Source organism: Triticum aestivum, chromosome 4A (assembly GCF_018294505.1).
Source record: "Triticum aestivum cultivar Chinese Spring chromosome 4A, IWGSC CS RefSeq v2.1, whole genome shotgun sequence".
Taxonomy (NCBI): Eukaryota; Viridiplantae; Streptophyta; class Magnoliopsida; order Poales; family Poaceae; genus Triticum; species Triticum aestivum.
The window spans coordinates 618,276,618-618,564,975 of NC_057803.1; the positions used below are offsets into that span (position 1 = coordinate 618,276,618).

At 44.2% G+C, this 288,358-nt stretch overlaps 2 protein-coding genes and 5 pseudogenes across 2 annotated transcripts; 1 reads left to right on the forward strand and 6 right to left on the reverse strand.

Moving 5' to 3' along the window:
* Window positions 1-17,498: 17,498 nt before the first annotated feature.
* LOC123082659 (uncharacterized) lies at window positions 17,499-18,673 on the reverse strand (annotated as a pseudogene).
* Window positions 18,674-40,381: 21,708 nt separating this feature from the next.
* Window positions 40,382-41,556, reverse strand: LOC123082660 (uncharacterized; annotated as a pseudogene).
* A 12,980-nt stretch (window positions 41,557-54,536) lies between these two features.
* LOC123082661 (uncharacterized) lies at window positions 54,537-55,119 on the reverse strand (annotated as a pseudogene).
* Window positions 55,120-55,388: 269 nt separating this feature from the next.
* On the reverse strand, window positions 55,389-55,934 carry LOC123082663 (NAC domain-containing protein JA2L-like). The gene has a single exon (XM_044504952.1). The coding sequence runs from the start codon at window positions 55,932-55,934 to the stop codon at window positions 55,389-55,391; it is 546 nt and encodes a 181-aa protein (XP_044360887.1).
* A 21,657-nt stretch (window positions 55,935-77,591) lies between these two features.
* LOC123082664 (uncharacterized) lies at window positions 77,592-80,240 on the reverse strand (annotated as a pseudogene).
* Window positions 80,241-91,442: 11,202 nt separating this feature from the next.
* LOC123082665 (probable pathogenesis-related protein ARB_02861) lies at window positions 91,443-94,244 on the forward strand. Its single transcript, XM_044504953.1, has 4 exons — window positions 91,443-91,708; window positions 92,460-92,552; window positions 93,315-93,381; window positions 94,113-94,244. The coding sequence occupies exons 1-3, from the start codon at window positions 91,511-91,513 to the stop codon at window positions 93,360-93,362; spliced, it is 339 nt and encodes a 112-aa protein (XP_044360888.1). The 5' UTR covers window positions 91,443-91,510; the 3' UTR covers window positions 93,363-93,381; window positions 94,113-94,244.
* Window positions 94,245-103,856: 9,612 nt separating this feature from the next.
* On the reverse strand, window positions 103,857-212,271 carry LOC123082666 (uncharacterized; annotated as a pseudogene).
* Window positions 212,272-288,358: the final 76,087 nt, after the last annotated feature.

Genomic DNA, 288,358 nt, shown 5'->3' on the forward strand with positions numbered 1-288,358 from the left:
CTGTAATTGCTTTACTTTATCACTAAACGGTAGCGATAGTCGTAGAAGCAATAGATGGCGAAATGACAACGATGCTTTGATGGAGATCAAGGTGTCGCGCCGGTGACGATGGTGATCACGACGGTGCTTCAAAGATGGAGATCACAAGAACAAGATGATGATGGCCATATCATATCACTTATATTGATTGCATGTGATGTTTATCCTTTATGCATCTTATCTTGCTTTGATTGACGGTAGCATTTTAAGATGATCTCTCACTAATTATCAAGAAGTGTTCTCCCTGAGTATGCACCATTGCGAAAGTTCTTCGTGCTGAGACACCACGTGATGATCGGCTGGGATAGGCTCTACGTTTAAATACAACGGGTGCAAAACAGTTGCACACACGGAATACTCAGGTTAAACTTGACGAGCCTAGCATATACAGATATGGCCTCGGAACACGGAGACCGAAAGGTCGAACGTGAATCATATAGTAGATATGATCAATATAGTGATGTTCACCATTGAAAACTACTCCATCTCACGTGATGATCGGACATGTTTTAGTTGATTTGGATCACGTGATCACTTAGACGATTAGAGGGATGTCTATCTAAGTGGGAGTTGTTAAGTAATATGATTAATTAAACTTAAATTTATCATGAACTTAGTCCTGGTAGTATTTTGCAAATTATGTTGTAGATCAATAGCTCGCGTTATTGCTTTCATATGTTTATTTTGATATGTTCCTAGAGAAAACTATGTTGAAAGATGTTAGTAGCAATGATGCGGAATAGATCCGTGATCCGAGGATTGTCCTCATTGCTTCACAGAAGAATTATGTCCTTGATGCACCGCTAGGTGACGGACCTATTGCAGGAGCAGATGCAGACGTTATGAACGTTTGGCTAGCTCAATATGATGACTAATTGATAGCTTTATGGCCTAGAAACGGGACCACAAAAACGTTTTTGAAATGTCACGGAACATATGAGATGTTCCATGAGATGAAATTGATATTTCAGACTCATGCCTGTGTCAAGAGGTATGAGACCTCTGACAAATACTTCGCCTAAAAGATAGAGGAGAATTGCTCAACTAGTGAGCAAGTGCTTAGATTGTCTGAGTACTGCAATCACTTGAATCAAGTGGGAATTAATCTTCCAGATAAGATAGTGATTGACAGAGTTCTCTAGTCACCATCACTAAGTTACTAGAACTTCGTGATGAACTATAGTATGCAAGGGATGACGAAAATGATTCCCGAGCTCTTCGTGATGCTGAAATCGATGAAGGTGGAAATCAAGAAAAAACATCAAGTGTTGATGATTAAAATAAGATCACTAGTTTCAAGAAAAGGGCAAAGGAAAATAAAGGGAACTTCAAGTAGAATGGCAAGCAAGTTGTCACTCCCATGAAGAAGCCCAAAGCTGGACCAAAGCCTGAAACTGAGTGCTTCTACTACAAAGAAAATGGTTACTGGAAGCGGAAATTCCCTAAATATTTGGTGGATAAGAAGGATGGCAAAGTGAACAAGGGTATATTTGATATACAGGTTATTGATGTGTGCCTTACTAGTGTTAATAGTAGCCCCTGAGTATTTGATACTTTTTCGGTTGCTAAGATTAGTAACTCAAAACAGGAGTTAATTACATAATAAATAGAGACTAGTTGAGGGGAAGTGACGATGAGTGTTGGAAGTAGTTCCAAGATTGATATGATCATCATCACACACTCCCTATACTTTCGGGATTAGTGTTAAACGTAAATAAATTTTATTTGGCGTTTGCATTGAGCATGAATATGATTTGATCATGTTTATTGCAATATGGTTATTCATTTAAAGTCAGAGAATAATTGTTATTCTGTTTACATGAATAAAATCTTCAATGGTCATACACCCAATGAAAATAGTTTGTTGGATCTTGATCGTCGTGATACACATATTCATTATATTGATGCCAAAAGATGCAATGTTAATAATGATAGTGCAACTTATTTGCGACACTGCCGTTTGGGTCATATCAGTGTAAAGCGCATGAAGAAACTCCATAAAGATGGATTTTCGAAATCACTTGGTTATGAATCATTTGATGCTTACGAACCATGCCTCTTGGGCAAGATGACTAAAACTCCGTTCTTCAGAACAATGAAACGAGCTACTGACTTATTGGAAATAATACATACCGATGTATGCGATCCAATGAGTGTTGATGCTCGTGGCAAGTATCATTATTTTCTAACCTTCACAGATGATTTGAGCAGATATGGGTATCTCTACTTAATGAAACACAAGTCTGAAACATTTGAAAAGTTCAAAGAATTTCAGAGTGAAGTGGAGAATCATCGTAACAAGGAAATAAAGTTTCTACGATCTGATCGTGGAGGAGAATATTTGAGTTACGAGTTTGGACTTCATATAAAACAATGTGGAATAGTTTCACAGCTCACGCCACATGGAACACCACAGCGTAATGGTGTGTCCGAACGTCAAAACCGCACATTATTGGATATGGTGCGATCTATGATGTATCTTACCGATTTACCACTATCGTTTTGGGGTTATGCATTAGAGACAACTGCATTCACTTTAAATAGGGCACCATCAAAATCCGTTGAGACGACGCCTTATGAACTGTGGTTTGGCAAGAAACCAAAGTTGTCGTTTCTTAAAGTTTGGGACTGCGATGCTTATGTGAAAAAATTTCAAACTGATAAGCTCAAACCCAAATCGGAGAAGTGCGTCTTCATAGAATACCCAAAGGAAACTATTGGGTACACCTTCTACCATAGATCCGAAGGCGAGATATTCGTTGCTAAGATGGATCCTTTCTAGAGAAGGAGTTTCTCTCGAAAGAAGTGAGTGGGAGGAAAGTAGAGCTTGATAACGTAATTGTACCTTCTCCCGAATTGGAAAGTAGTTCATCATAGAAATCAGTTCCAGTGATTCCTACAGCAATTAGTGAGGAAGCTAATGATGATGATCATGAAACTTCAGATTAAGTTACTACAGAACCTTGTAGGTCTTCCAAAGTACAGTCCGCACCAGAGTGGTATGGTAATCCTGTTCTGGAAGTCATGTTACTAGACCATGGCGAACCTACGAACTATGAGGAAGCGATGATGAGCCCAGATTTCGCGAAATGGCTTGATGCCATAAAATCTAAGATAGGATCCATATATGAGAATAAAGTGTGGACTTTGGTTGACTTGCTCGATGATCAGCAAGCCAAGTTAAATAAATAGATCTTCAAGATGAAGACGGACACTGATAGTAGTGTTACTATCTACAAAGCTCGACTTGTTGCAAAAGGTTTTTGACAAGTTCAAAGTGTTGAATACGATGAGATTTTCTCACTCGTAATGATGCTTAAGTCTGTCCGAATCATGTTAGCAATTGCCACATTATATGAAATCTGGCAAATGGATGTCAAAACTGCATTCCTTAAATGGATATTTCTTGAAGAAGTATTGTATATGATACAACCAGAAGGTTTTGTCAATCCTAAAGGTGCTAACAAAATGTGCAAAGCTCCAACGATCCATCAATCGACTGGTGCAAGCATCTCGGAGTTGGAATATACTCTTTGATGAGTTGATCAAAGCATATGGTTTTATACAAACTTTTGGAAAGGCCTGTATTTACAAGAAAGTGAGTGGGAGCACTACAGCCTTTTTGATAAGTATATGTGAATGACATATTATTGATCAGAAATGACGTAGAATTTTTATGGAAAGCATAAAGGAGTGTTTGAAAGGAGTTTTTCAAAGAAAGACCTCAGTAAAGCTACTTACACATTGAGCATCAAGATCTATAGAGATAGATCAAGACGCTTGATAAGATTTTTCAATGAGTACATACCTTGACAAGATTTTGAAGTAGTTAAAAATGGAATGGTCAAAGAAAGAGTTCTTGCCTGTGTTGCAACGGTATGAAATTGAGTAAGACTCAAATCCCGACCACGAAAGAAAATAGAAAGAGAATGAAAGTCATTCCCTATGCATCAGTCATAGGTTATATAAAAGTATGCCATGCTATGGACTAGACCTATTGTATACTCTGCCCTGGTTTGGCAAGGGAGTACAATAGTGATCTAGGAGTAGATCACTGGACATTGGTCAAAATTATCCTTAGTGGAATAAGGATATGTTTCTCGATCATGGAGGTGACAAAAGGTTCATCGTAAAGGGTTACATCGATACAAGTTTTGGCACTGATCCAGATGACTCTAAGTCTTAATCTGGATACATATTGAAAGTGGGAGCAATTAGCTAGAGTAGCTCCGTGCTGAACATTGTAGACATAGAATATTTGCAAAATACATACGGCTCTGAATGTGACAGACCCATTGACTAAACTACTCTCACAAGAAAAACATGATCATACCTTAGTACTCTTTGGGCGTTAATCACATAGCAATGTGAACTAGATTATTGACTCTAGTAAACCCTTTGGGTGTTGATCACATGACGATGTGAACTATGAGTATTAATCACATACAGATGTGAATATTGGTGTTAAATCACATGGCGATGTGAACTATATTATTGACTCTAGTGCAAGTGGGAGACTAAAGGAAATATGCCCTAGAGGCAATAATAAAGTTATTATTTATTTCCTTATATCATGATAAATGTTTATTATTCATGCTAGAATTGTATTAACCGGAAACATAATACATGTGTGAATACATAGACAAACAGAGTGTCACTAGTATGCCTCTACTTGACTAGCTCGTGAATCAAAGATGGTTAAGTTTCCTAACCATAGACATGAGTTGTCATTTGATTAACGGGGTCACATCATTAGGAGAATGATGTGATTGACTTGACGCATTCCGTTAGCTTATCACTTGATCGTTTAGTATGTTGCTATTGCTTTCTTCATGACTTATACATGTTCCTATGACTATGAGATTATGTTACTCCCGCTTACCGGAGGAACACTTTGTGTGCTACCAAACGTCACAACGTAACTGGGTGATTATAAAGGTGCTCTACAGGTGTCTCCAAAGGTACTTGTTGAGTTGACGTATTTCGAGATTAGGATTTGTCACTCCGATTGTCGGAGAGGTATCTATGGGCCCTCTCGGTAATGCACATCACTATAAGCCTTGCAAGCAATGTAGCTAATGAGTTAGTTACGGGATGATGCATTACGTAACGAGTAAAGAGACTTGCCAGTAACGAGATTGAACAAGGTATTGAGATACCGACAATCGAATCTCGGGCAAGTAACATACCGATGAAAAAGGGAACAACGTATGTTGTTATGAGGTTTGACCGATAAAGATCTTCGTAGTATATATAAGAGCCAATATGGGCATCCAGGTTCCGCTATTGGTTGTTGACCAAAGAGATGTCTCGGTCATGTCTACATAGTTCTCGAACCCGTAGGGTCCGCACGCTTAACGTTCGTTGACAATATAGTATTATATGAGTTATGTATGTTGGTAACCGAATGTTGTTCGGAGTCCCGAATGAGATCACAGACATGATGAGGAACTCCGGAATGGTCTGGAGATAAAGTTTGATATATGGGATAATAGTGTTTAATCTCCGGAAGGGTTCCGGAATTCACCGAAAGGGGTTCCGGATGTTTCCCGAAATGTTTGGGTACGAGAACACGTTATTTGGGCCAAAGGGGAAAGCCCACAAGGTTTTTGAAAAGCGCAAAAGGAAGTTTTGCGGAGTCCAGGGTCAGACGCCAGGGTCCCCGGATCTGGGTCTAGACGCCGGGAACCCTTGCGTCTGGCCCTGGAGTCTGAGAAGGACTCTTGCCTTTGGGGTGAAACCGACTTTGTGGAGGCTTTAACTCCAAGTTTCGACCCCAAGGCTCAACATATAAATAGAGGGGCAGGGCTAGCACCAAAGACACATCAAGAAACACCAAGCCATCTGTCGGCAACCCCGTCCCTTCTAGTTTATCCTCCATCATAGTTTCCGTAGTGCTTAGGCGAAGCCCTACGGAGATTGTTCTTCACCAACACCGTCACCACGCCGTCGTGCTGCCGGAACTCATCTACTACTTCACTCATCTTGCTGGATCGAGAAGGCGAGGACGTCATCGAGCTGAACGTGTGCAGAACTTGGAGGTGCCGTCCGTTCAGTACTTGGATCGGTCGGATCGTTAAGATGTACGACTACATCAACCGTGTTGATAAACGCTTTCGCTTAGAGATCTTCAAGGGTATGAAGATACACTCCCCCTCTCGTTGCTATGCATCACCATGATCTTGTTGGAAATATGCCCTAGAGGCAATAATAAATTAGTTATTATTATTATATTTCCTTGTTCATGATAATCATTTATTATCCATGCTATAATTGTATTGATAGGAAACTCAGATACATGTGTGGGTACATAGACAACACCAAGTCCCTAGTAAGCCTCTAAATGACTAGCTCGTTGATCAATAGATGATTAAGGTTTCCTGACCATGGACATTGGATGTCGTTGATAACGTGATCACATCATTAGGAGAATGATGTGATGGACAAGACCCAATCCTAAGCCTAGCACAAAGATCGTGTGGTTCATATGCTAAAGCTTTTCTAATGTCAAGTATCATTTCCTTAGACCATGAGATTGTGCAACTCCCGGATACCGTAGGAATGCTTTGGGTGTACCAAACGTCACAACGTAACTGGGTGGCTATAAAGGTGCACTACAGGTATCTCTGAAAGTGTCTGTTGGGTTGGCACGAATCAAGACTGGGATTTGTCACTCCGGTTGACGGAAAGGTATCTCTGGGCCCACTCGGTAGGACATCATCATAATGTGCACAATGTGACCAAGGGGTTGATCACGGGATGATGTGTTACATAACGATTAAAGAGACTTGCCGGTAACGAGATTGAACAAGGTATCGGCATACCGATGATCGAATCTCGGGCAAGTACAATACCGCTAGACAAAGGGAATTGTATACGGGATTGCTTGAATCCTTGACATCGTGGTTCATCCGATGAGATCATCGTGGAACATGTGGGAGCCAACATGGGTATCCAGATCCCGCTGTTGGTTATTGGCCAGAGAGCTGTCTCGGTCATGTCTGCATGATTCCCGAACTCGTAGGGTCTACAGACTTAAGGTTCGATGACGCTAGAGTTGTTATGGGAATTGGTATGTAGTTAGCGAATGTTGTTCGGAGTCCCGGATGAGATCCTGGACGTCACGAGGAGTTCCGAAATGGTCCGGAGGTAAAGATTTATATATGGGAAGTCCTATTTTGGCCACCGGAAAATGTTCAAGATTTTTCGGTATTGTACCGGGAAGGTTCTAGAAGGTTCCGGAGTGGGGCCCACCAGTATGGGGGGACCCACATGAACATGGGTAGTGGGGGCAAGACCCCACACCCTTGGTCAAGGCTCACCAAGATCCCCCCTTAGAAGGAATAAGATCATATCCCGAAGGGATAAGATCAAGATCCCTAAAAAGGGGGGGGGGGGTAACAATCGGTGGGGAAGGAAATGATGGGATTTCTTTCCTCCCACCTTTGCCAATGCCCCAATGCACTTGGAGGGCAAGAAACCAGCCCCCTCCACCCCTAGATATAGTGGGGAGGCGCATGGGAGCTTCACCCTTGCCCCTGGCGCAGCCCTCTCCCTCCCCAACACCTCCTCCTCCTCTGTAGTGCTTGGCGAAGCCCTGCCGGAGAACTGCAAGCTCCACCACCACACCGTCGTGCTGCTAGAGCTCTCCCTAAACTTATCCTCTCCTCTTGCTGGATCAAGAAGGAGGAGATGTCCCTGGGCTGTACGTGTGTTGAACGCGGAGGTGCCGTCCGTTCGGCACTAGGGTCTCCGGTGATTTGGATCACGATGAGTACGACTCCTTCAACCCCGTTATCTTGAACGCTTCCGCTTAGCGATCTACAAGGGTATGTAGATGCACTCCCCTCTGTCTCGTTGCTAGTTTCTCCATAGATAGATCTTGGTGACTCGTAGGAAAATTTTGAATTTCTGCTACGTTCCCCAACAGTGGCATCATGAGCTAGGTCCATTGCGTAGATTCTTTGCACGAGTAGAACACAAAGTAGTTGTGGGCGTTGATTTTGTTCAATATGCTTACCGTTACTAGTCCAATCTTGTTTCGATGATATTGTGGGGTGAAGCGGCCCGGACCGACCTTACACGTACACTTACGTGAGACAGGTTCCACCGACTGACATGCACTTGGTGCAGAAGGTGGCTAGCGGGTGCCAGTCTCTCCCACTTTAGTCGGAACGGATTCGATGAAAAGGGTCCTTATCAAGGGTAAATAGCAATTGGCATATCACGTTGTGGTTTTGTGTAGGTAAGAAACGTTCTTGCTAGAAACCCATAGCAGCCACGTAAAACATGCAACAACAATTAGAGGACGTCTAACTTGTTTTTGCAGGGTATGCTATGTGATGTGATATGGCCAAGAAGAATGTGATGAATGATATGTGATGTATGAGATTGATCACGTTCTTGTAATAGGAATCACGACTTGCATGTCGATGAGCATGACAACCGGCAGGAGCCATAGGAGTTGTCTTAATTTATTGTATAACCTGCGTGTCATTGAACAATGCCATGTAATTACTTTACTTTATTGCTAACTGGTAGCCATAGTAGTAGAAGTAATAAGTTGGCAAGACAACTTCATGGAGACACGATGATGGAGATAATGATGATGGAGATCATGGTGTCATGCCGGTGACGATGATGATCATGGAGCCCCGAAGATGGAGATCAAAAGGAGCAAAATGATATTGGCCATATCATGTCACTTTTTGATTGCATGTGATGTTTATCATGTTTATACATCTTATTTGCTTAGAGCGACGGTAGTAAATAAGATGACCCCCCATTAAAATTTGAAGAAAGTGTTCCCCCTAACTGTGCACCGTTGTGAAAGTTCGTCGTTTTGAAGCACCACGTGATGATCGGGTGTGATAGATTCTTACGTTCACATACAACGGGTGTAAGCCAGATTTACACACGCGAAACACTTAGGTTAACTTGACGAGCCTAGCATGTATAGACATGGCCTCGGAACACAAGAGACCGAAAGGTTGAGCATGAGTCGTATAGTAGATACGATCAACATGAAGATGTTCATCGATGATGACTAGTCCGTCTCACATGATGATCGGACACGGCCTAGTTGACTCGGATCATGTAATCACTTAGATGACTAGAGGGATGTCTATCTGAGTGGGAGTTCATAAGATGAACTTAATTATCCTGAACATAGTCAAAAACCCTTTGCAAATTATGTCATAGCTCGCGCTTTAGTTCTACTGCCTTAGATATGTTCCTAGAGAAAATATAGTTGAAAGTTGACAGTAGCAATTATGCGGACAGTAGAAGGCTTATGTCCTTAATGCACCGCTTGGTGTGCTGGACCTCGAACGTAGTCTGTGGATGTTGCGAACATCTGACATACACGTTTTGATGACTACATGATAGTTCGGTAATGTTAAATGGTTTAGAATTGAGGCACCGAAGACATTTTTGAAATGTCGCAGAACATATGAGATGTTTCGAGGGCTGAAATTGGGATTTCAGGCTCGTGCCCACGTCAAGAGGTATAAGACCTCTGACGATTTTCTTAGCCTGCATAATAAGGGAGACAAGCTCAATCTTGAGCTTGTGCTCAGATTGTCTGAGTACAACAATCACTTGAATCGAGTGGGAGTTGATCTTCCAGATGAGATAGTGATGTTTCTCCAAAGACATTGCCACCAAGCTACTAGAGCTTCGTGATGAACTATAACATAACAGGGATAGATATAATGATCCTTGATCTATTCACAATGTTCGACACCGCGAATTTAGAAATCAAGAAGGAGCATCAATTGTTGATGGTTAGTGAAACCACTAGTTTTAAGAAGGGCAAGGGCAAGAAGGGGTACTTCATGAAACGACAAATCAGTTGCTGCTCCAGTGAAGAAACCCAAGGATGAACCCAAACCAGAGACTAAGTGCTTCTGTAATAAGGGGAACAGCCACTGGAGCAGAATTACCCTAGATACTTGGTAGATGAGAAGGCTGGCGAGGTCGATATAAGTATATTGGATATACATTACGTTAACCTGTACTTTACTAGTACTCCTAGTAGCACCAGGGCATTAGATACTGGTTCGGTTGCTAAGTGTTAGTAACTCGAAATAAAAGAGCTACGGAATAAACGAAGACTAGCTAAAGGTGAGATGACGATGTGTGTTGGAAGTGTTTCCAAGGTTGATGTGATCAAGCATCGCCTGCGCCGTCTACCATCAAGATTGGTGTTAAACCTAAATAATTGTTATTTGGTGTTTGCGTTGAGCATAGACATGATTGGATTATGTCTATCGCAATACGATTATTCATGTAAGGAGAATAATGGTTACTCTATTTATTTGAATAATACCTTCAATGGTCTTGCACCTAAAAGAATGGTTCATTGAATCTCAATCGTAGTGATACACATTTTCATGCCAAAAGATATAAGATAGTAATGATAGTACCACTTACTTGTGGCACTGCCATGTAAGTCATATTGGTATAAAACTCATGAAGAAGCTCCATATTGATGGATCTTTGGACTCACTCGTTTTTGAAAAGTTTGAGACATGCGAGCCATGTCTATTGGTGTATACGCATGAAGAAACTCCATGCAGATGGATCGTTTGGACTCACTTGATTTTGAATCGCTTGAGAAATGCAAATCATACCACATGGGCAAGATGACTGAAAAGCCTCATTTTCAGTAAAATGGAACAAGATAGCAACTTGTTGGAAGCAACACATTTTGATGTGTGCAGTCCAATGAGTGCTGAGGCATGCAGTGAATATCGTTATGTTCTTACTTCACAGATGATTTAAGTAGATACTGAGTATATTTACTTGATGAAACACAAGTCTGAATTATTGAATGGTTCAAGTAATTTCAGAGTGAAGTTGAAGATCATCGTGACAAGAGGATAAAATGTCTATGATATGATCATAGAGATGAGTATCTGAGTTACGAGCTTTGGCACGCAATTAAGACATTGTGGAAATTGTTTCACAATTAATACCGCCTGGAACACCATAATGTGATGGTGTGTCCGAACATCATATTTGCACCCTATTGGATATAGTGCGTACCATGATGTATCTTATCGAATTACCACTATCATTCATGGGTTAGGCATTAGAGACAACCGCACTCACTTTAATAGGGCACCACGTAATTCCGTTGAGACGACACCGTTTGAACTATGGTTTGGAGAAACCTAAGTTGTCGTTTCTTAAAAGTTTGGGGCTGCGACGCTTATGTGAAAAAGTTTCAGGTTGATGAGCTCGAACCCAAAGCGGATAAAAATGCATCTTCATAGGACACCCAAAATAGTTGGGTATACCTCCTATCTCAGATCCGGAAGCAAAAGTAATTGTTTTTAGAAACGGGTCCTTTCTCGAGAAAAAGTTTCTCTCGAAAGAATTGAGTGGGAGGATTGTGGAGACTTGATGAGTTTATTGAACCATCACTTCAACCAGTGAGTAACAGGGCACAAGAAGTTGTTCATATGGCACGTACACCAATTGAAGTGGAAGCTGATGATAGTGATCATGATGCTTCGGATCAAGTCACTACCGGACCTCGTAGGTCGACAAGGACGCGTACTACTTCAGAGTGGTACGCAATCCTGTCTTAGAGGTCATGTTGCTAGACAACAATGAATCTACGAGCTATGGAGAAGCGATGGTGGGACCGGATTCCGACGAATGGCTCGAGGCCATAAAATCTGAGAGAGGATCCATGACTTTGGAAGAAATACTTGATGGTCGTAAGGCCGTTGGTTACAGATGGATTTTAAAAGGAAGACAGAAAATGATGGTAAGTATCGCCATTAAGAAAGTTCGACTTGTCATTAAGATGTTTTCCGACAAGTTCAAGGAGTTGACTATGATGAGACTTTCTCACTCGTAACGATGCTAAGAGTCTGTTGGAATTATGTTAGCAATTACTGCATTATTTATGAAATCTTGCAGATAAGATGTCAAAACATTGTGTCATCGATAATATCCTTGAGGAAAGGTTGTATGTGATACAACCAGAAGGTTTTGTCAATCCTGAAGAACGCTAACAAATATGCAAAGCTCCAGCAATCCTTCTAAGGACTGGAGTAAGCATCTCGGAGTTGGAATGTACGGTTTGATGAGATGATCAAAGATTTTGGGTTTATACAAAGTTTATGAGAAACTTGTATTTCCAAAGAAGTGAGTGGGAGCACTATAGAATTTCTGATGAGTATATGTTGTTGACATATTGTTGATCAGAAATGATGTAGAATTTCTGGAAAGCATATAGGGTTATTTGAAAAGTGTTTTTCAATAGAAAACGTGTAATAAATTGCTTGAACATTGAGCATCAAGATATATGAGGATAGATCAAAAATCGCTAAATGGTACTTTCAAATGAGCACATACCTTGACATGATCTTGAAGGTGTTCAAGATGGATCAGTCAAAGAAGGAGTTCTTGCCTGAGTTGTAAGGTATGAAGTTAAGAGTTAAAGCTCGACCACGGCAGAAGAGAGAGAAAGGACGAAGGTCATCCCCTATGCTTCAGACGTAGGCTATATAGTATGCTATGCTGTGTACCACACCAGAAGTGTGCCTTGCCATGAGTCAGTCAAGGGGTACAAGAATGATTCAGGAATGGATCATTGGACAGCAATCAAAATTGTACTTGGAGTAAATAAAGGACATGTTTCTCGATTATGGAGGTGATAAAGAGTTCAGCGTAAAGGGTTACGTCGATGCAAGCTTTAACACATGTCCGAATGACTCTGAGTAGCAAACCGGATACGTATAGTGGAGCAACCATTTGGAATATCTCCAAGTGGAGCGTGGAAGCAGCATTTACAATATGACATAGAGAATTGTGAAATACATACGGATCTGAATGTTGTAGACCCATTGACTAAAACCTCTCTCACAAGCAAAACATGATCAAACCCCAGAACTCATTGAGTCTTAATCACATGGTGATGTGAACTAGTTTAGTAACACTAGTAAACTCTTTGGATGTTGGTCACATGGCGATGTGACCTGTCAATGTTAATCACATGGCGATGTGAACTAGATTATTGACTCTAGTGCAAGTGGGAGACTGTTGGAAATATGCCCTAGAGGCAATAATAAATTAGTTATTATTATTATATTTCCTTGTTCATGATAATCGTTTATTATCCATGCTATAATTGTATTGATAGGAACTCAGATACATGTGTGGGTACATAGACAACACCATGTCCCTAGGAAGCCTCTAAATGACTAGCTCGTTGATCAATAGATGGTTACGGTTTCCTGACCATGGACATTGGATGTCGTTGATAACGGGATCACATCATTACGAGAATGATGTGATGGACAAGACCCAATCCTAAGCCTAGCACAAAGATCGTGTAGTTCGTATGCTAAAGCTTTCCTAATGTCAAGTATCATTTCCTTAGACCATGAGATTGTGCAACTCCCGGATACCGTAGGAATGCTTTGGGTGTACCAAACGTCACAATGTAACTGGGTGGCTATAAAGGTGCACTACAGGTATCTCCGAAAGTGTCTGTTGGGTTGGCACGAATCAAGACTGGGATTTGCACTCCGGTTGACGGAAAGGTATCTCTGGGCCCACTCGATAGGACATCATCATAATGTGCGCAATGTGACCAAGGGGTTGATCACGGGATGATGTGTTACGGAACGAGTAAATAGACTTGCCGGTAACGAGATTGAACAAGGTATCGGCATACCGACAATCGAATCTCGGGCAAGTACAATACCGCTAGACAAAGGGAATTGTATACGGGATTGCTTGAATCCTTGACATCATGGTTCATCCGATGAGATCATCGTGGAACATGTGGGAGCCAACATGGGTATCCAGATCCCGCTGTTGGTTATTGGCCAGAGAGCTGTCTCGGTCATATCTGCATGATTCTCAAACCCGTAGGGTCTACACACTTAAGGTTCGATGACGCTAGAGTTGTTATGGGAATTGGTATGCAGTTACCGAATGTTGTTTGGAGTCCCGGATGAGATCCCGGACGTCACGAGGAGTTCCGGAATGGTCCGGAGGTAAAGATTTATATATGGGAAGTCCTATTTTGGCCACCGGAAAATGTTCGGGATTTTTCTGTATTGTACCGGGAAGGTTCTAGAAGGTTCTGAAGTGGGGCCCACCAGCATGGGGGACCCACATGAACGTGGGTAGTGGGGGCAAGGCCCGACACCCTTGGTCAAGGCGCACCAAGATCCTCCCTTAGAAGGAATAAGATCATATCCCGAAGGGATAAGATCAAGATCCCTAAAAAGGGGGGATAACAATCGGTGGGGAAGGAAATAATGGGATTTCTTTCCTCCCACCTTTACCAACGCTCCAATGGACTTAGAGGGCAAGAAACCAGCCCCCTCCACCCCTATATATAGTGGGGAGGCGCATGGGAGCTTCACCCTTGCCCCTGACGCAGCCCTCTCCCTCCCCAACACCTCCTCCTCCGTAGTAGTGCTTGGCGAAGCCCTGCCGGAGAACTGCAAGCTCCACCACCACGCCGTCGTGCTTCCGGAGCTCTCCCTCAACTTCTCCTCTCCCCTTGCTGGATCAAGAAGGAGGAGACGTCCCCGGGCTGTACATGTGTTGAACGCGGAGGTGCCGTCCGTTCGGCACTAGGATCTCCGGTGATTTGGATCACGATGAGTACGACTCCTTCAACCCCGTTCTCTTGAATGCTTCCGCTTAGCGATCTACAAGGGTATGTAGATGCACTCCCCTCTCTCTCGTTGCTAGTTTCTCCATAGATAGATCTTGATGACTCGTAGGAAAATTTTGAATTTCTGCTACGTTCCCCAACAGATCTTGCGTGTGCGTAGATACGTTCCCCAACAGGTGAACCGCCTCAACTTGTCGGTGGGGTCGCATGACACCTCGTGAATGCTGCACCAGCACTCATACAGGTCCCACGATGTCTCCTCCAAGCAATGGTCGAGGTCTTCACCAACGAACAGCATGCTGGCCGCCGGCACAGCTGTGGCCAGGACTAGTGTGGCCACTGCTATCGCCATGTGCAGCAGCGGCCCTTGGATCGGGGCAGGATTGAGAGACGTGGGAAGAGAGATGGCGTTGGGGCTGTGGGAAGAGATCGGGGCGCACAATATGCACAAAGAGTCGGAGCCATGGATTTATAGGGAGGGTGATGCTGTGGCTGTGAACTAGAGCACACGCATGTAAGGAGTGTTGTAGCAGAAGACAAAATGCGGTCCCTGTTAGAGGAAAAGGTGGCAGGCAGGCAATGTGTCCAAGTGGATGCCAGATCGACCGGCGATGGTGTCTTGTGTACACTGGCATTGATCAGTTGTACACATATTCCTCCCTCAAAACTTGAACGGAAAGATAAAATCATTTCGTCCAAAATGCATATGGCTCGTGTCAATGAAACACAAAGCAACCCCAAGAGCCGGCTCAATCGATCTTAACAAATTTTGGCAGCCAAAATGATTCCACCATAGTAACCGGCTGTGTCCGTCCATCCGGAATAGAGCAAGCATTTTCTATTCAAGTGTTGGTGCTATCTCTTCCCCAATTTGCGTATATGACAGATTCTAGTCAGCTGCCAAAGTTTCTTGAGCGTACGGGTCGATCGTGCAGTGTGCTCTTGTGCCTCGTATTTTTTACAGTATCAGAGGATTGACCACATGAAAGCATAGTGAGTTAGGTGCAAAAAAAAGGTGGTGAAGATGGCCAGCGACATTTTGTGGATCTAGATCTGAGGACATGCATATGTAGAGAATTCCAAGTATCAGGAAACCTTGCAAGCATAACATTTCCTTCATCAATGCAATAGGGGGGGGGGTCACGATTGAAGACTTTATTGATTATTACTATAGTGTTGCTAATTTCGCAGCAACAAATACTCCCGTAATGCCGGGGCTTAATGATGCGTCTCAATGCCAAAGAAAACCCATGAATTCTTTTTGCACCTTCCAATCCTTCGAAGGGCTCCTGGGAGGCCAAAGGTACTCGGTCAAATTTCGTCGGTACAAGGTGTGTATTGTCAAACCTTAAATAATCAACTGCGGAACAAAAAAGATAAACTAATTTTTATGCAATGTTCGATTCCACCCTAAATGGTCAGTAGAGATTAAACTTTTGCTAAATGTTTTTTCTTTTCTTTTTTGATGATAAATATTAAGTTTATTAGTTTTGTAGTACATGGGTAGCTTAATGGTTTCCTGAAGTAGCTTAAAGATAATTTGGCTAAATACATGATGTAGTTTTTATTTCAAGCAAGAGATTATTCATTATTCTTAATGAGAATACAAGGTAGATATAAGTTTTGTGGTTGTTGTAAGAAAAAAACAGTCCGATTAGCACTACACTTGGCTGCTTGATACGAGTTTTCGAATGGCACTAGCACGTGATGCTGCCACGACACCACCGGTCCACCACTCGGACCTTGCTGGCCTTCCTTGCTATGGTCTCCCTCGCCAGTTCAAGTTCTAGGGAGGACGGGTCGATATTCTCGGGAGACCGGAGAGGAAGGGTTCAGGTTGCAGGCTAGGGTTCGGAAAGATAAAGCTAAGATGATGGATGGAACATATATCTCACAAAGAAAGATGGGCGAGTCTAAGAAAGATGGGAAAGTTGAGGCCTTTGAAACATTGGGTGGCGATGCTTGACAATGTTATTAACTTCTATCGTGACATATCGTTTGATCTCCTCGCCTGATGGTTGTAGCTCCTGTCGAGACTGTCTTAAATTTTACTTTGAGGTAGTGACTGTTGCCTGTGGGCACGGTCTATGCTTTTGCTGGGGCAGCGCGTGTGCTGTTTTATTCCCCGCGTACTTGTAAACAGGATGAGGATCTTTGTGTGGTTTCGTTTGGCAATGCAAATGGAACCGGGGCTTTGAGCCCTTTTCCTCTAAAAAAAACTTCTATCGTGACCTATGATTTGTGCTGCTGCTCAAGATGTTTACACTGCTACATCGAACTTCCATTGTTGCCTTCATGGGCGTTTTAGCGGTCATATATTGTTAGTTTGCGTTCTTTTGCTAATGAATTGCTAGATGTTGGCTCTTTTGAACTTGTTAGGCTAGTGGTTAGGTACCATCAGATTTTTGCACCATAGTGCATGCGTGGACGCCGTCAATGCACGGTGGGTTTCTTGTTAGTGCTTTAAACCCATTTCTTCCCGTTCTCATTTCCGGGATACCTTTGTATGCTGGGCAGATGTATATCCTTTATGATGACTAATGGAAATGGCTGGGATTAGGCCTGCTCACACACACGAAAAAGGAATGCTTACACTTTTCGATGAACATAATGCTTTAGAGCTAGGTGTTCTTGCAGCAAAGTACATGCACCGATCTCATCAGACAAGATTTTGTTTTTGATTTGTCAAGTATTTATTTCACGCTTAGGAACAGAGGAATTGTATCACTAATCACTACGTAGTCTAATATGAATATATGATAAAAGAATATCAATTACTTAATCTGCTGCACATATGGATGGCTTGTTCATCAACAATGTGCAATCAACAAGACATACACGCACACTCGGATGCAAGTTCCGCACTTTCCGTCACACACACGCACACTCGGTCCCCACGTGCAACGACGACGTCGGCGGGGCAGGGCATGCCACTTCCATGTCGTCGCCGAACAGCTCCTCCCATGTGCATTGGAAGCTGCCGTCATCCTCCTCCACCGTCTCAACGCCTTGGTGGACGTCGCCATGTTTGCCGGCCAAGGACTCCTCCAATGTACAGTCGCTGCCATGCTCGGCCGCCTTAGTATTTCCCTGGAGCGTCAGTCCTAATTCTGGAAGCATGTTGGTGAAAAACCCGCCTGGATCCATGCTGCCGTCGTCCACAACTCCAGGGGGCAACGTCTCGTCTTGGTCGGACATGAACGAACGCTCGAACTCCCGAAGCGTCCCGCCGGCGGCATCTTGTTCTTGGATGGTCTGTTGTTGGCGGCGTGGGGTTTTGGGACGTGGAGCCTCTGGATGTTGGACCTCGGTGGCCGCCTTCCTCTTCCTCTTGGAACCGGGGGCGTTGATTACCGATGCGTAGGTATTCTCCTCTTGTGGGGTGAGACGTAGATCTTGCATAGCACCAGTCCGGCCGCACCGTCTTGTTCGTCGTCGTGGTCGAGGCCGTACTCCTTCATGCACCACCCAACCCTGGTTCTAGCTGCTCCAGGCCTCTTGATCCCAAAGGAAAGATGGTCGATGAGGCCGACCCGTTTACCTTGAGTGTCTAGCACGGGCTTGCTCTTCTCCGAGTGCCAGTTGTAACCCTCGTCGTCATCGACGACACGCTGTCGCCTTCCGCTGCGGCCACCTTTGGTCTCGTGACGACGGAGCGGCGAGAAGAAGTACCACACGCCTCCTTTCCCGTCGTCCTTGTCGGAGCCAGGCGCGTGGGCACGGTTCTCGATGAGGTCCCCGGGTGGCGCGGAGTAGACGTCGGCTTCGTGGATGAAGCTGCTGAAGCGGCCGCTGTCTGCTCCGGCGATCTTCTGACGGAGGAACTGGTTGATGAGCTCGTGATCCTGGGGACTGAAGGTGGAGCCGACGGGAAAGAGCTCGTCATGGCCGGCCATATTGAATCGCCTTCCCTTGATGAGAGCTAGCTAGGGGACGTACTTCTCGTCGCCTTGATCGGAAGGAACTAGCTAAGGAAGGTCCGTAGGTGTGCAACCCTAGCTAGGTAGGTATATATATATGGATGGATCGCGACACAGGGCTATGTACGTGCCTTCCTTGATCAATACACTACTAGAGTGCTTCGGACTCAGGAGCGTCTTCAGTTCGTATACGGATTGCTAGCGTACGCATCTAGTGTATATACGGTCCGTGAGGTGTATGTGATGGTTGTGGCGCTGCAACGTAAGCGTAGAACGACCGCGGGTTGAGGGAGCGAGCAAGCTGGGATTCAGCTCGTTTGGATCCATGCACTGCACGATCTCTCTGTCAAGCGGACGTAAACGATCGATCTAATTCAATGGATCTCTCTCTGTCAAACGCACTGCTTCGCCACGCAAACATCGATCTAATCATCCTTAATTAATAAAGTGCTTCCCGTCTTCAGTTCGTATGAATTGCTAGCGCAGTGCATATCGCTAAGGGATTTGGTTTGCAATTGCATGCAACGAGCAAACTCCAGTTGGCTTCTAGTAAAACTTTGACTTTTCCTATTTCTTTCTCTTTTTTTTTTGCATTTCTCTCACTTTTCTCTTTTTAAGAGCATCTCCAACAGCCGCGCTTCGCGCCGCGCGCAAAAAACCTGTTTGCCGCGCGCGCTTCGGCTGGTTTAGCGCGGCCGCCAGTGCTGGCTCCAGCAGCCGCGCTATAATGCAGCGCGTGCGCGCCGCTCCAGCAGCGCGCAAAAATACAGCGCGCACGACTCGCCGGGCATGGCATTTTAGACACAAAATGAGTTTGAAACATTCATCAAAATGTAATGAACATGTGAAATTTGTCACAAACAAGTTGACGAAAATAAAAGTTCATGCCCACAAGTTCATCCAACCAAATTCAAAATGCAAACTATAGTTCAAGACATAAATGAAAGACACATCAAACATCTTCCTCGTCTTCGTCCTCATCTTCCGAAGACGATTCTTCCGCCTCCGAAGATGAATCTTCCTCCCTAACCTCATCACGCATCGCATCACGTGAAGCTCCGACGGTGTTGGCAAGATCTTCAACGGCATCTTCATGGAATGTGTGTGAGGAGGCACATCGAAAGACATTCCACCCATGACCGGAGATGCACCCATGCCTCCCATAAGAGAAGCGAAACTCATGCCTCCCATGGCGGCCATAGCGTCAGAGGGTGCTCCAAAGTCACCCATGCCTCCCATGGCGGCCGGAGGTGCGCCCATGCCTCCCATGGCTCCCAAGCCACCCATGCCTCCCATGCCGCCGAGGCCACCGCCACCCATGCCGCCGAGGCCACCGCCACCCATGCCGCCAAGGCCACCGCCACCCATTGTGCGGATCGTGGCTCTTTTTTGGATCAAGACTTCTTCACGGGCAAGGTTGACATATTCCTTTTGCGCATCATTGAACAAAGATGTGTCCAAGAAGAACAAGTGCTTCTCCCATTCCAACAACCTAGATCGCTCCTCCATTCCCACCTTCCTCTCCTCCAATGCCACTTTCCTCTCCTCGGCGGCCACCCTCCTCTCCTCGGCCGCCAACCTCCTCTCCTCGGCCGCGGTATCTTGGTTCCTTGCCATTTTCCTCACCTCGTTGGCTTCTTTTCTTGCCTTCACAATAGCTTCCATAGCATTTTTGAGCTCATCATCTCCTTTCCTCTTCTTCTTTTCGGTTTTGTCTTTCTTGCACCCATCCGGTCATTTTGGCTTCGAGTATGAAACCGAGTTGGGTGTGGGGCTTCTCTTGCCGTCATCACTTGATGCACCATCCTCCTCCTCATCATCATCCAACTCAATTGTCCGCTTGCGTTTGTTGCTCAAATGCAAATCATCCAAACCATCACACTTCTTCCATTTCTCATCATCCTTTAACACTTCATAGCAATGAGGCAAGGTAAAGACCCTTCCTTCCTTGATCTTCCCCTTCTTGGTTGTCCTCGTCTCTTCTTTGAACAAGTTTTGTGCAATGTTGAACTACAAGAAAAACAAAACAAGTTAGCACTTCGGACACCAAAAACAAGTATGAGATGAACATATATGAGATGCCACTTACTCTATCATCCTCATTTGTGCCACTTGGGTTAATCTTGTCAACTACCTTTTATGCGGCCGCCCACTTTTGACAATCCGAGTTGATTGTGGACCATCGGGACCGAAGTGATCTCTTGGAGTGGTCAATTCCACTCACATTGTGATCATCAAAGTATTCTTTCATTCGCCCCCAATACGCATCTCTACTTTGATCACCTTCAATGGATGGATCCCTCGACACTTGCAAATAAGTATTGCATAGTAACTTGTCATCGTTGGTGCTGTAATTGCCCGCTCTTCCTTTCGGCGCGTCGACAATGCCCTCATCCTCGTCGTCCACCTCAAACTCATGGTCTTCCAAATGGATGTCATTGGTTTGAGACCAATGCGAACTGTTGGACCCAACACCCATAGTTGACATGTACGCATCATCGTTGAGACTACAAAGTTTTTTGAACAATGCAAATAAGCTATCTATATGTGATGATGCATTGAAAAAATAACAAGAAAATAAAAGTTGGAATTTTTTTCACCTTGGGGGCATTTTGTCGAACACGTGGTGTGCATCGGCGGCCAGCTCAACGAGTGAGCTCTCCGACGCTTCGGTAGCCGCGGCGGCCGTCGAACGCCCTGCAAGCTTCTTTCCCCTCGCCTTCGTGCTGCCGGAGCCGTCCGCCGCCTTGTTCTTCTTCGCCGAAGTTTTGCCCTTCTTCGGCCGCGCCGCATTGGGGAGCTTCGACGGTGCGGCGGCGGCACGGGACGGTGCCGGCGCGACGCCACCCGTCGCTGTGGTCATCCGCGGCGGCAAGAAGAGGCTGCGCGCGAGGCCGACGCTCGGCGGAGCTTCGGCGGTGGCGACGCCAACGCTCCCGCGCTAGGGTTTCTGGCGTCGGCAGGGGGGGTCGCGGCTGTACAGCGGGGTGCCGGTGTGCGTGTCCATGGGTGGCAGGGCGCCGGCGCCGGCGCGCGCAGGGCGTAGGAGGAGGAAAGGAGAGAGTGTGGCGTGAGCGCTCGAGTGTGCCGCGCGCGGAAGCGGACGCCCGAAATACACCGCGCGGGATAGTGCTTCCTAAAACGGCCTAATTTGTGGCGCGGCGCTAGTTTAGCGCGGCTGTTGGAGATGCTCTAACTATCACATCTTTTTCCGGCACCTATGCATGCATGGTACTACTCACTCGGAAAAAAACACATGTTGTCTAGTGTTTTTTCGTAAGCTGAGATTTCTTTCTCGGGTACTCTGTTTAACCTAGTGTAAGCCGAGTACCTTCCAAAATACTGCAGACGGCAACTGTGAGCCGAGTATCCTCTGAAACCACAAGGCAACTGCGCTCCTAACCTACCTGCGCTACTACTTCTTGATAACCAGCGTTACTGCTAGCGTTACGCATAATTTTTCTTCTGTTACGTATTTGTGATGTATTTGTATAGATTTTATACAGTAGTCTAATCATATTATAAACAAACAATATTTTCATCATATTATACACGTAATAGTCTCATCATATCATCACCTCGTCGATCACAGATGATGTATCTCATCATTATCTCAATATAACGATACAAGTTATGCAACATGTCTTGAATACAAGCAACTGCATGGTTATCACATACACATGTTTCATCATCTATATCTAAACTATGATACATAAGAGAAGAGCGATCATTATGAGCAAGAGTGTGATACTGTAGTACTTGAGGCACCGGTACCGATCCCTCTCTTGCGCAAGCCTGAATCTCAAGTAACTAGCTTTTTCTTCAAGTCTGTTATCGAAACCTCTCTGGTTGCCGCCCGAGAACTCTGACACTTGGGTCTGACACTCTGGCCACTCGTCGCACACTCCTGGAACCTTCCCTACATACACGGTGTAGCACTTCTTCGCCATCGATGATCTCTGGTTGGTCGTAGCTTAAGATAGCACTATAAAGAACACCCTTGATGGTTGTGTAATCCTTTTTCTTTATGTTCTTATATGAGTCCAAGAAAAGAGCATGGGAGAATCGGGGATAAAGAAAGATGAGGACGGCGCACAGTATACCTCAAATTAGTCTCCACGCGTGCAAAGGAATGACTAAAATCTAAGAAAGTATGTATGTGTCACAGAGAATATCCGCGGATGACTTACATGGGATGATAAGGCAGGAGAAAGACTCCTTGTCCTTATTGGCGATCATGAAGTCAGCGATGTAGTTCCTCGCATATTTACGGTGCTCTGCGTAGACTGCCAAGAAGGCCTCGTGCATAAATTACGGGTCCGCGACTGCGATATAAGATATTAGCTCACTCTTGATGATCTAGTTCATGTGCAAGGCATAAAGGCGGACGAACGTAAAATCTAGCTTTGTCATGTGAATGAAGAGGTAACCAAATTGAAGGAAGAACTTATCAGCGGGAAATGTCTGGATGTACAACATTTGCTGCGGCACGTTAACCATGTAGAGCGGGTATCCTGGATTTTTCGAGAAGAGAAGGCTTTTCTCTCTCGACAGCACATCGTCATGAAGTATCCTTAGATCTTCATCTATGCCCTCCAGCGCTGCCTTAGGTACGATTGGATCACCGGGGACATGGAATTTCGCCGCACCTTTGATAGGTATACGGTTTGCAACCCGAGGCTACGGAGGCGGCTGGCTGATAGAAGCAGCTTTGGCCCTAGTAGGGCCTTTCCTCGATCTCTTCCTATGCTTCTAGGTACCGGAACTGAGACTAACATACCGTGCCTGACCACCGCCCCCAGTGTTGTCGGGCACAACGTTGCACGACCCTCATGTTGTTGATCCTGGATTGAGGCGGCATCTGGAGGCGTGTCCTGCGAGGATTGCATGAAGAGAGACTTCTCGCAATCAACCTTAAAACGTTCCTGATCCAACAATTCAGGCATCAACTCATCATGCTCAAATCCTGAGTCGTTGTGTTGAGCCATCAATTCTCCTTCGTCATAGCCGCCAGTATTGAGAAACCGTAGAGGGTCATCATCCTCGTCCATGACAGCATTCATTGCTTCTTCGATGCCGGCGACGTCATCAACCACTAGTGGAGCCTCTTCCTCACGTCGTCCGCTATCACTCGGGACGACAGGTGCCGCTAATTGGCTAGGTGGGGTGGTGTTAATACCATGCTGAGGTGTTCTTCTTGGTGTGCTCCCGGCCGCCTCCAGACGAAGGAGACCCTTCAGCCACAACAGGACCCAACTCTTACAATCACCACGCCGCTGCGGTGTCTCATCGTCATACTCCCATAGTGGTACCAGAGGAACCAAATACTTCGCCTAAAAGATAGAGGAGAATTGCTCAACTAGTGAGCAAGTGCTTAGATTGTCTGAGTACTGCAATCACTTGAATCAAGTGGGAATTAATCTTCCAGATAAGATAGTGATTGACAGAGTTCTCTAGTCACCATCACTAAGTTACTAGAACTTCGTGATGAACTATAGTATGCAAGGGATGACGAAAATGATTCCCGAGCTCTTCGTGATGCTGAAATCGATGAAGGTGGAAATCAAGAAAAAACATCAAGTGTTGATGATTAAACAAGATCACTAGTTTCAAGAAAAGGGCAAAGGAAAATAAAGGGAACTTCAAGTAGAATGGCAAGCAAGTTGTCACTCCCATGAAGAAGCCCAAAGCTGGACCAAAGCCTGAAACTGAGTGCTTCTACTACAAAGAAAATGGTTACTGGAAGCGGAAATTCCCTAAATATTTGGTGGATAAGAAGGATGGCAAAGTGAACAAGGGTATATTTGATATACAGGTTATTGATGTGTGCCTTACTAGTGTTAATAGTAGCCCCTGAGTATTTGATACTTTTTCGGTTGCTAAGATTAGTAACTCAAAACAGGAGTTAATTACATAATAAATAGAGACTAGTTGAGGGGAAGTGACGATGAGTGTTGGAAGTAGTTCCAAGATTGATATGATCATCATCACACACTCCCTATACTTTCGGGATTAGTGTTAAACGTAAATAAATTTTATTTGGCGTTTGCATTGAGCATGAATATGATTTGATCATGTTTATTGCAATATGGTTATTCATTTAAAGTCAGAGAATAATTGTTATTCTGTTTACATGAATAAAATCTTCAATGGTCATACACCCAATGAAAATAGTTTGTTGGATCTTGATCGTCGTGATACACATATTCATAATATTGATGCCAAAAGATGCAATGTTAATAATGATAGTGCAACTTATTTGCGACACTGCCGTTTGGGTCATATCAGTGTAAAGCGCATGAAGAAACTCCATAAAGATGGATTTTCGAAATCACTTGGTTATGAATCATTTGATGCTTACGAACCATGCCTCTTGGGCAAGATGACTAAAACTCCGTTCTTCAGAACAATGAAACGAGCTACTGACTTATTGGAAATAATACATACCGATGTATGCGATCCAATGAGTGTTGATGCTCGTGGCAAGTATCATTATTTTCTAACCTTCACAGATGATTTGAGCAGATATGGGTATCTCTACTTAATGAAACACAAGTCTGAAACATTTGAAAAGTTCAAAGAATTTCAGAGTGAAGTGGAGAATCATCGTAACAAGGAAATAAAGTTTCTACGATCTGATCGTGGAGGAGAATATTTGAGTTACGAGTTTGGACTTCATATAAAACAATGTGGAATAGTTTCACAGCTCACGCCACATGGAACACCACAGCGTAATGGTGTGTCCGAACGTCAAAACCGCACATTATTGGATATGGTGCGATCTATGATGTATCTTACCGATTTACCACTATCGTTTTGGGGTTATGCATTAGAGACAACTGCATTCACTTTAAATAGGGCACCATCAAAATCCGTTGAGACGACGCCTTATGAACTGTGGTTTGGCAAGAAACCAAAGTTGTCGTTTCTTAAAGTTTGGGACTGCGATGCTTATGTGAAAAAATTTCAAACTGATAAGCTCAAACCCAAATCGGAGAAGTGCGTCTTCATAGAATACCCAAAGGAAACTATTGGGTACACCTTCTACCATAGATCCGAAGGCGAGATATTCGTTGCTAAGATGGATCCTTTCTAGAGAAGGAGTTTCTCTCGAAAGAAGTGAGTGGGAGGAAAGTAGAGCTTGATAACGTAATTGTACCTTCTCCCGAATTGGAAAGTAGTTCATCATAGAAATCAGTTCCAGTGATTCCTACAGCAATTAGTGAGGAAGCTAATGATGATGATCATGAAACTTCAGATTAAGTTACTACAGAACCTTGTAGGTCTTCCAAAGTACAGTCCGCACCAGAGTGGTATGGTAATCCTGTTCTGGAAGTCATGTTACTAGACCATGGCGAACCTACGAACTATGAGGAAGCGATGATGAGCCCAGATTTCGCGAAATGGCTTGATGCCATAAAATCTAAGATAGGATCATTATATGAGAATAAAGTGTGGACTTTGGTTGACTTGCTCGATGATCAGCAAGCCAAGTTAAATAAATAGATCTTCAAGATGAAGACGGACACTGATAGTAGTGTTACTATCTACAAAGCTCGACTTGTTGCAAAAGGTTTTTGACAAGTTCAAAGTGTTGAATACGATGAGATTTTCTCACTCGTAATGATGCTTAAGTCTGTCCGAATCATGTTAGCAATTGCCACATTATATGAAATCTGGCAAATGGATGTCAAAACTGCATTCCTTAAATGGATATTTCTTGAAGAAGTATTGTATATGATACAACCAGAAGGTTTTGTCAATCCTAAAGGTGCTAACAAAATGTGCAAAGCTCCAACGATCCATCAATCGACTGGTGCAAGCATCTCGGAGTTGGAATATACTCTTTGATGAGTTGATCAAAGCATATGGTTTTATACAAACTTTTGGAAAGGCCTGTATTTACAAGAAAGTGAGTGGGAGCACTACAGCCTTTTTGATAAGTATATGTGAATGACATATTATTGATCAGAAATGACGTAGAATTTTTATGGAAAGCATAAAGGAGTGTTTGAAAGGAGTTTTTCAAAGAAAGACCTCAGTAAAGCTACTTACACATTGAGCATCAAGATCTATAGAGATAGATCAAGACGCTTGATAAGATTTTTCAATGAGTACATACCTTGACAAGATTTTGAAGTAGTTAAAAATGGAATGGTCAAAGAAAGAGTTCTTGCCTGTGTTGCAACGGTATGAAATTGAGTAAGACTCAAATCCCGACCACGAAAGAAATAGAAAGAGAATGAAAGTCATTCCCTATGCATCAGTCATAGGTTATATAAAAGTATGCCATGCTATGGACTAGACCTATTGTATACTCTGCCCTGGTTTGGCAAGGGAGTACAATAGTGATCTAGGAGTAGATCACTGGACATTGGTCAAAATTATCCTTAGTGGAATAAGGATATGTTTCTCGATCATGGAGGTGACAAAAGGTTCATCGTAAAGGGTTACATCGATACAAGTTTTGGCACTGATCCAGATGACTCTAAGTCTTAATCTGGATACATATTGAAAGTGGGAGCAATTAGCTAGAGTAGCTCCGTGCTGAACATTGTAGACATAGAATATTTGCAAAATACATACGGCTCTGAATGTGACAGACCCATTGACTAAACTACTCTCACAAGAAAAACATGATCATACCTTAGTACTCTTTGGGCGTTAATCACATAGCAATGTGAACTAGATTATTGACTCTAGTAAACCCTTTGGGTGTTGATCACATGACGATGTGAACTATGAGTATTAATCACATACAGATGTGAATATTGGTGTTAAATCACATGGCGATGTGAACTATATTATTGACTCTAGTGCAAGTGGGAGACTAAAGGAAATATGCCCTAGAGGCAATAATAAAGTTATTATTTATTTCCTTATATCATGATAAATGTTTATTATTCATGCTAGAATTGTATTAACCGGAAACATAATACATGTGTGAATACATAGACAAACAGAGTGTCACTAGTATGCCTCTACTTGACTAGCTCGTGAATCAAAGATGGTTAAGTTTCCTAACCATAGACATGAGTTGTCATTTGATTAACGGGGTCACATCATTAGGAGAATGATGTGATTGACTTGACGCATTCCGTTAGCTTATCACTTGATCGTTTAGTATGTTGCTATTGCTTTCTTCATGACTTATACATGTTCCTATGACTATGAGATTATGTTACTCCCGCTTACCGGAGGAACACTTTGTGTGCTACCAAACGTCACAACGTAACTGGGTGATTATAAAGGTGCTCTACAGGTGTCTCCAAAGGTACTTGTTGAGTTGACGTATTTCGAGATTAGGATTTGTCACTCCGATTGTCGGAGAGGTATCTATGGGCCCTCTCGGTAATGCACATCACTATAAGCCTTGCAAGCAATGTAGCTAATGAGTTAGTTACGGGATGATGCATTACGTAACGAGTAAAGAGACTTGCCAGTAACGAGATTGAACAAGGTATTGAGATACCGACAATCGAATCTCGGGCAAGTAACATACCGATGAAAAAGGGAACAACGTATGTTGTTATGAGGTTTGACCGATAAAGATCTTCGTAGTATATATAAGAGCCAATATGGGCATCCAGGTTCCGCTATTGGTTGTTGACCAAAGAGATGTCTCGGTCATGTCTACATAGTTCTCGAACCCGTAGGGTCCGCACGCTTAACGTTCGTTGACAATATAGTATTATATGAGTTATGTATGTTGGTAACCGAATGTTGTTCGGAGTCCCGAATGAGATCACAGACATGATGAGGAACTCCGGAATGGTCTGGAGATAAAGTTTGATATATGGGATAATAGTGTTTAATCTCCGGAAGGGTTCCGGAATTCACCGAAAGGGGTTCCGGATGTTTCCCGAAATGTTTGGGTACGAGAACACGTTATTTGGGCCAAAGGGGAAAGCCCACAAGGTTTTTGAAAAGCGCAAAGGAAGTTTTGCGGAGTCCAGGGTCAGACGCCAGGGTCCCCGGATCTGGGTCTAGACGCCGGGAACCCTTGCGTCTGGCCCTGGAGTCTGAGAAGGACTCTTGCCTTTGGGGTGAAACCGACTTTGTGGAGGCTTTAACTCCAAGTTTCGACCCCAAGGCTCAACATATAAATAGAGGGGCAGGGCTAGCACCAAAGACACATCAAGAAACACCAAGCCATCTGTCGGCAACCCCGTCCCTTCTAGTTTATCCTCCATCATAGTTTCCGTAGTGCTTAGGCGAAGCCCTACGGAGATTGTTCTTCACCAACACCGTCACCACGCCGTCGTGCTGCCGGAACTCATCTACTACTTCACTCATCTTGCTGGATCGAGAAGGCGAGGACGTCATCGAGCTGAACGTGTGCAGAACTTGGAGGTGCCGTCCGTTCAGTACTTGGATCGGTCGGATCGTTAAGATGTACGACTACATCAACCGTGTTGATAAACGCTTTCGCTTAGAGATCTTCAAGGGTATGAAGATACACTCCCCCTCTCGTTGCTATGCATCACCATGATCTTGTTGGAAATATGCCCTAGAGGCAATAATAAATTAGTTATTATTATTATATTTCCTTGTTCATGATAATCATTTATTATCCATGCTATAATTGTATTGATAGGAAACTCAGATACATGTGTGGGTACATAGACAACACCAAGTCCCTAGTAAGCCTCTAATGACTAGCTCGTTGATCAATAGATGATTAAGGTTTCCTGACCATGGACATTGGATGTCGTTGATAACGTGATCACATCATTAGGAGAATGATGTGATGGACAAGACCCAATCCTAAGCCTAGCACAAAGATCGTGTGGTTCATATGCTAAAGCTTTTCTAATGTCAAGTATCATTTCCTTAGACCATGAGATTGTGCAACTCCCGGATACCGTAGGAATGCTTTGGGTGTACCAAACGTCACAACGTAACTGGGTGGCTATAAAGGTGCACTACAGGTATCTCTGAAAGTGTCTGTTGGGTTGGCACGAATCAAGACTGGGATTTGTCACTCCGGTTGACGGAAAGGTATCTCTGGGCCCACTCGGTAGGACATCATCATAATGTGCACAATGTGACCAAGGGGTTGATCACGGGATGATGTGTTACATAACGATTAAAGAGACTTGCCGGTAACGAGATTGAACAAGGTATCGGCATACCGATGATCGAATCTCGGGCAAGTACAATACCGCTAGACAAAGGGAATTGTATACGGGATTGCTTGAATCCTTGACATCGTGGTTCATCCGATGAGATCATCGTGGAACATGTGGGAGCCAACATGGGTATCCAGATCCCGCTGTTGGTTATTGGCCAGAGAGCTGTCTCGGTCATGTCTGCATGATTCCCGAACTCGTAGGGTCTACAGACTTAAGGTTCGATGACGCTAGAGTTGTTATGGGAATTGGTATGTAGTTAGCGAATGTTGTTCGGAGTCCCGGATGAGATCCTGGACGTCACGAGGAGTTCCGAAATGGTCCGGAGGTAAAGATTTATATATGGGAAGTCCTATTTTGGCCACCGGAAAATGTTCAAGATTTTTCGGTATTGTACCGGGAAGGTTCTAGAAGGTTCCGGAGTGGGGCCCACCAGTATGGGGGGACCCACATGAACATGGGTAGTGGGGGCAAGACCCCACACCCTTGGTCAAGGCTCACCAAGATCCCCCCTTAGAAGGAATAAGATCATATCCCGAAGGGATAAGATCAAGATCCCTAAAAAGGGGGGGGGGGGTAACAATCGGTGGGGAAGGAAATGATGGGATTTCTTTCCTCCCACCTTTGCCAATGCCCCAATGCACTTGGAGGGCAAGAAACCAGCCCCTTCCACCCCTAGATATAGTGGGGAGGCGCATGGGAGCTTCACCCTTGCCCCTGGCGCAGCCCTCTCCCTCCCCAACACCTCCTCCTCCTCTGTAGTGCTTGGCGAAGCCCTGCCGGAGAACTGCAAGCTCCACCACCACACCGTCGTGCTGCTAGAGCTCTCCCTAAACTTATCCTCTCCTCTTGCTGGATCAAGAAGGAGGAGATGTCCCTGGGCTGTACGTGTGTTGAACGCGGAGGTGCCGTCCGTTCGGCACTAGGGTCTCCGGTGATTTGGATCACGATGAGTACGACTCCTTCAACCCCGTTATCTTGAACGCTTCCGCTTAGCGATCTACAAGGGTATGTAGATGCACTCCCCTCTGTCTCGTTGCTAGTTTCTCCATAGATAGATCTTGGTGACTCGTAGGAAAATTTTGAATTTCTGCTACGTTCCCCAACAGTGGCATCATGAGCTAGGTCTATTGCGTAGATTCTTTGCACGAGTAGAACACAAAGTAGTTGTGGGCGTTGATTTTGTTCAATATGCTTACCGTTACTAGTCCAATCTTGTTTCGATGATATTGTGGGTGAAGCGGCCCGGACCGACCTTACACGTACACTTACGTGAGACAGGTTCCACCGACTGACATGCACTTGGTGCAGAAGGTGGCTAGCGGGTGCCAGTCTCTCCCACTTTAGTCGGAACGGATTCGATGAAAAGGGTCCTTATCAAGGGTAAATAGCAATTGGCATATCACGTTGTGGTTTTGTGTAGGTAAGAAACGTTCTTGCTAGAAACCCATAGCAGCCACGTAAAACATGCAACAACAATTAGAGGACGTCTAACTTGTTTTTGCAGGGTATGCTATGTGATGTGATATGGCCAAGAAGAATGTGATGAATGATATGTGATGTATGAGATTGATCATGTTCTTGTAATAGGAATCACGACTTGCATGTCGATGAGTATGACAACCGGCAGGAGCCATAGGAGTTGTCTTAATTTATTGTATAACCTGCGTGTCATTGAACAATGCCATGTAATTACTTTACTTTATTGCTAACTGGTAGCCATAGTAGTAGAAGTAATAGTTGGCGAGACAACTTCATGGAGACACGATGATGGAGATCATGATGATGGAGATCATGGTGTCATGCCGGTGACGATGATGATCATGGAGCCCCGAAGATGGAGATCAAAAGGAGCAAAATGATATTGGCCATATCATGTCACTTTTTGATTGCATGTGATGTTTATCATGTTTATACATCTTATTTGCTTAGAACGACGGTAGTAAATAAGATGATCCCCTCATTAAAATTTCAAGAAAGTGTTCCCCCTAACTGTGCACCGTTGTGAAAGTTCGTCGTTTCGAAGCACCACGTGATGATCGGGTGTGATAGATTCTTACGTTCACATACAACGGGTGTAAGCCAGATTTACACACGCGAAACACTTAGGTTAACTTGACGAGCCTAGCATGTACAGACATGGCCTCGGAACACAAGAGACCGAAAGGTCGAGCATGAGTCGTATAGTAGATACGATCAACATGAAGATGTTCACCGATGATGACTAGTCCGTCTCACGTGATGATCGGACACGGCCTAGTTGACTCGGATCATGTAATCACTTAGATGACTAGAGGGATGTCTATCTGAGTGGGAGTTCATAAGATGAACTTAATTATCCTGAACATAGTCAAAAACCCTTTGCAAATTATGTCATAGCTCGCGCTTTAGTTCTACTGCTTTAGATATGTTCCTAGAGAAAATATAGTTGAAAGTTGACAGTAGCAATTATGCGGACAGTAGAAGGCTTATGTCCTTAATGCACCGCTCGGTGTGCTGGACCTCGAACGTGTCTGTGGATGTTGCGAACATCTGACATACACGTTTTGATGACTACATGATAGTTCGGTAATGTTAAATGGTTTAGAATTGAGGCACCGAAGACATTTTTGAAATGTCGCAGAACATATGAGATGTTTCGAGGGCTGAAATTGGGATTTCAGGCTCGTGCCCACGTCAAGAGGTATAAGACCTCTGACGATTTTCTTAGCCTGCATAATAAGGGAGAAAAGCTCAATCTTGAGCTTGTGCTCAGATTGTCTGAGTACAACAATCACTTGAATCGAGTGGGAGTTGATCTTCCAGATGAGATAGTGATGTTTCTCCAAAGACATTGCCACCAAGCTACTAGAGCTTCGTGATGAACTATAACATAACAGGGATAGATATAATGATCCTTGATCTATTCACAATGTTCGACACCGCGAATTAGAAATCAAGAAGGAGCATCAATTGTTGATGGTTAGTGAAACCACTAGTTTTAAGAAGGGCAAGGGCAAGAAGGGGTACTTCATGAAACGACAAATCAGTTGCTGCTCCAGTGAAGAAACCCAAGGTTGAACCCAAACCAGAGACTAAGTGCTTCTGTAATAAGGGGAACAGCCACTGGAGCAGAATTACCCTAGATACTTGGTAGATGAGAAGGCTGGCGAGGTCGATAGAAGTATATTGGATATACATTATGTTAACTGTACTTTACTAGTACTCCTAGTAGCACCAGGGTATTAGATACTGGTTCGGTTGCTAAGTGTTAGTAACTCGAAATAAAAGAGCTACGGAATAAACGAAGACTAGCTAAAGGTGAGATGACGATGTGTGTTGGAAGTGTTTCCAAGGTTGATGTGATCAAGCATCGCCTGCGCCGTCTACCATCAAGATTGGTGTTAAACCTAAATAATTGTTATTTGGTGTTTGCGTTGAGCATAGACATGATTGGATTATGTCTATCGCAATACGATTATTCATGTAAGGAGAATAATGGTTACTCTATTTATTTGAATAATACCTTCAATGGTCTTGCACCTAAAAGAATGGTTCATTGAATCTCGATCGTAGTGATACACATTTTCATGCCAAAAGATATAAGATAGTAATGATAGTACCACTTACTTGTGGCACTGCCATGTAAGTCATATTGGTATAAAACTGCATGAAGAAGCTCCATGTTGATGGATCTTTGGACTCACTCGTTTTTGAAAAGTTTGAGACATGCGAGCCATGTCTATTGGTGTATACGCATGAAGAAACTCCATGCAGATGGATCGTTTGGACTCACTTGATTTTGAATCGCTTGAGAAATGCAAATCATACCACATGGGCAAGATGACTGAAAAGCCTCGTTTTCAGTAAAATGGAACAAGATAGCAACTTGTTGGAAGTAACACATTTTGATGTGTGCAGTCCAATGAGTGCTGAGGCATGCAGTGAATATCGTTATGTTCTTACTTCACAGATGATTTAAGTAGATACTGAGTATATTTACTTGATGAAACACAAGTCTGAATTATTGAATGGTTCAAGTAATTTCAGAGTGAAGTTGAAGATCATCGTGACAAGAGGATAAAATGTCTATGATATGATCATAGAGATGAGTATCTGAGTTACGAGCTTTGGCACGCAATTAAGACATTGTGGAAATTGTTTCACAATTAATACCGCCTGGAACACCATAATGTGATGGTGTGTCCGAACATCATATTTGCACCCTATTGTATATAGTGCGTACCATGATGTATCTTATCGAATTACCACTATCGTTCATGGGTTAGGCATTAGAGACAACCGCACTCACTTTAATAGGGCACCACGTAATTCCGTTGAGACGACACCGTTTGAACTATGGTTTGGAGAAACCTAAGTTGTCGTTTCTTAAAAGTTTGGGGCTGCGACGCTTATGTGAAAAAGTTTCAGGTTGATGAGCTCGAACCCAAAGTGGATAAAAATGCATCTTCATAGGACACCCAAAATAGTTGGGTATACCTCCTATCTCAGATCCGGAAGCAAAAGTAATTGTTTCTAGAAACGGGTCCTTTCTCGAGGAAAAGTTTCTCTCGAAAGAATTGAGTGGGAGGATGGTGGAGACTTGATGAGTTATTGAACCATCACTTCAACCAGTGAGTAGCAGGGCACAAGAAGTTGTTCATATGGCACGTACACCAATTGAAGTGGAAGCTGATGATAGTGATCATGATGCTTTGGATCAAGTCACTACCGGACCTCGTAGGTCGACAAGGACGCGTACTACTTCAGAGTGGTACGCAATCCTGTCTTAGAGGTCATGTTGCTAGACAACAATGAATCTACGAGCTATGGAGAAGCGATGGTGGGCCCGGATTCCGACGAATGGCTCGAGGCCATAAAATCTGAGAGAGGATCCATGACTTTGGAAGAAATACTTGATGGTCGTAAGGCCGTTGGTTACAGATGGATTTTAAAAGGAAGACAGACAATGATGGTAAGTATCGCCATTAAGAAAGCTCGACTTGTCGTTAAGATGTTTTCCGACAAGTTCAAGGAGTTGACTATGATGAGACTTTCTCACTCGTAGCGATGCTAAGAGTCTGTTGGAATTATGTTAGCAATTACTGCATTATTTATGAAATCTTGCAGATAAGATGTCAAAACATTGTGTCATCGATAATATCCTTGAGGAAAGGTTGTATGTGATACAACCAGAAGGTTTTGTCAATCCTGAAGAACGCTAACAAATATGCAAAGCTCCAGCAATCCTTCTAAGGACTGGAGTAAGCATCTCGGAGTTGGAATGTACGGTTTGATGAGATGATCAAAGATTTTGGGTTTATACAAAGTTTATGAGAAACTTGTATTTCCAAAGAAGTGAGTGGGAGCACTATAGAATTTCTGATGAGTATATGTTGTTGACATATTGTTGATCAGAAATGATGTAGAATTTCTGGAAAGCATATAGGGTTATTTGAAAAGTGTTTTTCAATAGAAAACGTGTAATAAATTGCTTGAACATTGAGCATCAAGATATATGAGGATAGATCAAAAATCGCTAAATGGTACTTTCAAATGAGCACATACCTTGACATGATCTTGAAGGTGTTCAAGATGGATCAGTCAAAGAAGGAGTTCTTGCCTGAGTTGTAAGGTATGAAGTTAAGAGTTAAAGCTCGACCACGGCAGAAGAGAGAGAAAGGACGAAGGTCATCCCCTATGCTTCAGACGTAGGCTATATAGTATGCTATGCTGTGTACCACACCAGAAGTGTGCCTTGCCATGAGTCAGTCAAGGGGTACAAGAATGATTCAGGAATGGATCATTGGACAGCAATCAAAATTGTACTTGGAGTAAATAAAGGACATGTTTCTCGATTATGGAGGTGATAAAGAGTTCAGCGTAAAGGGTTACGTCGATGTAAGCTTTAACACATGTCCGAATGACTCTGAGTAGCAAACCGGATACGTATAGTGGAGCAACCATTTGGAATATCTCCAAGTGGAGCGTGGAAGCAGCATTTACAATATGACATAGAGAATTGTGAAATACATACGGATCTGAATGTTGTAGACCCATTGACTAAAACCTCTCTCACAAGCAAAACATGATCAAACCCCAGAACTCATTGAGTCTTAATCACATGGTGATGTGAACTAGTTTAGTAACACTAGTAAACTCTTTGGATGTTGGTCACATGGCGATGTGACCTGTCAATGTTAATCACATGGCGATGTGAACTAGATTATTGACTCTAGTGCAAGTGGGAGACTGTTGGAAATATGCCCTAGAGGCAATAATAAATTAGTTATTATTATTATATTTCCTTGTTCATGATAATCGTTTATTATCCATGCTATAATTGTATTGATAGGAACTCAGATACATGTGTGGGTACATAGACAACACCATGTCCCTAGGAAGCCTCTAAATGACTAGCTCGTTGATCAATAGATGGTTACGGTTTCCTGACCATGGACATTGGATGTCGTTGATAACGGGATCACATCATTAGGAGAATGATGTGATGGACAAGACCCAATCCTAAGCCTAGCACAAAGATCGTGTAGTTCGTATGCTAAAGCTTTTCTAATGTCAAGTATCATTTCCTTAGACCATGAGATTGTGCAACTCCCGGATACCGTAGGAATGCTTTGGGTGTACCAAACGTCACAATGTAACTGGGTGGCTATAAAGGTGCACTACAGGTATCTCCGAAAGTGTCTGTTGGGTTGGCACGAATCAAGACTGGGATTTGCACTCCGGTTGACGGAAAGGTATCTCTGGGCCCACTCGATAGGACATCATCATAATGTGCGCAATGTGACCAAGGGGTTGATCACGGGATGATGTGTTACGGAACGAGTAAATAGACTTGCCGGTAACGAGATTGAACAAGGTATCGGCATACCGACAATCGAATCTCGGGCAAGTACAATACCGCTAGACAAAGGGAATTGTATACGGGATTGCTTGAATCCTTGACATCATGGTTCATCCGATGAGATCATCGTGGAACATGTGGGAGCCAACATGGGTATCCAGATCCCGCTGTTGGTTATTGGCCAGAGAGCTGTCTCGGTCATATCTGCATGATTCTCAAACCCGTAGGGTCTACACACTTAAGGTTCGATGACGCTAGAGTTGTTATGGGAATTGGTATGCAGTTACCGAATGTTGTTTGGAGTCCCGGATGAGATCCCGGATGTCACGAGGAGTTCCGGAATGGTCCGGAGGTAAAGATTTATATATGGGAAGTCCTATTTTGGCCACCGGAAAATGTTCGGGATTTTTCTGTATTGTACCGGGAAGGTTCTAGAAGGTTCTGAAGTGGGGCCCACCAGCATGGGGGACCCACATGAACGTGGGTAGTGGGGGCAAGGCCCGACACCCTTGGTCAAGGCGCACCAAGATCCTCCCTTAGAAGGAATAAGATCATATCCCGAAGGGATAAGATCAAGATCCCTAAAAAGGGGGGATAACAATCGGTGGGGAAGGAAATAATGGGATTTCTTTCCTCCCACCTTTACCAACGCTCCAATGGACTTAGAGGGCAAGAAACCAGCCCCCTCCACCCCTATATATAGTGGGGAGGCGCATGGGAGCTTCACCCTTGCCCCTGACGCAGCCCTCTCCCTCCCCAACACCTCCTCCTCCGTAGTAGTGCTTGGCGAAGCCCTGCCGGAGAACTGCAAGCTCCACCACCACGCCGTCGTGCTTCCGGAGCTCTCCCTCAACTTCTCCTCTCCCCTTGCTGGATCAAGAAGGAGGAGACGTCCCCGGGCTGTACATGTGTTGAACGCGGAGGTGCCGTCCGTTCGGCACTAGGATCTCCGGTGATTTGGATCACGATGAGTACGACTCCTTCAACCCCGTTCTCTTGAATGCTTCCGCTTAGCGATCTACAAGGGTATGTAGATGCACTCCCCTCTCTCTCGTTGCTAGTTTCTCCATAGATAGATCTTGATGACTCGTAGGAAAATTTTGAATTTCTGCTACGTTCCCCAACAGATCTTGCGTGTGCGTAGATACGTTCCCCAACAGGTGAACCGCCTCAACTTGTCGGTGGGGTCGCATGACACCTCGTGAATGCTGCACCAGCACTCATACAGGTCCCACGATGTCTCCTCCAAGCAATGGTCGAGGTCTTCACCAACGAACAGCATGCTGGCCGCCGGCACAGCTGTGGCCAGGACTAGTGTGGCCACTGCTATCGCCATGTGCAGCAGCGGCCCTTGGATCGGGGCAGGATTGAGAGACGTGGGAAGAGAGATGGCGTTGGGGCTGTGGGAAGAGATCGGGGCGCACAATATGCACAAAGAGTCGGAGCCATGGATTTATAGGGAGGGTGATGCTGTGGCTGTGAACTAGAGCACACGCATGTAAGGAGTGTTGTAGCAGAAGACAAAATGCGGTCCCTGTTAGAGGAAAAGGTGGCAGGCAGGCAATGTGTCCAAGTGGATGCCAGATCGACCGGCGATGGTGTCTTGTGTACACTGGCATTGATCAGTTGTACACATATTCCTCCCTCAAAACTTGAACGGAAAGATAAAATCATTTCGTCCAAAATGCATATGGCTCGTGTCAATGAAACACAAAGCAACCCCAAGAGCCGGCTCAATCGATCTTAACAAATTTTGGCAGCCAAAATGATTCCACCATAGTAACCGGCTGTGTCCGTCCATCCGGAATAGAGCAAGCATTTTCTATTCAAGTGTTGGTGCTATCTCTTCCCCAATTTGCGTATATGACAGATTCTAGTCAGCTGCCAAAGTTTCTTGAGCGTACGGGTCGATCGTGCAGTGTGCTCTTGTGCCTCGTATTTTTTACAGTATCAGAGGATTGACCACATGAAAGCATAGTGAGTTAGGTGCAAAAAAAAAGGTGGTGAAGATGGCCAGCGACATTTTGTGGATCTAGATCTGAGGACATGCATATGTAGAGAATTCCAAGTATCAGGAAACCTTGCAAGCATAACATTTCCTTCATCAATGCAATAGGGGGGGGGGGGTCACGATTGAAGACTTTATTGATTATTACTATAGTGTTGCTAATTTCGCAGCAACAAATACTCCCGTAATGCCGGGGCTTAATGATGCGTCTCAATGCCAAAGAAAACCCATGAATTCTTTTTGCACCTTCCAATCCTTCGAAGGGCTCCTGGGAGGCCAAAGGTACTCGGTCAAATTTCGTCGGTACAAGGTGTGTATTGTCAAACCTTAAATAATCAACTGCGGAACAAAAAAGATAAACTAATTTTTATGCAATGTTCGATTCCACCCTAAATGGTCAGTAGAGATTAAACTTTTGCTAAATGTTTTTTCTTTTCTTTTTTGATGATAAATATTAAGTTTATTAGTTTTGTAGTACATGGGTAGCTTAATGGTTTCCTGAAGTAACTTAAAGATAATTTGGCTAAATACATGATGTAGTTTTTATTTCAAGCAAGAGATTATTCATTATTCTTAATGAGAATACAAGGTAGATATAAGTTTTGTGGTTGTTGTAAGAAAAAAACAGTCCGATTAGCACTACACTTGGCTGCTTGATACGAGTTTTCGAATGGCACTAGCACGTGATGCTGCCACGACACCACCGGTCCACCACTCGGACCTTGCTGGCCTTCCTTGCTATGGTCTCCCTCGCCAGTTCAAGTTCTAGGGAGGACGGGTCGATATTCTCGGGAGACCGGAGAGGAAGGGTTCAGGTTGCAGGCTAGGGTTCGGAAAGATAAAGCTAAGATGATGGATGGAACATATATCTCACAAAGAAAGATGGGCGAGTCTAAGAAAGATGGGAAAGTTGAGGCCTTTGAAACATTGGGTGGCGATGCTTGACAATGTTATTAACTTCTATCGTGACATATCGTTTGATCTCCTCGCCTGATGGTTGTAGCTCCTGTCGAGACTGTCTTAAATTTTACTTTGAGGTAGTGACTGTTGCCTGTGGGCACGGTCTATGCTTTTGCTGGGGCAGCGCGTGTGCTGTTTTATTCCCCGCGTACTTGTAAACAGGATGAGGATCTTTGTGTGGTTTCGTTTGGCAATGCAAATGGAACCGGGGCTTTGAGCCCTTTTCCTCTAAAAAAAACTTCTATCGTGACCTATGATTTGTGCTGCTGCTCAAGATGTTTACACTGCTACATCGAACTTCCATTGTTGCCTTCATGGGCGTTTTAGCGGTCATATATTGTTAGTTTGCGTTCTTTTGCTAATGAATTGCTAGATGTTGGCTCTTTTGAACTTGTTAGGCTAGTGGTTAGGTACCATCAGATTTTTGCACCATAGTGCATGCGTGGACGCCGTCAATGCACGGTGGGTTTCTTGTTAGTGCTTTAAACCCATTTCTTCCCGTTCTCATTTCCGGGATACCTTTGTATGCTGGGCAGATGTATATCCTTTATGATGACTAATGGAAATGGCTGGGATTAGGCCTGCTCACACACACGAAAAAGGAATGCTTACACTTTTCGATGAACATAATGCTTTAGAGCTAGGTGTTCTTGCAGCAAAGTACATGCACCGATCTCATCAGACAAGATTTTGTTTTTGATTTGTCAAGTATTTATTTCACGCTTAGGAACAGAGGAATTGTATCACTAATCACTACGTAGTCTAATATGAATATATGATAAAAGAATATCAATTACTTAATCTGCTGCACATATGGATGGCTTGTTCATCAACAATGTGCAATCAACAAGACATACACGCACACTCGGATGCAAGTTCCGCACTTTCCGTCACACACACGCACACTCGGTCCCCACGTGCAACGACGACGTCGGCGGGGCAGGGCATGCCACTTCCATGTCGTCGCCGAACAGCTCCTCCCATGTGCATTGGAAGCTGCCGTCATCCTCCTCCACCGTCTCAACGCCTTGGTGGACGTCGCCATGTTTGCCGGCCAAGGACTCCTCCAATGTACAGTCGCTGCCATGCTCGGCCGCCTTAGTATTTCCCTGGAGCGTCAGTCCTAATTCTGGAAGCATGTTGGTGAAAAACCCGCCTGGATCCATGCTGCCGTCGTCCACAACTCCAGGGGGCAACGTCTCGTCTTGGTCGGACATGAACGAACGCTCGAACTCCCGAAGCGTCCCGCCGGCGGCATCTTGTTCTTGGATGGTCTGTTGTTGGCGGCGTGGGGTTTTGGGACGTGGAGCCTCTGGATGTTGGACCTCGGTGGCCGCCTTCCTCTTCCTCTTGGAACCGGGGGCGTTGATTACCGATGCGTAGGTATTCTCCTCTTGTGGGGTGAGACGTAGATCTTGCATAGCACCAGTCCGGCCGCACCGTCTTGTTCGTCGTCGTGGTCGAGGCCGTACTCCTTCATGCACCACCCAACCCTGGTTCTAGCTGCTCCAGGCCTCTTGATCCCAAAGGAAAGATGGTCGATGAGGCCGACCCGTTTACCTTGAGTGTCTAGCACGGGCTTGCTCTTCTCCGAGTGCCAGTTGTAACCCTCGTCGTCATCGACGACACGCTGTCGCCTTCCGCTGCGGCCACCTTTGGTCTCGTGACGACGGAGCGGCGAGAAGAAGTACCACACGCCTCCTTTCCCGTCGTCCTTGTCGGAGCCAGGCGCGTGGGCACGGTTCTCGATGAGGTCCCCGGGTGGCGCGGAGTAGACGTCGGCTTCGTGGATGAAGCTGCTGAAGCGGCCGCTGTCTGCTCCGGCGATCTTCTGACGGAGGAACTGGTTGATGAGCTCGTGATCCTGGGGACTGAAGGTGGAGCCGACGGGAAAGAGCTCGTCATGGCCGGCCATATTGAATCGCCTTCCCTTGATGAGAGCTAGCTAGGGGACGTACTTCTCGTCGCCTTGATCGGAAGGAACTAGCTAAGGAAGGTCCGTAGGTGTGCAACCCTAGCTAGGTAGGTATATATATATGGATGGATCGCGACACAGGGCTATGTACGTGCCTTCCTTGATCAATACACTACTAGAGTGCTTCGGACTCAGGAGCGTCTTCAGTTCGTATACGGATTGCTAGCGTACGCATCTAGTGTATATACGGTCCGTGAGGTGTATGTGATGGTTGTGGCGCTGCAACGTAAGCGTAGAACGACCGCGGGTTGAGGGAGCGAGCAAGCTGGGATTCAGCTCGTTTGGATCCATGCACTGCACGATCTCTCTGTCAAGCGGACGTAAACGATCGATCTAATTCAATGGATCTCTCTCTGTCAAACGCACTGCTTCGCCACGCAAACATCGATCTAATCATCCTTAATTAATAAAGTGCTTCCCGTCTTCAGTTCGTATGAATTGCTAGCGCAGTGCATATCGCTAAGGGATTTGGTTTGCAATTGCATGCAACGAGCAAACTCCAGTTGGCTTCTAGTAAAACTTTGACTTTTCCTATTTCTTTCTCTTTTTTTTTGCATTTCTCTCACTTTTCTCTTTTTAAGAGCATCTCCAACAGCCGCGCTTCGCGCCGCGCGCAAAAAACCTGTTTGCCGCGCGCGCTTCGGCTGGTTTAGCGCGGCCGCCAGTGCTGGCTCCAGCAGCCGCGCTATAATGCAGCGCGTGCGCGCCGCTCCAGCAGCGCGCAAAAATACAGCGCGCACGACTCGCCGGGCATGGCATTTTAGACACAAAATGAGTTTGAAACATTCATCAAAATGTAATGAACATGTGAAATTTGTCACAAACAAGTTGACGAAAATAAAAGTTCATGCCCACAAGTTCATCCAACCAAATTCAAAAAGCAAACTATAGTTCAAGACATAAATGAAAGACACATCAAACATCTTCCTCGTCTTCGTCCTCATCTTCCGAAGACGATTCTTCCGCCTCCGAAGATGAATCTTCCTCCCTAACCTCATCACGCATCGCATCACGTGAAGCTCCGACGGTGTTGGCAAGATCTTCAACGGCATCTTCATGGGAATGTGTGTGAGGAGGCACATCGAAAGACATTCCACCCATGACCGGAGATGCACCCATGCCTCCCATAAGAGAAGCGAAACTCATGCCTCCCATGGCGGCCATAGCGTCAGAGGGTGCTCCAAAGTCACCCATGCCTCCCATGGCGGCCGGAGGTGCGCCCATGCCTCCCATGGCTCCCAAGCCACCCATGCCTCCCATGCCGCCGAGGCCACCGCCACCCATGCCGCCGAGGCCACCGCCACCCATGCCGCCAAGGCCACCGCCACCCATTGTGCGGATCGTGGCTCTTTTTTGGATCAAGACTTCTTCACGGGCAAGGTTGACATATTCCTTTTGCGCATCATTGAACAAAGATGTGTCCAAGAAGAACAAGTGCTTCTCCCATTCCAACAACCTAGATCGCTCCTCCATTCCCACCTTCCTCTCCTCCAATGCCACTTTCCTCTCCTCGGCGGCCACCCTCCTCTCCTCGGCCGCCAACCTCCTCTCCTCGGCCGCGGTATCTTGGTTCCTTGCCATTTTCCTCACCTCGTTGGCTTCTTTTCTTGCCTTCACAATAGCTTCCATAGCATTTTTGAGCTCATCATCTCCTTTCCTCTTCTTCTTTTCGGTTTTGTCTTTCTTGCACCCATCCGGTCATTTTGGCTTCGAGTATGAAACCGAGTTGGGTGTGGGGCTTCTCTTGCCGTCATCACTTGATGCACCATCCTCCTCCTCATCATCATCCAACTCAATTGTCCGCTTGCGTTTGTTGCTCAAATGCAAATCATCCAAACCATCACACTTCTTCCATTTCTCATCATCCTTTAACACTTCATAGCAATGAGGCAAGGTAAAGACCCTTCCTTCCTTGATCTTCCCCTTCTTGGTTGTCCTCGTCTCTTCTTTGAACAAGTTTTGTGCAATGTTGAACTACAAGAAAAACAAAACAAGTTAGCACTTCGGACACCAAAAACAAGTATGAGATGAACATATATGAGATGCCACTTACTCTATCATCCTCATTTGTGCCACTTGGGTTAATCTTGTCAACTACCTTTTATGCGGCCGCCCACTTTTGACAATCCGAGTTGATTGTGGACCATCGGGACCGAAGTGATCTCTTGGAGTGGTCAATTCCACTCACATTGTGATCATCAAAGTATTCTTTCATTCGCCCCCAATACGCATCTCTACTTTGATCACCTTCAATGGATGGATCCCTCGACACTTGCAAATAAGTATTGCATAGTAACTTGTCATCGTTGGTGCTGTAATTGCCCGCTCTTCCTTTCGGCGCGTCGACAATGCCCTCATCCTCTTCGTCCACCTCAAACTCATGGTCTTCCAAATGGATGTCATTGGTTTGAGACCAATGCGAACTGTTGGACCCAACACCCATAGTTGACATGTACGCATCATCGTTGAGACTACAAAGTTTTTTGAACAATGCAAATAAGCTATCTATATGTGATGATGCATTGAAAAAATAACAAGAAAATAAAAGTTGGAATTTTTTTCACCTTGGGGGCATTTTGTCGAACACGTGGTGTGCATCGGCGGCCAGCTCAACGAGTGAGCTCTCCGACGCTTCGGTAGCCGCGGCGGCCGTCGAACGCCCTGCAAGCTTCTTTCCCCTCGCCTTCGTGCTGCCGGAGCCGTCCGCCGCCTTGTTCTTCTTCGCCGAAGTTTTGCCCTTCTTCGGCCGCGCCGCATTGGGGAGCTTCGACGGTGCGGCGGCGGCACGGGACGGTGCCGGCGCGACGCCACCCGTCGCTGTGGTCATCCGCGGCGGCAAGAAGAGGCTGCGCGCGAGGCCGACGCTCGGCGGAGCTTCGGCGGTGGCGACGCCAACGCTCCCGCGCTAGGGTTTCTGGCGTCGGCAGGGGGGGTCGCGGCTGTACAGCGGGGTGCCGGTGTGCGTGTCCATGGGTGGCAGGGCGCCGGCGCCGGCGCGCGCAGGGCGTAGGAGGAGGAAAGGAGAGAGTGTGGCGTGAGCGCTCGAGTGTGCCGCGCGCGGAAGCGGACGCCCGAAATACACCGCGCGGGATAGTGCTTCCGATCGCGCGCCCAACTCGTTATAGCGCGCGCGCCGTTTTTGCGCGCCCGCTGGAGCGACCCGCCGCATTGCGCGCGCGCTAAAACGGCCTAATTTGTGGCGCGGCGCTAGTTTAGCGCGGCTGTTGGAGATGCTCTAACTATCACATCTTTTTCCGGCACCTATGCATGCATGGTACTACTCACTCGGAAAAAAACACATGTTGTCTAGTGTTTTTTCGTAAGCTGAGATTTCTTTCTCGGGTACTCTGTTTAACCTAGTGTAAGCCGAGTACCTTCCAAAATACTGCAGACGGCAACTGTGAGCCGAGTATCCTCTGAAACCACAAGGCAACTGCGCTCCTAACCTACCTGCGCTACTACTTCTTGATAACCAGCGTTACTGCTAGCGTTACGCATAATTTTTCTTCTGTTACGTATTTGTGATGTATTTGTATAGATTTTATACAGTAGTCTAATCATATTATAAACAAACAATATTTTCATCATATTATACACGTAATAGTCTCATCATATCATCACCTCGTCGATCACAGATGATGTATCTCATCATTATCTCAATATAACGATACAAGTTATGCAACATGTCTTGAATACAAGCAACTGCATGGTTATCACATACACATGTTTCATCATCTATATCTAAACTATGATACATAAGAGAAGAGCGATCATTATGAGCAAGAGTGTGATACTGTAGTACTTGAGGCACCGGTACCGATCCCTCTCTTGCGCAAGCCTGAATCTCAAGTAACTAGCTTTTTCTTCAAGTCTGTTATCGAAACCTCTCTGGTTGCCGCCCGAGAACTCTGACACTTGGGTCTGACACTCTGGCCACTCGTCGCACACTCCTGGAACCTTCCCTACATACACGGTGTAGCACTTCTTCGCCATCGATGATCTCTGGTTGGTCGTAGCTTAAGATAGCACTATAAAGAACACCCTTGATGGTTGTGTAATCCTTTTTCTTTATGTTCTTATATGAGTCCAAGAAAAGAGCATGGGAGAATCGGGGATAAAGAAAGATGAGGACGGCGCACAGTATACCTCAAATTAGTCTCCACGCGTGCAAAGGAATGACTAAAATCTAAGAAAGTATGTATGTGTCACAGAGAATATCCGCGGATGACTTACATGGGATGATAAGGCAGGAGAAAGACTCCTTGTCCTTATTGGCGATCATGAAGTCAGCGATGTAGTTCCTCGCATATTTACGGTGCTCTGCGTAGACTGCCAAGAAGGCCTCGTGCATAAATTACGGGTCCGCGACTGCGATATAAGATATTAGCTCACTCTTGATGATCTAGTTCATGTGCAAGGCATAAAGGCGGACGAACGTAAAATCTAGCTTTGTCATGTGAATGAAGAGGTAACCAAATTGAAGGAAGAACTTATCAGCGGGAAATGTCTGGATGTACAACATTTGCTGCGGCACGTTAACCATGTAGAGCGGGTATCCTGGATTTTTCGAGAAGAGAAGGCTTTTCTCTCTCGACAGCACATCGTCATGAAGTATCCTTAGATCTTCATCTATGCCCTCCAGCGCTGCCTTAGGTACGATTGGATCACCGGGGACATGGAATTTCGCCGCACCTTTGATAGGTATACGGTTTGCAACCCGAGGCTACGGAGGCGGCTGGCTGATAGAAGCAGCTTTGGCCCTAGTAGGGCCTTTCCTCGATCTCTTCCTATGCTTCTAGGTACCGGAACTGAGACTAACATACCGTGCCTGACCACCGCCCCCAGTGTTGTCGGGCACAACGTTGCACGACCCTCATGTTGTTGATCCTGGATTGAGGCGGCATCTGGAGGCGTGTCCTGCGAGGATTGCATGAAGAGAGACTTCTCGCAATCAACCTTAAAACGTTCCTGATCCAACAATTCAGGCATCAACTCATCATGCTCAAATCCTGAGTCGTTGTGTTGAGCCATCAATTCTCCTTCGTCATAGCCGCCAGTATTGAGAAACCGTAGAGGGTCATCATCCTCGTCCATGACAGCATTCATTGCTTCTTCGATGCCGGCGACGTCATCAACCACTAGTGGAGCCTCTTCCTCACGTCGTCCGCTATCACTCGGGACGACAGGTGCCGCTAATTGGCTAGGTGGGGTGGTGTTAATACCATGCTGAGGTGTTCTTCTTGGTGTGCTCCCGGCCGCCTCCAGACGAAGGAGACCCTTCAGCCACAACAGGACCCAACTCTTACAATCACCACGCCGCTGCGGTGTCTCATCGTCATACTCCCATAGTGGTACCAGAGGAACCAAATATTCGTAGCCCGCTTTGACACTGGCCACGAAAACCTTGAATACGCCATGGGGCATCGGCCGGCTGTGGAAGAGCATTCCCTCAGCTTCACTATCGTTTTCTTTCCCGCGTCCACCTTCTGGCCGCTGATGGTGTACGGTATGGTGCAACGGGTTTCGTCGCCCTGTGTGTGTGTGTGTGTGTGTGTGTGTCGAAGAGGGCCGATGTGACAGGTAGTTACCGGGAGGGCGTCGACCTTAGCCAAAGACGAAGCCCCGCCGGGCATGCGAGAGACAGAGGACGGGCTGCTATGAGCAGATGCGATTGCGTGAGCAGGTGCTAGTGCAACATTCACCAAGTTGCTCCCGACTGTATACTATAGTCGGCGGCGATTGATGTTCTGGTGTCCTGGTCCTACGAGGTCTTAGCACGACGACGTCCCGACTGTATACTACAATAATGTTTGCCTGACTCCGATATGGGAGGGGCGATGACGGCGGTGTGCCTTTGGCTCGTTTCAGTGTTTTCAGTCATTGCTAGGAGGTCTACGAACCTAGATGTAATTCTTGTTCCTGATGTCCTTTGCACTACCTTGACAGTTGATGAATAGAATAAAAATTGTCTCGTAAAAGGAAAAATTGAGACACTTATTTTAGGACGTATTTTAGGACGGAGGAGTATATACAAAGATTGGCAAAATCCTAAGTGCTTATTTACATAGGAGTTGTAGGCGTCCGCTTTTCTTTCTTCCGCCAGAGGAAAGAAAAGGCGATCTCTCCGCCAGGAGTCTTCCCTGCCGCCGTCCGGCGGCTCCCCTCCGCCGGCGCCCTCGGTCGTCGGTGGTGAGGGGGGTCGCCGGATCCACGTGTGTGGATCGTGTTTTCTCTCGTAGATTAGGATTTTAGGCCATTCATCGTCTTGGCTTCGGCGGCGGCGATGGCAACATTGAATAAAGTTTCGTCGGATCCTATTCCAACGAGGTGATCAGTCCTATGGTTGGAGATGGATTTGGAAATCAGTATGTTCAAGCAAAGATGGCGTGGCGGCGGCGACATCCTTGTGGTCAACCTGTGTCCTCGGGCTCCGTTGTTGCGACGGTGTTTGCTCCAGAGCTGGCGTGGAGCTTGGGAGGTAGTCCAGGAGCGGATGCAGATTGTGGTATGCATCGGCGGCTTCTGGAAGATGGTGGATCGCGTGCTGGGTTCGCGGTTCGTGGATGGCGGATGTGGTTTTCTCCTCCGGCGTTCTAGTCGCGTGGGGGTGCCGGATCTGAAGTTTGATGGTGTGTCCGGGGTGTTACCCCGGTCTGATTCGTTCAACGATAATGGTTTTGCCTTTGGTGAGCCACCTTTGAGGTCCGCAAAGCTGCATATCAGCGATGGAGCCGCTACGAGCTCGGGTGTGAAGGTGATCCGTCATTTTTTTCCTTTGGTGGCTGCTGTGGTGGTTCCAGTGGCAGATGACGGGCGTTGGTGTCAAGTTCAGAGGTTTCTTCAATCTTGATTGTAATTTTACCTCTTGGTTGTTGTTCCTTTATGCAAAGGCTAGATTTCTGCTGTCTTTTCAGTTTCGCTAGATCGGTCAGGTGACTTGTACTATAATACTTATGATATAAATGAGACACGTATTACCATGAAAAAAAGTAATAGGGCTTACATAAGTAATTTTTCTATAAAAAATTGTACTCGCAAATAAGCGCATAGCGTAGCATACTATCGATCGAGCTGTCAATCCATTTTCTACTAGTGATCGCCATGCCCACATCGTTCCTTTGTCACTACACGCTGTCTCTTGACCCTCTCCCCGCCATCTCTCCTCCATGCTACTGGCGGAGCCCGTCCGTTCATGTCCATGCCACCTCCCTTCCCTTGACGGCGTCACCGCATCCTCCTCTCCCCTTCACGGCATTGGTCGGCCCCTCCTCGCCCCGCCATCTCTCATATATATCATCAAGGCCTCAATTCCCTCGACGGCGTCACTCGCGTCCTCCTCTCCTACCACGGCATCACCGGCCTCCATCTCTGCAAGACAACCTCTCATGTCGCCGCATCAGCACCGAGCTCTCGCGCTGGCTGATCTTCTAGTCAAACTAATGGTCAAAATTTGACTAGCAAAATATTGGTCATGTAACCATCATTTAGAGCGGAATCGGACTCTACTATGTAATCACTAAATCCAAACCTTCAATAGAACCAAATTTTCAGATATTTCTGTCATTTCTTTTATTTTTGTTGGTACTAATTTTTTTATGTATTTCTAACAAAATCTTTTTGTCGATTTTAGAAACAAAAAAGAAATACCCATCTCACAAAAAAAAGTGTCCATCGCACGGTACCTGAAAAAAAGTGCCCATCGCACGGTTTAGAAATTAACTGTACTCACAAATAAAAGTACGTAGCATATGTACCATCGATTACAGGCAGGATCTTTCCCAACCCTAACCTCAGGGCGCCGCCGATACACGATGTGGGCATGGCGATCGTTCCTCGGTCAGCCTCGACACCTCCTTCTCTGACAGCCGCTCTCGGCAGAGACGACCTGATCGGTTCACGAGGATACACCTCCAACTCCAACTCCAATGGAGATCCGCACGCCGATGCCAACCGGCCGAACCCGGCTGTGGCGATGAAGCGGCATCTATACGTGGTTCTGGACGACCACAGACACAGCATCCATAAGCTGGACCTCGCGGATGACGACGATCTGGATGGCAGCACGCGGCGCCTACCAGAGCCTCCGGTCCTCCGCGTGGCGGCGTGGCGCTTCCCACTGTCCGCGACAACGTGGAGTTCGCCGCTGTGGGCAGTAGCATCATCGCCACATCTACCAGCATCACCACGGACCTGTCATGGCAAGATGTCAGCGCCGGCGGCGTCCTCATTTACGACACCAAGACGGCGGCACAGGTCGTCTCGCCTTACCTCCCGAAAAGCCTCCTGTTCGGCTACCGGGTAGCCATTACAGTGGGCGACAGGCTGTACTTGCTCGAGTCATGTGGGCATGAGAGATATGATAAGTACGTCGGCCACGGCAAAACCATTTTTGCCTCGGGCTTGCACTGCCTGACCGCCCATGCCCATGGAGGAGACGATGACAAGATCTGGAATTGGCAGCCAGTGTCCGCTTCGTCGCAGTGGCGTTGGAGTGCCAAGGAGAATCTTCTGATGCTCCCCTTCGACGCCGGTACCATCCTGGCGCATGCGGTGCGTGCCCCGCTAGGAACGGCCACGCACAACCACCAGATCTTGGTGTCCGCTTGGCGCTGGGACGTGAACAACAAGGTGAACACTCGCAAGACCTTCTCTTTCAGCACGATGAGTCATGAGTGGACATGCCTCGGCGACTGGCGGCTGCCCGTCGTCGGCTACGCCCACTACGACCGTGGTCTCGACGCATGGCTCGGTCTCGACGCTGTCGATGATGGCTACCTCTGCGCGGGCAATGTCTTGAGTGCTCCGTCTGAATGGAAGCACGGCAGGGACAAGTTGTTTTGTCTCAACGAAGACGCCGCAGCTGGCTGGAGCCACGTCGATACCAAGCTCGTGCCCGTGTCATCTCCCGAAGGCGGCGACAGCGAGTACTGTCTCATGGAGCGTCTAAGGCCTGAGGCTGAGACCGATACAAGTGCTTGGCTGACGGCGAAAACTGTCTTCTCCGGCTCACCTCTTTTTGTGTGGAGCGTGGCGACGAAGGTGAGCCGGTTGGTCACGGCTCGCCGGCGCGCTCGCTCTTACACCGTGTCTAGGTATAATGAATATTTTGAAGCTCAAGCATTTTGGTTGTAGTAGTTAATTCTAAATAAGTCCGCTGGTGCCAAATTTACTTTCATGAATTCAATCAGAGGTTGTTGCTAATAGAACGTATTGTGACGAATTTCAACTTTGGCAATCCTCACTTTACCGTTCCTATATATTTTTTCCTGGACGTTGTTCAGTTTGGAGATCCTGGGTCTGGGTGGGCATCAGTCATCTCTGTCTCCAGCAAGTTTTGGGGTTTTAAACCAAAAAAAAAAAAACAGAGGCCTCTGAAATCGATGAATATGGAAAATTCAGACGAAATAAGCAAATAAAATTTGAAGTTTTAGACGAAATTCAACTGGCTTCATATAAAGTTTGATTGAATTTTTTCAGGGCGATACAAGGTAAAGATAACTGACACAAGAATTAAAGGGCAATGTTTCGGCTTTATTAATCTTGTCTAAAAGATATAGATTGGCATGTTTAGGACCATCATGGATAACAACATCTAGGAGAACACATTTTGTAATACTCGTTCAAATCCAATATGCCCCATTTTTTATTATTGATTATTCCAATACATCCATTTATTCTACAGATTTATATGCAAGCCAAGAATTTGACCAGCCGCTTGTGTACATAGTGTGCTTCCTCTGGGGCTTTGACATATTACCCTCTGTGCGATATATTATCTAGCTCGAAGAACAGAAAGGAAAATCCAGAGTGTCAATGATATGTATTATTTGTAGTTGTAGGGGTGTTGGAAATAAATGTTTTAGCACCAATGGAGCAGTTGGTAACCTGGTACTCCTGTTTTATTTTCGTCTGATTTTATTTAGCCTCACCTCCCACCACCCCGTACCACTGGTTTTTATCTATCTACAAAACTTCCCTCCCACTGGTCTAAGCCGGTTATCAATCTTTGGTAATGCAATAAAAGTCAAACGGGAATAAATCAGATCATGGTCGGCAGTCAATCTCAAATCTGCTGAGTTTTGGTAACAGAATAAGTTCAAATGAAAGGATGGGGGGACGTTCGTATACATAAGGATGGTAATCTCCATCACATAACAATTACTCTAGAATCAATCACGGTCATAATCTCCATCGCATACATAATTACTCCAAAATCAATCACTGTCATAATCTACATTGCAAAAATAACTATTCCTTCATAACCATGCGAGCACCTCGCCCCACCAATCTCACCTCCCGTTTCTACCATCACAATTGATTTTCTCGCGTTCTCTCCTGCACGCACAAAAAAAATTCGCCCGAGCCTCGACCGTGGGATGGGACTCATCTGCCACACATCGCATGCTCCGCAACGACGCCCAGCGGAACCTCTTCTTCGACGCCCCACGCACCCCCTCGCCGCCGCCACCGACGACCTACGCGTTCGCCTCTACGGCCTTGATGATCGTGCCCGCTCCCGTGATGTCCTCGCACTCAAGCGCCGCCCGCGCATCCATGCCGACTTCAGCCATGTCGAGGGGGTTGAGGAGCCCCTCGACCCGGCCCTCGCCCTCGCTTGTGTCAATGGCCCTGCCCATCTTGGCGGGGTCGATTCCCCCATCGCCCGACTCATCTTCGACGAGTATGGCATCAGTGGGTACACCGCGATGTCTGTATGCTTGGTGGGTTCCAGAACACCCGTTGACGTGTATGAGGCAGCTCGACCAGGGCAAGGGGCTCGTGCTCGTGCTCGAGCTCAACGAGACGCACTTCGATCTCGGCACCAACTACGAGTTGGACTGTGAGACTGCCGAGCAGGCGGCAGGCTACAAAGACGGAAGTGGGGGCAGTTCGAACTTGTCGCTGCCGGAGACCCTGGAGAGGTGCGCGAAGAGACCTGGTTAGATTTGTTGGCCCCCAATGGTAGATGCTCCATGTGTTCTCCTCTGGTTCCTTGTGCATTATTTGGGTTGTCTCAATTTTCAGTTTGGAACACATAGCCATGAAAAAAACTGATGTCGTGGTTACATATTGGTACTGGGAAGATTTGATGTATTATCGCTAAGCTCTCATGAGCAGGCCTGATTTTACAGATGTTTAGTGCGCCGGTTCCTGTTCATTTTGCAACACAGTCCTGCGATCTAATTGATGTTTCTCTGAATTTATGACAGGTAAACCGCACTAATAACAAATCAGATGGCATCTCTCATGTTGCCGTCGTTTAAAAGGGTGCAATTGTTTCTCATGATAACTATTAGTACCGGGGTCAATCAAATATGAGAATACCATTAAAATTAGAATTAGAGTACTTAGCCTCGGCACTATGTGGAAATACGTGTGTTCTTCCTTGATACAGTGCAATTAATGTTCACCATATGGCTTGATAACCGGACCATTTTATCATTAATCTTAACCTCCTTCCTGTTGTTGGAAATGGCCTTGAGCTTATCTTATTAGCATGGCATTGTTTTTATACTAAATTAATGCAGATAGGTGGGTTGTTGAACTTTAGGCTGCAACAGAGCCACACAGGATGAACTTGACAAGACTTTATACTATGTTTAAGTCATGTCTAATGACTTCTTTGTGTTGTAAGAGAAAAAAATCATTTCTGACTAGCTACGGGTCATGAGTTCTATGAACATCGATGGACCTGCTTGATATATCAAATGCCTTATGTCAAATTGTAGTGCACATGATATTTTTGTCAAACTTCCTTGTTATATCCATTTTCTAGGAAACAAACAAACTCGCTGTGTTCCACATATATTTGAAAACAACACAATGACAGAGAAGCCACACAGATAATCAAAGGGCAATGGATTGAAAGATGAATGATGTAGGGAAACTTGGATGGAAAGGTCTGCTAGAGGGGTGAATGGTGTTTGTTGAAAAAGGGAGGAAGATGCTTGTGTTGGTGGTCGCCGTCCCCGTCGACGATGCCGTAGATATAACTTTTGTGGTTGTTGTAACAAAAAAAACAGTCCGATTAGCACTACACTAGGGTGCTTGATACGAGTTTTCAAATGGCACTAGCACGCGATGCTGCCACGACACCACCGGTCCACCACTCGGACCTTGCTGGCCTTCCTTGCCATGGTCTCCCTCGCCAGTTCAAGATCTAGGGAGGACGGATCGATATTCTCGGGAGACCGGAGAGGTAGGGATGTGGTCGACAAACCAACAATTGGACCACCCGCATTGTATGCTGCTGGCTTGCAGGCTAGGGTTTGGAAAGATCAGGCTAAGATGATGGATCGAACATATATCTCACGAAGAAAGATGGGCGAGTCTAAGAAAGATGGGAAAGTTGAGGCCTTTGAAACATTGGGTGGCCATGCTTTTAGACAGTGTTATTAACTGATTATGATTTGTGCTGCTGCTCAAGATGTTCACACTGCTACATCGAACTTCCATTGTTGCCTTCACGGACGTTTTAGCGGTCATATATTGTTAGTTTGCGTTCTTTTGCTACTGAATTGCTAGATGTTGGCTCTTTTGAACTTGTTAGGCTAGTGGTTAGGTGCCATCACCATCAGGTTTTTGCACCATAGCGCATACGTGGACGCGGTCAATGCACGGTGGGTTTCTTGTTAGACCCATTTCTTCCCTTCCTCATTTCCTCGATACCTTTGTATGCTGGGAAGATGTATATCCTTTATGAGGACTAATGGAAATGGCTGGGATTAGGTCTGTTAAGAAAACAAAAGTAATGGTTACACTTTTCGATGAACAAAATGCTTAGAGCTAGGTGTTCTTGCAGCAAAGTACATGCACCGATCTCATCAGACAGGATTTTGTTTTTGATTCGTCAAGTATTTATTTCACGCTTAGGAACAGAGCAATCGTATCACTAATCATTACGTAGTCTAATATGAATATATGATAAAAGAATATCAATTACTTGATCTGCTGCACATATGGATGGCTTGTTCATCAACAATGTGCAATCAACTGGCACTCGGATGCAAATTCCGCACTTTCCGTCACACACACGGACACTCGGTCCTCACGTGCAACGACGCCGTCGGCGGGGCAGGGCATGCCACTTCCATGTCGTGGCCGAACAGCTCCTCCCATGTGCATTGGAAGCTGCCGTCATCCTCCCCCGCCGTCTCGACGCCTTGGTGGACGTTGCCATGTTCGCCGGCTAAGGACTCCTCCAGTACAGTCGCTGCCATGCTCGGCCGCCTTAGTATTTCCCTGGAGCTTCAGTCCTAATTTTGGAAGCATCTCGGTGAAAACCCCGACTGGATCCACGCTGCCGTCGTCCACTACTCCGGGGGGCAACGTCTCGTCGTCTTGGTCGGACATGAACGAACGCTCGAACTCCCGAAGCGTCCCGCCGGCTTCTTCTTCTTCTTGGATGGTCATTTCTTGGCGGCGTGGGGTTTTGGGACGTGGAGCCTCTGGATGTTTGACCTCGGCGGCCGCCTTTCTCTTCCTCTTGGAACCGGGGGCGTTGATTACCGACGCGTGGGTAATCTCCCTCTTGTGGGGTGAGACGTAGATCTTGCATAGCACCAGGCCGGCCATGCTCGGCCGCCTTAGTATTTCCCTGGAGCGTCAGTCCTAATTCTGGAAGCATGTTGGTGAAAAACCCGCCTGGATCCATGCTGCCGTCGTCCACAACTCCAGGGGGCAACGTCTCGTCTTGGTCGGACATGAACGAACGCTCGAACTCCCGAAGCGTCCCGCCGGCGGCATCTTGTTCTTGGATGGTCTGTTGTTGGCGGCGTGGGGTTTTGGGACGTGGAGCCTCTGGATGTTGGACCTCGGTGGCCGCCTTCCTCTTCCTCTTGGAACCGGGGGCGTTGATTACCGATGCGTAGGTATTCTCCTCTTGTGGGGTGAGACGTAGATCTTGCATAGCACCAGTCCGGCCGCACCGTCTTGTTCGTCGTCGTGGTCGAGGCCGTACTCCTTCATGCACCACCCAACCCTGGTTCTAGCTGCTCCAGGCCTCTTGATCCCAAAGGAAAGATGGTCGATGAGGCCGACCCGTTTACCTTGAGTGTCTAGCACGGGCTTGCTCTTCTCCGAGTGCCAGTTGTAACCCTCGTCGTCATCGACGACACGCTGTCGCCTTCCGCTGCGGCCACCTTTGGTCTCGTGACGACGGAGCGGCGAGAAGAAGTACCACACGCCTCCTTTCCCGTCGTCCTTGTCGGAGCCAGGCGCGTGGGCACGGTTCTCGATGAGGTCCCCGGGTGGCGCGGAGTAGACGTCGGCTTCGTGGATGAAGCTGCTGAAGCGGCCGCTGTCTGCTCCGGCGATCTTCTGACGGAGGAACTGGTTGATGAGCTCGTGATCCTGGGGACTGAAGGTGGAGCCGACGGGAAAGAGCTCGTCATGGCCGGCCATATTGAATCGCCTTCCCTTGATGAGAGCTAGCTAGGGGACGTACTTCTCGTCGCCTTGATCGGAAGGAACTAGCTAAGGAAGGTCCGTAGGTGTGCAACCCTAGCTAGGTAGGTATATATATATGGATGGATCGCGACACAGGGCTATGTACGTGCCTTCCTTGATCAATACACTACTAGAGTGCTTCGGACTCAGGAGCGTCTTCAGTTCGTATACGGATTGCTAGCGTACGCATCTAGTGTATATACGGTCCGTGAGGTGTATGTGATGGTTGTGGCGCTGCAACGTAAGCGTAGAACGACCGCGGGTTGAGGGAGCGAGCAAGCTGGGATTCAGCTCGTTTGGATCCATGCACTGCACGATCTCTCTGTCAAGCGGACGTAAACGATCGATCTAATTCAATGGATCTCTCTCTGTCAAACGCACTGCTTCGCCACGCAAACATCGATCTAATCATCCTTAATTAATAAAGTGCTTCCCGTCTTCAGTTCGTATGAATTGCTAGCGCAGTGCATATCGCTAAGGGATTTGGTTTGCAATTGCATGCAACGAGCAAACTCCAGTTGGCTTCTAGTAAAACTTTGACTTTTCCTATTTCTTTTTTTTCATTTCTCTCACTTTTCTCTTTTTATCACATCTTTTTCCGGCACCTATGCATGCATGGTACTAGTCACTCGGAAAAAACACATGTTGCCTAGTGTTTTTTCATGAGCCGATAATATTTTTTCTTTGGTACTCCCCTTAACCTAGTGTAAGCCTAGAACCTTCCAAAATACACACAGCAACTGCAACCGGCAACTGCGAGCCGAGTACCCTCTGAAACCACACGGCAAGTGCCAGCCTCCAGTAAGACAAGTATATCATCAAACACACACCACTTACAAAAAAAACTCGGTATATTCTGTCATGTGGTCAATCCCACTGCAATTAACAGAACAACAACGGTCTCTATAGGTCAGGTGTCCTCTAACGGCATATTCGGCTTACATAAGCCTTTTCTTTTAAAGGAAAAACCTTTTTGAAGAAAATACCAAGCATTTAAGCCGCGTGTCTGATATAACACATTTGGCTTAGTCTCGTATATTTTCTGCTCTACACTGGCCACTTCCTCTCCCCCACAATAAAATCCACGGGGTGCACCCCACTGGCCTCTTCGCCTCAACCCATCGTCGCCACCTGCCTTCACCCCTCCGTCGTAGTCGTCGACGCCGGCTCCACCGTGCCACCGCCGCTACTAGGGAAAACCCTAGCAGTAGCGCTGGGCTTTTGCCTACCAGTAGCATGGGTGGCCGCGCTACTACTACGTTGCTACAACTAACTTGTAGTAGTAGCGTTGGTTTGCCCAGTGCTACTGCTATATAGCTGTAGCGCGGGACTCCACCCTGCGCTCCTAACCTAACGGCGCTACTACTTGTTAACTAGCGTTACGCAATTTTTTTTTCTGCTACGTATTTGCAATGTGTTTGCACAGATTTTATACAGTAGTCTAATCATATCATAAACAAACAATATTCTCATCATATTATACACATAATAGTCTCATCATATCACCAACACAAATGATGTCTCTCATCATCATCTCAATATAGCGATACAAGTTATGCAACATGTCTCGAATACAAGCAACTCCATGGTCATCACATACACATGTTTCATCATCTATATCTAAACTATGATATAGAAGAGAAGAACGATCACTTTGAGCAAGAGTGTGATAATTAGTACTTGAGGCGCCGGTACTGATCCCTATCTCACGCAAGCCTGAACCACAAGTAACTAGCTTTTGCTTCGCGTCTGCTATCGAAACCTCTCTGGTTGCCGCCCGAGAACTCCGACACTTGGGTCTGACACTCTACCCACTCGTCGTACACTCCTAGAACTGTGACGCCCCCGATTTAATCGTACACTAATCATGCACGCAAATGTGTATGATCAAGATCAGGGACTCACGGGAAGATATCACGACACAACTATAAAAGTAAAATAAGTCATACAAGCATCATATTACAAGCCAGTGGCCTCGAGGGGTCGAAGAAAAGTGCTCGAACATAAACGAGTCAGCGGAAGCAACAATATCTGAGTACATACATAATTTAAACAAGTTGCCATAAGATGGCTAGGACAAACTTGGATACAGATCGAAAGAGGAGCAGGCCTCCTGCCTGGAATCCTCCTAAACTACTCCTGGTCGTCTCCAGCGGCCTACACGTAGTAGGCTCCGGCGTCTGGTTGCGGCATCCGAGAAGAAGAGGAAAAAGGGGGAAAAGAGGGAGCAAAGCAACCGTGAGTACTCATCCAAAGTACTCGCAAGCAAGGATCTACACTACATATGCATGGGTATATGTGTAAAGAGGTAATATCGGTTGACTGGACTACAGAATGCCAGAATAAGAGGGGGATAGCTAGTCCTATCGAAGACTATGCTTCTGGTAGCCTCCGTCTTGCAGCATGTAGAAGAGAGTAGATTGAAGTCCTCCAAGTAGCATCGCATAGCATAATCCTACCCGATGGTCCTCCCCTTGTCGCCCTGTGGAAAAGCGATCACCGGGTTGTCTCTGGAACTTGTCTGGGTGTGTTTTATTAAGTATCCGGTTCTAGTTGTCAAAAGGTCAAGGTACAACTCCGGGTCGTCCTTTTACCGAGGGACACGGCTATTCGAATAGATAAACTTCCCTGCAGGGGTGCACCACATAACCCAACACGCTCGATCCCTCTAGCCGGACACACTTTCCTGGGTCATGCCCGGCCTCGGAAGATCAACACGTCACAGCCCCACCTAGGCACAACAGAGAGGTCAGCACGCCGGTCTAAATCCTATGCGCGCAGAGATCTGGGCCCATCGCCCATTGCACACCTGCATGTTGCGAACGGGGCCGGTGAGCAGACCTAGCAACCTCCATTACAAAGGAAGTTGCTTTACGCGGTCCAACCCAGCGTGTGCCGCTCAGTCGCTCATGTCAAGAAGGCTTCGGCTGATACCACGACATCGAGTGCTCAAAACTGTTCCCGTGTAATTGGTTAGTGTGTATAGGCTAGTGGCCAGACTCAGATCAAATACCAAGATCTCGTTAAGCGTGTTATTATGAAGTAACCGCGAACACCGACCAGGGCCAGGCCCACCTCTCGCCTAGGTGGTCTCAACCTGCCCTGTCGCTCCGCCACAACATAACAGTCGAGGGCCGTCGGGAACCCAGACCCACCTCTACTGGGATGGAGCCATCTGTCCTTCCAGGCCCCATATCCGAATCACTTGCGGGTACTCTACGAGCCGACCTGACTTTAGTCACCATCTGTATAGTATATGTATGTATAGTATAAACCCGTGATCACCTCCCGAGTGATCACGTCCCGATAGTATAGCAAGGCAGACTGACAAGAATGTAGGGCCACTGATGATAAACTAGCATCTATACTAAGCATTTAGGATTGCGGGTAAGGTATTAACAACTGTAGCAACAATGACAGGCTATGCAACAGAATAGGATTTATCGAACAGTGTCATGCTACACTACTCTAATGCAAGCAGTAGAGAGAAGAATAGGCGATATCTGGTGATCAAGGGGGGGGGGGCTTGCCTGGTGGCCCTGGCAAGAAGGAGTCGTTGCTACGTCTTGAGCTTGCGTTGGTTTTCCTCGAAGAGGAAAGGGTGATGCAGCAATAGTAGCGTAAGTATTTCCCTCAGTTTTTGAGAACCAAGGTATCAATCCAGTAGGAGGCTCCTCAAAAGTCCCACACACCTACAGAAACAAACTGAGAACTCACAACCACCACGATAAAGGGGTTGTCAATCCCTTCACGGCCACTTGCGAAAGTGAGATCTGATAGAGATAGTATGATAAGATAAATATATTTTTGGTATTTTATAATATAGATGCAAAAAGTAAAGATGCAAATAAAAGTAGATTGGAAGCAAATATGATAAGAGATAGACCCGGGGGCCATAGGTTTCACTAGAGGCTTCTCTCGAGATAGCATAAGTATTACGGTGGGTGAACAAATTACTGTCGAGCAATTGATAGAAAAGCGAATAATTATGAGATTATCTAGGCATGATCGTGTATATAGGTATCACGTCCATAAAAAGTAGACCGACTCATGCCTGCATCTACTACTATTACTCCACACACCGACCGACTCCTGCCTGCATCTAGAGTATTAAGTTCATAAGAACAGAGTAACGCCTTAAGCAAGATGACATGATGTAGAGGGATAAACTCATGCAATATGATATAAACCCCATCTTGTTATCATCGATGGCAACAATACAATGCGTGTCTTGCAACCCTTTCTGTCACTGGGTAAGAACACCGCAAGATTGAACCCAAAGCTAAGCACTTCTCCCATGGCAAGAAAGATCAATCTAGTAGGCCAAACCAAACCGATAATTCGAAGAGACTTGCAAAGATAACTCAATCATACATAAAAGAATTCAGAGAAGAATCAAATACTATTCATAGATAAACTTGATCATAAACCCACAATTCACCGGATCTCGACAAACACACCGCAAAAAGAGTTTACATCGAATAGATCTCCACAAGAGAGGGGGAGAACATTGTATTGAGATCCAAAAAGAGAGAAGAAGCCATCTAGCTAATAACTATGGACCCGTAGGTCTGTGGTAAACTACTCACAACTCATCGGAGGGGCAAGGATGTTGATGTAGAGGCCCTCCGTGGTCGATTCCCCCTCCGGTAGAACGCCGGCGAAGGCTCCAAGATGGGATCTCGCGGATACAGAAGGTTACGGTGGTGGAAATTGTCTTTCATCTGCTCCCTGCATGTTTTTGGGGTACGTAGGTATATATAGGAGGAAGAAGTACGTCGGTGACCGCCCGAGGGGCCCACGAGACAAGGGGGCGCGCCCTATAGGGGGGGGGCGTGCCCTCCTATCTCGTGGGAGCCTCGGCTGCTTCTTAACTTGCACTCCAAGTCCTCTGGATCACGTTCGTTCCAAAAATCACGCTCCCGAAGGTTTCATTCTGTTTGGACTCCGTTTGATATTCCTTTTCTTTGAAATACTGAAATAGGCAAAAAAAACAGCAATACGGGTTGGGCCTCCGGTTAGTAGGTTAGTCCCAAAAATGATATAAATGTATAAAATAAAGCCCATAAACATCCAAAAGGGGTAATATAATAGCATGGAACAATCAAAAATTATAGATACGTTGGAGACGTATCAAGCATCCCCAAGCTTAATTCCTGCTCGTCCTCGAGTAGGTAAATGATAAAAAGAAATTTTTGATGTGGAATGCTACCTAGCATAATTCTCAATGTAATTTTCTTTATTGTGGAATGAATGTTCAAATCCAAATGATTCAAAATAAAAGCTTATAAAACATAAAAATAATAATGGTTCAAAGCATACTAACAAATAATCATGTCCTATCAAAATAGCATAGCCAAAGAAAGCTTATCCCTACAAAATCATATAGTTAAGCCATGCTTCATTTTCATTACACAAAATACTCCCATCATGCACAACCCCGATGACGAGCCGAGCAATTGTTTCATACTTTTTAACGCGCTTCAGCTTTTTCAACTCTTACGCAATACATGAGCGCAAGCCATGGACATAGCACTATAGTGGTATATCGTGGTGGTTGTGAGGACAAAAAGGGAGAAGATTGTCTCACATCAACTAGGCGTATTAACGGGCTATATGGAGATGCCCATGAATAGATATCAATGTGAGTGAGTAGGGATTGCCCTCGAAGAAAAGTACTACTATGCATGCCCCAAGAGGGATAGATTGGTAGGAAAAGACCATCGCTCGTCCCCGACTGCAACTCATAAGGAAGACAATCAAAAGAGCACCTCATGCAACAAATTTGTCACACAACTTTTACCATACGTGCATGCTACGCGACTTGCCAACTTCAACAAAAGTATTTCTCAATTTCATAATTACCCACTAGCATGACCCTAACATTACTACCTTTATATCTCAAAACAATTATCAAGCATCAAGTTGATCATAGCATCCAATTCTTTTTCTATGATAGTTTTTATTATACCCAACTTGGATGTTCATCATTCTAAGACCAAACCATAGCAAATACCATGCTGTTCTAAGAGACTCTCAAAATAATATAAGTGAAGCATCAGAGACTAGAAATTTCTTCAAAATTAAGACACCACCATGCTCTAAAAAGATATAAGTGAAGCCCTAGAGCAAAAACTATCAAGCTCAAAAGATATAAGTGAAGCACATAGAGTATTCTAGCAAATTCTAATCAAATAGGCTTCTCCCAAAAGGTGTGTACAACAAGGATGATTGTGGTAATATAAAAAGCAAAGACTAATATAATACATGACGCTCCAAGCAAAACACATATCATGTAGCGAATAAAAATATAGCTCCAAGTAAAGTTAGCAATGAACGAAGACGAAAGAGGGGATGCCTTCCCGGGGCATCCCCAAGCTTAGGCTTTTGGCTATTCTTGAATATCTTGGGGTGCCTTGGGCATCCCCAAGCTTAGGCTCTTGCCACTCCTTATTCCATAGTCCATAAAAGCTTTACCCAAAACTTGAAAACTTCACAACACAAAACTCAACAGGAAATCTTATAAGCTCTGTTAGTGAAAGAAAACAAAACCACCACATAAGGTACTGCAATGAACTCATTCTTTATTTATTTTGGTGTTAAACCTACTGTATTCCAACTTCTATATGGTTTATAAACTATTTTACTAGCCATAGATGCATCAGAATAAGCAAACAACACACGAAAAACAGAATCTGTCAAAAACAGAACAGTTTGTAGAAATCTGTAACTAACGCAAACTTTTGGAACTCTAAAAATCCTACCAAAATAGGAAGTACTGGAAATTTTGTTTATTGATCAGCATAAAAACGAATCAATGCAAAAGCACGTTTCTGTGATTTATTGAATTTTTTCTCGTGAGCGGAAAGTTTCTGTTTTTTCAGCAGAATCAAATCAACTATCATCATAGTTTATCCTATAAGTTCTACTTGGCACAAACACTAACTAAAAGATAAAAACACATCTAAACAGAGAGTAGATGCAAGATTTATTAAATAACAGCAAGGAAAAATATTGGGTTGTCTCCCAACAAGTGCTTTTGTTTAAAACCTTTTAGCTAGGCATTGATAATTTTAATGATGCTCACATGAAAGACAAGAATTGAAGCACAAAGAGAGAATCATGAAACACGTGACAAACACATCTAAGTCTAACATACTTCCTATGCATAAGCATATTATAAGCAAACAAATTTGCAAGACAAGCAAAAACTAGCATATGCAAGGAAGAAGAAAGAGACGATAGCAATCTCAAGATGACGAGAGGTAATTTAATAAGATAAAAATTTCTACGACCATATTTTCCTCTCTCATAATAATTACATGTAGGATCATAGGCAAATTCAACAAAATAGCTATCACTGTAAGTGCATCTAGTGCCCCTTAGTGATTTTGGTGTATTGAAGACTTATAGGTTAAGGGACTGATGCATTTGTAAGTGTACACATGTCTATAAGTCTATGAGGAGTTTGATATTTACAGAGAAAGTCGACCCCTAAAAATGAAGTTCTTCAACTGAAGACTTTGGATTTCTGAAGACTTTCTGAAGACTTTGAAGGTGAAGAAATTGGTGTGACCTTGAAGACATGACAATCATTCGAGGAACATGAAGCGTGAAGACTTTTGTTTTCATAGTTTCATTTTATCTTTCTTGAGTCATAGGAAACACCGTACTGTTAAAGGGGGTCGAGGAAATACTAAGGAAAAATTTCCATGTGATGCTCAACTCAAAATCCTACACCTACCAATCCCTTCGAGTGAAGCCATTGGAAATCTCATATAGTTCAGTCATATTCTTCAGAGACAGAGACGAATTTCTTCTGGTCTCTGAAGAATTTGTTCTGACTGAGGAGTTAGGAATTCACCAGTGTGAATTGCCTACACAGTGAGGAATATGATAACCCTGAGGAATTTGAGAGTCAAAATTCCGACCGTTGTTGTGCTATGCCCCAGCGGTTCCAAAATATCTACCCACCTAACGGTCATATCAGACAAGGGCATTTATGTCTTATCATGTCGGGCTGCTCCCAAGGCTATAAATAGCCACCCCCTTCAACCACTAGCTGGTTGGTTGCTCTGAGAGAAACTGACACCTGTCATTTGAGAGCATCCCATCCTCCGAGGACTTTGAGCGAAAATCATCAAGTGAGGAAAACCCAAACCCAACACCTACAAACCCAAAGTGATTGAGCATCAGTGAAGAGATTGATCCTGCGTGGATCTGACGCTTGTTTCCTTTGAAGATTGTGCTTCTCCTAGACGGTTAGGCGTCAAGGTCTAGAGCATCCAAGAGGAATTGTGGATCGCCGAGTGACCAAGTTTGTGAAGGTTCGGAAGTCACCTGAAGACTTGCCACGAGTGATTGGGAGAGGTCTGTGTGACCTTAGCTCAAGGAGAATACGGTGAGGACTGTGTGTCCGGGACTGGCTATCCTCGAATTTAAATACTTAGCCGCTCCAACCAGATGTACAACTGAGACAACAGTTGGAACTGGTCTAGCAAATCATTGTCTTCACTGAGCTAACTGGTTCTATCTCCTCAACTCTTTCATTTCCTCATGTATGTTGTTGTGTGCCTGTTCATATCTATTTGAAGACATTGACTGAAGACTTTCTCAATTTCCTCAGTTCTATTTCTTCAGTCTGTCCGTCTTCTTCCTTGTGTTATCCTGTGTTTACGCTTTCTGTACTCTGTGCTTGTCTTCATTTCATCATGATGACTATGCTTGTGTTCTGTTATGTTCCTTTCTGAGTACTTATTCCGCTGCAAGTAGTTCTTCATTTAGGAATTTCCTCACCAGCAAATTCCTCAGTGAAGAATTCATAAAAATCGCCTATTCACCCCCCTCTAGTCGATATAACGCACTTTCAATTGGTATCAGAGCAAGATACTCCCTTGTTCTGTGTGATTTTGGTTTAACCGCGTGGAGTTTTAGTTATGTCGACTACAGGATTGAGGAACGTATCCTGCCCCATCTTTGACGGTCATGAGTATCCTCGGTGGAAGGCCATGATGAAGAAGCGACTCATGGCTATGGACAGTGAACTGTGGACCGTCACTGAGATTGGTCTTACCGATCTATGCAAGATGGCGGAGGCTCATGATATTCGCAAGTACACTCTACTGAACCTCACGGCGAAGGATGTCATCTGCTCCTGTCTGTCTCGAAATCAGTCCAGGAATGTCATGCACATGAATCACGCGAAGCTAATCTAGGACCGGCTTTCTGAGGTCTATGAAGGTCATCGTACTCGACATGATCCTTGGTTTGATGATTACAAGCATTCTCTCAAAGAGATGACTTTCGCACCTGAATCGTCATCCTCTTCACCGTGCCTCGTGGCAGAGGGTGCCAAGGTAACTGAATGCTACCTTTCCGAATCTAGTGATGATGAATCAGGTGATGAATTTGGCCCCAGCTATGTTAAACTTGCTTCCCTTGCCACTAAACAACAAAGAGCTTTGGAAAAATTTCAGTACATGCTTAATAAGAGTGATGATATGTTGGGTGAAGAAATGGATCAGTCAAAAGCATTGGCTGAGAGTCTTCAGAGACTTCAGTCCAAGTTTGATGCTCTTCAAGATCATCATAATACTCTCTTGTCTAATCACGAGAAGCTTTCTTCTGAATCTCTTCAAAGAAAGCAAGATCTTGAAAAGCTAAGAGTGGATTATGAAGATCTTCAGAAGGATCACGATTCATTGCTTGCTCAATAAATCAGCGCTACCCAGGAAGAATTTTTTCCTCCATGTCTAAAGTGCATTGAACGTGAAACTGCTAATTCTTCACCTGAATGTTCAAATGCTTCTAATGCTACAAGTTCTTCATATGTCTCTGCTATCACTAATTCCTCATCTGAGGACAATGCAAGTATCACTAATGATGCAGGGCTGAAGGAATTGTACATGACAGGCATGTACAAAAGCCTCAAAGGGCATCCGACTCTTTGTGATGTGCTCAAAAAGTAGATCCTCAGCACAAACCCTAGGAAAGAGGGTATTGCCTTTGAGAGGAAACTCAATGCTGATGGAACATATTGGAAGCCCGAGCAGTACCCCAAAACCTCATGGGTTGCTACAAAGGGACCTCCAGTTGATCCATCCAACTTATCTGGCTTTACATGTGAATCTCCTCATTCTTCTGATGAGTCATTTGAGTCTAACTATAAACTGTTCAAAAATCAGAATGGTGAAGTATTTGCTAGATATGTTGGGACTAACAGCAGGAACGGTTCCCCTATGAAGAAAATCTGGGTTCCGAAAAGTTGCCTTGAAAGTCTTCAGGTGAATGTCCTCATGACACCACCTGTGAAGAATAGGAACCCCGGATCAACTTCTTCATATGAACCAAATTCTTCATATGGATCCAAGTCCTCAAGTGGACCAAATTCCTCACGTGGATCAAATTCCTCAAAAGGATCAAAGTCCTCATATGATCATCATTGTGCTAAACATTCTGTTTCGCAGGGTAGAGCTAAGGGCTATGAATATGTGCATTATTCTTCAAATCATTATGTTCATAAGTCCTCGAAGAATTTCTTTGCTTATTCATATGCTTACCCTAACCCCTCTTATGTGAAACGAAGTGGACTGGCGTCCATGCCACCTTTCTCATATGGTGCTCGCAGAGTGATGAATTCTTTGCCATCCCTCCAAATGTGGGTGGTGAAGAAAAAGAACTAATCTCTTTTGCACGATCAGGTCTCCAGTCGTGCTCAAAACGATTGAAGAATTTGCTGGAGACCTGAACAGTGCCTGATAGGATGCAGGCTAATCATGATGAAATGAACCTTCATTTCTCACGTCCTCCTACTAATTATCTGTTCGAATTGCTTGATGAAATTGACCTGATGATATTGGTGTCATATTCTTCACTGATGAAGTATATGAGTTTGTAAGCTGCACTAATTCATCTGCAGGATGATTAACCCAAAGCAAATGAGTGGGTCCTCGATAGTGGATGTACAAATCACATGACTGGTGACAAGAATCTATTGATGGATGCTCCCTTATCACCGTCACATCTGAAGCATATCATCTTTGCTGACAAAGGCAAAAGTCAGGTATTGGGTCTAGGTAAGGTTGCAATCTCTAAGGACATACACATGGACAAAGTCATACTTGTTGAGTCCTTAGGTTACAACCTCATGTCTGTCTCAATGCTTTGTGATCTTGATATGGTTGTTGTCTTTGGCAAGTATCATTGTGTTGTGATCATGGAAGCTGGCAATTCCAAAGTCTTCGAATGATTTAGGAGAGGAGACTTGTACATTGTTGATTTCTCTACAGGACCACAAACGGCCATATGCTTACTTGCAAAAGTTTCAGAAGGCTGGCTATGGCATCGACGACTAGGTCATGATGGCATGAGGAATCTGCACACGCTCGCAAAGAAGAAGCATGTCATTGGCATTGAGAATGTCAAATTCCTCAAGGATCACTTATGTGAAGCTGGGAAGATGACAAAGGCCAAGCATCCAACAAAGACTATCATGACAATCGCTCGACCATTTGAATTGGTTCACATGAATCTCTTCGGTCCTAATCATTATTCTGCTGTTTCAAATGATGCATCTCTACATGGCTTTGTTATTGTTGATGATTATTCTCGTTACACATGGGTACACATTTCACTTACAAACATGAGGTGCAGGAAGTCTTCAAACGATTTTCCTCGAGGGCTTCAACCAACTTTGGTGTGAAGATCAAGCACATCAGGAGTGACAATGGAACTGAGTTCAAGAATTCTGGTCTTGATGACTATCTTGATGAACTTGGTATTACTCATGAGTTATCTGCTTCTTATACTCCTCAACAGAATTGCGTCGTGGAGCGCAAGAACAGAACTCTTGCTGAGATGGCTTGCGCTATGCTTGATGAATACAAGACGCCTCGTCGTTTCTGGAGTGAGGCAATTGACACTGCTTGCCACATCATCAACAGAGTATATCTTCACAAATTCTTCAAAAACACTGCCTATGAACTCCTCACTGACAAGAAACCCAATGTGAGTTACTTCAAAGTCTTCGGTGCTAAATGTTGGATTATTGATCCTCATCACAATTATAAATTTGCACCGAAAGCACATGAGGGTTTCATGCTTGGTTATGGAAAGGACTCGCACACCTACAAAGTCTTCAACAACGTTCTTCACAAGGTTGTTGAAACTGTGGATGTGCAGTTCGATGAAACTAATGGCTCGCAAAGAGAGCACCTACCTTTTATGATAGATGAACCAGCACCTGAGGAATTCATCAAGTTCAAAGCCACTGAGGATGTCATTCCTACTGAAGAATCTACTGAAGAATTAATTCCAGAACGCGATGAACGTTGAGCTGGTGCACCTGAAGAAAATGGTGCTGAGGAAAATGCTCCTGAAGAAAATGCAGATCAAATTCCTCGAAGACTATCCGCTCATCCTCGTATTGCAAACGAAGTGCAAATCGAGAAGATCATCGGTGACTGTCGGTGTCAAAACCGGCGGATCTCGGGTAGGGGGTCCCGAACTGTGCGTCTAGGCGGATGGTAAGAGGAGACAAGGGACATGATGTTTTTACCCAGGTTCGGGCCCTCTCGATGGAGGTAAAACCCTACTCCTGCTTTATTAATATTGATGATATGGGTATTACAAGAGTAGATCTACCACGAGATCAGAGTGGCTAAACCCTAGAATCTAGCCTATGGTATGATTGTTGTTCATCCTACGGACTAAAACTCTCCGGTTTATATAGACACCGGAGAGGGCTAGGGTTACACAGAGTCGGTTACAATGGGAGGAGATCTTCATGTCGTATCGCCAAGCTTGCCTTCCACGCCAAGGAAAGTCCCATCCGGACACGGGACGGAGTCTTCAATCTTGTATCTTCATAGTCCGGGAGTTCGGCCAAAGGTCTTAGTCCGGCCATCCGGACACCCCCTAATCCAGGACTCCCTCAGTAGCCCTGAACCAGGCTTCATTGACGACGAGTCCGGCACACAAATTGTCTTCGGCATTGCAAGGCGGGTTCCTCCTCCGAATATTTCATAGAAGATGTTGAACACCAGGGTAGTGTCCGGCTCTGCAAAACAAGTTCCACATTCCTTCGTAGAGAGAATAATATTTGTATTAATCGGATCTGCTGACGTATTCCATGGTGTGACATCATGCCACAGCCAGATTCTTTATTTATTTTACCGTTCCACCTTGGCGCGTTTAGCGAGGCGGTTTTCTCGGCACGTCTCGTCAAAGCAGAGATCGTGTCCCCTTATTCCGGGATTCTCATCAATACGGGCGTGGGTAACCCAACCGTGACTTAGGTATGACTACCTAATTAAAAGCGAGTCTCAAACGGTTACGGGGTGGGCTCTCGGTATTCACCTCCTTTATAAAGGAACCGAGGCCCGGCTCCCTTGTTCTTAAACCAATCAAATCCGCCCCTCGCTTTGAGTTCCAACACCCAAAGCTCTAGTTTTAGGCGCTTCGGACCTTCGAAGATGTCCGGCTCCGACCCTCAAGGCCGGTGGATTCCTTCCTCCATTACGGAAGAAGATGTGCGAAAGCTAAGAGATGCCAGGTATCTAACTGGCGAAATCTTGCATAGACTGCCTACTCAAGGGCAAGCTGTTCCCGCTCCCCAGCCTGGTGAAAGCGTGGTATTCGCATCTCACTTCCTTCGGGGACTAGGCTTCCCGATCGATCCCTTTGTGAGGGGGCTTATGTTTTACTACGGGCTAGAGTTCCATGACCTAGCTCCGGAGTCCATCCTCCAGATCTCATCATTCATTGTCGTGTGCGAGGCCTTCCTCCATATCACCCCTCACTTTGGATTGTGGCTAAGAACTTTCAAAGTGGAACCGAAAATGATCGAGGGGCAGCACGCTGAGTGCGGAGGCGCTATAGTAAGTAAGATGGACGACGCTCCATGCCCCGAAGGCTCTTTTCAAGAGGAGCTCGGCTTATGGCAACGGGATTGGTTTTACATCACAGCCCCTAGGGGCACCACATGGGTGGCACCGCCTACTTTTTGCTCGGGTCCCCCACCACGGCTGGCGTCATGGGTTAACGAAGGACTTATCTGGGGGCCGCCAAAAGACGTGCCCCTGCTGCAGGGCCGTATTCGAGATCTTCTAGAAAGAGATATCAATCTGACCGTAGTAGCGCAAGTCATGGTGATTCGCCGCACACTACCCTGCAAACGTCGACCTCTCCGCCTGTGGGAGTTCAATCCGGAGGGACCACGAGTCCTACAACATTTCATGGGAATGACACCCATGGAGATGTACAAATTGTTCTTCGGATCACAAGCAAGGTGTCCGGATTTGTCCGAGGACGCATGCCTAAGCTGCAACCGCCCGGATGCTAAAGTAAGTAGCCTCGTATTTGAACACACCATCCATATTTTTATCAAATCTACCCTTTAACAGACTTGCCCTTTAAACAGGAGTGGATAGAGAAGGCGAAGCTTATCAGGTGTCCAGCCCCCCTGCCCGAGACCGTGCCGGATCCCATACTAACCAGGATGCTGGAGGCCGCGCCATTGGAGGGGACCACGGAGCTACCGCCTCCACGAAGGAGGCCGTCAGGAAGGGAAGAATCAAAAATTCTCCCGACCAGGGAAAGAAAAGGACTGCCTCTGAAGACCCGGAGGTGATAACCTCAAAACGGGGAAAGAAATCTTCATCAGAGGGTTTGGCACCGGTGGACGCTTCAGCCGAATCGCCCCCTAAAGGGGACCTGCTCTCCCCCGAGGCATAAGTGAGGGGAGGGGTTCCATGATGAATCACATTCATGTTTTACTCCTGAGGAAAATAACCGAAGCATTATCTTGCAGTTCGGATCTCAACCCTTCTCAGCAGAGCTCATCTTCAGGGGATCCTCGTCTGGAGATGATAGAGAGCGAAACGCCTCGCCTTGTTCCCCTGTCCTACGAGGCTGGCGACCGTGAGGTATCGTCCCGGGGGGCTTTTTCAAGTCCGGACCCTGGGAAAGGTCGTCAGACTAGTCCGGCACCCTCTTGCGCGCTGGCGGAGGTGCTGAAGGATCTGCTTGGTAGGGCGACCATCTCAGAAGAACACCGTATGTTGATGGATACGGTGATTGGAAGGATTTCATCCGCCGAAAGTGGATTGTACGAAGCTGCCAGGAGTTTACTAACAGGCTTTGAGGTATGTAGAAAGGTGTACCTTTTGGTAGAGCCGCATATTAAATGTGCCTTGTATGAATGGTAGCCCGTGAGATTCTATGTGTCGTTATGAATGACGACGCACAGAGGATCATAATCCCAGGTATAATATGTCGCTTATTCCATGAAGGTGGCGAGGCGCTCGGTTGCTAGCCGGACTGGTGAATCTGCCGAACTAAAGCGGCAACTTGACGTGGCCGATGCCGACATCGCGCTTGTAAACAAGCGGCTAGACGAGGCTCAAGGTATGTTCAAAAGACACCCAGTAATAAGAGCTTGATGCTTGGGCCTTATATATGTATACTTGATGTAGATGGTGCTGCTGTCGTGGAGAACCTTCGGGCGGAACTTGCCCGAGCCAAGGAGCAAACAAGGAAAAGTGATGCGGCTGCCGTTAAAGCGGCTGAAGAGCCAAAAGCCGAACATGCTGCTCACTACCAGAGCAAGAAGGAAATGGCCGAGATGGCCATATAATTGAGGGATGCTACCGACCGCTGTAGATTGCTTGAGCAAGAAGATAGTACGGCTCAGAAAGATCTGGAAAAGATCACGGCCGAAGCCAAGGATACTCGCTCTGCCATGAGAGCGATGAAGGAGGAGCTGCGTCAGGCCGGAGATATCACGGCTGGAAAGCCTTATATGCTGCGGATGAAGTTCGGAGACCCTAAGTATGCTCCATTAGAACGGCAGTGGAGTTCGGACAACGCTTATCTGGATTTGGCCGCAAGTGCGGCGAACGCGACCGAACACTTCCGCAGCCGAGGTGACCATAAATTGGAAGAGCTTTTTTGGTCGCAGTACCACAATCCAGAGCGTCCACTGTCAGTCTCCGACCGTTTAGCCGCCTGGGCGGAGCTGAACAGATTATCCGGACTCGCCATGAAATTTGTTGCGAGTCGTCTGTGGCCGGAGAAGCCGGAGCCGAAGAGCTATTTTGGCTTGGTGCAGCAATTTCTTGGTTCGGTGCCGCATGCTGATGCAATGAAGAGGTCGGCGTGCATAGAGGGCGCATAAATGGCTCTTGCCCGTGTCAAGACATACTGGGCAGATATGAAGGCCAGTATTGTTGCGTCCCAAGATTCGGACGAAAGCCGAGTGCCTGCCAAGCACTATTTTGAGGAAGTTCTTCCTGGTGCTCGTATAATAGAGTCGCAGTGCTCGAAGGATGTTGTGTTCGAATAGCTTATACTATTTGTAAGACGAATTGTGTTTTTATGAAAAAAAGCTTTTTTATACTTGTGCTTGCAAGAATCATGATACCTCCTGTGCGGCCGTTTAATGTATATACTTGTATGTAAACTGTAAGATGGCAGTCGTTGGCTTCAGCCCCCACGCATAGAATGCGGGGTGTTTGCAAAAAGGCGTCTATTCACAATTAATCCAACGTCTTGGTCCTATAAAGGAGGTGGTAGCGCGGCGAACTAGGCAACCGGACTATAATGCTTTATCACTTTCACTTAGCCATAGGAGTTTGACAGTGGGACTACTGAATAGCCCCTAGGGGCACCGCGCTCGCCCAAATTCGGGGCGCGAGTGTGCCTGACTGGGAAGCGGCCCTTCGTTAATGCAGGGGAATCCTAAAGATTCCGAAAGTCATCGAGTGGTTGACCTGTCTCTCGCTATATCATGACAATCAGTTTTCGGCTTTCTCTACTGAGGTGCTCACCCGGCCTAACCGGGGCACAATCGTAGTAGTTCTCCTGGTGCCGCGTTAGCCGATATAACGGAATGTAAGGCAGCAAAACAAAGGAGCCGGGCAAACCCAACATTTGACCAAAGACATGATTCGGAGCTGGTGCATATAGGGCCAAACTCGCGATGCCGAACACTCCCTAAGGTGTTCGGTCTTTATGAAGACGGGCCGAAATAGAGACCTTGGTAAAAAAGCCCCTAGTGTCCAGGTACGTGCAAAAAAATTCTGACGTGGCCACATGCCAAGACGCCAGCCTCCTCCTCGGCTATAGAGAAAATCGGGGGATGTTATCAACAAGAGACAGTAAAAAAGGTTTACGCAGGGTCTTAATCTGAAGAGAATCCTTGGAACGGGTCCCTGCTGCATGTCTGCGCCTGTGTCTTTGTCGTGCCGTATCCCGGACGGGCGTAGCACGATGCGAAAGAGAGGAACTTAGTAAAAATAAGCGTGCGAGAAATCTATATCGAAATAAACAAAATATAGTTGGAGCAAGAGTTGGGTCGTATTGTCTTCGGGCGCGAGCACACGGAGCCCCTTGCATTAGGGTATGCGGTAATTTAAGCATGTTGACGCCGAACTCGTCGAGGCGTGTCCGGGATAGTAGGGCTGGATTTGTGGGCGGCTGCCTAGGCAACCGCACCCCTGCCCGTACTTTGGGGGTCAATTTATGTTCCCTTGTAATGAGATGATGCCCTTTGGACCGGGCATTTCAAGTGTAAGGGATGCGTAGTGCGGTATTGCGTTAAAGCGGGCGAAAGCTTCACGTCCCAGTAGCGCTTGATAGCGACTTACGAATGGCGCGATGTGGAATGTTAGCCTTTCGCTTCGGAAGTTATCGGGTGATCCGAACGTGACTTCTAACGTAAGGGAACCCATACTTGGGGTATCCGAACCTGGCGTTACTCCTTGAAAGGAAGTGTTGCCGAGGTGGATTGTGACTGGGTGTACCCCGAGTTCACGGACTGTGTCCTGATACAACAGGTTCAAGTCGCTGCCACCGTCCATAAGGACGTTTGTAAATTGGAGTTCGTTAATGATTGGATTTAACACCAAGGCAGTCCAGCCTGCATTCTGGTCTCCTCTAGAGTAATCCTGATGATCGTAGGTGATTGGTTGTAACAACCAGTGGGGTTGCTCCTCCGGGACTAGCTGTACAACGCGTGTCGTTGTAGGTGCCGTTCTATTCTTCTTTGTCGCGTGAAGTAGATTTACTGTCTTGACTTCTTGTGGGAACTTCTTTTGTTCTCCGGTGATCTGCTCGTGGGGTGCATTGTCATCTTCGGTTGGTGTGTTGAGCCCCGTGTGTTCGGCGTCGAGCTTGCCGGACTGCTTAAAGACCCAACAATCTCGGTGGGTATGGTTTGCAGGTCTCCCCGGAGTGCTGTGGATTTCACATATTTTGTCCAAAATTTTGTTGAGGTTGGATAGCTCGTCCCTATCTTCTTTGGGGGACAACTTTTTCTGATTTTGCTGAGAGCTTTTGAATCCGGCATTTACTGCCGTGCTCATCGGGCTATTGTCCTTTATCCGGCGCGGTTCTTTGTTATGGCGCGGCTTCCCGTTCCCATCTCTGGGTTCGGACGTATTCGGGTCGCTGGTGCTGCTTCTTGCCAACCAGCTATCCTCTCCTACACAGAAGCGGGTCATGAGGCTTGTTAACGTGGCCATTGTTCGCGGCTTTTCTTGGCCGAGGTGTCTGGCGAGCCATTCGTCTCGGACGCTATGTTTGAAAGCTGCTAGGGCCTCTACGTCCGGACAGTCGACTATCTGATTCTTTTTTATAAGGAATCTGTTCCAGAGCTTCCGGGCTGACTCTCCGGGCTGCTGAGTTATATGACTCAGATCATCTGCATCCGGGGGCCGGACGTAGGTCCCTTGAAAATTTGCCCGGAAAGCATCCTCAAGCACTGCCCAACTTCCCATGGTGTTTTCGGGAAGGCTTTTAAGCCAATGTGCCAGGGCTGGCCCTTTGAGCTTAAGGGCTAAGTATTTATTGGCGTGGAGGTCGTCTCCTCTGGCCATGAGTATGTGGAGGATGTAGTCCTCGATCCAGACTCCAGGGTCTGTTGTTTCGTCGTATGCTTCTATGTTTATTGGCTTGAATCCGGCTGGGAATTCATGATCCAGCACCTCATCGGTAAAACATAGGGGGTGTGCGGCTCCCCTGTATTTAAGCGTGCCGCGGTGTTCGGGTATTTTTTGCATTGCATCACTCATTGGAGCTTGCTTTCTTGGCCTATAGATGGATCTGGTTGGGCCAGTTTTCTGATGCGAATTCTTGGACGGATCGCGCGCCATATTGAGTGCGGCGTCCTTTGATGCGTAAGATTGATCGTAGGATCGTCTATCCGACCTTGTGGCTTCCTTACTTTTTGACTGTGGGGGGCTTTATGGCCTCTTCGTTAAATTCTGGTAGTAGTTTCCACTTCGGATAGCTTTTTGTGTGGCGACTACTGTCGTACTTATGTGCGGTATTGAGTACTTTGCCCCATCTGATCATGAGTGCATCTCCCGCTGTCTTGAGCCTCCGCTTCTGCTTTCTCAGGCTACGTGCAGTGGCGACGAGCCTTTGGTGGAGGTTCTGATGTTCCAGCAATTTGTCTGGTGTGAGCTCGTCCGGGCCATTATCTTTCCGGGGGATTGGTAGTTCGGATTGTCCGCCTGCTTGGCCGGATGCTCGACGGCATGTTCATCGTCCGTTGAGTCACCCTGCTCTATGGCTGGGTCTTTGTCGAGGTGGGGCTTGGCCTTGCGCTTACGCCGCCGCTTTGATTGTTTTTCGGGGGAGCGATCCCTGGCCGCATCCTTTTGGTCCTCGTTGTCGTTTCTGTTATATGTGTCCACCATGCATACATCGTAAGATGAGGTGGTTTTTCGGAGCCCTATAGGTTCTGGTTCTTGATCATCTCCTTTATCGGCGTTCATACCGTCGATATCTTCGGAGTCGACATCGAGCATGTCGGTTATATCTTCGACAGTGGCTATCAAGTGGGTGGTGGGTGGGTTTCGAACTTCGTCGTCCGCATCCCAACCACCCCGACCGTAGTCCGGTCGGGGTTCTTTCGACAAAGAGAGGGACTTTAGTGAATTTAGGATATTGCCAAAGGGCGAGTGCTGAAAGACGTCCGCGGCGGTGAACTCCGTGATCAGAGCCAGATCGGGTTCGATCGAAAAGGGTGCAGAGTATTCAAAGTCCGGAACGGAGCCCGGCACCTTGGAGTTACCGGCCTTGCAAAGGACTTGGCTGGTATTCGGCTCTATAGCCGCAGAGATTGCGGCTCCTGGGGCGGCGTCTAACCGTCCGTCCCTGGCTAGCGCAGTCGGCTCCGAACTAATGGTCGGAGTGAACACCTGATCGGCGCTCTCGTCGCTGTCCGGCGGCAGAGCTAGATCATGCCCATCGAGACAGTGCGGCGCGCCCGGTCGTGGCCCGAATCCGTCGAAGATCAAGTCTCCGCGGGTGTCGGCCATGTAGTTTAAGCTTTCAAACCTGACCTGACGGCCAGGGGCGTAGCTTTCGATCTGCTCCAGATGGCCGAACGAGTCGGCCCGCAGTGCGAAGCCGCCGAGTACGAAGATCTGTCCGGGGAGAAAATTCTCATCCCGGACCGTATCGCGATTGTCGAGCGAAGGAGCCATCGGGCCTAAAGGCGACGACATAGAGGAGCTCTCAATGAAAGCACCAATGTCGGTGTCAAAACCGGCGGATCCCGGGTAGGGGGTCCTGAACAGTGCGTCTAGGCGGATGGTAACAGGAGACAAGGGACACGATGTTTTTACCCAAGTTCGGGCCCTCTCGATGGAGGTAAAACCCTACTCCTGCTTGATTAATATTGATGATATGGGTAGTACAAGAGTAGATCTACCATGAGATCGGAGTGGCTAAACCCTAGAATCTAGCCTATGGTATGATTGTTGTTCGTCCTACGGACTAAAACTCTCCGGTTTATATAGACACCGGAGAGGGCTAGGGTTACACAGAGTCGGTTACAATGGGAGGAGATCTTCATGTCGTATCGCCAAGCTTGCCTTCCACGCCAAGGAAAGTCCCATCCGGACACGGGACGGAGTGTTCAATCTTGTATCTTCATAGTCCGGGAGTTCGTCCAAAGTTCTTAGTCCGGCCATCCGGACACCCCCTAATCCAAGACTCCCTCAGTGACATTGAAGCACCAGGTCCTCTCACACGCTCAAAAGCTTCACATTTATCTAACTTTTGTGAGCACTTTGCGTTTATCTTTATCACAGAGCCCACTAAGATAGATGAAGCATTTCTGGAGCCTGAGTGGATTCAAGCTATGCAAGAAGAATTACACCAGTTCGAGCTCAACAACGTCTGGGAACTGGTCAAACGTCCAGATCCTCGCATTTCTTCCCTTTCTCATTTCCTCGATACCTTTGTATGCTGGGAAGATGTATATCCTTTATGAGGACTAATGAAAATGGCTGGGATTAGGTCTGTTAAGAAAACAAAGGTAATGGTTACACTTTTCGATGAACAAAATGCTTAGAGCTAGGTGTTCTTGCAGCAAAGTACATGCACCGATCTCATCAGACAGGATTTTGTTTTTGATTTGTCAAGTATTTATTTCACGCTTAGGAACAGAGCAGTTGTATCACTAATCATTACGTAGTCTAATATGAATATATGATAAAAGAATATCAATTGATCTGCTACACATATGGATGGCTTGTTCATCAACAATGTGCAATCAACAAGACATACACGCACACTCGGATGCAAATTCCGCACTTTCCGTCACACACACGGACACTCGGTCCTCACGTGCAACGACGCCGTCGGCGGGGCAGGGCATGCCACTTCCATGTCGTCGCCGAACAGCTCCTCCCATGTGCATTGGAAGCTGCCGTCATCCTCCTCCACCGTCTCGACGCCTTGGTGGATGTCGCCATGTTCGCCGGCTAAGGACTCCTCCAATGTACAGTCGCTGCCATGCTCGGCCGCCTTAGTATTTCCCTGGAGCGTCAGTCCTAATTCTGGAAGCATGTCGGTGAAAAACCCGCCTGGATCCACGCTGCCGTCGTCCACTACTCCGGGGGGCAACGTCTCGTCGTCTTGGTCGGACATGAACGAACGCTCGAACTCCCGAAGCGTCCCGCCGGCTTCTTCTTCTTCTTGGATGGTCATTTCTTGGCGGCGTGGGGTTTTGGGACGTGGAGCCTCTGGATGTTGGACCTCGGCGGCAGCCTTCCTCTTCCTCTTGGAACCGGGGGCGTTGATTACCGACGCGTAGGTAATCTCCCTCTTGTGGGGTGAGACGTAGATCTTGCATAGCACCGGGTCGGCCGCACCGTGTTGTTCATCGTCGTGGTCGAGGCCGTACTCCTTCATGCACCACCCAACCCTGGTTCTAGCTGCTCCAGGCCTCTTGATCCCAAAGGAAAGATGGTCGATGAGGCCGACCCGTTTACCTTGAGTGTCTAGCACGGGCTCGCTCTTCTCCGAGTGCCAGTTGTAACCCTCGTCGTGGTCGACGACGCGCTGTCGCCTCCCGCTGCGGCCAGGGGCGGACCCAGGACAAAACTTACCCGGTGTCCCATGCACAATAGAACAGGCATACCATATTAAATAAAAGTATATATTAATGCATTTCTACAACATTATATTTAAAACCGATCAACATTTTAATCATGTATTGATCGCTCTTGCTTTTTTAGAAATGCTTCCTTCTACGACATGTAATTCGATAGTTATTATTTGATATTTGCGCTCAATAATTTATATTTGGGTGTAACTCGATAGTTATTATTTGATATTTGCGCTTGATAATTTATATTTGGGCAGAGAAGATTAAACCATGAAAGAATATGTATCCAATACTTGGGTTTTTTTTCACGGGTTAATACTTGAATTGCACGGTTGTAAAAGTAAGCTTACTTTGGTGCGTCTAGTCTTCCGAGAATCATCCAGCACAGATGTTGATCACCTTCAAGGATTGTGATCTGACCTCCACTTTGTGAATAAATTTTGAATATTTCATGCAATTGTTTTTATAAATATTTCAATGATTCAACACAATTAAGAGGCCGCCCTAATCCTCAAGGGTTTGAGGAACAAGAATTACAATCTAGAACAAACACGTCACATTGGGGTCCGTACTTCTTATGATTTACCTTACGTTTCCTCCGCTGCTTCGGCCACTCGACAAGATCTGGGGACAGCGATGTCAAAGTGAGTATGGTGACCTGAGTGCTGAGCCAAGCGATGGATTGATTTTATTTCGAGCGACACGGAGAGGCATATGAAATTTTTTGTTTGTTTTAGATTTTTTTTTTTGAGAAATTGTTTGTTGCAGATGAGAGCCTTTTTTCTAGAATTAGATGAGTGATTTTTTTAGAAATAATTAGATTTTTTAGGGGGTAGAAATAATTAGATGTGGCCATGAGGGTCGATCGATTTAGCTTTTTTTTAGGGGTGGTCGATCGATTTAGCTGCCGCCCTGGCTCTCTCGCCCTCGCTGCTAAGATTGGGCCTTGCGCTGGTTGGATTTGTATTTGAGGGATTCGCCCTGGCTAGCTTTTTTTTTTGAGTGGTATTCGTACTGGCTAGCTGCATCGCGCCGTAGGTAGTTGTTGATTGGGCTGGCTTGTTGGGCAAATTTGACAAATTTGACCTATAGACGAAATCAAATCATAGAATGAACTATCCGTGAAACTATTTCACGTGGCTGACCTTTTTGTGTGACGCCCGCCACGAAGGCGTCACACTACACTCTGCAACGCCTCACAGGTAGGCGCTACACGGCCAGCGTCACATACGTGTGATCAGAAAATTACTAAGTCGTGTGCAGCGCCTAAGGGCTAGGCGCCACACTATACAGTGTAGCGCCTAGCTCCTAGGCGTTGTACTAGTGCAGCGCCTAGCTCCCAGGCGTTGCACTAGTGCAGCGCCCGGAGCTAGGCGCCACAGGTCAGCCGCGTGAAATAGTTCTACAGACAGTTCATTCTGTGATTTAATTGCGTCTATAGGTCAAATTTGTCAAATTTGCCGGCTTGTTGTACCGGTGTCCAGGTAATGAAATTACGGGGTGTCCCAGCCGTATATGGGCTATACATGTATAGGTAAAACATTTTTCTACCCGGTGTCCTGTGACACCCCCTGGCCCAACGTGGGTACGCCCATGGCTGCGGCCACCTTTGGTCTTGTGACGACGGACCGGTGAGAAGAAGTACCACACGCCTCCTTTCCCGTCGTTCTTGTCGGAGCCAGGCGCGTGGGCACGGTTCTCGATGAGGTCTCCGGGTGGCGCGGAGTAGACGTCGTCTTCGTGGATGAAGCTGCTGAAGCGGCCGCGGTCTGCTCCGGCAATCTTCTGACGGAGGAACTGGTTGATGAGCTCGTGATCCTGGGGACTGAAGGTGGAGCCGACGGGAAAGAGCTCGTCATGGCCGGCCATATTGAATCGCCTTCCCTTGATCAGAGCTAGCTAGGGGACGTACTTCTCGTCGCCTTGATCGGAAGGAACTAGCTATGGAAGGTCCGTAGGTGTGCAACCCTAGCTAGGTAGGTATATATGGATGGATGGCGACACAGGGCAATGTACGTGCCTTCCTTGATCAATACACTACTAGAGTGCTTCGGACTCAGGAGCGTCTTCAGTTCGTATACGGATTGCTAGCGTACGTATCTAGTGTTTATACGGTCCGTAAGGTGTATTATATATACGTACTTCTCTCCTTGTATCGTAAGCGTAGAACGACCGCAAGCTGAGATTCAGCTCTTGGAAACGCACGCGAGTCTCCATCCATGCACTGCACGATCTCTCTGTCAAGCGGACACAAACGATCGATCTAATCCAATGGATCTCTCTCTGTCAAACGCACGGCTTCGCCACGCAAACATCGATCTAATCATCCTTAATGTTGACCTTGTAATCCTGGCGCCCTTTATCTAGTTTAGATAGTTGTTTCTTTGCTTTTCAAAACTCTACCGCATGTGCACGAGTCTGTTTGTGCCATGACCGGTTCTTTTCCTTTTAGATAGGATCGAGCTGCTGAGCGTGTATCATGGGATGGCACGAAGTCAAGCACGCGCGGTGGCATCGCTGGGACGTGCGAGAGTGGCCGTGGGATGGCGCGGCCGCAAAGCTCGGACACGATCCGTTTCCCGTTTTCGTTATAAGGAATAAAGCAAGACAGAAAACGCTGCATTCTTCACGCGGCACAAAACCTTCTCTCGCCATTGTTGAGCGGGCAGTAGTCTAGGTTTTCTAACAATTGGCATCAGAGCAATTGACGATCCGCAGCGGCCATGTCGTCCAACGACGGCGGACGCACGCCGGCGCCGCGCACCAACGAGACGGGTGGCGACACCGGGACGGCAGCGGCGAGGGAGCGAGGACGGAGCCGGAGGCGCAGCGTCGTCCGGGGAGGCGGCAAGGAAGTGATCATCCACGAGCGCGTCGTCCAGGAGTACACGAACTTCGGCGCCAACATCGTCTACCCCACCCTCACAGCCACCAGTTACATTGAGTGGGTGCTGGTGATGAAAATCAACCTGCGCGCGCAAGAGTTGTGGGAGGCGGTGTCCGGCATGGGAGAGCCGGGCGATCGCGAGGACATGGCAGCGCTCTCTGCACTGCTGCGTGCGGCGCCACCGGAGATGGTGCCGGTTCTCGCAGTCAAGGAAACGGCGGCGGACGCGTGGGAGGTGATCAAGCTGATGCGCATGGGCGTCAGCCGGGCACGGGAGGCCACGGCGCAGCGGCTTCACAAGGAGTTCGAGCAGATCGCCTTCAAGGACAGCGAGACGCTCGACGCGTTCGGCATGCACATCACCAACCTCGCCAATAACCTGCGATCTCTCGACGACGTGGTGGACGAGGTAAAGATAGTTCAGAAATTTCTACGTGAAGTTTCTAGCCAGTACGCGCAGATCGCCTGCTCGATCGAGAATCTCCTCGATCTCAACGGCATGTCCGTCGAGGAGTTGATAGGACGCATGCGCTCCTCGGCGGAAAGGTGCTCGTTCAGGACGGCAGACCGCATGGGCAGCTAGCTGCTGCTCATGGAAGAGCAGTGGATGGCCCGCGGCAAGCAGAAGGAGCACGGACAGGGATCCGGCTCGAACGGCGGCGGCTCAAGGGGCAACGGCCGCGGCAAGAGCAAGCACCACGGCAACGATCGTCGTGGCCCAAACGGCGAACAGGACAGGTCGGGGATCAAGTGCTACAACTGCAACAAGTATGCAGGGCACATATCCCGTGACTGTCCGGAGCCGCGACGGGAACGCAGAGAGCGACGCCAGCAAGCTCACCTGGCCGCGGCGGAGGAGGACAAGCCCGATGGCGCTGGGCCAGCACTCCTGATGGCGGTCACGGACCAGGACGCAACCATGGACGCGCCCACGCCGGTCGCGATCGGGACGCTGGAGCGCGTCAACCTCGCGGAGGACCGTGTCTTCCTCGCCTCCGCGCACCAGGGCAACGACACGTGGGTGCTGGATACCGGTGCCAGCAACCATATGACTGGCCGCCGCGACGTCTTCACCGAGCTGATCACCATGGTGGGCGGCACGGTAAAATTCGGCGACGGGTCAGTTGTGGAGATCAAGGGGCGGGGGACAATCTTGTTCGCCTGCGGCAACGGCGACCATCGAGCACTAACCGACGCGTACTACATCCCACGTCTGCGGAGCAGCATCGTCAGCCTCGGGCAGCTCGAGGAGAACGGCTGTCGCATCGACCTCGCCAACGGGTTCCTGAAGTTGTTCGACAGGCGCCATAATCTGCTTGTCAAGGTACCACGGGCACGCAACCGCCTGACACTGTCAAGCTGGACATTGCGAGGCCGGTGTGCCTCGCGGCGGTGCACTCCGATGATTCCTGGAGGTGGCACGCACGCTACGGCCATCTCAACTTCGACGCCCTCAAGAAGCTCGCGCGCCATGGCATGGTGCGAGGGCTGCCGCACATCGACCACGTCGAGCAACTTTGTGACGGCAGCCTAGCCGGAAAGCAGCGCCGCGCACCCTTTCCCCAACAGGCAAAGAAGAGGGCGGAGGACATCCTCGACTTGGTACACGGGGACATCTGCGGGCCGATCACGCCAGCTACGCCAGCCGGCAGGCGCTTCTTCCTACTCCTTGTCGACGACAAGAGCAGGTATATGTGGCTCACGCTGCTGACGACGAAGGACCAGACAGCAACGGCGATCAAGCGGTTCCGGGCTGGAGTTGAGGTGGAGACAGGGCGCAAGCTGCACCTACTCCGGACTGACCACGGTGGCGAGTTCACCGTGGCCACGTTCGCTGAGTACTGCGCAGACGAGGGCATCGGACGTCAACTGACTGCGCCGTACTCACCCCAGCAGAACAGGGTCGTCGAACGCCGGAACCAGACGATTGTCTCCACCGCGCGCAGCTTGATGAAGGCCATGGGCGTTCCAGCAAGGTTCTGGGGAGAAGCCGTGACCACTGCAGTTTATCTTCTGAACAGATCGCCGACGAAAAGCGTGGATGGACAAAGTCCATTCGAGGTATGGCATGGCTACAAGCCAGATGTGAGCTATTTCCGTGTCTTTGAGTGTGTTGCACACGTGAAGGTGACCAAGCCGAACCCGGCAAAGCTGGACGACCGGAGCACCCCCATGATGTTCCTAGGGTACGAGCCTGGGTCGGCGGCGTATCGCGTCTACGACCCTGTGAAGAATCGGGTGCACGTGTCGCGCGATGTCATCTTCGACTAAGGCGCACGTTGGGATTGGAATGAGGAGGAGGCGGCCGCTGACGCCGCGCCGTTCCATGTCGAGGTGTACGCGCACCCAGTCACCACGGCGATGACGGCGACCTTCTTCCCTGGCGAGCAGAGTACGGGGACCGCGGCTCATACGAGCCGCACGCCGCCTCCCAGCCCTCTCGTGGACTAGACCACGCCAGGGTCAGCTGCTGCATCTTCATCATCATCTGCAGGAACCAGCTCGGGAGAGGCCTCCCCGACACCTCCAGAGCCGCAGCACCCTATGACCACGAGGGCACGTCACGGCATCATCAAACCCAACCCATTCTACGACGACTACATAATGGGTGATGATGTGGAGGAGCTCGACGACGAGTTGTGCATGGTAGCGGCTGAAGAACCTGTGTCGGTGGACGCCGCGCTGACCCAGGCAGGCTGGAAGAGCGCCATGGATGCCGAGCTGGCGTCGATCCGCGGCAACAACACCTGGGAGCTCGCCACGCTCCCACCCGGCCACAAGGCCATCGGGCTCAAGTGGGTTTACAAGGTAAAAAGGGATGCAACTGGTGAGGTGGTCAAGCACAAAGCACGCCTTGTCGCGAAAGAGTATGCACAGCGGCAGGGGGTGGACTTCGACGAGGTTTTCGCGCCGGTGGCGCGCCTGGAGACCGTGCGGCGGCTGCTGGCCCTCGCCGCGCACCGCGGGTGGCAGGTGCACCACATGGATGTCAAGTCGGCGTTCCTCAACGGGGACGTCGTGGAGGAGGTCTACGTGCACCAACCACCAGGCTACATCGACCCCGACGCCGAGCACAAGGTGCTCAGGCTACGCATGGCCCTGTACGGGCTCCATCAGGCACCACGCGCCTGGAATGTCAAGCTCGATGCCTCTCTGGCATCGCTCGGCTTCGAGAGGAGCAGCGTCGAGCATGCTGTGTACAAGAGGAACGGCAGCACGGCTACGCTGCTCTTCGGCGTCTACGTCGATGACTTAATCATCACCGGCACGGACGCCAACGAGATAGCCGCATTCAAGGATCAGATGCACGAGCTGTTTGAAATGAGCGATCTCGGTCTCCTGAGCTACTATTTGGGGATCGAGGTCAGGCAAGAGGCGGGCACGATCACACTCTGTCAGAAAGCCTACGCGGAGAAGATCTTGGAAGCTGCAGGCATGATGGGCTGCAATGCCTGTCACACCCCAATGCAGAACCGCCTGCAGGTGAGCAAGGCGCGAGGCGGAGACATGATGGATGCCACCAGCTATCGGAGCATCGTCGGCAGTCTCCGGTACCTCTGCAACACTCGCCCCGACATCACGCATGCCGTCGGGATAGTGAGCAGGTACATGGAGGCACCCACTGCTTCACACTGGGCTGCCGTGAGGCAGATTCTGGGCTACATGAGCGGGACGGCAGGCTACGGGTGCAGGTACGTGAAGGGCTCCACTAGCGAGCCTGTTCTGGTGGGTTTGAGTGACAGCGACTTCGCTGGAGACATTGATGACCGAAAGAGCAACACCGGCGTCGTATTCTTCCTCGACTCCGGCATCATCACGTGTACGTCTCAGAAGCAATCGATGGTGGCTCTCTCGTCTTGCGAGGCGGAGTATATCGCAGCGGCGAAGGCAGGTTGCCAAGCCGTCTGGTTGAGCAGGCTCCTCGCCGAGCTGACGAACAAGTCTGACGCGACGGTGAAGCTGTACGTGGACAACAAATCCACGATCGAGCTGAGCAAGAACCCAGTGCACCATGAACGAAGTAAGCACATCGACATTCGTTTTCATTACATTCGTCAGTGCATTGAGGAAGGCGTGGTGGACATTGATCATGTGAGCACAAATGAACAAACATCCTGACCAAGGCGCTGGGGCGCGTCAAGTTCTCGGAGATGCGACTTAAGCTCGGCGTCATGGAAGTATCAAACGGACACCAGGATTAGGGGGTGATTTGTTGACCTTGTAATCCTGGCGCCCTTGTATCTAGTTTAGGTAGTTGTTTCTTTGCTTTTCAAAACTCTACCGCATGTGCACGAGTCTGTCTGTGCCATGACCGGTTCTTTTCCTTTTAGATAGGATCGAGCTGCTGAGCGTGTATCGTGGGATAGCACGAAGTCAAGCACGCGCGGTGGCATCGCTCGGACGTGCGAGAGTGGCCGTGGGATGGCGCGGCCGCAAAGCTCGGACACGATCCGTTTCCCGTTTTCGCTATGAGGAATAAAGCAAGGCAGAAAACGCTGCATTCTTCACACGGCACAAAACCTTCTCTCGCCATTGTTGAGCCGGCAGTAGTCTAGGTTTTCTAACACTTAATTAATAGTGCTTCCCGTCTTCAGTTCGTATCCGGATTGCTAGCGCAGTGCATATCGCTAAGGGATTTGGTTTGCAATTGCATGCAACGAGCAAACTCCAGTTGGCTTCTAGTGAAACTTTGACTTTTCCTATTTCTTTTTTTTTTCATTTCTCTCACTTTTCTCTTTTTATCACACCTTTTTCCGGCACCTATGCATGCATGGTACTAGTCACTCGGAAAAAACACATGTTGCCTAGTGTTTTTTCATGAGCCGATAATTTTTTTTCTTTGATACTCCCCTTAACCTAGTGTAAGCCGAGAACCTTCCAAAATACACAGCAACTGCAACCAGCAACTGCGAGCCGAGTACCCTCTGAAACCACACGGCAACTGCGAGCCTCCAGTAAGACAAGTATATCATCAAACACACACCACTTACAAAAAAACTCGGTATATTCTGTCATGTTGTCAATCCCACTGCAATTAACAGAACAACAACGGTCTCTATAGGTCAGGTGTGCTCTAACGGCATATTCGGCTTACATAAGCCTTTTCTTTTAAAGGAAAAACCTTTTTGAAGAAAATACCAAGCATGTAAGCCGAGTGTCTGATATAACACATTTGGCTTAGTCTCGTATATTTTCTGCTCTACACTGGCCACTTCCTCTCCCCCGTAATAAAATCCACGTGGTGCACCCCACTGGCCTCTTCGCCTCAACCCATCGTCGCCACCTGCCTTTACCCCTCCGTCATAGTCGTCGACGCCGGCTCCACCGTGCCACCGCCACTACTAGGGAAAACCCTAGCAGTAGCGCTGGGCTTTTGCCTACCAGTAGCATGGGTGGCTGCGCTACTACTACGTCGCTACAGCGAACTTGTAGTAGTAGCGTTGGTCTGCCCAGTGCTACTGCTATATAGCTGTAGCACGGTACTCCACCCCGCGCTCCTAACCTAACGGCGCTACTACTTCTTGTTAACCAGCGTTACGCATAATTTTTTTCTGCTATGTATTTGCAATGTGTTTGTACAGATTTTAAACAGTAGTCTAAACATATCATAAACAAACAATATTCTCATCATATTATACCCATAATAGTCTCATCATATCATGACCTCGTCCAGCACAAATGATGTCTCTCATCATCATCTCAATATAGCGATACAAGTTATGCAACATGTCTCGGCAAGCAACTGCATGGTCATCACACACACATGTTTCATCATCTATATCTAAACTATGGTACAAAAGAGAAGAGAGATCACTATGAGCAAGAGTGCCATAATGTAGTACTTGAGGCACCGGTACCGATCCCTCTCTTGTGCAAGCCTGAACCTCAAGTAACTAGCTTCTGCTTCGCGTCTGGTATTGAAACCTCTCTGGTTGCCGCCCGAGAACTCCGACACTTGGGTCTGACACTCTGGCCACTCGTCATACACTCCTAAAACCTTCCCTACATACATGGCGTAGCACTTCTTCGCCATCGATGCTCTCTGGTTGGCCGTAGCTTAAGATAGCACTGTCGAGAACACTCTTGATGTGTGTGTAATCCTTTTTGTTTATGTTCTTCGACGAGTCCAAGTAAAGAGCGTGGGAGAATTGGGGGTAAAGAATGATGAGGACGGCGCACAGTACACCTAAAATTAGCCTCCAGGCATGCAAAGGAATGACTAAAATTTAAGAAAGTATGTATGTGTCACAGAGGATATACGCGGACGACTTACATGGGATGATAAGGCAGGAGAATAGACTCCTTATCCTTATTGGCGGTCATGAAGTCGGCGATGTAGTTCCTCGCATATTTATGGTGCTCCGCGCAGACTGAGATATAAGATATAAGATATTCACTCACTCTTGATGATGTAGTTCATGTACAAGGCATAAAGGCGGACGTAACGTAAAATCTAGCGTTGTCATGTGAAACATATTGAAGAGGTAACCAAACTGAAGGAATAATTTATCCGCGGGGAATGTCTGGACGTACAACATTTGTTGCGGCACGTTAACCATGTAGAGCGGGTATCCTGGATTTTTCGAGACGAGAAGGCTTTTCTCTCTCGACAGCACATCGTCATGAAGTCTCCTTAGATCGTCATCTATGCCCTCTAGCGCTTTCTTAGGTAGGTTCGGATCACCGGGGACATAGAATTACGCCGCGCCTTTGATAGGTAGACGGTCTGCAACCCGAGGCTACATAGGCGGATGGCTGATAGAAGCAACTTGGGCGCCAGTAGGGCCTTTCCTCGATTTCTTCCTATGCTTCTAGGGTACCGGAACTAAGACTAACATACCGTGCCTGACCACCACCCCAGTGTTGTCGGTTACAGCATTGCACGACCCTCATGTTGTTGATCCTGGGTTGAGGCGGCATCTGGAGGCGTGTCATGAGAGGATTGCATGAAGAGAGACTTCTCACAATCAGCCTTAAAACGTTCCTCATCCAACAATTCAAGCATCAACTCATCACGCTCAAATCCTGAGTCGTACTGTTGAGCTATCAATTCTCCTTTGTGATAGCCGCCAGTATTGAGAAACCATAGAGGGTCATCATCCTCGTCCATGACATCATTCATTGCTTCTTCGACGCCGGCGACGTCGTCAACCACTAGTGGAGCCTCTTCCTCTCGTCGTCTGCTATCACTCGGGATGACAGGTGCCACTAATTGGGTAGGTGGGGTGGTGTTAATACCTTGCTGAGGTGTTCTCATTGGTGGCCGCCTCCAGACGCAGGAGACCCTTCGGCCGCAACAGGACCCAACTCTTGCAATCGCCAAGCCGCGGCAGGGTCTCATCGTCATACTCCCATAGTGGTACCGGAGGAACCAAATTCTTGTGGCCCCTTTGACACTAGCCACGAAAACCTTGAAGAGGCCATGGGGCATCAGCCGATTGCGGAACGAGCGTTCCCTCGGCTTCACTATCATCGTCTTTCCCGCGTCCACCTTCTGGCCGATGATGGTGTACGGTATGGTGCATGGGGTTTCGTTGGCCTGCAAAGACATGTCTGCGATGTCAGATATCCGAAAGGAAACGGAAACGGAATATTGTGTGTGTGTGTGTGTGTGTGTGTGTGTGTGTGTGTGTGTGTGTGTGTGTGTTGAAGAGGGCCGATGTGACAAGTAGTTACCGGGAGGGCATCGACCTCAGCCAAAGACGAAGCCCCGCCGAGCATGCCAGAGACGGAGGACGGGCTGCTATGAGCAGGTGCGATTGCGTGAGCAGGTGCTGGTGCGACATTCACCAAGTTGCTCCCGACTGTATACTACAGTCGGCGGCGATTGCTGTTCTGGTGTCCTGGTCCTATGGGGTCTTAGCACGACGACTTCCCGACTATATACTTCAATAATGTTTGTCCGGCCCCGATGTGGGAAGGGCGACGATGGCAGTGTGCCTTCGGCTCGCTTCAGTGTTTGTAGTCGTCGCTAAGTGGTCTATGAACCTGGATGTAATTCTTATTTCTGATGTCCTTTGTACTACCTTGACATTTGATGAATAGATTAAAAATTGTCTCGTACTAGGTACATGCCCGTGCATTACCACGGGAGGAATATACAGGGATATATCTTGATGTGAATGAATAAGCAAAGGAGATTTTGCTTTGTTTATGAACCATTGAACTTATGGAAACTTTGTTGTAAGACATTGATGGCCAAAGAACATCGTAGTGAAATATAATTATTTGAATGACATGATGTTTTTACAGAAAATAAGATATCTTGTCTGATAAAGAAAAAAATAAGAGGCAATAATACAATCCATTTACAAGACATGTTTATCTACCTTTTTCCATAAACCATCGGTACCCGAAAATGGCATTCCACGTGCCCAAGCACAAAATATCACAATCTTCATGATTTGGTTAACTGGGAGTAGGATTAAAAAATTAAAAGATGTGGCAAATCAAAACAGATGAAGTTCAAAATTCACATCTTTTTATTTGATAAAATAATGTGTTGCGCACATAAATGTTCAGACAGAATAATATGGTACTGTCAAAATGGAGAAAATGAAACATTAGGACGATAACTTTACAGTAGATTGAACCATGGTGTCACATATACGCATACATCATCACATCAGATTTCGTCTTCCTTAATTCCACGTGACCCATTTGAAGCACCCAAGAACAGTTTGGAATTTATATACCATGTGACACTCATGGTAAGCAAATCCAAACTTGATGAAAAAAAAGTTTGGAATTTATATCTCAGCTAAGTGCATGTATGTACTAAGTAGTGAGTACTGACGGCCAGAGACAAATAGAAAAGGCGCAAACACGCACCTGATGCTCGCTAGTGCAGCGGTTATGTCCCTCGACTTTGGCTGCTTCAGGTGTCATCGGCGTGGTTGAAGGCTTCAAGCATCGCTGATGCCTGGATAAAGGTAGACTATGACTCCCTACTCGCCATGGGCCCTGCTTGCTTTGGACCTGGGAGCTTAAGACCAGCGGATTGAGACAAAGAATAAGTGGAGGCTGTGGCCGGCGTCGCAGATTGGCGCAGAGTGGCGCGACATGGAGGTGGTTCAATGGAGACGGGCACGTCGGCGTGGCGGGTTAAGAAGCGGACATGTAGTAACGAACGCCACGGCTGTGCAGATGTTGATTGGGCTGCAGATCTTGATTTCGACCAGCCACGCCGCGTTCTCAGTCCCTGTGCCACTCAAGTCTGCCCCCTGCTCCCTCGACCAGCCACGCGGCGTTCTAACATCGCCGCCGCCGTGCGTCGTTCCAGGAGAGAGGACCAAGGAGAGAAATGATACATGCTTAGAAGAGAGAAGAAACTGGTACATCGCTTCCGCCCCCGCCGATGCTCCATGACCGCCACATGATCTCTCACGCCGCCACAGAAGAAGAAACGAGATGGCGGACGGAATAAGGTTTCTTCGGTGTACTCATTGTGCCGATCTGAGCGCTGCTACGGGAGATGCTCCACATCATGGCATCGTCTCCAGCTCCCTCGTCAAAGGAGAAATTGCCGCTGGAGTCCAAGGGCGCGGGATACAGGAGAGATTGCTGTCCATAATTGATGTGAATTGAGATTGATTACCAAAGAAAGAGATTAATTACTATACGGAAATTGATTGTTTTATCAAACATGGATAGAAAGAAAAACTGGTCGAGGGGTAAGGGATAGCGAACGGAAAAGGATGGACGAAGAGTGGGAGGTAAGAGGGGATACGGAACCTTACGGTTCTTTTAGGTAGTATAATATAATAAATAATAATAATATATAGATATAGATACACTATTAGGGAAAAACCTTATACACAGAAGTTTATCAGTAGCGCGGTTTAAAAATGGGCGCTACTGCTAATTAGTAGTAGCGAGGGGTATAAAAACCGTGCTACTACTAAGTTGATAGTAGTAGCGATGGGTATAAACCTGCGCTGCTACTAAATGGTCTCCAATAATGCCCCCGGGATAGGCCATAGTAGTAGCGAGGGGTATAAAACCGGTGCTACTACTAAGTAAGTAGTAGTAGCGCAGGTAAGACCCCCACGCTACTACTAAGCGTGTCACCCCGGCCCGATCCACACTCCCACCCCACCAACCGACCCACACCACCCACTACCCCCCATCTGTCTAAAAAAGAACCACACAGCCCGATCCAGATCCCCAACCTCCTCTCCTCTCCCAACCCACTAGCCGCCGGCCTCCCTTTCACCTCCTCTCCTCCGTTCGTCCGCCCCCATGCCCCCCGTCGCGTGCGCCACGTCGGCGGCCGCACGCCCGGCGCTCCCCGTCTCGCGCCGCTGCCCGCCCCCGCCCCCTCCGCCGCGCACGTGCCCGCCCGCCACGGCGCCAGCTCCTCCTTCGCTATGGCATGCCGCTGCACCGCGGCCTCCTCCCCATCGCTACTCCTTCCGCCCCGCCCACCATGCGCTTCAGGTACGTCCGCCCACCCCCTGCGCTCACCCCGCCCCCCCATCTCATACCAGCGCCACACGCATTTGTCCGTCGCAACTGTGGGGTTCACGATGCGTGAATTTGAGTACCGTGTAAGCTCGATTCCAACGAGCTTTGTGTGCTTGCGTCTCGTTCGGAATCGGTAGCTTACTGCTACCAAATTGAGATCGAAGCCCCGTTCAGGCCTTAGTTAGTCGTGCCATTAGTTTTGCGGTGCATAGAATTAGCTGAGGCGTGTGGAGAAGTTGGAGTCTATGACGGTCACGGGTTCGATTTACACATCATTTTTAGTGGTTTCAGTCTGTTCAACTTGGTTGGACGACCGTCTTTGCTAATATAGGGGAGTTAAGGCATGTACACCGCGGCCTTCTCCCCTGCGGCATCGGCGTCAGCGTGGGACTGGACCCGCTGGAGCCGGCACTTCGCGGAGGTGGACCAGGCAGAGAGCTACGCGTCCGTGTTGCGCTTCCAGCTGGAGGAGGCCGTGGACTTGAAAGCAGGAGTAATTTTCTTCCCAGAAGTTTGCACAAATTAATCTAGGATCATGATCCTGGTCAATGTTAGGGGCAATAGTAGTAAAGCCAACAACAAATGGGCAATTTATAAGTTGTTGTCCGTGATGTCTGAACATATGCAACAAATTTGTATGTACAGTATGATTGCTCAAAATGGACCGTCGTATATTCCTGTACAAGGTTGGGGAGGCACGGTCAACATTGGTGTTCTGGTGCAGGTCGCCGGAGCCCGGAGAGAGGAGAGGTCGTCACGTCGAGCTCATGGGGATAGGGCAGCCACCACTGTCGCCTCCCACGACGACAGAGCAAAGGTGAGGATGCTTGACTGTCAAAACTGAAAAATTGAGATCTGCTTGTGAAACTGAACAACTGAGATCTGCTTGTAAACATAGCTTGAAAATCATGGCTATTATTGTGAAGTTCTCAAGGTGATGAGTTTACTCGAGTGCTTTCCCCTGGAGACTTTGCATTTCCAGGTGACTTCTTGGAGATTTTGAAACTGCTTGTACTGTCATAATTTTCACTTTATAAAACTGAGAAGTGTATTTTCCATTTTGAAACTGAGATCTGCTTGCACTATCATACAGTGATTTTTAGTTTGTAAAGCTGAGAAATGTATTTTCCATGTGGAAACTGAGATCTGCTTGTACTGTCATAGTTTTCAGTTTGTAAAATTTGAGTACTGCAGATTTTACTGCCAAAACTGTATCCACTGTAAAACTGAAATAAAATAAGCACTGTCACTGTGATGCTTTGACTAAAATAAAATAAGGTTTATCACTATCAAAATTGTCTAAATGGCCATCAAGCAATGAAATTTGGCTGGTCTCACAGATTTATGGGATCTCCACAGCTTCTGTAGCTTCTACAGACTTGATTCACTAAATTCACTAAAGCATGGAGTAGAGATTTATGTGCATCTTCTTTGTTGGCATCTTCTTTGCTTATGGAAGGATGTACAGTATGGAGTATGGAGTACTTCATTTCTGTGAATGCAAGGCTTGGCAATAGAGATTTGTGCAACTTTTTCAGTACAGTGTAGGAGTAACATCTTTCTGTTCATCTTTTAATAGGAGTACTTCAATGCACTTCATCCAAGGACGATGCAAGCCATTTACTAGAAAGCAGAAGCAGATTTTGGTAGGTAAAGAAAACCTTTGCCTGCTTCCAGATTTGTGTATACATCTACTGAAGCAAACAAATGCAGTACTAGTGCTAGTGCTTCCAGAATTTGAGTACACCAGTGCATATTCACTCCTATAGGCAAAAGACTGTTGTAGACTCCAATTTTAAGTGTGTTTTTGGTAAGTAAATAAAATCTTTGCCTGCTTCCAGATTTGGAGTACAAAGACAAAAGACTATTGTAAGTATATGCACATTCTTCGGTTCCTCTTCCATGATATACGGATCGATAAATGAAGTGATTGTGCTCCAACTTTGTAAGAAGATGTTCATAGATCCATGTAGAATGATGTTCATATTACTCCTATAGACAGAGAGTGATGTACTCCTTGTATTCATGTCTACAGTAAGAAGCAGATAGTGCACCTTGCCAGCTGCTCTTTTCTTTGCTTTACCCTACATTTTCTTTTCTTGGCTATGACTGTATATTGAAAGTGCCATTGCTAACTAACCAAAGCCAGCCATGTTTAAAGAATAAATGTAAGCTTAACACACAACCAAAGCAAGCCATGTTTAATTAGCCATATCTGGATGACTGATGGAAAATGTGGGCTGCAGGCTACACTTGCCTCCTTTATTTGTCTCTTTTATTTCAGTTGAGTCCTGAATTTGAAATTCTAGTGATTCCTCAAATTCTGATGTACTGTTTAACTGAATCAATCTTGTGTTGTTAATTTCTGTAATTTGAGGTGAGGAGTACCTGCCTGGAGTGGTGTGTGCTGCGATGACCAGGCGGGGGTGCAGCGACGATCTGTCTGGGCAGCGGGGCGAGGACGCTAGGGCCATGGCGACAAGACTGGGGCGGAGGAGGTTGGGCCTGGTGCTGGCGACGGGGATGAGCAACTGGACAACATGGAGGAGCCTGGTGGAGGGTCCTGCTGGTGGAGGGCGGAGGAGGGGCCTGCTGCTGGCTACGGGGACGAGCAGCTGGACTACAGGGAGGAGCCTGGCGGAGGCTCCGGCTGGTGGAGGGCGGAGGAGGAGGAGGAGGATGGGCTTACTGCTGGTCTGGACGAGCAGCTGGAGGAGGAGGAGGGGCCTGCTGCTGGCCTGGATGCACTGCCCTGGAGGAAGACAACGAGGAAGACGACGATCTGATTTCAAGTTAGGGGTAGTTCTGTACTTTCGTTCGTTTTCACCTGGTCGGAGATTTCTCCCAGCGACAATTATTTTGGAACGGACGGAGTGGTTTTTTATGTAACTGTGCGATAGAATGAAATTATACATGAGTTGCTGCTACAATGAGGAACTGGAGAAGATACGACACGCGATAGAATGAATTTGGTTGATTTTTTTTTATTCCTAATAAGTTAGTAGTGGCGTGGGGATAAAATGGCCCGCTACTAGTATTTAGGATACTAGTAGCATTGGGACTATAGATATACTACTACTATTTCATTAGTAGTAGCGCGGTTCATAATAGCAGTAGCGCGGATTGAACCCTCGCTGCTACTAACAAAGTTAGTAGTAGCGCGGGTTCGACCCACGCTACTACTAACTTTTAGCTGTAGCGTGATACTAGTAGCGCGAGTACCCGCGCTACTAGTAGCCATTTTACCCGTGCTGCTAGTAGCCTTTTCCCTAGCAGTGATATAGAGATAGAGAAGAGATAGAGATAGAGAAAAGAAAAATTGAACACTTATTTTAGGACGTATTTTAGGACGGAGGAGTATATACAAAAATTGACCAAATCCTAAGTGCTTAGTTACATAGGAGTAGTAGAGCCCGTCAATCCATTTTCTATTAGTGATCGCCGATCAGGTAGGTATTTTCCTTCTCAACCCTAACCTCAGGCCGCCGCCGATATACGATGTGGGCGTGCCGATCGCTCCTCTGTCAGAGCTTCGACACCTCCTTCTCTCCCGTCGCCGCCCTTTCCGCCACGGTGCGAGCCAGCCGACAGCCGCTCTCGGCAGAGATGACCTGATCGGCTCACGAGAATACACCTCCAACTCCAACTCCAATGGGGATCTGCTCGCCGAGGCCAACCCACAGCATCGGGCGGCGGCGGCGAAGCGGCATCTATACGTGGTTCTGGATGACGGCATCGATGGACATGGCTTCCACAAGCTGGACCTTGCCAACGACGACGATCTTGCGGCGGCACGCGGCGCCTACCGGAGCCTCCGGTCCTCCGCGTGGCGCTTCCCATTGTCCGAGACGATGGGAAATTTGGACAGTCCCTCGAACATTCATGTCTCCGAGAGTAAAAATATGAGTTATTTACAAAAAATGTCATAACATTGGAAATTTCTTTTGAATATGGTTTCTGAAATTAACTTATATGTCCAAAATTTGACTGAAAATACGAGGGTGCTTTACAAACCTGGATGGAGAGAGTAAGATTGAGTTCTTGCTTACATAATCATTTAGAGTGGAAGTAGACTCTATATACCAATTTTTGAACTAGGTGATCAGTAAACCAAAATCTTCTATGCGAAATAACATGCTCCTCATATGGATTGAGATTTTTTTTCTGTGTGTGTGCATATGGATTGAGTCTGATCAAGATTTCAGAAATTTCAGTAATTTCTGGATTTTTACTGTTACCAAAAAAATTATGTATTTCTAACAAAACATTTTTGTTAGTTTTAGCAAAAACACAGATGGGTTTCAAACCTTTGTACCAGGTTTCGTTGGATTTTAGTCAAATCTAGTGGGTCTTTATTAAGTAGGAATTTCATCATCTTACACAATTGCAAAACCAAAATTTAGAGAAATATAATTATTTTGATGGTGTCCAAAATATCTCCAGAGCCAGAATTAAGAACCATGAGACTACTTAGTTATTATATACAAAATTAACCAAATCCTAAGTGCGTATTCATCTAACATGGTTCCAAACATTTTCTATAATATAAAATAAAAAATTGTACTCGCAAAGACGCGTAGCATACTATCGATCTCGCCGTCAATCGATTTTCTACTAGTGGTAGCCGGTCAGGTAGGTCTTTTCTTTCCCAACCCTAAACTCCGGCCGCCGCCGATACACGATGTGGGCGTGGCGATCGTTCCTCGGTCAGCCTCGGCACCTCCTTCTCTCCCCGCTCCGCCCTTTCCGCCACGGTGCGAGCCAGCTGACCGCCGCTCTCGGCCGGGACAACCTGATCGGCTCACGAGGATACGCCTCCAATTCCAACTCCAATGGCGATCCGCACGCCGAGGCAAACCACCAGCATCGGGCGGCAGCGGCGGTGGCGAAGCGGCATCTATACGTGGTGCTGGACGACCACAAGGATGGACACGGCATCCACAAGCTGGACCTCGCCGCCGACGACGATCTGGACGGCGGCACCGGGCGCCTACCGGAGCCACCGGTCCTCCGCGTGGCGCTTCCTACTGTCCGCGACGATGCGCAGTTCGCCGCAGTTGGCAGCAGCATTGTCGCCATATCTACCAGCATCACCACAGACGTGGAATGGCAAGAGGTCGTCGGCGGCGGCGTCCTAATTTACGACACCAAGACAGCGGCGCAGGTCGTCTCGCCTAACCTCCCGAAAAGCCTCCTCGACGCCTTCGGCTACCGGGCAGCCATTACAGTCGGCGACAGGCTCTACTTGCTCGAGTCATGTGGGTTTGAGAGATACTACAAGTACGTTGGCCACGGCAAAACAATTTTTGCATCGGGCTTGCACTGCCTCACCGCCCATGCAGCCGGAGGAGACGAGGACAAGCTCTGGAATTGGCAGCCGGTGTCGGCTTCGTCGCAGTGGCGTTGGAGTTGCACTGAGAATCTTCTGATGCTCCCCTTCGACGCCGATAACATCTTGGCGCATGCGGTGCGCGCCCCGCTAGGAGCGGCCCCGCACGACCATGAGATCTTGGTTTCCGCTTGGCGCTGGGACCGGGACGTGAACAAGGTGACTCCCAAGACCTGCTCTTTCAGCACGACAAGTCACAAGTGGACGTGCCTTGGCGACTGGCGGATGCCCGTAGTCGGCCACGCCCACTACGACCATGGTCTAGACGCATGGGTCGGTCTCGACGCCGTCGATGATGGCTACCTCTGCGCCGGCAATGTCTTGAGTGCTCCCTCAGAGTGGAAGGACGGCAGGGACAAGCTGTTCTGTCTCGAGGAGGACGCCGCGGCTGGCTGGAGCCACATCGACACCAAGCTCGTGCCTGTGCCATCTCCCAAAGGCGGCGACAGCGAGTACTGTCTCATGGAGCGCCTGAGGCCCAAGGGGAATGGCGACCGATACAAGTGCTTGGCTGACGGCGAAAACTCTCTTCTCCGGCTGACCTCCTTGTGTGTGGAGCGTGGCGAGGAAGGTGAGCCCGTGGTCACGGCTCGCCGGCGTGCTCGCTCTTACAACGTATCTAGGTATAATGAATATTTTGAAGCTCAAGCATTTTGGATGTAGTTAACTCTAAGTAAGTCATGAATTCAAAGTTTGTTGCTAATAGAATTTACTGTGACGAATTTCAACTTTGGCAATCCTCATTTTAAAGTTCCTAATTTTTATTCTCGATGTTGTATGAATTTGGAGATCCTGGGTGGGCATTAGTCATCTCTGTCTCCAGCAACTTTTGGGATTTTAACCCAAAAAAATAAATTTCAGAGGCCTCTCATATCGATGAATTTGGAAAATTCAGACGAAATAAGGAAATAAAATTTGAAGTTTTAGATGAAATTCAATAGGCTTGAGATGAAGTTTGATTGAATATTTTTTTCCAGGGCGATACAAGGTAAAGATAAGTTACACAAGAATGCAAGGACAATTTTTCGGCTTTTTTATACAGGGAGTCATAGGTGGGCATAGTTCGCTCCCAGGCTGGTCCAAATATTTCAGTACGTCAAAACTTTATGGCCGCGACAAGGTTATCTCAAGGGGGGCAATTCCTATTTGTTGCTTATCGCGTTAAATAGTGGACCAATCACAGAAATTTAACCACGGGAGAGACTAACTAGGCAGGCCCATTTAGCAAGTTCGTGGGGAGACTGCAACTAACTTTTACCTTTGTTTGTTTTCCTTTCCTTTCTTTATTTTCTTATCTTGGTTTTTTAAAAGGTACGCAAACTTTGGCAAATGCTCATTTATTAATTCAAGAACTTTATCAAATGCATGTTTTTTTTAATTCGAGAACATTTTTGAGAATATTTTTTATTCAAGAACATTTTAAATATTTGAGAACATCTTTAAAATTTATGGATTTATTAAAAAATGAGAACATATTTGTATTCAGGAACAAATTTTTAAATTAAAATATACAGCAATCATTCTTTTAGAAATTTGGTTCAAAAAACTAAAGTAAAAAATATAAGCGGAAGGAAATTCGCTAGAGAAGTGCTCAATGTCATATTTGGTCCGTCCACCATAAAATTATATGTTTGTTAACCCACTATTTGTGAGGAGAGCATCAAATAGGTGCTCCATGAGCCATACATGTCTACCTCCACCAAGGATGAAAACTTTGCCAAGGACATCACAATTGAAATCTCTTCGTTCATGGTCGATGTTGTCTCTTATTCTGGATTACCTCTTTCAGGATCAATCTTGGGGCTCTCACCGTAGACTCCTCCAATCATGGTAGTACGGAGAGATGAGTGACACATTTTGGGAATAGGTGGACCATCGGGTGAAGTCTAAGAAAAAATAATCGATGTCTAGTTGACGGCGATTCAATACAAAACAGCATGCATTCTTATTGGGCACTCAAAACAAACGAGTGTTTATTTTAACAGGTGAAATTGAATGTTGCTATGTTTAGAATGAAGAGTATTATTCCCTCAAAACAAAAAGAATGAAGAGTATTATTCTTTTACGGGGTAACTCTTGCAGTTGCAGTCACTTGAGATGAGGAGCCCTTGGATGGAGCGAGTTATTGTGACAATGCAGGGAAATCCATAATGATGAAATTCACCCTCCCCCCCCCCCCCCCCCCCGCCCCGGCCCCTCATCCATGTTGAGTCAACAAGGATAGGGAGAATCTTGAGGTGTATTTCCAAGGTAGCACTTTTCCAAACAAGGTTGAACAAGTCTGTCGTGTGGACAACGGGGGTGCCTCATGTTCTCCACCAGGGACAGACAAGAGCGCACGATGGGTCGACATGTTGGTATTGTGGGGTGGGGGGGGGGTCTCATTTGGACCTCTTGTGACCTCGATAACAAGTCCAACGACTCAGAGTTCATCCTATAGACTGCCTTCACCAACAATGACAATCCCAAACCCCGTGTCGCCTCCTGTATCCCCCATCACACACATGCCCCTTACTGCCCCAAAAAGCTCGCTGCCACCTCCACGGATATCCACCTTAGCATGTCACCTATCTGCCCCAAGGAGGTCCTCGGCATGGCCAAATTAGTCATTGTTGAAACCTCGACACCTCAGCCAATGCCTTCCTCCTAGCCCTCGCTTCCGCATTTGCTTTTCTCGTCGGGCAGTCTCACCGCATCTTGCTCTCCCTCGATGAGGTCCCATCCTGGACTTGTGTTCACGTTCGTTGAGCTCACATTTCGCCTCTCCCAGCCTCCACTCCCATCCTTCGACTACCCAATCACGCTTCAACGATATGTGATTGTGAGTTGCTTGAACCTACTTCCTGTGGCCAAGAAGGAGGTGATCCTCTCCCAAGCACGATTCCTCCTAGGATGCGCCACTAAGTAGTTGCTCACCATTGTCCTGCACTCGCTGGCGCTAGTCGCTAGACTGATCTCCCTGGCCATTTTTTAAATATTGAACATTCTTTAAGTGTTACAAACATTTTTTAAAAATCATATTTTTTGAATGATACTAAAATTTTCCAAAATTATGCGAACAATCTTTTGTATTATATTTAAATGTCACAAACATGTTCTTTTAAACATGTGAGCATTTTTTAAATGACTATTTTTTTAAGTTTACATTACATGAATATTTTTTTCAATGAGTGGTGAACTTTTAAATGTCACAAACATATAGGATATTTTTAAATATAAAAAACAAAAAAGGAATTAAACAAAGGAACTGGTTCCTGCTAGACCGTCTCACTATGGGGTCCCTTGAGGTGAGGCAAAACAAGCAGCATAGAGTTTTCACTTTCTCTATCGAGTTATGATGAGATAGTAGACCTGAATTACTATGATAAAAGTAATAATATGTGAAGGAACTTGCACGGGATTAGTGGTGATTGGTAGAACCACAACGCCATGACGAGCATTGAAGACGGTGAACCGACTGAACTTGTTAGCAGGGCCACATGCCAGTGCACCAGCGCTCGTACAGGTCTCAGAATGACTCCTCCAAGCGATGGCAGAGCTATGTACGTTGCTGCAGGGCCATGCCCCCCCCCCCTCCCCCCAAGCTTTGATGAAAATCGGGGAGAGATTTTTGGGGACTGCTTAGATTAGAGAAAATATAACCTTTGTCCCCCCCTCCCCCCCCTCGATCCCCTCCCCAAACATACATATTTTTGTTTGCCCCCCCTACCCTAAAAATCTTTTCTAGCTCTACCACTGCCTCTGAGTCGAGGTCTTCATCAAGAAACACCATGCTGCCCGCTGGCGCAGCTGTGACCAGGAGTATCGCGGGCACTGCTCTGGCCATGTGCAACAACAGCCCTTGGAGTGGGGCATGATCGAAAGACGTCGGAAGGGAGAGGGCGTTGGGGGTATGGGAGGAGGTCGGGAGTGTGGTGTTGTGCCTGTGAACTAGAGCGCGTGCATGTAAGAAGGAGCGTTGTGGCAGAATAGAAAATACGGCTCCTATTGGAGGAAAAGGTGGCAGGTGATACGTCCATTTTGCATTATGTTTTCAGTTAGTGGAGACCTGTACAAGCGCTGGTGGAGATCTGTACGAGCGCTGGTCGGGAAGGGATTTTTGGGACTGCTTAGGCTGGTCATAGTGGTGAGTAACTTAGACTAGTAACATGCATATGTTACTAGTTTATGTTACTACCTCTATAGTGCATAGTATCTTAGATTAGTATCATAGGTGGTCTCATTTATTGCCATGCATGACACATAGTAGCATCACATTTATTATGTTACGGTATCTACGAACTCTTGGATTAGTATCATAGGTGGTCCTACTATTATTTATGATATTTTTTACATTATAATACTTTGTGATGCAATTCTATTGTCTTTTCTCTCTTAATTTGCAAGATTTACATGAAGAGGGAGATTGCCGGCAGCTGAAATTCTGGACCTGGAAAACCTATATGAGAGATACCTATTCTGCACAACTCTAAAGGAGCTAAAATTTCACGGAGAATTTTTATGAAATATATGAAAATACTGGGGCAAAGAAGTACCATAGGGGACCCACTAGCTGCCCACAAGGCACTAGGGCACGGCCACCCCCCTAGGCGCGTGCTAGTGCCTTGTGGGCCCATTGGCAGGCCTCCAGCCCCCATCTTCTACTAATTAAGGGTTTTTGCCTGAAAAAAAATTAAGAGAGGACTATCGGGACGAAGGGCTGTGATTGGAGTATTAGAAGAAATGGCAGAAAGGTGCTTCCGATGCGATGAAGACTGAGCTTTGCGTTTAATGACTTGCTGTAGCGGCCTCGGCAAGTGATGGTGGAACACTGCATGATTGCTGTCTTGGTGATGCTCCTCGAGTACTGAGTCTCGGTTCTGTGGGTGAAAACCCAAGGTCTGGTCTTCATCGGATGTGCCTAGCAATGATCTTGTTGAAGGCATTGTTTTCAGAAGTCGGACTTTCTCTAGGGTGAAAAATCTAAGATCATTGATCGGGCAACAATAGTGCTTGTGCTCTGTTCCCTTCTTGGAGGCGTCGTCTTTTGAGGACCTCTTTTGCGGTCCGGGTGCTGTCTTTGGTGGTGCTTAGTGTGTTGCTGCAGTGAGTGACTGATCACTGTGGCGAGCTTTTTTCTTTTTCTTTTTTCTCTTTTTTGAGGTGTGCATACTCAATATCTAGTTGGACATTTTGTTGATGCAGAGGCTGGGTATAATTATTCCCTTTCTAAAAAAACCAGGCGATGTTGCCGCGACACCACTAGGCCCACCGCCCAGACCTTATGCTGGCATGTTAAGAAAAGAAAAGGAATGTTTACACTTTTCGATGAACATAATGCTTTAGAGATAGGTGTTCTTGCAACAAAGTACATGCACCGATCTCATCAGACAGGATATTGTTTTTGATTCGTCAACTATTCATTTCACGCTTAGGAATTGTATCACTAATCATTATGTAGTCTAATATGAATATATGATACAAGAATATCAATTACTTAATCTGCTGCACTGCACAAATGGATGGCTTGTTCATCAACAATGTGAAATCAACAAGACATGGAGGATACATAGCTTGGAACTTTAGGAAGAACGGGTTGTTCACGGTAAGATTAGCCTATCACCTGAGGATGGCATTGAACGGGGTGAAGTCCGGACGGCCGGGCCCTTCCTCCTCGGTCAATGCACACAAGGGCTGGCTCGCGCTGTGGGATGCTAGTGCCCCAAATAAGGCAAAGATTCATATTTGGAGACTCATGAGAAATGGACTAGCTGTTGGGTCAGAGCTTCATCGTCGTCATATTAAGCCAGGGATGTTTTGCGTGGCATGTGGACGGGAAGAGGATCTCCTCCATCGTTTTTGGACATGTTCGCATTCTGCCTTGTTTTGGAGGATGCTGCGCTCGGAGAAAGGAGTTATGGTGGCAGCCCCACCGTGTCAGATCGATCCTCGAGCGTGCTATCATCATGGCTGCTTGGGTGGTTCGCGGATTTCGGAGAGGAGGAGAGAGCCACGATGATCCAGGCCTGCTATGGCTTGTGGCTGGCAAGGAACGAGGCAAGGGACGGTAATAGGATTGCACCACCACGTGAAATACTGAACTCTGTTTGCGCATATATGGCCGAATGGTATGCTGTCCATAGGAAGGAGACCCAACCAAAAACCACCAAAGAAGCTGCCAAGTGGACGCTGCCGGGCCAAGGGTGGATCAAAGCTAACGCTGATGGTGCGATCTCCAAGTTTGGCAACAAAGGAGGAGTGGGAGTCATCCTTCGTGGCCACGAAGGGGACTTCCGAGCGGCAGCATGTCACGTTTATCATCATGAATCTGATCCTAAAAGCATGGAGGTGCTTGCATGCAGACGCGCTGTCCAGTTAGCGGCCGAGATCAACGTCAGGAAACTCCACCTGGAGACTGATAACCAAATGGTGGCATTGCTGCTTCAGGAGAAGGAGAAAAGCTTGGTTGCTTTGGCGCCAAGAGTGCAAGATATTAAAGACATGTTCAGGTTTTTCGATGACGTGAAAATCTCATGGGTGGGTCGTGCTGCGAATGCTGCCGCGCATAAGTTAGCAAAAGTAGGATTAGGAGATGAACTTTGTAAGGTTTGGCTTATGGTTCCCCTGGAGTTTGTGATTTCGGTGGTCTCTACGGAGATCCCAGACTTGTTTTAATTCTTTAATAAAGTGGCAGTTTTCCCCTAAAAAAACAAGACATACACGCGCACTCGGATGCAAATTTCGCACTTTCGGTCACACACACGCACACTCGGTCCTCACTTGCAACGACGCCGTCGCCGGGGCAGGGCATGCCCCTTCCATGTCGTCGCCCAACATCTCCTCCCATGTGCATTGGAAGCTGCCGTCATCCTCCTCCACCGTCTCGACGCCTTGGTGGACGTCGCCATGTTCGCCGGCTAAGGACTCCTCCAATGTACAGTCGCTGCCATGCTCGGCCGCCTTAGTATTTCCCTAGAGCGTCAGTCCTAATTCTGGAAGCATGTCGGTGAAAAACCCGCCTGGATCCACGCTGTCGTCGTCCACTACTCCGGGGGGCAACGTCTCATCGTCTTGGTCGGACATGAACGAACGCTCGAACTCCCAAAGCGTCCCACTGGCTTCTTCTTCTCCTTCTTGGATGGTCATTGCTTGGCAGCATGGGGTTTGAGCCCTGCTCCGGTGCTCACCCCTAACCTAATTTCGGAGGGGTATTTTTGTCCCCGCGAGTTTATTTTTTTCCTGGCCCGCCGTAGCCCAGATCCAAGCCCTGTCTAGCCCTGCCAAGCCCCGTATAGCCCAGACCGTATACGTAAAGTACCCTGGTCCAAAAAAAACACGACCCCACGACCACGTAGGACCTGCCAGATCCAATCAATCAATCTTGCGAGCATTCACACAGCTCCATACTTCACGCGGTAGATCTCTAGCGGCACGCGGCTTTCTCGTCGTCGGCGATCTCGTCGGACAGCGGGCACGGCAACGTCGTGAATCTCCAGCGCTCACAGGTACCGCATCCCGCATCCCCCCGCACCCCTCTAGTCTCACTTGCGGCAACATCGAACGAACTGCCACCATCAGAGATAGTGGTCAAAATAAAGGGGCGGGTAACCTACCTACCCGCCGGCGCATGCGATCGTGGATCTTGTTCCGGTAGTGCTGCTCCTCGTGATCTGGGTTTCTTTAGTGTAGGGTTCACGTAGCATCGGTTGCCGTCGGCTGTGTCTACCAGGACCATCGTTATTTGATGTGGTGGCTAACCTAGGTATCCGGTGGCAGAGGTAATCACAGATCTATCTAGGTTTTGTAGTTCTGCTCCTCGCGATTGAAAGTGATCACGACGGGTGCCGTGGCCATCTTCCTGACTTGGTTTGGCAGATCTGAACGACCTCGGTTGGGGTTGTTTACATAACATCCGTGATCGTGTGCTATGTGTTGATATTTCATCATTGATAATGTTTTCATCATTTGTTGTAGGAAATGGCGGACGAGGAGTTAACTGATATGATGGTAGACATGGAGTTTGGAGAACTGAGGAAAGACTGGAGAGAAGATTGGTGAGATGATGAAAATTCAGATCTTGGAGATCAGTCAGAGAATGGGAACGAATGGGAAGATTTTAATGTGAGTGGCATTATCATGTTGTAATTTTTTGGTGCCATCCGACAACATTATATTTTTGTGTTGAAAATTTGTAGATGGATGAGCATGATGATGGTCAGGAAAACAATTCGGAGCTCTCAAATGAAGATTACATTAGTCAGGTACGTATGTGAAAAAATTTATTGGCATGCAAATTGAATTCATTCTGGAATATTATATGATAAGTAATTATGTATTTGTGTTGTATTTTTCAGTTCATTTCTGAATGCCATAATGCGTACGACTATTACGGTGAATCCGACGCGGTGACATGCCTTAACAATGAATCGTCAGATGCACCTGATTTTGGGGATTCACAGTCATCGGTCATCATGAGTGAGGTATTTGTGTAATCAATGTTCTATGAAAGTAATGTTAAACCATACAAAATAGTTTTGATGGCTATATTTTGATTGTGTAGGTGACAGAAGATGGTGGGGTAATGAATGTCCAAGATACTGCCAGTGCAGATGATAAGAGGGGTATGTTCATGCAGATAATGGACATGACTTTTATGACTCACGATGCTGCGTATGATTTCTACAACAACTATGCTAGTGTTAATGGTTTCAGCATTAGAAAGAATAAGGTCAGGTATACCAAAACCGAGGCACATCTTATGCATTATAGGAAGTTTGTTTGTTCCAGACAAGGGAAATGTGACAACAAGTTGGTAACTGAGGAAGGGCACAACCGTCCGCTCAGAGCCGAGACACGCTGCTTTTGCGAAGCACACCTGACTGTCAAGCTTGACCAAAAGCGTGGGGTTTGGTATGTTTCAAGTTTTAAGGACAAGCATAGCCATATGTTGGCAGGACCGGACGAGGTACCTTTTCTTTGGTCCCATAGAAAAATCAAAGAGTTCCAGAAGCATGAGATAATGTCCATGGGAGCTGCAGGGATTAGAATTCACGACATGATGGATTCCCTCATCAGCAAACATGTATGGTATGGCGGTGTTGATTTTACCTTGCGTGAAATATACAACCTTTGTGCCAGGGAGAAGAGGAAGCTTCTTTCAAAAGGTGATGCTGCCACAGCCATATGCATCATGGCCAGTAGGAAACAGAGCGATCCTAGCTTCTTTTTCGAGTACATGCTAGCTAAGGAAGGACACTTGAATAGGATGTTCTGGTGTGACTCCCAGTCTCGTCATGACTATGAGGACTTTGGCGTCGTGCTTGTATTTTACATCACGTACAAGATGAACCGCTATGGTATGCCATTCATACCTTTTGTTGGTCTTAACAATCACCGGAAGACCACTGTTTTTGGTTGTGCCATAGTTTCGGATGAGACCGAACAGACATACGTCTGGCTGCTGCAGACTTTTTTGAGGTCCATGTGTCAAAAGATGCGGAAGAGTGTAATCACAGACGCCGATGCTGCGATGATCAAGGAAATTCACGAAGTCTTGCCAGACGTGTGGCACCGTATATGTACGTGGCATATAGAAAAAAAATATGAAGATTCATGTCAGTCCCAAGTTCTTGAAGGAGTTCCAAACTCTTCTGTACTACAACATGTCCACGACCACGTTTGAGGAGAGATGGAATGCGTTTACAAAAAGATGGCAGTCGGAAAAAATCGTAACATGGTTGAGATGGATGTATAAGAAGAGGAGACTGTGGGCCGTGGCTTATCTGACAGAGGGGTTTTGGCTTGGCATGAAAAGCAACCAACGGAGTGAAAGCCTAAACTCATGCCTTCACCTCCACCTAGACGGTGAAATGACCCTGGTGGATATGATTTTTCATTATGAGAACGCTGTTGTACGTATCCATGAAAATGAGGCGCGAGATGACTGCACGGCCTCACAGAGTTTACCGGTGCCAGTTACTAGCTCGAGGGAACTTGAGATAGCTTCTTCTCACGTCTTCACTCTAGCAAACTTCTATATGTTGCAAGATGATCTTAGAATAATTAATGGCATGGAGATTGTCGAAATTAAGCTGGGAGACAGATCACAGCAGTACATCGTGGCCTGAAAGAATAACCGGAATAGCCGTTTTTGGGTGGAGTATACACCAGTAAATTCCGTAGAACCTATACGATGTAGCTGCAGAAGACTGATTCGAAAGGGTCTACGTTGCAAACACATATTCCACGTACTGAAGTACTTGAACATATATGAAATACCAAAGTGTTTAGTTCTTGTTCGGTTCACGAAACAAGCAAGGTTGGGACTGCCCGCGAGGCGCACAAGCGATCTGTTGGGATATGGTTGGACTGGGCCAGAGGAAAGAATGAAATATAGCCAGGTCAGTGTGTTAGCGTCAGAAGCTATGCATGCGGCATGCAAACACCCAGCTTTGTGGGATCAGTTACAGGATAGTTTGAAGGCTGTGATAGCTAAGAGTCATGAGTATGATCTGCTATAGGGAAATTTGAACAAGAATACAAATGACTTCAGTAAGTGTGCAGTTGAATATGTAGACGATGGTGAAGGCAACATGGTCGCAGTTAAAGATCCGATGAAAGTGTCAAGCAAAGGTGCAACAAAGGTAGATGAGAACCGCCTTGTCTCGAAAAATGGTAGACCACTCTCTTTTGATGAGTTGAAAACCCGGTGCGGCGCTTGCAAATTGCTAGGACACACTAAACGTAGCAAGAAATGCAAACTAAATCAGAAGTAAGTGTCTGTATGCATTGTGGATTATTGAAAAAATTATCTTTCATTAACTTATCTTGTCTTCTATGATGTGCAGAACAGTGGAGAAGTAAGAAGAGTAGAACACTTGCTTCAATTTTTTACGGATGAATCGAGTGAACATGACAGTATATCCTTTTCACATTATGGCATCAAATTTAGTTCGACGTTTAACATCGTGTTTGGATCCTATATATCTTCTATAGCTAAATAGCTATCCCCCACTACTAGATTTGTCTACACATGCGTGCTTCCACATCACCACAATTATTTACAGCCTTCCGATCAAAATTGTGTGGCATCAAGGAATCATGCATGTGCTCATAAGTTACTTTTTGCATTAATGTAAATTATGCCACCTCATTGGTCATGCATGTCTTCTTTTCCCAATGCATGCATGCATTTTTTGCATTAACCTATCAACTCAAACAACGCCACTTCATCAATCAAGTCTTCTTTTTGTGGGGATTTTTTTTCTCTTTTATACATCATTTTGCCACACACACTTCTTTTATGTTTTATCATTTTAAATATGTAAAACTCTTACATTTGTTTTCATTGGTTTTAAGCACTAATTTATGCATGGTTTTAACACGGTTCCCGCAGGAACGCGTGGGGCATCATCTAGTTGTAGCAACTCGATCAGCACTTTGTTTAGTGGGAGTGTCAAATTTTTACATCTCTAAATAAACAACAAAATCCGACCTAAATAAATTAGTTATACATGGTAGAAAGAATATAGTACATTTCCCCTCCCCACGTCCTAACTGCCATAAAATAAGTAACTTACCACTCCCCACCACACATTCACCCACCTACCTCGCGCGCCGGTTCGAACTCCCCTTATCCCCACCTACAGTAGATCGAGAAAACCCTCGCCGGCGACCGCTGCAGCCGCCTCCATGGAAAAAAGCCTCGGCTGACAGAGAGCGATGATGGAGCTCGCCGGCAACGACGAGGGGTGGCACGCCCAGTTGGCGGAGGTGTGCGGCTGGTTCCCCAGCACAGAGATGTTGGTCAACCACACGCGTGGCCTCGTCAAAGTCCTCACCGACACCGAGAAGAAGCGCGCCTTCCCCTATGGCTGCGGCGTCCTGCCGGCCCTCCTCCTCGTCTGGGCAATGCGAAAGGCCACGCTGAGCGACTCCCCTGTTCAGCGTGCAAGGTGGTGGATGTACCACTCCACCACCATGACGCTGCGGCCAGATCCAGCACGCGTTGCGTCGAGGGCGGAGCGCGTCGACGTCGAGCTCGCTCTCCCTGCGCCCATGAGCCCGGACTACCAGGTCCGCCACGTGCCGAAGCCAGTCCTGCCGTTGGGCTCTGACATCTTGGATGACGACGTGGACAAGGTACTGCTCATCCCTGATGACCATGAGGAGGGCGAGGAGGATGTCGTGCAGATGGTAGAGCCGGTCGCCGTCGAGGGTGGCAAGACAATGCCCATTGAGGGAGTTCCGGACTAGGGGGTGTCCGGATAGCCGAACTATCATCATCGGCCGGACTCCAAGACTATGAATATACAAGATCGAAGACTTCGTCCCGTGTCCGGATGGGACTTTCCTTGGCGTGGAAGGCAAGCTTGGCAATACGGATATGTAGATTTCCTACCATTGTAACCGACTCTGTGTAACCCTAGCCCTCTCCGGTGTCTATATAAACCGGATGGCTTTAGTCCATAGGACGAACAACAATCATACCATAGGCTAGCTTCTAGGGTTTAGCCTCCTTGATCTCGTGGTAGATCCACTCTTGTAACACACATCATCAATATTAATGAAGCAGGACATAGGGTTTTACCTCCATCAAGAGGGCCCGAACCTGGGTAAAACATCGTGTCCCTTGTCTCCTGTTACCATCCGCCTAGAGGCACAGTTCGGGACCCCCTACCCGAGATCCGCCGGTTTTGACACCGACATTGGTGCTTTCATTGAGAGTTCCTCTGTGTCGTCACCGATAGGGTCGATGGCTTCTTCGACCATCATCAACGACGTAGTCCAGGGTAAGACCTTTCTCCCCGGACAGATCTTCGTATTCGGCGGCTTTGCACTGCGGGCCAATTCGCTTGGCCATCTGGAGCAGATCGAAAGCTACGCCCCTGGCCGTCAGGTCAGATTTGGAAGTTTGAACTTCACGGATGACATCCGCGGGGACTTGATCCTCGATGGAGTCGAGCCACAGCCGAGCGTGCCGCACTGTCACGGCGAGCATAATTTAGCTCTGCAGCCGGACAGTGCCCTGGAGGCCGCACTCGAACCCGCTCCGATCTTCAATTCGGAGCTGGCTGCACAGATCGGGGACGGATGGCTAGACACCGCCTCGGGGGCTGCAACCTCTACGGTGATAGAGCCGAACACTGATCTTGTCCCTCATAAAGCTCGTGACTCTGAGGTGCCGGACTCCTCGCCGGACTCCGAGCCTCCCGCGCCCCCTCCGATCGAATCTGATTGGGCGTCGATCATGGAGTTCACAACAGCGGACATCTTTCAACACTCACCTTTCGGCGACATCTTGAGTTCGCTAAAGTGTCTCTCGTTATCAGGAGAGCCCTGGCCGGACTGCGGTCAGGATGGTTGGGATGCGGACGACGAAGAAATTCAAAGGCCACCCACCACCCACTTGGTAGCCACTGTCGACGATCTAACCGACATGCTAGACTACGACTCCGAGGACATCGATGGTATGGACGACGATGCCGAAGACGAACAAGAGCCAGCGCCAACCGGGCACTGGAAAGCCACCTCATCATATGACATATACATGGTGGATATCCCAAAGGATGGGAATGGCGAAGGAACAGAGGAGGATGACCCCTCCAAGAAACAGCCCAAGCGCCAGCGTCAGCGGCGCCGCTCTAAATCCTGCCACAGCAAGAATGAAGACTCCAGCACCGGAGATAATAATACACCGGACAGTGCCGAAGATAACCCACTCCAGCAAGATGCAGCGCAGGAGGACGGAGACGCCAGCCCTCATGAGAGAGCGGCAGAAGAAGAGGTAGAGGATTATATGCCTCCCTCCGGAGACGAGGCAAGCCTCGACGACGATGAATTCGTCGTGCCTAAGGATCCCGTCGAACAGGAGCGTTTTAAATGCAGGCTTATGGCCATGACGAACAGCCTCAAGAAAAAGTAGCAACAGCTTAGAGCTGATCAAGATCTGCTAGCCGACAGATGGACTGAAGTCCTCGCGGCCGAAGAGCATGAGCTCGAACGCCCCTCCAAAAGCTAACCTAAACGCAAGTTGCTCCCCCGATTAGAGGAGGAAGCGTATGAACCCGCATCACCAGGAGACAATACGGCTGACCGACCACCCCGTGGTCGCGACAGAGAGGCCTCTCGGCCCTTCACTAGACCCGTACCCCGGCATCACTCGAGAAGCAGAAGGCCACAGGGGAACGCTCCGGACTTGCGAGATATATTGGAGGATAAGGCAAGACAATCAAGATCGATCTATGGATCGCGTGGGCGCCCCATGGTACGTGACGACAACCGTCACGCCGGACACAGTATGTCCGGCCGGGCCGAGCAAAACAGACAAAGCTCTTTTGAGCTCCGTCGTGATATCGCCCAGTACAGAGGCGCCGCACACCCACTATGCTTCACAGATGAAGTAATGGATCATCAAATCCCCGAAGGGTTTAAACCCGTTAATATCGAATCTTATGATGGCACAACAGACCCTGCGGTTTGGATCGAAGACTATCTTCTTCACATCCACATGGCCCGCGGTGACGATCTTCACGCCATCAAATATCTCCCCCTCGAGCTTAAAGGACCAGCCCGGCATTGGCTTAAAAGCTTGCCAGCAGAGTCAATTGGGAGTTGGGAAGACCTGGAAGCCGCATTCCTCGATAACTTCCAAGGCACGTATGTGCGACCACCAGACGCTGATGACCTAAGCCACATAATTCAGCAGCCAGACGAATCGGCCAGACAATTCTGGACACGGTTCTTAACCAAGAAAAACCAAATCGTCGACTGTCCGGATGCGGAGGCCCTAGCGGCCTTCAAGCATAACATCCGCGACGAGTGGCTTGCCCGGCACCTGGGACAGGAAAAGCCGAAATCCATGGCAGCCCTCACATCACTCATGACCCGCTTCTGCGCGGGCGAGGATAGCTGGCTAGCACGCAGCAACAACCTCAGCAAACATTCTGGCAGTTTGGATTTCAAGGACCGAAATGGCAGGTCGCGTTGTAACAAAAACAAGCGCCGCATCAACAGCGACAATAGTGAGGATACGGCAGTCAATGCCGGATTCAGAGGCTCTAAACCCGGTCAGCGGAAAAAGCCATTCAAAAGAACTGCTCCGGGTCCGTCCAATTTGGACCGAATACTCGAACGCTTGTGCCAGATACACGGCAGCCCCGAAAAGCCAGCTAACCACACCAATAGGAACTGTTGGGTATTCAAGCAGGCAGGCAAGTTAATTGCCGAAAACAATGACAAGGGGCTGCATAGCGATGACGAGGAAGAGACCCGACCGCCGAACAATAGAGGACAGAAGGGTTTCCCCCCACAGGTGCGGACGGTGAACATGATATACGCAACGCACATACCCAAAAGGGAGCGGAAGCGTGCACTCAGGGATGTATACGCGATGGAGCCAGTTGCCCCGAAGTTCAATCCATGGTCCTCCTGCCCGATCACTTTTGACCGGAGGGACCACCCCACCAGCATCCGCCATGGCGGATTCGCCGCATTGGTCCTAGACCCAATCGTCGATGGATTTCACCTCACTAGAGTCCTGATGGACGGCGGCAGCAGCCTGAACCTGCTCTATCAGGATACAGTGCGCAAAATGGGCATAGACCCCTCAAGGATTAAACCTACCAAGACGACCTTTAAAGGCGTCATACCAGGTGTAGAAGCCACTTGTACAGGCTCAGTTACACTGGAAGTGGTCTTCGGATCCCCGGATAACTTCCGAAGCGAGGAGTTAATCTTCGACATAGTCCCGTTCCGCAGCGGCTATCATGCCTTGCTCGGACGTACCGCGTTCGCAAAGTTCAACGCGGTGCCGCACTACGCATACCTCAAGCTCAAGATGCCAGGCCCTCGAGGAGTCATCACGGTCAACGGAAACACTGAATGTTCTCTCCAAACGGAGGAACATACAACGGCTCTCATGGCAGAAGTACAATGCAGCCTCTTAAGGCAATTCTCGAGTTCGGCCGTTAAGCGGCCGGACATAGCTAAGCGCGCCCGGAGTAACCTACAACAAGACCACCTGGCACGTTCCGAGCATGCGTAGCAGTGCGGCCCCAACCCCAGCCCCTTCAAAACATCAAAGAAAGTCCTTCACGTACACCATTACGCTCTGAAGATACCATGGGCATGGGAGGAGGGGCACGACCACAATAAGCCCAGACTGCGGCTCAACCACACCAGGGGCTCTCAAGTTTGTCGTTTTTTTTACCTTTTATTTTTTACCCACAGGACTCCGTGCGACAGAGGCCCTGTCCGGCAGCAGACCTGCTGAACTCACGATGCAACAGCCAGGGAAGGATAAAGGCTACAACGAATATATAGGTGGTCTCCATTACGAGCATTTTTTATACACCAATCCGCCGCCTACCCCTGGAAGGGGACACGTTTAACAATCCCATCCCTTGCTTATCGCACTATTTGTATCGTTCTACATTCATAGCAGCACTTATTGAATAAAACAATGCAGCACCTTTTGCTTATAATTGCATTTCTTTTTCATACATATGTTCATTTACGACATGTTGCATCCGTACACTTTGGTACGGTTAACACACACCAGGGGCTTATGTTTCCCGCATCATGGTGTGATAAGTCCGAACACTTTCACAAGTGCGGCACCCCGAACTTATAGCATTATATGCATCGGTTCCGAATCATGTCTTGGGTCAATAGTTGGGTTTGCCCGGCTCCCATGTTTTGGTACCTTACGTTCCGTTATATCGGCTAAGGTAGCACTGGGAGAAGCACTGCGATTGCACCCCAGTTGAGCTGGGTTAATGCCTCAGTGGAGAAAGCTAAAACTGACCGTCATGATGAGGCGAGAGCCGGTTGCTGTTCGAGAGGTTTCTGCAAGTCCTTAAAGACTTATGCCTCTTAGAGCGAGGAGCCGGATCTTGTCCGGCCCAGGCGTGGATAGCGCCCCAAATTCGGCCTTCCGAAGACTAGGGGCTTCGCCGAAATTTAAAATTATAGAATTCTATGGCTAAGTGAGAGTGTTCAAGCATTATAAGTCCGGTTGCCTTGTTCGCTGTGTTGAGCGCCTCCCTAGATGGACCCAAAAATGGGAACAAGAGTGCTCAAGTTTATCCCGAACACCCCAGCACTCGTGGCATGGGGGTTGAAGCCGACGACTTGCCATCTCTCAGATTTGATAAACAGCCGCACAGAAGGTAATATTTTAAATTAACTAGCATTGCGTAGCGCATATGAACTAAGTTTTCAGCGCACAGGATAACGAAATGCGAGTCTACTCAAAAATTACATCTTTGGAGCACTCCCCCGCAATAGTGCGAGCGCCCTTCAGCACACTCTTATAATACATCTCGGGCGTGCGATGCTCCTTGCCCTCTGGTGGTGGGTCCGTCACAAGCTTCTGGGCATCCATCTTGCCCCAGTGCACCTTTGCGCGGGCAAGGGCCCGACGGGCACCCTCAATATAGGCGGAGTGCTTGATGACTTCAACCCACGGGCACACATCCACCAGCCGCCGCACCAGGCCGAAGTAGCTCCCAGGCATGGCCTCCTTAGGCCACAGCCGAACTATGAGGCCCTTCATGGCCTGTTCGGCCGCCTTGTGGAACTCGACCAGCTGCTTCAGCTGGTCGCTAAGGGGCACCGGATGTCCGGCCTCAGCATACTGAGACCAGAAGACCTTCTCCGTCGAGCTCCCCTCCTCGGCCCGGTAGAATGCAGCAGCATCGGACACGCTGCGAGGAAGATCTGCGAACGCTCCTGGAGAGCTCCGAATTTGGGTAAGCAACAGGTAATTAACACTCACATGCTTACTTTGCATGAAAAATGCCTTACCCCCTGCTATTTTCTTCACCGCCTCAATCTCCTGGAGGGCCTTGTAGGCTTCGGCCTTAGCGGCTTTGGCACTCTCAAGAGCCGTTGCAAGCTCAGACTCTCGGGTCTTCGAGTCACGCTCCAAGCTCTCATGTTTTTTCACGAGATCCTGGAGCTCTTGCTGCACCTCCGCCACCCGCGCCTCCTATTTCTCTTGCTCGGTGCGCTCTACGGCCGCATTTCGTTCGGCCGCGGCCACCACCTCTTTCAGGATCGCCACCTCGTTAGTGGCCCCTGCAATACCCACGTTATCCTTGTCATTCTTTTTGAAGGAAATATGCCCTAGAGGCAATAATAAAGTTATTATTTATTTCCTTATAATCATGATAAATGTTTATTATTCATGCTAAAATTGTATTTACCGGAAACATAATACATGTGTGAATACATAGACAAACATAAGTGTCACTAGTATGCCTCTACTAGACTAGCTCGTTAATCAAAGATGGTTATGTTTCCTAACCATGAACAAAGAGTTGTTATTTGATTAACGAGGTCACATCATTAGTAGAATGATCTGATTGACATGACCCATTCCATTAGCTTAGCACCCGATCGTTTAGTATGTTGCTATTGCTTTCTTCATGACTTATACATGTTCCTATGACTATGAGATTATGCAACTCCCGTTTACCGGAGGAACACTTTGGGTACTACCAAACGTCACAACGTAACTGGGTGATTATAAAGGAGTACTACAGGTGTCTCCAATGGTCGATGTTGGGTTGGCGTATTTCGAGATTAGGATTTGTCACTCCGATTGTCGGAGAGGTATCTCTGGGCCCTCTCGGTAATACACATCACATAAGCCTTGCAAGCATTACAACTAATATGTTAGTTGTGAGATGATGTATTACGGAACGAGTAAAGAGACTTGCCGGTAACAAGATTGAACTAGGTATTGGATACCGACGATCGAATCTCGGGCAAGTAACATACCAATGACAAAGGGAACAACGTATGTTGTTATGCGGTCTGACCGATAAAGATCTTCGTAGAATATGTAGGAGCCAATATGGGCATCCAGGTCCCGCTATTGGTTATTGACCGGAGACGTGTCTCGGTCATGTCTACATTGTTCTCGAACCCGTAGGGTCCGCACGCTTAAAGTTACGATGACAGTTATATTATGAGTTTATGCATTTTGATGTACCGAAGGTTGTTCGGAGTCCCGGATGTGATCACGGACATGACGAGGAGTCTCGAAATGGCCGAGACATAAAGATTGATATATTGGAAGCCTATGTTTGGACATCGGATGTGTTCCGGGTGAAATCGGGATTTTACCGGGTTACCGAGAGGGTTACCGGAACCCCCCGGGAGCCATATGGGCCATCATGGGCCTTAGTGGAAAGGAGAAAGGGGCTGCCCAAGGGGGCTGCGCGCCTCCCCCCTTCCCCTAGTCCTATTAGGACTAGGAGAGGTGGCCGGCCACCCTTCTCCTCTTTCCCCCTTTGGGGATTCCTAGTTGGAATAGGATTGGAGGGGAGTCCTACTCCCGGTAGGAGTAGGACTCCTCCTGCGCCACCTCCTCCTGGCCGGCGCCTCCTCCCCCCTTGGCTCCTTTATATACGGAGGCAGGGGCACCTCTAAACACACAAGTTGACACAAGTTGATCCACGTGATCGATTCCTTAGCCGTGTGCGGTGCCCCCTGCCACCATATTCCTCGATAATACTGTAGCGGAGTTTAGGCGAAGCCCTGCTGCTGTAGTTCATCAAGATCGTCACCACGCCGTCGTGCTGACGGAACTCTTCCCCGACACTTTGCTGGATCGGAGTCCGGGGATCGTCATCGAGCTGAACGTGTGCTCGAACTCGGAGGTGCCGTAGTTTCGGTGCTTGATCGGTTGGATCGTGAAGACGTACGACTACTTCCTCTACGTCGTGTCATCGCTTCCGTAGTCGGTCTGCGTAGGCTTCGTAGACAATACTCTTCCCCTCGTTGCTATGCATCACATGATCTTGCGTGTGCGTAGGAAATTTTTTGAAATTACTACGAAACCCAACAGTGGTATCAGAGCCTGGTTATTGATGTTGATGTTATATGCACGAGTAGAACACAAGTGAGTTGTGGACGATACAAGTCATACTGCCTACCAGCATGTCATATTTTGGTTCGGCGGTATTGTTGGACGAGACGACCCAGACCAACCTTACGCGTACGCTTACGCGAGACCGGTTCCCTCGACGTGCTTTGCACAGAGATGGCTTGCGGGCGACTGTCTCTCCAACTTTAGTTGAACCAAGTATGGCTACGCCCGGTCCTTGCGAAGGTTAAAACGGAGTCTATTTGACAAACTATCGTTGTGGTTTTGATGCGTAGGTGAGCTTGGTTCTTACTTAAGCCCGTAGCAGCCACGTAAAACATGCAACAACAAAGTAGAGGACGTCTAACTTGTTTTTGCAGGGCATGTTGTGATGTGATATGGTCAAGGCATGATGCTGAATTTTATTGTATGAGATGATCATGTTTTGTAACCAAGTTATCGGCAACTGGCAGGAGCCATATGGTTGTCGCTTTATTGTATGCAATGCAATCGCGATGTAATGCTTAACTTTATTACTAAACGGTAGTGATAGTCGTGGAAGCATAAGATTGGCGAGACGACAACGATGCTACGATGGAGATCAAGGTGTCGCGCCGGTGACGATGGTGATCATGACGGTGCTTCGGAGATGGAGATCACAAGCACAAGATGATGATGGCCATATCATATCACTTATATTGATTGCATGTGATGTTTATCTTTTTATGCATCTTATCTTGCTTTGATTGACGGTAGCATTATAAGATGATCTCTCACTAAATTATCAAGAAGTGTTCTCCCTGAGTATGCACCGTTGCCAAAGTTCGTCGTGCCCAGACACCACGTGATGATCGGGTGTAATAAGCTCTACGTCCATCTACAACGGGTGCAAGCCAGTTTTGCACACGCAGAATACTCAGGTTAAACTTGACGAGCCTAGCATATGCAGATATGGCCTCGGAACACGGAGATCGAAAGGTCGAGCGTGAATCATATAGTAGATATGATCAACATAACGATGTTCACCATTGAAAACTACTCCATCTCACGTGATGATCGGTTATGGTTTAGTTGATTTGGATCACGTGATCACTTAGAGGATTAGAGGGATGTCTATCTAAGTGGGAGTTCTTTAGTAATATGATTAATTGAACTTAAAATTTATCATGAACTTAGTCCCTGATAGTATCTTGCTTGTTTATGTTGATTGTAGATAGATGGCTCGTGCTGTTGTTCCGTTAAATTTTAATGCGTTCCTTGAGAAAGCAAAGTTGAAAGATGATGGTAGCAATTACACGGACTGGGTCCGTAACTTGAGGATTATCCTCATTGCTGCACAGAAGAATTACGTCCTGGAAGCACCGCTAGGTGCCAGGCCTGCTGCTGGAGCAACGCCAGATGTTATGAACGTCTGGCAGAGCAAAGCTGATGACTACTCAATAGTTCAGTGTGCCATGCTTTACGGCTTAGAATCGGGACTTCAACGACGTTTTGAACATCATGGAGCATATGAGATGTTCCAGGAGTTGAAGTTAATATTTCAAGCAAATGCCCGGATTGAGAGATATGAAGTCTCCAATAAGTTCTATAGCTGCAAGATGGAGGAGAACAGTTCTGTCAGTGAGCATATACTCAAAATGTCTGGGTATAATAATCACTTGATTCAATTGGGAGTTAATCTTCCGGATGATTGCGTCATCGACAGAATTCTCCAATCACTGCCACCAAGCTACAAGAGCTTCGTGATGAACTATAATATGCAAGGGATGAACAAGACTATTCCCGAGCTCTTCGCAATGCTGAAAGCTGCGGAGGTAGAAATCAAAAAGGAGCATCAAGTGTTGATGGTTAACAAAACCACTAGTTTCAAGAAAAAGAGCAAAGGAAAGAAGAAAGGGAACTTCAAGAAGAACAGCAAGCCAGTTGCTGCTCAAGATAAGAAACCCAAGTCTGGACCTAAGCCTGAAACTGAGTGCTTCTACTGCAAGCAGACTGGTCACTGGAAGCGGAACTGCCCCAAGTATTTGGCGGATAAGAAGGATGGCAAGGTGAACAAAGGTATATATGATATACATGTTATTGATGTGTACCTTACTAGAGCTCGCAGTAGCACCTGGGTATTTGATACTGGTTCTGTTGCTAATATTTGCAACTCGAAACAGGGACTACAGAATAAGCGGGCACTGGCAAAGGACGAGGTGACGATGCGCGTGGGAAACGGTTCCAAAGTCGATGTGATCGCGGTCGGCACGCTACCTCTACATCTACCTTCGGGATTAATATTAGACCTAAATAATTGTTATTTGGTGCCAGCGTTGAGCATGAACATTATATCTGGATCTTGTTTAATGTGAGACGGTTATTCATTTAAATCAGAGAATAATGGTTGTTCTATTTATATGAGTAATATCTTTTATGGTCATGCACCCTTGAAGAGTGGTCTATTTTTATTGAATCTCGATAGTGGTAATACACATATTCATAATGTTGAAGCCAAAAGATGCAGAGTTGATAATGAAAGTGCAACTTATTTGTGGCACTGTCGTTTAGGTCATATCGGTATAAAGCGCATGAAGAAACTCCATACCGATGGATTTTTGGAACCACTTGATTATGAATCACTTGGTACTTGCGAACCGTGCCTCATGGGCAAGATGACTAAAACACCGTTCTCCGGTACTATGGAGAGAGCAACAGATTTGTTGGAAATCATACATACCGATGTATGTGGCCCGATGAATATTGAGGCTCGTGGCGGATATCGTTATTTTCTCACCTTCACAGATGATTTAAGCAGATATGGGTATATTTACTTAATGAAACATAAGTCTGAAACATTTGAAAAGTTCAAAGAATTTCAGAGTGAAGTTGAAAATCATCGTAACAAGAAAATAAAGTTTCTACGATCTGATCGTGGAGGAGAATATTTGAGTTACGAGTTTGGTGTACATTTGAAAAACTGTGGAATAGTTTCGCAACTCACGCCACCCGGAACACCACAGCGTAATGGTGTGTCCGAACGTCGTAATCGTACTTTACTAGATATGGTGCGATCTATGATGTCTCTTACTGATTTACCGCTATCATTTTGGGGATATGCTTTAGAGACGGCCGCATTCACGTTAAATAGGGCACCATCAAAATCCGTTGAGACGACGCCTTATGAACTGTGGTTTGGCAAGAAACCAAAGTTGTCGTTTCTTAAAGTTTGGGGCTGCGATGCTTATGTGAAAAAGCTTCAACCTGATAAGCTCGAACCCAAATCGGAGAAATGTGTATTCATAGGATACCCAAAGGAAACTGTTGGGTACACCTTCTATCACAGATCCGAAGGCAAAACATTCGTTGCTAAAAATGGATCATTTCTAGAGAAGGAGTTTCTCTCGAAAGAAGTGAGTGGGAGGAAAGTAGAACTTGACGAGGTAACTGTACCTGCTCCCTTACTGGAGAGTAGTTCATCACAGAAAACTGTTTCAGTGACACCTACACCGGTTAGTGAGGAAGCCAATGATAATGATCATGAAACTTCAGATCAAGATACTACTGAACCACGTAGATCAACCAGAGTAAGATCCGCGCCAGAGTGGTACGGAAATCCTGTTCTGGAAGTCATGCTACTAGATCATGATGAACCTACAAACTATGAAGAAGCGATGGTGAGCCCAGATTCCACAAAGTGGCTTGAAGCCATGAAATCTGAGATGGGATCCATGTATGAGAACAAAGTATGGACTTTGGTTGACTTGCCCGATGATCGGCAAGCAATTGAGAATAAATGGATTTTTAAGAAGAAGACTGACGATGATGGTAATGTTACTGTCTACAAAGCTCGACTTGTCGCAAAAGGTTTTCGACAAGTTCAAGGGATTGACTACGATGAGACCTTCTCACCCGTAGCGATGCTTAAGTCCGTCCGAATCATGTTAGCGATTGCCGCATTTTATGATTATGAAATTTGGCAGATGGATGTCAAAACTGCATTCCTGAATGGATTTCTGGAAGAAGAGTTGTATATGATGCAACCAGAAGGTTTTGTCGATCCAAAGGGAGCTAACAAAGTGTGCAAGCTCCAGCGATCCATTTATGGACTGGTGCAAGCCTCTCGGAGTTGGAATAAACGTTTTGATAGTGTGATCAAAGCATTTGATTTTATACAGACTTTCGGAGAAGCCTGTATTTACAAGAAAGTGAGTGGGAGCTCTGTAGCATTTCTGATATTATATGTGGATGACATATTACTGATTGGAAATGATATAGAATTTCTGGATAGCATAAAGGGATACTTGAATAAAAGTTTTTCAATGAAAGACCTCGGTGAAGCTGCTTACATATTAGGCATTAAGATCTATAGAGATAGATCAAGACGCTTAATTGGACTTTCACAAAGCACATACCTTGACAAAATTTTGAAGAAGTTCAAAATGGATCAAGCGAAGAAAGGGTTCTTGCCTGTGTTACAAGGTGTGAAATTGAGTAAGACTCAATGCCCGACCACTGCAGAAGATAGAGAGAATATGAAAGATGTTCCCTATGCATCAGCCATAGGCTCTATCATGTATGCAATGCTGTGTACCAGACCTGATGTGTGCCTTGCTATAAGTTTAGCAGGGAGGTACCAAAGTAATCCAGGAGTGGATCACTGGACAGCGGTCAAGAACATCCTGAAATACCTGAAAAGGACTAAGGATATGTTTCTCGTATATGGAGGTGACAAAGAGCTCATCGTAAAAGGTTACGTTGATGCAAGCTTTGACACTGATCCGGACGATTCTAAATCGCAAACCGGATACGTATTTACATTAAACGGAGGAGCTGTCAGTTGGTGCAGTTCTAAACAAAGCGTCGTAGTGGGATCTACATGTGAAGCGGAATACATAGCTGCTTCGGAAGCAGCAAATGAAGGAGTCTGGATGAAGGAGTTCATATCCGATCTAGGTGTCATACCTAGTGCATCGGGGCCAATGAAAATCTTTTGTGACAATACTGGTGCAATTGCCTTGGCAAAGGAATCCAGATTTCACAAAAGGACCAAACACATCAAGAGACGCTTCAACTCCATCCGGGATCTAGTCCAGGTGGGAGACATAGAGATTTGCAAGATACATACGGATCTGAATGTTGCAGACCCGTTGACTAAGCCTCTTCCACGAGCAAAACATGATCAGCACCAAGGCTCCATGGGTGTTAGAATCATTACAGTGTAATCTAGATTATTGACTCTAGTGCAAGTGGGAGACTGAAGGAAATATGCCCTAGAGGCAATAATAAAGTTATTATTTATTTCCTTATAATCATGATAAATGTTTATTATTCATGCTAAAATTGTATTTACCGGAAACATAATACATGTGTGAATACATAGACAAACATAAGTGTCACTAGTATGCCTCTACTAGACTAGCTCGTTAATCAAAGATGGTTATGTTTCCTAACCATGAACAAAGAGTTGTTATTTGATTAACAAGGTCACATCATTAGTAGAATGATCTGATTGACATGACCCATTCCATTAGCTTAGCACCCGATCGTTTAGTATGTTGCTATTGCTTTCTTCATGACTTATACATGTTCCTATGACTATGAGATTATGCAACTCCCGTTTACCGGAGGAACACTTTGGGTACTACCAAACGTCACAACGTAACTGGGTGATTATAAAGGAGTACTACAGGTGTCTCCAATGGTCGATGTTGGGTTGGCGTATTTCGAGATTAGGATTTGTCACTCCGATTGTCGGAGAGGTATCTCTGGGCCCTCTCGGTAATACACATCACATAAGCCTTGCAAGCATTACAACTAATATGTTAGTTGTGAGATGATGTATTACGGAACGAGTAAAGAGACTTGCCGGTAACAAGATTGAACTAGGTATTGGATACCGACGATCGAATCTCGGGCAAGTAACATACCGATGACAAAGGGAACAACGTATGTTGTTATGCGGTCTGACCGATAAAGATCTTCGTAGAATATGTAGGAGCCAATATGGGCATCCAGGTCCCACTATTGGTTATTGACCGGAGACGTGTCTCGGTCATGTCTACATTGTTCTCGAACCCGTAGGGTCCGCACGCTTAAAGTTACGATGACAGTTATATTATGAGTTTATGCATTTTGATGTACCGAAGGTTGTTCGGAGTCCCGGATGTGATCACGGACATGACGAGGAGTCTCGAAATGGCCGAGACATAAAGATTGATATATTGGAAGCCTATGTTTGGACATCAGAAGTGTTCCGGGTGAAATTGGGATTTTACCGGGTTACCGAGAGGGTTACCGGAACCCCCCGGGAGCCATATGGGCCATCATGGGCCTTAGTGGAAAGGAGAAAGGGGAAGCCCAAGGGGGCTGCACGCCTCCCCCCTTCCCCTAGTCCTATTAGGACTAGGAGAGGTGGCCGGCCACCCTTCTCCTCTTTCCCCCTTTGGGGATTCCTAGTTGGAATAGGATTGGAGGGGAGTCCTACTCCCGGTAGGAGTAGGACTCCTCCTGCGCCACCTCCTCCTGGCCGGCGCCTCCTCCCCCCCTTGGCTCCTTTATATACGGAGGCAGGGGCACCTCTAAACACACAAGTTGACACAAGTTGATCCACGTGATCGATTCCTTAGCCGTGTGCGGTGCCCCCTGCCACCATATTCCTCGATAATACTGTAGCGGAGTTTAGGCGAAGCCCTGCTGCTGTAGTTCATCAAGATCGTCACCACGCCGTCGTGCTGACGGAACTCTTCCCCGACACTTTGCTGGATCGGAGTCCGGGGATCGTCATCGAGCTGAACGTGTGCTCGAACTCGGAGGTGCCGTAGTTTCGGTGCTTGATCGGTTGGATCGTGAAGACGTACGACTACTTCCTCTACGTCGTGTCATCGCTTCCGTAGTCGGTCTGCGTAGGGTACGTAGACAATACTCTTCCCCTCGTTGCTATGCATCACATGATCTTGCGTGTGCGTAGGAAATTTTTTGAAATTACTACGAAACCCAACACTTTTTGCAACCAAAATCATTTTCTGTAAGGTACAATTTCACTCAGGTGTTACTCACCTTCCTTGTCCTCGAGCTGCTTCTTGGCATGGCCGAGCTTGTTCTCAGACCGCTCGAGGTTTTCCTTCAAAGTATTGACCTCCGCAGTCAGTGCGGCAGAGGTCAGCAGCGCAGTCTGCAATCCCATATTGACATATATTTTATATAACTCCTGCGTATATCTTTTTAGATCCTCAGTCCGGCTTTTCTTTCCGAACACCAAACCGAGCATCAGGGGCTACTGTCTATGTGGTACCATTTTATACATATTGAAATTCTTACCTCAAAGCATGTTAGAAGGCTGCTGCAGGCTTCGGTCAGCCCACTCTTGGCGAGCTACACCTTCTGAATCACCGCACTCATAACAGTGCGGTGTTCCTCTTTGATGGAGGCACCGTTGAGCGCCTCCAGCAAGTTATCCGGCACCTCCGGTTGGACGGAGGCAGCCGGCGTCACGGTCTTGCCCTTCTTGCGAAGGGGTCGCCCGTCGGACTCCGGAGCCACTATGGGTTCCGGGGTCGAGTCCGGTGCAAAGTCCGGGAGGTTGTCCTGCGACACCTTCGGGGCCCTCTCCTCCTGGTGGGTCCCTTCCTAGGATCCCACCTCGGCATCATCCGCATCATGGGGGGTGGAGGCCGTCGGAAGAGAAACCATATCCGACGCACCTAAGGACCCGCTCGACGAAGCGGGAAGATCATCCTTAGGCGGACTGCAGGGTTGTATGCGGCATTAGAAAGACATTATGTGATGAAAAATAAAAACCTTGAAGTTATTCGGGAGTCCGGATACTTACGATCTCGCTAGGGGCTTGGTCCTTGGAGGCCAGTCCTCGTCGTCTTCACTGGCGCCGGCGGAGCAGTCCGGGGGAAGAGTTTTTCCCTTCTTGGACCCTTCGGCCTCCCTTGTTGGGGAGGCCTTCCTTTTATTCCCTCCCCTGCCGGGGGAGAGGCTCTCTTCTTCTCCTCCTCGCCTTGGTGGGAGGAGTCGGCCTCGGATTCATCATCCGATAGAACCTGAAAACGGGAACTCTTCTGAGTCCCCGTGGCCTTCTTCTTGGCCTTCTTCTCCGGCACCACGTGTGGTGCCGGAGCCAGCAGCCTCGTTAGGCGGGCGTCTGCTAGGTCCTCTGGCAATGGGGCCGGACAGATAGTCCGTTCGGCCTTCGCCAGCCATTCCCGTCAAAGGTAAAGGGAGTTTAGATACCTCATAGAGTCAAACTATTGAAAAACAAGTGGTGAAATCACTTACCTCGTCAGCTGGACGCTGCGAGCGGAATCCGCAATCTTCGATAGCGGATGCGGGAGCCTCGGCGCCCTTGAATAGCACTTTCCAGACATCTTCGTACGTAGTGTCGAAGAGCCCGCTCAGGGTCTGGTGCTGCGCCGGATCAAACTCCCACATGTTGAAGCCCCATCGTTGGCACGGGAGAATCCGGCGGATGAGCATGACCTGGACTACGTTGACAAGCTTGAGCTTCTTGTCCACCAACTTCTGGATACAGGCTTGGAGTCCGGTCAGCTCCTCCGAATCCGCCCGGATCCGGCCGCTCTCTTTCCAGGAGGTGAGCCGTGTAGGGATGCTGGATCTAAATTCGGGGGCCGCTGCCCAATCAGGGTCGCGCGGCTCGGTGATGTAGAACCAACCCGATTGCCACCCCTTGATGGTTTCCACGAAAGTGCCCTCCAGCCACGAAACGTGGGACATCCTGCCCACCATGGCGCCTCCGCACTCCGCTTGGCTGCCCTTCACAACCTTCGGCTTGACACTGAAGGTCTTGAGCCACAAGCCGAAGTGGGGCTGGATGCAGAGGAAGGCCTCACACACGACGATAAACGCCGAGATGTTCAGGATGAAATTCGGGGCCAGATCATAGAAATCTAGGCCGTAGTAGAACATGAGCCCCCGGACAAAGGGATGAAGTGGGAAGCCCAGTCCGCAGAGGAAATGGGGAAGAAATACTACCCTCTCATGGGGCCTGGGGGTGGGGATGATCTCTCCCTCGTCGGGGAGCCTGTGCGCGATGTCGCTGGACAAATATCCGGCATCGCGCAGCGTCTGGATCTGCCCCTCCGTGACGGAGGAGGCCATCCACTTGCCTCCTGCTCCGGACATAGTTGGAGAAGGTTGAGGTGAGAAGTGCGGACTTGGGCGCTGGAGCTCGAGTTCACGGAGATGGATAAGCCAAGGAGGAAGAAGGCGCAGGTAAAAGGGTTGGATCTTTATCCCCTTATATGGGCGGACAGAAACATGTGTCCCCACCGGCCTGGTAAACTCGCTTATCTCCCAAGCGTCACAATCAATGGCGCGGTTGGGTTACCCACGCCCGTATTGATGGGAATCCCGGGATAAGGGGAACACGATCTCTGCTTCGACAAGACGTGCCAAGGAAACCGCCTCGCTAAACGCGCGGAGGTGGAACAATAAAAACAATTTGAGTAAAGGCTTGGTAATGGCATGACGTCACGCCACAAAATACGTCAGCAGATTGAACTTGTGTAATATTATTCTCTCTACGGTGGTACGTGGAATTTATTTTTGCAGAGCCGGACACTATCCTGGTGTTCACAATCTTCTATAAATTATTCGGAGGAAGAACCCGCCTTGCAATGCCGAAGACAACATGCGCGGGGGACTCATCATCATTGAAGCCTGGTTCAGGGGCTACTGAGGGAGTTTTGGACTAGGGGGTGTCCGGATACCCGAACTATCATCATCGGCCGGACTCCAAGACTATGAAGATACAAGATTGAAGACTTCGTCCCGTGTCCGGATGGGACTTTCCTTGGCGTGGAAGGAAAGCTTGGCGATACGGATATGTAGATTTCCTACCATTTAACCGACCCTGTGTAACCCTAGCCCTCTCCGGTGTCTATATAAACCGGATGGCTTTAGTCCATAGGATGAACAACAATCATACCATAGGCTAGCTTCTAGGGTTTAGCCTCCTTGATCTCGTGGTAGATCCACTCTTGTAACACACATCATCAATATTAATCAAGCAGGACGTAGAGTTTTACCTCCATCAAGAGGCACCGAACCTGGGTAAAACATCGTGTCCCTTGTCTCCTGTTACCATCCGCCTAGATGCACAGTTCAGGACCCCCTACCCGAGATCCGCCGGTTTTGACACCGACACCCATCGACGTCGAGCTCCTTCCCCTCCACCCTGACATAGTGAAGTTGGAAGAAGAGGATGTGGCTCAGGATCAGGTGGCTCAGGATCCGGTGGCGCAGCTGTCGAACAAGACGGCGGTCAAGAAGAAGGCTTCTCCGTGTGTGGTGCGCCGCTCACGCCGCCTCAAATATCTGAAGAAGTGAAGATGGGCACAGTTGCTGAAGGAGGAGGAAGGTGCTGGTTATCTTAAGTTAGGTATGCTGTTATATGTTTCAGCATATAGGTTAGCATTATTTTGGGCTTGATGTTGGTTAGGTGTGCTTTTCTCTAGGTAATTATATAAGTTATGCAATCAGTACGGTTTGGTCGGGTTATTTGTGGCTAAAGAACTGAATATCTACTGCTTACCCTAAGTGTGAAGTTCAGTTAAATTTCAGAATATTGAATATGTACTGTTGTTTTGCTTCAGTGTTGAATCAAAGGTGTAGGTGCTGCTAGATGTTGCTCCTATATTGCAACAAGACAATGAAGTGGGCTGCTGCACAAATCAGTAGTGTTGCTATGTGATGTGCCCATGTGCATCACTTACCAAATATAGAACATGAAAAAAGTGTAGTGTCTGCCAAATGTAGAACATGCCAAAAGTGCATTGTCTACCAATCATGATGGCCCCATGTTATTTCTGCTGCAATGTCTATTACACTTTGTCCATAAACTGAATAGCAAATAATTCATCAGGATTTCATCATGTCAATTACAATGATGTCAATAACTTTATGAACAATCTACTTGGTAACTATGACAACAATCATAGTGGCAAGCAGGCCAAGATACAGAAGACCTCCAAATCCTGAAATCCTATCCCTATAGAGCAATATTTCCTTGTGCATCTTAACCATTGACCTCTTTTCTTTCTCATTCCTTTTAATTTCAGCTTCATATTCTGTAATCTTAGTCTCCAGTTTCTTGTTCTTCATGGCAAGATACTTAATGACTGACTTTGCTTTGCTATCCCACTCCCCATCAACCCATTCAACATACTTAGAAGTGACATCATCCTAAATAAATCATGAGCAATTCAAGTCAATTTAAAATTGAACTTGTCACTACAAGCGTTAAACACTGAACTTTTTTGCAGCTTGACCGCAATAGCAGTACTAGTTTGAAGATCATGCTCAGTACACTAACCTCAAACACACAACCCACTAATGCGCTGTCAAAATTGTCTGCATTTATGCACACACGGCCACCCAGAGTTTCCTGATGACCAAATAGATGGAGCTTGTAAGGGCCACAGGTCATAATTTGTGGGCGACAATGCTGGGATGTAAAGAACAATGGTAAACAACTTACCTTTTTGCCACCAAAGTGTAGCACTGAAGAAACCCTAGCCGTCGGTTCTTCCGGCCCTCCGCCGCCCACGATACCCCCCTCCCCTGTTCCACTCGATCCGCCGCCGCTGCCTCCTGTTCCACTGAATCCTCCCCACCTGCTCCCAGGACCCAGGGTTCGACCTAACTTGCGGTCGCCACCGCTCTTCTCGCTGCAGCCGCCGCTGCCCGACGCCCAGCTCGCTGTCATGCTTTCGCCGTCGAGATTTGGAGGCGCAAATGGAGAGAGAGGGAAAGGGATTTGGAAGGGAAACGAGAAAAGGGGAACCACTCGTTGCCAAAATCAACCACAGTCGTTGTTTCCATGTATTCAAATGATGGCCCCACTATTCCTTTGATAATGTAACTAACCCAGCCATGCATGCACGTGTAATTTACAACCGCACCTGAAATTCCGGCTGGGCTCACTTATTGTTCCATCCCTCAATTAATTACGCCCCCCTGATTGTAACGGGGTGGCTGGGTGGGCCCTCCTTTTCTTGGTTAGCAATAATGTGTCCTATATGCAGTTACTTAATCGGGAACAACTCGCTCGGTCGGAAATCGAGCGCTCCCACGCTCGCGCTCGTTAGTCACTCCCAAAAGTTAATTATACGTACAATAAAAAAATGAAGGGCTTGTGAAACAAAATAGAAAAACATGATGCCTGATAACACGCGATAGAGTCAACAAGCTGACATGACTAATTTTCATCTGTGTAATACATTTTGCCGCGATATATTTACATAGCTAACATGACTACTTTTCATAATCATGTGATGAGGGGGAATTACCAGGAGATTATGCAAGATGATGACATGCATATAGCTAAGGCAGAAGGCTAAAGTTTGATAGAGTTTTAAAAAAGTAGAGAATGTGAAAATTTTAATATGAAACTTCGGAGAGCAGCTGAAGAGAAAAATTGAATGTGAATACTATGAATGTGATAAATACAATTAAAAAAATTGGAGAACGAGAAAAATATTAAGCAAGAACAATTGATAGTTGACGCCAAAACTTTATTGGTACGACCAAATTGTCTTCTCTGAGCGAATTGTATGACCGAATTGTCTGGTACGAGCCTATTGTTTAACAGACACATACACATGTATGTGTCACAATATTCGAGATGCCCTGTTTATTACATAAAAATGATAGAAACCGTATGATAATCATGCCGTCGAAACCTTCGTCCGGACTAAATCCAAAGCACTAAAACTTGACTCTTGCATGCCGCATGAATTCTTCAGGCGAGCCTTTTCCTTGTGATTTCGCGAATTTTGTTCTTCACACACTCCATCGTGTTCGAAGGTGACATAATCAACTCGGCGACGAAACGTCTTCTCCTTGCGTCAACGCTGGCCTGCAAAAAATGACATACAGGTTACATGAACCGAATATTGTACACGACCATAGTAGCTACTCTACAAACGTAAATAACAGCATACCTGTGAAAAATCGCGGGTCATTTGGTCCCCGTCCCAATGCTCTAGACAGTCTATGACAAAAGGGCCACAAGAGTTCCTGGTATATATGCAAACATTAGCGGTGGGCAATACGAACATGTGTATTGTTGTTTGAATGTGCATGATGTCCTACTAACTCGCCCATCCTCTTGCTGGGGCATGTCATACTCCTTGACAGGCCATTTACTTACGTCCCGATATTTCCCTAGTGTAATAATATTTTCTTGGCGCATATCGTTTGCTATAGCCATTCGCTATAAAGAGGATAGTGTTAGAAGAATCATAAACAACATGTAAGACCAATGGTACAAATGTTGGTTATATTACCAGTGCTTTCACAGTCTTTTCTGTCAGGTCCAGAGGATAGAGTGAATCGAGAACTTGGAATTCTTGCTTGAGCAAGTGCATGACCACGGTCATCCAGTGGGCATTTTCGATATTCAACGCGATATACGTCTACAGTGCAAAAAACCATTATGGATCAAACGAAATACTAGATGAAATGTCTTGTAGTGAAGAATTACAAACATAACGTACCTTATCACGCACAGTATACTCTTTCATGACTCTATTAACTGCTCCAGCTTTGGACAGAGGACTATCCATGTTGCAGCTTGACGACAATGGATCCTCTCATGCGATAGCATGATCTACACGAAATTTGGACCTCCACGCTGGACAGAGGTAGCGATCATGACCAACGCGCAGCTCCAGATGTCCCATATAAGCATCAATAACCTTCATAGAATATCAAGGCATTACATGTTAAAAGTTGAGACATAGATTATTGAGAATTTAAATAACAGAACATGCAAGTAGTACTTACATCGTCCGACAGCCATCTATGAGTTAGTACCGGTCGAATCCTTTTGGAAGTCAGAGATATGCCACGCCCTTCACTGTAGCAAACTTTCTTCCCCTTATTCTTGTCGGTGCTAGCAGCTAACTCGACAAATGAAATAGCTGCATCAATTATTTCCGGCGTCAACTCATCTACCACACCCTCCGGCTCATCAATTTCAGAAAAGAGAGCTGCATGAAATAATATGAACGTCAACAATGGTGATCATATGCATTCGTAGTATACAACAAAACCAAGAAAGTTAGTTACGATACCTCTACTAGCAGAACGGGTACCGGAGGGTTTCTGACCACGGTTGGTACACCTGCTGGGCTTTTCAAGTGCGTAGGGGGATTCAAATTTCTTGGGAACCGTCCGCTTCCGCTTACCGGACATAACTTCCTCATCCTTATCGACTGTTGCACCCATTTTTCCATTCGCCTTAGCCATTAACTTGCTGACAGAAGATGGACAAATGTCTATGTCTGATGAAGGTGCTTGTGTAGAATTACCAACGACCCAAGGGTTTTCGGGTGTAGTGCCACATTCATCATTACGCTTAATAGGTGAAGCTTCCTTGTGTCCATTCATCTTCGGTGGGGTTTTCTATTTGGCAAACAAAATGGTGTGAACATTTCATCCCGTAAAAAAATTGAAGGAGAAAATTATAGATAGAAATATATATACATAGTACCTCAGGTACGGTTTTATGGTTGGGAACCACTTCATCAGGCTGTGTCATGTCAATGACAGGCTCTCCGTGTGAGTCTATGTCATCCTTGTACACGAATTCCTTCTTTTAATATGGACCGTTCTCGAACGAATCCACTTCTTGATCCACATCATTGTCCACGGATGGCACGGCAACAGCCGGCTTGTACATGACACCTGATTTGTTCATCTTCTCCAACAACCTCTACAATAGAAATATAAAGTTAATAATGCTTGCATGGTTTAAAACAGGGAACAAGCTGTAAACTATTATGTTATGGTGTGACACCTCAGCAACTTGATCAGGGATTTGCCTCATCTGTGTGTGTATGAAGTCCATGCACCGCTTCATTAGAAGCTCCATCAAATCTTCCGACATTGCGGCTGTCGTTGACTTCTTTGCATTTCCATTTGCATGTTTGGTTTTTGGCTTCATGGTAGGTGCATTATATGTGATTTTGGGCTCCTGCGCCCTATACTCTTGGGTGATATTATTTTCGATCTGCATGCGATATTGAAGTACATGTGATGAATTAAAAATAAATATTATTTAGTTACAAAACATTTAAGAAAGACAGAACACAATGACTTACCTTCACGTTACCACGGCCACGACCATTGTCATAGTGGAACCGATCTCTCCTAATGGCTGCACCTTTGGTCCAGTTCCTCATAAGAGGTTGTATGGACAAGTTGGGATTATAGGCGCAATCGCCTTCGACAAGTTGCACCTTCTCCTAGTACAAGTACTACAAAAAAATATAAGGATTTAGAGTTAGTTCAATACATCACATAAAATTGCAATGATATAATAATTGACATTATGCAACATGTCTCATTTGTGTACCTGCAATAGAGCCAAATTGCCTTTCGTCCATTGGCGTAGGTGTTTGTCTTTCTTGACTATGCGAAGGCAATCGAGGAGAACACGCAGGGTGAAGGCATTCCAGTTAATCTTTGAAATATATTTCACATTATAGACCAAAGCATAGTACTGCTTTGGCAGCATCTTGCTCAACATGGGAGCAATAATTGGTCCTAACAGGACAAGGACTAATTTCCGAAGGAAATCGTCCTCGGTGGCTTTACTTTTAATTATGTCCTCAATGAGATTATCTATCACTATGTTTTCTGATGTCTTACTGAGAAATTGTGGCGGCACCCGCTCCTTCATGTCCTCTCCTTCTTCAATCAGAATGTCCTAAGCGGAGAGTCCTTGGTTCTCGAGGTTAAAGATGCACTTGACGTCGACCGCACCGAGAGTCACATCCCCAACCTGCTCTTGTATAATGAATCTGGACTTGCTGGCATAAAAATTCTCAATCATATACCTAATCAGAAGGGTACACATCTTAATAGATGGTATCTGCAGCATGCTGCGCAATGTTGTATCAGCCACTCTAGCGCGTTGACCGCTCGATAGAGCGGCAACAAGCTTGCACCATTTTTCAATGGCGCACACTATTTCTCCATTCAGCTCGTCTATCCTATAGAATGTAAATATAAAACTTCGTGACATTTGCCAACACTAATGCAAAAATAACAATAGACATGCAAAAATATAATTTTTTTTGGCAGTAGCAAACAAAAATGTAAAAATAACACTAATGCAAATATCAAACTAGCACCATGTATAAAGCAACATGCACCCAGGTGTGTGCTGATATGAGGCAATAAAAAATTAACTACAATTGGTAATTGAATTTACTTGCATTTGATCAAGTTCTTTGAGTGTCAGATAAATTATTAACAGGGTGAGAAATTGAGCAGCTGTAAATAACTACAGTCTATAGCAATGGTACCTATTTGAGGTTCATCGACATCTAATGCTTATAACTCTTTAATGTTCTATGCCTACAATAATATAATTGGATCGTGTGACAAAAATATAAGTGGATCATGTGACAAAAAATCTATTGCATCATGTTTCTCAAGAAACAACATCTTATTCTACCCTGATATGAAAGATTTAGTTCATGTATGCCTTCTGGTTAGAACGCATCTAGTCGAGTTGATACTAGCTAGTTGAAACTATGTGGTAAACCTAAGTCCATGAAAGCAACAAGACGGAGGAACTAGCTTGCTAAGAAGGCGCGAGGTAAGGAGGACAACTTACTTGATTGGTCGACGAAGATGAAAGAAGTCGGCGATGCATTGTCGACGTAGTTCGTCGACGGCGGCTGGCATGTGCGGACGACCTTGATCTTCTCGGGGTTTTTGTGGCGTGTGGGATGCGGCGGACGGAGCTGTCAACAACTCGCCGGCAGGAGGCGATGTAGATGACGACATGTGCGAGGAGGTGGAGATTATATACGAGGTCGTCTCCTAGGTCGTCGCAACTTCCCTGTGGCCAATCTCGCGATCTATATTTTTGTCCGCTGAATCGAGGCTGAACGTGCTCCTCAATCGTAGGGATTAGGAACATATGGATTAGTACGATCCCGGAATTATGTAACAGAACAACAACTACTCCCGTGATCGACGTGCATGTGATCGACGTGCATGGAAAGCGCAGCATGGTGGCCCCCCTCAATATGGATCCGACAGTTATTTGCGGTCTGGCCCGGCTCACCTACCTCTACATTGTTTATTCCTCAAAATAAATATCATTGTTTCTTCCCTCAGTAAAAAATATTTGTGACACATATTAGTTATTGTATACTTGTACATGTTCAACAATATTTATAGTATCTCTATCATTTCTACAATATTATATATTCAAATGTATTGTTCCTCTTTCCCTTTTAATTTGGTTTTCCTGTTATTTTATGTTTTCTCCTTCTTATTCCTCATTGTTTTTTCATGTTTCATAATTCCATATCACTTCTTCTCATAGTTTTCAAATTCATTTCAAATATGTATGATTAAATGTTGTCTTATTTATGACTTGCTAATTGGTGGGACCGGGAAGGTAAACCACTTTCAGACCTGCCCTCCGACAGACCCGAATGGTCCTGCTTGTACATGGTGCATGTGGAGGCATACATGAGATGACCCCAACTTTTGGGACCATTTGGGCATGGCCAATGTGGTCCCCCAGGCAAGGTGTGCACAAATTCGGACACAAAACGCACGTTGCGTCACGTGGGGGCAGTGTTGTAGGGTTTTGTCGCTGGAAAAACCCTAGAAAATGCATCGAGTGTCGGGAATGAACGATACTTGTCATGCATGCATGCCATGATCATCCTTGGGTATGCATAAAGTTTGGGATCATTCTGTGGGACCGGGAAGGTAAACCACTTTCAGACCTGCCCTTCGGCAGACCCGAATGGTCCTGCTTGTACATGGTGCATGTGGAGGCATGCATGAGATCACCCCAACTTTTGGGACCTTGTGGGCATGGCCAATGTGGTCCCCCAGGCAAGGTGTGCACAAATTCGGACATAAAACGCACATTGCGTCATGTGGGGGCAGTGTTGTAGGGTTTTGTCGCCGGAAAAACCTTAGAAAATGCATCGAGTGTCGGAAATGAACGATACCTGTAATGCATGCATACCATGATCATCCTTGCATATGCATAAAGTTTGGGATCATTCGGTCGGACCGGGAAGGTAAACCACTTATAGACCTGCCCTCCGGCAGACCCGAATGGTCCTGCTTGTACATGGTGCATGTGGAGGCATGCATGAGATGACCCCAACTTTTGGGACCTTGTGGGCATGGCCAATGTGGTCCCCCAGGCAAGGTGTGCACAAATTCTTACACAAAACGCACGTTGTGTCACGTGGGGCAGTGTTGTAGGGTTTTGTCGCTGGAAAAACACTAGAAAATGCATCGATTGTCAGAAATGTATGATACTTGTCATGCAAGCATGCCATGATCATCCTTGGGTATGCATAAAGTTTGGGATCATTCGATGAGACCGGGAAGGTAAACCTGCTTCTAGTACATGGTGCATGTGGAGGCATGCATGTGATTGTCCCAACTACATTTGATTTAATATTATTTCAAGTATGAAACAAAAAAGAAAATTTATAATTGGGAAAGACAACCATGAAAAGTGAAATAAAAGCCAACATTGTATCATACATTAGTTAAATTTATAACCGTCAGAACAAAGAAAAGAGGAGAATATACAAAACAGAAGAAAAATTTGAATGAATAAGTGCAATAAAAGACAACATATTATCTTACATTTGAAAAATAATTCAAATATAAAAAAGATAAGATCTATTAGAATGAAGAAGTGAAATAAAAGACAACATATTATCTTACATTTTGAAAATATTTCAAATATAAAGAAGAGAACAAATATAAGAATGAAGAAGTGAAATAAAACAGAACATTTTTATCTTACAAACTAAAAATATTTTAAATATAATAAAGATAAGAAATATTAGAATTGGGCCCAAGGCTGCCCTGGGCCAGATCAGCGCGCCGTGGGTAAGGCTGCCCTGGGCCAGCCCACCCGAATTGGGCCCAAGGCAAAGCCATGCAGGGCACAGCGCAGCACACAGCCGTGGGGTGCTGGGAGTTTAGTCCCACCTCGCCAAGCGAGAGAGCGCCGCACCGGTTTATATACCCGGCTGCGACTCCCCTCCCAAGCTCCTATCATATGCACGTAGTACATTGCCTAACTCTAGTCACCTCTGCCCCGTGGGGCCTACTAGCAGCAGAGATATTCTGCACCACGGGCCTGCATCCTGGCCCATGAACTGCTGGGTTCCTAGTCGTATGCAGGCTGTGGTGTATGAATTAGCCTCCTCTGGTAGGTGGGCACTTTTTTTACATATTGCCAGGTGTTTTGATCTTCAAATCACAAACTAAATTATACACATGCTCACTTGCATTCAATACACATTTTCTTTTTTGCATATATCCAAGTTAATGTTTTGACCTTCAAATCACATAATAAATTTTACACATGCTCACTTACATGTAATACAGATGGCTATTGATGAGATTTCAACAAAATGAGGCCGTTGTGTATGAATTCTCCTCCCAGATGCATGCCATGGTCATGGTAGGGTGTGCACAAAGTTTGGGATCATTTGGTGGGACCGGCAAGGAAAACCTCTTTCAAATTGCCCTACGGCAAACCCGAATGGTTCGGCTTGTACATGGTTCATGTGGAGGCAGGCATGAGATGACCGCAACCTTTTGGGAGCACGTGGTCATGGCCAATGTGGTCCCCCAGGCAAGGTGTATGACTTATCCTACTCTAGTAGGTGGGCACTTTTTTTTTCGCATATTGCTAGGTGTTTTGATCTTCAAATCACAAACTAAATTATACACATGCTCACTTGCATTCAATACACATTTTCTTTTTGCATATATGCCAAGTTAATGTTTTGACCTTCAAATCACATAATAAATTTTACACATGCTCACTTACATGTAATACACATGGCTCTTAATGAGATTTCAACAAAATGAGGCCGTGGTGTATGAATTCTCCTCCCAGATGCATGCCATGATCATGGTAGGGTGTGCATAAAGTTTGGGATCATTTGGTGGGACCGGCAAGGAAAACCTCTTTCAAACTTGCCCTCCGGGAAACCTGAGTGGTCCGGCTTGTACATGGTTCATGTGGAGGCATGTGTGAGATGACCCCAACCTTTTGGGAGCACGTGGGCATGGCCAATGTGGTCCCCCAAGCAAGGTGTGCACGAATTCAGACACAATACGCATGTTGCGTCACACCGGGGCACTGTTATAGGGTTTTATCGATGCAAAACACCTACAAAATGCATCAAGTGTCGGAAATCAATGATAGTTGCCATGCAAGCTTGCTATGCTCATCGTAGGGTGTGCATAAAGTTTGGTATCCATTGGTGTGAACGAGAAGAAAAAACTGCTTCTAGTACATGCTACAAGTGGAGGCACACATGCGATTGTCCCAACTAGATTTTATTTAATAATATTTCAAGTATGAAACAGAAAAGAAAAATTATAATTAGGAAAGACAACCATGAAAAGTGAAATAAAAGACAACATTATATCATACATTATTTAAATTTATAACCGTCAGAACAAACAAAAGAGGAGAATATAGAAAACAGAAGAAAAATTTGAATGTATAAGTGCAATAAAAGACAACATATTATCTTACATTTAAAAAATAATGCAAATATAAAAAAGATAAGATCTATTAGAATGAAGAAGTGAAATAAAAGATAACATATTATCTTACATTCTGAAAATATTTCAAATATAAATATGAGAACAAATATTAGAATGAAGAAGTGAAATAAAACAGAACATTTTATCTTACAAACTAAAAATATTTCAAATATAATAAAGATAAGAAATATTAGAATGAAGAATTGAAATAAAAAACACCATTTTAGTTTATATTTCGTAAATATTATCAATATAAAAAAGAGAACGAACAAATGAAATAAAACACAACATAATTTGGCATACTTTTTTATTTTAGTAAACACTGTTAGAAATAGTATAGAAAAAAAGAGATTTGATTTTAAATATTAGAAATATAAACAAGAATTTTTTTTGGAGTTAAGAATCGAAAAACAAAGTAATTTATAGAACACAGATCAGCGCGCCGCCGGTAAGGCTTCCCTAGGCCAGCCCGCCCGAATTGGGCCCATGGTAGAGCCGCGCAGGGCACAACGCAGCGCATAGCCGTGGGGTGGTGGGAGTTTAGTTCCACCTCGCCAAGCGAGAGAGCGCTGCACCAATTTATATACCCGGCTGCGATTCCCCTCACAAGGTTCTATCATATGCACGCAGTACATTGCCTAACTCTCGTCCCCTCTGCCCCGTGGGGCCTACTAGCAGCACCGATATTCTGCACCACAGGCCTGCATCCTGGCCCATGAATGGCTGGGTTCCTAGTCGTATGCTGGCCGTCGTGTTATGAATTATCCTGCTCTGGTAGGTGGGCACTTTTTTTTGGCATATTGCCATATGTTTTTGGCATATTATCATGTTCTTCAAATCACACACTAAATTATACAGATGCTCACTTGCATTCAATGCACATTTTTTGCATATATGCCAAGTTAATGTTTCTACGTTCAAAACACCTAGTATTTTTGGCCTATTGCCATGTGTTTTTGGCATATTCTCCTATTCTTCATATCACACACTAAATTATACACATGCTCACTTGCATGCAATGCACATTTTTTGTGCATATATGCCAAGTTAATGTTTCTACCTTCAAACACCTAGTAAATTTTACACATGCTCATTTGCACACATGGCTATTAATGGGATTTCAACAAAAATGAGGCCGGGGTGTACGAATTCTCCTCCCACATGCATGCCATGGTCATGGTAGGGTGTGCATAAAGTTTGGGATCATTTGGTGGGACCGACACAGAAAACCTCTTTCAGACTTGCCCTATGGAAAACTCGAATGGTCCGGCTTGTACATGGTGCATGTGGGGGCATGCATAAGATGACCCCAACTTTTGCACACATGACCTCTTGCACAAACAAAGCTAGGTTTACAAGGTTTTATATTTTTTTTAATTATTTTTGAATTCATAATGACCTATAGACTGACTGGTCAAAATTTGGGTGATTTGGAGGTGGTGGAACAAATCACCTTTGTTCAAAAACTGGCTTAAGTTAGACCAAATGGCCCCTCCGGAATGCGGTGATTTTTTCGACCACCTCCAAATCAAATCAACTTTTGCACACATGATCTCTTGCATAAACTAGGCTAGGTTTCCAAGGTTTTATATTTTTTTGATTTTTTTTTGAATTTATAATGACCTATAGACTGACTGGTCAAAACATCGGTCTATACCTCAAGGGGGCATTGTAAAATATTCTTTTTCCAAATTTTCTTTGATAGCCATGTTTGCCACATATGGGTCACCATATAAAAGAAAATTTGGGTGATGTGGAGGTGGTTGAAAAAATCACCTTTGTTCAAAAACTAGCTTAAGTTACACCAAATGGCCCCTCCGGAATGCGGTGATTTTTCGACCACCACCAAATCACCTCTATTTTGGCACACATAACCACTTGCACAAACAAAGCTAGGTTTCCAAGGTTTTATATTTTATTGAATTTTTTTGAATTTATAATGACCTATAGACTAACTGGTTAAAACATCGGTCTAAACCTCAAGGGGGCATTGTAAAATATTATTTTTCCAAATTTTCTTTGATAGCCATGTTTGGCACATATGGGTCACCATATAAAAGAAAATTTGGGTGATTTGGAGGTGGTGGAAAAAATCACCTTTGTTCAAAAACTAGCTTAAGTTACCAAATGGCCCCTCCGGAATGCGGTGATTTTTTCGACCACCTCCAAATCACCTCTATTTTGGCAGACATGACCTCTTGCACAACCAAAGATATGTTTCCAATGTTTTATATTTTTTTTGATTTTTTTTGAATTTATACTGCCCCTAGCTGACTGCTCAAAACATCGGTCTATACCTCAAGGGGCATTGTAAAATTTTCTTTTTCCAAATTTCTTTAATAGCCATGTTTGGCACATGTGGGTCACCATTTACAAGAAAATTTGGGTGATTTGGAGGTGGTGGAAAAAATCACCTATGTTCAAAAACTGGCTTAAGTTAGACCAAATGGCCCCTCCGGAATTCAGTGATTTTTTTGACCACCTCCAAATCACCTCTATTTTGGCACACATGACCTCTTGCACAAACAAAGCTAGGTTTCCAAGGTTTTATATTGTTTTTTTTTGAATTTATACTGCCCTCTAGACTGACTGCTTAAAACATCGGTCTATACCTCAAGGGGACATTGTAAAATATTCTTTTTCCAAATTTTCTTTTATAGCCATGTTTGGCCCATGTGGGTCACCATGTAAAAGAAAATTTGGGTGACTTGGAGGTGGTGGAAAAAATCACCTTTGTTCAAAAACTAGCTTAAGTTAGACCAAATGGCCCCTCCGGAATGCGGTGATTTTTTTGACCATCTCCAAATCAGCTATATTTTGGCACACATGACCTCTTGCACAAACAAAGCTAGGTTTCCAAGGTTTTATATTTCTTTTAATTTATAATGACCTATAGACTGACTGGTTAAAACATCGGGTCTATACCTCAAGGGGGCATTGTAAAATATTCTTTTTCCAAATTTTATTTGATAGCCATGTTTGGCACATGTGGGTCACCATGTAAAACTTTTTGGGTGATTTGGAGGTGGTGGAAAAAATGACCTTTGTTCAAAAACTGGCTTAAGTTAGACCAAATAGCCCTCCGGAATGCGGTGATTTTTCAACCACCTCCACATCACCTCTATTTTGGCACACATGACCTCTTGCATAGAAAAGATAGGTTTCCAATGTTTTATATTATTTTGAATTTGTTTTGAATTTATACTGCCCCCTAGAGTGACTGCTCAAAACATCGGTCTATACCTCAAGGGGGCATTGTAAAATATTCTTTTTCCAAATTTTCTTTGATAGCCATGTTTGCACATGTGGGTCACCATGTATAAGAAAATTTGGGTGATTTGGAGGTGGTGGAAAAAATCACCTTTGTTCAAAAACTGGCTTAAGTTAGACCAAATGGCCCCTCCGGAATGCGGTGATCTTTTCGACCACCTCCAAATCACCTCTATTTTGGCACACATGACCTCTTGCACAAACAAAGCTAGGTTTCCAAGGTTTTATATTTTTTCGAATTTTGTTAAATTTATAATGACCTATAGTCTGACTGGTTAAAACATCGGGTCTATACATCAAGGGGGCATTGTAAAATATTCTTTTTCCAAATTTTCTTTGATAGCCATGTTTGGCAAAAGTGGGTCACCATGTACAAAAATTTTTGGGTGATTTGGAGGTGTTGGAAAAAATCACCTTTGTTCCAAAACTAGCTTAAGTTAAGACCAAATAGCCCCTCCGGAATGCGGTGATTTTTTCGACCACCTCCAAATCACCTCTATTTTGGAAGGCATGACCTCTTGCACAAACAAACCTAGGTTTCCAATGTTTTATATTTTTGATTTTTTTAAATTTATAATGACCTACAGACTATCTGGTTAAAACATCGGTCTATACGTCTAGGGGGCATTGTAAAATATTCTTTTTCCAAATTTACTTTGATAGCCATGTTTGGCACATGTGGGTCCCCATGTATAAGAAAATTTGGATGATTTGGAGGTGGTGAAAAAATCACATTTGCTCAAAAACTGGCTTAAGTTAGACCAAATGGCCCCTCCGGAATGCGGTGATTTTTTCGACCACCTCCAAATCACCTCTATTTTGGCACACATGACCTCTTGCACAAATAAAGCTAGCTTTCCAAGGTTTTATATTTTTTTGAATGTTTTTGAATTTATAATGACCTATAGACTGACTGGTTAAAACATTGGGTCTATACCTCAAGGGGGCACTGTAATATATTCTTTTTTGAAATTTTCCTTCATAGCCATGTTTGGCACATGTGGGTCACCATGTACAAAAATATTTGGGTGATTTGGAGGTGGTGGAAAAAATCACCTTTGTTCAAAAACTGACTTAAGTTAGACAAAATAGCCCCTCCGGAATGTAGTGATTTTTTCGACCACGTCCAAATCACCTCTATTTTGGCACACATGACCTCTTGCACAAACAAAGCTAGGTTTCCAAGGTTTTACATTTTTTGATTTTTTTTGAATTTATACAGCTCTCTAGACTGACTGCTCAAAACATCAGTCTATACCTCAAGGGGACGTTGTAAAATACTTTTTCCAAATTTTCTTTGATAGACATGTTTGGCACATGTGGGCCACCATTTACAAGAAAAATTGTATGATTTGGAGGTGGTGGAAAAAATCACCTTTGTTCAAAAACCGGCTTAAGTTAGAGGCCAAATGGCCCCTCCGGAATGCGGTGATTTTTTCGACCACCTCCAAATCAACTCAACTTTTGCACACATGATCTCTAGCACAAACTAGGCTAGGTTTCTAAGGTTTTTTTTGATTTTTTTGAATTTATAATGACCTATAGACTGACTGCTCAAAACGTGGGTCTATACCTCAAGGGGGCATTGTAAAATATTCTTTTTCCAATTTTTCTTTGATAGACATTTTTGGCACATGTGGGTCACCATGTACAAGAAAATTTGGGTGATTTGGAGTGGTCGAAAAAATCACCTATGTTCAAAAACTGGCTTAAGTTAAGACCAAATGGCCCCTCCGGAGTGCGGTGATTTTTTCTACCACATCCAAATCACCTATATTTTGGCACACATTACCACTTGCATAGAAAAGATAGGTTTCCAATGTTTTATATTTTTTTGATTTTTTTTTTGAATTTATACTGCCCCCTAGAGTGACTGCACAAAACATCGGTCTATACCTCAAGGGGGCATTGTAAAATATTCTTTTTCCAAATTTTCTTTGATAGCCATGTTTGGCACATGTGGGTCACCATGTATAAGAAAATTTGGGTGATTTGGAGGTGGTGGAAAAAATCACCTTTGTTCAAAAAGTGGCTTAAGTTAGACCAAATGGCCCCTCCGGAATGCGGTGATCTTTTCGACCACCTCCAAATCACCTCTATTTTGGCACACATGACCTCTTGCACAAACAAAGCTAGGTTTCCAAGGTTTTATATTTTTTCGAATTTTGTTAAATTTATAATGACCTATAATCTGACTGGTTAAAACATCGGGTCTATACATCAAGGGGGCATTGTAAAATATTCTTTTTCCAAATTTTCTTTGATAGCCATGTTTGGCAAATTTGGGTCACCATGTACAAAATTTTTTGGGTGATTTGGAGGTGTTGGAAAAAATCACCTTTGTTCAAAAACTAGCTTAAGTTAAGACCAAATAGCCCCTGTGGAATGCGGTGATTTTTTCGACCACCTCCAAATCACCTCTATTTTGGCAGACATGACCTCTTGCACAAACAAACCTAGGTTTCCAATGTTTTATATTTTTGATTTTTTTTAAATTTATAATGACCTACAGACTATCTGGTTAAAACATCGGTCTATACGTCAAGGGGGCATTGTAAAATATTCTTTTTCCAAATTTTCTTTGATAGCCATGTTTGGCACATGTGGGTCCCCATGTATAAGAAAATTTGGATGATTTGGAGGTGGTGGAAAAATCACATTTGTTCAAAAACTGGCTTAAGTTAGACCAAATGGCCCCTCCGGAATGCGGTGATTTTTTTGACCACCTCCAAATCACCTCTATTTTGGCACACATGACCTCTTGCACAAATAAAGCTAGCTTTCCAAGGTTTTATATTTTTTTGAATGTTTTTGAATTTATAATGACCTATAGACTGACTGGTTAAAACATCGGGTCTATACCTCAAGGGGGCACTGTAAAATATTCTTTTTTGATATTTTCCTTGATAGCCATGTTTGGCACATGTGGGTCACCATGTACAAAAAAAATTGGGTGATTTGGAGGTGGTGGAAAAAATCACCTTTGTTCAAAAACTGGCTTAAGTTAGACAAAATAGCCCCTCCGGAATGCAGTGATTTTTTCGACCACGTCCAAATCACCTCTATTTTGGCACACATGACCTCTTGCACAAACAAAACTAGGTTTCCAATGTTTTATATTTTGACTTTTTTTTAAATTTATAATGACCTATAGACTGTCTGGTTAAAACATCGGTCTATACCTCAAGGGGGCATTGTAAAATATTCTTTTTCCAAATTTTCTTTGATAGCCATGTTTGGCACATGTGGGTCAACATTTACAAGAAAATTTCGGTGATTTGGGGGTGGTGTAAAAAATCACCTTTGTTCCAAAACTGCCTTAAGTTAGACCAAATGGCCCATCCGGAATGTGGTGATTATTTTCGACCACCTCCAAATCAACTCAACTTTTTCACACATGATCTCTTGCACAAACTAGGCTAGGTTTCAAAGGTTTTATATTTTTGAATTCTTTTTGAATTTATACTGCCCTCTAGACTGACTGGTCAAAACATCGGTCTATACCTCAAGGAGGCATTGTAAAATATTCTTTTTCCAAAAAAAATTTGATAGCCATGTTTGGAACATGTGGGTCAACATGTACAAGAAAATTTGGGTGATTTGGAGGTGGTGGAAAAAATCACCTATGTTCAAAATATGGCTTAAGTCCACAGATAATCACGGAAAGACATACATCAAGTGTTCTCATAAAAGACTCAATCCGATAAGATAACTTCAAAGGGGAAACTCAATTCATCACAAGAGAGTAGAGGGGGAGAAACATCATAAGATCCAACTACAATAGCAAAGCTCGGGATACATCAAGATCGTGCCATAGAGGGAACACGAGAGAGAACACGAGAGAGGGAGATCAACCACATAGCTACTGGTACATACCCTCAGCCCCGAGGGTGCACAAATTCGGACATAAAACGCACATTGCGTCATGTGGGGGCAGTGTTGTAGGGTTTTGTCGCCGGAAAAACCTTAGAAAATGCATCGAGTGTCGGAAATGAACGATACTTGTAATGCATGCATACCATGATCATCCTTGCATATGCATAAAGTTTGGGATCATTCGGTCGGACCGGGAAGGTAAACCACTTATAGACCTACCCTCCGGCAGACCCGAATGGTCCTGCTTGTACATGGTGCATGTGGAGGCATGCATGAGATGACCCCAACTTTTGGGACCTTGTGGGCATGGCCAATGTGGTCCCCCAGGCAAGGTGTGCACAAATTCTTACACAAAACGCACGTTGCGTCACGTGGGGCAGTGTTGTAGGGTTTTGTCGCTGGAAAAACACTAGAAAATGCATCGATTGTCAGAAATGTATGATACTTGTCATGCAAGCATGCCATGATCATCCTTGGGTATGCATGAAGTTTGGGATCATTCGATGAGACCGGGAAGGTAAACCTGCTTCTAGTACATGGTGCATGTGGAGGCATGCATGTGATTGTCCCAACTACATTTGATTTAATATTATTTCAAGTATGAAACAAAAAAGAAAATTTATAATTGGGAAAGACAACCATGAAAAGTGAAATAAAAGCCAACATTATATCATACATTAGTTAAATTTATAACCGTCAGAACAAAGAAAAGAGGAGAATATACAAAACAGAAGAAAAATTTGAATGAATAAGTGCAATAAAAGACAACATATTATCTTACATTTGAAAAATAATTCAAATATAAAAAAGATAAGATCTATTAGAATGAAGAAGTGAAATAAAAGACAACATATTATCTTACATTTTGAAAATATTTCAAATATAAAGAAGAGAACAAATATAAGAATGAAGAAGTGAAATAAAACAGAACATTTTTATCTTACAAACTAAAAATATTTTAAATATAATAAAGATAAGAAATATTAGAATTGGGCCCAAGGCTGCCCTGGGCCAGATCAGCGCGCCGTGGGTAAGGCTGCCCTGGGCCAGCCCACCCGAATTGGGCCCAAGGCAAAGCCATGTAGGGCACAGCGCAGCACACAGCCGTGGGGTGCTGGGAGTTTAGTCCCACCTCGCCAAGCGAGAGAGCGCCGCACCGGTTTATATACCCGGCTCCGACTCCCCTCCCAAGCTCCTATCATATGCACGTAGTACATTGCCTAACTCTAGTCACCTCTGCCCCGTGGGGCCTACTAGCAGCAGAGATATTCTGCACCACGGGCCTGCATCCTGGCCCATGAACTACTGGGTTCCTAGTCGTATGCAGGCTGTGGTGTATGAATTAGCCTCCTCTGGTAGGTGGGCACTTTTTTTACATATTGCCAGGTGTTTTGATCTTCAAATCACAAACTAAATTATACACATGCTCACTTGCATTCAATACACATTTTCTTTTTTGCATATATCCAAGTTAATGTTTTGACCTTCAAATCACATAATAAATTTTACACATGCTCACTTACATGTAATACATATGGCTATTGATGAGATTTCAACAAAATGAGGCCGTTGTGTATGAATTCTCCTCCCAGATGCATGCCATGGTCATGGTAGGGTGTGCACAAAGTTTGGGATCATTTGGTAGGACCGGCAAGGAAAACCTCTTTCAAATTGCCCTACGGCAAACCCGAATGGTTCGGCTTGTACATGGTTCATGTGGAGGCAGGCATGAGATGACCGCAACCTTTTGGGAGCACGTGGTCATGGCCAATGTGGTCCCCCAGGCAAGGTGTATGACTTATCCTGCTCTAGTAGGTGGGCACTTTTTTTTTCGCATATTGCCAGGTGTTTTGATCTTCAAATCACAAACTAAATTATACACATGCTCACTTGCATTCAATACACATTTTCTTTTTGCATATATGCCAAGTTAATGTTTTGACCTTCAAATCACATAATAAATTTTACACATGCTCACTTACATGTAATACACATGGCTCTTAATGAGATTTCAACAAAATGAGGCCGTGGTGTATGAATTCTCCTCCCAGATGCATGCCATGATCATGGTAGGGTGTGCATAAAGTTTGGGATCATTTGGTGGGACCGGCAAGGAAAACCTCTTTCAAACTTGCCCTCCGGGAAACCTGAGTGGTCCGGCTTGTACATGGTTCATGTGGAGGCATGTGTGAGATGACCCCAACCTTTTGGGAGCACGTGGGCATGGCCAATGTGGTCCCCCAAGCAAGGTGTGCACGAATTCAGACACAATACGCACGTTGCGTCACACCGGGGCACTGTTATAGGGTTTTATCGATGCAAAACACCTACAAAATGCATCAAGTGTCGGAAATCAATGATAGTTGCCATGCAAGCTTGCTATGCTCATCGTAGGGTGTGCATAAAGTTTGGTATCCATTGGTGTGAACGAGAAGAAAAAACTGCTTCTAGTACATGCTACAAGTGGAGGCACACATGCGATTGTCCCAACTAGATTTTATTTAATAATATTTCAAGTATGAAACAGAAAAGAAAAATTATAATTAGGAAAGACAACCATGAAAAGTGAAATAAAAGACAACATTATATCATACATTATTTAAATTTATAACCGTCAGAACAAACAAAAGAGGAGAATATAGAAAACAGAAGAAAAATTTGAATGAATAAGTGCAATAAAAGACAACATATTATCTTACATTTAAAAAATAATGCAAATATAAAAAAGATAAGATCTATTAGAATGAAGAAGTGAAATAAAAGATAACATATTATCTTACATTCTGAAAATATTTCAAATATAAATATGAGAACAAATATTAGAATGAAGAAGTGAAATAAAACAGAACATTTTATCTTACAAACTAAAAATATTTCAAATATAATAAAGATAAGAAATATTAGAATGAAGAATTGAAATAAAAAACACCATTTTAGTTTATATTTCGTAAATATTATCAATATAAAAAAGAGAACGAACAAATGAAATAAAACACAACATAATTTGGCATACTTTTTTATTTTAGTAAACACTGTTAGAAATAGTATAGAAAAAAAGAGATTTGATTTTAAATATTAGAAATATAAACAAGAATTTTTTTTGGAGTTAAGAATCGAAAAACAAAGTAATTTATAGAACACAGATCAGCGCGCCGCCGGTAAGGCTTCCCTAGGCCAGCCCGCCCGAATTGGGCCCATGGTAGAGCCGCGCAGGGCACAACGCAGCGCATAGCCGTGGGGTGGTGGGAGTTTAGTTCCACCTCGCCAAGCGAGAGAGCGCTGCACCAATTTATATACCCGGCTGCGATTCCCCTCACAAGGTTCTATCATATGCACGCAGTACATTGCCTAACTCTCGTCCCCTCTGCCCCGTGGGGCCTACTAGCAGCACCGATATTCTGCACCACAGGCCTGCATCCTGGCCCATGAATGGCTGGGTTCCTAGTCGTATGCTGGCCGTCGTGTTATGAATTATCCTGCTCTGGTAGGTGGGCACTTTTTTTGGCATATTGCCATATGTTTTTGGCATATTATCCTGTTCTTCAAATCACACACTAAATTATACAGATGCTCACTTGCATTCAATGCACATTTTTTGCATATATGCCAAGTTAATGTTTCTACGTTCAAATCACCTAGTATTTTTGGCCTATTGCCATGTGTTTTTGGCATATTCTCCTATTCTTCATATCACACACTAAATTATACACATGCTCACTTGCATTCAATGCACATTTTTTGTGCATATATGCCAAGTTAATGTTTCTACCTTCAAACACCTAGTAAATTTTACACATGCTCATTTGCACACATGGCTATTAATGGGATTTCAACAAAAATGAGGCCGGGCTGTAAGAATTCTCCTCCCACATGCATGCCATGGTCATGGTAGGGTGTGCATAAAGTTTGGGATCATTTGGTGGGACCGACACGGAAAACCTCTTTCAGACTTGCCCTATGGCAGACTCGAATGGTCCGGCTTGTACATGGTGCATGTGGGGGCATGCATAAGATGACCCCAACTTTTGCACACATGACCTCTTGCACAAACAAAGCTAGGTTTACAAGGTTTTATATTTTTTTTAATTATTTTTGAATTCATAATGACCTATAGACTGACTGGTCAAAATTTGGGTGATTTGGAGGTGGTGGAACAAATCACCTTTGTTCAAAAACTGGCTTAAGTTAGACCAAATGGCCCCTCCGGAATGCGGTGATTTTTTCGACCACCTCCAAATCAAATCAACTTTTGCACACATGATCTCTTGCATAAACTAGGCTAGGTTTCCAAGGTTTTATATTTTTTTGTTTTTTTTGAATTTATAATGACCTATAGACTGACTGGTCAAAACATCGGTCTATACCTCAAGGGGGCATTGTAAAATATTCTTTTTCCAAATTTTCTTTGATAGCCATGTTTGCCACATGTGGGTCACCATGTACAAGAAAATTTGGGTGATGTGGAGGTGGTTGAAAAAATCACCTTTGTTCAAAAACTAGCTTAAGTTACACCAAATGGCCCCTCCGGAATGCGGTGATTTTTTCGACCACCACCAAATCACCTCTATTTTGGCACACATAACCACTTGCACAAACAAAGCTAGGTTTCTAAGGTTTTATATTTTATTGAATTTTTTTGAATTTATAATGACCTATAGACTAACTGGTTAAAACATCGGTCTAAACCTCAAGGGGGCATTGTAAAATATTATTTTTCCAAATTTTCTTTGATAGCCATGTTTGGCACATATGGGTCACCATATACAAAAAAATTTGGGTGATTTGGAGGTGGTGGAAAAAATCACCTTTGTTCAAAAACTAGCTTAAGTTACCAAATGGCCCCTCCGGAATGCGGTGATTTTTTCGACCACCTCCAAATCACCTCTATTTTGGCAGACATGACCTCTTGCACAAACAGAGATATGTTTCCAATGTTTTATATTTTTTTTGATGTTTTTTGAATTTATACTGCCCCTAGCTGACTGCTCAAAACATCGGTCTATACCTCAAGGGGCATTGTAAAATTTTCTTTTTCCAAATTTCTTTAATAGCCATGTTTGGCACATGTGGGTCACCATTTACAAGAAAATTTGGGTGATTTGGAGGTGGTGGAAAAAATCACCTATGTTCAAAAACTGGCTTAAGTTAGACCAAATGGCCCCTCCGGAATTCAGTGATTTTTTTGACCACCTCCAAATCACCTCTATTTTGGCACACATGACCTATTGCACAAACAAAGCTAGATTTCCAAGGTTTTATATTGTTTTTTTTTGAATTTATACTGCCCTCTAGACTGACTGCTTAAAACATCGGTCTATACCTCAAGGGGACATTGTAAAATATTCTTTTTCCAAATTTTCTTTTATAGCCATGTTTGGCACATGTGGGTCACCATGTAAAAGAAAATTTGGGTGACTTGGAGGTGGTGGAAAAAATCTCCTTTGTTCAAAAACTAGCTTAAGTTAGACCAAATGGCCCCTCCGGAATGCGGTGATTTTTTTGACCATCTCCAAATCAGCTATATTTTGGCACACATGACCTCTTGCACAAACAAAGCTAGGTTTCCAAGGTTTTATATTTCTTTTAATTTATAATGACCTATAGACTGACTGGTTAAAACATCGGGTCTATACCTCAAGGGGGCATTGTAAAATATTCTTTTTCCAAATTTTATTTGATAGCCATGTTTGGCACATGTGGGTCACCATGTAAAACTTTTTGGGTGATTTGGAGGTGGTGGAAAAAATGACCTTTGTTCAAAAACTGGCTTAAGTTAGACCAAATAGCCCTCCGGAATGCGGTGATTTTTCAACCACCTCCACATCACCTCTATTTTGGCACACATGACCTCTTGCATAGAAAAGATAGGTTTCCAATGTTTTATATTATTTTGAATTTTTTTTGAATTTATACTGCCCCCTAGAGTGACTGCTCAAAACATCGGTCTATACCTCAAGGGGGCATTGTAAAATATTCTTTTTCCAAATTTTCTTTGATAGCCATGTTTGGCACATGTGGGTCACCATGTATAAGAAAATTTGGGTGATTTGGAGGTGGTGGAAAAAATCACCTTTGTTCAAAAACTGGCTTAAGTTAGACCAAATGGCCCCTCCGGAATGCGGTGATCTTTTCGACCACCTCCAAATCACCTCTATTTTGGCACACATGACCTCTTGCACAAACAAAGCTAGGTTTCCAAGGTTTTATATTTTTTCGAATTTTGTTAAATTTATAATGACCTATAGTCTGACTGGTTAAAACATCGGGTCTATACATCAAGGGGGCATTGTAAAATATTCTTTTTCCAAATTTTCTTTGATAGCCATGTTTGGCAAAAGTGGGTCACCATGTACAAAATTTTTTGGGTGATTTGGAGGTGTTGGAAAAAATCACCTTTGTTCCAAAACTAGCTTAAGTTAAGACCAAATAGCCCCTCCGGAATGCGGTGATTTTTTCGACCACCTCCAAATCACCTCTATTTTGGAAGGCATGACCTCTTGCACAAACAAACCTAGGTTTCCAATGTTTTATATTTTTGATTTTTTTTAAATTTATAATGACCTACAGACTATCTGGTTAAAACATCGGTCTATACGTCTAGGGGGCATTGTAAAATATTCTTTTTCCAAATTTACTTTGATAGCCATGTTTGGCACATGTGGGTCCCCATGTATAAGAAAATTTGGATGATTTGGAGGTGGTGGAAAAATCACATTTGCTCAAAAACTGGCTTAAGTTAGACCAAATGGCCCCTCCGGAATGCGGTGATTTTTTCGACCACCTCCAAATCACCTCTATTTTGGCACACATGACCTCTTGCACAAATAAAGCTAGCTTTCCAAGGTTTTATATTTTTTTGAATGTTTTTGAATTTATAATGACCTATAGACTGACTGGTTAAAACATCGGGTCTATACCTCAAGGGGGCACTGTAATATATTCTTTTTTGAAATTTTCCTTCATAGCCATGTTTGGCACATGTGGGTCACCATGTACAAAAATATTTGGGTGATTTGGAGGTGGTGGAAAAAATCACCTTTGTTCAAAAACTGAGTTAAGTTAGACAAAATAGCCCCTCCGGAATGCAGTGATTTTTTCGACCACGTCCAAATCACCTCTATTTTGGCACACATGACCTCTTGCACAAACAAAGCTAGGTTTCCAAGGTTTTACATTTTTTGATTTTTTTTGAATTTATACAGCTCTCTAGACTGACTGCTCAAAACATCAGTCTATACCTCAAGGGGACGTTGTAAAATACTTTTTCCAAATTTTCTTTGATAGACATGTTTGGCACATGTGGGCCACCATTTACAAGAAAAATTGTATGATTTGGAGGTGGTGGAAAAAATCACCTTTGTTCAAAAACCGGCTTAAGTTAGAGGCCAAATGGCCCCTCCGAAATGCGGTGATTTTTTCGACCACCTCCAAATCAACTCAACTTTTGCACACATGATCTCTAGCACAAACTAGGCTAGGTTTCTAAGGTTTTTTTTGATTTTTTTGAATTTATAATGACCTATAGACTGACTGCTCAAAACATGGGTCTATACCTCAAGGGGGCATTGTAAAATATTCTTTTTCCAATTTTTCTTTGATAGACATTTTTGGCACATGTGGGTCACCATGTACAAGAAAATTTGGGTGATTTGGAGTGGTCGAAAAAATCACCTATGTTCAAAAACTGGCTTAAGTTAAGACCAAATGGCCCCTCCGGAGTGCGGTGATTTTTTCTACCACATCCAAATCACCTATATTTTGGCACACATTACCACTTGCATAGAAAAGATAGGTTTCCAATGTTTTATATTTTTTAGATTTTTTTTTTTGAATTTATACTGCCCCCTAGAGTGACTGCTCAAAACATCGATCTATACCTCAAGGGGGCATTGTAAAATATTCTTTTTCCAAATTTTCTTTGATAGCCATGTTTGGCACATGTGGGTCACCATGTATAAGAAAATTTTGGTGATTTGGAGGTGGTGGAAAAAATCACCTTTGTTCAAAAACTGGCTTAAGTTAGACCAAATGGCCCCTCCGGAATGCGGTGATCTTTTCGACCACCTCCAAATCACCTCTATTTTGGCACACATGACCTCTTGCGCAAACAAAGCTAGGTTTCCAAGGTTTTATATTTTTTCGAATTTTGTTAAATTTATAATGACCTATAATCTGACTGGTTAAAACATCGGGTCTATACATCAAGGGGGCATTGTAAAATATTCTTTTTCCAAATTTTCTTTGATAGCCATGTTTGGCAAATTTGGGTCACCATGTACAAAATTTTTTGGGTGATTTGGAGGTGTTGGAAAAAATCACCTTTGTTCAAAAACTAGCTTAAGTTAAGACCAAATAGCCCCTCCGGAATGCGGTGATTTTTTCGACCACCTCCAAATCACCTCTATTTTGGCAGACATGACCTCTTGCACAAACAAACCTAGGTTTCCAATGTTTTATATTTTTGATTTTTTTAAATTTATAATGACCTACAGACTATCTGGTTAAAACATCGGTCTATACGTCAAGGGGGCATTGTAAAATATTCTTTTTCCAAATTTTCTTTGATAGCCATGTTTGGCACATGTGGGTCCCCATGTATAAGAAAATTTGGATGATTTGGAGGTGGTGGAAAAATCACATTTGTTCAAAAACTGGCTTAAGTTAGACCAAATGGCCCCTCCGGAATGCGGTGATTTTTTTGACCACCTCCAAATCACCTCTATTTTGGCATACATGACCTCTTGCACAAATAAAGCTAGCTTTCCAAGGTTTTATATTTTTTTGAATGTTTTTGAATTTATAATGACCTATAGACTGACTGGTTAAAACATCGGGTCTATACCTCAAGGGGGCACTGTAAAATATTCTTTTTTGAAATTTTCCTTGATAGCCATGTTTGGCACATGTGGGTCACCATGTACAAAAAAATTTGGGTGATTTGGAGGTGGTGGAAAAAATCACCTTTGTTCAAAAACTGGCTTAAGTTAGACAAAATAGCCCCTCCGGAATGCAGTGATTTTTTCGACCACGTCCAAATCACCTCTGTTTTGGCACACATGACCTCTTGCACAAACAAAACTAGGTTTCCAATGTTTTATATTTTGACTTTTTTTTAAATTTATAATGACCTATAGACTGTCTGGTTAAAACATCGGTCTATACCTCAAGGGGGCATTGTAAAATATTCTTTTTCCAAATTTTCTTTGATAGCCATGTTTGGCACATGTGGGTCAACATTTACAAGAAAATTTCGGTGATTTGGGGGTGGTGTAAAAAATCACCTTTGTTCCAAAACTGCCTTAAGTTAGACCAAATGGCCCATCCGGAATGCGGTGATTATTTTCGACCACCTCCAAATCAACTCAACTTTTTCACACATGATCTCTTGCACAAACTAGGCTAGGTTTCAAAGGTTTTATATTTTTGAATTCTTTTTGAATTTATACTGCCCTCTAGACTGACTGGTCAAAACATCGGTCTATACCTCAAGGAGGCATTGTAAAATATTCTTTTTCCAAAAAAAATTTGATAGCCATGTTTGGAACATGTGGGTCACCATGTACAAGAAAATTTGGGTGATTTGGAGGTGGTGGAAAAAATCACCTATGTTCAAAATATGGCTTAAGTCCACAGATAATCACGGAAAGACATACATCAAGTGTTCTCATAAAAGACTCAATCCGATAAGATAACTTCAAAGGGGAAACTCAATTCATCACAAGAGAGTAGAGGGGGAGAAACATCATAAGATCCAACTACAATAGCAAAGCTCGGGATACATCAAGATCGTGCCATAGAGGGAACACGAGAGAGAACACGAGAGAGGGAGATCAACCACATAGCTACTGGTACATACCCTCAGCCCCGAGGGTGAACTACTCCCTCCTCATCATGGATAGCGTCGGGATGATGAAGATGGCCACCGGTGATGGGATCCCCCTCTGACAGGGTGCCGGAACTGGGCCCCGATTGGTTTTTGGTGGCTACAGAGCCTTGCGACGGCGGAACTCCCGGACCAAATGGCCCCTCCAGAATGCGGTGATTTTTTCGACCACCTCCAAATCACCTCTATTTTGGCACACATGACCTCTTGCACAAACAAAGCTAGGTTTCCAATGATTTATATTTTTTTGAATTTTTCTGAATTTATAATGACCTAAAGTCTGACTGGTCAAAACATCTGTCTATACCTCAAGGGGGCATTGTAAAATATTCTTCTTCCAAATTTTCTTTCATAGCCATTTTTGCCACATGTGGGTAACCATGTATAAAAAAATTTGGGTGATATGGAGGTGGTGGAAAAAATCACCTTTGTTCAAAAACTGGCTTAAGTTAGACCAAATGGCCCCTCCGGAATGCGGTGATTTTTTCGACCACCTCCAAATCACCTCTATTTTGGCACACATGACCTCTTGCACAAACAAAGCTAGGTTTCCAACGTTTTATATTTTTTTTGAATTTTTTTGAATTTATAATGACCTATAGACTCACTGGTCAAAACATCGGTCTATACCTCAAGGGGGCATTGCAAAATATTCTTTTTCCAAATTTTCTTTGATAGCCATGTTTGGCACATGTGGTTCCCCATGTACAAGAAAATTTGGGTGATTTGGAGGTGGTGGAAAAAAATCACCTTTGTTCAAAAACTGGCTTAAGTTACACTACAAGAAATATGTCAACTAGTGACCTTCTGTCAGTGACCCTGGAAGAATTGGTCATAGATCTATGACCATTTCAGACCAATTGGTCAAAAGCTGTTCGAGGGGCTCCAAGCCCTAAACCATTGCGACCATTTTCGTCAGAAAGGTCGTAATTTCCTTACACGAAAAGGTCATAAAGCAAACAGCGCTAGTCCACTTCCTTATTTCTACTTGTTAACGACCAATATCGATGGTCATAGCCTTGTAAATTGTGGTGGGTTGCTATGACTAGGCGCCACCTCATCAGTTTTGCCTATGTGTCATGTCCATGTGGCAGTTTTTGCCCTAGGTTGTGAAGCAACCTATATTTCTGTCATTCCCAAAATTCCCAAAATAATCTCGTAAATTCTTTGGGTCATATCTTCGTCAAATATGTAAAAATCTTCCTTGCCTAGTTCAAAAATAATTAAAAAATACTCATTTTCCTATTCTGTTCAGAGCAGCACTTTGTGAAGGAAGTACCACTTTGGCATGTCCAAATGGTATCCATTTTCTACAGTGCTTTCCTATGCCCAAATAACCATCCTCCACCAAAAGCCAGCTCAATCCATTCGTATTTATGTCCAGTGTGGTAGTTTGTAAAGCAAGTACCACCTAAGCTCCTCCTTTTGAGGTGAAAATTTGTGAAGACGGTCTTCTTAGTATCTGATCATCCTCAGCCAAAACTCACGCCCATTAGCCATGTGAATTTCCCATACCGCAAATCAAACACTTGGCTGCTCATTCATGTTTGAGCATCGATCGGTCTCCTCGTGAGAATCTTATGTTGTGATTTTCTTCCTAGCACCTACCTAGGGAGTGCCCAACCCACAGACATGCCTAGGCCGCCCAGAACACATGGCAACGCCACGGTCACGCGGTGACCACGCGGCGGGCATTCGAGCTTACGCGCTCTAGTGTTGGGGCCCTCGGCCACCGTCCAAACCTCGATGTCTCACCATCAAACCATGTATTTCTGATTAAATAGATACTTATTTACCTAGAAATGATTTTTGGAAAAAATAAAGAGCAAACTATGAGGCAGTTGCAGTTCAAATTTGACCCGCTTCTAGCTGAATCGACGGGAATTTGTCTTTTTCACCAGAGGTGGATCAAAAATTTTGACACCCAACCATTTTGTCAATTGTGCATTATATATGACCTACTATTTTATAAAATTGATTAGGTCCAATTTTGCAACAATTATTTGGTAGTTCCTTCACAAAAAACCTCCTTTTGGGCACTCGGAAAATGAAAAATGAATTTTTCGTTCAAAGAAAATGAAAACTTCCTTAGGCAACATTGTTTGGAATTCCAAGATGCACCCTCGTGCACAATATTAGATCATTTGAACAAACTATGCCATGAATGTGGCCATAAGATTGATCATTTGGCTTGAAAGCCATGAATCTTCACGCATGATAGCTCATTTCTGAGAACACTTTTTTAAAACAATTACCTTATTACAAGTTTATTATTTTTCCTAGAAACTTGGTAACATATAATGACACAATGAGAAGGTGTTCCAATTTTTTAATTTTTTTTGAAATTTTTATGCCCGTTTCGAAATGCGGTCAAAACGGCGGGCTTAACCGTTCCTAGCTAGTGGTTGAATCTTGGAATTTTTTTGGTGTTTATATGATTAAATAGATACTTATGTACCTAGAAATGATTTTTGGAAAAAATAAGGAGCAAACTATGAGGCAACTACAGTTCAAATTTGACCCGCTTCCAACTAAATCGACGACAATTTGTCTTTTTCACCAGAGGTAGATCAAAACTTTTTTCACCCAACCATTTTGTCAATTGTGCATTATATATGGCCTAGTATTTTATAAAAATGATTTGGTCTAATTTTGCAACAACTATTTGGTAGTTCCTTCACAAAAAGACCTTCTTTTGGGCACTCGGAAAATGAAAAATGAATTTTCTGTGCAAAGAAAATGAAAACTTCCTTAGGCAACATTGTTTGGAATTCCAAGATGCACCCTCGTGCACAATATGAGATCATTTGAACCAACTATGCCATGAATGTGGCCATAAGATTGATCATTTGGCTTGAAAGCCATGAATCTTCACGCATGATAGCTCATTTCTGAGAACACTTTTTTAAAATAATTACCTTATTACAAGTTTATTATTTTTCCTAGAAACTTGGTAACATATAATGACACAATGAGAAGGTGGTCCAATTTTTTAATTTTTTTTGAAATTTTTATGCCCGTTTCAAAATGCGGTCAAAACGGCGGGCTTGACCGTTCCTAGCTAGTTGTTGAATCTTAGAATTTTTTTGGTGTTTCTATGATTAAATAGATACTTATGTACCTAGAAATGGTTTTTGGAAAAAATAAAGGGCAAACTATGAGGCAGCTACAGTTATAATTTGACCCGCTACCAACTGAGTCGACAACAATTTGTCTTTTTCACCAGAGGTAGATCAAAACTTTTTTCACCCAACCATTTTGTCAATTGTGCATTATATATGGCCTAGTATTTTTTGAAAATGATTTGGTCCAATTTTGCAACAATTATTTGGTAGTTCCTTCACAAAAAACCTCCTTTTGGGCACTCAGAAAATGAAAAATGAATTTTTCGTGCAAAGAAAATGAAAACTTCCTTAGGCAACGTTGTTTGGAATTCCAAGATGCACCCTTGTGCACAATATGAGATCATTTGAACAAACTATGCCATGAATGTGGCCATAAGATTGATCATTTGGCTTGAAAGCCATGATTCTTCACGCATGATAGCTCATTTCTGAGAACACTTTTTTAAAATAATTGCCGTATTACATGTTTTTTATTTTTCCTGGGAACTTGGCCACATATAATGACACAATGCGAAGGTTTCCCAATTTTTTGATTTATTTTGAATTTTTATGCCCGTTTCAAAAAGCGGTCAAAACGGCGGGATGACCGTTCCTAGCTACTGGTTGAATCTTGGAAACCTTTTCATGTTTCTCTGATTAAATAAATAATTGTGTACCTAAAAATGATTTTTGGGAAAAATAAATAACAAACTATGAGGCAACTGCAGATTAAATTTGACTCGCTTCCTATTGAATCGACGGATATTTGTTTAAATGAAAAAAAATAGCTAGAAGGATCGGAGATGCATACAAATTGGTGATCATCCATAAAATGTGGTCTAAACTAAGTGAAAATTTTAGTGATGCCATTTGCAAAATAATTTTGCTAGTTGCTTCACAAAACCCCCTGTTTTTAGCACTAAGAGATAATTTAAATAAATACCTCATGTTTTGAACCAGTCAGGAAGCAGCCCACGGATCACCCCCTGTAGTCGATCTGAGCCGTCCACACTCTCCCTCAGTCCCTCGATCCAGCGTCTCTTGCTCACCTCTCACCTCTTGTCCCTCTCCCACCAACCCTCCCTCTCTACCTCCCCGATCGAGATCGCCGCCGCCTCCCCCCCTCTCTCTCCCCGATCCAGATCGGCCGCCTCTCCTCCCTTCCTTATGTCGCTTGTCTATCTCTCTTCCCGTCGCCGGCGGCGGCGCCCTCCTTCCCCCATGCTGCACCCAAGACTCCCTCCCGCTCCCAGCTTTTCTTCCTCCTCCACCGCCTCTAGGGTTTCTTTCCCCGATCCCCAATCCCCTAGAGCTCCACTCCTTCCTTGCCGCCGCCACCTCCAGTGCCCAATCCTGGCGACCTCAGGCGGGAATCGAAGACCCATGTCCGGCGAGATCCGGCGCGCGCCCGAGCCCGAGCGATGAGGTGGTCCAAATCGTGCACAGGGACACAGCAGGGACCCGACGGTGGTTACCGTCAGCTGCGCGGACAAGATCGGCCTGGGCTGCGACCTCTGCCGCCTCGTCGTCCTCTTCGGCCTCAACGTCCACAAGGGCGACATGAGCACCGACGGCCGCTAGTGCTACATCGTGCTCTGGGTCGCCGCCTCGCGCCGGGGCCGGGCCTTGGACTGGGACGTCCTCAAGGAGCGGCTGGTGGAGCTTCGTTCGCACCGCGCTGGAGCAGACCCACCTCCGCACCGCCCTCATGCCCCACCTCTCGCAGGTTGGTTCATGTCCTACTACTTCCCTTTGCTCGCCTTGCTGAGCTCCCTGCTCCTGTTTCCTTGCCACCTTGCAATGTCCTAGCTCGGTACACGCTGCGCTGGCGAGCATGCTCTGTCTGCTCGAGGTGACTAGCAAAGCCGTAACCACATACTAGTGTCCATGCTAGCCTAGCCCGTTAGGCAGGTGTCCACGAATTCAGATGCGCGTGATAACTAAAAATTCAGTCTAAAACAGATGAGCAAAACCAGTGCTGTTGTGATGTCGCACTAGTGCCAGATGAATTTTGGTGCCTGGTCTTTGTCTGAAGCACGAGCCTCATTTCATTTCTTCAGATATATAATCAATTGTTGACTACTTAAGGCTTTGAGTGAGGGTCAGTCTCCGAGTCTGGTATAGTGTTATAGGCATTTTTTATGCAATTGTCCATCTAGAACATCATAAAGTGTAGGTCTCCTGTTATATCAGCTAACGCCAGTCACATTTTTCATTCACAGAAGATGATTTTGTCCTGTATCATGCTTCCAGGAAAAGTTCAGGCTCATACGAGCCAACGACGATGCGACTGTTTTGGATGCTCTCTCCTTCAGCGCTCTCAAAATTAGACTACTTCGCAGCTTGACGGTTGAGAAGAAAAACTATGTTCAGGTACTTCATCTCCAAGTCGAAAGTTTCCTTGACCAAAACCCACCAACAATTATCCCAAAAGGCTATGAACTGAAATATAGGTTTACATGTGAAGCTGCTTATATCTGAATATTACAGCTGCATTATAGCTGCAGTTTGTTCTGTAAAAATAGTTGCTAGCTCTTTCTTTGACCCATCTTTATTTCTTTGTTCTGTTTGGATGGATCAGGATCCCTCTTTGGTCGACATGCACGAGGAGGAGGAAATTGTCTCCCCACACAAGGTTGATCCCTCTCGACTTTACTGTGAGGTTTTTTCTATCGCTGCTATGTTGTAGCCTAGTTTCTGTTGTGGCCCTTAAACCAAGCTCATATCATATTTGCACCTGTATGATGTATGTGTGCTTGATGCTCACATACTAAGTAAGGTTGGTGGTTGTTTTGCGACTGAATCGTGTTTCAGTTTGATACCACTATGCTTTCTCTTGTCAAATTCGTCCCTGACTAGTATAGTTAGTACTATTGCAGCAGGTTGATTGATTGAGGGAAAACTCTTGCCTCTGCTTAACATATCTAAAATCTAGTCAAATTCCTCAACAACATATTTGTTTTTTACAACAACAATGCATTCAAAAATCTGACCTATCTATATACACACTTTGTGGAAGAAATAGGATATATATGTGCTTCTGTTGCTTCTAGATTATATATATACATGTATGTTTAGTTATTCGACATGCTTCAACATTTTTCTGTTTGATTTGGTGCAGGAGGATGCCTGAGCTGACCAAGAGGACACCCTTGTCCACCCCGGCCACCACACAAGGTCGTCCTTCTATTTCTTTTGCTATTTGTTCATGTGCTACTTGTGTTTCAGTTCCATTGGCTCCTATTGCAAATAAGTCTATATATTAGACTAGCCCAAGTGTTGTAAGTGTTGGGTGTCCTAGATACAGAAATATACCAAGCGCAAGTGGGTGCTCGTGTTGTGCATAGTAGCAGATCTGTTTATGTGAGCTATACAATGGCCTATTTCTTCCTAATGATATGAACACTATCTCATGATCGACTAGGTCCCTGCTCTATTTCTTCTTCTTTTGCATCCTATATGTATGTATGTGTCTGACGACGAAGTGGTTTCTTCAGAATTGATCAAGTCTGACAAAGTTGTTCTGAACATTTCTTGAAACAGGGCGAGGCCGGTGATGTCCATGCGGTGATGTCCCTGGGGTGGCGCCACTGTGCCCGACGCTTGCCCTGGTCGCCGCAGTGGTGCTTCGGCGGCTTCCAGACCCTCTCCTCGATGTGGTGATGGTCACACCACAGCCGTGGTGTGGCTGAGCCTCTGCTACGATTACAACCTTCCTCTGGTGAGGTCCTCCCCGTCCTTCTTCTCTGTTGTAGCTCCTGCATGGCCTTGGCCATGATTTGGGTTGGATGTGGGGCTCTGCTAGTTGCTGCTAGATGTTGTAACCAAGCATCAACTCCTACTAGAGCTCTCTGGTGATAAATTCATGTGGTTCTAGGGTCTGTCAGTAGCTTCCCATGTGTACTTGCTTTATATATGTGCTCATGTGATGCTCTGGTGGTATGGGGTTGCTCTGGATTTGCTAAGATGGTTAGGAGCAGTGCTTAATCTGTTGTTTTCTCATATGTGGCTCTGTTGGACTCATGCTCTGCTCCTACACCAGCAGCTTGATTGGTTCTATATACACTAGCAGCAGTAGCTCATGTACATGTAATTGGACTCCCAGGGTGCTGTTCTTGTAAATTCTTCCATGTCTTTCTCTTTTTGCTGGTGCTACTACACATGTTAGATTGTTAGCTGTACTTGTTTCCATCTCAAATTACTTATCTTCTTGAACATATGCCTGATGCTTGGTGCATGTAGGATGTGCTCCGTGTGGATATCTATGCATTTGTTAAGATTTTTGTAGCACATGTTATGGCCTCAAAGATTGTTTATTTTATTTTCGTTCATGCATGAGAACAGTTTTTTATTGCCGTCAAGGGGTGAATTGATTTGATCGTTAATATGTGGTTGGATGTGATGTCTTGCAGGTTGAAGGCGCTAAGGTGTTGGAGACGTGCGTGTACTTGTTGAGCGTTTTATCTGTAGAGTGCTATACTATGATTGGTATATCATTGAGTTACAAGTTGTGAAAAATTAAAACCTGATGTTTGGGACCTAGTGCCTAGAAGAATCTGACAATGTGCATCCAGTTGACTATAATAATCTGAAATTGAATGTAACAAATAAAAGGAAAACTCGAAAATAAAAATATATAGAATGTGAAAAGGCTGCACCTCAGAAAGCAAAAAAAGGCCGAACCAATGGCCCAAGCCCATGTAGCTAGTAAAAAACAACAGGAAAAAATACATTAAAAAGGCCGAATTGTTGTGCTTGGCCCATGTAAAACGCCGAATCGGACCGGGCTGATTCTTGTGCCACATCAGCTTGCCACGCTGGATGCCTACGTGGCCTGAGGAAGTTGCTAGTGACCAAAAATTTGGTCAAAGAACCAACGACCTTTTACATATCACAGAGAAGGTCGCTACAGTTAGTTAACGACCCTCAGCTTTTGACCGTCTGTTTTTGGTCACAAAAAGGTCGCAAATGAAAAACTATGACCTTTCAGCGACCAATAGTAAGGGTCACAAGTTGACATATTTCTTGTAGTGTTAGACCAAATGGCCCCTCCGGAATGCGGTGATTTTTTCGACCACCGCCAAATCAACTCAACTTTTGCACACATGATCTCTTGCATAAACTAGGCTAGGTTTCCAAGGTTTTATATTTTTTTGAATTTTTTTGAATTTATAATGACCTATAGACTGACTGGTCAAAACATCGGTATATACCTCAAGGGGGCATTGTAAAATATTCTTTTTTTTCCAATTTTTCTTTGATAGCCATGTTTGCCACATGTGGGTCACCATGTACAAGAAAATTTGGGTGATTTGGAGGTGGTGGAAAAAAATCACCTTTGTTCAAAAACTAGCTTAAGTTAACCAAATAGCCCCTCTAGAATGCGGTGATTTTTTTGACCACCTCCAAATCACCTCTATTTTGGCACAGATGACCTCTTGCACAAACAAAGCTAGGTTTCCAAGGTTTTATATATTTTTGAATTTTTTTAATTTATACTGCCCTCTAGACTGACTGCTCAAAACATCGGTCTATACCTCAAGGGGGCATTGTGAAATATTTTTTTCCAACTTTTCTTTGATAGCCATGTTTGGCACATGTGGGCCACCATGTACAAGAAAATTTGAGTGATTTGGAGGTGGTGGAAAAAATCACCTTTGTTCAAAGGTCTTATGCCATCTGTGCCCCCAATTCCTTAGTTGTGCTCAGTTTTCCCCACGCTTCAAACTTTTGCTCACTTTTCCCCACTCCCTTAGCTGAAACTCTCAGAAATGTTCATAACAGACGTTTGCCGTCTTGGCCGTTAACTGACTTGTGGGGCCATGTTGGACTCTGTTGACTGTGGCTGTGGCTTGGCTAGTTGGGCCGTGTTTGTATTCATAGGACGGGCCCGTTAGTTTGTTGGTAATAAATTAAAAAATCCTGCTATCGATGGATGCAACCTGCTATGCATACCCGGCTTTGGCATCGATGTAGCCTGCTACGCATGCGATCACCGCCACACACGCATCTAGTGACCTAGACCTAAACGCATGCATGCACGCTGACACGCACGCATTGATCCGTGCCACATGGTTGCCGGTGGATTCAGTCGCTCCGCAACGTCGTTTCACGCGTCGGAGGCATACGTGCCGGTGGCAGAAGGTGCAGGCTACACGCACGCTCGCGTTCATATGTCGAGGCATCGGTTCATGCTGCACAGCTGCCGCTCGATGCAGTTGTGGGAGGCAGGCAGCCGCCAACGCAAAGCACGCAGAAGGGGGAGGCAGGCAGCCGCCAACGCGGAGCACGCAAAGCACGCTCGCTTCGATTCACGTTCACACATTGATGATCACATCGGTTCACGCACGCACTGAGTCATGATCTACGCTGTTTACGCGTGTACCCACTTCGTCTCCCCCGGCTATTTAAACTGCCCTTCATTGCCTCTTCTTCTACAGATCCATCTCCGCCTCCTACTTCTCTTCTTCCCCCAAAAGCCAAAGTCATTCCACTCAGCGAAGCATTCAAGATGCAGTACAACGGGCCGATGTTCCAAGAGCCTCCCACCGTGCCGGAACGGCGGTACCCCGCCAACTTCATCGTCGAGGCATTGCTCCGTGTGTGGGCGTTCTCATGCTGGAGGGGTAGCACTGAGCTTGCACGGGGGTTCCTCCGTGCGGGCTTCCACCACCTCCCGGCGGGCTCGCCGCCCATGTTCAACCTCGTGGAGCAGCGTGCCCATGCCAACGCTCCGGTGGTAGGGCTCGTCATCCACTTCACCAACAGGTTCGATGCCTACTACCTGCTCGGCAAGGTGTATTGGTGTGGGTGCGAGTTCATCGCATTCACCACCTATAACATCTTCACCAACTTCGAGAGCGTCTTCCCCGCTCGCAACCGCATGCACAGCCTCCCGTACTACCTCGGCGACAACGGCCTTGAGGAGGAGCAGTACTGAAGCCGGCGGCGAAGAAGACGGTGAAGCCGGCAGTTAAGGTGAAGATGACGGTGAAGACATGGCGGTGTTTCCCTAGCTACTCTATCTACTATGTAGTGTGAGTTTGGTGTGTGTGTTGCCCGACCTAGCTACCCTATCTATGCATGTAAGGTTAATTATTGTTATCTATGTAAGAACTTATGTTGCCCTAGCAATTGGTGTGTCGTGTTATATGTAAGAACTTATGTTGCCCTAGCAACCCTATCTAAGTTAAGTTATGTGTGTTATATTAATGCTTTGTTATGTTTGTATTTTGTTTGTTCCAAGTTTAGACACGGCTAATTGGCGTGGGAAAAATTAACCAAACTAACTAAAAATGATGTGTTTATAGATGCCTTCTAAAAATAAGAACATATTGTACATTTGTACACGACTTTGGTTTGCTGAGAGCTCTGTATTTTTTAGGTATTCCAAGAATACTTTGGTTTTCAGAAATATTGAACTATCAAATACTTTGAGATGTTTGGCTTTAGTCAAAAGTGTAGTCTTATATACTTTAATCCCTACTTTAATATGTAGAAAACTACACTATGTTTGAAGTATATAAAAAAGAGGGTTGGACCTCCTTTTCCAATCATGAAGTATAAATTACACTATGTAGAAAACTACACTTTGAGATGTTTGGCTTTAGTCAAAAGGATAAATGAAGGGACCCATAAAGGAAAGCCAAAAACATTCCTCAATGAGATAGAAGAGATTGGGCAATCAAATTAATGAAAAAAGCAATCAGAAACAAAAAAAGAACAAAGCAATCGTTCCTAAACAAAAAAAGAAACATCGCTTGTTTGTGGGCCTCATTTATCCTTTGTGGGCCTATTGCAGCTTGATTCTCTTTTGGCCTGTGAACTAGGTTTTTTTTCTAGCAGAACTGACAAACTCTAGGACAAAAGTTTGGCAAGTGCGATAGAGAAGAGATGAACTTGATGTATATCCCTTGTGCTGCTCAAGTACTGCTTACTGTCATCTAATGAGCTAGGGTATGATCCAACACTCGAGGTTATTAGCTAACAAAATAATCCTCTCACTGAACTGGTAGTTGTCTTCTGCCGAAACTGAAAGTGTCGAAACTTAACAGTAAACTGCATACATTCAGAGATCGACAGTTGCACTAAACAGAGTTGCATTTGAGATAAACAGACGAGGATTGCTAAACAGTGGCAACAACAGTAGACAAACATCTCTATCGAGAGATGGCCATCAAGTAAAAAATTCCTAGAGCAAGTATTCCTAAAGCTATCAGATTGGATTGCTTCTTCAACTCAATTAGCTGCTTGAAGTTCTTATTCACCTTCTTTAATTCTGTCTTTAGTTCGACATCTACCACTGTCGGGTATTCCGGACGCGTTGCTGCTGCCGGAGCGGCACTGTCATGGGGCAGATATAACTCGCGGATTGCATTCCCCCTTGAATCCAGCAAGCCCAACCCTTGAAGCCTCTGGATGTAATCATCCATCCACTCAAAATGGTGGCATTTCTTCACGATCTGAAAACGAAATCATGAAACCTAAATCCAAATCTAACAGATTTTTTTGAGAAATTAGAGATAAAGGATGCGAGGAAAACTCAGATCTAACCTGCCCCTCCGGCTTGCTCTCGCATTTGACGAATTCGCACACAAAGTTCCCATTCTTCTCCTCCTTCGAAGTCAACCGCTTTAGTGGCGCAGTTCGTGGGCAGTCAGTGCATCGAGTCATCGGCACTGGACCATACACCGGCCACGTGGAACGGGGGGCTGACGAGGAGGTCGACATATCGCCCGAGAGGAAGAAACAGAGGAATTGGTCGAGAGGAAGAAGAATGAGAAGATGGGGAAAGAAACAGAGGAATTGCTCGATCTGCTTGATGCCTTTGTCTGTCAGATGGAGAAGAGGAGAAGGGGAAGCTATATTGACAATTTGCCACATGGTATTTTGCAGTTTGAATATTTGAACCAACTCTTAACACCGACATGTGGTGGTCATGTGCGAAAAATACAATTTCATATGTAAAGTGGGGCAGATCGTAAAAACCCGAGAAGGACAGTACAGTAGCCAATCAGGATGCATCACGTGGATCACGCATGCCTGCCCCACATCAGACAGGTGGTGTTTGGCGCTTGGTAGGATCCGACCGCGGATGTTCGATGCTAGGGTTTGGAGCATTTCTGCGGGGTTATGAGTGAGTCAATGGGGTTATTAGGGTTTGACTAGATTTCAAATGGCCATAACTAAATTAGAAAAAATCGCAAAAATATAAAACAAAAGTAGTTCGTCCGTTTATGAGACCAAGTTACCATAAAAAATATAAACTCGGTATAGGGGCGTTTTTTGAAAAATCATTTTTGAAGTGATTTGTGGAAATCAAGGTTAAATGTTTTTAAAAAATTCAAAGAAAATCAAAATGTTGTAATTCTTGTGCACATAGCCGTCATATGTGACAAGGTTATGATAAAAAAATATAAACTTGGTGTAGGTCATTTTCATGAAAGAAGGCTTCACACAAATGACCTATCACCTATGAACATGTTCAGAGTTCATAGAATAGGGAGAGAGGGTTTAGGGTTTGAAAAAAAATCAGAAAAATCTCCATAGCTTCATTTTGGAGTGAATAAGAAGGATCTGAACTTACTTTTTCATTTTCATATCTAAAACGTGTTATTTGATGGTTTTGAATTAAAAGCATATATTTTTTAAAATGTAGTAATATGAATATTAATCAATAAATAGTGAGACTTCGTTTTTACCCTATATATATGGAACAAGTGTTAATAAAAATATATATGTCTCATTTAGGCAAGGTCAGAAAAAAACTTGATTTCAAATAGGGCTGTTGACCCTAGCTTTCGAGCTCGTTTCTAGCACATTTCTCATTCAGACTGTTCACCTAGGAATATTGGACTTCAAATGCTCGAGAAAATACACCGCACAGAGCAATGAACCTCCAATGTTCAACTTCAACTTTGGCTCGAATCCAAATTTTGGCCCAAATTCAAATATTGATTTAAATTCAAATTTTGATGGAAATTTGAATTCCGACTCAAATAAGAATCCAAAGTAGAAGCAACATTATTACAACTGATAAGTTTTCACAGTAGCTCAAATCTACCAAGTTTTAAGATGCCAACATCTTAATACAAATCTACCAAGTTTTAAGATGCCAACATCTTAATACAAATCTACCATGTTTTAACCGATCGACTCGCCCTCAAATTGACAACACAAACATTTCCCAACAACTTCATTCAAATTTTCGACTTGCTCCTTGTGTTTGCAGCTGGCTTCACCGTCTTACTCCTGTTTTCCCTAGTTGAGATGCTCTTTTCTTTCAGACTCTTGTTCCTTTTGATCTTGGGCTTTACTTGGGGTTTTCCCCGTGGAGGTGCTGATGGAGTAGTTCCACTCGCCGAGCACTTGACGACCATTTGACGGTCATCTATGGGTTCAGTAATCTTTAAAGGCACAATTGGAAAAAGTACCCCCTCCTCTTCCTCTCTTATAGCTTCAAAACCATCAAATGCCATGGTTTCAAAATCTTCTGCTTCTTCATCTCTTGGCCTTTTCTCCCTAGAGCTGGTAAATAAAATTATAAGCCATAGGCAAAAAAGAGAACAAATGCAAACAAAAGGGTTGCTGCATTCTACAAAGGGTGCAAACACATACCAAGATGCTTCATTTGCTGCTACATTCTCCACTGCTTCATTTGCTGCTGCATTCTCCAATGCATCTTCAGTCTCCATTGCTACTGCATTCTCCTAAACATTGGCTGCTGCCCATCTTTCCTCCTCTCCAAATGATGCATCCACTTCATTGGTACAAAGCCTAGCAATATGTCCTAGAACTCCACATTTTTTGCAAGCACGCTTCTTTGGTAGACGACCCTCCTCACCTGCTCTAATCCTCTGGTTCCTTGGTCTTCCTTGTGGTCTAGTAATGACAGGAGCGTGGAGTTTGAACCCTGGATCTACTATGTTCCATTGATCTTTCCCCAATAGTGCAGGCACATTGTCAGCATAAGCAGTCATAAATTTGGCAACAGAGAAATACTCAGACCAATATTGATCAACTTCACCATCTGCACCCCCGATAACGGTCATCAGATGTAGGGCATGTATGCATGGCTTCCCACGGATCTTCCATTGCCTACAAGTACATTCTCTAGTACTTAGGTTCATAGGATACCTCCATACCCTATTTTTAGTGTCAGTATAGGTAACCTCTCCCTCATATGTACCAGATCAAATACATTTCATCTTCAGTCCTCTTGCCTTCAAGTGCAATGCCTTAATCAGTGATGGGAGCATTTGATGACCAAGATATTGTGTTTGTGCAATTCTTTTGCGAAGAGCCATCTTTATCATGATCATTTGCCTCATCTTGTCAAATGCTTGCCACAACAAGAGCCCTTTCACTGACTTGAACTTTGAATTGAAGCATTCTGCAAGGTTACTAGTCACATAATCTACTTTGCAGATTTCGTTGAATTTGCTTCTTGACCACACCTTACCATGATGTGCATCCATGTACTCGTTCACAAGAGGATTTTGAGCATACAATACTCTCAAATGGTGTTCATGCTTCCTTTTTCCGCATGTGTATGATGCTGGCCATAAGTTCTCATCATAAACTTTATCTTTGAACTTCTTTTTGAAATTATGAGGTAGGTGTCGCATACATTCCCTATGCTCCACTCCAGGAATATAATTTCCACTGCACTCTCTAAACCCTTGCAAGCATCTGTGTGTATAGCTAAACCCGGGGGTGTGCCTATAATGTTGCGGAACTGCTGTAGAAACCAGACCCAACTTTCCTCAGACTCTGCCTCCACCACACCAAATGCAACTGGGAATAGCCAGTTGTGTCCATCAACTGCAGAAGCTGCTACTAGCTGTCCTCTCCATCTTCCAGTCAAATATGTAGCATCTACAGCCAAATAGGGCCTGCAACCATCTAGAAACCCCTGCCAGCAAGCCTTGAAACAAACAAAAGCCCTTCTGAAGCACTCCTTCTGAAATGACTTCCCTTTTATTTTGAATTGAACTGTATGCTTGTCAATCTCTACAACACTCCCTGGACTTGCCATCTCCACTTCAGCTTTCAAAATGTAAAGCAGCTGAAAACTGTCATTGCATTGACCATTAATTCTATCAAGAGCCTTTTCCCTAGCATTGAAAATTCTCATGTAAGGAATTTCTATCTTGTACTTCTCAAAAAGCTTCCCATGGAGTGTTGTTGGACCAAGTCCAGGTTCTTCTCTCAGCCAATCCAATATAGCATCTGCCACCCACCTAGCTTTTGCTAGCTTGGTTTTGGCCTTCCCCCCCTCCCCCTCCAGGTGGACAGGTGTGCTTGTGTGGGTTTTTCTTTCTCTGCAACAAAATAAAAGGGTAAAAAACAGTTAAGAAACCTTACTCAACAATCTGAAACTAAATTAATAACTGAACTTGGATTACCTGAATATATTTGCTCTTTCTCATACGAGATGCATGCAACTTCCACCTACACCTAGGATATGGACAAAAAACTATGAACCTTGCTGGCTCACTCCTTTTAATCTCATAGGTGTTTTAAGATATAATGCACCATGTTTTCACTGCATTCCGACAGTCCACCATTGATTGGAAAATGGTACCTACACTAAGCTCAGGTTTTTCCCTGTTCCACTCAATTGCTGGCATGTCAGCACCATCGTATTCATCCTCGATTAAGCTGTCCATGTTCTCCACCTTCTCTTCATCGTCAGTGTCATCAAACCTAGCTTGGCTGATGGGCTCCTCCATATATTTTTCATCCACTGCTTGCTGACTGGCTACATCGACCAGTTCAGGAAACATCATCTGGTCTTCATCATCATTTGTAGGCAATGCCTCGTCAGGTTCTGCATCTTCTTCTACACCAACTGCAGAAGGTACACGAGAAGCAGCAGCTGAATCGGAACCAGAATTGGGAGCAGGCATGTTGTGGCTCCATGAACCACTTGCTTTACTTGGTGTCGACCTACAAGGAGTGCCAGGGTGCTGGTTATTAGCACAGACAGATGATGTGTGAACTCCCTTCCCCTTCACCCATTCTGCGCATGGCTGAAGCACATCGATTTGGAGTTTACCGAATCGGCAGCTAACAATCCCAGCAAAAAGCAATGGCATATGATCATCGCAAGTTAGTGGGAGAAATCTTTGCTCATCACTGCTGAGGTAATTCAGTTCAACAGCATCGGCACCACTCCAGGGATAGGTGTTTCTGAGCTCATCTCGCAAATCTTTTTAAGATATGCTGGTTTCTACCACTTTGGGATAGAAAAATGATGAAATCAAATGCGGTTTAGTACCACGCAGCACACTAGTTTCCATTCTAATCGCCAGCCGGAAAGCCAGCGCGGGATCAATCCTATTTTGTTGAAGGAAATAAAGGCTTCAGTTAGCCGGGTAAAATCAAGCACAAATTCGAACAATTCAAGCAAACAGAAGTCAAATACGGCCTACAATACGACTTAGAGCGTCAATTCGAGAGGAAACGATGATGACCCAGGTTTAATCCATGAATTATCTACCGCGGATTCGAGCCAATCCTCTCCATGGTCGACTGCATTCCGGGCGTCCTCACTCAACATCGCTATGTAATCCTAGATGAGGAGGTGGGCTATATATGGTGGAGACGTGGCATCTCCGACCAACGAAATAGGGTTATAGGGTGGAGGAAACAACTGCGATGGACGTGGCACGACACCGGCGGAGGGGGCGGGGCGGTGCTATGCAGTGCGGCCTGTCTAGATCTGTTTCAGATTCAGACAAGCTGCCCAATACATGTCTCCTTGCGGTCCCACCCGTCATCAAGCAACAGTCAAACAAAGACTCGGCCCCACTCGTCAGCAATAAACGGTCAATGGATGGCCAAGACGACAAACGACTGCTATGAGCATTTGTGAGAGTTTCAGCTAAGGAAGAGGGGAAAAGTGAGAAAACGTTTGGAGCGTGGGGAAAAGTGAGCACAACTAAGGAACGAGGGGCACTAATTCAAATATCCCTTGTTCAAAAACTGGCTTAAGTTGACCAAATGGCCCCTCCGGAATGCGGTGATTTTTTCGACCACCTCCAAATCACCTCTATTTTGGCACACATGACCTCTTGCACAAACAAAGCTAGGTTTCCAAGGTTTTATATTTTCTGAATTTTTTTTGAGTTTATACTGCCCTCTAGATTGACTGCTCAAAACATCTGTCTATACCTCAAGCGGGCATTGTAAAATATTCTTTTTCCAAATTTTCTTTGATAGCCATGTTTGACACCTGTGGGCCACCATTTACAAGAAAATTTGGATGATTTGGAGGTGGTGGAAAAAATTACCTTTGTTCAAAAACTGGCTTAAGTTAAGACCAAATGGCCCCTCCGGAATGCGGTGATTTTTTCGACCACCTCCAAATCAACTCAACTTTTGCACACGTGATCTCTTGCACAAACTAGGCTAGGTTTCCAAGGTTTTATATTTTTTTGAATGTTTCTGAATTTATAATGACCTATAGACTGACTGGTCAAAACATCGGTCTATACCTCAAGGGGGCATTGTAAAATATTCTTTTTCCAAATTTTCTTTGATAGCCATGTTTGCCACATGTGGGTCACCATTTAAAAGATAATTTGGGTGATTTGGAGGTGGTGGAAGAAATCACCTATGTTCAAAAACTGGCTTAAGTTACCAAATGGCCCCTCCGGAATGCGGTGATTTTTTCGACCACCTCCAAATTACATCTATTTTGGCACATATGACCTATTGCACAAACAAAGCTAGGTTTCCAAGGTTTTTTATTTTTTGATTTTTTTGAATTTATACTACCCTCTAGACTGACTGCTCAAAACATCTGTCTATACCTCAAGGGGCATTGTAAAATTTTCTTTTTCCAAATTTCTTTAATAACCATGTTTGGCACATGTGGGTAACCATTTACAAGAAAATTTGGGTGATTTGGAGGTGGTGGAAAAAATCACCTTTGTTCAAAAACTAGCTTAAGTTAGACCAAATGGCCCATCCGGAATGCGGTGATTTTTTCGACCACCTCCAAATCAACTCAACTTTTGCACACATCATCTCTTGCACAAACTAGGCTAGGTTTCCAAGGTTTTATATTTTTTTGATTTATTTTGAATTTATATTGCCCTCTAGACTGATTGGTGAAAATATCGGTCTATACCTCAAGAGGGCATTGTAAAATATATTTTTTCTATTTTTCCTTGAAGTTTCTAATGCACTCTTATATTTGTTTATAATGCCCTCTTATATTTTCTTTGAAATTTATAATGCCCTCTTATATTTTCTTTCTATTTTTTGATTTTTTTAATTTATAATGCCCTCTTATTTGTTCATTTTTAATGCCCTCTTATATTTGTTTACTTTTAATGCCCTTTTATTTTTTCGAATTTTGTTTATTTATAAAGCTAGGTTTGCAAGATGGCTACGCTGGCCCATGCTTTTCCTTTTGTTCATTTTTTTCATTTTCCTTTTGTTTACATAAAAATTACCTTACCACTCAAAAAATAATATAAAAATTACATGACCCCTCAAATAATAACATACCGAAAATTCAAAAGGTATTTTTATCAAACACATCTTTTTGAACATTAATATTTTCTTTTCTTATAAATAAGTGACATATTCATAATTCTAATAAGTAGGGTAATATAACTTTATTACAAAATAATGTACATCTTAATTCAAATTCCTTTGTTTTTGCACACACTATTTTTAACTAGTATTACATTACTCATCTAAATTTACATTGTAATTCCTTCACACTTTGATGATGGAATATTTGCTCTGTTATTGCAACATATGTTCAAATGATGGAACATTTGATCTTTTTGCTTATTCAAATTATGCATTGATGGAATGTGTGAGAATGAACAATTATCAGTAACTTTACTAAACCCATGTACTATAATTCATGACAGCCAATTTGGAACATTGCCAGATTCAATATTTTGTATGATTGGCACATGGGCACAGCATGTTGCACTTGCCTACAGCATAGACAAGTGTTGCAGCATGTCTGAAGCTACACTGAAGCGCCATTTGTGATCATTGCACCACTAAAACAACAACTGAACATGAAGGAAGCATTCACCACCAATAAAGTTAAGGCCACACAAATATAGATAGCATTCTACGTTACCCCCATAGGTACCAGCCAGTTCACAACAGATCCTGTTCAGACACACAATACATTACATTATATTTGTAGTTCAGACCCAGATGCATCTTTCCAAAAGTAAAACATCATCAAATCTACTGATGATGAGTAGGGCTTCCAGCTTCTGATGATCAGCATGATGTAGGACTAGATGTTAGGGTTTCTCAGGACCTTCAGGAGGGCAGAGTGCTGAGCCCTGATCTTGTAGTCATCACCGGTGATCGATGTAGCCTGACAATATTCCATTAGATGCTCCGGTAACCCAGACCTGGGTTTGGGCTTGCTGTAGTAGGGGCAGCGGTACTTCTTCGTCCTCCAGTTGTAGTAGTTACCAGATCCTTGGGCCCTGATCTTCAGAAACTTCTTCTCTCCAAAGGACTCGACGTTCCCCTCGACCACATCATCTCCAAATTCATACTGCACACATTAATGACAGACATTAATACATTATGCATTCAAATACTATAAACATCTAACACTAACTCAATGAAAAAATAACATTTCAACTAGGCCTTGCCTCGTACGGCTCATCTTCATCACTGTCATATGGGTAGTACCCAGATGAGTCATACTTCCTCTTCTTGCCAACAAGATCCTCCTTCTGCTATATTGTCAACCAAGCAAATCATTTACAAGGAATTGAATTGCATTTCAAATAATGTCATTACAAACAAGTTCTGAATGAGCACTCATATGTCAGAATGACTGAAATATGATGAAGCCTAACTGGTATGGTCTAATTAAAGTACCCTAACTCTAGCATCTAATTCAAATACACTAACTCCTAGATCCACTAGATCATCGAATCACAAAGTTTACTTACATATATCATTGGATATAAATGAATCCAGTACAAATAACACTAATTCATACATCTAATAAAAGTATCATAACTCTTACTTCCACTGCATCATTGAGTCACACCATTTAATTACATTTATCTCTGCCTACAAATGAATCCAATACAAAAGAAACCTAACGAAACATCTAATTAAGAAACACTAACTAGTACCACTACAAGAAATATGTCAACTTGTGACCACCACTATTGGTCACCGAATGATCACAGGTTTCCATTTGTGACCTTTTTGTGACCAAAACCAGAAGGTCAAAACCTGGCCGTCGTAAACTGACATTTTTGACATTTCTTCTGGAATGGTCGTAGACGTTTATGACCAAAATATGTCTACTGTGGCGTTTTGGTCACTAGCAACCTCCCCAGACCACGTAGGCATCCAGCGTGGCAAGCTGATGTGGCACAAGAATCAGGCCGGTCCAATTCGGTTTTCTACATGGGCCTAGCCCAACAATTCAGCCTTTTTAATGTATTCTTTTCCTGTTCTTTTATTAGCTACATGGGTCTGGCCCAACAATTCAGCCTTATTGATTTCTTTGCATGGCCCTTTTAACAGAAGATTTTCTTTTTGATCATGTATTTTTCTAGGCCATTTCTTTGCTGGGCTTCTCATGTTTTTTATATGTATCGTGGGTCCACTAGTCAGATGGATCCCAGTTATCATGTTCTCATAAGTGGGTCCAAGTTGTCAGGTTCTAGCAAGTGGGTCCAACTTGTCAGGGTCATATTCCTCATTTCATTTTGACAGTAAATAAATAACCAATATTTAAATTGGCACTCACAAAAAACACATATATACTTCAAATAACAATAGCCAGATTCAGTATAGAGCCAGATTCTGTTTGGAGCTCCTACTCTACAAGTAACATGCAATACAACGGTGCTCCTACTCTACAAATAACTCTACAAGTGGAGTAACTAATTTACAAGCTCTACAAGCACTATATTCTTCAAGATGGAGCTCCTTCGTTAGAATTACAAACAAGCACATGCACCTGCTCTTGCTCATAGTTAGGACACCCTGTTACATGAATCGGCAAAGAAGAATCAAAAAACTGGAATTAACAGTTCAGTACAGAATCTGCAAATTATACTGTACATAAACTTTCACACAAATTGTCAGTTCAGAAACTTTCATTGCAGTATAGAAACTTTCACACAAATTAACACATCAGTACAGAATCTGCAAAACAAATTGACAGATAAGAATTGGAACACTTTCATATAAGTTCTGCACGCAGAGCACAAATTTTAACAATAAAACAGTTGAAACATCTAGCGGAAACAGATATGTGGTAGTTCTAGGTCATGAAATTATACTGTACATAGAAAGGAGCCCAAGCTCACCTGACATGCACAATTCTAAAATTACAGCAATCTAACAGTACAAAACACCTAATAACATGAAAATATTTTCCATAAGTTTTACTAACCAGGACAAGAACTGATCTATCTATCACCAGCGGACACTCTAAATTATTGTGCATCACACGGATTCTTGAAGTATCATACTTGGCCAAGCAATCTTGAACTGATCTAACCATATGTTTTTGTATTATTTGTACCTATCAGGTTAATAAACATAAGCAACCCGAGTAACTTAACAAGGAATCCAGTGATAGTGCAAGTGCTGGAGCAAAGGCCAAGCAATCTAGTATGATGATATGCATGTCCAAATGAGATAATGCAACATTTCCTGCACATTCCAAGTGTGTTTGCCTCTTGCATCAATCAACAGAAGGATGGCAAATTGAGATTGAATAAATCAAGACACTGAAAACAGATAGATGCAAAGGTCGCTGTTATTTTTCTCCCACTGACAAGGCTAATCTTTTCACCAACGAGGCAGCAAATCAGTCGACAGATCCAAATCGTGAGCGGGAAGTGGATGCGGGGATCAATTCCCTTGGCCAAGGGCGCTCAGTGAGATCTAGTGCAGCGAGCAAAGCATGGTGATAGTACCTGAGGGCGTGCATTCGAAGGCGCGCGGTGGAGGCCCTGATACGTCTCCAACGTATCTATAATTTTTTATTGCTCCATGCTACTTTATCTACTATTTTGGACTATATTGGCCTTTATTTTTCACTTTTATATTATTTTGGGACTAACCTGTTAACCGGAGGCCCAGCCCAGAATTGTTGTTTTTTGCCTATTTCAGTGTTTCGAAGAAACGGAATATCAAATGGAGTCCAAACAGAATGAAACCTTCGGGAACGTGAGTTTCTCACCGAACGTGATCTAGGAGGCTTGGAACCTACTCCAAGAAGAGCCATAGGCGGTCACGAGGGTGGAGGCCCCCCTGGGCATGCCCCCTACCTCGTGGGCCCCGTGTTGCTCCACCGACGCACTCCTTCCTCCTATATATACCTACGTACCCTCGATAGATCAGAAGAGGAGCCAAAAACCTAATTCCACCGCCGCAACTTTCTGTATCCATGAGATCCCATCCTTGGCCTGTTCCGGGGCTCCGCCGGAGGGGGCATCTACCATGGAGGGCTTCTACATCAACACCATAGCCCCTCCGATGAAGTGTGAGTAGTTTACTTAAGACCTTTGGGTCCATAGCTAGTAGCTAGATGGCTTCTTCTCTCTTTTTGGATCTCAATACAATGTTCTCCCCCTCTCTGGTGGAGAACTATTCGATGTAATCTTCTTTTTGCGGTGTGTTTGTTGAGACTAATGAATTGTGGGTTTATGATCCAGTATTATCTATGGAAAATATTTGAATCTTCTCTAAATTCTTTTATGTATGATTGAGTTATCTTTGCAAGTCTCTTCGAATTATTCGTTTGGTTTGTCCAACTAGATTGGTAGTTCTTGCAATGGGAGAAGTGTTTAGCTTTGGGTTCAATCTTGCGGTGTCCTTACCCAGTGACAGAAAGGGTTGCAAGGCACGTATTGTGTTGTTGCCATCGAGGATAACAAGATGGGTTTTTTATCATATTGCATGAATTTATCCCTCTACATCATGTCATCCTGCTTAAGGCGTTACTCTGTTTTTAACTTAATACTCTAGATGCATGCTGGATAGCGGTCAATGAGTGGAGTAATAGTAATAGATGCAGAATCGTTTCGATCTACTTGTCTCGGACGTGATGCCTATATACATGATCATTGCCTAGATATGCTCATAACTATGCTCAATTCTGTGGATTGCTCAACAGTAATTTGTTCACCCACCGTAGAATACTTAGGCTCTTGAGAGAAGCCACTAGTGAAACCTATGCCCCTCGGGTCTATTCTCATCATATCAATCTCTATTGCTTTATTTACTTGCTTTGTTTTTACTTTGCCTTTTACTTTTCACTTTGCATCTATCTATCAAAAATACCAAAAATATTATTTATCATCTCTATCAGATCTCACTCTCGTAAGTGACCGTGAAGGGATTGACAACCCCTAATCGCGTTGGTTGCGAGTAGCTATCCTTTTGTGTAGGCACGAGGGACTTGTGCGTGGTCTCCTACTGGATTGATACCTTGGTTCTCAAAAACTGAGGGAAATACTTATGCTACTTTACTGCATCATCCTCTCCTCTTCGGGGAAAACCAACACAGTGCTCAAGAGGTAGCAAGAAGAATTTCTGGCGCCGTTGCCGGGGAGGCTCACACAAGCAAGTCAACAATACCAAGTACCCATCACAATCCCTATCTCTCGCATTACATTATTTGCCTCTCGTTTTCCTCTCCCCCACTTCATCCTTGCCGTTTTATTCGCCCTCTCTTTCCCTAATCTCCTCCTCTCTTTCCCGTCACCTTTTCACTCACCTTCTTCGGTCCCGCTTTTGTTGGCCGCTATGTCTAAAATCGGGGAGATTATCATCGATATGGATAATCATGATAACATGGAAAATCCCGAGGCTCCGGCCGATGAACCCCCTATCTTGCATACTAAAAAGTTTCGGATCGGCAATGGTAACATCATTGGCAAAGGCATTATTCAAGATTTCTTTACTTGCATTGGTGCTTTACCTTCTTTGGGATGTTCTATTCTTCATAAAACTAGTAGTCTTGCGGATGCTATAGCTATGCTTGTAGTTGAACTTGAAAGACAATTTATGCATATGCATCCTTGCATTCAAAGAATTTTTCTAGAATTCTCCAATATTGAGCATTCTTCTGTTAAGCGTGCTGTTACTATCTTCTTGGCTCACGAGTTTAGATTTATCATAAGAGAGGCCAAAGAAATCTTTGCACACTATAGGGTGGACGTCGGTCGTCCTCCCATAGAGGCAATCCTCTATGATCAAGAGGAATTTAGGCGTTTACAATCTTCGGACTACGTTGCTTTTAATGAAAACCTTAGAAAAAAGGTTCCTATCAATGTCTTGGTTGATTGCATCAATGAACTTAATAATGATTTTGCTCTTCGAAACAATGAGCTAGGTTACTCTCTTGAGTATAGGCTCACAAAATTTTGCGAAAAGAATGCTTTTAGTGATGAAATAGTTGTGCACTATGAACGGCCAAGGGAGGAACCCATTCCTCCTATGATTGATCTTGGGGACATCTGTCCCACTAAATTTAGCCCTTTTGATTACTTTTGCTTGCCTCAAAGAAAACTAGATGCTGAACATAGAGAATATGAGAAGAGTTTTCAAGATCTATCTTATTATTATGGCACGCATTAGATCTATCCTTGCTTTTATGCCTAGCTAGGGGCGTTAAACGATAGCGCTTGTTGGGAGGCAACCCAATTTTATTTTGTGTTTTTTGTTTTTGTTTCTGTTTAGGAATAAATAATACATCTAGCTTCTGTTTAGATGTGGTTTTGTGTTTTAATTAGTGTTTGTGCCAAGTAGAACCTATAGGATAACCTACGATGATAGTTGATTTGATTCTGCTGAAAAACAGAAACTTTGCACGCACGAATATAATTTTGTTAAATCACAGTAACATGATTTTGCATTGATTCTTTTTGATTCTGGTAAATAGACAAATTTTCCAGGACTTCCTATTTTGGTAGAATTTTTAGAGTTCAAGAAGTTTGCGCTAGTTACAGATTGCTACAGACTGTTCTGTTTTTGACAGATTCTGTTTTGCGTGTGTTGTTTGCTTATTTTGATGAATCTATGGCTAGTAAAATAGTTTACAATCCATAGAGAAGTTGGAATACAGTAGGTTTAACACCAATATAAATAAAGAATGAGTTCATTACACTACCTTGAAGTAGTCTTTTGTTTTCTTTCACTAACGGAGCTCACGAGATTTCTGTTGAGTTTTGTGTTGTGAAGTTTTCATGTTTTGGGTGAATTCTTTTGATGGATTATGGAACAAGGAGTGGCAAGAGCCTAAGCTTGGGGATGCCCATGGCACCCCCAAGATAATCCAAGGACACCAAAAAGTCAAAGCTTGGGGATGCCCCGGAAGGCATCCCCTCTTTCGTCCACTTCCATCGGTAATTTACTTGGAGCTATATTTTTATTCACCACATGTTATGTGTTTTGCTTGGATCGTCTTGTATTATTTGTGTCTTTGCTTGTTAGTCTACCACAATCATCCTTGTTGTACACACCTATTGAAAGAGCCATACATGATTTGGAATTTGTTAGAATACTCTATGTGCTTCACTTATATCTTTTGAGCTTGATAGTTTTGCTCATAGTGCTTCACTTATATCTTTTGAGCTTGATAATTTTTGCTCTAGTGCTTCACTTATATCCTTTAGAGCACGGTGGTGGATTTGTTTTAAAGAAACTATTGATCTCTCATGCTTCAATTAGATTATTTTGAGAGTCATTAATAGCATGGTAGTTTGCTTAATGTTAATATACTTAGTGTTCAAAGATATGTGAAATTTTCTTTTGAGTAAATTGAATACTAAGATAAGTTTGAAGCTTGATAATTGTTTTGAGATATGGAGGTGATAATATCATAGTCGTGCTAGTTGGGTGATTGTGAATTTGAGAAATGCTTGTGTTGAAGTTTGTAAGTCCCGTAGCATGCACGTATGGTTAAAGTTGTGTAACAAATTTGAAACATGAAGTGTACCTGGCTTGTGCATCCTTATGAGTGGCGGTCGGGGACGAGAGATGGTCTTTTCCTACCAATCTATCCCCCCAGGAGCATGCGCGTAGTACTTGATTTTTGATGGCTTCAAAAATTTTGCAATAAGTATATGAGTTCTTTTGACTAATGTTGAGTCCATGGATTATATGCACTCTCACCTTTCCGCCTTTGCTAGCCTCTTCGGTACCGTGCATTGCCCTTTCTCACCTTGAGTGTTGGTGCAACCTTCGCCGGTGCATCCAAACCCCGTGATACGATAAGCTCTGTCACACATAAACCTCCTTATATCTTCCTCAAAACAGCCACCATACCTACCTATCATGGCATTTCCATAGCCATTCCGAGATATATTGCCATGCAACTTCCATCATCATCACGACATACATTACTTTTGTCATATTGCCATTGCATGATCATGTAGTTGACATCGTATTTGTGGCAAAGCCACCATGCATTATTTTTCATACATGTCACTCTTGATTCATTGCACCATCCCAGTACACCGCTGGAGGCATTCATATAGAGTCATATCTTGTTCTAAGTTTCGAGTTGTAATCCTTATTTTGTAATCAATAGAAGTGTGATGATTATCATTATTAGAGCATTGCCCCAGTGAGGAAAGGATGATGGAGACTATGATTCCCCCACAAGTTGGGATGAGACACCAGACAAAAAAAAATTATATAAAAAAAGAGAAATGCCAAAAAAAGAAAGGCCCAAAAAAATGAGAGAAAAAGAGAGAAGGGGCAATGTTACTATCCTTTAACCACACTTGTGCTTCAAAGTAGCACCTTGTTCTTCATGTAGTGAGTCTCATATATTGTGCTTCAAAGTAGCACCTTGTTCTTCATGTAATGAGTCTCATAAGTTGTCTTTTTTATACTAGTGGGAATTTTTCATTATAGAACTTGGCTTGTATATTCCTATGATGGGCTTCCTGAAATGCCCTAGGTCTTCGTGAGCAAGCGAGTTGGATGCACACCCACAAGTTTTCTTTTGTTGAGCATTCATAGCTCTAGTGCATCTGTTGCATGGCAATCCCTACTCCTCATGTTGACATCAATTGATGGGCATCTCCATAGCCCGTTGATTATCCTCGTCAATGTGATACTTTCTCCTTTTTTGTCTTCACAACACAATCCCCATCATCATATTCTATTCCACCCATAGTGCTATATCCATGGCTCGCGCTCATGTATTGCGTGAAGGTTGAAAAAGTTTGAGATTATTTGAGTATGAAACAATTGCTTGGCTTGTCATCGGGGGTATAGAAGTTGGGAACATCTTTGTGTGACAAAAATGAAGCGTAGCCTAACTATATGATTTTGTAGGGATGAACTTTCTTTTGCCATGTTATTTTGAGAAGACATGATTGCTTTGATTAGTATGCTTGAAGTATTATTATTTTTGTGTCAATATGAACTTTTGTCTTGAATCTTTCGGATCTGAATATTCATATCACAATTAAGAAGATTTATATTGAAATTATGCCAAAGAATCACTCCGCATCAAAAATTCTTTTTTATCATTTACCTACTCGAGGACGAGCAGGAATTAAGCTTGGGGATGCCTGATACGTCTCCAACGTATCTATAATTTTTGATTGCTCCATGCTACTTTATCTACTCATTTTGACTATATTGGGCTTTATTATTCACTTTTATATTATTTTTGGGACTAACCTATTAACCGGAAGCCCAACCCAGAATTGTTGTTTTTTGCCTATTTCAGTGTTTCGAAGAAACAAAATATCAAACGGAGTCCAAACGGAATGAAACCTTCGGGAACGTGATTTTCTCACCGAACGTGATCCAGGAGGCTTGGACCCTACTCCAAGAAGTGCCAGAGGCGGTCATGAGGGTGGAGGGCATGCCCCCTACCTCGTGGGCCCCCTGTTTCTCCACCGATGTACTCCTTCCTCCTATATACACCTACGTACCCCCGACAGATTAGAAGAGGAGCCAAAAACCTAATTCCACCGCCACAACTTTCTGTATCCACGAGATCCCATCTTGGGGCCTATTCCGGAGCTCCGCCGGAGGGGGCATCTACCACGGAGGGCTTCTACAACAACACCATAGCCCCTCCGATGAAGTGTGAGTAGTTTACTTCAGACATTCGGGTCCATAGCTAGTAGCTAGATGGCTTCTTATCTCTTTTTGGATCTCAATACAATGTTCTCCCCCTCTCTTGTGGAGAACTATTCGATGTAATCTTCTTTTTGCGGTGTGTTTGTTGAGAACGATGAATTGTGGGTTTATGATCCAGTATTATCTATGGAAAATATTTGAATCTTCTCCGAATTCTTTTATGTATGATTGAGTTATCTTTGCAAGTCTCTTCGAATTATCCGTTTGGTTTGGCCAACTAGATTGGTAGTTCTTGCAATGGGAGAAGTGTTTAGCTTTGGGTTCAATCTTGCGGTGTCCTTACCCAGTGACAGAAAGGGTTGCAAGGCACGTATTGTATTGTTGCCATCGAGGATAACAAGATGGGTTTTTATCATATTGCATGAATTTATCCCTCTACATCATGTCATCTTGCTTAAGGCGTTACTTTGTTTTTAACTTAATACTCTAGATGCATGCAGGATAGCGGTCGATGAGTGGAGTAATAGTAGTAGATGCAGAATCGTTTCGATCTACTTGTCTCAGACGTGATGCCTATATACATGATCATTGCCTAGATATGCTCATAACTATGCTCAATTAAGTCAATTGCTCAACAGTAATTTGTTCACCCATCGTAGAATACTTATGCTCTTGAGAGAAGCCACTAGTGAAAGCTATGGCCCCCGAGTCTATTCTCATCATATCAATCTCTATCGCTTTATTTACTTGCTTTGTTTTTTTGCCTTTTACTTTTCACTTTGCATCTATCTATCAAAAATACCAAAAATATTATTTATCATCTCTATCAGATCTCACTCTCGTAAGTGACCGTGAAGGGATTGACAACCCCTAATCGCGTTGGTTGCGAGTAGCTATCGTTTTGTGTAGGTACGAGGGACTTGTGCATGGTCTCCTACTGGATTGATACCTTGGTTATCAAAAACTGAGGGAAATACTTACGCTACTTTACTGCATCATCCTCTCCTCTTCGGGGAAAACCAACGCAGTGCTCAAGAGGTAGCAGGCACCGTCGGAGGCGACGAAGTGGAGGAAGTTGAGGCTGGAGCGGGCGAGCACGGCGGCGACGTCGTCGGTGCGGTGGCCAAGCTCGACGACAATCCACCACAGCGGGGCGTCGACGAGGCGGAGGGTGTGCGCCAGGGACGTGAGCGACGGGCGGGACGGAGGTAGGAGGCCAGCACCACCGCCGTGCTCCAGGAGGGCCCCAGCACGGAGAGGGGAGGCAAGGCGGCGAGGGGAGGCGAGGTGGGGCGGGGCGGTTTGGGGGAGTGGAGATCGGCGGCGTCGGTTGCGAGAAAGGAGAGGATGGATCTGGGGGGAGTGGCTGAGTGGGGGTGGCGGCGGGTGGGGATCTAGGGGGTCGAGGGGAGGGTGGGTGGGTGGGTTAGGGTTTTTGATTCTCGGGAGAAGCTCCACCGTTGGATGGATGTGTGATGGATGGCTCAAATTGCGTTCAATTTGGTGATCCGCGTGAAAGCGGTTCCTCGCATCTCATTGGCCGGGTAAAACACACTTGAATCTCAAAATTTTGGACCCAAAACTTTGAATTTTTTTAAACATAACAATGGCATAGTTTGTCAAAATGATCATGTTTTTTCATAAATGTGCATCTTAGAATGGCAAACGATGCCATAGTTCGACGACTTTCATTTTCTTTGCACAAAAAGATGATTTTCCATTTTTCGAGTGCATCAAAAGGTTTTTTAAGAAGCTACCAAATATTTGTTCCAAAATAGCGCAACTCCATTTTTCAAAAATATTATACCACATTTCATGTAAAATTGACCAAATAGTTACATGTCAAAAGCTTTTGGTCCACCTCTTATAAAAAAACAAATTTCACCGATTCAGTAGGAAGCGGGGAAAATTTGAACGAAAATTTGTTCAAATGATTTAATATTGTGCACAAGGGTGCATATTTGAATGACAAACAATGTTGCCTAAGGAAGTTTTCATTTTTTTTGTACGAAAAAATCATTTTCCATTTTCAGAGTGCTAAAAATGAGTTTTTTTGTGAAGGACCTACCAAATAATTGTTGCAAATTTGGACCAAATCTATTTTATAAAATACTAGGCCATATTTAATGCACAATTGACCAAATAGTTGGGTGTCAGAAGCTTTGATCCACCGCTGGTGAAAAAGACAAATTTCTACCGATTGAGTTGGAAGCGGGTCAAATTTGAACTGCAGCTGCCTCATAGTTTGCTCTATATTTTTTCCAAAAATCATTTTTAGGTACAAAAGTATCTATTTAATCAGAGAAACATCAAAAGTTTTCCAAGATTCAACCACTGGCTAGGAACAGCTGAGGGAGTCCTGGATTAGGGGGTGGTCGGATGACCAGACTATAACCTTTGGCCGGACTCCTGGACTATGAAGATACAAGATTGAAGACTTCGTCCCGTGTCCGTATGGGACTTTCCTTGGCGTGGAAGGCAAGCTTCGCGATACGAATATGTAGATCTCCTCCCATTGTAACTGACTCTGTGTAACCCTAGCCCTCTCCGGTGTCTATATAAACCGGAGGGTTTTAGTCCGTAGGACGAACAACAATCATACCATAGGATAGCTTATAGGGTTTAGCCTCTCTGATCTCGTGGTATTTCTACTCTTGTACTACCCATATCATCAATATTAATCAATCAGGAGTAGGTTTTTACCTCCATCGAGAGGGCCCGAACCTAGGTAAAAACATCGTGTCCCTTGTCTCCTGTTACCATCCGCCTAGACGCACAGTTCGGGACCCCCTACCGCAGATCCGCCGGTTTTGACACCGACAACGACCAAGCCCGCCGTTTTGAATCGGGCATAAAAAATTCAAAAAAAAATCAAAAAATTGGAAAACCTTCGCATTGTGTCATTATATGTGACCAAGTTTCTAGGAAAAATAATAAACTTGTAATATGGAATTTATTTTAAAAAAGTGTTATCAGAAATGAGCTATCATGCATGAAGATTCATGGCTTTCAAGCCAAATGATCAATCTTATGGCCACATTCATGGTATAGTTTGTTCAAATGATCTCATATTGTGCACAAGGGTGCATATTGGAATTCCAAACAATGTTGCATAAGGGAGTTTTCACTTTCATTGCACAAAAGAGCCATTTTCCATTTTTCGAGTGCCCCAAATGAGGTTTTTTTGTGAAGGACCTACCAAATAATTGTTGCAAATTTGGACCTAATCGGTTTTATAAAATACAAGGCCATATATAATGCACAACTGACCAAATGGTTGGGTGTCAAAAGTTTTGATCCACCTTTGGTGAAAAAGACAAATTTCCGCCGATTCAGTTGGAAGCGGGTCAAATTTGAACTACAACTACCTCATAGTTTGCTCTTTATTTTTTCCAAAAATCATTTCTAGGTACATAAGTATCTATTTAATCAGAGAAACATCAAAAGTTTTCAAAGATTCAACCACTAGCTAGGAACGGTCAAGCCCACCGTTTTGACCGCATTTTGAAACGGGCATAAAAAATTCAAAAATAATCAAAAAATTGGAGAAGCTCCGCATTGTGTCATTATATGTGACCTAGTTTCCAGGAAAAGTAATGAACTGGTAATACGGAAATTATTTAAAAAAAGTGTTCTCAGAAATGAGCTATCGTGCGTGAAGATTCATGGCTTTCAAGCCAAATGATCAATCTTATGGCCACATTCATGGCATAGTTTGTTCAAATGATCTCATATTGTGCACAAGGGTGCATCTTGGAATGACAAACAATGTTGCCTAAGGGCGTTTTCATGTTCATTGCACAAAAGAGCCATTTTCCATTTTTTCGAGTGCCCCAAATGAGTTTTTTTGTGAAGGACCTACCATATATTTGTTGCAATATTGGACCTAATCAATTTTATAAAATACTAGGACATATATAATGCACAATTGACAAAATGGTTGGGTGTCAAAAGTTTTGATCCAACCTGGTGAAAAAGACAAATTCCCAATTGACAAAATGGTTGGGTGTCAAAAGTTTTGATCCAACCTCTGGTGAAAAAGACAAATTCCCGTTGATTCAGTTGGAAGAGGGTCAAATTTGAACTGCAGGCGTCTCATAGTTTGCTATTTAGTTTTTCCAAAAATATTATCTAGGTAAATAAGTATCTATTTAATCAGAGAAACATCAAAAGTTTTCCAAGATTCAACCACTGGCTAGGAACGGTCAAGCCCACCGTTTTGACCGCATTTTGAAACAGGCACAAAAAATTCAAAAAAATCAAAAAATTGGAAAAGCTCTGCATTGTGTCATTATATGTGACCTAGTTTCTAGAAAACATAATAAACTTGTAATACGGAAATTATTTTAAAAAAGTTTTCTCAAAAATGACCTATCATGCGTGAAGATTCATGGATTTCAAGCCAAATGATCAATCTTATGGCCACATTCATGGCATAGTTTGTTCAAATGATCTCATATTGTGCACAAGGATGCATATTGTAATTCCATACAATGTTGCATAAGGGAGTTTTCACTTTCATTGCACAAAAGAGCCATTTTCCATTTTTCGAGTGCCCCAAATGAGGTTTTTTTGTGAAGGACCCACCAAATAATTGTTGCAAATTTGTACGTAATCAATTTTATAAAATACTAGGCCATATATAATGCACAATTGACCAAATGGTTGGGTGTAAAAAGTTTTGATCCACCTCTGGTGAAAAAGGCAAATTTCCGTCGATTCAGTTGGTAGCTGGTCAAATTTGAACTGCAGCTCCCTCATAGTGTGCTCTTTATTTTTTCCAAAAATCATCTCTAGGTACATAAGTATCTATTTAATATGAGAAACAACAAAAGTTTTCCAAGATTCAACCACGAGCTAGGAACGGTCAAGCCCGCCGTTTTGACCGGATTTTGAATTGGGCATAAAAAATTCAAAAAAAATCAAAAAATTGGAAAACCTTCACATTGTGTCATTATATGTGACCAAGTTTCTAGGAAAAATAATAAACTTGTAATACGGAATTTATTTTAAAAAAGTGTTATCAGAAATGAGCTATCATGCGTGAAGATTCATGGCTTTCAAGCCAAATGATCAATCTTATGGCCACATTCATGGTATAGTTTGTTCAAATGATCTCATATTGTGCACAAGGGTGCATATTGGAATTCCAAACAATGTTGCATAAGGGAGTTTTCACTTTCATTGCACAAAAGAGCCATTTTCCATTTTTCGAGTGCCCCAAATGAGGTTTTTTTGTGAAGGACCTACCAAATAATTGTTGCAAATTTGGACCTAATTGATTTTATAAAATACAAGGCCATATATAATGCACAATTGACCAAATGGTTGGGTGTCAAAAGTTTTGATCCACCTCTGGTGAAAAAGGCAAATTTCCGCCGATTTAGTTGGAAGCGGGTCAAATTTGAACTACAACTACCTCATAGTTTGCTCTTTATTTTTTTCCAAAAATCATTTCTAGGTACATAAGTATCTATTTAATCAGAGAAACATCAAAAGTTTTCAAAGATTCAACCACTAGCTAGGAACGGTCAAGCCCACCGTTTTGACCGCATTTTGAAACGGGCATAAAAAATTCAAAAAAAATCAAAAAATTGGAAAAGCTCCGCATTGTGTCATTATATATGACCTAGTTTCCAGGAAAAGTAATGAACTGGTAATACGGAAATTATTTTTAAAAAGTGTTCTTAGAAATGAGCTATCATGCGTGAAGATTCATGGCTTTCAAGCCAAATGATCAATCTTATGGCCACATTCATGGCATAGTTTGTTCAAATGATCTCATATTGTGCACAAGGGTGCATCTTGGAATGACAAACAATGTTGCCTAAGGGAGTTTTCATTTTCATTGCACAAAAGAGCCATTTTCCATTTTTTCGAGTGCCCCAAATGAGTTTTTTTGTGAAGGACCTACCATATATTTGTTGCAATATTGGACCTAATCAATTTTATAAAATACTAGGACATATATAATGCACAATTGACAAAATGGTTGGGTGTCAAAAGTTTTGATCCACCTCTATTGAAAAGGACAAATTCCCGTTGATTCAGTTGGAAGAGGGTCAAATTTGAACTGCAGGCGTCTCATAGTTTGCTATTTAGTTTTTCCAAAAATATTATCTAGGTAAATAAGTATCTATTTAATCAGAGAAACATCAAAAGTTTTCCAAGATTCAACCACTGGCTAGGAACGGTCAAGCGTGTTGTTTTGACCGCATTTTGAATCGGGCATAAAAAATTCAAAAAAAAATCAAAAAATTGGAAAACCTTCGCATTGTGTCATTATATGTGACCAAGTTTCTAGGAAAAATAATAAACTTGTAATATGGAATTATTTTAAAAAAGTGTTATCAGAAATGAGCTATCATGCATGAAGATTCATGGCTTTCAAGCCAAATGATCAATCTTATGGCCACATTCATGGTATAGTTTGTTCAAATGATCTCATATTGTGCACAAGGGTGCATATTGGAATTCCAAACAATGTAGCATAAGGGAGTTTTCACTTTCATTGCACAAAAGAGCCATTTTCCATTTTTCGAGTGCCCCAAATGAGGTTTTTTTGTGAAGGACCTACCAAATAATTGTTGCAAATTGGACCTAATCGGTTTTATAAAATACAAGGCCATATATAATGCACAACTGACCAAATGGTTGGGTGTGAAAAGTTTTGATCCACCTCTGGTGAAAAAGACAAATTTCCGCCGATTCAGTTGGAAGCGGGTCAAATTTGAACTACAACTACCTCATAGTTTGCTCTTTATTTTTTCCAAAAATCATTTCTAGGTACATAAGTATCTATTTAATCAGAGAAACATCAAAAGTTTTCCAAAGATTCAACCACTAGCTAGGAACGGTCAAGCCCACCGTTTTGACCGCATTTTGAAACGGGCATAAAAAATTCAAAAAAAATCAAAAAATTGGAAAAGCTCCGCATTGTGTCATTATATGTGACCAAGTTTCCAGGAAAAAGTAATAAACTGGTAATACGGAAATTATTTTAAAAAAGTGTTCTCAGAAATGAGCTATCATGCGTGAAGATTCATGGCTTTCAAGCCAAATGATCAATCTTATGGCCACATTCATGGCATAGTTTGTTCAAATGATCTCATATTGTGCACAAGGGTGCATCTTGGAATGACAAACAATGTTGCCTAAGGGAGTTTTCACTTTTCATTGCACAAAAGAGCCATTTTCCATTTTTCGAGTGCCCCAAATGAGTTTTTTTGTGAAGGACCTACCATATATTTGTTGCAATATTGGACCTAATCAATTTTATAAAATACTAGGACATATATAATGCACAATTGACAAAATGGTTGGGTGTCAAAAGTTTTGATCCAACCTCTGGTGAAAAAGACAAATTCCCAATTGACAAAATGGTTGGGTGTCAAAAGTTTTGATCCAACCTCTGGTGAAAAAGACAAATTCCCGTTGATTCAGTTGGAAGAGGGTCAAATTTGAACTGCAGGCGTCTCATAGTTTGCTATTTAGTTTTTACAAAAATATTATCTAGGTAAATAAGTATCTATTTAATCAGAGAAACATCAAAAGTTTTCCAAGATTCAACCACTGGCTAGGAACGGTCAAGCCCACCGTTTTGACCGCATTTTGAAACAGGCATAAAAAATTCAAAAAAATCAAAAAATTGGAAAAGCTCTGCATTGTGTCATTATATGTGACCTAGTTTCTAGAAAACATAATAAACTTGTAATACGGAAATTATTTTAAAAAAGTTTTCTCAAAAATGACCTATCATGCGTGAAGATTCATGGATTTCAAGCCAAATGATCAATCTTATGGCCACATTCATGGCATAGTTTGTTCAAGTGATCTCATATTGTGCACAAGGATGCATATTGGAATTCCATACAATGTTGCATAAGGGAGTTTTCACTTTCATTGCACAAAAGAGCCATTTCCATTTTTCGAGTGCCCCAAATGAGGTTTTTTTGTGAAGGACCCACCAAATAATTGTTGCAAATTTGTACGTAATCAATTTTATAAAATACTAGGCCATATATAATGCACAATTGACCAAATGGTTGGGTGTAAAAAGTTTTGATCCACCTCTGGTGAAAAAGGCAAATTTCCGTCGATTCAGTTGGAAGCTGGTCAAATTTGAACTGCAGCTACCTCATAGTGTGCTCTTTATTTTTTCCAAAAATCATCTCTAGGTACATAAGTATCTATTTAATATGAGAAACAACAAAAGTTTTCCAAGATTCAACCACGAGCTAGGAACGGTCAAGCCCGCCGTTTTGACCGCATTTTGAAACGGGCATAAAAAATTCAAAAAAATCAAAAAATTGGAAAACCTTCACATTGTGTCATTATATGTGACCAAGTTTCTAGGAAAAATAATAAACTTGTAATACGGAAATTATTTTAAAAAAGTGTTCTCAAAAATGAGCTATCATGCGTGAAGATACATGGCTTTCAAGCCAAATGATCAATCTTATGGCCACATTCATGGCATAGTTTGTTCAAATGATCTCATATTGTGCACAAGGGTGCATCTTGGAATGGCAAACAATGTTGCCTAAGGGAGTTTTCACTTTCATTGCACAAAAGAGCCATTTTCCATTTTCCGAGTGCCCCAAGTGAGGTTTTTTTGTGAAGGACCTACCAAATAATTCTTGCAAAATTGGACCAAATCATTTTATAAAATACTAGGCCATATTTAATGCACAATTGACCAAATGGTTGGGTGTAAAAAGTTTTGATCCACCTCTGGTGAAAAAGACAAATTTCCGCCGATTTAAGTTGGAAGCGGGTCAAATTTGAACTGCAACTGCCTCATAGTTTGCTCTTTATTTTTTTCCAAAAATCATTTCTAGGTACATAAGTATCTATTTAATCAGAGAAACATCAAAAGTTTTCCAAGATTCAACCACTAGCTAGGAACGGTCAAGCCCGCCGTTTTGACCGCATTTTGAAACGGGCATAAAAAATTCAAAAAAAATCAAAAAATTGGAAAACCTTCGCATTGTGTCATTATATGTGACCAAGTTTCCAGGAAAATAATAAACTTGTAATACGGAAATTATTTTAAAAAGTGTTCTCAAAAATGAGCTATCATGCGTGAAGATTCATGGCTTTCAAGCCAAATGATCAATCTTATGGCCACATTCATGGCATAGTTTGTTCAAATGATCTCATATTGTGCACAAGGGTGCATCTTGGAATGACAAACAATGTTGCCTAAGGGAGTTTTCATTTTCATTGCACAAAAGAGCCATTTTCCATTTTTCGAGTGCCCCAAATGAGTTTTTTTGTGAAGGACCTACCATATATTTGTTGCAATATTGGACCTAATCAATTTTATAAAATACTAGGACATATATAATGCACAATTGACAAAATGGTTGGGTGTCAAAAGTTTTGATCCACCTCTGGTGAAAAAGACAAATTCCCGTTGATTCAGTTGGAAGAGGGTCAAATTTGAACTGCAGGCGTCTCATAGTTTGCTATTTAGTTTTTCCAAAAATATTATCTAGGTAAATAAGTATCTATTTAATCAGAGAAACATCAAAAGTTTTCCAAGATTCAACCACTAGCTAGGAACGGTCAAGCCCACCGTTTTGACCGCATTTTGAAATAGGCATAAAAAATTCAAAAAAATCAAAAAATTGGAAAAGCTCCGCATTGTGTCATTATATATGACCTAGTTTCTAGAAAACATAATAAACTTGTAATATGGAAATTATTTTGAAAAAGTGTTCTCAGAAATGACCTATCATGCGTGAAGATTCATGGATTTCAAGCCAAATGATCAATCTTATGGCCACATTCATGGCATAGTTTGTTTAAATGATCTCATATTGTGCACAAGGATGCATATTGGAATTCCATACAATGTTGCATAAGGGAGTTTTCACTTTCATTGCACAAAAGAGCCATTTTCCATTTTTCGAGTGCCCCAAATGAGGTTTTTTTGTGAAGGACCTACCAAATAATTGTTGCAAATTTGTACGTAATAAATTTTATAAAATACTAGGCCATATATAATGCACAATTGACCAAATGGTTGGGTGTAAAAAGTTTTGATCCACCTCTGGTGAAAAAGGCAAATTTCCATCGATTCAGTTGGAAGCTGGTCAAATTTGAACTGCAGCTACCTCATAGTGTGCTCTTTATTTTTTCCAAAAATCATCTCTAGGTACATAAGTATCTATTTAATATGAGAAACAACAAAAGTTTTCCAAGATTCAACCACGAGCTAGGAACGGTCAAGCCCGCCGTTTTGACCGCATTTTGAATCGGGCATAAAAAATTCAAAAAAAATCAAAAAATTGGAAAACCTTCACATTGTGTCATTATATGTGACCAAGTTTCTAGGAAAAATAATAAACTTGTAATACGGAATTTATTTTAAAAAAGTGTTATCAGAAATGAGCTATCATGCGTGAAGATTCATGGCTTTCAAGCCAAATGATCAATCTTATGGCCACATTCATGGTATAGTTTGTTCAAATGATCTCATATTGTGCACAAGGGTGCATATTGGAATTCCAAACAATGTTGCATAAGGGAGTTTTCACTTTCATTGCACAAAAGAGCCATTTTCCATTTTTCGAGTGCCCCAAATGAGGTTTTTTTGTGAAGGACCTACCAAATAATTGTTGCAAATTGGACCAAATGATTTTATAAAATGCAAGGCCATATTTAATGCACAATTGACCAAATGGTTGGGTGTCAAAAGTTTTGATCCACCTCTGGTGAAAAAGACAAATTTCCGCCGATTTAGTTGGAAGCGGGTCAAATTTGAACTGCAACTGCCTCATAGTTTGCTCTTTATTTTTTCCAAAAATCATTTCTAGGTACATAAGTATCTATTTAATCAGAGAAACATCAAAAGTTTTCCAAGATTCAACCACTAGCTAGGAACGGTCAAGCCCGCCGTTTTGACCGCATTTTGAAACGGGCATAAAAAATTCAAAAAAAATCAAAAAATTGGAAAACCTTCGCATTGTGTCATTATATGTGACCAAGTTTCCAGGAAAAATAATAAACTTGTAATACGGAAATTATTTTAAAAAGTGTTCTCAGAAATGAGCTATCATGCGTGAAGATACATGGCTTTCAAGCCAAATGATCAATCTTATGGCCACATTCATGGCATAGTTTGTTCAAATGATCTCATATTGTGCACAAGGGTGCATCTTGGAATTCCAAACAATGTTGCCTAAGGGAGTTTTCACTTTCATTGCACAAAAGAGCCATTTTCCATTTTTCGAGTGCCCCAAATGAGTTTTTTTGTGAAGGACCTACCATATATTTGTTGCAATATTGGACCTAATCAATTTTATAAAATACTAGGACATATATAATGCACAATTGACAAAATGGTTGGGTGTCAAAAGTTTTGATCCACCTCTGGTGAAAAAGACAAATTCCCGTTGATTCAGTTGGAAGAGGGTCAAATTTGAACTGCAGGCGTCTCATAGTTTGCTATTTAGTTTTTCCAAAAATATTATCTAGGTAAATAAGTATCTATTTAATCAGAGAAACATCAAAAGTTTTTCAAGATTCAACCACTGGCTAGGAACGGTCAAGCCCACCGTTTTGACCGCATTTTGAAACAGGCATAAAAAATTCAAAAATATCAAAAAATTGGAAAAGCTCCGCATTGTGTCATTATATGTGACCTAGTTTCTAGAAAACATAGTAAACTTGTAATATGGAAATTATTTTGAAAAAGTGTTCTCAGAAATGACCTATCATGCGTGAAGATTCATGCATTTCAAGCCAAATGATCAATCTTATGGCCACATTCATGGCATAGTTTGTTTAAATGATCTCATATTGTGCACAAGGATGCATATTGGAATTCCATACAATGTTGCATAAGGGAGTTTTCACTTTCATTGCACAAAAGAGCCATTTTCCATTTTTCGAGTGCCCCAAATGAGGTTTTTTTGTGAAGGACCTACCAAATAATTGTTGCAAATTTGTACGTAATCAACTTTATAAAATACTAGGCCATATATAATGCACAATTGACCAAATGGTTGGGTGTAAAAAGTTTTGATCCACCTCTGGTGAAAAAGGCAAATTTCCGTCGATTCAGTTGGAAGCTGGTCAAATTTGAACTGCAGCTACCTCATAGTGTGCTCTTTATTTTTTCCAAAAATCATCTCTAGGTACATAAGTATCTATTTAATATGAGAAACAACAAAAGTTTTCCAAGATTCAACCACGAGCTAGGAACGGTCAAGCCCGCTGTTTTGACCGCATTTTGAATCGGGCATAAAAAATTCAAAAAAAATCAAAAAATTGGAAAACCTTCGCATTGTGTCATTATATGTGACCAAGTTTCTAGGAAAAATAATAAACTTGTAATACGGAAATTATTTTAAAAAAGTGTTCTCAAAAATGAGCTGTCATGCGTGAAGATACATGGCTTTCAAGCCAAATGATCAATCTTATGGCCACATTCATGGCATAGTTTGTTCAAATGATCTCATATTGTGCACAAGGGTGCATCTTGGAATTCCAAACAATGTTGCCTAAGGGAGTTTTCACTTTCATTGCACAAAAGAGCCATTTTCCATTTTTCGAGTGCCCCAAATGAGGTTTTTTTGTGAAGGACCTACCAAATAATTCTTGCAAAATTGGACCAAATCATTTTTCTAAAATACTAGGCCATATTTAATGCACAATTGACCAAATGGTTGGGTGTAAAAAGTTTTGATCCACCTCTGGTGAAAAAGACAAATTTCCGCCGATTCAAGTGGAAGCGGGTCAAATTTGAACTGCACCTGCCTCATAGTTTGCTCTTTATTTTTTCCAAAAATCATTTCTAGGTACATAAGTATCTATTTAATCAGAGAAACATCAAAAGTTTTCCAAGATTCAACCACTAGCTAGGAACGGTCAAGCCCGCCGTTTTGACCGCATTTTGAAACGGGCATAAAAAATTCAAAAAATATAAAAATTGGAAAACCTTCGCATTGTGTCATTATATGTGACCAAGTTTCTAGGAAAAATAATAAACTTGTAATACGGAAATTATTTTAAAAAAGTGTTCTAAAAATGAGCTATCATGCGTGAAGATACATGGCTTTCAAGCCAAATGATCAATCTTATGGCCACATTCATGGCATAGTTTGTTCAAATGATCTCATATTGTGCACAAGGGTGCATCTTGGAATTCCAAACAATGTTGCCTAAGGGAGTTTTCACTTTCATTGCACAAAAGAGCCATTTTCCATTTTTTCGAGTGCCCCAAATGAGGTTTTTTTGTGAAGGACCTACCATATATTTGTTGCAATATTGGACCTAATCAATTTTATAAAATACTAGGACATATATAATGCACAATTGACAAAATGGTTGGGTGTCAAAAGTTTTGATCCACCTCTGGTGAAAAAGACAAATTCTCGTTGATTCAGTTGGAAGAGGGTCAAATTTGAACTGCAGGCGTCTCATAGTTTGCTATTTAGTTTTTCCAAAAATATTATCTAGGTAAATAAGTATCTATTTAATCAGAGAAACATCAAAAGTTTTCCAAGATTCAACCACTGGCTAGGAACGGTCAAGCCCACCGTTTTGACCGCATTTTGAAACAGGCATAAAAAATTCAAAAAAATCAAAAAATTGGAAAAGCTCCGCATTGTGTCATTATATGTGACCTAGTTTCTAGAAAACATAATAAACTTGTAATACGGAAATTATTTCGAAAAAGTGTTCTCAGAAATGACCTATCATGCGTGAAGATTCATGGATTTCAAGCCAAATGATCAATCTTATGGCCACATTCATGGCATAGTTTGTTCAAATGATCTCATATTGTGCACAAGGATGCATATTGGAATTCCATAGAAATGTTGCATAAGGGAGTTTTCACTTTCATTGCACAAAAGAGCCATTTTCCATTTTTCGAGTGCCCCAAATGAGGTTTTTTTGTGAAGGACCTACCAAATAATTGTTGCAAATTTGTACGTAATCAATTTTATAAAATACTAGGCCATATATAATGCACAATTGACCAAATGGTTGGCTGTAAAAAGTTTTGATCCACCTCTGGTGAAAAAGGCAAATTTCCGTCGATTCAGTTGGAAGCTGGTCAAATTTGAACTGCAGCTACCTCATAGTGTGCTCTTTATTTTTTCCAAAAATCATCTCTAGGTACATAAGTATCTATTTAATATGAGAAACAACAAAAGTTTTCCAAGATTCAACCACGAGCTAGGAACGGTCAAGCCCGCCGTTTTGACCGCATTTTGAATCGGGCATAAAAATTCAAAAAAAATCAAAAAATTGGAAAACCTTCGCATTGTGTCATTATATGTGACCAAGTTTCTAGGAAAAATAATAAACTTGTAATACGGAATTATTTTAAAAAAGTGTTCTCAAAAATGAGCTATCATGCGTGAAGATACATGGCTTTCAAGCCAAATGATCAATCTTATGGCCACATTCATGGTATAGTTTGTTCAAATGATCTCATATTGTGCACAAGGGTGCATCTTGGAATTCCAAACAATGTTGCCTAAGGGAGTTTTCACTTTCATTGCACAAAAGAGCCATTTTCCATTTTTCGAGTGCCCCAAATGAGGTTTTTTTGTGAAGGACCTACCAAATAATTGTTGCAAAATTGGACCAAATCATTTTATAAAATACTAGGCCATATTTAATGCACAATTGACCAAATGGTTGGGTGTCAAAAGTTTTGATCCACCTCTGGTGAAAAAGACAAATTTCCGCCGATTCAGTTGGAAGCGGGTCAAATTTGAACTGCAACTACCTCATAGTTTGCTCTTTATTTTTTTCCAAAAATCATTTCTAGGTACATAAGTATCTATTTAATCAGAGAAACATCAAAAGTTTTCAAAGATTCAACCACTAGCTAGGAACGGTCAAGCCCACCGTTTTGACCGCATTTTGAAACGGGCATAAAAAATTCAAAAAAAATCAAAAAATTGGAAAACCTCGCATTGTGTCATTATATGTGACCTAGTTTCCAGGAAAAAGTAATGAAACTTGTAATACGGAAATTATTTTAAAAAAGTGTTCTCAGAAATGAGCTATCATGCGTGAAGATTCATGGCTTTCAAGCCAAATGATCAATCTTATGGCCACATTCATGGCATAGTTTGTTCAAATGATCTCATATTGTGCACAAGGGTGCATCTTGGAATGACAAACAATGTTGCCTAAGGGAGTTTTCATTTTCATTGCACAAAAGAGCCATTTTCCATTTTTTCGAGTGCCCCAAATGAGTTTTTTTGTGAAGGACCTACCATATATTTGTTGCAATATTGGACCTAATCAATTTTATAAAATACTAGGACATATATAATGCACAATTGAAAAAATGGTTGGGTGTCAAAAGTTTTGATCCACCTCTGGTGAAAAAGACAAATTCTTGTTGATTCAGTTGGAAGAGGGTCAAATTTGAACTGCAGGCGTCTCATGGTTTGCTATTTAGTTTTTCCAAAAATATTATCTAGGTAAATAAGTATCTATTTAATGAGAGAAACATCAAAAGTTTTCCAAGATTCAACCACTGGCTAGGAACGGTCAAGCCCACCGTTTTGACCGCATTTTGAAACAGGCATAAAAAATTCAAAAAAATCAAAAAATTGGAAAAGCTCCGCATTGTGTCATTATATGTGACCTAGTTTCTAGAAAACATAATAAACTTGTAATATGGAAATTATTTTGAAAAAGTGTTCTCAGAAATGACCTATCATGCATGAAGATTCATGGATTTCAAGCCAAATGATCAATCTTATGGCCACATTCATGGCATAGTTTGTTCAAATGATCTCATATTGTGCACAAGGATGCATATTGGAATTCCATACAATGTTGCATAAGGGAGTTTTCACTTTCATTGCACAAAAGAGCCATTTTCCATTTTTCGAGTGCCGCAAATGAGGTTTTTTTGTGAAGGACCTACCAAATAATTGTTGCAAATTTGTACCTAATCAATTTTATAAAATACTAGGCCATATATAATGCACAATTGACCAAATGGTTGGGTGTAAAAAGTTTTGATCCACCTCTGGTGAAAAAGGCAAATTTCCGTCGATTCAGTTGGAAGCTGGTCAAATTTGAACTGCAGCTACCTCATAGTGTGCTCTTTATTTTTTCCAAAAATCATCTCTAGGTACATAAGTATCTATTTAATATGAGAAACAACAAAAGTTTTCCATGATTCAACCACTAGCTAGGAACGGTCAAGCCCGCCGTTTTGAGCGCATTTTGAAACGGGCATAAAAAATTCAAAACAAATCAAAAAATTGGAAAACCTTCGCATTGTATCATTATATGTGACCAAGTTTCTAGGAAAAATAATAAACTTGTAATACGGAATTTATTTTAAAAAAGTGTTATCAGAAATGAGCTATCATGCGTGAAGATTCATGGCTTTCAAGCCAAATGATCAATTTTATGGCCACATTCATGGCATAGTTTGTTCAAATGATCTCATATTGTGCATATAGGTGCATATTGGAATGACAAACAAAGTTGCCTAAGGAGTTTTCATTTTATTTGGACAAAAAAAATATTTTTTCCATTTTTTGAGTGCCTGAAATATTAGGCCATATTTATGTACAATTGATCAAATTGTTGGGTGTCAAAACCTTTCCATCTATTCAATTAGAGATACTTCAAAAGTTTTCTCTTTATGTCTCCAAAAATAATTTCTAGGTAAGCAACAAGATATTTCATTAGAGATCCAACAAAAGTTTTGAAAGACTCCTTCTAGCTACGACGGTCATGCTGCCATTTTGACCGCAATAATAAGGTGTTTTTATTTTCCTATTCTCGCAATTTTATATTTTTAAGTTGTTTCGAAATTTTCCTATAATGAAGAACCTTTTTCTAGAGAGATAAAATTTTAGAAAATGGTTAATTGACTTCAAAAAGTTTTCTTAATATTTCGATAATGTCCATGATTTTTGGAAAATGTTCATTGGATTAAAAAATGTTCTTGAATTCAAAACATTTTATGAAATTTATTTTTTTCATTGAATTTAAAGAATTTGTTAATAGACTTATGAATTCGTGAACGTTGTTTTGCATTAGTGTACACGTTTTGAATTATAATCTTTTTTGTAATCTCCAACTTTTTTATGAAGCAAAAATAAAAACGGAAAAGAAAACAGAAAACAAAAAACTAACGAAAAAAGAGGGAGCCCGGCCTGGGCCGACCCAAGTTCTAGCATAGCATCGACACTAACCTTTATTCCTGAACGGGCCAAAGCTAAGGCGACACACGAAAATGTTAAAAGAAAAAAAATAGGAGGTGGCCTGTCCGAACAAGGAGCCTTAAGTAGGCCACGCGCGCTGCCCAATCACCAACATGGTGGTAGCCTGGTGGTTTGCTTCTCTAAAAGAGACTGAGACGTTGCGGGTTCGAGTCCCAGATGAGCCATTTTTTGCTGCATTTATTCGTCAATTTGCAGGTCCTTTATTCCAGAGGAGGACGGTCCCACATGTCTTAGGTATTGTATTAGTTGGTCCTGCTTGTCAGTAGTAGGCCTCACATGTCAGTGTACTCAATGAGTTAATATGTGAGTGGACAAGGGGTCCCACATGTCATTGGCATTGTGTTAGTTGGCCCCACATGTCAGTGGTAGGTCCACAGATCATTTTAGTAAATATGTGAGTGGTCAAACCAACTGCTTGAAGTGACACATAAGCAAAAATGACATGACACGTAGGCGGAATTGATGATGTGGTGTCCAGTCATATCAACGCATCCCTGTTTAGAACGTCATGACCATTTATATTGGTCGTGATCAGCTAGAAATATGGCAGCAGACCAGTGTTGTCTGCTTTACGACCATTTCGTGTAAGGAAATTGCGACCTTTCTGACCAAAATGGTCGTTATGGTTTAGGGTTTGGAGCCCCTTGAACAGCTTTTGACCAATTGGTCTCAAATGGTCATAGATTTACGACCAATTCGTTCAGGGTCACTGACAGAAGGTCACAAGTTGACATATTTTTTGTAGTGTACATCTACTACATCATTCAATCACAGAACCTATATATAACTATCTATAAATGAATCCAATGAAAATAAACTTTAACTAATCAACTAATTAAAAAATCATAACTACTACATCTACTGGATGTGATTCAATCACAAATTCTACATATCAGTGGCTCTAATTGAACCCAGTACGAAAAATCCCCAACTAAACACCTAATTAAAAAACAATAACTACTAAATCTACTGGATGTGATTCAGTCACACATTCTACATATCAGAGGCTATAAATGAATCCATTACAAAAAAAATCTAAGTAAACATCTAATTAAAAGCCATAACTACTACATCTACTGGATGTGATTCAATCACAGATTCTACATATCAGTGGCTCTAATTGAATCCAATACAAAAAAAACCAAGTAAACATCTCATTAAAAAACCCTAACTACTTGATCTACTGGATGATTCATTCGCAGAATCCAAACTTAACCTTCACTATGAATCAATCAAACATCTAAGAACCCTAATTATCAGAAGGGGATGCAACAACTAGCAACAACAAAAAACCCTCACACCTAAATCTACTGATTAACGGGGGTAACTACCAATGGAGGGGACTGCTGGCAAGGATTACATGCAGGTCCACGTGCTCGCCGCCGGCCTCCGTAGGTCCATCAGAAGGGCCGCTCGCCGCCGTCACGCCAAGCTCTGGCACGGCCGAGTCCGCCACGACCACCTTCTTCAACTCCAGATCCGCCACCGCAGCGACCAATCCAGTGCGTGGGGATGCAGCACCTCCTGCACCCGCACCGCCGACGAGGGTCTGCACGGCATCTGCCACGGTCTCCGTGCCCGTCTTCTGCAGATCTCCATCTGCGACGGCGGCTTCGCCATGCCCTTGCTCCATCCGAGCCAGAAGCAACACTACTAGGAAAAGGGCTATAGATGGAAATGACACTAATGGCGCACCAGACATGTGGTGCGCCATTAGTATATACTAATGGCGCACCACCTTCTGATGCGCCATTAGTGTTGAAACTACTAATGGCGCACCCTGCCCACGGTGCGCCATTAGTACCAATTTTTTTTTTGAACTAGTGTGCCTGTCCAAACATACTAATGGCGCACCGTGGGTGTGGTGCGCCATTACTAGTTAAACTAGTAATGGCGCACCATGCCACGGTGCGCCATTAGTAACCTTGGCCACCACTTCCACCGAATGCACACCCCCCCAGTGGATCGCCTTTTCAGTTTAAAAAAAAATAAAAGAAAATGATAAAAATGTCAAGAAAATAAAAGAAAATAAGTTTCCCATGTGATGTGTGGCCTAGTTGTTGGGAAAATTTGCAAATATGAATTTTGACTTCATTTGCAAAATCTCGCGAGAATTTGTAAAAATGGGCATAACTTTTGCATACTAACTCGGATGAAAAAGTTTTTTATATGAAAAATCATCTACTCGAAAAGTTACATCCAAATTTAACGGGGGAAACCCCGTTAAACATTTTCAAAATCCTCAAAAACCTAACAGAAAAAAAGATACGGGGCTTTTAAGATCTAGAGAGGCAAAAAAATCAAAAAAATTCAAACTTACTAATGGCGCACCCACCCACGGTGCGCCATTACTATCTTCCCGCCTTCAAAATTCAAAATAAGTCAAAAAAATAAAAAAAAGTTACTAATGGCGCACCTGACCATGGTGCGCCATTAGTATCTTCCCTCCTTCAAAATTCAAAATAAGTCAAAAAAATAAAAAAACAATTACTAATGGCGCACCTGCCCATGGTGCGCCATTAGTATCTTCCCGCCTTCAAAATTCGAAATAAATCAAAAAATTAAAAAAATTTACTAATGGGGCACCTGCCCGCGGTGCGCCATTATTATGTCGTATATATGGCTGGTCCTCTCCTCCTCTCTTCATTTCATCTTCCCTTCTCTCCTCCACCATACTTCTCCTCTCCGGTGACCTCCTCCTCCTCTCCGGCGACCTCCTCCTCCCTCCTCCCTCCTCCCCTCCCCTCCCCTCCCCTCCCCTCATGGTTTCTTCTCCCTCCTCTCTGGCGACCTCCTCCTCCCTCTTCCCTCCTCCCCTCCCCTCCCCTCCCCTCATGGTTTCTTCTCCCTCCTCTCCGGTGAGCTCCTCCTTCCTCCTCTCCGGTGAGCTCCTCCTCCCTCCTCTCCGGTGAGCTCCTCCTCCCTCCTCTCAGGTGAGCTCCTCCTCCCTCCTCTCCGGTGAGCTCCTCCTCCCTCCTCTCCGGTGAGGCAAAAAATCCCTCCTCTCCGGTGAGCTCCTCCTCCCTCCTCTCCGGTGAGCTCCTCCTCCCTCCTCTCTGGTGAGCTCCTCCTCCCTCCTCTCCGGTGAGCTCCTCTTCCCTCCTCTCCGGTGAGCTCCTCCCATCCCCTCATGGTTTCTCCTTCCTCCTCTCCAGCGACCTCCTCCTCCTCCTCCTCCTCTCCGGCGAACTCCTCTCCGGCAAAAGACCATGGCAACAAGATCCAAAAACAGGAACAAAATTTGAAATAATGTCGTGCCAAAAAACAAGCAAAAAAAACGAGCAAAAAATGGGCAAAAAATCACGATCCAGATCTAGATTCAAAATGGCGCATCACTAATGGCGCATCACAGGACAGTGCGCCATTAGTATGCCGCGGTTACTAATGGCGCATCCAGTTGTGGTGCGCCATTAGTATCCAAAGCACCTGGGTATACATGGCCCCTGGGAGGCATACTAATGGCGCACCGTGCCCTATACTAATGGCGCACCAGTGGTGCGCCATTAGTATACCAGATACTAATGGCGCACCACTGGTGCGCCATTAGTAAAAATTACTAATGGCGTGCTGTTAGTGGCGCACCACAGATGCGCCATTAATGGCCATACTAGGTGCACCATTAGTAGGGGTTTTTCTAGTAGTGCAAGCAGGAGAAGAGAGGGAGGCGGTGGTGGTGAGTGAGCAGGTGGGGTGGCCGGTGGGGGAGACGATGAGGCAGAGGAGAGAGGAGGGAGAGGGAGGCTATTTGGGGGAAATGGGGTGCGTGATGCGGCCGGTGCCCGTTCCCCTCCTCTTATACAAGGGGCCTTTTTTGGAAACTAGCCACACCCATGTCCTCGCGCACGACCGTGGGGAAACGCAACCGCCAGCGTATAATATACGTACATGCCCGGCGTACAATAGTACACGCGGGCTCATACAGGGCTATACAACTGGTGTACGCGCGCTCTACGCCCACCTGAAATGACCATCCTACCCCTCGTTACGAACCGGCATCGACGCATCTGGACCGTCCTTGTGTTTTTCCTGCACGCGTTCAGCCCAGGGGGGAGCACCGGAGCAGAAATGGTGGGGTTTTGGGACGTGGAGCCTCCGGATGTTGGACCTCGGCGACCGCCTTCCTCTTCCTCTTGGAACCGGGGGCGTTGATTTCTAACGCCTAGGTAATCCCCCTCTTGTGGGGTGAGACGTAGATCTTGCATAGCACCAGTACGGCCGCACCGTCTTGTTCGTCGTCGTGGTCAAGGCCGTACTCCTTTATGCACCACTGATACGTCTCCAACGTATCTATAATTTATGAAGCATTCATGCTATATTATCATGTGTTTTGAATGATTACGTGCTTTATTATACACTTTTATATTACTTTTGGGACTAACTTATTAACCGGAGGCCCAACCCATATTGCTGTTTTATTGCCTGTTTCAGTATTTCGAAGAAAAGGAATATCAAACAGAGTCCAAACGAAATGAAACCTTCGACAGCGTGATTTTTTGGAAGATTATCATCCTGGAGACTTGGAGTTCACGTCAGAAGATCCTCGAGGAGGCCAGGAGATAGGGGGGCGCCCCCCCGCCCCCTACTGGGCGTGCCCCCCTATCTTGTGGGCCCGTCGAGCACCCCCCGACCGACTTCTTTCGCCTATATAAGCCTACGGACCCTAAAGCCATCGAATATCAAAATACATCGAGGGTTCCACCGCCGCAAGCCTCTGTAGCCACCAAAAACCTCTCGGGAGCCCGTTCCGGCACCCTGTCGGAGGGGGAACCCATCACCGATGGCCATCTTCATCATCGCGGCGCTCTCCATGACGAGGAGGGAGTAGTACACCCTCGGGGCTGAGGGTATGTACCAGTAGCTATGTGTTTGATCTCTCTCTCTATCTCTCTCTCTCTCTCTCTCTCGTGTTCCCTCTATGGCACGATCTTGATGTATCGCGAGCTTTGCTATTGTAGTTGGATCTTATGATGTTTCTACCCCTCTACTCTCTTGTGATGAATTGAGTTTCCCTCTTGAAGTTATCTTATCGGATTGAGTCTTTATTTGAGAACACTTGATGTATGTCTTATCGTGTTTATCTGTGGTGACAATGGGATATCACGTGCCACTTGATGTATGTTTTGGTGACCAACTTGTGGGTTCCGCCCATGAACCTATGCATAGGGGTTGACACACGTTTTCTTGATTCTCCGGTAGAAACTATCGGGCACTCTTTGAAGTACTTTCTGTTGGTTGGATGAATTTGAGATTGTGTGACGTATATCGTATAATCATGCCCACGGATACTTGAGGTGACAATGGAGTATCTAGGTGACATTAGGGTTTTGGTTGATTTGTGTCTTGAGGTGTTATTCTAGTATGAACTCTATGATGGATTGAGCGGAAAGAATAGATTTATGTTATTTTACTACGAACTCTTCAATAGATAGAACAGAAAGGATAACTTTGAGGTGGTTTCGTACCCTACCATAATCTCTTTGTTTGTTATCCGCTATTAGTGGCTTTGGAGTGACTCTTTGTTGCATGTTGAGGGATTGCTATATGATCTATCTATGTTATTGTTGTTGAGAGAACTTGCACTAGTGAAAGTATGAACCCTTTGCCTTGTTTCCTATCATTGCAATACCGTTTACGCTCACGTTTATCATTAGTTACCTTGCTGTTTTTATAATTTCAGATTACAAATAGCTTTATCTACTTTCCATATTGCACTTGTATCTTCATCTCTTCGCCGAACTAGTGCACCTATACAATTTACCATTGTATTGGGTGTGTTGGGGACATGAGAGACTCTTTGCTATTTGGTTGCTGGGTTGTTTGAGAGTGACCATTTTCATCCTACGCCTCCCACGGATTGATAAACCTTAGGTCATCCACTTGAGGGAAATTTTCTACTGTCCTACAAACCTGTGCACTTGCAGGCCCAACAACGTCTACAAGAAGAAGGTTGTGTAGTAGACATCAAGCTCTTTTCTGGCGCCGTTGCCGGGGAGATGAGTGCTTGAAGGTATATCCTTAGATCTTGCTATCGAATCTTTTTGTTTCTTGTTTTATCACTACTTTAGTTTATAAAAGAAAACTACAAAAAAATGGAATTGAGTTTGTCTCATACGCTTCGTCTTTTTAATATCTTTCTTGAGTTTCATGGAAAGGAAAATTGTGCTCAAGTGCTAGAACAATAATGCATTAGAATGTTTGGTACTAGATATGTGAATGATGAGCATGATTGCAATGTTGTTAGTATGAATTCCTTGAATATCCATGATGCTAATGATATGAAAGAGCCCAAGCTTGGGGAAGCTATGTTTGATGAGGATGAAATATTTGAGAATTTATTTGCTGAAATTAATGTTTGTCCCAAGCTTGGGGATGCTATGTTTAATGAAGATGATATTTTTAGCACCCCAAGTTTTGATATGCAAAGTTGTTATGATAATAGCGTGCCTCTTACCTATGATGATTATATTGATGAAAGTGGGTTTGGAAGAGTGTCAACTTTAGGAAGTAGTGATCCCACTATTTTGGAGGATGTTGAATCTTATTGTGATGAATACGAAAGTGGATTTGGAAGAGTGTCAACTTTATTTAGTGATTCCACTATTTCGGAAGAGGTTCCAATTGATTATGAGAAAAAAGTTGCTACTTATGAGGATTATTGTGATGAAACTTATGCTATAAAAGTAGTGATGATTATATTTACAAATCTTGTCATGATTATGGTTACCCCTTTTCTGAACATTACTCTTTTAATGTGGAAACAATTTATAGTGTTCAAGTCTCTTATGATACTCCCACTATTCCGAATGAGAAGAATTTTGCTTATGTGGAGAGTAGTAAATTTTCTATGCTTTTAGATCATGAAAAGAATGCTTTAGGTGCTGGTTATATTATTGAATTAATTCATGATGCTACTGAAAATTATTATGATGGAGGAACATATGCTTGTAGGAATTGCAATAATATCAAGTTTCCTCCCTATGTGTTAAATTGCAATAATGTGTTTTACCTTCCTATGCTAGTTGATTATTGTTCCCATAAGTTTTTTGATCACAAAATACCTAGGCATAGGAAGTGGTTTAGGCTTAAATGTGCTAGTCATACGCTTCATGATGCTCCCGTTATGTTTCAATTCTTATCTTTTATGTGAGCATCATTGCCATCATCATGCCTAGCTAGAAAGGCATTAAAGAAAAGCGCTTGTTGGGAGACAACCCAATATTTATCCTTACTGTTTTTGTGTGTCCACATGATTATGCTACTGTAGTAATCATGTTTTATAGCTTTTGTTTCAATAAAGTGCCAAGTAGAACCTTTGGGAAGACTTGGGTGATGTTTATATGATCTTGCTGTAAAAAACAGAAACTTTTACGCTCACGAGATTAGCTGCCATTTTTACTGGAGAGTGCTTTTAGGTTAATTCTTTTTTAAGATGATTAATAGACAAATTCCTCAGGTCCAGAAATTTATTTCAGAATTTTTTGAGTTCCAGAAGTATACGTTTGATACATACTACTACAGACTGTTCTGTTTTTGGCAGATTCTGTTTTCATTGTGTTGATTGCTTATTTTGATGAATCTATGAGTAGTATCGGAGGGTATGAACAATAGAGAAGTTAGAATAAAGTAGATATTACACCAATCTGAATTTAGAATGAGTTCATTACAGTACCTAAGTGGTGGTTTTATTTTCTTATACTAACGGAGCTTACGAGTTTTGTTTTAAGTTTTGTGTGGTTGAAGTTTTCAAGTTTAGGGTAAAAGATTCAATGGACTATGGAATAAGGAGTGGCAAGAGCCTAAGATTGGGGATTCCCAAGGCACCCCAAGGTAATATTCAAGGACAACCAAGAGCCTAAGCTTGGGGATGCCCCGAAAGGCATCCCCTCTTTAGTCTTCGTTCATCGGTAACTTTACTTGGAGCTATATTTTTATTCACCACATGATATGTGTTTTGCTCGGAGCGTCATTTTATTTTGTTAGTATTTGCTTTCTGTTATTTAGAATAATGTTTTGTATCTTTGGTTTCAATAAAAATGTCAAGGATAGCCTTTGCCATGCTTATTTTGCTAGTATACATGTTGCTGTTTGAAAACAGAAAGTTTACCGCTGTTGCAAAAATTCCCTAGAAAAGTCAGAGAATGGTATAATGTTGAATCTTTTTGAATATTAAGCTATGATAAATTTATTACAGTGGGAATTTTCTCTCATAATTTTTGGAGTCAGGTAAGTATTGATACTCTTGCATTCTTTACAGACTGTACTATTTTGACAGATTGCTGTTATGGTGGCATTGTTTGCATATGTTTGCTTGTTTTATGATTCTATTTGAGGATAGGAGTATTAAATATGAAGAGGATTTAGTATGCAATGTTGAATAATAATTTTATTAATTTGGTATAGTAGAGAATGATAAGGTTTTGCATTGGTTTATACTAACCTATCTCACGAGTTCTTGCTGAGTTTGTTGTGGATGAAGCTTTTGATAAAAAGAGAAACCATGATGTGAGAGGAATTAAGGAGACACAAAAGTTCGAGCTTGGAGGTTCCCAAGGCACCCCAAGATAATATTTCAAGAAGTCTCAAGCATCTAAGATTGGGGATGCCCCGGTAGGCATCCCACCTTTCTTCTTCAACAACTATCGGTTAGGATCGGTTGAGCCTAAGCTTTTGCTTCTTCACTTGAGTTGAGCTATCCTTGAAATGTCATTTTATTTTGTTTTGCTTGCTGTTTGAATAAGGTACAAATATCTGAAATTCTTAAATGAGAGAGTCTTCACATAGTTACATAATTATTTAGCTACTCATCGATCTTCACTTATATCTTTTTGGAGTAGTTTTTCGTTTACTCGTGTGCTTCACTTATATCCTATGAGTAAATTGTTGAATGAGTTGAATGTCATAAATCTTAAATTATATATGTTTCATTTGCTTATCCCATGGGGAGTAATGACTTAACATCTAAGAAGTAGAGGTTGTAAAATTATTGAAGGTTAGCAAGCATTGTATTGGTCATTTGAACAATTCATGAAAGAATATTGAAAGAAGAGAGATTTCATATTTAAATATACTATGCTTGACATTGTTTGTAGTTGGGAGCACGCATTAAGTATGGCATGCTAAAGAGTTGATGTTGGACAAGGAAGACAATGTAATGGTTTATGTTTTCCGACATCTCAGTTAAAGAATATTGCCATGGATCATTCAAACATGTTGAGCTTGCCTTTCCCCCTCATGCTAGCCAAAATTCCTTGCACCAAGTAGAGATACTACTTGTGCTTCTAAAGATCCTTAAACCCAGTTTTTGCCATGAGAGTCCACCATACCTACCTATGGATTGAGTAATATCCTTCAAGTAAGTTGTCATCGGTGCAAGCAATAAAAATTATTCTCTAAATATGCATGACTTATTAGTGCGGAGAAAATAAGCTTTGTACGATCTTGTTATGGAATCAATAAAAGCGATGGACTGCATAATAAAGGTCCATATACAAGGGGCAATATAAAGTGACGTTCTTTCGCATTAAGATTTTGTGTATCCAACCCTAAAAGCGCATGACAACCTCTGCTTCCCTCTGCGAAGGGCCTATCATTTACTTTATGTCTTTTACTTTTATGCAAGAGTCAATGTGATCTTCACCTTTCCCTTTTTCATTTTATCCTTTGGCAAGCACTTTGTGTTGGGGTGATCCTGATATATATATATATATATCCAATTGGATGTAAGTTAGCATGAACTATTATTGTTGACATTACCCAGAGGTGAATACGTCGGGAGGTAACACTATAAGCCCCTATCTTTCTCAGTGTCTGATTGAAACTACATAACCATTAGTATTGCGTGAGTGTTAGCAATTGTAGAAGACTATATGATAGTTGAATATGTGGAGTTTGCTATTCCTGAAAATAAGATGAATTGCAATTGTTTGATGACTAAGAATGAAGTTTGCTAGTTTTCAAGAATGTTTATGGTCTATGCTTTGACATGTGAATTGCTTGTTACTTTATCGTGAGAAGTTTTATGAGATGTACTACTGTTATGACATATTATCATGCTAGAAAAGGTGATTGAAATTATCATTGATCAAACTTGTGCACCTTCTAGCATTCACATTTCATAAATTCTTTCTTTTATCATTTACCTACTCGAGGACGAGTAGGAATTAAGCTTGGGGATGCTGATACGTCTCCAACGTATCTATAATTTATGAAGCATTCATGCTATATTATCATGTGTCTTGAATGATTACGGGCTTTATAATACACTTTTATATTACTTTTGGGACTAACCTATTAACCGGAGGCCCAGCCCATATTGCTGTTGTATTGCCTGTTTCAGTATTTGGAAGAAAAGGAATATCAAACAGAGTCCAAACGGAATGAAACCTTCGGCAGCGTGATTTTTTGGAAGATTATCATCCTGAAGACTTGGAGTTCACGTCAGAAGATCCTCGAGGAGGCCAGGAGATAGGGGGCCTGCCCCCCCCCCCATACTGGGCGCGCCCCCTGTCTCATGGGCCCCTCGAGCACCCCCCGACCGACTTCTTTCACCTCTATAAGCCTACATACCCTAAAACAATCGAATATCAAGATAGATTGGGAGTTCCGCCGCCGCAAGCCACTATAGCCACCAAAAACCTCTCGGGGGCCCGTTCTGGCACCCTGCCGGAGGGGGAACCCATCACCGGTGGCCATCTTCATCATCCCGACGCTCTCCATGACGAGTAGGGAGTAGTTCACCCTCGGGGCTGAGGGTATGTACCAGTAGCTATGTGTTTGTTCTCTCTCTCTCTCTCTCGTGTTCCCTCTATGGCACGATCTTGATGTATCGCGAGCTTTGCTATTGTAGTTGGATCTTATGATGTTTCTCCCCCTCTACTCTCTTGTGATGAATTGAGTTTCCTTCTTGAAGTTATCTTATCGGATTGAGTCTTTATTTGAGAACACTTGATGTATGTCTTGCCGTGTTTATCTGTGGTGACAATGGGATATCACGTGCCACATGATGTATGTTTCAGTGACCAACTTGCGGGTTCCGCCCATGAACCTATGCATAGGGGTTGGCACACGTTTTCTTGATTCTCCGGTAGAAACTTTGGGGCACTCTTTGAAGTACATTGTGTTGGTTGGATGAATTTGAGATTGTGTGACGCATATCGTATAATCATGCCCACGGATACTTGAGGTGACAATGGAGTATCTAGGTGACATTAGGGTTTTGGTTGATTTGTGTCTTAAGGTGTTATTCTAGTATGAACTCTATGATGGATTGAACGGAAAGAATAGCTTCATGTTATTTTACCACGAACTCTTGAATAGATAGAACAGAAAAGATAAGTCTACCATAATCTCTTCGTTTGTTCTCTGCTATTAGTGGCTTTGGAGTGACTCTTTGTTGCATGTTGAGGGATTGTTATATGATCTATCTATGTTATTATTGTTGAGAGAACTTGCACTAGTGAAAGTATGAACCCTTTGCCTTATTTCCTATCATTACAATACCGTTTACGCTCACGTTTATCATTAGTTACCTTGCTGTTTTTATAATTTCAGATTACAAATACCTTTATCTACTATCCATATTGCACTTGTATCTTCATCTCTTCGCCGAACTAGTGCACCTATACAATTTACCATTGTTTGCGTGTGTTGGGGACACAAGAGACTCTTTGCTATTTGGTTGCAGGGTGGTTTGAGAGAGACCATCTTCATCCTACGCCTCCAACGGATTGATAAACCTTAGGTCATCCACTAGAGGGAAATTTGCTACTGTCCTACAAACCTGTGCACTTGCAGGCCCAACAACGTCTACAAGAAGAAGGTTGTGTAGTAGACATCAACCACCCAAGCCTGGTTCTGGCTGCTCCAGGCCTCTTGATCCGAAAGGAAAGATGGTCGATGAGGCCGACCCATTTACCTTGAGTGCCTAGCACGGGCTTGCTCTTCTCCGAGTGCCAGTTGTGACCCTCATCGTCGTTGACGATGCGCTGTCGCCTTCCGCTGCGGCCACCTTTGGTCTGGTGATGACGGACCGGTGAGAAGAAGCACCACACGCCTCCTTTTCCATCGTCCTTGTCGGAGCCAGGCACGTGGGCACGGTTCTCGATGAGGTCCCCGGGTGGCGCAGAGTAGACGTCGTCTTCATGGATGAAGCTGCTGAAGCGGTCGCGGTCTGCTCCGGCGATCTTCTGATGGAGGAACTGGTTGATGAGATCGTGATCCTGGGGACTGAAGGTGGAGCCGACGGGAAAGAGCTCGTCATGGCCGGCCATATTGAATCGCCTTCCCTTGATCAGAGCTAGCTAGGGGACGTACTTCTCGTCGCCTTGATCGGAAGGAACTAGCTATGGAAGGTCCGTAGGTGTGCAACCCTAGCTAGGTAGGTATATATGGATGGATCGCGACACAGGGCTATGTACGTGCCTTCCTTGATCAATACACTACTAGAGTGTGTAAGACAAATAATTTGGGGGACTGCTCGACACCTCAAGGGGGTGTGGCTATCTCATTATATATAAGTACCAAAGGGTACAATACACAAGGTGTATATACAAGTCTACATATACATGAGTCTACGTACATATATAGTCTAACACCCTCCCTCAATCTTAACTGTGGCCTGAAGTACAAACTAAGTTAAGATTGCGCCTACAGACTACAAACTGTGGTTGTGGAAGAGGCTTCGTGAAGATGTTAGCAAGTTGATCCTTTGATGAGATGAACTTGATGCTAAGTAGCTTCGATGCAACACGTTCTCGAACGAAGTGATAGTCAACCTCAATATGTTTCGTCCGAGCATGAAACACAGGATTAGATGATAAATATGTAGCACCAATGTTATCACACCAAAGTACCGGAGGATGAGCTGAAGAGACTCTCAACTCGCGCAATAAGGACTGGACCCAAATGATCTCAGCCATCGCATCAGCCACTGCTTTGTACTCAGGTTCCGTACTGCTGCGAGACACCGTAGCCTGCTTGCGAGCATTCCAAGCAACCAAGTTAGAACCAAGAAACACTGCATCCCCCCCCCCCCGGTGGATCACCGGTCATCAGGACTACCAGCCCAGTCTGCATCCGAAAAGGCTGAGATCTCATAAGACGGCCCAGGTTGGAGGAGCAAACCATAAGAAGCGGTGAGATAGACATAACGCAGGATACGCTTCACAACTGACCAATGAGATATCCTGGGTGCATGGAGAAATTGATAGACATGATTGACTGCATAAGAGACATATGGTCCGGTGATAGTAAGATACTACAGACCTCCAACAAGACTGCGGTACTCAGTAGCATCATCAGGTGAAAGAGGGTCTCCATAAAGAGTAGACAACCGATCAGTGGCAGACGTCGGAGTACTGGAAGGTTTACACTTCAGCATACCAGCACGACGCAACAGGTCTAGAGAATACTTCTTCTGAGTAAGAGTTAACCCAGCAGAAGACCGTGAAACCTCCAGTCCAAGGAAGAAGTGCAGATCACCTAGATCCTTGACAGCAAAATCACCACTCAAAGCAGCCACAAGACGATCTGCAGCATCTAAGGAACTGATGAGTATGATATCGTCAACATAGACCAGCAAATACATCGTAACCTCAGGTTGCAGAAGAAGAAACAGCGATGTGTGAGCAGTGGAGGGAATAAACCGTAGCGCCCGCAGAACAGAGCCAAGACGTGCAGGCCATGCACGAGGAGCCAGTTTGAGCCCATAGAGCGCCTTAACAAGACGACATAGATGGTGAGGACGTGCAGGATCCACAAACCCTGGCGGCTGTCGCATATAAACCACCTCCTCCAGAACTCCATGCAAGAAAGCATTTTGCACATCAAGTTGACGAAGGAACCATCCTCGAGTAACAGCAAGGGACAGCAGCAAACAAATAGTAGTGGGCTTGATAACTGGACTGAATGTGTCTTCATAATCAAGACCATACATCTGTTTGAAACCCAACGCAACTAACCTCGCTTTGTAGCGTTCAATGGAGCCATCAGCATGTCTCTTGACTTTAAACACCCATTTAGAATCAATGAGGTTGATCCCAGATACTGGAGGAACAAGCTGCCAAGTGTCATTTTTCAGCAACGCCTGAAACTCCTGTTCCATCGCAGCACACCAGTGAGGAATTCTCAGTGCAGCCTAAAAGTGGCGAGGCTCAGCAGTAGGATCCTCGGCAGCATGAGCCATACAAGCAGTGAGTGATACGTCCATTTTGCATCATGCTTTTATATCAATATTTATTGCATTATGGGCTGTTATTACACATTATATCTCAATACTTATGGCTATTCTCTCTTATTTTACAAGGTTTACCATGAAGAGGGGGAATGCCGGCAGCTGGAATTCTGGCTGGAAAAGGAGCACACGTTGGAAACCTATCCTGCACAACTCCAAAAGTCCTGAAACTCCACAAAACATCTTTTTGGATTTAATAAGAATTTTTGAGCAAAAGAAATACACCAAGGGGCCCACACCCTGTCCAGGAGAGAGGAGGGCGCCCCCCTATAGGGCGCGCCCCCTATCTCCTGGCCCCCTGGTGGGCCTTCGGTGTCCATCTTCTGCTATATAAGAGCTTTTACCCTGGAAAAAATCGTGGGCAAGCTTACGGGACGAAACTCCGGCGCCATGAGGCGGAATCTTGGCGGAATCAATCTAGGGCTCCGGCAGAGCTGTTCTGCCGGGGACACTTCCCTCCGGGAGGGGGAAATCATCACCAACATCATCACCAACGACCCTCCCATCAGGAGGGGGTCAATCTCCATCAACATCTTCACCAGCACCATCTCCTCTCAAAACCCTAGTTCATCTCTTGTATCCAATCTTGTATCAAAACCACAAATTGGTACCTGTGGGTTGCTAGTAGTGTTGATTACTCCTTGTAGTTGATGCTAATTGGTTTACTTGGTGGAGGGTCATATGTTCAGATCCTTTATGCATATTATTACTCCTCTGATTATGAACATGAATATGCTTTGTGAGTAGTTACGTTTGTTCCCAAGGACATGGGTGAAGTATTGCTATTAGTAGTCGTGTGAATTTGGTATTCGTTTGATATTTTGATGAGATGTATGTTGTCTTTTCCTCTAGTGGTGTTATGTGAACGTCGACTACATGACACTTCACCATTATTTGGGCCTAGAGGAAGGCATGGGGAAGTAATAAGTAGATGATGGGTTGCTAGAGTGACAGAAGCTTAAATCCTAGTTTATGTGTTGCTTCGTTAGGGGCTGATATGGATCCATATGTTTAATGCTGTGGTTAGTTGCGGATGCTTGCAATAGGGGTTAATCATATGTGGGATGCTTGTCCAAGTAGGGGTAGTACCCAAGTAACGGTCCACCCACATATCAAATTATCAAAGTACCTAACGCGAATCATATGAACATGATGAAAACTAGTTTGACGATAATTCCCATGTGTCCTCGGGAGCTCCTTTCTCATTATTAGAAATTGTCCAGGCTTATACTTTGCTACATAAAGGATTGGGCCACCTTGCTGCACTTTATTTACTTTATTTACTTGTGACTCGTTGCTATTTATCTTATCACAAAACTATCTATTACCTATTATTTCAGTGCTTGCAGACAAAACCTTACCGAAAACCGCTTATCATTTCCTTCTGCTCCTCGTTGGGTTCGACACTCTTACTTATCGAAAGGACTACGATTGATCCCCTACACTTGTGGGTCATCAAGAATCTTTTCTGGCGCCGTTGCCGGGGAGTGTAACGCTTTTGGTGAGTGGAACTTGGTAAGGAAACATTTATATAGTGTGCTGAAATTTGCTGTTACTTATCACTATGGAAACTAATCCTTTGAGGGGCCTGTTTGGGGTGTCTTCACCTCAACCAAAAGAGCAAAGAGTTGCTCCTCAACCTACTGAACTTTATGAAAATATTTACTTTGATATTCCTTCGGGTATGATAGAGAAACTCCTAGCTAATCCATTTGCAGGGGACGAAACATTGCATCCCGATTTACACCTTATCTTTGTGGATGAAGTTTGTGGATTATTTAAGCTTGCAGGTATTCCCGATGATGTTGTCAAAAGCAAGGTCTTCCCTTTATCTTTGAAGGGAGTTGCATTGACATGGTATAGGCTATGTGATGATACGAGATCTTGGAATTATAAGCGATTGAAGTTGGAACACCAGAAGTTCTATCCTATGCATCTTATTCATCGTGATCATAATTACATATATAATTTCTGGCCTCGCGAAGGAGAAAGCATCGCTCAAGCTTGGTTGAGGCTTAAGTCAATGTTATATTCATGCTCCAATCATGAGCTCTCTCGGGAAATGATTATTCAGAACTTTTATGCTCGGCTTTCTCTTGATAATCGCAACCTGCTCGATACTTCCTGTGCTGGTTCTTATATGCTGAAGACTATTGATTTCAAATGGGATTTTGGAAAGAATTAAATGCAACTCTGAAGATTGGGGTTCGGATGATGGTAAGGAGTCAGGTATGACACCTAAGTTCGATTGTGTTAAATCTTTTATGGATACCAATGCTTTTCGTGGATTTAGCGCTAAGTATGGACTTGACTCTGAGATAGTAGCTTCTTTCTGTGAATCTTTTGCTACTCACGTTGATCTCCCTAAAGAGAAGTGTTTTAAGTATAATCTTCATGTTGAAGTGAAAGTAGTTGCACCTATTACAGTCGAAGAAAAGACTATTACCTATAGTGATCCTATTGTTCCTACTACTTATGTTGAAAAACCTCCTTTTCCTGTTAGGATAAAGGATCATGCTAAAGCTTCGACTGTTGCTCGTAAGAGTAATATTAGGACTTATACACCTCCTAAGCAAATTAATGTTGAACCTAGTATTTCTATGGTTAAAGATCTCTTGGATGATGATTTAGATGGGCATGTTATTTATTTTTGTGGTGAGACTGCTAATATTGCTAGACCAGATACTAAGACACGTAGACCTGTCGTAGGCATGCCTGTTATTTCTATTAAAATAGGAGATCATTGTTATCATGGCTTATGTGATATGGGTGCTAGTGCTAGTGCAATACCTTATACTTTATATCAAGAAATTATTCATGACATTGCACCCATTGAGTTAGAAGACATTGATGTTACTATTAAGCTTGCTAATAGGGATACCATTAAACCCTTTGGGATTGTTAGAGATGTTGAAGTTTTGTGTGGGAAGGTTAAATACCCTGTTGATTTTCTTGTTCTTGGTTCCCCACAAGATGATTTTTGTCCCATTATTTTTGGTAGACCCTACTTGAATACAGATAGTGCTAAGATTAATTGTGAAAAGAATACTGTCACTGTTGGCGTAGATGGTATGTCTCATGAGTTTAATTTTGCTAAGTTTAGTAGACAACCTCGTGATAGGGAACCACCTAGCAAGGATGAAATTATTGGTCTTGCTTCCATTGTTGTTCCTCCAACCGATCCGTTAGAACAATATTTGTTAGACCATGAAAACGATATGTTTATGAAGGAAAGAGAGGAAATAGATGAAGTGTTCCTTAAACAGGAACCTATGCTGAAACATAACCTTCCCGTTGAAATTCTTGGGGATCCCCCACCACCCAAGGGTGATCCCGTGTTTGAACTTAAACCATTACCTGATATTCTTAAGTATGCTTATCTTGATGAAAAGGAAATATATCCTGTTATTATTAGTTCTAACCTTTCAGAGAAAGAAGAAGAAATATTATTGAAAACTCTGAAGAAGCACCGAGCAACTATTGGATATACTCTGGATGATCTTAAGGGCATTAGTCCCACATTATGTCAACACAAAATTACAATGGAGAAAGATGCTAAACAAGTTAGAGATCCTCAAAGACGATTAAATCCCAAGATGAAGGAAGTGGTAAGAAAGGAGATATTAAAGCTCCTTGAGGCAGGTATTATTTATCCCGTTACTGATAGTGAATGGGTAAGCCCTGGCCATTGTGTTCCTAAAAAGGGAGGTATTACCGTTGTTCCTAATGATAAAGATGAATTGATCCAGCAAATAATTATTACAGGTTATAGGATGGTAATTGATTTCCATAAGTTAAACAAAGCTACTAAGAAAGATCATTACCCTTTACTTTTTATTGATCAAATACTAGAAAGACTATCCAAACACACACATTTCTGCTTTCTAGATGGTTATTCTGGTTTCTCTCAGATACCTGTGTCAGCGAAGGATCAATCTAAAACTACTTTTACTTGCCCTTTTGGTACTTTTGCTTGTAGACGTATGCCTTTTGGTTTATGTAATGCACCTGCTACCTTTCAAAGATGCATGATGGCTATATTCTCTGATTTTTGTGAAAAGATTTGTGAGGTATTGATGGGTGACTTTTCCGTTTATGGATCCTCTTTTGATGATTGTTTAAGCAACCTTGATCGAGTTTTGCAGAGATGCGCAGACACTAGTCTCGTCCTGAATTGGGAAAAGTGTCACTTTATGGTTAATGAAGGCATTGTCTTGGGGCATAAGATCTCCGAGAGAGGTATTGAAGTTGATAAAGCCAAAGTTGATGCTATTCAAAAGATTCCATGTCCCAAGGACATAAAAGGTATAAGAAGTTTCCTTGGTCATGTCGGTTTTTATAGGAGGTTCATTAAGGACTTTTCTAAAATCTCTAGGCCTCTGACTAATTTATTGCAAAAAGATATTCCTTTTGTCTTTGATGATGATTGTGTAGAAGCATTTGAAATACTTAAGAAAGCTTTGATCACTGCACCTATTATTCAGCCACCTTATTGGAATTTACCATTTGAATTTATGTGTGATGCTAGTGATTATGCTGTAGGTGTTGTTCTAGGGCAAAGAGTCAATAAAAAATTGAATGTTATCCAGTATGCTAGTTAGATTCTTGATACTGCCCAGAGAAATTATGCTACTACTGAAAAAGAATTCTTAGCAGTTGTGTTTGCATGTGATAAGTTTATACATTATACCATTGATTCCAAAGTTACTATTAACATTGATCATGCTGCTATTAAATATCTTATGGAAAAGAAAGATCCTAAGCTTAGGATCATTAGATGGGTTCTCTTGCTCCAAGAATTTGACTTGCATATTATTGATAGAAAGGGAGCTGAGAACCTTGTTGCAGACAACTTGTCTAGGTTAGAGAATGTTCTTGATGACCCACTGCCTATTAATGATAGCTTTCCCGATGAACAATTAGCGGTCGTAAATGCTTCTCGTACTGCTCCTTGGTATGCTGATTATGCTAATTACATTGGTGCTAAATTTATACCGCCTAGTTTCACATACCAGCAAAAGAAAAAGTTCTTTTATGATTTAAGACATTACTTCTAGGATGATCCACACCTTTATAAAGAAGGAGTAGATGGTGTTATTAGACGTTGTGTGCCTGAGCCTGAACAGGAACAGATCCTATGCAAGTGTCACTCTGAATCCTATGGAGGGCACCACGCTGGAGATAGAACTGCACACAAGGTACTACAATATGGTTTTTATTGGCCTACTGACTTCAAAGATGCTCGTAAGTTTGTCTTATCTTGTGATGAGTGTCAAAGAATAGGTAACATTAGTAGATGTCAAGAAATGCCTATGAATTATTCTCTTGTTATTGAACCGTTTGATGTTTGGGGATTTGATTATATGGGAAATTTTCCTGCCTCTAATGGTTATACACATATTTTAGTTGCTGTTGATTACGTTACTAAGTGGGTAGAAGCTATTCCAACTAGTAGTGTTGATCATAACACTTCTATTAAAATGCTTAAAGAAGTTAGTTTTCCGAGGTTTGGAGTCCCTAGATATCTTATGACTGATGGTGGTTCACATTTTATTCATGGTGCTTTCTGTAAGATGCTTTCTAAATATGATGTCAATCATAGAATGGCATCTCCTTATCATCCGCAGTCTAGTGGTCAAGTAGAGTTGAGCAGTAGAGAGCTCAAATTAATTTTACAAAAGACTGTGAATAGATCTCGAAAGAATTGGTCCAAAAAACTTGATGATGCATTATGGGCCTATAGAATAGCATACAAAAATCCTATGGGTATGTCTCCATATAAGATGGTTTATGCAAAAGCGTGTCATTTACCTCTTGAACTTGAACATAAGACATATTGGGCTATTAAAGAGCTCAATTATGACTTCAAACTTGCCGGTGAGAAGAGGTTATTTGATATTAGCTCTCTTGATGAATGGAAACCCAAGCGTATGAGAATGCCAAGCTATTCAAAGAAAAAGTCAAACGCTGGCATGATAAGAGGATACAAAAGCGTGAGTTTAACGTAGGAGATTATGTGTTATTATTCAACTCTCGTTTAAGATCTTTTGCAGGAAAACTTCTCTCAAACTGGGAAGGTCCTTACGTTATCGAGGAGGTCTATCATTCTGTTGCCATAAAAATCAACAACTTCGAAGGCACGAGTCCAAGGGTGGTAAACGGTCAAAGAATTAAACATTATATTTCAGGAAATCCTATCAATGTTGAAACTACTATTATTGAAACTGTAAAACCTGAGGAATACATAAAGGACACTTTCCAGAACATTCCAGACGCCGAAATGGTATAGGTATGTGGTACGGTAAGTAAACCGACTCCAAAACGACTCCAATGGCAATTTTTATCAGTTTTTGATATTTAAGAATTTTAGGAAGAAAGAAGTAGTCCGAAAGGGACATGAGGCTCCCACGAGAGTGGAGGGCGCGCCCCCCTTACAGGGTGCTCCCCCCTATCTCGTGGGCACCTCATGTGCCTCCCAGACTCTGTTTTCTTGCATATTACGTATTTTGGTCGGTAAAATTCATTAAATATACTCCCGAAGGTTTTGACCACCGTATCAAGCAAATATCCTCTGTTTTTGTTTTGAGTTGTTTCTGCAGCAGATTTGGAGCAAGATGTCGTCCCAAGATTCAGAGGGAGAGATCTACATGGCTGATTATATCGCAAACCCAAAAGCATATGGGGATGTGGAACATTATGGCTAGACCACGGAGGAAGAAGAAGACTATGATCGAAAGGGGAAGGAGGAGACAATCTCCAATGAAGAGGATGATCCACTACCTCAACCTGGCAATCATGTGGAGTTCAAGAAGTCAAGCCTCCCTAAGGTCCAATCTATCCCACCACATTTTTTGCAGGACAGCAAGGCAGCATTATGCAAAAAGATAATGAAACTTGAGCTCGAGAATGAGGATCTGAGGGAGGAAAATTTTAGCCTCAGACGCAAGCTAGAGAAGAAAAATGCAACAACTCCACCATCACCACCTCCGAGGACATAATCACATGGGTATGGACACTCCCCTTGGCAACTGCCAAGCTTGGGGGAGGTGCCCCGGTATCGTATCACCATCACACTCCTATCTTTACCGCTTTATTTAGTTCGATCCTTTTAGTAGTATCTTGATCTAGTAGATTGAAGTTTTGATATCAAGTAGTTTGAGTTTTGCTTTGTGATCTCTTTTTGTAAAGGTTAGTGTTGAGTCAAGGGCTTTGCTATGTTGCTATGATCTTGAGAAAGTAGAAAGAATAGAAGAGTTCATATTGATCTTATGGATAGTGATAACTTCACACATAGAAAGTATGACGCATAAAAATTGTTGAGAGTTGATAAACTTAGCCTTGGTCATCGTTGTAATTAATAGGAAGTGATGAGGAAAGAGGGGTTCACATATAAATATATTATCTTGGACACCTTTCATAATTGGGAGCACTCATTAGGTATGATATGCTAAAAGAGTTGGCATTGGACAAGGAAGACAACGTAATGGTTTATGTTTTCCGACATCTCAGTTAAAGTATATTGTCATTGACCTTCCAAACATGTTGAGCTTGCCTTTCCCCCTCATGCCAGCCAAATTCCTTGCACCAAGTAGATATACTACTTGTGCTTCCAAATATCCTTAAACCCAGTTTTGCCATGAGAGTACACCATACTTACCTACGGATTGAGTAAGATCCTTCAAGTAAGTTGTCATGTTGCAAGCAATAAAAATTGCTATCTAAATATGTATGACTTATTAGTGCAGAGAAAATAAGTTTTGTGCGATCTTGTTGTGGAAGTAATAAAAGCGATGGACTGCATAATAAAGGTCCACATACAAGGGGCAATATAAAGTGACGTTCTTTTGCATTAAGATTTTGTGCATCAACCCTAAACGCGCATGACAACCTCTGCTTCCCTCTGCGAAGGGCCTATCTTTTACTTTATGTTTTTACTTTATGCTTGAGTCAAGGTGATCCTCACCTTTCCCTTTTTCATTTTATCCTTTGACAAGCTCCTCGTGTTTGAAAGATCATGATATATATATCCAATTGGATGTAAGCTAGCATGGGCTATTATTGTTGACATTGCCTAAAGGTGAATACGTTGGGAGGCAACACAATAAGCCCCTATCTTTCTCAGTGTCCGGCTGAAACTCCATAACCACAAGTACCGCGTGAGTGTTAGCAATTGTAGAAGACTGCGAGATAGTTGAGTATGTGAGCTTGCTGAAAAGCTCTATTGTTGAATCTTTGTGATGTTACGATAAATTGCAATTGCTTCAATGACTGAGATTAGAGTTTATTAGTTCCCAATGAAGTTTTTGAACCATACTTGACATTGTGAATTGATTGTTACTTGAGCATAAGAAATCATATGATAAAATCTATATATGTTGCTGTTATAAGAATGATCATGATGCCCTCATGTCCGTATTTTATTTTTATCGACACCTCTATCTCTAAACATGTGGACATATTTTTCGATTTCGGCTTCCGCTTGAGGACAAGCGAGGTCTAAGCTTGGGGGAGTTGATACATCCATTTTGCATCATGCTTTTATATCGATATTTATTGAATTATGGGCTGTTATTACACATTATATCTCAATACTTATGGCTATTCTCTCTTATTTTACAAGGTTTACCATGAAGAGGGGGAATGTCGGCAGCTGGAATTCTGGCTAGAAAAGGAGCAAACGTTGGAAACCTATTTTGCACAACTCCAAAAGTCCTCAAACTCCACAAAACATCTTTTTGGATTTAATAAGAATTTTTGAGCAAAAGAAATACACCAGGGGGCCCACACCCTGTCCAGGAGAGAGGAGGGCGCGCCCCCCCTATAGGGCGCGCCCCTATCTCCTGGGCCCCCTGGTGGGCCTCCGGTGTCCATCTTCTGCTATATCAGAGCTTTTACCCTGGAAAAAATCATGGGCAAGCTTACGGGACGAAGCTCCGCCGCCACGAGGTGGAACCTTGGCAGAATCAGTCTAGGGCTCTGGCAGAGCTGTTCTATCGGGGACACTTCCCTCCGGGAGGGGGAAATCATCACCAACATCATCACCAACGATCCTCTCATCGGGAGGGGGTCAATCTCCATCAACATCTTCACCAGCACCATCTCCTCTCAAAACCCTAGTTCATCTCTTGTATCCAATCTTGTATCAAAACCACAAATTGGTACCTGTGGGTTGCTAGTAGTGTTGATTACTCCTTGTAGTTGATGCTAATTGGTTTACTTGGTGGAGCATCATATGTTCAGATCCTTTATGCATTTTATTACTCCTCTGATTATGAACATGAATATGCTTTGTGAGTAGTTATGTTTGTTCCTAAGGACATGGGTGAAGTCTTGCTATTAGTAGTCATGTGAATTTGGTATTCGTTCGATATTTTGATGAGATGTATGTTGTCTTTTCCTCTAGTGGTGTTATGTGAACGTCGACTACATGACACTTCACCATTATTTGGGCCTAGAGGAAGGCATGGGGAAATAATAAGTAGATGATGGGTTGCTAGAGTGAAAGAAGCTTAAACCCTACTTTATGTGTTGCTTCGTTAGGGTCTGATATGGATCCATATGTTTAATGTTGTGGTTAGGTTTACCTTAATACTTCTTTTGTAGTTGCAGACGCTTGCAATAGGGGTTAATCATAAGTGGGATGCTTGTCCTAGTAAGGGCAGTACCCAAGTACCGGTCCACCCACATATCAAATTATCAAAGTACCGAACGCGAATCATATGAACGTGATGAAAACTAGTTTGACGATAATTCCCATGTGTCCTTGGGAGCTCCTTTCTAATTATTAGAAATTTTCCAGGCTTATCCTTTGCTACATAAAGGATTGGGCCACCTTGCTGCACTTTATTTACTTTATTTACTTGTTACTCGTTACTATTTATCTTATCACAAAACTATCTATTACTTATAATTTCAGTGCTTGCAGAGAAAACCTTACCGAAAACCGCTTATCATTTCCTTGTGCTCCCCGTTGGGTTCGAAACTCTTACTTATCGAAAGGACTACGATTGATCCCCTACACTGTGGGTCATCAGCGAGCCACGCGACAGTCCCATCAGTATGATCTTGGGCTGAAACACCCCTGTCTGGCTGCGTGTGCGAGCTCAAGGAGCAGCAGCCGGTGGTTGCAACACCGTTCTTGACTCGGGCGGCGACAGAGGCGAGGACGAGCCACCCGACGCGGGCGAAGATAGAGGCAAGGCCGAGCCACCCGAGCTCGTGCCAGAGCCCGCTGGTACTAGAGAACCAGGCGGCGTTGGGCCTGGCGAGACCGGCCCATCCGGAGCCAGACCCGGCACCCGTGAGGCAGCGCCTGGGCCGGGCGAGGAGGCGGCCGGCCTAGGAGAGGACACCACCGAGGCAGGCGCGGGGGACGCCCGCGAGGCGGGCGGGGGCGATGACGCCCGCGAGGCGGCTGCGGGTGCAGCCCCCGCGGGTCGATGGGCGCCGCCTGGTATGCATGCCCCATGCAGAAGACCGACGTCCAGGTCCGGGGCTTCCGTCGGTGCCTGTTCCTCAAGGAGCTCAAGACGAGCACCACATCCAACACCTACAGCATGGTTAGGAAGCAACACAGGAGCATGTGCAACATCTACAAGTTGATCAGGCAAAGGTGTGATAGAAGAAACGTCCGGTAGAGGAGTGATAGAGTTGTTCGGAAGTGCACGAATGGGGAACACATTCTCATCAAATACAACGTCACGAGAGATGTAGACATGATTGGTGGGAACATGTTGGCATTTGTACCCTTTGTGAAGGGAACTATACCCAAGGAAAACACACATTTTCGATCGAAACTCTAGCTTATGTTGGTTATAAGGACGTAAATGAGGCCAACAAGCACACCAAAAAGTTTGAGAAAGGTGTAGTATGGAATTTCATTGAGCAAGCGTTCAAGTGGAGTTTTCATATTCAGTAGTCGTGAGGGCAGCCTATTGATCAAAAAACAGGCAGTGGAGAAAGCATCACTCCAGAACCTAAAAGGAACAGAGGCATGAGCTAATAAAGTAATGCCAGTTTCTACAAGATGACGATGCTTACGTTTAGCGGTCCCATTCTGCTGATGTGTATGAGGACAAGACACACGATGTGTGATCCCAAGTTTGTTAAAAAACGATTTGAGGTTGTGATATTCACCCCCCCCAGTCGGTTTGAACATGAATAATTTTCTGGATAAGGAGACGCTCAACATGTGCTTGAAACTGTAGTAAAACATCAAGCACATCAGACTTTTTCGTAATAAGATAAAGCCAAGTAAACCGACTATAAGCATCAATGAACTGACATAATAATTATGGCCACTGACAGATGTTTGGGCATGACCCCACACATCGGAAAACACAAGCTTGAGAGGATGTTTCACAACACGACTCGACTCTGAAAACGGAAGTTGGTGACTCTTGCCCTGCTGACAGGCATCACAAATAGTTTCAGCAGTTTTATTTGACACAACTGGTAGTTCATGGCGATGCAACACATGACAAACTATAGGAGCAGCAGGATAACCAAGGTGCGCATGCCAATGTTTAGGAGACACACGAACACCACTGAACACCTGAGGAGAAAACTGCGTAGGAGGTGCGGTTGGCGCGTCAAGTGCGTACAAGCCACCGCGAAGACGACCGCTAAGCAGAACGGTCCTCGTGTCCCGATCCTTGATAAAGAAACGAAAAGGGTGAAACTCAGCAAGGGCATTATTATCACGAGTAAGTTGTGGAACAGATAACAAACTACGTGAAGCAGTGGGAATATGAAGAATATTAGAAAGATGCAGTTTTCCTGAATTGTGTGCAAGAAGTGATGCTTGACCAACATGAGAGATGTACATACCTGCTCCATTAGCGGTGTGCACCTGATCATGGCCATGATATGGCTCTTGAGTGGAGAGCTTACCCATGTCATTGGTGAGGTGGTTCGTAGCTCCCGTGTCCATGTACCATGTAGGATCAATGGAGTAAGACGGAGTGCGGCCATGGTCATGACTCGTTACTGCGGCGGCGGCCTGCTTGTCATTCCCTTTGCCATTGTTGCCGAAGCCCAGGAAGTCTTGCTTGTAACGACAATGACAGCGAGACGCAATGTGGCGCTCAATGCCACATAGCTGGCAGGCCTGCGGAGCCCCGCAAGAAGAACAACACGCCACCGGCCAGTTACCACCCGTGATGGTCGGAGCATTGCCCCGCGAGGCCGGTTGTGAAGGTGGCGCCGGTCTTCCCCCCCCCCCCCCCGAAGATGATGCCCGCGGGGGTTAGCCACGAGTCGCGGCATTGGCGGAGGCGAAACCAGGGGAGGCACGACGCGCCTTAATGCGCTGTTCACGACCAAGGAGTCGTGCATAGAGCTCCCGAGGTGGGAGCGGATCATCACGGCCATGGACATTCTCAACGAGGTTGTCATAGTCATCATCAAGCCCGTTAAGCACGAAGGTGGTCAACTCCTCATCCTGTAGCGACTGGCCAATTGAGGCCAACGTGTCGGCGAGACCCCGTATCTTGTTGAAGTAGTCTGTGATGCTGAGGTCACCAAGCTTGGTCTCACCCAGCTCAGTGCATATAGAGTGAGCATGCGCCTGAGACTGAGAGGCGAAACTGGTGTGAAGCGCCGCCCATGCCTCCCGGGACGTAGCGGCGAAGATGACCATCGACAAGACGCTCGGGGTGAGCGAGGACTGGATAGCGGAGAGGATGACCTGATCCTGGGCCACCCAGGTGTGATACGCTGGGTGATGAGGGGGCGGACACGGGATGGATCCGTCAATGTAGCCCTCCAGATAGTGGCTCCGCAGAAGAGGCAGCACCTAGGCACGCCACGACAAATAGTTGTCCGGCGTGAGCTTCACCGGTAATAGATGTGAGAAGTAGAACGGCGCCGGCATCGCGGTCAGATCGGCATGAGCATGCGGCGGTGCATAAGGCCCCATCGACGAGGCCGCCCCGGGATGCACCGCGGGCACCGAGTAGGGCGGATAGTATCCAGGGGGACCGGCCACCGAGGGGCCATAGGGAGCCGCGCCCGGAGCCCCATACGACGAGGCAGCCGCAGGCCCTTGCAACGCCACGCCGGGTTGGTGCAGCGCCGAGTGAGGATTCGGCGCGGGCGGCGGGTAGGGCAGGGGCGACACCGGGTAGGGGTTTGTCAAGGGCTCTGAATAGGGTGGCGGCGGCGGCGCACTGTAAAGGTGCGGCGGAAGCGCACCATAGGGGTTGGGCTTCGGGGCGCCGTAGCCTGGCGGCGGGGCATCGTAGGGTTGCTGCGGCGGCGGTGCACCGTAGTGCGGCGCCGACCAGGACGACAACGGTGGCGGCCCGCCGTGGATAGGGGCAGCGACGCCGCCCGCAGAGGGATCCACACCGATCGCCTGGAGACGAAGACGACGCAGAAGCACCGTAGGCCATCGCGAGAGGCCGCGAGGCGAGGAACGGTGAGGCAGGAGCAAGGGCCGACGCCGTGCAGGCGGCGGGAGCGGCGACAGCGGTCGGCGCGGCGGCGGCGGCGGCAGCGGAAGACATCGTAACCTAAGTTGATACCATGTAAGACAAATAATTTGGAGGACTGCTCGACACCTCAAGGAGGTGCGGCTATCTCATTATATATAAATACCAAAGGGTACAATATACAAGGTGTATATACAAGTCTACGTATACACAAGTCTACGTACATATACAGTCTAACAGAGTGCTTCGGACTCAGGAGCGCCTTCAGTTCGTATACGGATTGCTAGCGCAGTGCATATCGCTAAGGGATTTGGTTTGCAATTGCATGCAACGAGCAAACTCCAGTTGGCTTCTAGTAAAACATTGACCTTTCCTTTTTTTTGCATTTCTCTCACTTTTCTCTTTTTATCACATATTTTTCCGGCACCTATGCATGCATGGTAATACTCACTCGGAAAAAACACATGTTGCCTAGTGTTTTTGCATAAGCCGAGATTTTTTTCTTTGGTACTCCCCTTAACCTAGTGTAAGCCGAGAACCTTCCAAAATACACACAGCAACTGCAACCGGCAACTGCGAGCCTAGTACCCTCTGAAACCACACGGCAACTGCGAGCCCCCAGTAAGCCTAGTATATCATAAAACACACACCACTTACAAAAGAAACTCGGTATATTCTGTCATGTGCTCAATCCCACTGCAATTAACAGAACAGCAACGGTCTCTATAGGTCAAGTGCCCTCTAACGGCATATTCGGCTTGCATAAGCCTTTTCTTTTTAAAGCAAAAACCTTTTTGAAGAAAATACCAAGCATGTAAGCCGAGTGTCCGATATAACACATTTGGCTTAGTTTCGTATATTTTTTGCGCTACACTGGCCACTTCCTCTCCCCCACCATAAAATCGACGTGGTGCATCCCACTGGCCACTTCGCCTCAACCCATCGTCGCCACCCGCCTCCACCCCTCCGTCGTAGTCGTCGACGCCGGCTCCACCGTGCCGCCGCCACTACTAGGGAAAACCCAAGCAGTAGCGCAGGGCTTTTGCCTACCAGTAGCATGGGTGGCCGCGCTACTACTACGTCGCTATAGCTAACTTGTAATAGTAGCGTTGGTCTGCCCAGTGCTACTTCTATATAGTTGTAGACTCCACCATGCGCTGCTAACCTACCGGCGCTACTACTTCTTGTTAACCAGCGTTACGCATATATTTTTTTGCTACGTATTTACGATGTATTTGTATAGATATTATACAGTAGTCTAATCATATCATAAACAAATAATATTCTCATCATATTATACACATAATAGTCTCATCATATCATCACATCGTCCAACACAAATAATGTCTCTCATCATCATCTCAATATAGCGATACAAGTTATGCAACATGTCTCGATTACAAGCAACTCCATGGTCATCACGTACACATGTTTCATCATCTATATCTAAACTATGATACAGAAGAGAAGAGCGATCAGTATGAGCAAGAGTGCCATAAGGTAGTACTTGAGGTGCCGGTACCGATCCCTCTCTCGCGCAAGCCTGAACCACAAGTAACTAGCTTCTGCTTCGTGTCTGCTATCGAAACCTCTCTGGTTGCCGCCCGAGAACTCCGACACTTGGGTTTGACAATCTAGCCACTCGTCGTACACTCCTAGAACCTTCCCTACATACACGGTGTAGCACTTCTTCGCCATCTATAATCTATATACCTGCATCGGCACATGATGAATTCATCAATAATATGCAACATAATCTATAGTTGAGCAACATAAAGAGACAGCGTTAGTAACATTAGAAGCAACATATCGTAAACATAAATAAAAAAGTTCATCATACCCAAACTAATTTACTAGCGTGATCTATGCTAGTTGAGGAGGAAAGTTTAATTACATCACAAAGTTTCATCGTGCATAAATTTAAAGTTTTGTCATGGAGAAAGTAGTGATTAAACAGACACATTGTCATCATCAATCACTCCAACATGTTGTGCCATTGTTCCAAATCAGGGAGGAATGATCCAAGCTGCGTGAAAGGCTTCAGGTCGAGACGTTGAGCGGCTACGCGTGTTCGGACGTCTTCCGCGACATTTGCACTTCTTCATAGAACATCCCTGTTTTTTGACGACCTATTTTCAGGATGACTTGGGCAAGTTCACGCTGGATGTGATAGAACTCGCCTTAGAGTTGATAATCCGGTACATTTCCTTGTTTCTTGGCCCATTGTAGAATGTCGGCGTCGTCGGATTTAGGTGCCATGTGAAGTTTCTGTTGATCCCTTTTGTACTCCAGCATGTGGTTGATGGCGTAGAATCCATCACTGAGACTAACATTCGGTTGCTGATGCACCAGAAGTTGGTCTTATGGCCGAAGCAAGGCGTGCAGTTATTTGTCTTCTTGGCCGTTATCTCTCCACCTCGTTGGCCGTAGCTTAAGATAGCACTTTCAAGAACACTCTTGATGTGTGTGTAATCCTTTTTCTTTATGTTCTTCGACGAGTCCAAGTAAAGAGCGTGGGAGAATCAGGGGTAAAGAATGATGAGGACGGCGCGCAGTACACTCAAATTAGCCTCCACACGTGCAAAGGAATGACTAAAATTTAAGAACGTATGTATGTGTCACAGATGATATCCGCGGATGACTTACATGGGATGATAAGGCAGGAGAATAGACCCCATGTCCTTATTGGCGATCATGAAGTCGGCGATGTAGTTCCTCGCATATTTATGATGCTCTCCGCAGACTGCCAAGAAGGCCTCGTGCATAAAGTATGGGTCCGCAACTGAGATATAAGATATTTCCTCACTCTTGATGTTGTAGTTCATGTACAACGCATAAAGGCAGACGAACGTAAAATCTAGCATTGTCATGTGAAGCATATTGAAAGAGGTAACCAAACTGAAGGAAGAAATTATCCACGGGGAATGTCTAGACGTACAACATTTGTTGTGGGACGTTAACCATGTAGAGCGGGCATCCTGGATTTTTCGATATGAGAAGGCTTTTCACTAGTCGAAAAAGGGTCAAATCTGAGAAACATTAGTACCGGTTTGCATACGAGCCGACACTAATGTGTCCATTAGTGACGCTTCGAATGACTAGGCGGGAGATCATTATTACCGGTTCAATGCAAATCTTTGGTACCAGTTCGTGCCACGAACCACTACTAAAGGTGCTGGACGAGCACCAGCATCTTTAGTACCAGTTCGTGGCACGAACCGGTAGTAAAGAGGTTGTGGCAGGGCTATTTTTAGTCCCACCTCTCTCCCCTAGCAAGATTTTGACCACCTTAAATATGTTACTTCTCAAACTATGACAAGCATTTGGTCTTCATTGAACTCTATGTGTAGGATCTGTGGCTGCAATAGAAGTCTTCGTCGGTTCTTAAATCGGTGGAAGATTCCTATTGACAATTTAGATTCTATACAAAAACATCATTGATGATCAATGTATTTTTTATATACTTCTCTGTAGCAGTAGCGCGTTTTGGCTGAAAGTCCGTACTGATCAATGTATTTTTTCTGCGTTCAGATGCACAATTTAAATATGTTACTTCTCAAACTATCACAAGCATTTGGTTTTCATTGAACTCTATGTGTATAATTTGTGGACTCCATATGAGTCTTCACCGGTTTCTAAACCGTTGAGGACTGATATTAACAATTCAAATTGTACACAGAAAGATCATTGATAATCAATGTGTTTTTGATGGATATTTTTACATGAGTACAAACCGGATAATCTCTTTCGGAGTATCAGGGTTTCGGACGAGAACTCATCAGTTACACGGGGACTTTATTTTTTTAACTTATTTGAACTCCAGACTTTTTTGAGCCGGCATTATGCAGCATTCGAAGCGACGTCATCAATTTCCAACACGTTCTGACATCATTTGTTGTTTTTCATTCATCGATTTTTTTAGATTAGAGCTAAGTGACCGTAAAAATGAAAATCACTACAAAACAAACTCTGAAAATGTTGAAGGTATCATCATTTCACCCGCATAGCATGTGCGAAAGAGTAGAGAGGGTCACGGCAAAAACTGGACGAACTTTGTGTACAAATTGTACAATCTCTTTCTGAGTATCAGGGTTTAGGACGAAAAAAACTATATAAAGCAAAAATATTCACAAAGAAACTAAATACAGCAAAAAAACTACTCAGAACTATATAGAAGAAAAAAAATAAAGCAGAAAAGAAAAAACTATGTAAAAAAATTACTCAAAAATAAATAGAAGAAAAAAATAATGCAGCAAAGAAATAAATTATATAAAGCAAAAATATTCACAAAAAACTAAATATAGCAAAAAAAACTACTCAGAAATAAATATAAGAAAAAATAGAGCAGAAAAGAAAAAACTATATAAAAAATTACTGAAAAATAAATAGAAGAAAATAAATAATGCAGAAAAGAAAAATTATATAAAGCAAAAATATTCACAAAGAAACTAAATACAGCAAAAAACTACTCAGAAATAAATAGAAGAAAAAATAAAGCAGAAAAGAAAAAACTATATAAAAAATTACTCAAAAATAAATAGAAGAAAATAAATAATGCAGAAAAGAAAAAAAATATAAAAAATTGTTGGGGCGCTGCGGGGTGGGCCAGCCAGACCTAGAGTGTGCAAATTCAGGCCCACAAGGGCCGGCAGGCTCACATGGCAGCGCACCCTAGTTAGGCCCAGAAGCCTGCTATATAGAGGAGTTCAAAAGGGTAGTCGCGGCTGGGTTTATAAACTAGTGCGTTTGCCCTTCGCTCGGCGAGGTGGGACTAAAAATAGACCATTAGTACCGGTTGGTGGCTCCAACCGATACTAATGTGTTGCCCTTTAGTACCGGTTGGAGCCACCAACCGGTACTAAAGGCCCTCGTTTCCCGCCGCTTGGGCTTGCCAAAATTGGCCTTTAGTACCGGTTGCTGGCTCCAACTGGTAATAAAGGCCCCCCTATATATACTACACTTACGAAAAATCAGTTCCATCGTCGACCACACTTCGTCTTCATCGCGCGACATCGATCTATCGCCGATGCCGACGCCGACGCCACCGCGTCGTCACCCCCGCCGCCCTCGATCGCCGCCCCCGCCGCACGTCGTCGCCGTCCCCGCCGCCCTCGCCGCCCCTGCCGTCCGTCGTCGCCGCCGCCCCCGCCGCCTGTAGTCGCCGTCCCCGCCGCCCTCTCCGCCCCCGCCGCTCGTCGTCGCCGCCCCCGCCGCCCGTACGCCCGCTATATGGTACCCATACACACACATACACACACACATACACACACATACACACATGAATACACACACACATACACACACACACACACTACACACGCATGTACATACACACATACACACACACACAATACTATACACACACACATTTTTTTACTTATTTTCTGTTTTCTATTGTTTAGATGAATTAATTAATATAACTAGTTTATTTTTAGAATGTTAGAATGTTAATGTTAGATGAATTCGAACTAGTTTATTTTTAGTAAGAAAATTTAGGTATATGAGATTATTTGAACTAGTTGAATTAATATAACTAGTTTATTTTTAGTAAGAAAACTTAGGTATATGAGATTATTTGAACTAGTTGAATTAATATAACTAGTTTATTTTTAGTAAATGCTTAGTTGAACTAGTTGAATTAATAGAACTAGTTTATTTTTAGTAAGACAATTTAGGTATATGAGTTTATTTGAACTAGTTGAATTGATATAACTAGTTTATTTTTAGTAAGAAAATTTAGGTATATGAGATTATTTGAACTAGTTGAATTAATATAACTAGTTTATTTTTAGTAAGAAAATTTAGGTATATGAGATTATTTGAACTAGTTGAATTAATATAACTAGTTTATTTTTAGTAAGTAAATTTAGGTATATGAGATTATTTGAACTAGTTGAATTAATATAACTAGTTTTTTTTAGTAAATGCTTAGTTAAACTACTTGAATTAATAGAACTAGTTTATTTTTAGTAAGAAAATTTAGGTATATGAGATTATTTGAACTAATTAAAATTTAGGTATATGAGATTTTAATAGAACTAGTTTATTTTAGTAAGAAAATTAATAGAACAAGTTTATTTTTAGTAAATGCTTAGTTGAATTAGTTGAATTAATAGAAGTAGGTGAATTAGTTAAATTAATTTAATTAGTAAGTGTTTAATGTTTCGCCTATATGAACATAGGAAATGTCGTCTAACGACGGGAAATATTTCATTATGTGCGAATACTGTGAAGACCAGCGCGGCCTGTGCGATAGAAATTTCCTTGTTGATGATAGGCGATTCAGCATCAAGCTGGATGAGACCTTCAAATTCGATACAGTAAGTCATAACGACAAGTCTGTTTTCGTAATTAAGCATGACTTATATATGCTTCCCCTGTTTTATAATTTTTAATTTTCACTATTCTAGTAGCGCATCCCCTGCCATGCAAGAATTTTTGTCTTGGATAAGATAGGTTTCAATGCTATGGAAACTATGGAGGTAAAGAGAGTTTACCTGAATACTGAGCATGGTTATACTTTCAACGTCAAAGTATACAATGCAAACACATACACCTATTTTGCATGCAAAACTTGGCAAGCACTATGCAAGGCTTATGCATTTGAGCCTGATATGGTTATCACCTTTGATATTCATCCGGAAGATGATATTGAAGGTAATAGAGACATATGGGTCGATGTGCAGACGCCTCCAGTTCTACCATTATGTGAGTTCTTCTCAGCTATATTTTTGTCTTTGATATTGCTTATTCAAAAATAATTGACAATTAATTTCTATTGACAGCTTATTTCCATTCAAGCAAATATGTCCGACGCTTGGTAGACTGGACTTACTACTGTTCCGGAGCTGAACTAAACTGCGAGGAGTTAAGTCATTATGTTTCATGGCTTGAGGATCTTCATACTGTCAAGAGAAATTTTCTTCCTGCACTTAGAAATGTTAGTACTCAAAACGTGCGACCAATAGTGATGGTATTGAACTACGATCACATCTATTTAGGAATGATCATAAGATTTTTACTATTTGTCCTCAGTGCATATTTTGCATACATAATTTTTTTTGCTAAACTTTCATTGCTAAGTATATTACTTAAGTACTATACGATGTTCTTCAACAGGGACTCCCGTTGACAGTTGTGCCTTAGCGGATCGAGACTAAGGGTTGATACGTTCATTTTGTATCATGCTTTTATATCATTATTTATTGGATTATGGGCTGTTATTCCAAATTATATCTCAATACATATGGCTATTCTCTCTTATTTTACAAGGTGTACCATGAAGAGGGGGAATGCCGACAGCTGGAATTCTGGCTGGAAAAGGAGCAAACATTGGAAACCTATTCTGCACAACTCCAAAAGTCCCGAAATTCCACGAAACATCTTTTTGGATTTAATAAAAAAATTTGAGCGAAAGAAATACACCAAGGGGCCCACACCCTGTCCAGGAGACAGGAGGGCGCCCCCCCTATAGGGCGCGCCCCCTATCTCCTGGGCCCCCTGGTGGGTCTCCGGTGTCCATCGTCTGCTATATTAGAGCGTTTACCCTGGAAAAAATTGTGGGCAAGCTTACGGGACGAAACTCCGCCGCCACGAGGTGGAACCTTGGCGGAACCAATCTAGGGCTTTGGCGGAGCTGTTCTACCGGGGACACTTCTATACGGGAGGGGGAAATCATCACCAACATCATCACCAATGATCCTCTCATCGGGAGGGGATCAATCTCCATCAACATCTTCACCAACAACATCTCCTCTCAAAACCCTAGTTCATCTCTTGTATCCAATCTTCTATCAAAACCACAAATTGGTACCTGTGGGCTGCTAGTAGTGTTGATTACTCCTTGTAGTTGATGCTAATTGGTTTACTTGGTGGAAGATCACATGTTCAGATCCTTTATGCATATTATTACTCCTCTGATTATGAACATGAATATGCTTTGTGAGTAGTTACGTTTGTTACTGAGGACATGGATGAAGTCTTGCTATTAGTCACTACAAGAAATATGTCAACTAGTGACCTTCTCTTAGTGACCCTAGCTGAATTGGTCGTAAATCCACGGCCATTTCGCTTGGAAGGGCTCAAACCCTGAATTACCTTACACGAAATGGTCATAAAGCAGACAAGAGTGGTGCATGACCTTATTTCTACCTGATTACGACCAATATAAATGGTCATGATGTTGTGAACGTGGATGCATTAGTACTTATTGATATGACTAGGCGCCACCTCATCAGTTTTGCCTAGGTGTCATGTCCATGTGGCAGTTTTTACCCTAGGTTGTGAAGCAACCTATATTTCTGTCATTCTCAAAATTCCCAAAAAAATCTCATAAATTCTTTGGGTCATATCTTCATCAAATATGTAAAAAAAGCCTTCCTTGCCTAGTTCATAAATAATTCAAAAATATTCATTTTCCTATTCTTTTCAGAAAAACACATTGTGAAGGAAGTACCACTTTGGCATGTCCAAATGGTATCCATTTTCTATAGTGCTTTCCTATGCCCAAATAACCATCCTCCACCAAATGCCAGCTCAATCCATTCATTATTTTGAGCCCAGCTTCAACATTTGTATTTATGTGCAGTGTGGTACTTCGCAAAGCAAGTACCACCTAGGCTCCTCCTTTTGAGATGAAAATTTGTGAATACGGTCTTCTTAGTAACTGATCAGCCTCAGCCAAAACTCACGCCCATTAGCCATGTGCATTTCGTGTACCGCTAACCAAACACTTGGTTGCTTATTCATGTTTGAGCATCGATCGGTCTCCTCGTGAGAATCTTATGTTGTGATTTTCTTCCTAGCACCTACCTGGGGAGTGCCCAACCCACTAGACATGCCTAGGCCGCCCAGAACACATGGCAACGCCAAGGTCATGTGGTGACCATACGGCGGGCATGCGAGTTTACGCGCTCTAGAGTTGGGGCCCTCGGCCACCGTCCAATCCTCGATGTATCGCCACCAAAACATGTATTTATGATTAAATATGTACTTATGTAACTAGAAATGATTTTTGGAAAAAATAAATAGCAAACTATGAGGCAGCTGCAGTTCAAATTTGACCCGCTTCCTACTGAATCAGCAAGAATTTGTCTACAGAGGTGGATCAAAACTTTTGACACCCAACCATTTTGTCAATTGTGCATTAAATATGTCCTAGTATTTTATAAAAATGATTTGGTGCAATTTTGCAATAAATATATGGTAGGTCCTTCAAAAAAACTCATTTCGGGCACTCGAAAAATGGAAAATGAATTTTCCGTGCAAAGAAAATGAAAACTCCCTTATCCAACATTGTTTGGAATTCCAAGATGCACCCTTGGGCACAATATGAGATCATTTAAACAAACTATGCCATGAATGTGGCCATAAGATTGATCATTTGGCTTGAAAGCCATGAATCTTCATGCATGATAGCTCATTTCTGAGAACACTTTTTTAAAATAATTGTCGTATTACAAGTTTATTATTTTTCCTGGAAACATGGTCACATATAATGACACAATGCGAAGGTTTTCCAATTTTTTGATTTGTTTTGAATTTTTTATGCCCGTTTCAAAATGTTGTCAAAATGGCGGGCATGACTGTTCCTAGCTAGTGGTTGAATCTTGGATTTTTTTGGTGTTTCTCTGATTAAATAGATACTTATGTAACTAGAAATGATTTTGTAAAAAATAAAGAGCAAACAATAAGGTAGCTGCAGTTCAAATTTGACCCGCTTCCTACTGAATCGGCGGAAATTTGTCTTTTTCACCAGAGGTGGATCAAAACTTTTGAAACCCAACCACTTTGTCAATTGTGCATTAAATATGTCCTAGTATTTTATAAAATTTATTAGGTCCAATTTTGAAACAAATATATGGTAGGTCCTTCACACAAAAAAACTCATTTCGGGCACTCAAAAAATGGAAAATGAATTTTCCGTGCAAAGAAAATGAAAACTCCCTTAGGAAACATTGTTTGGAATTCCAAGATGCACCTTATTGCATAATATGAGATCATTTGATCAAACTATGCCACGAATGTGGCCATAAGATTGATCATTTGGCTTGAAAGCCATGAATCTTCACACATGATAGCTCATTTCTAAGAACACTTTTTTAAAATAATTGTCGTATTACAAGTTTGTAATTTTTGCTGGTAACTTGGCCACATATGATGAAACAATGCGAAGGTTTTCCTATTTTTTGATTTTTTTTTGAATTTTTTATGCCTGTTTCAAAATGCGGTCAAAACAGCGGGAATGCCCGTTCCTAGCTAGTGGTTGAATCTTGGATATTTTTTGGTGTTTCTCTGATTAAATAGATACTTATGTACCTAGAAATGATTTTTGGAAAAAATAAAGAGCAAACTACGAGGTAGCTACAGTTCAAATTTGACCTCCTTCCTACTGAATCGGTGGGAATTTGTCTTTTTCACGAGAGGTGGATCAAAACTTTTGGCACCCAACCATTTGGTCAATTGTGTATTAAATATGGCCTAGTATTTTAGAAAATTGATTTGATCCAATTTTGCAACAAATATATGGTAGGTCCTTCACAAAACAACTCATTTTGAGCACTGAAAAATGGAAAATGAATATTTCATGAAAAACAAATTTTTGATAGATTATGACCAATTTATGTGGTCATAAGGTTATTACATTGTTTCCTGCGTTCTGATTGGTCCATGGGCATATCACGCGGATCATGCATCTAGCACCGTCGGATGCTTCTGTATCCAACGGTAGCCCAACTACCAAACCCTCACCCTCACACCCAACCGCAGCCCAAACCCTAACTCTCCACTCCTCTCTCCCCTTTCACCGATTCAGATCCATTCCCGCCGCCGCCGTCGCCCCCGCCCCCTTCTCCCCGATTCAGACCACATCCTCCCACCAAAGCTCGCCGCCGGGCCTCCCCCTCCCCTCCTCGCAGATCTAGAGCTACGAGATCCATCTCTCTCCGACCTCAAGGTCGACTAGGAACAGCGGGCTACGCGCTGGCGGAGCCGCCGCCAGTATCCTCCGCTTCTCCGATCCCCTTCTCTCCCAAAGCCGCCCTTGTTGATTCGACGCTGACCTACAGGAAGGAAATGGCGACGAAACCAATGTGGGCCACGTCCACATTCTCCGTGCCCCTCCTCGGCAGCCCCTTCCCCTCTCATCTTCCATGCCAGGTGCCTCCGCCGCAAGCGTGCCGGCACCCCTCACTGCCGTGACCGGAGAGGAAGTACCAGATCCGCGCCGACCAGCACTGGGCTTGGTCCCCGTGCCATTTCCTCCCCTCCCCGGCCTGAGCCAATTTATTCTCCACCCCAATCCCTCCCTCCTCCCCTACCACCACCACCTCCATCACCTCTCCTCCTCCCCCCTAGCTAGCTAGCTAGCTCTCTTGTCGTCATCACACCGCCTCCTCTTCCCCTCTCTCTCCACTCCGTGGCGGCGCATCCATCTCTTCACCGCACATTCATTCATCACTCCTCGCCCGGCGGCGGCAGTGGCTCGGCGCCAGACCGCAACCACAGGCGGCGGGACTGCGCGTGGCAGAAGCGCGGTGGAAAACACGGTGAGTTGGCAGGCCTCCTCCCTTGCTCTTGTTGCGTGCGTGCGTGCATCCGCATTACTGAGCCCACCGGTGTGGCGTGCTGTTTGTTTCCTGTGTTGGTTCGTGGTTGTGGGTGGTAGGTGTGACGTTACTTACTGCACGCAGCTCGCTCTGGGCGGAGTGAAAGGCCCGCTCCTTTTGCTCGCAGATCTGTTTCCGCGGCAGCGCTGTTCCTGGCTGGGTCCCTGCGATGGGCCGGGGGCTCCCGCAATTTCAGGGGGTCGCGGTCCTTCCATGGTTCTTATTGGGTGCTTTCAAAGATCTTTTTCTGCAAATATATGGTATGATTGGTAGCCGGCTACTCCTGTTTTGGGTTTCCTTGATTGGTCCTACTACCGAGTAAGCATTATTTTCAGGCGGGTGATTCGATTCTTGTCGCTTTTCAGCGATTCTTTCCGGTGCTAGATTCTTGATTTGGAGCTGCTCAGTTTGCTCCTGAATTCGATTCTTGGTACTAGCATAGCTTTCACTCCTATCTTGGATTGTCGTAGTGTCCATTTCTCTGAAAATGAAGGCGAAGCAAAATAGAGTGCTACTAGTTTCCTGCAGATAGACAAATAGTGGTTATGCTGTTAGAATCTTTCCTGATTAGAAGCATTTCTCTTGCGGCATCTTCTCAAAAATTCTCTTCTTGCATTCTGTTTCAGGTAGTCTGAAAGCCGCAGAGATGCACAAGGTTACATCACTTGTTCTGCTTCTTGTTTGGATCTGAGCATTGGTTGATTCGCCAAGTGAAGATAGCATGGACCCTGGGGCGGCATCCGCATCCTGGGGTTTGCAGCTCGGCGTGGTGCTGCTGACAAGGTCCATCTCCCCTTAACTTACTGCTTAGCACCGATCTTAATATTACAATTTTCCCTAGATGCATTTGATTTGTGATTTGTTTTGTGATTGCTGGTTGCATCAGAACACTAGTCTATGTAGCATGAGTCATTTATACCCCCTGTATCTCAAGGTTAATGTTCGTGTGATGGTCTGACTCCGTTCATTCTCTGCTTGCCAGACCTCGTAGACTCCATTTGTTCTGCAATAATGATATTTTGGTAGCTTAACATGTTAGAAATTGGGTGGTTTATTATTCTGCACTGAAATTATATATGATGATTTATTGTAACTTCTGTGTGTAATTGGGCTTGGTTTTTGACCTGTGTTGTTCGGTGTAATGAGCAGGGGAGGTTGAGGAGGTCCAAGAACGGCCGCTCGTCGTGGCTGGTGGTGCGCGCGGACGCCAAGGAAATTGCCTTCAACCAGAAGTCCTGGGCTGCGCTCCAGGCCGGCGTCGAGAAGCTCGCCAGCACCGTCGGCGTCACCCTCGGCCCGTGAGGTGATGCTCAGCCGCCTCTAACAAATAATTGCAGCTCGCGTTTCATGCCTGAACCACTAGCTTTTCCGTGTTTACTGTGGTGCCAAACCACTAGTTCCATGATAAGGATGTCAGAAAGTTCCACATGTTCAGTATTTGCTGCAAAACCTGACTGCACGCTAGCTAATTGCTCATTTCATCCGCATTTTCTACGCGTTGTGGTCTGCTGTGTGACCCAATTTTGAGTTAACAGAGCCACAAAATAGCATGAAGCACTAGATATACTCATGTTTGTCAGTAGACCGTATCCATAGCTGTAGTTCATGTTTGTCCCTTTTTGGTCCTTTTTAAAAAAACTGAGGGAAATAGATGAGTATATCTAGTGTTATTTTTATGTGTTCATTTTCTTTCTTTTTGAAATAGGTTCAGTGTAGTTGTTGTAATTCTAGCAGTGTTCTTTGCTGACAGTACACTTCATGGAAATTTGTTGTATTAATTTGTACAACAACATGATGTAGAAGTTAAGTTCAGTGTAGTAATTAGTAGAAATTAAGGACTCACATATGAGATACAAGCTACACATAGATGTGTTGTGTGTGGTTCGGGATGGTGTGGCATTTGATTCGCCTCTCTCCACATATTTTCTCCTTGCATGTCCTCTGCACCATTATGTTTTTGCACCCTGTGCCGTGCTTGGTTGTTGTTGCTGCTTGGTACTAAGTACTTGCCATGAGACTAGTTAGGTTGCATCTGTTTGTGCTAAGTTGCTTGCTTGTTCTCTTGCTGCAATCTTTCATCCACAGTAGCAGTCAGCAATTCGGTTAGCTGAGAGATTAGCTTCAATTCGGAAATTAAGCAACTCATCTAGCCGCTGATTTTTGCCAAAGTCATTCACTGTTCAACCATCAGATTACCATGTCTGTATTATGTGCCAGTGTAGCTGTACCGATTCTTTGGTTTTCATCCGTGCAGCAGAGGACAAGGGCGTCATGGCCAACCAAGGCGCATGGTGCTCGCAAGCGACGAAGAGAGGTTGTTTGACATCGGCACGGAGGAGGAGGACGGGCACGGACGGAGGATAGAGCACCTCTCTTCTTCCAGGTTGTTCTCCTTATCTTCACTTCACTTAATGTATGTGCCTGTGCTGCAGCTCACCCATGGTCTTGTTTGTCTTGCAGGTTAGTGAGCAGCTTCAGGAGGAGCTCAAGCACGACCACCAAGAGGTACCATCGCAGCAACAGGTAGCACGTCCATCTCCACCTCCCTCTCCCTCTCCTCCCAATACTTTTTATTAGATTATGTTGAGTACATTCTGAACCCTCTGATGTGACACAAGTATATGCACATGCTATGATTTAAGTGTTGCTTGTGTATGGCAAATAGGTTGAGCACCCACCGCTGTTTGATACTATTTTGTTTTGGATTATGTTCCTCTATGCATGTAATCTCCAGACCATGATCAAGCACACACACACGGTTGATTTGCATGGAACGATTACTACTAACTAAAGAAGGAAAAAGACTTCTTCATATAAAGGAAGATATGTCTGTTTTTGTAATATAAACAAATAAAAAAAGATTGTTTCCATACAATCAGATCATTCTCACTTATTAGTTGAGTTCTAAGTACGTAGAATCTTTAGTTCTCTGGTTATATTATAGTCATAATTATACTGTGTGACAATCTTTAGTTCTTGGTTATATTATAGTTAGAATTATACTGTGTGACTGAGTTCTGTTGGGAGTGTGCATGATTTTATCCATAGTTGGCACTATGGATAGAGCTTTGTGTGTAATCTGGAGTTGTTCCCATTATTGTTCTATCCATTTATTAGTGTTACATGTGTAGCCAGTAACCAGGACCTGCACTTGTGCCATGCATATTCATATAGTCTCTATTGTCTTGTATGAATATCTCATTTTAACTAGCTCGGCTAAAAAAGCTTGGTACTAGCTGAAATCTGTGTATCATTATATAAAGAATTGTCCTTTACTCCTTTACTACTTTTTTTTGAATGGAATGTTCATATTATATTGGCTCCAGTTTTTCTGATTCTTCTCAGGCGATTCATGTAACAGGGCGACTGTGGAAGGCATGTTGTATTTCTGTCAGCCCAGTCCTGACTATGTCTGTCCGTGAGTCCGACATTTGATCGCTGTTGAAGGAGCTCCATGCTGAAGAAGAGAACACTTATAAAGCTTGTAACATTACTTGGAGAGCTTCTAAAGTACTGTAGAGCTTTGCATTTGTAGAGCTTATAAAGCATTGTATATGTTAGAGCTTGTATTACGTGTCATTTGTAGAGCTTATAGTGAATCTGGCTATTGTTATTAGAATAACTATGTGTGTTTTCTGCTTGCCTATTTAAATACTGGTTATTTTATTACTATGAAATTCAAATATGATGTCAAACTGAAATATGAAGAATCTGAGCCTAATAGCTGGGACCCATTTATCAGAACCTGACAAGTGGGACCTATTTGACTAATGGACCCATTTTATAAAAAAAGAAAACTAAAACTACTGGTACAAAAAGGCCATGGCCCCAAAAATAAAAAGGCCGAATTGTAGGGCTTGGCCTATGTAGTTCACCAAAATTAGCAGCGAAAAATATATAAATGGGCTGAATTGTTGGGCTCGGCCCATGTAAAACACTAAATCGGACCGGGCTGATTGTTGTGCCACATCAGCTTGCCATGCTGGATGCCTACATGGTCTGGGGAGGTTGCTTATGACCAAAAATTTGGTTGTGGAACCAACGACCTTTTACATATCGCAAAGAAGGTCACTAATTTCAGTTTGCGACCGCCAGCTTTTGACCTTATGTTTTTGGTCACAAAAAGGTCGCAAATGAAAAACTACGACCTTTCAGTGACCAATAGTGGTAGTCACAAGTTGACATATTTCTTGTAGTGAGTAGTCATGTGAATTTGGTATTCGTTCGATATTGTGATGAGATGTATGTTGTCTTTTCCTCTAGTGGTGTTATGTGAACGTCGACTACATGACACTTCACCATTATTTGGGCCTAGAGGGAGGCATGGGGAAGTAATAAGTAGATGATGGGTTGCTGAAGTGACAGAAGCTTAAACCCTAGTTTATGTGTTGCTTTGTTAGAGGCTGATATGGATCCATATGTTTAATGTTGTGGTTAGGTTTACCTTAATACTTTTTTTGTAGTTGCGGACGCTTGCAATAGGGGTTAATCATAAGTGGGATGCTTGTCCAAGTAAGGGCAGTATCCAAGTATCGGTCCACCCACATATCAAATAATCAAAGTACCAAACGCGAATCATATGAACGTGATGAAAACTAGCTTGACGATAATTCCCATGTGTCCTCGGGAGCTCCTTTCTCATTATTAGAAATTGTCCAGGCTTATCCTTTGCAACATAAAGGATTGGGCCACCTTGCTGCACTCTATTTACTTTATTTACTTGTTACTCGTTACTATTTATCTTATCACAAAACTATCTATCACCTACAAATTCAGTGCTTGCAGAGAAAACCTTACTGAAAACCGCTTATCATTTCCTTCTGCTCCTCGTTGGGTTCGACACTCTTACTTATGGAAAGGACTATGATTGATCCCCTACACTTTTGGGTCATCAAGACTCTTTTCTGGCACCGTTGCCCAGGAGTGTAGTGCTTTTGGTGAGTGGAACTTGGTAAGGAAACATTTAGATAGTGTGCTGAAATTTTCTGTTACTTATCACTATGGAAACTAATCCTTTGAGGGGCTTGTTTGGGGTATCTTGACCCCAACTAGAAGAGCAAAGAGTTTCTCCTCAACCTACTGAACTTTATGAAAATATTTAATTTGAGATCCCTTCGGGTAGATAGAGAAACTGCTAGCTAATCCATTTGTAGGAGATGGAACATTGCATCCCGATTTACACCTTATCTTTGTGGATGAAGTTTGTGGATTATTTAAGCTTGCAGGTATTCCCGATGATGTTGTCAAAAGGAAGGTCTTCCCTTTATCTTTGAAGGGAGATGCATTCATATGGTATAGGCTATGTGATGATACGAGATCTTGGAATTATAAGTTATTGAAGTTGGAATTTCACCAGAAGTTCTATCCTATGCATCTTGTTCATCATGATTGTAATTACATATATAATTTTTGGCCTCGCGAAGGAGAAAGCATCGCTCAATCTTGGGGGAGGCTTAAGTCAATGTTATATTCATGCCCCAATCATGAGCTCTCTCGAGAAATGATTATCCAGAATTTTTGTGCTCGGCTTTCTCTTGATAATCGCAACCTGCTCGATACTGCCTATGCTGGTTCTTATATGCTGAAGACTATTGATTTCAAATGGGACTTATTGGAAAGAATTAAACGCAACTCTGAAGATTGGGGTTCCGACGATGGTAAGGAGTCAGGTATGACACTAAGTTTGATTGTGTTAAATCTTTTATGGGTACCGATGCTTTTCGCGGATTTAGCGCTAAATATGGACTTCACTCTGAGATAGTAGCTACTTTCTGTGAATCTTTTGCTACTCACGTTGATCTCCCTAAAGAGAAGTGGTTTAAATATAATCCTCCTGTTGAAGTGAAAGTAGTTGCACCTATTACAGTCGAAGAAAAGACTATTACCTATAGTGATCCTATTGTTCCTACTGCTTATGTTGAAAAACCTCATTTTCCTGTTAGGATAAAGGATCATGCTAAAGCTTCGACTGTTGTTTGTAATAGTAATACTAGGACTTACACACCTCCTGAGCAAATTAATGTTGAACCTAGCATTACGAGGATTTAGATGGGCATGTTATTTCTTTCTGTGGTGAGACTGCTAATATTGCTAGGCCAGATACTAAGACACGTAGACCTGTCGTAGGCACGCCTGTTATTTCTTTTAAAATAGGAGATCATTGTTATCATGGCTTATGTGATATGGGTGCTAGTGCTAGCGCTATACCTTATGATTTATATAAAGAAATTATGCACGACATTGCACCCGTTGAATTAGAAGACATTGATGTTACTATTAAGCTTGATAATAGGGATACCATTAAACCTGTTGGGATTGTTAGAGATGTTGAAGTTTTATGCAGGAAGGTTAAATACCATGCTGATTTTCTTGTTGTTGCTTCCCCACAAGATGCCTTTTGTCCAATTATTTTTGGTAGACCCTTCTTGAATACTGCTAGTGCTAAGATTAATTGTGAAAATAATATTGTCACTGTTGGCATAGATGGTATGTCTCATGAGTTTAATTTCTCTAAGTTTAGTAGACAACCTCGTGAAAGGGAACCACCTAGTAAGGATGAAATTATTGGTCTTGCTTCCATTCCTGTTCCTCCAACTGATCCGTCAGAACAATACTTGCTAGATCATGAAAACAATATGTTTATGAAAGAAAGAGAGGAAATAGATGAAGTGTTCCTTAAACAGGAACCTATGCTGAAACATAACCTTCCCGTTGAAATTCTTGGGGATCCCCCTCCACCCAAGGGTGATCCCGTGTTTGAACTCAAACCTTTACCTGGCAATCTTAATTATGCTTATCTTGATGAAAAAGAAATATATCCTGTTATTATTAGTGCTAACCTTTCAGAGAAAGAAGAAGACAGATTATTGAAAGCTCTGAAGAAGCACCGAGCAACTATTGGATATACTCTGGATGATCTTAAGGGCATTAGTCCCACATTATGTCAACACAAAATTACAATGGAGAAAGATGCTAAACAAGTTAGAGATCCTCAAAGACGATTAAATCCCAAGATGAAGGAAGTGGTAAGAAAGGAGATATTAAATCTCCTTGAGGCAGGTATTATTTATCCCGTTGCTGATAGTGAATGGGTAAGTCCTGTCCATTGTGTTCCCAAAAAGGGAGGTATTACCGTTGTTCGTAATGATAAAGATGAATTGATCCTGCAAAGAATTATTACAGGTTATAGGATGGTAATTGATTTCCGTAAGTTAAATAAAGCTACTAAGAAAGATCATTACCCCTTACCTTTTATTGATCAAATGCTAGAAAGACTATCCAAACACTCACACTTCTGCTTTTTAGATGGTTATTCTGGTTTCTCTCAGATACCTGTGTCAGCGAAGGATCAATCTAAAACTACTTTTACTTGCCCTTTTGGTACTTTTGCTTATAGACGTATGCCTTTTGGTTTATGTAATGCACCTGCTACCTTTCAAAGATGTATGATGGCTATATTCTCTGATTTTTGTGAAAAGATTTGTGAGGTATTCATGGATGACTTCTCCGTCTACGGATCCTCTTTTGATGATTGTTTGAGCAGCCTTGATCGAGTTTTGCAGAGATGCGGAGACACTAGTCTCGTCCTGAATTGGGAAAAGTGTCACTTTATGGTTAATGAAGGCATTGTCTTGGGGCATAAGATCTCCGAGAGAGGTATTGAAGTTGATAAAGCCAAAGTTGATGCTATTGAAAAGATGCCATGTCCCAAGGACATAAAAGGTATAAGAAGTTTCCTTGGTCACACGGTTTTTATAGGAGGTTCATTAAGGACTTTTCTAAAATCTATAGGCCTCTGACTAATTTATTGCAAAAAGATATTCCTTTTGTCTTTGATGATGATTGCGTAGAAGCATTTGAAATACTTAAGAAGGCTTTGATCACTGCACCTATTGTCCAGCCACCTGATTGGAATTTACCTTTTGAAATTATGTGCGATGCTAGTGATTATGATGTCGGTGCTGTTCTAGGGCAAAGAGTTGATAAGAAATTGAATGTTATCCAGTATGCTAGTAAGACTCTTGATACTGCCCAGAGAAATTATGCTACTACTGAAAAAGAGTTCTTAGCAGTGTTTGCATGTGATAAATTTAGACCTTATATTGTTGATTCCAAAGTTACTATTCACACTGATCATGCTGCTATTAAATATCTTATGCAAAAGAAAGATGCTAAGCCTAGACTCATTAGATGGGTTCTCTTGCTCCAAGAATTTGATTTGCATATTATTGATAGAAACGGAGCTGAGAACCCCGTTGCAGATAACTTGTCTAGGTTAGAGAATGTTCTTGATAACCCACTACCTATTAATGATAGCTTTCCTGATGAACAATTAGCGGTCATCAATGCTTCTCGTACTGCTCATTGGTATGCTAATTACGCTAATTACATTGTTGCTAAATATATACCGCCTAGTTTCACATACCAACAAAAGAAAAAGTTCTTTTATGATTTAAGGCATTACTTCTAGGATGACCCACACCTTTATAAAGAAGGAGTAGATGGTGTTATTAGACTTTGTGTGCCTGAGCATGAACCGGAACAGATCCTACGTAAGTGTCACTATGAATCCTATGGAGGACACCACGCTGGAGATAGAACTGCACACAAGGTACTACAATCTGGTTTTTATTGGCCTACTCTCTTCAAAGATGCTCGTAAGTTTGTCTTATCTTGTGATGAATGTCAAAGAATAGGTAACATTAGTAGACGACAAGAAATGCCTATGAATTACTCTCTTGTTATTGAACCGTTTGATGTTTGGGGCTTTGATTATATGCAACCTTTTCCTGCCTCTAATGGTTATACACATATTTTAGTTGTTGTTGATTACGTTACTAAGTGGGTAGAAGCTATTCCAACTAGTAGTGCTGATCATAACACTTCTATTAAAATGCTTAAAGAAGTTATTGTTCTGAGGTTTGGAGTCCCTAGATATCTTATGACTGATGGTGGTTCACATTTTATTCATGGTGCTTTCCATAAGATGCTTGCTAAGTATGATGTCAATCATAGAATCGCATCTCCTTATCATCCGCAGTTTAGTGGTCAAGTAGAGTTGAGCAATAGAGAGCTCAAATTAATTTTGCAAAAGACTGTGAATTGATCTAGAAAGAATTGGTCCAAAAAACTTGATGATGCATTATGGGCCTATAGAACTGCATACAAAAATCCTATGGGTATGTCTCCATATAAGATGGTTTATGGAAAAGCGTGTCATTTACCTCTTGAACTTGAACATAAGGCATATTGGGCTATTAAAGAGCTCAACTATGACTTCAAACTTGCCGTTGAGAAGAGGTTGTTTGATATTAGCTCACTTGATGAATGGAGAACCCAAGCCTATGAGAATGCCAAGCTATTCAAAGAAAAAGTCAAACGCTGGCATAATAAGAGAATACAAAAGCGTGAGTTTAACATAGGAGACTATGTATTATTATTCAACTCTCGCTTAAGATTTTTTGCAGGAATACTTCTCTCAAAATGGGAAGGTCCTTATGCTATCGAGGAGGTCTTCTACCTCTTGAGCACTGCGTTGGATTTTCCCGAAGAGGAGAGGATGATGCAGCAAAGTAGCGTAAGTATTTCCCTTAGTTTTTGAGAACCAAGGTATCAATCCAGTAGGAGGCCACGCACAAGTCCCTCGTACCTGCACAAAACGATAGCTACTCGCAACCAACACGATTAGGGGTTGTCAATCCCTTCACGGTCACTTACGAGGGTGAGATCTGATAGAGATGATAAATAATATTTTTGGTATTTTTGATATAGAGATGCAAAGTAAAAAGTAAGAGGCAAAGTAAAAACAAAGCAAGTATTAAAGTAATGGAGATTGATATGATGAGAATAGACCCGGGGGCCATAGGTTTCACTAGTGGCTTCTCTCAAGAGCATAAGTATTCTACGGTGGGTGGACAAATTACTGTTGAGAAATTGACAAAATTGAGCACAGTTATGAGTATATATAGGTATGATCATGTATATAGGCATCACGTCCAAGACAAGTAGACCGAAACGATTCTGCATCTACTACTATTACTCCACTCATCGACTGCTATCCAGCATGCATCTAGAGTATTAAGTCAAAAACAGAGTAATGCCTTAAGCAAGATGACATGATGTAGAGGGATAAATTCATGCAATATGATAAAAAAACCATCTTGTTATCCTCGATGGCAACAATACAATACGTGCCTTGCTCCCACTTCTGTCACTGGGAAAGGACACCGCAAGATTGAACCCAAAGCTAAACACTTCTCCCATTGCAAGAACTACCAATCGAGTTGGCCAAACCAAACGGATAATTCGAAGAGACTTGCAAAGATAACTCAATCATACATAAAAGAATTCAGAGAAGATTCAAATATTATTCATAGATAAACTGGATCATAAACCCACAATTCATTGGTCTCAACAAACACACCGCAAAAAGAAGATTACATCGAATAGATCTCCACAAGAGAGGGGGAGAACATTGTATTGAGATCCAAAAAGAGAGAAGAAGCCATCTAGCTACTAGCTATGGACCCGAAGGTCTGAAGTAAACTACTCACACTTCATCAGAGGGGCTATGGTGTTGATGTAGAAGCCCTTCATGGTGGATGCCCCCTCCGGCGGAGCTCCGGAACAGGCCCCAAGATGGGATCTCGTGGATACAGAAAGTTGCGGCAGTGGAATTAGGTTTTTGGCTCCTTTCTGATCTGTCGGGGGTACGTAGGTATATATAGGAGGAAGGAGTACGTCGGTGGAGCAACAGGGGGCCCATGAGGTAGGGGGCGCGCCCAGGGGGGCGCCCCCCGCCCTCGTGACCGCATATTTTGTTCCTTGGAGCGGGGTCCAAGTCTCATGGATCACGTTCAGTGAGAAAATCACGTTCCTGAAGGTTTGATTCCGTTTGGACTCCGTTTGATATTCTGTTTCTTCGAAACACTGAAATAGGCAAGAAACAACAATTTTGGGTTGGGCCTCCGGTTAATAGGTTAGTCCCAAAAATAATATAAAAGTGGAAAATAAATCCCAATATAGTCCAAAACAGTAGATAAAGTAGCATGGAGCAATCAAAAATTATAGATACGTTGGAGACGTATCAGGCATCCCCAAGCTTAATTCCTGCCCGTCCTCGAGTAGGTACATGATAAAAAGAGAACTTTTGATGCGGAGTGATACTTTGGCATAATTTCAAGGTAAATCTTCTTAATTGTGGCATGAATATTCAGATCCGAAAGATTCAAGACAAAAGTTCATATTGACATAAAAATAATAATACTTCAAGCATGCTAATCAAAGAAATCATGTCCTCTCAAAATAACATGGCTAAAGAAAGTTATCCCTACAAAATCATATAGTCTGGCTGTTGCTCTATCTTCATCACACAAAGTATTTAATCATGCACAACCCCGATGACAAGCCAAGCAATTGTTTCATATTTTAATAATCTCAAACTCTTTCAACTTACACGCAATACATCAGCGTGAGCCATGGACATATCACTATATGTGGAATAGAATGGTGGTTGTGGAGAAGACAAAAAAGGAGAAGATAGTCTCACATCAACAAGGCGTATCAACGTGCTATGGAGATGCCCATTAATAGATATCAATGTGAGTGAGTAGGGATTGCCATGCAACGGATGCACTAGAGCTATAAATATATGAAAGCTCAACAAAAGAAACTAAGTGGGTGTGCATCCAACTTGCTTGCTCACGAAGACCTAGGGCACTTTTGAGGAAGTCCATCATTGGAATATACAAGCCAAGTTCTATAATGAAAAATTCCCGCTAGTATATGAAAGTGACAACATATGAGACTCTCTATCATGAAGATCACGGTGCTACTTTGAAGCACAAGTGTGGAAAAAGAGATAGTAGCATTGTCCCTTCTCTCTTTTTCTCTCATTTTTTTATTTTTTTATTTTTCTATTTTTTTCTTTGGGCCTTTTCTCTTTTTTTATGGCCTCTTTTTTTCTTCTTTTTGTAAAGTGTGAAGTCTCATCCCGACTTGTGGGCAAATCATAGCCTCCATCATCCTTTCCTCACTGGGACAATGCTCTAATAATGATGATCATCACACTTTTATTTTTCTTACAACTCAAAAATTACAACTCGATACTTAGAACAAAATATGACTCTATATGAATGCCTCCGGCTGTGTACCGGGATTTGCAATGAATCAAGAGCGACATGTATGAAAATTATGAAAGTGGCCTTGCCACAAGTACAATGTCAACTACATGTTAATGCAAAAAGCAATATGGAAAAAGTAATGTGTGTCATATGAACAGAACGGTGGAAAGTTGCATGGCAATATATCTCAAAATGGCTATGGTAATGCCATAATAGGCAGGTATGGTGGCTGTTTTGAGGAAGGTATATGGTGGGTGTAAGGTACCGGTGAATGTTGCGCGGCACAAGAGAGGCTAGCAATAATGGAAGGGTGAAAGGTTGCGTATAATCCATGGACTCAACTTTAATCAAAAGAACTCATGCACTTGTTGCAAAAATTTAGAAGTCATCAAAAACCAAAGCACTACGCGCATGCTCCTAGGGGGATAGATTGGTAGGAAAAGACCATCGCTCGTCCCCGACCACCACTCATAAGGAAGACAATCAATAAAAAAAATTGTGCTCCAACTTCATCACAAAGCGGTTCACCATACGTGCATGCTACGGGAATCACAAACTTCAACACAAGCATTCTTTAAATTCATAATCACCCAACTAGCATCACTTTGATATTATCACCTCCATATCTCAAAACAATTATCAAGCATCAAACTTATCTTAGTTTTCAACGCACTCAAAATAAAGTTTCACATATCTTGAATACCAAGTATATTAACGTTAAGCAAATTACCATGCTATTAATGACTCTCAAAATAATCTAAGTGAAGCATGAGAGATCAATAGTTTCTTTAAAACAAACCCACCATCGTGCTCTAAAAGATCTAAGTGAAGCACTAGAGCAAAAATTATCACGCTCAAAAGATATAAGTGAAGCAGTATGAGCAAAACTATCAAGCTCAAAAGATATAAGTGAAGCACATAGAGTATTCTAGCAAATTCCAATTTGTGTATGGATATCTCAAAAGGTGTGTACAGCAAGGATGATTGTGGTAAACTAACAAGCAAAGACGCAAATAATACAAGACGCTCCAAGCAAAAAGCAATAATACAAGACGCAAATAATACAAGACGCTCATGATAGATTCATATGGTAATTTTATTTTCTTTCTAGGGAAGTGTTCCATGCTCTTCTTTAAGGGAAATTAGAATCTAATATTCCCTTCCTTCATACCAATAATTGCACCAATCGTTCTAAGGAAAGTTCTACCAAGAATAATAGGACATGAAGAATTGCAATCTATATCAAGAATGATAAAATCTACGGGCATATAATTCCTATTTTCAACAATAATAACATCATTAATTTTTCCCATAGGCTTTTTAATATTGGAATCCGCAAGATGCAAGTTTAGAGAGCAATCATCAAAGTCGCGGAAATCTAGCAAATCACACAAAGTTTTGGGAATAGTGGAGACACTAGCACCCAAATCACACAAGGCATGAAACTCATAATTTTTAATTTTAATTTTAATAGTAGGTTCCCACTCATCTTAGAGTTTTCTAGGGATAGAAACTTTCAACTCAAGTTTTTCTTCATAAGATTGCATCAAGGCATCAACAATGTGTTCGGTAAAGGCCTTATTTTGACTATAAGCATGAGGAGAATTTAGCACGGATTGCAACAAGGAAATACAATCAATTAGAGAGAAATTTTCATAATTAAATTACTTGAGATCCAAAATAGTGGGTTTAGCAACATCTAGGTTTTTATTTCTTTCAATCCCACTTTCATCAATTTCATCATCAAGGTCTAAAAACTCCGAATTCTTAGAACGCCTTCTAGGTAAAGGAAGATCATATTCAGTTTCATCAAGATTCATATTGCAAAACAAAGATTTAATGGGGGACACATCAATAACTTTTAGATCTTCATCTTGATCTTCATAGGAATTGGAAGAACACGCTTTAATAAAGGCATCTTTGGAAGCACGCATCCTAGCGGTTCTTTCTTTGCACTCATCAATGGAAATTCTCATAGCTTTGAGAGACTCATTGATATTCTGTTTAGGAGGAATAGATCTAAGCTTTAAAGAATCAATTTCAAGAGAAATTCTATCAACGTTCCTAGCCAAATCATCAACTTTAAGTAATTTCTCTTCAAGCAAAGCATTAAAATTCTTTTGTGAATTCATAAACTCTTTAACACTACTCTCAAATTTGGAAGGCATCTTATTAAAATTTCCATAAGAGTTGTTGTAGGAATTTCCATAATTATTAGAAGGATTACTAGGAAAAGGTCTAGGATTAAAATTCCCTCTATACGCATTGTTACCAAAATTATTCCTACCAACAAAATTGACATCCATAGATTCATTATTATTCTCAATCAAAGTAGACAAGCGCATATCATTAGGATCAGAAGAAACACTCTTAGTAGCAAATAATTTCATAAGTTCATCCATCTTTCCACTCAAAACATTAATTTCTTCTATCGCAAACACTTTTTTATTAGTAGATCTTTCAGTATGCCATTGAGAATAATTTACCATAATATTATCTAGAAGTTTAGTAGCATCTCCTAGAGTGATTTCCATAAAAGTGCCTCCCGCGGCCGAATCTAAAGGATTTCTAGAAGCAAAATTCAATCCGGCATAAAAATTTTGTATAATCATCCACAAGTTCAAACCATGAGTAGGACAATTACGTATCATTAATTTCATTCTCTCCCAAGCTTGTGCAACATGTTCATGATCAAGTTGCTTAAAATTCATAATATCGCTCCTAAGAGAGATAATCTTAGCGGGAGGAAAATACTTAGAGATAAAAGCATCTTTGCATTTGTTCCAAGAATCAATACTATTTTTAGGCAAAGATGAAAACCACGCTTTAGCATGATCTGTAAGCGAAAAAGGAAATAGCTTCAATTTAACGACATCATTATCAACATCTTTTTTCTTTTGCATATCACATAAATCAACGAAGCTATTCAGATGAGTAGCAACATCTTCACTAGGAAGGTCGGTGAATTGATCTTTCATAACAAGATTCAACAAAGCAGTATTGATTTCACAAGATTCAGTATTGGCAAGAGGAGCAATCGGAGTGCTAAGGAAATCATTATTATTGGTATTGGTAAAGTCACACAATTTGGTAGCATCTTGAGTCATTGCGACGAACAAGCAATCCAACACAGGAGCAAACAAACGGACAAGCAAAAAGGCAACGGGAAAAAGAGGAGGAGACTGGGAAAGAGAGGGCGAATAAAACGGCAAGGGTGAAGTTGGGGAGAGGAAAACGAGAGGCAAATGGCAAATAATGTAATGCGAGAGATAGGGATTGTGATGGGTACTTGGTATGGTTGACTTGCTCTTGCGTGAGCCTCCCCGGCAATGGCGCCAGAAATTCTTCTTCCTACCTCTTGAGCACTGCGTTGGATTTCCCCGAAGAGGAGAGGATGATGCAGCAAAGTAGCGTAAGTATTTCCCTCAGTTTTTGAGAACCAACGTATCAATCTAGTAGGAGGCCATGCACAAGTCCCTCGTACCTGCACAAAACGATAGCTACTCGCAACCAACGCGATTAGGGGTTGTCAATCCCTTCACGGTCACATACGAGGGTGAGATCTGATAGAGATGATAAATAATATTTTTGGTATTTTTGATATAGAGATGCAAAGTAAAAAGTAAAAGGCAAAGTAAAAACAAAGCAAGTATTAAAGTAATGGAGATTGATATAATGAGAATAGACCCGGGGGCCATAGATTTCATTAGTGGCTTCTCTCAAGAGCATAAGTATTCTACGGTGGGTGAACAAATTACTGTTGAGCAATTGACAAAATTGAGCATAGTTATGAGTATATCTAGGTATGATCATGTATATAGGCATCACGTCCAAGACAAGTAGACCGAAATGATTCTGCATCTACTACTATTACTCCACTCATCGACCGCTATCCAGCATGCATCTAGAGTATTAAGTTAAAAATAGAGTAACACCTTAAGCAAGATGACATGATGTAGAGGGATAAATTCATGCAATATGATTAAAAAACCCATCTTTTTATCCTCGATGGCAACAATACAATACGTGCCTTGCTGCCCCTTCTATCACTGGGAAAGGACACCGCAAGATTGAACCCAAAGCTAAACACTTCTCCCATTGCAAGAACTACTAATCTAGTTGGCCAAACCAAACGGATAATTCGAAGAGACTTGCAAATCTAGTTGGCCCCTACTAGGCGTGCCCCCTGTCTCGTGGGCACCTCGTGTGCCTCCCGGACTCCGTTTTCTTGCACCTTACGTATTTTGGTCGGTAAAAATTCATTATATACACTCCCGAAGGTTTTGACCACTGTATCACGCAAATATCCCCTGTTTTCGTTGCAGATCTAGAGCACCATGACTTCACCCTCCTCCAACAACGAAGACAAGGATGCTTGGCTATTGAAGATAGAGCTGAAAAGAGAAGAACTAGAAGCGATCAACAAGGATGAAGGGATCAAGAAGGCCACGGAGGTTCAAACTCCGGCGGTGAAAGAAGAAGATATCCCTCAACCTTTACCTAACCTTTTCACCCCAACAGAGATCGAAGCTTTCAAGATGATTGAGTTAGCTTGCATACAGAACAAGTATCTTACGTAGGAGAATATTCTGTTGAAGGGTCATATCGCCGGACTCAAGGGCATTATCCGCAAGTTGGAGGAGTTTTTACGCTCGATGTGCGATTATCCACCGTCATCATCACCACCTCCATCACCTCCGAGGACATAATCACATGGGTATGGGCACTCCCCTTGGCAACTGCCAAGCTTGGGGGAGGTGCCCCGGTATCATATCACCACCACACTCCTATCTTTACCGCTTTATTTAGTTCGATCCTTTTAGTAGTATCTTGATCTAGCAGAGTGAAGTTTTGTTATCAAGTAGTTTGAGTTTTATTTTGTGATCTCTTTTTGTATTCAAGTCCGTGAGCTATCTATAATAAAGATTAGTGTTGAGTCAAGGGCTTTGCTATGTTGCTGTGATCTTGAGGAAGTAGAATGAATAAAAGAGTTCATATTGATCTTATGGATAGTGATAACTTCACATATAGAAAGTATGAGGCATAGAAATTGTTGAGAGTTTATGAACGTAGTTTTGGTCATCGTTGCAATTAATAGGAAGTGATAAGGAAAGAGGGTTTTACATACAAATATATTATCTTGGACACATTTTTATAATTGGGAGCACTCATTAAGTATGACATGCTAAAAGAGTTGACGTTGGACAAGGAAGACAACGTAATGGTTTATGTTTTCACGCATCTCAGTTAAAGTATATTGTCATCGGCCTTCCAAACATGTTGAGCTTGCCTTTCCCCCTCATGCTAGACAAATTCCTTGCACCAAGTAGAGATACTACTTGTGCTTCCAAATATCCTTAAACCCAGTTTTTTCCATGAGAGTCCACCATACCTACCTATGGATTGAGTAAGATCCTTCAAGTAAGTTGTCCTCGGTGCAAGCAATAAAAATTGCTCTCTAAATATGTATAACTTATTAGTGCAGAGAAAATAAGCTTTGTACGATCTTGTTGTGGAAGCAATAAAAGCAACGGACTGCATAATAAAGGTCCACATACAAGGGGCAATGTAAAGTGACGTTCTTTTGCATTAAGATTTTGTGCATCCAACCCTAAACGCGCATGACAACATCTGCTTCCCTCTGTGAAGGGCCTATATTTTACTTTATGCTTGAGTCAAGGTGATCCTCACCTTTCCATTTTTCATTTTATCCTTCGGCAAGCTCCTCGTGTTTGAATGATCATGATATATATATCCAATTGGATGTTAGTTAGCATGGGCTATTATTGTTGAAATCACCTAAAGGTGAATACATCGGGAGGCAACACAATAAGCCCCTATCTTTCTCAGTGTCCGGCTGAAACTCCATAACCACAAGTACTGCGTGAGTGTTAGCAATTGTAGACACGACGAGATAGTTGAGTATGTGAGCTTGCTGAAAAGCTCTATTGTTGACTCTTTTTGATGTTACGATAAATTGCAATTGCTTCAATGACTGAGATTATAGTTTATTAGTTCCCAATGAAGTTTTTGAACCATACTTGACATTGTGAATTGATTGTTACTTGAGCATAAGAAATCATATGATAAAATCTATATATGTGTTGTAATAAGAATGATCATGATGCCTGATAACCGACACGTGTAGGGGATCGCAACAACTTTCAAGGGTGAAGTACAACCCAAATTTATTGATTCGACACAAGGGGAGCCAAAGAATATTCTTGAGTATTAGCAGTTGAGTTGTAAATTCAACCACACCTGGATAACTTAATATCTGCAGCAAAGTATTTAGTAGCAAAGTAGTATGATAATAATGGTAGCAGTAGCAACAGAAAAGATAAATGTTTTTGGGTTTTTGTAATAGTTGTAACAGTAGCAATGGAAAAGTAAATAAGTGAAGAACAATATATGAAAAGCTCGTAGGCAATGGATCAGTGATGGATAATTATGCCGGATGGGATTCCTCATGTAATAGCTATAACATAGGGTGCCACAGAATTAGCTCCAGTTCATCAATGTAATGTAGGCATGTATTCCGTAAATAGTCATACGTGCTTATGGAAAAGAACTTGCATGACATCTTTTGTCCTACCCTCCCGTGGCAGCGGTGTCCTAGCGGAAACTAAGGGATATTAAGGCCTCCTTTTAATAGAGAACCGGACCAAAGCATTAACACATAGTGAATACATGAACTCCTCAAACTACGGTCATCACCGAGAAATATCCCGATTATTGTCACTTCGGGGTTGTCGGATCATAACACATAATAGGTGACTATAGACTTGCAAGATAGGATCAAGAACACACATATATTCATGAAAACATAATAGGTTCAGATCTGAAATCATGGCACTCGGGCCCTAGTGACAAGCATTAAGCATAGCAAAGTCATAGCAACATCAATCTCAGAACATAGTGGATACTAGGGATCAAACCCTAACAAAACTAACTTGATTAAATGGTAAACCTCATCCAACCCATCACCGTCCAGCAAGCCTATGATGGAATTACTCACGCACGGCAGTGAGCATCATGAAATTGGTGATGGAGGATGGTTGATGATGACGACAGCGACGAATCCCCCTCTCCGGAACCCCGAATGGACTCCAAATCACCCCTCCCGAGAGAGATTAGGGCTTGGCGGCAGCTCCATGTCGTAAAACGCGATGAAACTTTCTCTCTGATTTTTTTCTCCACGAGACGGAATATATGGAGTTGGAGTTGAGGTTGGTGGAGCTCCAGGGGCCCACGAGATAGGGGGCGCGCCCTAGGGGGCGCCCCCCTATCTCGTGGACAGGCCCTGGGCCCCATGATGTATTTCTTTCGCCCAGAAATTCTTATTAATTCCAAAAAGTGCCACCGTGGATTTTCAGGACATTCTGAGAACTTTTCTTTTCTACACATAAAACAACATCATGGCAGTTCTGCTGAAAACAGCGTCAGTCCGGGTTAGTTTCATTCAAATCATGCAAATTAGAGTCCAAAACAAGGGCAAAAGTGTTTAGAAAAGTAGATATGTTGGAGACGTATCAATTCCCCCAAGCTTAAACCTTTGCTTGTCCTCAAGCAATTCAGTTGATAAATTGAAAGTGATAAAGAAAAACTTTTACAAACTCTATATGCTCTTGTTGTTGTAAACATGAAAAGCCAGCATTCAAGTTTCAGCAAATATTATGAACTAACCATACTCACAATAACACTTATCTCTCTCAATCACTCATATCAATAGCATAATCGGCTAGCGAGCCATAATAATAAAACTTGGTTGACAACACTTTCTCAAAATAATTATAACATAATATAACAAAATGGTATCTCGCTAGCCCTTTCTGAGACCGCAAAACATAAATGCAGAGCACCTTTAAAGATCAAGGACTGACTAAACATGTTAATTCATGGTAAAAGAGATCCAGTCAAGTCATACGCAATATAAACCAATAATAATGAATGCAAATGACAGTGTGCTCTCCAGCGGGTGCTTTTAATAAGAAAGGTGATGACTCAACATAAAAATAAATAGATAGGCCATTCGCAGAGGGAAGCAGGGATTTGTAGAGGTGCCAGAGCTTGATTTTAAGATAGAGATTGAATAACATTTTGAGCGGCATACTTTCACTATCAACGCAATATCTATGAGATGGCTGTATCTTCCATACTACATGCATTATAGGCAGTTCCCAAACAGAATGGTAAAGGTTTATACTCCCCCAACCACCAACAAGCATCAATCAATGGCTTGCTCGAAACAACGACTGCCTCCAACTAACAACAGACCTGCGGGAGTTTTGTTCAATTATTTTGATTTGCTTTGATCTTTTTGGGTCATGGGACTGGGCATCCCGGTTACCGACCCTTTCTCATGAATGAGGAGCGGAGTCCTCTCCTCGTGAGAATAACCCACCTAGCATGGAAGATATAGGCATCCCTAGTTGTAACATGAGCTGCTAGAGCATACAAAGTAGAATTTCATTTGAAGGTTTGAAGTTCGCACATACAAATTTACTTGGAACGGCAGGTAGATACCACATATAGGAAGGTATAGTGGACTCATATGGAACAACTTTGGGGTTCAAGGAGTTCGGATGCACAAGCAGTATTCCTGCTTAGTACAGGTGAAGGCTAGCAAAAGACTAGGAAGCGACCAACTGAGAGAGCGACAACAATCAGAAACATACATTAAAATTAATTCACACCGAATACAAGCATGAGTAGGATATAATCCACCATGAACATAAATATCGTGAAGGCTATGTTGATTTGTTTTCAACTACATGCGTGAACATGTGCCAAGTCTATGTTAATTCACACCAATTATACTTGGCTTTTTCCTTCTCTTTCGATTGTTTTTCCTGAGAGCTTTATCTAGAAGAGCCTCTCAAAAGTTTCCTTAGCATTTTCTGAAAAAACCTGAAATTTTAGTAACTTCAAGACAAAAGTGCATAAAACTAACAAGATTGATAGCAACTACTCCTACAAGTGCCTAGAGCCTATATCCTACATTGGAATTGTTTGGGACCTCAAAAATTTAACATGCAAGCTCAAGAACATGGTCACCTATGCAGCAGAAATTTGCAATGAATAAAGCACTAGAACAAAAACTAATTGGACCAATGGAGGAGTCACATACCAAGCCACAATCTCCCAAAGCAGTTTTGTGAATGGAGCTTTGAGCTAAGAGATTGAAAATCGCAGCAAAACAAGCTAGAACTCGTGCTTGAGCTGGATGGGGATTTTTTTGGGTAGAAGATGAAGTGTGTGGGTGCTGGCATAAGTGGAGGGGAGCCACCAGGGGTCCACGAGACAGGGAGGCGCGCCAAGGTGTAGGGGGCACGCCCTCCACTCTGGTGGCCTGGTGCTTGCCCCTCCTGCAGTGTTTTCAGTGAATAAAATCCTCAAATATTCCAGAAAAAATCATACTAAATTTGCAGGGCATTTGGAGAACTTTTATTTTCGAACTATGTTTTTATTGCACGGATAATTCAGAAAACAGACAGATAATACTATTTTTGCTTTATTTATTTTAAATAACAGAAAGTATAAAGAGGGTACAGAAGGTTGTGCCTTCTAGTTTCATCCATCTCATGATCATCAAAATGAATCCATTAACAAGGTTGATCAAGTCTTGTTAACAAACTCATTCCGAATAACACAGAACCGGAGAAATTTCGAATGACACTAAGTTACCTCAACGGGGATATGAAAATCCCCAACAACAAGAATATCATGCTTTTTCTTGACAGTAGGGAGAGGAAATTCAAAACCTCCAAAAATAATAGTTGGAACTTTTTTAATAGAATTGATGCTATGAACTTGAAATTGTTTCCTCGGAAAGTGTACCGTATGCTCATTACCATTAACATGAAAAGTGTCATTGCCTTTGTTGTAATCAATAACAGCCCCTGCAGTATTAAGAAAAGGTCTACCAAGGATAATAGACATACTATCGTCCTCGGGAATATGAAGAATAACAAAGTCCGTTAAGATAGTGACATTTGCAACCACAACAGGCACATCCTCACAAATACCGACAGGTATAGCAGTTGATTTATCAGCCATTTGCAAAGATATTTCTGTAGGTGTGAACTTATTCAATTGAAGTCTATGATATAAAGAGACAGGCATAACACTATCACCGGCTCCAAGATCACATAAAGCAGTTCTAACGTAATTTTTTTAATGGAGCATGGTATAGTTGGTACCCCCGGATCTCCAAGTTTCTTTGGTATTTCACCCTTAAAAGTGTAATTAGCAAGCATGGTGGAAATTTCAGCTTCCGGTATCTTTGTTTTATTTGTAATGATATCCTTCATATACTTAGCATAAGGATTTACTTTCAGCATATCAGTTAAGCGCATACGTAAGAAAACAGGTCTAATCATTTCAGCAAAGTGCTCAAAATCCTCATCATCCTTTGACTTGGATGGTTTAGGAGGAAAGGGCATGGGTTTCTAAACCCATGGTTCTCTTTCTCTACCGTGCTTCCTAGCAACAAAATCTCTCTTATCATAACGTTAATTCTTTGATTGTGGGTTATCAAGATCAACAGCAGGTTCAATCTCTACATCATTGTTTTTGCTAGGTTGGGCATCAACATGAACATTATCATTAACATTATCACTAGGTTCATGTCCATCACCTGATTGTGTTTCAGCATCAGAAATAGAAATATCATTGGGATTCTCAGGTGTGTCTACAGTAGGTTCACTAGAAGCATGCAAAGTCCTATCATTTTTCTTCTTCTTCTTTTTAGAAGAACTAGGTGCCTCTAAATTATTTCTCTGAGAATCTTGCTCGATTCTCTTAGGGTGGCCTTCAGGATACAAAGGTTCCTGAGTCATTCTACCAGTTCTAGTAGCCACTCTAACAACAAAGTCATTTTTATTATTTAATTCCTCAAGCAAATCATTTTGAGCTTTGAGTACTTGCTCACCTTGAATAGCAACCATAGAAGCATATTTGCTAACACGATGAAGTTCATCTTTAACTCTAGCCATATTATCACTTACGCGTCCTATCTCAAAAGCATTATTCTTTAACTCTCTACCAACATAGGCATTAAAACTTTCTTGTCTAGCCATAAAGTCATCAAATTCATCTAAGCATGGGCTATGAAATTTAGTAGAGGATATTTCAACTTTATCATATCTATAGAGAGAATTTACCTTTACTACCTATGTCGGGTTATCAAGACAATATGGTTCTTCAACGGGTGGTATATTAAGACCATGTATTTCTTCAATAGGAGGTAAATTCTTAACATCTTCAGCTTTAATACCTTTTTCTTTCATTGATTTCTTTGCCTCTTGCATATCTTCGGGACTGAGAAATAAAACACCTCCTCTTCTTCGGAGTGGGTTTAGGAATAGGCTCAAGAATTGGCTCAATTGGTTCAGGAATTGCCTCAGGAATTGGCTCAGGAAGATTCCAATTATTTTCATTAGTCAACATATTATTCAATAATATTTCAGCTTCGTCGACTGTTCTTTCCCTGAAAACACAACCAACACAACTATCCAAGTAGTTCTTGGAAGCAATCGTTAGTCAATTATAAAAGATATCAAGTATTTCATTTTTCTTAAGAGGATGATCAGGCAAAGCATTAAGTAGCCGGAGAAGCCTCCCCCAAGCTTGTGGGAGACTCTCTTCTTTGATATGCACAAAATTATATATTTCCCGCAAGGCAGCTTGTTTCTTATGAGCAGGGAAATATTTAGCAGAGAAGTAATAAATCATATCCTGGGGACTACGCACACAACCAGTAGCAAGAGAATTATACCAAGTCTTAGCATCACCCTTTAATGAGAACGGAAATATCTTAGGGATATATAAATAGCGAGACTTCTCATCATTAGTAAACATGGTAGCTATATCATTCAACTTGGTAAGATGTGCCACAACAGTTTCAGATTCAAGGCCATAAAAAGGATCAGATTCAACTAAAGTAATAATCTCAGGATCAACAGAGAATTCATAATCCTTATTAGTAACACAGAGAGGTGAAGTAGCAAAAGCAGGGTCAGGTTTCATTCTAGCATTCAGAGATTGCTGCTTCCATTTAGCTAATAATTTCTTAAGATCAGATCTATCATTGCAAGCAAAGATTTCCCTAGTAGCTTCTTCATTCATAACATAACCCTTAGGAACAACAGGCAATACATAATCATTGGGATAACATTCATCATCACTATCATCAATAGCATCTTCAATATTTTCATTCCCCCTAACTCTAGCAAGTTGTTCATCAAGAAATTCACCTAATGGAAAAGTAGTATGACGCACATAAGTAGTTTCATCATGCATAGCAAAAGTGGCATCATCAATAACATGCGACATATCAGAATTCATAGCAGTAGCAGGTTCAGGTGTCGCAAACTTACTCAAAACAGAAGGAGAATCTAGTGTAGAGCTAGATGGCAGTTCCTTACCTCCCCTCGTAGTTGAGGGATAGATCTTGGTTTTAGCGTCTTTCAAGTTCTTCATAGTGATCAACAGATATAAATCCCAAGTGACTCAGTGAATAGAGCTATGCTCCCCGACAACAGCGCCAGAAATTGTTCTTGATAACCCACAAGTATAGGGGATCGCAAAAACTTTCGAGGGTGAAGTACAACCCAAATTTATTGATTCAACACAAGGGGAGCTAAAGAATATTCTTGAGTATTAGCAGTTGAGTTGTCAATTCAACCACACCTGGATAACTTAATATCTGCAGCAAAGTATTTAGTAGCAAAGTAGTATGATAATAATGGTAGCAGTAGCAACAGAAAAGATTAATGTTTTTGGGTTTTTGTAATAGTTGTAACAGTAGCAACGGAAAAGTAAATAAGCGGAGAACAATATATGAAAAGCTCGTAGGCAATGGGTCAGTGATGGATAATTATGCCGGATGCAATTCCTCATGTAATAGCTATAACATAGGGTGACACAGAACTAGCTCCAGTTCACCAATGTAATGCAGGCATGTATTCCGTAAATAGCCATACGTGCTTATGGAAAAGAACTTGCATGACATCTTTTGTCCTACCCTCCCGTGGCAGCGGAGTCCTAGCAGAAACTAAGGGATATTAAGGCCTCCTTTTAATAGAGAACCGGACCAAAGCATTAACACATAGTGAATACATGAACTCCTCAAACTACGGGCATCACCGAGAAGTATCCCGATTATTGTCACTTCGGGGTTGTCGGATCATAACACATAATAGGTGACTATAGACTTGCAATATAGGATCAAGAACACACATATATTCATAAAACATAATAGGTTCAGATCTGAAATCATGGCACTCGGTCCCTAGTGACAAGCATTAAGCATAGCAAAGTCATAGCAACATCAATCTCAGAACATAGTGGATACTAGGGATCAAACCCTAACAAAACTAACTTGGTTACATGGTAAATCTCATCCAACCCATTACCGTCCAGCAAGCCTACGATGGAATTACTCACGCACGGCGGTGAGCATCATGAAATTGGTGATGGAGGATGGTTGATGATGACGACGGCGATGACTACCCCTCTCTGGAGCCCTGAACGGACTCCAGATCAGCCCTCCCGAGAGAGATTAGGGCTTGGCGGCGGCTCCGTGTCATAAAACGTGATGGAACTCTATCTCTGATTTTTTTTCACCGCGAGATGGAATATATGGAGTTGGAGTTGAGGTTGGTGGAGCTCCAGGGGGCCCACGAGATAGGGGGGGGGCGCCCTAGGGGGGAGCCCTCCTGTCTCGTGGACAGGCCCTGGGCCCCCTGGTGTATTTCTTTCGCGCAGAAATTCTTATTAATTCCAAAAAGTGCCTCCGTGGATTTTCAGGACATTCTGAGAACTTTTCTTTTCTACACATAAAACAACATCATGGCAGTTCTGCTGAAAACAGCGTCAGTCCGGGTTAGTTTCATTCAAATCATGCAAATTAGAGTCCAAAACAAGGGCAAAAGTGTTTGGAAAAGTAGATACGTTGGAGAAGTATCAATGCCCTCATGTCCGTATTTTATTTTTATCGACAACTCTATCTCTAAATATGTGGACATGTTTTTCGATTTTGGCTTCCGCTTGAGGACAAGTGAGGTCTAAGCTTGGGGGAGTTGATACGTCCATTTTGCATCATGCTTTGATATCATTATTTATTTTATTATGGGCTGTTATTACACATTATATCTCAATACTTATGGCTATTCTCTCTTATTTTACAAGGTTTAACATGAAGAGGGGGAATGCCGGCAGCTGGAATTCTGGCTGGAAAAGGAGCAAACGTTGGAAACCTATTCTGCACAACTCCAAAAGTCCTGAAACTCCACGAAACATCTTTTTGGATTTAATAAGAATTTCTGAGCGAATGAAATACACCAGGGGGCCCACACCCTGTCCAGGAGACAAGAGGGCGCCCCCCCCCCCTATAGGGCGTGCCCCCTATCTCCTGGGCCCCCTGGTGGGCCTCCGGTGTCCATCTTCTACTATATTAGAGCTTTTACCCTGGAAAAAATCATGGGCAAGCTTACGGGACGAAACTCCGCCGCCACGAGGCGGAACCTTGGCGGAACCAATCTAGGGCTCTGGCGGAGCTGTTATGCCGGGGACACTTCCCTCCGGGAGGGGGAAATCATCACCAACGTCATCACCAACGATCCTCTTATCGGGAGGGGGTCAATCTGCATCCAAATCTTCACCAGCACCATCTCCTCTCAAAACCCTAGTTCTTCTCTTGTATCCAATCTTGTATCAAAACCACAAATTGGTACCTGTGGGTTGCTAGTAGTGTTGATAACTCCTTGTAGTTGATGCTAATTGGTTTACTTGGTGGAAAATCATATGTTCAGATCCTTTATGCATATTATTACTCCTCTGATTATGAACATTAATATGCTTTGTGAGTAGTTACGTTTGTTCCTGAGGACATGGGTGAAGTCTTGCTATTAGTAGTCATGTGAATTTGGTATTCGTTCGATATTTTGATGAGATGTATGTTGTCTTTTCCTCTAGTGGTGTTATGTGAATGTCGACTACATGACACTTCACCATTATTTGGGCCTAGAGGGAGGCATGGGGAAGTAATAAGTAGATGATGGGTTGCTAGAGTGACAGAAGCTTAAACCCTAGTTTATGCGTTGCTTTGTTAGGGGCTGATATGGATCCATATGTTTAATGTTGTGGTTAGGTTTACCTTAATACTTCTTTTGTAGTTGCGGACGCTTGCAATAGGGGTTAATCATAAGTGGGATGCTTGTCCAAGTAAGGGAAGCACCCAAGTACCGGTCCACTCACATATCAAATTATCAAAGTACCGAACGCGAACCATATGAACGTGATGAAAACTAGCTTGATGATAATTCCCATGTGTCCTCGGGAGCTCCTTTCTCATTATTAGAAATTGTCCAGGCTTATCCTTTGCTACATAAACGATTGGGCCACCTTGCTGCACTCTATTTACTTTATTTACTTGTTACTCGTTACTATTTATCTTATCATAAAACTATCTATCACCTACAATTTCAGTGCTTGCAGAGAAAACCTTACTGAAAATCGCTTATCATTTCCTTCTTCTCCTCGTTGGGTTCGACACTCTTACTTATCGAAAGGACTACGATTGATCCCCTACACTTGTTGGTCATCAAAGGTCGCATGTCAATTGTTAGCTTACGACCAAGATATCCTACATTACACTTGTTACTCGTTAGCTTACGACCTGGACAGGGTGTGGGCCCCCTGGTGTACTTCTTTCGCTCAGAAATTCTTATTAATTCCAAAAAGTTGTTTCGTGGAGTTTCAGGACTTTTGGAGCTGTGCAGAATATGTTTCCAACGTTTGCTCCTTTTCCAGCCAGAATTCCAGCTGTCGGCATTCCCCCCTCTTCATGGTAAACCTTATAAAATAAGAGAGAATAGCCATAAGTATTGAGATATAATGTGCAATAACAGCCCATAATGCAATAAATATTGATATAAAAGCATGATGCAAAATGTGTCGTCTCACCAAAGCGCTCTATGGTCTGAAGCAAGCTCCTCGTGTCTGGCATGCCCGTCTTGCCTCTGCCCTCCGTGCTCACGGGTTTGTGTCGTCCATTGCTGACTCCTCATTATTTCTTCTACAGAAGTCAGAAGTCACTATGTCTCTTTTGGTCTATGTGGATGATATTATTCTTGTCAGTTCTTCTCAGTATGTTGCTGATGCTCTTGTTCGCTCTCTTGGTGCTGATTTTGCTGTCAAAGATCTTGGGAAGCTTCACTAATTTCTTGGAGTTGAGGTTACTTCTCATGCTGATGGTCTTGTTCTGACACAGAAGAAGTATTCCTTGGATTTGTTGCGGCGAGCTGGCATGCTTAAGTGCAAACCGACTACCACACCAATGTCGTCTACCGAAAAGATCACTGTTGTTGATGGTGAGCTTCTGTCTTCTGCGGACGCCACAGAGTACAGGAGTAGTGTTGGTGGGCTTCAGTACTTGACGATAACGAGACCAAATATCTCTTATGCTGTTAACAGGGTTTGTCAGTATCTTCAAGCTCCTCGAGACACTCATTGGGCTGCTGTTAAGCGCATCCTGTGTTATGTTCAGTTCACAGTGTCTTTTGGGATGCATATTCAGCCGACTTCCTCTCAGGTTCTTTCGGTCTACTCTGATGCAGATTGGGCTGGCAGCCTAGATGACAGGCGATTCACGGGGTGTTATGATGTGTTCTTTGGCTCTAATTTGATCGCTTGGAGTTCTCGGAAACAGGCTACTGTATCACGTAGTAGTACTGAAGCTGAGTATACGGCTGTGGCTAATGCTACTGCAGAGATCATCTGGGTGCAGTCTTTGCTTCAGGAGTTGGGTATGTCTCAACCGCAGCCTCCTATCCTTTGGTGTGATAACATCGGTGCTACATACCTTTCTGTAAATCCGGTATTTCATGCCCGAACGGAACACATTGAAGTCGACTATCACTTTGTACGGGAACATGTGTCACAGAAGCAACTCCAGATCAAGTTCATCTCTTCTAAGGATCAACTTGCAGACATCTTCACTAAGTCTTTGCCTCTACCACAGTTCGAGGCCTGTAGGCGCAATCTTACCCTTCTCAGTTCTTTAGAAAGTGGCTAAGATTGAGGGAGGGTGTTAGACTATGTATAGCTTCTGAATTTATGTACGTATATTGTATCTATTGTAACACACCCATTATATATATATGAGATAAGCCACCCCTAGAGGGTTGAACTGGTTCCCCAAATCATTGTCTTACAGAGTGCTTCGGACTCAGGAGCGTCTTCAGTTCGTATACGGATTGCTAGCGTATGCATCTAGTGTATATACGGTCCGTAAGGTGTATGTGGTGGTTGTGGCGCTGCAACGTAAGCGTAGAACGACCGGGCGTTGAGGGAGCGAGCAAGCTGGGATTCAGCTCGTTTGGATCCATGCACTGCACGATCTCTCTGTCAAGCGGACGTAAACGATCGATCTAATCCAATGGATCTCTCTCTCTCAAACGCACTGCTTCGCCACGCAAACATCGATCTAATCATCCTTAATTAATAGAGTGCTTCCCGTCTTCAGTTCGTATCCTAATTGCTAGCGCAGTGCATATCGCTAAGGGATTTGGTTTGCAATTGCATGCAACGAGCAAACTCCAGTTGGCTTCTAGTAAAACTTTGACTTTTCCTTTTTTTTGCATTTCTCTCACTTTTCTCTTTTAAACTATCACACCTTTTTCCAGCACCTATGCATGCATGGTACTATTCACTCGGAAAAAACACATGTTGCCTAGTGCTTTTTCGTAAGCTGAGATTTTTTTTCTCGGGTACTCTGTTTAACCTAGTGTAAGCCGAGTACCTTTCAAAATACTGCAGACGGCAACTGCGAGCCGAGTATCCTCTGAAACCACAAGGCAACTGCGCTCCTAACCTACCTGCGCTACTACTTCTTGTTAACCAGCGTTACTGCTAGCGTTACGCATAATTTTTCTTCTGTTACGTATTTGCGATGTATTTGTATAGATTTTATACAGTAGTCTAATCATATCATAAATAAACAATATTCTCATCATATTATACACATAATAGTCTCATCATATCATCACCTCGTCGAGCACAAATGATGTCTCTCATCATCATCTCAATATAACGATACAAGTTATGCAACATGTCTTGAATACAAGCAACTGCATGGTTATCACATACACATGTTTCATCATCTATATCTAAACTATGATACATAAGAGAAGAGTGATCATTATCATCAAGAGTGCGATAATGTAGTACTTGAGGCACCGGTACCGATCCCTCTCTTGCGCAAGCCTGAATCTCATGTAACTAGAATTTTCTTCAAGTCTGCTATCGAAACCTCTCTGGTTGCCGCCCGAGAACTCTGACACTTGGGTCTGACACTCTGGCCACTCGTGGCACACTCCTGGAACCTTCCCTGCATACACGGTGTAGCACTTCTTCGCCATCGATGATCTCTGGTTGGACGTACACTAGTAGAAAAGAGGGCTTTGGTCCACCCCGGGTTAGCCCATTAGTCCCGGTTCAGTCTAGAACCGGGACTAATGGGGGCATTAGTCCCGGTTCGTGCGCCCAGGGGCCACGTGGGCCATTTGTTCCGGTTCGTCTGGACCTTTTAGTCCCGGTTGGTGCCACGAACCGGGACTAAAGGGTGTGATGCCCATTAGTACCAGTTCATGGCACCAACAGGATTAAAGGTTAGACCTTTAGTCCCGGTTCGAGCCACCAACCGGTACTAATGGGGTTTGAGGCATTAGTACCGGTTCATGACACGAACCGGTACTAAAGGTCACATTTTCAAACTCCACCCCTGTTAAACATTTTTAGAATCCTCAAAAACCTAACAGAAAAAAAATTTACGACGCTTTTAAGATCTAGAGTGGAAAAAAATCGAAAAAATTTCAAACAATGGTCAAACTAATTTAGTGTTACTAAATAATTATTTCAGTTATTTTGAATTTTGGTCAAATCTGGTCAAACTGTGGTCTAACAATGGTCAAACTAATTATTCAAGAAATATTAGTGTTACTAAATAATTATTGTTTTTTAAAACAATAGTTTCAAACTCAAACAGTGAAATGCTCATGCAAAATTCCTGAGGGTTAATAGGATTGACATCTTACTATTGTCAGCAAAACAACAAGTGCAGACTTGGAAACGAGGGAGAATAGAACCCGGAAGTTAAGCGTGCTCAGGCTGGGGGAGTGGGAGGATGGGTGATCGTTCGGGAAGTTAGATGATTAGGAATGATGAGGGGTGATTAGAGATTAGAGGATAGATTGAGCAGTGATGAGGGGTGGTGATGAGAGGTTAGAGGTTAAAATAATTCAAAAATTTGAAAATAAAAAAATTCAAAAAAAAATCATAAAATTTCCTTTAGTCCCGGTTGGGACTAAAGGTGGAGCTCCACGTGGCCGCGACCTTTAGTCCCGGTTCCAGTTTGAACCGGGACTAAAGGGGGAGGCATTAGTAACGACAATTTAGTCCCGGTTCAAGAACCGGGACTAACGGCATCTCCACTAAGGCCCCCAAGAAGCCCCCCCCAGGCGCTTTTTTGGACGCCGGCGAGTAAAAAGCGCCCCTAGTCAGGGCCCCAAGACGTAGTTTTGCACCGGATTTAGCAAAAGTTAGCGCCGACATGCTCACCCCGCACCCAGCCCGCCGGGGGGCAGCTGGGGACGCCGGCATTAGCTTTTTGCAGGCGCTACCCCACTTGCCAGCCTCTTTCTCCCCCTTTCTTTTCTCCAGGCCCACCCATGTGCAACACACTCCCTCTCTTCTCTCCACGCCCACACTCCCTCTCTCCCCGGTTCTACTCTCCATGTACTACGGGCGGGCGAGGCAGGAGCTCGCCGTGTGCGGCCGGGGCGGGCGCTGGCCGGGGCAGGCGCTGGTCGGAGCTGGCGAGGCGGGGCCGTGGCCGGAGCAGGCAAGGCCAGGACGGGCGAGGCCGGAGCAGGCAAGGCCGGGGCGGCCACGGGCGCGCGCGGCCATGGGAGTTCCTGCCCCCGCCCAAGAAGCACCCGCCGACGAGGAAGAGCCGGACGAGGAGGAGGGTGGCGTCGACGTCTTCGTGCCCCCGACGGCCATGGCGGAGGAGGAAGGACGGGGCGCGCGACGGAGCTCACGGGGAGGACGCCACGTCTCCGCTCGTCCGAGACCTCGCGGGACACCGTGTAGCGCGCACCGGCGCTGTACCTCACCATCGCCCTGTCCGGCTCCAGCAGCGGCGCCGAGTCCGGCCCCGTCCGCTCATCGAGGCGCTCCCGTCCCCGCCGCCCGCCTCCTCCTCGCGCCGCGGGGGACAGTCCCCGCTCGCCTCAAAGACGTCGTCGTCCAGCCGCCACACGTCGTACGCGCCCACGCCATGCTCGCCGCACCCGCCTGCGCCCGTGCTCCGCGCCCGCGCACGGCAACGCGGTGGATCCTCCCGCGGCGGAGGAGAGCTGGGCCTCGAGCTGCATGGGCAGCCCCGGCCTCGAGCGTGGCGAGACGGGCCTCCTACACGGCGACGCCGAGTCGAGGCTGGGGTGCGGCCGCGCGGCCGGCGAGGCCTGGACGCGGACGGGCGCGGCCTGGGCGCGGGAGGGCGCGGACGGGCGCGGCCTGGAAGCGAGGCAGGGGCGCGCGCGGACAGCAACACCAGGCCAGGGGCGCGCGCGGCGGCCAGGCAGGGGAGGTGCGCGCCGGTCCTTCTCCCCCCTCCTTGTCGTCCCCCACTTCTCACCTCCTGGGGGCGGAACGAGTGGAAAAATTCTCGCCCCCACGCCAAAGTTGTCGCCGGCAGCCCCCCAAGAGGCGAAAAAATGCCTCCTAAGGGGCAGAACGGCTGGAGATGCCCTAAAGGCCCTTACGAACCAGACTGATGCCCCCTTTTCTACTAGTGGTAGCTTAGGATAGCACTATCAAGAACACCCTTGATGGTTGTCTAATCCTTTTTCTTTATGTTCTTCTATCAGTCCAAGAAAAGAGCATGGGAGAATCGGGGATAAAGAATGATGAGGACGGCGCACATTATACCTTAAATTAGCCTCCACGCGTGCAAAGGAATGACTAAAATCTAAGAAAGTATGTATGTGTCACACAGGATATCCGCGGATGACTTACATGGGATGGTAAGGCAGGAGAATAGACTCCTTGTCCTTATTGGCGATCATGAAGTCAGCGATGTAGTTCCTTGCATATTTACGGTGCTCTGCGCAGACTGCCAAGAAGGCCTCGTGCATAAAGTAGAGGTCCGCGACTGCGATATAAGATATTAGCTCACTTTTGATGATGTAGTTCATGTGCAAGGCTTAAAGGCGGACGAATGTAAAATCTAGCTTTGTCATGTGAAACATATTGAAGTGGTAACCAAATTGAAGGAAGAACTTATCAGCGGGAAATGTCTGGACATACAACATTTGTTGCGGCACGTTAACCATGTAGAGCTGGTATCCTGGATTTTTCGAGACGAGAAGGCTTTTCTCTCTCGACAGCACATCATCATGAAGTATCCTTAGATCTTCATCTATGCCCTCCAGCGCTACCTTAGGTATGATCGTATCACCGGGGACATGGAGTTTCGCTGCACCTTTGATAGGTATACCATATACGGTCTATAACCCGAGGCTACGGAGGCGGCTGGCTGATAGAAGCAGCTTTGGCGCCAGTAGGGCCTTTCCTCGATCTCTTCCTATGCTTCTAGGTACTGAAACTAAGACTAACATACTGTGCCTGACCACCGCCCCCAGTGTTGTCGGGCACAACATTGCACGACCCTCACGTTGTTGATCCTGGGTTGAGGCGGCATCTGGAGGCGTGTCCAGCGAGGATTGCATGAAGAGAGACTTCTCGCAATCAACCTTAAAACGTTCCTGATCCAATAATTTAGGCATCAACTCATCATGCTCAAATCCTGAGTTGTAGTGTTGAGCCATCAATTCTCCTTCGTCATAGCCGCCAGTATTGAGAAACCGTAGAGGGTCATCATCCTCGTCCATGACATCATTCATTGCGTCTTCGATGCCGACGACGTCATCAACAACTAGTGGAGCCTCTTCCTCACGTCGTCCGCTATCACTCGGGACGACAGGTGCCACTAATTGGGTAGGTGGGGTGGTGTTAATTCCTTGCTGAGGTGTTATCGTTGGCCTGCTCCCGGCCGCCTCCAGACAAAGGAGACCCTTCGGCCACAACAAGACCCAACTCTTACAATCACCAAGCCGCGGCGGAGTCTCATCGTCATACTCCCATAGTGGTACCGGAGGAACCAAATTCTCGTGGCCCGCTTTGACACTGGCCACGAAAACCTTGAAGACGCCATGGGGCATCGGCCACCTGTGGAATGAGCGTTCCCTCGGCTTCACTATCGTTATTCCCGCGTCCACCTTCTGGCCGCTGATGGTGTACGGTATGGTGCAACGGGTTTCGTCGGCCTGTGTGTGTGTGTGTGTGTGTGTGTGTGTGTTTGTGTGATAGGTAGTTACCGGGAGGGCGTCGACCTCAGCCAAAGACGAAGCCCCGCCGGGCATGCGAGAGACAGAGGACGGGCTGCTATGAGCAGGTGCGATTGCGTGAGCAGGTGCTGGTGCGACATTCACCAAGTTGCTCCCGACTGTATACTATAGTCGGCGGCGATTGATGTTCTGGTGTCCTGGTCCTATGAGGTCTTAGCACGGCGACGTCCCGACTGTATACTACAATAATGTTTGCCTGACTCCGATATGGAAGGGGCGATGACGGCGGTGTGCCTTCGGCTCGTTTCAGTGTTTTTAGTCATTGCTATGTGGTCTACGAACCTAGATGTAATTCTTATTTCTAATGTCCTTTGTACTACCTTGACAGTTGATGAATAGAATAAAAATTGTCTCGTAAAAGGAAAAATTGAGACACTTATTTGAGGACGTATTTTAGGACGGAGGAGTATATACAAAAATTGACAAAATCCTAAGTGCTTATTTACATAGGAGTAGTAGGCGTCCACTTTTCTTTCTTCCGCCAGAGGAAAGAAAAGGCGATCTCTTCGCCAGGAGTCTTCCCTGCCGCCGTCCGGCGGCTCCCCTCCGCCGGTGGCCTCGGTCGTCGGTGGTGAGGGGGGTCGCTGGATCCACGTGTGTGGATCGTGTTTTCTCTCGTAGATTAGGATTTTAGGCGGTTCATCGTCTTGGCTTCGGCGGCGGCGATGGCAACATGGAATAAAGTTTCTTCGGATCCTACTCCAAAAAGGCGATCAGTCCTATGGTTGGGGATGGATTTGGAAATCAGTCTGTTCAAGCAAACATGGCATGGCGGCGGCGACATCCTTGTGGTCAACCTGTGTCCTCGGGATCCGTTGTTGCGATGGTGTTTGCTCTAGAGCTGGCGTGGAGCTCGGGAGGTAGTCCAGGAGCGGATGCAGATTGTGATCTGCATCGGCGGCTTCTGAAAGATGGTGGATCGTCTGCTGGGTTCGTGGTTCGTGGATGGCGGATGTGGTTTTCTCCTACGGCGTTCTAGTCGCGTCGGGGTGCCAGATCTGGAGTTTGATGGCGTGTCCGGGGTGTTGCCCCGGTCTGATTCATTCAACGTTAATGGTTTTGCCTTTGGTGAGCCACCTTTGATGCCCGCAAAGCTGCATATCAGCGATGGAGCCGCTACGAGCTTGGTGTCAAGGTGATCCGTCATTTTTTCCTTTGGTGGCTGCTGTGGTGGTTCCAGAGGCAGGTGACGGGCGTTGGTGTCAAGTTCAGAGGTTTCTTCAATCTTGATTGTAATTTTACCTCTTGGTTGTTGTTCCTTTATGCAAAGGCTAGATTTTTGTTGTCTTTTCAGTTTTGCCAGCTCGGTTAGGTGACTTGTACTACAATACTTATGATATAAATGAGACACGTATTACCATGCAAAAAAAGTAATAAGGCTTACATAGTAATTTTTCTATAAAAAAAATTGTACTCACAAATAAGCGTGTAGCGTAGCATACTATCAATCGAGCCGTCAATCCATTTTCTACTAGTGATCGCCATGCCCACATCGTTCCTTTGTCACTCCACGCTGTCTCTTGACCCTCTCCCCGCCATCTCTCCTTCATGCTACTGGCGGAGCCCGTCCGTTCATGTCCACGCCACCTCCCTTCCCTTGATGGCATCACCGCATCCTCCTCTCCCCTCCACGGCATTGGCCGGCCCCTCCTTGCCCCACCATCTCTCATATATATCATCAAGGCCTCAATTCCCTTGACGGCGTCACTCGCGTCCTCCTCTCCTACCACGGCATCACCGGCCTCCATCTCTGCAAGACAACCTCTAATGTCGCCACATCAGCACCGAGCCCGCGCGCTAGCTGATCTTCTAGTCAAACTAAGAGGGTGTTTGTTTCCAGGGACTTATTGGCTTAGGGACTTAAAAAAGTCCCTATAAGTCCCATCTAAACCAAACAGGAGGGACTTATAGGGACTTAAAGTGGGCATTTGGGACTTATGAAATAAGACTCTCAAGAAGGGACTTATAGGGACTTATAGTTGTAATATGGTCTTATAGAGACTTATAAGTCCCCGGAACCAAACATGTAGGGACTTTTTAAGGACTTGGGACTTATAAGTTGGGACTAAAAAAAGTCCTAGGACTTATGAACCAAACAGGGCCTCATAGTCAAAATTTGACTAGCAAAATATTGGTCATGTAAGCATCATTTAGAGCGGAATCGGACTCTACTATGTAATCGCTAAATCCAAACCATTGCAACATTGTTCAACCTGGCTACCAACCCGAACTGCAAACACAGATTTGGCTAAACACCAGGGCCACCAACAAATGTCATTGTTGTCACTCCTTTGAACGAGACCATCAACAAAGCCATCACTGAACAGTTGAACATTTCCGATCAGGATAAACAACTCTTAATTTTATGATGAGCTACGAACAGGGAAGTGAGCAGGACTCGTGCCAAACAAGACCTTCCCAACCGGGCTACCCAACACTTGCCATAATTGCCGCATGGCCAAGACAATCCAAAGTCAAGACTCATTGGACACGCCGGACAAAGGCTGACTACCAGAGCCCTATGGCACCAAATACCTCGCTCCTCAACGTTATCTTTTTTTCGAAACAGCTCCTTAACGTTATCATTGCCTCACAAATTACCATATGGACCTCACAAGCAGCTCTCAGCCACCTGCCCACCACGATGTTGTGCATGTCCAGCACTAAGATGACGTGAAGGGGCTCAAAGGTCTTCAAGGCGACATTGGAAATGACGTTGTAGCTCGATGCGACAAACCCAGATCTAAGATTTTCACCCGAAGGCAAAAAGCTTGAGGTAAGATAGGCCTCAGAACTCCACAATGATGTCCCCTACAAGAAATCGTGTCCTAAACTTACAGCACCTCGACCCACCCTTCCGCATAACTGACCAAGGCAGCAACCGCCGACCAGAGGCCAGCAGCTCTATAGAGCCGTCGACTAGCAAATCCTCCTACGTTGATCTGGCGCAACATCCACAAGACCACCTCCTTGACCACCACTTAGCCAGAGTGCCAGACTCATCATCGCCACAAGATCAAGGGAAGCCAAATCCACCCAAGCACAGCTAGATTTGGTCGCCTAAGCCACCACATCATTGAGTAGCTCTACCGGTAGCCATATGGCCAAACACAACCAGCGTCGGCGCCAGAGAGAAAATCCCCATCACAGAGCCGCTATATATGCTCACAAAGCAAGGATCCATGCAACACCTTTACCGGCGAGGAGGCCGACGGCATCGCATGAGACTCCGGCGGCGGTGACCAAGAAGAGCGTCTGAGGCCTAATTTCAAAAGGTGTAACCGGCGATCACAGCAGCCCCAGTCGTGGTTGGGTCATCCTAAAAGAAAACTTCTTGCATGTTCTTCTTCAATGTTCATGTCTTATGAAGTTATAGCAATACCGGAATCAGCTACTTTGACAAATGAGTCTAATCATCATCACAATTCACAAGGTGTTGCATGTTCTTGTCAGAAGTCAAGTTTTCCCTAATGTTGAATGATCTTCGTTTGATGAGGAGAGCTTATTGGGATTGTTGTATCTTGATGTATAATGGCCTAGTGTTGTGAAGCCAGAATTGCCGCATTTTCAATGAGCGACTTGTGGCGATGATGCCACGTGACTGCAGGTCTTTGAGAGTGGTGCGCATTTGATATCCCCGTTTTAAAATAGATGACCCAACTTTGTACTAACTTTGTATTAAAGTTAGTACAAAGTGGAGTCATCTATTTTGAAACAGAGGGAGTAGTTTACAGCAGTGTTGGTGTGACCGCACATATTTGAATCGCCTTTATGAGTTGGTGAGGACGATGAAGAGGATGGCTTTACCACTCGACCCATGTTTTTTATACAAATTTGCTTTGCATTCTAACGTGTAGTTTTTCTGCAGGGATTCTATTGTGTAGTTAAACAAGAATCTTGCTAAAGCCAAAACCTTTAGAGTGAAATCGGACTCTATATACCAATTTCTGAACTAGGTGATCGGTAAGCCAAAACCTTCTATAGGAAATAACATGCTCCTCATATAGATGGAATTTGACCAAGATATCAGAAATTTCAGTCATTTCTTTAAAAAAAATCTGGTACCAATTTTTTTGTATTTCTAATAAATAATTTTGTCAGTTTTAGCAAAAACACAGACTGGTTTCAAATTTTTGTATGGGGTTTGGTTGGATTTTAGTCAAATCTAGTTGGTCTTTAAGTAGAAATTTTGTCAACTGACCCTAGCTATTGCCAAATCAAAATTTGGAGAAATTGACTGAATTTGATGCTATCCAAAATATCTCCAGAGCCGGAATTAAGACCAAGTCCAAAAGGGAAACGTTTGCCAACGGCCGGTCGCACGTGGCACGCCTTCTGATTCGTGGCCCACACACCATTAATGTTCCCCATCTGGTATCTCCAGGCCCACACACGCCTACTATCGGTGTCAAAACCGGCGGATCTCGAGTAGGGGGTCCCGAACTGTGCGTCTAGGCGGATGGTAACAGGAGACAAGGGACACGATGTTTTACCCAGGTTTGGGCCCTCTTGATGGAGGTAAAACCCTACGTCCTGCTTGATTAATATTGGTGATGTGTGTTACAAGAGTAGATCTACCACGAGATCAAGGAGGCTAAACCCTAGAAGCTAGCCTATGGTATGATTGTTGTTCGTCCTACGGAGTAAAGCCATCCAGTTTATATAGACACCGGAGAGGGCTAGGGTTACACAGAGTCGTTTACAATGGTAGGAGATCTACATATCCGTATCGCCAAGCTTGCCTTCCACGCCAAGGAAAGTCCCATCCGGACACGGGACGAAGTCTTCAATCTTGTATCTTCATAGTCTTGGAGTCCGGCCGATTATGATAATTCGGCTATCCGGACACCCTCTAGTCCAGGACTCCCTCAGTAGCCCCTGAACCAGGCTTCAATGACGACGAGTCCGGCGCGCATATTGTCTTCGACATTGCAAGGCGGGTTCCTCCTCCGAATAATTTATAGAAGATTGTGAACACTAGGATAGTGTCCGGCTCTGCAAAATAAATTCCACGTACCACCGTAGAGAAAATAATATTTACACAAGTTCAATCTGCTGACGTATTTGGTGGCGTGACGTCACACCACTACCAAGCCTTTCTTGAATCGTTTTTATTATACCACCTCAGCGTGTTTAGCGAAGCGGTTTCCTTGGCACGTCTTGTCGAAGCAGAGATCATGTTCCCCTTATTCTGGGATTCCCACCCAACCGCGCCGTTGATCGCGGCGCTTGGGGGATAAGCGAGTTTTATCAGGCCGGTGGGGACGCATGTTTCCGTCCGCCCATATAAGGGGATAAAGATCCAACCCTTTTACCTGTGCCTTCTTCCTCCTTGGCTTATCCATCTCTGCGAACTCGAGCTCCAGCGCCCAAGTCCGCACATCTCACCTCAACCTTCTCCAGCTATGTCCGGAGCGGGAGGCAAGTGGATGGCCTCCTCCGTCACGGAGGGGCACACCCAGAAGCTGCGCAGCGCCGGATATTTATCCAGCAACATCGCGCATCGGCTCCCCGACGAGGGAGAGCTCATCCCCACCCCCAGGCCCCATGAGAGGGTAGTATTTCTTACCCATTTCCTCCGCGGACTGGGCTTCCCACTCCATCCCTTTGTCCGGGGGCTCATGTTCTACTACGGCCTGGATTTCCATGATCTGGCCCCCAATTTCATTCTCAACATCTCAGCGTTTATCGTCGTGTGTGAGGCCTTCCTCTGCACCCAGCCACACTTCGGCTTGTGGCTCAAGACCTTCAGTGTCAAGCCGAAGGTTGTGAAGGGCAGCCAAGCGGAGTGCGGAGGCGCCATGGTGGGCAGGATGTCCAACGTTACTTGGCTTGAGGGCACTTTCGTGGAAACCATTAAGGGGTGGCAATCGGGGTGGTCCTACATCACCGAGCCGCGTGACCCCGAATGGGAAGCGGCCCCCGAATTCAGATCTGGCATCCCCACACGGCTCACCTCCTGGAAAGAGAGCGGCCGGACATGGGGTGATTCGAAGGAGCTGACCGGACTCCAAGCCTGCGTCCAAAAGCTAGTGGACAAGAAGCTCAAGCTTGTCAACATAGTCCAGGTCATGCTCATCCGCCGGATCCTCCCGTGCCAACGATGGGGCTTCAACATGTGGGAGTTCGATCCGGCGCAGCACCAGACTTTGAGCGGGCTCTTCGACACTACGTACGAAGATGTCTGGAAGGTGTTGTTCAAGGGCGCCGAGGCTCCCGCATCCGCTACCGAAGATCGCGGATTCAGCTCGCAGCATCTGGCTGACGAGGTAAGCGATTTCGTTCTTTACGGGACGCTTGTTTTCCATAGTTTGACTCTATGCGGGATCTAAACTCCCTTTCCTTTGACAGGACTGGCTGACGAAGGCCGAACAGACTATCTGTCCAGCCACATTGCCAGAGGACCCAGCGGACGCCCGCCTAATGGGGCTGCTGGCTCCGGCACCCCACGTGGTGCCGGAGAAGAAGGCCAAGAAAAAGGCCACGGGCACTCGGAAGAGTTCCCGTTTTCAGGTGTTATCGGATGACGACTCTGAGGCCGACTCCTCTCGCAAAGGTGAGGAGGAGAAGAAGAAAGCATCTCCCCTAGCGGGGGGAGGGAGGAAAAGGAAGGCCTCCCCAACAAGGGAGGCCGAAGGGTCCAAGAAGGGAAAAACTCTTTCCTCGGACTGCTCTGCCAACGCCAGTGACGACGACGAGGACTGGCCTCCAAGGGCCAAACCCCTGGCGAGATCGTAAGTATCCGGACTCCCGAATAACTTCATGATTTTTCTTTTTTGCCATGCAATGTATTTCTAATGCCGCATACAACCCTGCACTCCGCCCAAGGATGATCTTCCCGCTTCGTCGAGCGGGTCCTTAGGTGCGTCGGATATGGATTCTCTTCCGACCGCCTCCACCCCCCGTGATGCGGACGATGCCGAGGTGGGATCCCAGGAAGGGACCCACCAGGAGGAGGAGGCCCCGGAGGTGTCGCAGGACAACCTCCCGGACTTTGCACCGGACTCGGCCCCGGAACCCATAGTGGCTCCGGAGTCCGGCGGGCGGCCCCTTTGTAAGAAGGGCAAGACCGCGATGCTGGCAGCCTCCGTCCAACCGGAGGCGCCGGATAGCTTGCTGGAGGCGCTCAATGGCGCCTCCATCGAAGAGGAACACCGCACTGTTATGAGTGCGGTGATTCAGAAGGTTCAGCTCGCCAAGAGTGGGTTGACCGAAGCCTGCAGCAGCCTTCTAACAGGCTTTGAGGTAAGAATTTTGATATATGTAAAATAGTACCGCATAGACAGTAGCCCCTGATGCTCGGTTCGGTGTTCGGAAAGAAAATCTGGACTGAGGATCCAAAAAGATATACGCAGGAGTCATAAAAAATATGTCAATATGGGATTGCAGGCTGCGCTGTTGACCTCTGCCGCACTGACTGCGGAGGTCAATACTGTGAAGCAAAGCCTCGAGCGGTCCAAGAATGAGCTCGGCCGTGCCAAGAAGCAGCTTGAGGACAAGGAAGGTGAGTAACACCTTAGTAAAATTGTACCTTACAGAAAAGGATTTTGGTTGCAAGAAGAATGACAAAGATAACATGGGTATTGCAGGGGCCACTAACGAGGCGGCTACCCTGAAGGAGGCGGTGGCCACGGCCGAAAGTAATGCGGCCGCGGAGCGCACCGAGCGAGAGAAGCAGGAGGCGCGGGTGGCGATGGTACAGCAAGAGCTCCAGGATCTCGTGAAAAAACATGAGAGCCCGGAGCGTGACTCGAAGACTCGAGAGTCTGAGCTTGCAACGGCTCTTGAGAGTGCCAAAGCCGCTAAGGCCGAAGCCTACAAGGCCCTCCAAGAAATCGAGGCGTTGAAGAAAATAGCAGCGGGTAAGGCATTTTTCATGCAAAGTAAGCATGTGAGTGTTAATTACCTGTTGCTTACCCGAATTCGGAGCTCTCCGGGAGCGTTCACAGATCTTCCTCGCAGCGTGTCCGATGCTGCCGTGTTCAACCGGGCCGAGGAGGGGAGCTCGACGGAGAAGGTCTTCTGGTCTCTGTATGCTGAGGCCGGACATCCGGTTCCCCTTAGCGACCAGCTGAAGCAGCTGGTCGAGCTCCACAAGGCGGCCGAACAGGCCATGAAGGGCCTCATTGTTCGGCTGTGGCCGAAGGAGGCCATGCCTGGGAGCTACTTCGGCCTGGTGCGGCGGCTGGTGGATGTGTGTCCATGGGTTGAAGTCATCAAGCACTCCGCCTGTATTGAAGGTGCCCGTCGGGCCCTTGCCCGCGCAAAGGTGCACTGGGGCAAGATGGATTCTTAGAAGCTTGTGACGGACGCACCACCGCAGGGCAAGGAGTATCGTACTCCCAAGATGTATTATAAGACTGTGCTGAAGGGTGCCCGCACTATTGCGGGTGAGTGCTCCAAAGATGTAATATTTGAGTAGACTCGCATTTTGTTATCCTGTGCACTGAAAACTTAGTTCATATGCGCTAAGCAACGCTTGTTAATTTAAAATATTACCTTCTGTGCGGCTGTTTATCAAATCTGAGAGATGGCAAGTCGTCGGCTTCAGCCCCCATGCCGCGAGTGCTGGGGTGTTCGAGATAAACTTGAGCACTCTTGTTCCCATTTTTGGGTCCATCCAGGGAGGCGCTCAACACAACGAACAAGGCAACCGGACTTATAATGCTTGAACACTCTCACTTAGCCATAGAATTCTAAAATTTTAAATTTCGGCGAAGCCCCTAGTCTTCGGAAGGCCGGATTTGGGGCGCTATCCACGCCTGGGCCGGACAAAGCTGACTCCTCGGTCTAAGCAGCATAAGTCTTTAGGGACTCGCAAAAAACCTCTCGAACAGCGACCAGCTCTCGCCTCATCATGACGGTCAGTTTTAGCTTTCTCCACTGAGGCGCTCGCCCAGCTCAACTAGGGCGCAATCGCAGTGGTTCTCCCAGTGCTACCTTAGCCGATACGACGGAACGTAAGGTACCAAAACATGTGAGCCGGGCAAACCCAACTATTGACCCAAGACATGATTCAGAGCCGATGCATATAATGCTATAAGTTCGGGGTGCCGCACTTGTGAAAGTGTTCGGACTTATCACACCATGATGCGGGAAACATAAGCCCCTGGTGTATTTAGTCGTACCAAAATGTACGGATGCAACATGTCATAAATGAACATATGTATAAGAAAGAAATGCAATTGGAAGCAAAAAGGTGCTGCATTACTTATTCAAGAAAAACTGTTATAAATGCAGAACGATACAAATGGTGCGATAAGCAAGTGGTGGGACTATTAAACATGTCCCCCTCCAGGGGTAGGCTGCGGAATGGTGCATAAAACAGATTTAATGCTCGTCATGGAGACCACCTGGATATTCGTTGTAGCCTTTCTCCTTCCCTGGCTGTTGCATCGTGAGTTTGGCAGGTCTGTTGCCGGACAGGGCCTCTGACGAACGGAGTCCTGTGGTAAAAATAAAAAGGAAAAAAGAAAAAAAAGAACGACACACTTGAGAGCCCCTGGTGTGGTTGAGCCGCATTCTGGGCCTATCGTGGTCGTGCCCCTCTCCCCATGCCCATGGTATCTTCAGAGCGTAATGGTGTACGCGAAGGACCTGTCTTGACGTTTTGCAGGGGCTGGGGTTGGGGCCGCACTGCTACGCGTGCTCAGAACGTGCCAGGTGGTCTTGTTGTAGGTTACTCCGGGCGCGTTTAGCCGTGTCCGGTCGCTTAACGGCCGGACTCGAGAATTGCCTTAAGAGGCTGCACTGTACTTCTGCCGCGAGAGCCGCTGTGTGTTCCTCCGTTTGGAGAGAGCGTTCAGTGTTTCCGTTGACCGTGATGATTCCTCGAGAGCCTGGCATCTTGAGCTTGAGGTATGCGTAGTGCGGCACCGCGTTGAACTTTGCGAACGCGGTACGTACGAGTAGAGCATGATAGCCGCTGCGGAACGGAACTATGTCGAAGATTAACTCCTCGCTTCGGAAGTTATCCGGGGATCCGAAAACCACTTCCAGTGTAATTGAGCCTGTACAATTGGCTTCTACACCTGGTATGACGCCTTTAAAGGTCGTTTTGGTAGGTTTAATCCTTGAGGGGTCTATGCCCATTTTGCGCACTGTATCCTGATAAAGCAGATTCAGGCTGCTGCCGCCATCCATCAGGACTTTGGTGAGGTGAAATCCATCGACGATTGGGTCTAAAACTAATGCGGCGAATCTGCCGTGGCGGATGCTGGTGGGGTGGTCCCTTCGGTCAAAAGTGATCGGGCAGGAGGACCATGGATTGAAATTCGGGGCAACTGGCTCCATCGCGTATACATCCCTGAGTGCACGCTTCCGCTCCCTTTTGGGTATGTGTGTTGCGTATATCATATTCACCGTCCGCACCTGTGGGGGGGGACCCTTCTGTCCTCTATTTTTCGGTGGTCGGGTCTCTTCCTCGTCATCGCTATGCAGCCCCTTGTCATTGTTTTCGGCAATTAACTTGCCTGCCTGCTTGAATACCCAACAGTCCCTATTGGTGTGGTTGGCTAGCTTTTCGGGGGTACCGTGTATCTGGCACGAGCGGTCGAGTATTCGGTCCAAATTGGACGGACCCGGAGTAGTTCTTTTGAATGGCTTTTTCCGCTGACCGGGTTTAGAGCCTCTGAATCCGGCATTGACTGCCGTATCTTCACTATTATCGCTGTTAATGCGGCGTTTGTTTTTGTTGCGACGCGACCTGCCATTACGGTCCTTGGTATCCGGACTGCCAGAATTTTTGCTGAGGTTGTTGCTGCATGCTAGCCAGCTGTCCTCACCCGCGCAGAAGCGGGTCATGAGTGATGTGAGGGCTGCCATGGATTTCGGCTTTTCCTGTCCCAGGTGCCGGGCAAGCCACTCGTCACGGATGTTATGCTTGAAGGCCGCGAGGGCCTCCGCATTCGGACAGTCGACGATTTGGTTTTTCTTGGTTAAGAACCGTGTCCAGAATTGTCTGGCCGATTCGTCTGGCTGCTGAATTATGTGGCTTAGGTCATCAGCGTCTGGTGGTCGCACACACGTGCCTTGGAAGTTATCAAGGAATGCGGCTTCCAGGTCTTCCCAACTCCCAATTGACTCTGCTGGCAAGCTGTTAAGCCAATGCCGGGCTGGTCCTTTAAGCTTGAGGGGGAGATATTTGATGGCGTGAAGATCGTCACCGCGGGCCATGTGGATGTGAAGGAGATAGTCTTCGATGCAAACCGCGGGGTCTGTTGTGCCATCGTAAGATTCAATATTCACGGGTTTACACCCTTCGGGGATTTGATGATCCATTACTTCATCTGTGAAGCATAGTGGGTGTGCGGCGCCTCTGTACTGGGCGATATCACGACGGAGCTCAAAAGAGCTTTGTCTATTTTGTTCGGCCCGGCCAGACTTACTATGTCCGGCGCGATGGTTGTCGTCACGTATCATGGGGCGCCCATGCGATCCATAGATCGATCTTGCTTGTCTTGCCTTATCCTCCAATATATCTCGCAAGTCCGGAGCGTTCCCCTGTGGCCTTGTGCTTTTCGAGCGATGCCGGGGTACGGTTCTAGTGAAGGGCCTAGAGGCCTCTCTGTCGCGACCACGAGGTGGTCGGTCTGCCGTATTGTTTGCTGGTGATGCGGGTTCATACGCCTCCTCCTCTAATCGGGGGAGCAGCTTGTGTTTATGGTAGCTTTTTGAGGGGCGTTTGAGCTCATGCTCTTCGGCCGCGAGGACTTCAGTCCATCTGTCGGCTAGCAGATCTTGATCAGCTCTAAGCTGTTGCTGCTTTTTCTTGAGGTTGTTTGCCGTGGCCATAAGCCTGCATTTAAAACGCTCTTGTTCGACGGGATCCTCAGGCACGATAAATTCGTCATCGTCGAGGCTTTCCTCGTCTCCGGAGGGAGGCATATAATCCTCTACCTCTTCTTCTGCCGCTCTCTCATGAGGGCTGGCGTCTCCGTCCTCCTGTGCTGAATCTTGCTGGAGTGGGTTGTCTTCGGCACTGTCTGGTGTGTTATTATCTCCGGTGCCGGAATCTTCATTCTTGCTGTGGCGGGATTTACAGCGGCGCCGCTGACACCGGCGCTTGGGCTGTTTCTTGGAGGGGTCATCCTCCGCTGTTCCTTCGCCATTCCCATCCTTTGGGATATCCACCATGTATATGTCATATGATGAGGTGGCTTTCCAGTGCCCGGTAGGTGCTGGTTCTTGGTCGTTTCCGGCATCGTCGTCCATACCGTCGATGTCTTCGGAGTCGTAGTCTAGCATGTTGGTTAGATCGTCGACAGTGGCTACTAAGTGGGTGGTGGGTGGGCTTTGAATTTCTTCATCGTCCGCATCCCAACCGTCCTGACCGCAGTCCGGACAGGGCTCTCCTGATAACGAGAGATACTTTAGCGAACTCAAGATGTCGCCGAAAGATGAGTGTTGAAAGATGTCCGTAGCGGTGAACTCCATGACCGGCGCCCAATCGGATTCGATTGGAGGGAGCGCGGGAGGTTCGGAGTCCGGCAAGGAGTCCGGCACCTCGGAGTCGCGAGCTTCATGAGGGACAAGGTCAGTGTTCGGCTCTATCGCCGTAGAGGTTGCAGCCCCCAAGGCGGTGTCTAGCCATCCGTCCTCGATCTGCGCAGCCGGCTCCGAATTGAAGATCGGAGCGGGCTCGAGTGCGGCCTCCAGGGTACTGTCCGGCTGCAGAGCTAAATCATGCATGTCGTGACAGTGCGGCGCGCTTGGCTGTGGCTCGAATCCATCGAAGATCAAGTCCCCGCGGATGTCTGCCGTGAAGTTCAAACTTCCAAATCTGACCTGACGGCCAGGGGCGTAGCTTTCAATCTGCTCCAGATGGCCAAGTGAATTGGCCCGCAGTGCAAAGCCGCCGAATACGAAGATCTGTCCGGGGAGGAAGGTCTCACCCTGGACTGCGTCGTTGTTGATGATCGAAGAAGCCATCAAGCCGATCGGTGACGACACAGAGGAACTCTCAATGAAAGCACCAATGTCGGTGTCAAAACCGGCGGATCTCGGGTAGGGGGTCCCGAACTATGCGTCTAGGCCGATGGTAACAGGAGACAAGGGACACGATGTTTTACCCAGGTTCAGGCCCTCTTGATGGAGGTAAAACCCTACGTCCTGCCTGATTAATATTGATGATGTGTGTTACAAGAGTAGATCTACCACGAGATCAAGGATGCTAAACCCTAGAAGCTAGCCTATGGTATGATTGTTGTTCGTCCTACGGACTAAAGCCATCCGGTTTTTATATAGACACCGGAGTGGGCTAGGGTTACACAGAGTCGGTTACAATGTAGGAGATCTACATATCCGTATCGCCAAGCTTGCCTTCCACGCCAAGGAAAGTCCCATCCGGGCACGGGACGAAGTCTTCAATCTTGTATCTTCATAGTCTTGGAGTCCGGCCGATGATGATAGTTCGGCTATCCGAACACCCCCTAGTCCAGGACTCCCTCACCTACCTTTGCCAATATTATCTTCTACGTCTCGCCATGGAAGTCCTCCCGAAGCTCGATCCCTCCTCTCCTCTGTCCCTCCACTCGTCCTATAGCAACGGAGCACCCCCCTTCCCGCCCGTTGCTACTGCCCTGCCGCTCATCTCCTACCCCGAATCATGACGTGCTTCCACGGTTATGCCTGCACACCGCAACCGCGTGCTTGGGGACGGTAGTGGTCGGCGACGGTCTTGCCTCCGGCTGCGCTATATATTACAACTGGTGGCACCAGCTACTACAACTAGCAAATTTGGTTGTTACAAGCCGACGGTGGAGCTGTACCAGTGACCTCGAGATGCTACACCCCGGCAAAGGCGTTTTTCTATGTCTATTGTCGAGAAAGTTGCAAGGGGCATCCCTAGGGAACCGGTCACCGACCGAGCTGCGACAAGCATCTACAAAAGATACAACAACAATGGCTTGGTGCTACAACGGAGAGCTGGAACTAACGACGCTATTTGCTACAGCCACGTGTACATTTTGTTGGAACATGCCGGTGAGTGGTGACAGAGCTCGAACCTTGACCGTGAGATGCTACAACAGGCATGGCGTTTTGCTACGATTGTCATCGAGAAAGCTGCAACGGGCATTGGCAAAAGCTGGAACCGGTCACCTGTAGAGCTGCAACCCGCGTCTACAAAGCTGCAACGACGATGACTGGGGCGAGCCCGGTGCTACAACTGGCAATGGTGTTTGCTACTACCCGCGCTGACAATGTTGCAATCAGTCATGGTGTAGGATTTCCGTCGGCGAGGAGCTACAACGGGTACAGCAGTGCTTGACGGTGGAGCTCGGCGAAACTTGGACATGGCGTGCCCAGGCAGCCATGGTGGCACCACTCGGCGCCCATGGCATCGCGTGCCCTGGTGGCCATGGTGGTTCTGCGAGGGCTACGAGCCTGGGCGGCGGTGCTTCCATCTCCGGCACAGAGGGATTATGATGGGAGTTGACGGCGCTCGCTGCAGCCTCTCTCTCCGGTGCGCAGCAGCTGCT

What these genes read in the sequence shown, in the direction of transcription:
- LOC123082665 (XM_044504953.1), top strand. Translation starts at nt 91,511, where the DNA reads ATGCCCCCCGTCGCGTGCGCCACGTCGGCGGCCGCACGCCCGGCGCTC. An exon ending in CCGCCCACCATGCGCTTCAG is followed by an intron (nt 91,709 to 92,459) that starts GTACGTCCGCCC and finishes GTTCTGGTGCAG; the next exon opens with GTCGCCGGAGCCCGGAGAGA. An exon ending in CCCACGACGACAGAGCAAAG is followed by an intron (nt 92,553 to 93,314) that starts GTGAGGATGCTT and finishes ATCTTTTAATAG; the next exon opens with GAGTACTTCAATGCACTTCA.
- LOC123082663 (XM_044504952.1), bottom strand. Translation starts at nt 55,934, where the DNA reads ATGGCCGGCCATGACGAGCTCTTTCCCGTCGGCTCCACCTTCAGTCCC.